General features: G+C 38.2%; 3 protein-coding genes across 3 annotated transcripts; 2 read left to right on the plus strand and 1 right to left on the minus strand.

Moving 5' to 3' along the window:
• The first annotated feature begins 661 nt into the window (after positions 1-661).
• On the plus strand, positions 662-1,168 carry LOC149157932 (uncharacterized). The gene has a single exon (XM_089433825.1). The coding sequence runs from the start codon at positions 662-664 to the stop codon at positions 1,166-1,168; it is 507 nt and encodes a 168-aa protein (XP_089289951.1).
• Positions 1,169-1,333: 165 nt separating this feature from the next.
• LOC149157933 (tubulin gamma chain-like) lies at positions 1,334-238,207 on the plus strand. The gene is made up of 11 exons (XM_089433826.1): positions 1,334-1,463; positions 1,556-1,693; positions 14,168-14,568; positions 34,544-34,597; positions 34,690-34,794; positions 35,145-35,219; positions 35,317-35,361; positions 35,588-35,716; positions 135,768-135,872; positions 135,988-136,065; positions 237,895-238,207. Exons 1-10 carry the CDS (start codon positions 1,334-1,336, stop codon positions 136,054-136,056), a joined length of 1,251 nt encoding a protein of 416 aa, XP_089289952.1. The 3' UTR covers positions 136,057-136,065; positions 237,895-238,207.
• LOC149157934 (uncharacterized) lies at positions 93,476-101,524 on the minus strand. The gene is made up of 3 exons (XM_089437589.1): positions 101,284-101,524; positions 94,042-94,183; positions 93,476-93,912 (listed from the first exon to the last, which is right to left on the minus strand). Exons 1-3 carry the CDS (start codon positions 101,522-101,524, stop codon positions 93,504-93,506), a joined length of 792 nt encoding a protein of 263 aa, XP_089293715.1. The 3' UTR covers positions 93,476-93,503.
• Positions 238,208-288,358: the final 50,151 nt, after the last annotated feature.

A 288,358-nucleotide genomic window follows, 5' to 3' on the forward strand; every position in this document is an offset into this window, starting at 1 on the left:
AACATACAATCTAGGATGATGCGGATGGAAAGAAATCAAGTACAGAACATGCAACCTAGAAATCCTCCTATTGAGTAGAGACCTCTAGATCCCTTGGAATCTACGAATATGGTATCCCACTCCTTTTGCAGACCTTGTAAGAGTTTCCACGATGAAGAATCTTGTGTTATTGCAAAGGACATCTTAAGTAATAAGTTTACAACTGCTGGAAATCAAATCAATATGTTTGGAAAAGAGTTCCACTTGCCTCTAAAGGATTGGATGGAAGTTATGGAGAATAGTTGTAGTGTTAAAATTCTCATACCTCTTAGCTCAAACAACGTCAAGGATGAGAGTAAGGATTGGCCTGAGAATCAGTCTACGCAAGACATAGAAGGAGTAGTTCCCAATATTTCAGTAGCTAATTCAAATATTGATTTGGGGTAATGGATCAACCATGTAAAAATATCTATACATATCAGCAAGATGATCAAGAGTCCAAATCAAAAGGGTATGGTCATAGATTTGTCAAGACTCCTCAGGAAAAGGGGTTCTTAAAATCGAGCACCAGGCTCCTCCTCTTCCTGCGCCATGTAGTGAGTGTGTCAAAAACAAGACAGTTCCAGAAAAGGTCTCTGCTCCCAAGGATCCTTTAGAAGAGCCTGTTATGATGTAGTCTAACATGGGGAATTATGATGTCCTTCCTGACCCTATAGTCTTACCAAAGGATAAAGAAGATTCTAAGCGCAAGATCTGGCACATGAGTTTTGATGGTGCCTGCTCAAAACCAGGCAAAGGGGTCGTAATTGTTTTGACTTCACCTCTAGGGCATGTATTCAAGTTTGCTTTCCGTCTAGAGTTCGAAGCTACTAACAATGTAGCTGAATATGAAGCTTTATTGATGGGCCTTGAAATAGGCAGGGACCTCAAGATAAAATCAATAAGTGTAAAAGGTGACTCTGATCTTGTCATCAAGCAGGTCAAGGGTGTATTCTCATGTAAAAGTGACAGACTCAAGAAGTACAAAAACACTGTTTGGGATACTATTGAGTTTTTCGATGCCTTTGGTCTACATATCATACCTAGAGACGAAAATGGTCAAGCAGTTGAGCTCGCTGTAGCCGCTTCCACTTTCCAAATCTCTGATAATTTAATAAATGATAAGGCCAAAATAGAAGTAGTTTTCTGACCATCTGTACCTAATAATGTGGAACATTGGCAATTGTTTGATGATTAAAAACAAATTGTCTGTTTTCTTAATCACTTGGTTGAGTTTGAAAATTTCCAAGCTTGTTCCAAGGAAGAAGGGTCTGTTTTTAAAAGAAAGGATGTGGTAAATCCTACTTTAGGGAATATGGTGTTTGTGGAGCAACTCTTTGATAGAAATGATGCCACCAAGAGGGCTGATGAAAAGAAGATGGATCTCGATGAGTTTATTGAAGTAAACATTGGTTTTCCCAAGAACCCAAAGATGCTTAAAATTGGTAAAGGGACTTCTGAGGAAGAGAAAGAAAACTTAATTGATCTACTCGTAGAGTATGAGATGTCTAGGATTTCTCTTATGATGACCTCAAAGGTTATAGAAAGGATGTTATTGAACATACTATTCCTTTGAAAGATGAAGATGCTAAACCATTTAAGCAAAAACTTAGGCAAATCAATCCTAAGTTGGCCCCTCTCGTTCAGAAAGAGTTACAGAAAATGCTTGCTGCTGGTATCATTAGACAAACTCGACATTCTTCTTGGTGTTCAAATTTGGTGATTGTTAGAAAGAAGAATGGTACTATCAGGTTGTGTGTTGATTTCAGAAATCTTAACTTGGCTTGTAAGAAAGATAATTATCCTTTACCTAACATGGAAAATATGCTTCAAAGGATAACTGGATCTGGTATGATGTCATTATTGGATGGGTTTTCTGGTTACAATCAAGTTTGGGTTAAGGAAGAAGATCATCATAAGACTACCTTCACCATGCCTTGGGGTACCTTTGAATATCTCAGAATGCCTTTTGGGTTAACAAATGTAGGGGCTACTTTTCAGAGAGCTATGGATTACGCTTTCAAAGAATTAATTGTCAAAATCATTGAAATTTACCAGGATGATCTCACCGTCTTCTCAAAGGTTGGCAAAGCTCATATAAACCATTTTAATTAGGTTTTTGACAAATGCCGAGAATTTGGCATAACATTAAACCCTGCCAAATATATTTTTGGGGGTGACTGAGGGAAAATTGCTGGGTCACATCATTTCCAAAGATGGTATCAAGATTGACCCTGAAAGGGTTGAAGCCATTCAACTAATTCCATTGCCCCATAATTTTAAGGTGATCTTGTAGATTTGCCAGCAAATGGGCAGATGCTCAAGTTGTATTATAGAGACGACATCTGATGCCATAGGGCATCTTTGTATAGTATCTCTAACCCTACTCTTCATTTATGTCGATAGCTAGTTTTAATTCACATATTCAAGATATATGTTCTTTATATTTTAGTTTGTTCGAGCATACTTTTTCTATTCCAGCTAATTTACTATGTATGCATGAGTTTTTGGATTTTGAATGGATATCTATTTGATGGATTTCTGTTTGCTTGGATGCAAGATTCTGGGATTCTCACGTTATTTCATGGAAGCAACGTGTCCCCATATGAAGTTAGATGTTGCACACATTTTGTCAAAATCCCAAGGAAGCAGTGGTAGCATATTTTTCTTCAAAGACCAAGATCATCAGCTATCAACTCTTGAGTCATTGTAAACCCATTCTGCAAATTTGTAATGTAAATGATGCTAGTAACATCGTATATGTATGTAACAACCTAGGTAAGTCTATTTTTTTGGCAACGAATTTCATCCTATGAGGTTTTTCGTCTCATTGATTCAACTATGTTTCTAAACACGAATGATCGACAAAGTTTTTTCCTCTAGCCTCACCCCAAAGCTATGGTGAAATTATTGTCAAAGTCTTAGGTGAGTCTTAGTGTTTTAGTTGAGTCTTCTGTAAAAGTGATTTGGGAATAATTTAAAGTAATTGGCTAAATTATTTTATTACAAATCACTTGGTCTACTGGATCATATTGTGTCGCAGAATTGGGTAAGTTATTTGAGAGTCTATAACGAACGAGATTCCCCCTTTGAGGGTTGAATTATGAAAAATCTTATGAAAAAAATATTTTAGTGCATGGTCCCTCGCAATCAGACACCATGGCTAAATTATTTGAGGGTGGAAAAATAATTAATCTCTTCAATTGTCAATTAATTAATTTTTTTGGCAAAAATAAAATTAATCTTAAGCCAAAAAATAATTAATTAGAGTGCAAAATTAAAAATGCTAGAGAAATTAAATTCTCTAAGTGGAAAATTTCGTTGGTTTTGAAAAAATTAATTTTTGGAAGTCCCCCACTAAGGGAATATTGGAAATTTCAAGAAAAATTGGACCTTTGGACCTTGGTGGTCAAGTCAAAGTCAATTTTTTGAGGAAATTAGCTCAAAATAATTATTTTTGCGCTAATAAAAAATGGGTTTAATGAGAAATTCGAAAATTCCTCAAAAATAATTATTTCAACAATAGAAATTAAAAGATGATCAAGGATTTATCAACGATCAAGATTATTTTCATTGGGATCAAGCCAACTAGCCGTTATTTTCCACTTGGAGGATTTATCTATAAATTAGAGCCTAGAGGTCATTCGTGTCTCAAGCCACTGGATGTTTGGCTAGTGTAACTTTGTAAAAGTTGATGTAAAGCTACTATTGCCAACTTGTCCTTTGTCTTCACATTTCCATAGGGACTACCTCCCATAGCCTGCTGTTGGGAGACAACTAGAACGGAGAGGTCGAGGATTAGGGTAACAACCCCCGACTTGAGTCGTCGTTGTAGTGCCTGTACAATCTAAGCGACAACAAGCCATATCAAAGGAAGTCAACCCCTACAGATAGTTCTGTGTTGCCTTATGGAATTAGCTTCCTGTGATGTCCCATGATTTCTTCAACTCAACCAATCTCCTTGTGTAATCAACCTTTTCCCGTTGAAGGATATGCACTCTCAATTCATTGTAAGAAGTGCCCTTATACCTTGGACCAACAATGGCAACAACTTCAACCATGGAATGGTAGAATGGGTTGTTCTTGGAAATGTTGAATGTTATGTCACTCCAAAGAAAACATTTTGACACAATTTTGTGAACCTCCTCCTCCTACTTAACCATCGATTGAGTAGAAGGTTGCCCCCTAGCAACCTATCACAACATAAGGAAAGGTGAGAATGTTGAGGTGCCAGATGTTGCGGAATGTGAGCTCGAGGATTGGCTTTTCCCTACTCTTGAGAAACTTGTAGATATATTTGTGGGCTCAAGCCTCACTTCTTCCATCTGAGCTCTCTTCTTATGCATTTAATGGATTGGTTTGCATGTGGACAATTTCTAGGGTTGATGTTGGGCAAATCTCCACTACATTCCCTGGTATTTTGGCAAGGTGGTATTTCAAATAACTGATTTCGCGAAACATTTCCATGCCACATAACTTGTAATTCATCCTCATTCAATTATGACTCTTGTTGTATAGACCAGACTCCCATATTGGATCCAATGGCTTTGGCATTTTGATTCTTGATCTGTGTAGACTGCAAAGCACTAATTAAATTTGTAAACCAATGGAACTGAAAAAGGGGGCAGGCGAGGGACTTAGAATACATGTTAACAAAAAAATTCAACATTGCTTGAATTAAAGTACCCTAGCTACATAAGTGTCAAATTTTCCATTCAAAGAGGGAAAAAACAAGTATATCCAATGAACATTGCATGCCCTATACTAGATCTTGAAAAACAAAGAAATGGAAGTCAATTTACATACTTAGAAATATGGATATGGTATATTGGAGTAGATCTCCACTCAATAATGCTCAATTGATGGGAAAGAAAACTATAAATATTCCCTTGTTTGCTGGATGAAAAAATGTCACAAGGCTCAAACTACCCTTAGAGCTCAATCTTGGCAGAAGAAAAAACCAAAATAACCCTGAAAATCCTGAATCGAAGCTTATTGCATGGATTTCAGTAGCAAGGTGATAATTCGAGGTCGTCTTGCAATAAATAGGAAATTATCACCATGGGAATTTCTATATGGAGGTTTCTAAGGTTCTCCTCATTCAAACCCCCCGTCTCCTCCAATATAAGCAAACATATATTTGTCATTTGGTTTCGGGGTCCTGTCACTGTGGTTGAGGTGGCAGATCATGGGCATGCATGCCATATGCCCACTTATCCCTCGCATGTGGCATCATATGAAGCCAAACAATCCTTCGTTTTCTCCTGTGCCCTCATACCAAGCTCTTTGAAGGATACATGGTGGGGAGATTTAATGAGCTTCATGCTTGATTCGATATTTGAGGTGTGGTAATTCACTGGACTTAAGGTTGTATTCATGGATAGTGTTAAAATGACAAGGAAACTAGTATCAGGTTGATGGTGTGTGTTTGTGAGCCAAAACAACCTCTCTAGTGGTTGGTGGGCTTTTCATGCCTTTGTAAACTCTAGAGATGAAGAGAACTCCTTAAAACGCATGAGCCTTTTGCTCGGTGTTGGGATTGTAGTCTGGTTGGTCTCATTCAAAGTGAGAATCCTGGGAATTCTCCTGTTTGATCCAAGCCCTTTTTTCCTCTTTCGTGCAGTAAGAAGTTGGGAATGGTTCCCTTCTGGCTTGTTAATGGCTTTTCTGGAATCACAAGATGTCAGTTCTGAAGTCTTTCAAGAAGGCTTAGTAGTTCTCTTAATAGAATTCGGGGCTCCTCTGCCACCCTATGTGCCTCCAACATCCTTTTCCTTGGTGAAAGGTGGTATTGATTTGAGGACATCAACAAAGGAGAAGCTTCAAGCATCTCTGGGCTCACAAGTCTTTAATAGGTACACTTTCACCAGTTCATAGTTCAATTCCACTGTTGCCCTTAGTTAAGTACTGCTTCGTTTTCTTTGTTGGGTAGCTGCCTTCCTTTCTTCCTGCACGAAGCTCTCTTTGTGCCTTGAGTATCCTGGCTATCCTTTTGTGCTGGTCGCTCCCTCTGGGACTGCCTCTTCCTCCCCATTTGCTCCTCCTGATCGGAACCCTACCCTCCCCTCTCCTGACCCTTTTGGTTCTCTATCTATGCCCTTTTGTCATTCAGTGTCTCTGAATCCTCATTCCTCCATCCGCTTTCTAATCGTCATGGAGAACAAGGGCTATATTCCTGTTGCCACGGGAAGCACAAGTCAATGCAATTCCTTTCCTCACCCTGCCCCTTGGTTGTCAAGCCAAGAATGGCGACCTTCATCAGCAGATCCATTAGCAGTCACATACTAACCTCCATCTGACAGAAGAAATGCAAAAGTTCCATGCCAAAGTGAACCAGCAAGAAGATGAGATTGTGGCCATTCATCATCAACTTGCTGAACTGCAATCTCAGAGGAACTTCAAGGAACATCGCAGCACAGCCAACAACTCTTTCGGTTGCCCTTCGGATAAGATGTCAATTGACCCCCCTCCATGACTTCTGATCACATTTTGTAAGATTGTTTTTTTGTTTGGCCAATTTGGTGGTGCCTACAAGTGTAGAATGGTTAGCAAAATGTATGTATGGGGAAGCTTACTAGATGAAGTTTTTGGGTTTCCTCTTCTGTTCTCTATGGAAGATCTTGTACCTTGGAACAAAATGTAAGCGTTTCCCGAGTATTTGGCTGTGACCTGGCACAGATTTAATACCAGATTTACTCATTTCTGTTAAAAACAATATTCAAAAAACAAAAAATTAGAAAATATGAAAATACAAAAATATCTGACTAGCTTGAGTTTAATTTCAGATTTTTTTAGCTAGTTTCATTACTTGGGTTGCACTACAATTTTAACTAATTTTCCCAAGGACGGTATAGCTAGCTTGTCTTGTCCAAGACGGTTTATTTGAAGCAATACTAATGGTTGTAGAAGGGTTTTGCTGGTCTATAATTTCAATTTACAACAGCTAATTCACATGGTATGTGAGGCCCTTTCCTAGGGGTTTTGAGCCTAAAGGTCTATTCCATCAACCCCTTGTTTTCTACTCACTTTTGAGTTGTATTTGAACATTTTTAGAAGTGAGAAATCAAGTTTCTGCTTGCTGGAAATAAAAATCTGTAATAATAAAAAATCTGGATTTTGACCCTAGTGGGGATTTGACTCTCTTTTATGAATAACATATTTCAGACTTGAATATCTCAGCCATTACTCATTGTTTTGAAGTGGTAGGAGTGTCCTTTGTTTCATATTTTAGTATCCTAAGACTTTCACCGCATAGCCATACTTCTCTTGATCTTTTTAGGGCTTGAGGGTGGCCCCAAAGTGGGGCTATTGCTTGCTGTTTTTTGCGTTTTCTGCAGATTTACAGGTTTGAAGGTGCAGGACAGCAAGCAGTCTCTTCATTTCCAGCCATATACTAAGGCATCCATCAAGGTATTTCATCTCGATTTTAAAGTACATTTATTCTTGGTTTGAGTGTTTTTCTTTGCTGCTCTGCATTTTTCTGCGGTAAGAGATCATTTTCAATTTTTTTTTTTTTTTAAACTAACTTCAAGACTCCATCATCCAAGAGGAATTACAAGGCACTGGTATATCAACCTTGTGGTGGAGAAGTTGTGATTGTAGGGGTTCTTCATCGGATTTATACGAATTGGCCTAAAGAGTGGGGACTTCTGTTGAGACAACACTGGATCCTTGTTCTGTGTGATGTCACTCTAGCATCTTGTCGAACCTTAATAAGACTGCTAATTTGGTTGGTAACGGGTATATTTGAGTGAATGAAAGGTGGATTTTGTATATTTCTAAGGATAATGTTGTTGAGCAAATAAATATGAAGCTTTATGTCAGATTGAAGAATATTCTTTTATGCCCAGCAAAACCTAATGAATAATATTGAAGTGGGTATTTTGTAATTCTTACACTCATTTTATATAAAAATATTTATTAATAGGATTTACATATATAGCAATCCTGGGGTACTTACAATGTGAACTATAGTATTACCAAGCAGGGTTGCAGGGGAGCGCCCCCCTGCCCACAAATCCGCTCCCAATTTGCGCTCTGCTCGGGAGCTACCTCAGGAGCGCGGTCCCTTTAAAAAAATTTTGTTCCCTGTTTTCGAGGGAGCGATTAGGGGAGTGGTCGGGAGCGATTTTTTAAGAGGGAGAGTAGTTGGGAGCGATCGCTCCGAGAGCGATTTTTTAAGAAGGGGAGCGGTCGCGGAGCGATTTCTCCCGATCGCTCCCCCTCTTAAAAAAGCACTCCCGTCGGCGCCGAAAAAAGGCCGTGCGACGGAGAGAGGGAGGTGACGACCTAAATATTGAGAGGGAGAGGAAAGGGAGGGAAGGGGAAGGGCAAAGGTCAGAAAGATCCTCTCCCCTCCCATTATTCACCCATTTGTCTAAGTTGGAGAGAGCAAGAGAAAGTTTGGAGCTTGGAGAGAGCAAGAGAGAGCAGCTTGGAGAGAGCAAGAGAGAGGAGTTTGGAGGAGCTTGAGGAGCTTGCAAGGAAGATTGGAGCTTTGAATTGAAGGCCAAAGAGGTAGGACCTACACTCTAATCTAGCATTTTTGTTTTTTTATGTTCATTGCTAAATAAATTTTTTTCTCTATTTCCCATTCTCATTCCTCCATTTTTTTGTAGATTCAAAACTTCTGTGATGCCTGATTTTTGAATTTATATAAAGATGCAAAATTCGTGCCCTAAATTTAGAAATTGAATCAAATATTCAAGGAGAAAATTTTTACCCAGAGTTTTTTATTTACTCATGCACTCAATTAACTGGAATTTGATAAATGGAGATACAGAAGAACACCTGGCTATCTGTTTGAGGGTGTTTTTGTCTGTTGTTGCTCCCACTCCTATTACCAAACCGACTCTTTTCCTCCCAGCCTATTTGGGGTCTACCTATCCGGTCCCCAGATCCATAAGACTTCAAATGGAGATCTTCTGGCCCTTATGCCCAAAGCAACAAGAACAATCAAGACTTAAGGCTTAATCTTCCTCTCCGACTGAGACTCTATCTGTAATTCCTTCTTCGTTTATAAGACCAAAAAATCAAAATTCTTCCGATTCTATCTCGTATTTCCTCTCCTTATATCCCGAAAACCAACATCTTCCCCCTCCTTCCACCATTTCCGCATCGACATTCCATCTGTTTTTTCCCTACACTTGTCCTCTTATGTGGAACCAGAATGATCTTTTATTTCATTTTGAGGTGGTCACATATTTTTGTTTAAATAACACTATTTGATTAAATTAGATTTGATTGAGTTGATTTATTTCACTTTTAAAAGATAGGTTTTGTCGATGAGTTTTAACCGATAGGTTTTATTTAAGAGATTATACTTTATTCAATGTTTATGTCATATGTCCTTTTGATTATATTATTTAGTTCCTTTTGTTGATATGATTTTATGTATTATATTTCTTTTAGTAAAATAAAATGTATAATTCTTTTAGTTAATATAAAAATTATATATGTATATATATTTTAATTCACGTTTATCTTATACAATCCTCTGTATTTATTGATATTTTTTTTAATAGTACTCTGATTAGTTTCATATTATAGTGGTGGTATGCATAACAAGTACCCCACTCTACATATTCATCATATTCTGGTGAGTTAGGTATTTACTTAGTACTTCAATAATTAATTCATTACTCTATTCTTGGACATTGTCCAATATTAGCTAGTATGTGTACTAGTGCGATACATGTGATGCATGCATATGTAGCTATCATATGCATGCTCATTGCTAATATTTTTATATTTTTATATTTTGATGCATATAGGTCAACAAAAGCATGTAGAATGATGAATTAAATATAAAAAACGTAGATTGAACCATATAACAACATTCATCTAGAAGTTATAATCTTCATCAACCACGTCCAAAAGTTAGTAACATAGTAACATACAACATATTGAGTCTCATGATTCATCAATCTTAAAGTTTCAAGCTTTCAAAATTCAATATATAACATTTATCATCATTGATCACCAAAGTTGTACTTGTAAGCTAAGTGTAACCATTACAACAGATAATATCTAACATGAAATGAAATGTTATAAAATGAAATGAAATGAAACAACTTTCAACTTTTATGAAGCATCATATTCATAATTCATTACTAATGAGTTATAATTGCCAACCTCAAACTTGAATTGTCATATATTGTTTACAAAAAATATCATAATAAATATGAAAGAGTCAATAGTTATAAAAAACTACTAGAAACTAGAAAAAAAAAGTAAATCTATTATCTATTGCTAATGCTTGGGCCTCTTGCCAACATGAGAAATGTGTAATTTTTTAGTCTTGTTGGAAAATTAGGATCTTTGTCATTAATATCACCCTCTAAGCGTTAATATTCAGAAGTATCTTTGTCATTACCTTTGGATCTGTATAGGGATCTTTGTGATTAATATCACCCTCTAAGCATTAACATAAGATAGAGAAAGCATAGCATGTCAAGTCAAGATTTTGTTTGAGTGATGCGTACATTTTTAGGAGGGTCATGATAGAGGAGTTCGACAACCAATGTCACTAACATCAAGGTACATAGGGGGATTGGTGCTCTTGATTAAATATGAGTTCCATACCCTAATACATGAGAAAATCCAATGGACACATTGCAATCCCCCCAATCTTGAAATCCTGAAAAACTGATAAATCTGTTGGATTTTGATTGAAATCTAAAATGCTACTTTCTCCATATGAAATCCAATGAGGTTGGAACCACACTCAAACATCCTGAGTCATTTCATGGTAATGTTAAAAACTTAAGTAAATGGATGAAAATGAAGATTAAGGAGAATGTCACTTTTACTTTAAGAATTTAACATTACCATGAATCACATATCAATACTAGGGCCATAGGCTTGATCATTACGCTGTCCTACTCGAAACTTATTTGTTTCTTTGAAAAAATTTGCATTTGGAATATTACTGCAATTTTGTTTTTGCAAAAAAGATAAAACGCTCCTGAAAAAGAAGGGAGCGCGAATTGGGAGCAGGAGCATGAGGGGGTGGGGGGCTCCCCCGCAACCCTGCATTTGATGCTCTGACATGGTGGGAAGCATATGGCGGCATGGGCCTTTTGCCAAAACTGGTAAAAAAAATTCTCTCACAGGTTGTAAATACTTCTTCTGCAGAGAGGTGTTGGAGCACCTCCAACTTCATACATAATGTGAGAAGAAATAGACTCAATGAAAACTGGGCAGAAAGCTTGGTTTATGTGCACTACAAGTTGAGGTTTTTGAGTCATTATTGTGATCGGGCTTATGAGAATCCAACACATAAAATTTGGGACAACCACCCAGAGGACGATAATTTGGAGGATGGCACTATACATCTTGAAGAATTGGAAGCAAAACTTTTGAGAGATGATGATGAAGCAACAATAACCATGCCACCCCCACCATCCAGTAGCAGTGTTAGTGCTAGAGTTCCAACTATTGTTCCTTCGCTGTGGCCGCCTCCATCTACATCCTCACGTGGAGGGCATGTGCCTTCTGGTTTTGGTCGTGTGACTATGTAGGAGGAGACTCCTAGAAGATCACAAATAGTACCACTACCTGCTCAGAAATTAGACATCTCTAGTGGCAAGTGGCCCAAGATTAGCAATATATAATATATTTACTCGTCTTTTCTAGTTTCTAGTGGTTTTTACAACTGCTGACTCTTTCATATTTATTATGATATTTTTTGTAAACAATATATGACAAACTAAGTTTGAAGTTTGAAGTTGGCAATTATAACTCATTGGTAATGAATTATGAATATGATGCTTTGTGAAAGTTGAAAGTTGTTTCATTTCATTTCATGTTATAACATTTTATTTCATGTTAGATATCATTTGTTGTAATGGTTACACTTATCTTACAAGTACACCTTTAGTGATCAATTATGATAAATGTTATATATTGAATTTTGAAAGCTTGAAACTTTAAGATTGATGAATCATGAGACTCAATATGTTGTATGTTACTAGTGAACGTGGTTGATGAAGATTATAACTTCTAGATGATTGTTGTTATATGGTTCAATCTATGTTTTTTATGCTTTTTATATCTAATTCATCATTATACATGCTTTTGTTGACATATATGCATCAAAATATAAACAAATATATATTATATAAAAAATCGCTCCCAAACCGGGAGCTTCTGAAAATGTCGCTCTCACTCCTGCTTCCGCTCCCCGTTTTTGCTCCCGCTCCCAAGTAACCTTGTTACCAAGAGAACAATAAAAACTTTCAATTTGAGAATGATAAGGAGAATTCTTGAAGGGTTTAGTAGAGGAAAATAATTCTGGCTTGAAAAATCGTAATAAGGAGCTGATTACACAAATCAAGGAATTAAAAGTTGAAAATCAGTTCAATTAGAAACTACAAGAGGAAAATCAAGATCTCAAGAAGAAATTTGACAGTAAATTATTAGAGAAAGATGAAGAAATTTCTTGCCTAAAAGATCACAGTCGAAAACTACTTGCTGTATAACAAATCAAGAAGTCAGAGGATATGAAGTACTGCATTCATAAGTTGGAACAAGAGAATCAATATCTCGAGAATAAATTATTAGATAATGATGAAAAAATTTGCACTTAAGGAACCTTAATTAGAGGTTGCTCAAACAAATAAAAAGGTTAAAAGATGAGACACCAAAAAATCAAGACCTTAAAAATAAAGTTGACAAGTTAGAGATTAATGAAGAACTTGTATGCCTAAATGATCATAATCAAAACTTACACAAATTAAGAAGCTAAAGAAAGATTAGTAGTCACTACAAATCAAGTTAGAACAACTTACCAGGGAAGAAGTGTCAATTGCAAAAGAAATAATGACTGAACCTACGGAACTAGAAAAGTCTTCAGACATAAAAGTCCATGTCGTGGAGAAAGGAACCAATACAAATTCATTCAGCATCACAACTCGTAAAGATGCAAATTTAGTTGAGGTAAGCATATTTTTAGATGTAGTACAAACAATGGAAATTCCAAGTATCTCTACCTATAAAGTTTTAACGATAAAAAAAAGTATCACAAGTGTCCAAAAAAGACTTACTTCTGAAAGTGAAACAAGAAAGCCCTACAAGTATGGTAAATGAAGTTTATGTTACAAGGATGCCTCACTGCCATCCTAATCACAAGAGTCGATACCTAAACCAATCAGTATATCAAGATCGCTTTGAACAAAAACAATCAACTTCTGAAGAATGTCAATTCTAGTTCAATTGAGTCTCATAATAAAAATTCATCTTGGGAATCCTATGAGTGTAATGCTCTACAAAGGATTGAATTGGGTAGTCAGACCCTCTACAGTTTGACAATTCTGCTTGTTGCTTAGAAGATCGTATCAGTTTGTATTGTCAGCCGCTCCAACTATAAGAATAGAGAACCATGAGACTGCACCACTAAGTCAAATGAGAGATATGTCTTTCAATAAATACGATTTGAGGACAAATTTGACACATCCTATCCTTATCTGGTTATGGTTTTGAGAACATTGATGATAATCCCTATTTGTAATTTAAGGTCATAAGAATTTATTTTCATGTCAAGATTTTATTTTATTCTGTATTGGTTATTTCAATTTGTCTTGTGGTTCTCTGGGGAAAGTAGTTGAGATAATAACAATGGTTCCCCTTGTCTAATTGAACTCTTTTTGATAGTCCATCGCTTAAAATTGAGAACTTTATTCTCTATTTTAAACCTGCTTTGATGATGAGATTCACAATTTGTAATTAAGTTCATAAGATCTGATCCCCACATCAAGATTTTATTATATTTTCTATTGGCCATTTGTCTTGTGATATCTGTGGGGGAAGTAGTTCAGATAATAACAGTGGTTCTGCTTGTCTAATTGAACTATTTTTCTTGTGCACGTCACTGTTTTTCTACCATACTCTGTTTGTTTTGCTCTCAAATTTCTACCATTTGGAGGACTGTTGAGGTAATATTAATGTCCAGTTATATACTGCTGTCAAGTCCAATTCAATTCTTCTTTGGTATGAGCATTTTCATACAGTGCTTTTTGATTGTACATATAGCACCAATATGTGTGTATTTCTTTATTACTCTGGAATAACTTGAGTTTCTAGAGGTCTTTTATTGCTCTCAACATTTCTTGGATGAAGCTTATGGGATGTTTACTTGTGATGGCTGTAGGAATGGGCTCATATCTGTTGGAAGCTTTAAATGATCGATACAGCAAAAAACTAGTCCAGACATACAGCGTTTTTCCAAACCAGATGGAGACTAGTGATGTTGTTGTACAACCTTACAATTCTCTTTTGACTCTCAAGAGACTGACCTTGAATGCTGACTGTGTTGTGGTACTTGACAATACTGCTTTAAATAGAATTGCTGTGGATCGCCTCCACTTACCAAACCCAACATTTGCACAAACAAACTCCTTGGTGTCAACAGTAATGTCTGCCAGCACAACAACACTTCGCTACCCAGGGTATATGAATAATGATCTGGTTGGTTTGGTTGCCTCTTTGATACCAACACCAAGATGCCACTTTTTAATGACTGGGTACACACCCCTTACGGTGGAGCGTCAGGTTGGTTTTCCCCTATGAACGTTGTTTCCTGTTGTGTAGGTTGCATTCTTATGTTTGAAAGTTCAATGCTATTTTCAATTTTGATAACCTTGAATTAAACTTGCTTAAAATGATTTATTAGGGTATTTGTTGCTATCAAAATTATAATATACATTGAAGTTTACATTTTATTAATGTCTAGAAATGGCCAAAATAGGTGAATGGGACTTGGGGAATACAGCACACACTAACATCTATAAAGGGAGTGCATAATAAATTCCCAAGCAATGTAACTTTTTTCGGTGAAGTTATAATTTTATTGCTGATAAAGCAGGAACCAGGTTGCTGAAAAACCAAATTTTCAGCCAAGCTATTCTTCTAAGTAATAACTCCAACTCTAATCCTCTTCGGCTAGATGAGGACCTTAATTTAGCTAGTAGATTTGAAAGAAACTCTAAATACTGGACCTAGAATTTATTTGTACTTAGTTAATCAAGCTCTGTAGTTCCCAAGACCTTCTAATTTGTAATGGCATAATCAAGTGGCCAAAGTCCAACCAGATGGCTTGTATTCATGGGCTTGGCAGTAGTGTCAAGGATGATGTAATATCTGATTTCCATGTCTCCAACCAAATTGTAAATTAGAATGTCACTCTGTAATGGTCTGACTTGAACAATTTCTTGGAATTGATCAATCTATAGTCCTTTCTCCATAAGTCAAAGGTATTTTTTAACGCTTCAAATGTTATACCTAAGCATAGTAATCTAGGTGACTATTTTGGATAGAGAAAATCATACATATAGATATGTAGGTGAATATTCGATAGACAATATATAATTTGCTATTAAAACTTAATTTTTGGGGAATATTATCAATTTAATTATATTTTATGGAAAAGAATATCAAAGTTTTAAATGAAAAATAGCTAATTGTTAAAATTGGCAACTAGGGCTAAATTCCACCTTAGGACGGTTCATTTGATGGAGATGATGATTGCTTTGGATTCCTCTTTTTCGAGAGGTCCAAGATTGATATAAAGATCATCTCATTCGGACAAGCAGAAGTGTGATTTTAAATTTATGTCCACACATGTGCAAATTGTTCAGGTCGGCCTCAGCTTAATGTAGGCTCAAGAAGCCCAATGGATGTGTCTCTTCACTCACAACGAAGTGTATAAATAGAAGAGACCTCACACCTCATTTGGACATCATTCACTCACACATTTCTTCTCTCTTTTCATTAGATTGGTTCGTATAACTTGGGAAACCTCTCTCTCTCTTTCTCACATGTGTGGCTAGGAGGACGAATTTCTGGGCTAAGTCACCAAACCGAAATTGTAGAATTTCAGATTGCTTGACCAACATTGACCACATTGATTGAGGCCGTTTTGACCGAATTTGATTGCGGTTTTGAGGGCATAATTTCGATTTCTCTAGGTTGCATTGACTAGCACAAAAATTGAGGATTTTGGAGTTGTTTCACCTGTGTTGACCGTAGGCCTGTTTGACCACAAGTTGACCAGAGTTTTTGTCGCTGTTTTGGGTTGACTTTGATCACTGTTGGAGGCTGAATTGAACTGCCTTTGACCAAGCTTCAAAGGAGGTGTTTTATTGCTGAGTTGGCTAAAGTTGACGTTCTGGTTAGGGCTGAAGTTTGACTACAGAATTTAACAGGGTTGATTTGACTTTGCATTGACTTTTGTACTCTCTCTGCTGAACTATTGAATAATAATAAGAAGATTTGATCAAAGGGTTTTCCCCACATTGGGGTTTTTCCTTGGCATCCGCCACATCTGGTGTCCTCTTGTCTTGGCTTGTCTTTTGCACTTGTTTTATGTTCTATCTACATTTATTGTCAATGTGATTAATGATTAATGTGATTGCTACTAAATATAATTGGAAATTGTTATTGGGTTGCTAAAGGAACATTGAAGTAAATTGTGCTAAGCATAGAACATACCATTGCTATCTAAAATTAACATGGTATTAGAGCCCAGGTGAAGACAAAGCCCAAGCAAGAGTGAGAAAAACAATCACTAAGGAAAGCTATTGGACAAGAATTTGGAGCTAGCCTCAATGACGACTACATCATACTTCAAATTTGAGGACAAGCTTAAGGACAAATCCGACTATCATGCATGGAAGATGTCTCTGGATTTGACTTTGGAAGAGAATGATGCTATGGACTATGTCAAAGGAAGAGTGGTGGAGCCTCCTTCAAATGCACTCGCTGTTGCAAAAAAAAAAGTATAAGAAAGGTGAAGTCAAAGATAAGAAAATTATTGTCGATGCTATTCACAAGCCTTTGGTTGCATATATTTTTGATTTGGAAACATCTAAGGAGATGTATGACATGTTGGTTGGGCTGTTCAAAGTAAACAATGCAAATCAAGTCATCTTTCTCAAGAACAAGTTGAAAGACATCGAAATGGAGAGAGGAGAGTCCATTCAATCCTACTTCATGAGGATTACCGAAATCAAGAATGATCTCCTATCTATTGGAGAAGTTGTTGGTGACAGGGAGCTCACTCTTATTGCTCTTGGAGGTCTTACAAGAGAATGGGATGTGTTTAACATCACCATCCTCAACAATGACAACATTCCGAGTTTTGATGAATTATTTTCTAGATGCACCCAAGAAGAAATAAGGATGATGGAAAGAGATAAGCCCTCAAATGGAAGTAATCCTAACGCTTTCTTTGCTCATGCTAAAAGGAAGAACAATGCTGGTCCAAGAAGACAAGGTCAGGGATTTAAGCCAAGAAAGAAGCAAGAAAAGGAAGATGCTTCAATTGCAACAGGTTTGGCCACTTTGCTAGAGAGTGTACTCACAAAAAGGATACTCCAAGGGATGATGACAACAACAACCTCAACAATTACAAAGGCAATGGCAATCAAAGAAACAATAGGTTAAACAACAAAGGAAAGAGGAATGCTCCCGTTGCTCGATATGGAAATGGTTGTCCCCCCAAAAGGTTGAGAAACTCCAAGTATGAGGAAACTAATGTTGTAGATAAGCAAAAAGAATTTTATCTTATTTCTACCCTCACCACTGCCTCTCCTTCGGATACATTGGATCATTGGTTGATTGATAGTGGTGCCTCAAGGCACTTCACTGGGTACAAGGAGGCCCTCTCAAACTTGGTTGAAAAGAAGACAAATTTGGAGATCATACTTGGGGACAATGCCACCTACCCCGTGAAAGGGATTGGGACTGTCACTCTTCACTTAAATCAAGGTCAAACCCTTCATCTACAAGAAGTATTGTATGTACCTGATTTGAAAAAAAACTTGGTATCTATTTTTACGATGGAAGATAAAGGTTTCAAGGTGACATTCATTGATCGGAAGGTATGCGTTTGGCAAAGGAACCGAAAGATTCATTTACACTTGGATTTAGGGTTGAAGGTCTCTATCAGGTTGGAGGAAGTCCTTTGGGAGCTATGACTTGTGATACTTCTCTTCAATCCGAATTATGGCACCAAAGATTTTCTCACCTTCATTACAAAGCCTTACCTGATGTAAGGAAGATGGTCACAGGTATGTCTGAATTCAACATAGATCATGAAGGAGTTTGTCAGGGTTGTGCAACTGGAAAACATACAAGGGGACCATTCCCTTCAAGTGAAATTCAGACAATCGATATTCTTCAATTGGTCCATTCTGATCTATCAGGTATGTTGGTTGTCACATCTCTAGGAGGATACTTGTACTATGCAATTTTTGTGGATGACTTCTCTCGCAAAACATGGATCTATTTCTTGAAGAAGAAGGACGAAGTGTTTAAATGGTTCCGCTCTTTCAAAGCCTTGGTCGAAAATCAAACAAGGAAGAATATCAAAATATTGAGGACCGATAATGGAACTAAATATGAGTCAAATGAATTCAATGACTATTGTAGAGAAGCTAGCATTAAGAGGGAGACCACTATTGCATAAAATTCTGAGCAGAATGGAGTTGCTGAAAGGAAGAATCGAACTATCATAGAAGCCACTCATGCCATGCTTCATGATCAAGGCCTACCGATGTTCTTATGGGGAGAAGCTGCGAACACCGCTGTATATGTTCAAAATAGGTGCTCGCATCAAGCATTGGACTTCAAGACTCTCGAAGAAGTTTTCACCAATGAGAAACCTAATGTTTCTCCTTTTAAAATTTTTGGTTGTCTCGTATATTTTCATGTACCGAAAGAGAAAAGAAACAAGCTAGATGCATTTGGGAAGAAAGGAACTTTTGTGGGCTACAATGAAACTTCGAAGGCGTATAGAATCTATGTGCCTGGTCAAAGAAAAGTGGAAATAAGTCATGATGACACCTTCGATGAAGATTCTGCCCTTGGGAAAGTTAGAGATCTTCCTATCCCTAGGAAGGACAACGATGATGATGCATGAAAGAAGGATGAATCTCTGACATATGATCTGATGCCTGATGTTGAAGGCCCAATGGATCCCATTGATCCACCTCCTAGTGAGCCCTCTACCTCAAAGAAAAGACCTTTGTGGCTCAAAGAAACTCTCGAAGATGTTGAAAGAAATGTTGCACACAGGGTGACATTTTGTGAAAGCAAGAAGCCAAACAGGCACTGAGGGTACTTAGCTGCTATGAGTACCATTGTTCAACCTGAGCCATGTACGTTCGAAGAAGCCATGAAGCACCAAGTATGGAAGGATGCGATGAATGAAGAATATGAATCGATCGTGAAGAATGATGTCTGGGTTGTGGTTCTTAGACCTAAGGACAAGTTAGTGGTCACTTCAAAATGGATTTACAAAATGAAACATGAGTTGATGGGAGTGCTGAAAAATTCAAGGTCAGGTTCATTGCTCGAGGCTTCTCTCAAAAGGAAGGAGTGGACTATGATGAGATATTTGCACCAGTTGCCCGATACACCACTATCCGATCCATCATTGCTCTTGCTGCCTCTCAAGGATGGAGCCTACACCAAATGGATGTCAAAACTGCCTTCTTGCATTGCTCGCTTAAGGAGGAAATCTATGTAGAGCAACCTGAGGGGTTTGAAGTTCAAGACCAAAAGGCACATGTATGCAGGTTGAAGAAAGCCCTCTATGGGTTGAAGCAAGCCCTTAGGGCTTGGTATGAGAGGGTTGATAGCTATCTTATGAAGCTGGGTTTTACTAGGAGTGAAGCTGACTTGGACATATACTTCAAGGTTGAAAAGGACAGGCCTCTCATTCTGGTTCTTTATGTGGATGATCTCTTTCTGGCTAGTGCAGACCCCCTCATTCATCAATGTAAGAGGGAGTTGGCTTTCGAATTCGAGATGAAGGACCTAGGACTGATGCATTATTTCCTGGGGTTGGAGGTCTAGCAAAAGCTAGGTCAAATTTTCCTTTCTCAAGGAAAATACACTGTGAAGCTACTTGAAAGATTTAGGATGGTGGACTGCAAGTTCGTGACTACTCCGATGGAACTTAACTTTAAGAAGTTATGCGAATGTGCTGCTGGGCCCGATTTGGGAAATCCTTCTGAGTATCGTCAACTCGTGGGGGCCCTGATGTTCTTGGTGAACTCCTATCCGGACATATGTTTTGTAGTGAATACACTGAGTTAGTTTATGGTCGAGCCTCATCACATACATTGGATTGCTGCCAATAATCTCTTGAGATATCTCCGGGGTACAATCACTTATGGACTGAGATACACTACCGGGAATGTGAGGCTCCATGGTTACTCTGATGCAGACTGGGCTGGTAGTGTGGTGGATCGTAAGAACACGTCTGGGTGTTGTTTCTCTTTGGGATCTGTTTCAATATCTTGCATGAGCAGGAAGCATAAATCGGTTGCTTTAAGCACCGTTGAGGCCGAAAACATTGCTGCTAGTATGGCTTGTTGTGAAGCTGTTTGGTTGAGGAAGCTCTTTAGTGAGCTATTTAAGCACGTTCAACATAGCAACGTGATCTTCTGCGACAACCAAAGTGGGATTCACCTTTAAGAGAATCTCGTGTTCCACGACTGCTCCAAGCACATTGATATCAAGTAACACTTTATCCGGGATATCATACAACGAGGAGCAATAAGGCTCCATCACATCAGGACAGATGAGCAGGTCGCAGACATTCTCACGAAACCCTTTGGGAAGGTCAAATTCATAGCCTTCCGAGAGAGAGTTGGAGTCGTGGAAAGACCATCATATAAGGGTCTCGCATGAGTTGGACACTGAGCTCTGGGAGCTCCAGGGGGCTTGGGGTTATTGTTAAGTTTTCTAAGTCTGGCACATCAGAAATCCCTACTGCATTATCTGGTTTAATTTCTCCTACTTGTTCTTTCCATTAACAAGTTATTTATAAATATAAATACAGAAATAAACACAAATGCAGCCTTAACACATATACAGATTAGCAACTAAAATAACTGAGACAATCACAAAAGGGACACCATTATTTTTGGATAATCGTCGCCGGAAAAACCAATGCGGGAAAACTGGTGCAGCAGATATGAGGGTTTTATTATTATGTAGTTTTTGAATACAACTAGGGTGCTAGAAATGGCTCACCCTTCAGAGAATTTCCTTGGCAGAAGTAGCTCTCCTCGGAGACAGATATTTCGACTGATCAACAACCGAATGATTGATCCCACAACAACTTTGACAGTTCCTTAGCTCGACAATGAAAGCTGCTCCAAGCTTCTTTCTAGAACTGCGTCACCCTTTCCTGGCTCATCAGCACTCAGTCTGCCCCACGAAAATTCTTCTGGCACTGCCTCTTGGCCTTGCGTCAGCTCTGCTAGCCTTTGTGCAGCTACTGAAGCCTCTGCATCAGCTCTCAGACCCTCTGCGTCACCCACGCTGGCCTCTTCAACCTCTGCGTAGCTCCCAACTACCTTTGCGTAACACCCAGCTGCCTCTACGTCAGCCTCTCCAGGCTTTGCACTGTCTCTTTGGCACTATCTCTGCCTCTCTACTATGTATTCTCGACCTTGTGCCGAACTGCCCCTCGCTGCAACAGATCACTAGCTCGATTCTCTCAGCAAAACCCCGCTCCAGAAAATCGAACTGACTGATCAATTTGGTGTATCTCCAATTGACCCTCAAGCCTCCTCTTATACTTTTCCTGTTGAGTCTTCAACGACCGAGATTAAGTCCCTAATCAACGACTAAGATTAGATTTGGCTTGATCCATGTCATTTAGAACATTCTCACCTAGTTTTATATTAATACCCATTAATATTTTAATTTTCCTAAGTTTAGACTTAGGAACCCCATTAAAAATATTAATTATTTTAATATCTCTCCAACCGGGTGGAATTTCCCCAAACCATTTCTAGGTCTTGGAGATTTTATGTGCCTTAGCCTCTCCACCAATTTTCATGGCTAGAGCACATCTGATGCTACCGCAAATCAACAGCTATGAGCTACCATAGTGTGGGTGGTTCACCTTTCCCTAGTGGTGCGCTATGTACAGGGAGAGTGGTTCACCTTCCCCTAGTGGTGCGCTATGTACAAGGTGAGTGGTTCACCTTCCTCTACGATTGACATATGCAGAGGATGAGTGGTTCACCTTCTCCTATGGCATATAAGCAGAATGAGTGGTTCACCTTCTCCTATGGCATATGAGCAAAATGAGTGGTTCACCTTCTCCTGTCGATGCCCCAACATACATCTTACCCATGGAGTCCGGGACTCATGGGAAGTAACTCTCATCTGACCAATGAGTTGGGAAAAGTGGTTAGGGACCATAGCACTACCGATGGACACATCGTGTACTACCATACTCCCTATGACTATGATGCATGGTGTTCAACAACTTGATTTGGGATCATTTGAGTTTCTACCTCTGGACTGACTTTTGTCAGTGGAGAGTGGTAAGGTTTTGTGACTCACTCTCTATCACTTGTTCATTTTTACTTCATGGTTAAGCAGAGCAGAGCATAGATGACAAAGATGGTTCATGACGATAGGATGGTGTGATGATGACACATGGATTGGCAGGTGGAATTCTCTCTAGTTGAGAAGGAGTGTTAAAATTGGCAACTAAGGCCAAATTCTACCTTGGGACAACTCATTTGATGGAGATGATGATTGCATTGGATTCCTCTTTTGGAGAGGTCCAAGATTGATATAAAGATAAGCTCATTCAAACAAGCAAAAGTGTGATTTTGAATTTATGTCCACATGTGCAAATTATTTAGGTCGGCCTCAGCTTACTCAAGAAGCCCAATGGATGTGTCTCTTCACCCACAACAAAGTGTATAAATAGAAGAGGCCTCACACCTCATTTGGACATCATTCACTCACACATTTCTTCCTTCTCTTCATCAAATTGGTTCGTACAACTTGGGCAACCTCTCTCTCTCACACGCGTGGTTAGGAGGATGAATTTCAGGGCTAAATCACAAAACGAAAATTGCAGAATTTCAGACTGTTTGACCAGCGTTGACCAACTTTGACCGATGTTGTTTTGACTGAATTTGACTGCGGTTTTGAAGGCATAATTTTGATTTCTCTAGGCCACATTGACTGGCACAGAAATCGAGGATTTTGGAGCTGTTTGACTTGCGTTGTTCGCAGGCCTGTTTAACCGCAGAGCTGAAGGCAGGTTGATTGAGTTTGACTAGAGTTTTTGTGACTATTTTGGGTTGAATTTGACCACTGCTAGAGGCCAAATTGAACTGCCTTTGACCGAGCTCTAAAGGAGGTGTTTTACCACTGATTTGGCTAAAGTTGACTTTCTGGTTAGGGCTGAAGTTTGATTGCAGTTGACTGCAGAATTTGACAAGGTTGATTTGATTTTGTATTGAATTTTGTACTCTCTCTCTCTGTTGAACTATTGAATAATAATAAGAAGAGCTAATCAAAGGGTTTTCGCCACATTGGGGTTTTTCCCTAGCATTCGCCACATTTGGTATCCTCTTGTCTTGACTTGTCTTCTACGTTTGTTTCATGTTCTATCTACATTTATTGTCAATGTGATTAATGGTTAATGTTATTGCTACTGGATATAATTGGAATTCGTTATTGGGATGTTAGAGGAACATTGAAGTAAATTGTGCTAAGCATAGAACGTACCATTGCTATCTAAAATTAACACTAATCGTTGACCATTTTTTTTAAAGGGACAAAAATTAACTCATTTAGGAAAGCTTCCCAGTAATTCGTTGTGGTTTCATTAGTCTTTTAAGAATATTGCTATCTAATTTATGGCATGATCAATATCTTGGACTTATCCATCTACAACCCCTTCATCCTTAGTCCTTCATGTGTTCATTAGTTCTAGAATCTTGGATGATAAACCTGATTAGTTAAGGGTTAGTTGCTCACTTGTGGACCAACAAGATCTGCATCATTGTTGGCAGCAATTGCTCCTCTTCCTTTGTATCAAGTAACTTACTATTTTGTGTTGAAAATTGTAACTAGGTTTGGTCTTCATAAAATGTATTTGTCAAAACAATTTTTATTATTGTTACAATGAATTATTAAAGCATGGGTTTTCATGCTTGGGTCATCATTTTATTAGTCAAAGTCCCCATTGTGGACTCCTACGATTAATAAAGAGCCATTAGAGTCATTGTATATTTTATGAGACCCTTCTTGGGCTTTCAAATGATGTAAAAAGAATTATTTTTGAGTCAAAAAATGAATTATGTAACCTCCGCACCAAGTCGACCTTAAAAAAGACAATTCGACCTCATTGGAAGGCTATATATACAAGGTAGTTCGAATTCATTTAAGCATCTCTCTCTCACACATAGTTCGATATCTGGAAGTTGGAAGCTGGGAGAAGGTGTGAAGTTGAAGGAAGAGTCTAAAAGGAGTGCGAGTTTGGTCAAGAAGGAAGGGAAGAAGAAAATCGAAGTTTTGGTCTCTCTCTCGTGTGGGCTAGTTTAGGAGATCGAAGTTTCCTTATCAAGGTTGAAGCTGTTGCTGATGCTGAAAGCTGCCAAGTCGAAGCTGCTATTGATGTCGGAGGTTGCCAAGTCGAAGCTGCTGTTGATACCGGAAGATGCCAAGTCGAAGCTGCTGCTAATGCCAGAAGCTGCCAAATCGAAGTTGCTGTTGATGCCAAAGGTTGCCAAGTCGAAGCTGCTGTTGCTGCTGATGCCGGAGGCTGCCAAGTTGAAGCTGCTGCTGATGCCAGAGGCTGCCAAGTTGAAGCTGCTGCTGATGCCAGAGGCTGCCTAGTCGAAGCTGCTGTTGATGTCGGAAGCTGCCATGTCGAAGGTGCTGCTAATGCCGGAAGCTGCCAAGTCAAAGGTGTTAGGGTCGAAGTGTTGCTGTTGCTAGGTTGAAGGTTGGATTGAAGAAGGAGAGGTTGGCTTGGTGTGGAGGAGGTCTTTGTCTAGGTTGAAGAGTCTCAAGGAAAACTATTGAACGAAGAGATTTTGACTAGGTTTTCCCCTAGATAGGGGTTTTGTCCTGACAGAGTGCCTACATCTTGTGTCTTGTGTTTTTGTGATCTTCATGCACACATAATTTGATAATTGCTTGATGAAAGATAATATAACAAATAAGTAAAAGAAGCCAACATAATTCAGAAGTAATTATCAAGAAAGAGAAATCTAACCCTAATCCTACTAGCATTGATTTCTCAACATTTTGGATAGAGAAAATCATACATATAGATATGTAGGTGAATATTCGATAAACAATATATAATTTTCTATTAAAACTTGTAATTTCGGGGAATATTATAAATTTAATCATATTTTATGGAAAAGAATATCAAAGTTTTAAATGAAAAATAGGTAATTGTTTATTTTTTTTTAAAGGACAAATCTATCTGATTTAGGAAAGCTTCCCAGTAATTCATGGTGGTTTCATTAGTCTCTAAAGAATATTGCTATCTAATGCATGACATGATAAATATCTTGGACTCATCAATCTACAACCCCTTCATCATCAGTCCTTCATGTGTTCATTATTCCTAGAATCTTGGATGATCAACTTGATTAATTAAGGGTTAGTTGCTCATTTGTGGACCAACAAGATCTGCATCATTGTTGGTAGCAATTGCTCCTCTTCCTCTGTCTTGAATAATTTACTTTATCTTTTCCCTTTTAACAAATCTTATCTTTTGAGAATCATGCTATCAACATGATGTTAGTCTCATTTCTTTCAGTTTCTCCAACTGCTTAATATCATAGATTTCCTTGTAGGCCCTTTCATTTTCTTTCCCATCGGTCTTCCTTCTGTTGCCTAGCGTTCTGCTAGCTTTGTCCAACTTTAAAGCTCTCATATTATTTGCTCACCTCTGGTTATATTGACGTTGCTGATCTAACGACATGTAACTGATTTGATCCTTACGCTTTTGTTACATTGTGCTTGCAAACTTTTTCCAGTAGCTACATATTATGCTATGAGTGTGTATACAAAATTTGCTCTCAATTTTGTCTTTTGACATACTATTATCTATTTATTGGTTAATGCTGATTTTTGTAGCACCAAATGTGTTTTAGCCACGAAATTTGGTGGAGAGACTAGAATACATGTATTCTCCAAAACCCAGAAATCATTTATGGAAATTCCGCCTAGAGATGACTTAATTAAAATAATTAATCTTTTTTTAATGATGCCTAAGTCTAAACTTATGAAAACTGATTAATTAAAGGGTATTAATTTAAGTCATGGTGAAATCTTCTAGAAGAAGACATGGATCGAGTTCTAGTTAATCTTAGCGATTGATTATGTTTTAATCTTGGTCGTTGATGTCTCAACGAGGGATTATAAGAAGAAATTCGATGGGGGTTGGAGAACACACTTGAGACACCAAGGAATTCGATTTTGCTGGGAAATTGATCTTTAGAGTAGTAGTTGTGTGTTGCCGGGGGTGATTCAGTAAGATCGGAGCGGTGAGATGGGCAGGGGTAGTAAGGATGGGAGGAAGATATTCCAGTCCGGTGAGTGCATGAAAAGAGACAGAGAGTTCCACAGAGAGGCAGCGTAGTGCTTTAGAGGGGAAGCTGTATTTTGCTGTGGAGAAGTAGTGATTTAGTGCTAGAAGCTAGAGTGGGAGCCCAGAGGCCAGAAGAATCAATCTTCCAAAGAACAACTGATCAGTTAGCGAGAGATACGCTGGTCTGAGTTGTGTGACGCAGAACTGCGTAGGCTGACGCAGGGATTGTGTAGAGGCAGCAAAGAGAAACTCATCTTGAGCCAAGGTCAGTGTCGGATCACCAGTGGAACTGAGATTTTTCTCACTAGATCTTCTTTCAGTCATTTCTCTGTATGGATTGCTAGATTTGAGTATCCATAGATTTGTACTTAGATTTACTACTGCATAATAATAAAACCCTCAGCTGTTGCACCGGTTTTCCCAAGTTGGGTTTTTTCCAGGGACATTGGTCCAAAAATAACAATGTTATTTGTGTGTGTGTGCATTTATTCTTCCAACATTATTTTTCTTCCGCAATATTTATTTTGGGAAGGCTGCAGTGTATTAGTTTTGATATTTGCTGTAGGAAAATGCAAATAATTTGTTCAGTTATTCAACAAATAGAAGAAACTTAATCAGTTGCTGCAGTAGGATTCAGGGTTTCCGAATTTTCATAGTTAAGGCCAAAATCGTCTGATTTGTTAAATGATTTGCTCAATCCGGCTTCCCTGGATTTGAAAGTTTGGTGATTGTGATCCATATTAAGAAATTCCTTACTAGTCATTTTGTTTTGTGCTTATTATTTTTTAAAATTTTATACGTTTAGACCCAAATTAAGAAATTCCTTACTAGTCATTTTGTTTTGTGCTTGTTACTTGTTTATACTTTTACCTATTATACTTGTATTGAGTCCACCTAAGTCACATGGTTCCAATTCGAATTTGGGTTCAACAACAATTAGATTTTGATCGAGTTTGAATTTTTTGATGAGATTCAGAGGAGGTTTGTTTATATATATATATTGAATGGAAATATAGCATAGAATAGTATGAAATCAACATCAATAAACATAAAAAAAATGCTATCATGGACTTGGAAACTGCAAGGTTAGATTGCAAGCTTGAGTTGTGTGTCATGTTTCATTTTCTGGTTTCCCTTAAGGTGTGGTCAGGATGGACTTCCATGGTTGGAGGCAGTTAGGTCACAAAAGTAGGTTTACTCCATCAGTGGTCCCAAGAGCTTTTGGAGGGGCTTTATGGGGTTTTGATGAGTTTCTTTGGGATCTGATGGCATTCGCTTGGCATATTCCATCATTCACACTGTTGACCACTCTGTGTCAACGACCCCGTAGCAGTACACCCATTTTTTCGCAAAGGGGATCCAAAATGTTCTAGTATCCGTGCCATTCAAACTTCATCATCAATCGACAATTTTTAATATGTTAGCCCATTCTGCATATGTAAGATTTAAATAGTCTCAGTATGTCCGTGTTTGTATGTAACAACCTAGGTAAACCGATGGTTTTGGTGACGATCTCCATTCTAGGAGGTTTTTTGTCTCACTGATTCATCTGTGTCTCTAGACACAAATGATTGGCAGAGTTTTTCCCTCCACCCTCACCCCAAAGCTAGGGTGGATTTTGTCGTCAAGATCTTAGGCGAGTCCTAGTGTTTTAGATCGAGTTTTTGTAAAAGTGACTTAGGAATAATTTTAGCTAATTGGCTAAATTATTTTATTACAAGTCACTTGGTCTACTAGATTATATTTTTGTGTCGTAGAAATGGGTAAATGTTGAGGGTCTATAACGAACGGGTGTTCCCCCTTCATGTATTAAATTGTAATATCTTGATGTAAAAAATATTTAGTGCATGGTCTTTTATAATTAGACACCGTGGTTAAATATTAGAGGGTTGGAAAAATTATTAATCCCCTCATCAGTCAATTAATTAAATTTCCTGGAAAACTTAAATTAAAATCCTAAGCCAAAAATTTAATTAATTTTGCGTCTTAGGTAAAATTAAATTCTCCAAAGGTGAAATTCGTGGGTTTTAAATAAATTAATTTTTGGAGGTTCCCTATCAAGGGAATATTGAAGAAACCAAGAAATTTTGGACCCTTGGGCCTTGGTAGTTAAGTCAAAGTCAATTTTAAGGAAACTAACTCAAAATAATAATTTTGAGTTAATTAAGAATCAGTTAAATGAAAAATTAGTTTTTTCTTCAAAAAAGAAATATTTTCGATGGTGATGATTAAAGATTAATTAAATCTTTATGAACGATCGAGATTAATTTGACAGGGATCAAACCAACTAGCCGTTGGAGATTTTATTTATAAATTAGAGGTCGGTGTCCATGTATTTTTTCATCATATCTTTGAATCGTGTACTAAGATCTCAAGCTCTCTTGTATATTTTCTGGAATTAATGCAAAAGTCTTTGGGGTTTCAATTTGCGGTGGTGTTCCTCTTCATGAATCTATGGTAACATTGTTTCAATTTCTGCTTAAAATTATGTGAAAACTATCAATCAATAGCTCTTTTAGAACAATTTGAATACAAGTATCTTATTCAGTTTGTTGAATCTAGGGTAACATTCTTTAATTTTTATTGAATTACTAGGCATCTCTATTTTTTCATAATTTTATTGTTATTTTATTTCTCTACTTGCTTTGATGGTTTATCTAGTGTTTGCAGAAGTTCTCTAAGGTTTTCATTGAGCGTTTGGGGATAGTCCTCGGTTGGACCAGTGAACTCTCAACATATATTTTCTGAAGAGCCTACCTCATACTAACTTCAAGATTTATCTAAAGATTAAATTTTTATGCAGGAAGTTTTTGGGCTAGTGCCTCTCTAAAAAAACTAGAATCTTTTAAATATTTTGTGGAAAAATTGATAGATCTGGCTAGTAAGAGCTTTAGATCTTCAGATCTAGGAGTGAAGTTGGAGTCATACTTCTAAGATCTGACAGATCCACAACTCTTGTACATAGATCTGAAGATTTTCTAACTTGGGTTTCTCGGGTTTTGTTTATTGTATATATCGAGATCTGGGTATTTTTGTTTTCCATTTTTGCAAGCGTGGATCTGAAGGTTTTTTATGGAATTTTTTTTTAGATCTGAGACAGATCTAGGCCCTGAAGGACAAGATCTTGTCTCATAAAATATTTGTTTGCAGGGATTATTCATTTCAAATCTTTCAACAAAAACTTCAAATTCGGGTTTCTTTTTCCGAAATTTATGAGATAAATTTTAAAGAAAAATACATTAGTTTGGAGGAAAATTTGATTGTCGGGTGGAGGTTTTTGAGGTTAAATTTTTTACTTTTTGGGCTAGAGATAGCCTTCATTTTCTTCGTTGTCTTGTTTGTTGTAGCTGTGTTTTCCTTCTTCTCCCTTACTCCTGCCTATGTTTTCCCTCGCGCAGTGATTTGTCTCTACGTTTTTTCTCCTCTCTGCATTTCCTAACCCTCGCATAGTCTTCTCTTTGCTTGCGACTTTCATTCAACAACTCCTAATCCTTGCATTTTTCTTCTCTTTTTCCTTCAGATTGCTGCCTCCTCTGCGTAAATTCTTCTCCCTCGACCTACCTCTTATTTCCCTTCTCCTGCTGCCTTACCCTAGCCCATGTCTCTATTCCCTTGCTACCCTAAGTCACCTGACATGGGGATTCAGGATTCGTAGGATTCGGGATTTGTAGTGTCGGATTCAGACACATTGACCCCCTGGAACAGGACACGTAGGATTCGTTATATATTATATATATATCTATATATATATATATATATATATATATATATATATATATTAAAATTAGATATTTCTTACACAAATTTTAATTAATGATACACATTTATTGATTTCAAACATAGATCTTCATCTATAGCATGCATAGTACATACAAAATTCAAATACATGTCAGTGGTCACATAAATCATGATTCATAATTCATAAATGAAAGACAACTTACAACTACAAGATAGTAAGATAAACACACTGACAACTGTAGTTTTTTCATTAAGTCATCAAATCAAAATGTGTTACATAAGTAGTGTTGGTGCAATGCCAATGGCAAATAGAAATAGAAAATATAAAACAACTACAGGTATACAAGCCTCAAGGCATCAATCCTCATCATCAACATCAAAATCAACATCAATGTCCTCATCATGTGGTCCCCACTGCTCTCCTCTGCATCCTCCTCCTACCCTGTATCCATAGTCACCTTGAATCTGCTTGCCGAATGCTTTACTCCCTTAGCTCCTTGCTCTAAACCCTTATCTCCTTGCAAACAGCTCAAACAATGCAGATACAAATGACAAAAAGCGTGAAAGAATAGAAGAAATGCGTGCTTTTTAACCCATGGCAGGCACTTTTCTGGGATACGAATCCTAAAATCGGGATTCGCTGGTCATGTACGGGATTCGTACAGAATCCTAGTCGGACTCCTCGAATCCGATTTTGGGATACGATTTTCCAGCGAATCGTATCGGACATGCGGGATTCGGGTTCGCCGGGGTATATCAACGAATCTGGTTACTTATTTGCTGCCTGTTGCCCTGTCGCAGTCTTCTCCCCTTTGCATCGGCTCTCCCTCAGCTTCCCGCAACCCTTTCTTTCTCCGCGTCGGCTCCTTATCCTGCAACTCTATCTTTCCTCGTCCTTCATCCCAACTCATCCAACCTTTTCCCTGCTTGTGTGAGCTCATTTCTCTCCCTCTTTGCAACTCTTCTCCTTTGACCTGCGACGTCTCCTCCCATTCTCCTTCGTGACGGCTCCTCTGCCTTTCCTCCTCATTGCCTATGCCTTCATTGACTTACCTAATTCATAATGCGTAAAAAAAATAAAAAAATTCAAGCTTTTTTATTTTTTATTTTTGTTAAGTGGCTTTTGGCCCATGAAGAAAGAAAAATTGAATTTTAACTTTGATGTTTCCACATTATTTTTTTTTTCTTTTGATTTATTTCGCTTTGAGAAAATTAACCTATCACATCTAAACTTTAAAAGAACTTCAAAGTATGATATAATTTCTAAAATCTAAGTTTTATGTGATAAAAGTTTTGGGGTTTTAAATCTTTGAAACATTTTGAGGGGTAAAATTTAAATTTTAAAATTCTTCTATAGTCAAGACATTTTTTTTTTTTAAATAACTCTAAGGTTTGACTATAGGAAGATTTTTTTCTGGATTGGATCACTTAAGAAAATTATTTTAAATCCGGAATTGCTTAAAGTGTTTAGCATTTGAATTTGATGGTTTTTTCATGGTAATTAATTCTCGAAATTTAAGTGCTTGGGACTTTTGCATTCTAAGTTTCATAATCACTAGCATTGGCTTTTAACTATCTTTAATCACTCTGAGCGTGTGTTTAATTACTTGAAACTATTGGATATTTCTTGCATATTTAATTTTTTTGAAAAATTTTCAAGTAATTGTTAAGTACTCTTTCATGGAATTGTGGTAAATTTCATATCTTTCGTTTCCTAAATTGAGTATTTTGAGCATCTATATAATTGGCATTATCTTGAAGGTTATATCGAAAAATTTGTGAGGAAGTTTTTGTTTTCTTTGAGCTATAATTGCATTGAATCTAGATGAACTAAAGTGATAAGCTTGTGATTCAATTTCATATTGGGCATTAAACTGTGACATTGTTGACTTGAATATTTTAAGTGGTTTATATTTTAGTTACTGTCTTGTGAAGTGAATATTTTGGCGATTAAGGCCTTGGCATATAACTCATAAATAAATCGTGGCATAATCACTTTAAATCCTTGAATCTAGCTTCATCTCGCTCCATCTTCTAGTCATCTCGTGCATTTGCATACTATGTTAGCCTTGAAAAATTAAAGTTTACTTCCAAGCATAAGCTTGGTCGATAGAAAGATAGGTATCCATCCATCTTTGCTTGAGAAGCTTGTTTTTAATAGTACTTAAGACGATGACCTTGCAGTCGTCAGAGACACAACTCTCTGCAACGTCGGAGGTATCAGGTATGTTAGATTTTCAGGAGAGGTATCATTAATCGCACCTTAGTGTGCTTCACTTTATCTTCTCTCTGCCACTTACTACAGAATCGGGCTCAATATAGAAACGATCGGAGGTTAAAACTTTGATAGACATTTAAGTAAAATTAACCAAGATTCCTGCATCTCACATTAGTTTTAGGATCTTCATCTCATATAAAATAGTTATTCATCTAAGTAGCAGTTGCTCATCAATTACTTGGTCCTAAATTTTCTAGCAAGATAATTCTAGCTGTTGTCACAGTGCCTAGACATTCTATGCGACAACACGTACAACTTGACTTTTGTTCCGTTGCATTGCGACATCTTTCAGAGAACAGAGTTATTATGGTGCCTAACTCAATTGATTACACTTAAGGTGACATTACGGTAGGAATACTTGATGGGACATCTTAGTGTAATAGCTCATTGGAACCAGAAAGAGAAGATTTACAGGATGAGATGGTGGGAAGTGACTTTCGGTGGCCTGAGGAGGAATGGTGGCTGATTTATCATTTTCCTGAATTAAAAAGGTATTTTAAGTAAAGAAGGGAAAAGGTACTAGTGATTAAAATAATAATAAAGTAAAGGCTTCTAGAGGGCTCCGTTAGATCTATAAAAAGAGGAGGAGACCATTTGAGGACATCTTGAATTTGATCTTCTTATTGTATGAGAGGATTGAGAACCCAGTTCTCTACTTCATTTATAGCCCTAGGACGGAAAACCTTGGGTGATTCAGTGAGGTTGCGTGAGTACCCACCTTCCCTTGGTGAATTCATCCAGAATTCACAGGAGAGCTTAGTACTGCAATTTAGCTCAGTTTGGAGGGCCAACATAACATTGGAACAGATTCTTGAGGCCAATTTCCCATCTTAGCTATTTTGTTGTATCAGCATGTAAACCCCAATTTCCATTATAATAAAATATGAGATTGTTCTTGTTCAGGTTGTTGTTATTTTAGCCGTATGCTATTGGTTATATTTTTACATGGAATGTTCTATTAAAATAAATGGAAATTTTTAGAGAGTAATTTTGGTTCAGTTAGATTTCTGCAAAGTATCCTGTTTGGGATATTACATTGTGCCATGAGGTTATGAGTTTTGAGCTATGGACTTGGACAATGGCTATGAGGTTCGAAGAGGTTTGTTGAAGCTCAAATCGTTTTTAGGTTCACCAAATTTTGAACCTCAAGGTTGAAGTTTGGCGAACCTTGTGACATAGGAGGCCACCGACTCCAAGCATTCCTCATGGAATCCTGGAAAGAACCATTCCTTTATTTGGCAGAGCGTGATGCCATACCTTTATTCTTCTTGGAATAATTCTTTGATTTCTTTTTATGTTATGACAGACCCTTCATCTTGCCTTGGAGATTGACTTGCTTGCCATTCTGGTCTTTTGAAAATTTCTTCCTGACTTCGATTAATACGGGAATGGAATCGTTTCTTGTCAAGTGCTAGGATACTCCATTTCTTATACATAACAGACTAGGAGAAAGATATGCTATAAACCAATGAGAGACAAGCCGAATCCTAGATGTTGATGCATTGAGGAAATAAATAATTATATATGCATGGAGATAAAGCCTTACTCCATTTGTTCACCAAATACCATTCATACGAATTGAGAGTTATCTGACCTTGAGTGTTACCTGCTTGATAGTGACTTACAGGCTTGGTTTGGCAATTTGGATCCCAATAGATTGGCCTAAGCTCTAACGATTTCGGTCTATTTCTATGACAACTTAGCTTTACAATGCTTTTCATGTCTAACAACATTAAAGTTAATTTCAAGCATCAGGTGAGGAATTTCGTGGGTAAAAGTGAGAAACTGTTTCTGTTATAAAGTCAAAAGATTGAAATTTGAAAAATTGAATCTTTCACTATCCAATTTACATTAATATGATCTTGAATACGCTATAAACATTTATGAAATTTTAGGAGGAAATTGTTGCTCTTGTATTTGTCCTGCTTTTAAGTTGCATCAGATGTGCATGCTAATAAGATGAGTTGTTTGAATCTTAGGTTCTACCTCATTCTGATACCCCATGCTAACCTACAGTTACTCCGGTTTAGCATTTTAATTGCTCATGAAAGTTTCTGAGAGCAAATTTACTGCACAAATTACTTGGTTTAAGAACAGGGCTGAGATATCTTTTATGCTTTTTTCATCTGCAGGCTAATGCTATACGCAAGACAACTGTACTTGATGTGATGAGAAGGCTTTTGCAGGCAGGTTTAAAACTGGTTAGGAACTTATTTGTTGTTCAAAACACTGCTGTGTAATTTGGGGATGATGACTTAATTTCTCTCTGGTGGTTTAGGCAAAAAATATTATGGTTTCCTCTTATGCTCGTACTAAGGAAGCAAGTCAGGCAAAGTATATATCTATCCTGAACATTATTCAAGGGGAAGTGGATCCCACACAGGTATTTAAGCTTTTGTTCTGAGAGCAGTTAGTTCTATTCAAAGGCATGAGCCTAACCTGAAATTATGATGGTTTCTACTTTAGAAAGCATTGCCAGAAATATAATGGTGGATATTTTCTGGGATATATTAGATACTCTCAAAATGTTGTTTCTCTTGGAAAAGTTTTATCAATAAGGGAATTTGGTGACTTTTGGTTTTGTGTAATTTGACATCAACACCTTGTAGATATATCCTCTCTGTTATGTGTATGTTCCTAGCTAATAATCATGCAGAGAAATTCACTGATATTTCAGGCCTGGAAAACTGCATTGTGTTAACTTAAGTAGCTGACATGTTTTTCTATTGCAAGGTTCATAAAAGCCTTCAGAGAATACGTGAAAGGAAACTGGCTAATTTTATTGAATGGGGACCTGCAAGTATCCAGGTACATTTTGTAAATGTGAAAGTGGATTGTGATATCCATTGATTGTGTTGATGGAAAGATTCTTTATTATGGAATTAACAAAAACGATTTGTTTCAGGTTGCTTTATCAAGAAAATCACCATATGTGCAGACTGCTCACAGGGTATGTTGTTTCAAATCATTGCACAAGTTTGTACAATGGTACTGTTTAGTTCCATAATTTTAGCATCTTTATAGAGAAATTGCATGAAACTGTCACTTGCATCATATTGGTTTTCTGAAGAATGCTGAGTGTTGGCATCATAAGGATTTTTTAGTGAAAAGTTTTGGAAGACTGCTAAAATATTTGATTAAAGACATAATGTTCCTACATTCTTATTAATGCACAGGTCAGTGGTCTTATGCTAGCAAGCCACACAAGCATTCGACATCTCTTTAGTAAGTGCATAAGCCAGTATGAGAAATTGAGGAAGAAGCAAGCCTTTCTGGACAACTATCGGAAGTTTCCTATGTTTGCTGTGAGTTTCCTTAGCCTGTGCCTTTTAGGAAATCTGTACTTCACATTTCGTAAATGTCAGTCAAAATGTTTATTATCTTTATTCTGAAAAGAGTTGATTTGTGCAACTGCAGTCATTTTTTTGGGTGTATTTCTAATTTTCTATGTAGCACTGTGCCACTATTCTCAGATTGGTGTAATAAGTTCATTACGTGATTAGAATGGATTTGGATAAGTTATAATGCAGCTTCTACTTGGCTTTAATCTGGGATAAATTTCATTATTGGAAATCTTGTCAGGTTTTATGACTATGTAACTTGGCAAACACTTGAATGAATGCAGCTTATTAAAGGTTCATCAAACTGCTTTTGAAACAACATTTTATAATCTTTCAGAGTCACATTGGTACCTATACTTGGGCTGTGCTAGCCGAAAATGTGAATGCCCCTATTTTGGGTATGCCAAAATGGTGATGGGATGTGAAGGAGATGTCTGCAATGTACCCTATGTCAACCTGTAAAATGGGGAATATCCCAATATACTATGACCAGGATGTGCTCACAAAGCTAAATTTTATTACAATAGTAAGAAAAAAAATAAAAAAGGAAAGCACGAGGATTGTATCAAAGATTGCTTGAAAATGTCAACGTTCTGATTCTTGGCAATGCACAACCTGAAACTAGAAATCACCACATTGCAATGTTTACAAAAATCACAAATTTTTATAGTGCTTCTGGATTTGAGCTGCATTTGATTTCAAAATGAACCAAACCCATAAGCACAATGGACATTTGTAGTGAGCTTGATCTAATGTACAAAGTGTTATAAACCTAAGCAGTGAGTTTTTTTCCTTGCGATTGACGTTTCTGTTCTGCCCACTTATGCATTTCTATTTTCAATGGATTTGTGCTTGGTTTTGCATGGTCTTTTCAATGCATCACTCCTTTCTCTCTCTAAAGCACTTGTGAGAAGGCTATTTCAATATTCAAGGGAGATCTGGTTCCTTTGATTCTCTTATTGACCTTATAATTCTTAGCAAGACATACCTTGACATACCCTACAGTCTTGACCACATTTGGGTATCGAGTACTTCAAGCTCAAACAATCAGGATTGTTACCCACCAAAAGTGCGTAACCCTAGGAGAAAAAATTCTCCTGATTTGATAGTTATCACGATAGCAGCTCCATGATGGTAAACATAGAGCATTTATGCTAGAGTTCTCTACCCTTATGTCTTGTCAGATTTCTCTCCCATCTGGCAATCCACTTGAAGGAAGGTGGGTCATCTCTCAGCAGGTACTCTAACCATTCTTGCAATCATGTGCTTTCATTTAATGTTATGGGCATATTGATATGGATCTTGAGGCAAACTGGACAATTGACTGATCTCAATTGTATCGTTGTTTCCACACTTCATTTGGGAGGTTAGTCTTTGACTCTTTTCCAATTGGACCTCCTTTGAAGCCTTAGGCTTTAGGAAGGGCACTATTGGGGAGGCACTGATTAATATAGTGTGTCCAAGGTAATCCATACTTGCCACTTTCCATCTCTCCCGATTATTCATCTCCATTTTTCAGGTTGCTGGTCATTGTCATTAGTCATTGGGATTGACACCTTATATCCACATCCTTGAGTCAAGGCTTAGAAACTTGGCCCCAAAGGTTGATGTCGTTGAAAGAAAGTCAAAAACATATAAATCCACAATGAAAGAAAATGTATAATGCAAAATATGACTAGTTCAAAGGTTAACGTGTGGGAAAAAGCCTAGCATGATCTCTACCCCCCTCATTAGCCTTCACCTAGTTCCTCAAGCTTTTAATTCTTCATCTCGAATAAAGGAACACTTGAATGTCCCAACCTCGATGAGTGAGAAACTACTACATTTTAAAGGGGTACTAGTAAAACATAAGACAAGCTTGGGCTCCTAAGCTATGCACTGGACAAAGGCAAGTCTTTAAAGTAAAGGTGCACCAAAGGGGTGGAAAAAGTAGGCCGAGGAAGGGGGTAACTCATGCCACCATGATTGCTCCCTCCGTACTTCATTACACTCATGATGTTGGACTCCCATTAGCTAGTCTCATGGCTATGTCACCTTCCTTGAAGTCTCTCCCAATCCATGATCAACATTTTCACACACACCTGTGGATTGATGGGCTAAGCTGGGAATTGTCACTTCCCATAGGGGTTGTAAGCACCTAATAGGTTTGTTTACCTAATTGTCAATTTGTCCCTAATATAAGTGAGGTAACTTGTTTACAAATCCTGATCTAATTTGACATTTGAAGGTGAGTTTTGTGTGAAATATTTTTGTGCCCCTAACATTAGATATGTTCCACTATGATGCTTTAATGGTTTGATGTCCCTAATGATGTTGATCTCACTTGATCTTGAGAGGTTTTGTTAAGGTGGTTTCACATTGTAGTGGAGATCCCTTGAGGGATAGTTTGACTCATTTTCAGCACCATCCAGGGGTATGTTGCCCCATTTTGAGAGCATTATTGACCTTGTGGCCCAAACATTGCCTTTGCAGAGATGGGTGTTGGGCCTTGGGAAACTTCCTCATGATACTGCACTTCTTGATGAGCCTTTAGATCTTGAAACATTGAGCTTGAAAAGCTTGAGCATTGGACTTTTTGATGATGTGCCCAAATGGACCCAAGATGTCCCCAAGTTGGCCTTGACCCTATTTGATGGATGATACCTTGTTCTGAGGCCTAGATGAGGATGGTTATCACTGAGATGACTTGGGAGAGCTAGTACATCCCTCTTTGATGCTGATGCTTGCCCTTGGAGATGACACGTTGCTCCCACATGCTTGCATAGGGTGACGTAGGGATTCTCTTAGATGATATCATGTTGGAGGAGGCACCATTTGGAGATGTACACATGCGCTTTGGAACTTCTTGGAGCGAGGAGCACTCTTGGACCTTTGTTTTAATTCCTTGATGTCTTGTTTCCTATTTTGGAGAATGACGTCATGGTGGAGATCACTTTTCTCCCACACTTGTGGGTTATTTTTGGCCTTTTTTATGTTTCATATCTATTATAAGGTTAGCTCTTGACCTTTGACGTAGTTGAATGCTCATGTAAACTTTATTAGGGGTTGTAAACTTTATTAAGGGGTTTGCTTGTAAAATTAACTGTGAAGTACGGGTTCACGAACCCGGGGGTGGGGTTCGCGAACCTGTCCTGAGTTTTTGTCCCCTTGAACCGGGTGTTGGAGTGGGTACTTTCTAGACGAACCGATACAAATTGGGTTCTTATGGACCTGATACTCGATTACTGCGGCTTGGGCTCGTTTGCTTAAACGGGTTCGCCAAAACCTGTGACTGGTTCTTATGTGGTGCCGGGCAAGAAAAAAATTCCTATCTTAGTAAAACATTTCAAATTTAAAGTTCTGAGGTCTTAAAGTCCCATCATTTCTAAAGAAGTACAAATTTTTTAATTTCTTAGCCGTGATTTTGATCAAAATTGCTATCTTAGTAAAACATTTCAAATCTAAAGTTCTAAGGTCTTAAAGTCCCATCATTTCAAAAGTACATGTTTTTTAAATTTATTTGCTATGAATTAGGTCTTGAATTTTATTTCTTAATGATATAATCACTAATTTGTAATGCACACCTCCAACTGAAATACAACATCCTTTTACTGTTTTACATAAATACCATGAAGTACAAGTCATCTTAAGAAGGATATATGCATTTAAAAAACATAGAAATACCATTACATATAAGTCATTTGAAGGATATATGCACTTAAAAAATACGTTTTGCTATCTTAAGTGTTTGCTAATTTCCTTGCGTTTCTTCCACTGATAATTTCTCCACAATGTCAATACCCATATAATATAAATGTTTCATCACACTCAACACAACACTTTGATACTAAGTTCTTTATTTATTCAGTAGTATCCATATGTGAGGAATGTGTTTTTATGGTTTAAAGTTCTTTAAACAGATATATTAATTTTATAATCTACTTTGGTTTTCTTCTTTAAGGGAGTTATTGTCTTCATTTCAATATGTAAATTGCAATTTCCACTTGATATCAAATTTGAAATTTCAAAGTGAATGTTCATGTTTAAGTCTTTAAATGATTTATTTTTCTTGTTGTAAGTTGGAAGATTTCAAAATTCATATATATTATAATTTATAAAATATATAATATATATAAATTATAATATACCCTTGATGAACCCACGTACCCTGTTGCAAAAAGTAAAGCACCCGTCCCCGAACCCACATTTCTTGGAAACATAGAAAATTAATGAAGTTAGGCTTGTTTTCCCTCATATAAATAGAGGGAAGCCTTATTCACTTTTGATCATCATTCATCATTGCACTTCCATTTCTTTGGAAGTGCACACTAGCTCTTTGTCTTTGTTCTACTTGGATATAATGTAGTTCTATGGTGCGAATTGCTCTTGGATTTTTGCTTGAGGATGGTTTCTGGGATTGATTGAAGTGATTCTTGTGGATATTTTGTATGTTTATTGTTCATCTTCTATATTTTGCTTTCTATCTTGTGAATTAGGGTTCTACATGTGCCATGGTTAAAATTGTTATAGTTATCTAGAAACTTGATTCCTTGTTCCATGCGAAATTGTTTTCCTTGAATCCTTCAAGAGAATTCCAATGTGCATCTCTTGAATTTAAAATCTCCCTGTTAAGGAACCACTAGGGTTTGTAAGAAGAGGCCTTGGCCCTCTTAACGTCTTCATCAAGGCCATCCCCATTGAATTTTCCCTACGTGAATCCATTGCCCATGTAGATCAAGGCACTAGTCTAGGTGGTGATCAATCTCTCTACTTCAACTCTTTTTTCTCTCTCCTCTCTAAAATTCTAGATATCTAGGGTTAGGGTTAGGGTTTCTTTGAAATATTGCCAAAAAGTAATTCTATTTGATGTATTGTTGTACTATGAATAGGAATTGTATTAATAATTCATAACAGACAAATCTAACATTTATTGCATTGGAAAACCCTAATTCTAGGGCTGGCATCATCATTATATTGCTGTTTTATGCATGTTTGAGCCATAAAAACTCAATTGCAAACCCTATACCTTGCATATCTAATTGATAGTCATGCTCCTTTGTTGATTCATCATTCTAAGACTATTTCCCCTCGTTGTTACATGACATTGCATGCCATATCATTGCAAATCTATCAAAATCTAACTTATAACAGCTCTCTAATTGGTCGAAGGATAGAGTTTTTGAACTTTGGCAAAAAGTATCTTAGCCCCCTTGGCTCTACTAGTACTCTATTCCAATTGCTAGAGCTTTCCGTCACCTTGGACCCTTCTTATTGAATATCCTTAGGTGATATAAGGAAGCCTCCATTGTGGTTTGCAGTTGCACACCGCTAAATAGTTGGAGAAAGGATGCTAAGGTGATGGCAGTGGTCGATCTCTTGTTGCCACAAGGTCTGGATTTGCATAGTGAGGCTTTGCACTAAGCCTTTTAGATTTTGCGGTAAAAGGGATGTACCCGAATTTGGCATTTATGTAGAAAAAGTAATTTAAGTTGAACAATCCCAAAAAAAGTAAATGAAATGTGCCCCCTCTTCCAAAACCTAAACCCATACTTTCTCAAACTCTCTTTTGAACTCAAAAGCACAAAAAACACTTTGTTTTTACCATTTCATTTTCAAATTGAAGGGAGAAATAACCCAATATTCAAGAAAAAGAAGGAAAGGGATTTTGTTGCCATTTTTCTTTTAGGAAGTTCATGGATAGTGGTAACTAGTGAAGAGGTGAAGTCGTTTGATTTCTTGTGGTGTTCAAACCTACATTCATCGAACACTTTGTTTCATTGCTGAGGGAGACCCAAGGTTCAAAGGTGGTTCTGTTTAGAGCAGTGTTCCATAGGGACTACCCCTCCCGCCCCCCTAGGGGTCTAGTTTCCTAGCTCCCCCACGCTCTGGGGACTTGGGGACAAGTAGGGGACGTTTCCCCACACTCCCAAAAATCAGGGTATGCAGGGGGACGTGCTAGGGGGTCGTTTCCCTGTCCTGAGGAAACGTTTCCGAAAAGGGGGACAAGGGGGGTCGTGGGGGGACAAGCGGGGGTTGTGGGGGGACGAGAGCACGATTTTAACAAAATAAATGGTTTAAACTTTAAATTAAAATTTTTAAAACTAAACTAAAATTTAATTAATTTAAAACTAAATTTTAATTAACAGCGTAGGGTTTTAACTTTTGGCATTTGAGTTTCGTAATTCATTGTTTCAGTTTTATGTTAAATACTGAACCCTCACACCTGAGAGTCGAGACCTCACACCGTCGCTCAGAACTCAGAACTCCAACTCCTTCCGTCCTCCGAGTAGGTCGAGCATCGCCATCCTACGAGCACGTCGAGCAGTCACGCAGTGCTGCAGTAGCCCACGTCCACGGTCGTTGGACCTTTTTCCTCCGTCAAGTAGTAGTTGCCAGTCCACCAGCGACGCTGCAAGCATTGGTTCGGTCCTTGGAGGTTCCTCAGCAGTCAGCATTCAGCATTGTTCAGCTTCAGGTAATTGCGTTTTTTATTTTTTTTTTTTCATTTTTTTTAATTTAATTTAGTAATTCTCCTACCAGGGTCTTGCCACCGCAGCTCCTTGACAATATAAATTTATGATGTTGATATTATTCTGGAAGTTGCTTCAAGAAACATGCCTCAAGGTTGAGGGCTACTTTTAGCCTTTTAGGTGCCAAATCAGGTGTATCTATTCCACCAAATTCACTGGGGACTTGCACCTGACCTCATCCCCTTTTAACATGCCATTCGGCAAGGGATGACCGCAGTGAATCAAACCCCGATGGACGGTTTAGTACTCCAACCTCACCACTGTACAAAGTCCCTGCTAGCTGATTTTGATGATTATAATCTTAGTTATCCTTTCCAGAATGGTAGTCTGAATTTTAAGATTCCTGGAATTTATTCAATTTACTGTATAGGGTATTTATAATTTGATTTCTAAAATTATTATATATATATATATATTTTTTTAAAAGAATAAAATAATCTCTGATGAGCTGCATTGGATAACTGTTATGCTTTTTTCTAGTTCTGTTCTTTAAACTTTTCATGTTTCAAGATACCACTTGTCAATAACTGCCAATTTTGGTTGGATGATCAGTGTTTTACCGGAACGTAGGTTTATCAGTTTTTATTTTATGTTTTGAGTGACTGAGTCTTCACTGTGTTTTAAAAAAAAATTTGAAATTGTTTTTGTAAATTTTAATTTTTTTTAAAATTGTTTTTAATTTTTTACTATATTAAATTTTAATTTCTATTTTTTCTTGTAAATTAAAAAAAATCAGTGTTCAAGAATCAAAACTTCAATGTGTGTGTTGTAGCTGTAATGTTTCTAATTTATTTTTATTTTTATTTTTTTTTATTTTCATTACAGGTTGCAACCTACAGGCTGCAACTTACATTTTGATTTGTCATTCAACTTACAACTATGAGTCAGAGTCAAACTTCTTCTGGGAACAGTGACAGTAGCTACAGTGGTAGTGAGCCACATGATGCACAAGAAGAAGTTGAAAGCGGTCATAAGGGGGCAGGATACTAGAATAGGCATGGTGTAGATTCTGGAGGCCCACCAAGAGAGCTGGAGAAATTTTCAAAGGGGAAATTTAATCCTCTAAAACCACTTCTAATCTATGCAACTAGACCGCCGAAAAAGAATCCAAAAGTTGGTGGTGGCTCATGTGATTGGGTCTGCAATATTTGTCGGCATCACTTTGTTGGCAGCTATACTAGGGTGAAGCAACACATTTTGGCTATTACAGGTAAAGGAGTCAATATGTGTCCCTCAAAGAACTTGGATTCAGCTCAAAGAGAGCAACTTTGGAGGCTAGAGAGGGCGGCCACTGGAAAAGGATTGTTTTCTAGTAGACATGTTGATCCATCCACAAATATTCTTCCATCTGGTGCTTCATTAAAAAAGACAAAGGTTTCTACTGGTGCATCTCGTTCTTGTGCAATGGGTAGTTCAGTGTCTGGGATGTACAACATTCTAGATCGAGATGACACAGATGATGCAATTGGCAAATTTCTTTTTGCCAATGTAATTCCCTTCCATGCTGTTCGTTCTCCTTATTACAAGGAAATGGTCCAAGCAATTGCAAAATTAGAGCCTTCATATGTACCACCCGGAGAACATAAACTATGAACAACAATTTTAGATAGACAAGTGTCCAAGAGTAATGTGCAGAAAGAGAGAATGAGACATACATGGTTGAGGTTTGGTTGCTCTATTGTTATGGATGGATGGATTGACATCCGAAAACGCCCACTAATCAACATCATAGTGACATTTTCAGAAGGTCCATTCTTTCTTAAAGCTGTTGACTGTTCTGGAAAGCGCAAGGATGCATCTTTCCAATTTGAGCTTCTTCGAGAAGCTATAGAGGATGTTGGGCCTAATAGTGTGGTGCAGGTTGTGATAGATGCAACAACAGTTTGTAGATCAGCTGGGTTATTGATTCAAAACAGGTATCAACATATTTTTTGGACTCCTTGTTGTGTGCATGCACTCAATAATGCACTGAAGGACATTGGCAAGATTCAGTGGATATCAGACTTGGTGTCAGCTGCAAGAGATGTGCAGATGTTTATCTGCAACCACCACACCTCCTTGGCTATGTACAAGGCTCACACGAGGAAGGAATTCCTCAAGCCCACTGATACTAGATATGCTAGCTATTTTCTCTTATTGGAGAGGATGATAGAGGTACAAGCACCTCTACAATCCTTGGTTGTGAGTTCAGAGTGGGGAAGGTGGTCAGAATCAAAGACAGACATTGGGAAGAAGGTCAGGCTTCAGGTGTTGGACAATGATTGGTGGGCAGATTGTTCTTATTTGGTGTCATTCTTGGGCCCTATTGTGGAGGTCATTTGTTACATTGATTCAGATGCTCCTAGTCTTGGAGAAATCTATGAGATCTTTGATAGCATGTTGGGTCGTGTGAAGGTAGCCATTTAGCGGAGGGAGCCCTCATTAGAGTTCTATACTTCCTAGATTCAACCCACCATTCAGCGTAGGTGGGATCGCATGAACACACCTTTGCACATGGCAACATATGCATTAAACCCAAAATGGTATGTTGAGAGACCTGGGAGGGTGCCTCCTATTGATGATTTAGAGGTAAAGAAAGGCTTCCTAGATGCAATTGCAAAGATGTACAGTGAGGAGGAGGGGTCAAGATTTCAAAGACAGTTTGTTCAGTTTGCATCTCTTAGTGGCCCCTTCAACACACGTGGTGCTTGGGCAAATCGCATAGATCTAGCCCAAGATGACCTGATTGGTTGGTGGAGGATGCATGGGGATGGTGCTCCAGAGCTCAAAGATCTAGCCATGCGTTTGTTGTCTCAGATTGCTAGTTCCTCTGCAACAGAGAGGAATTGGTCCACATATAGCTTCATCCACTCTATCAAGAGGAACAAGCTTACCTCTAAAAGAGCGGAGAAGTTAGTTGCTATGCACAGTGCCCTACGTCTTGAGCATAGGAAGACACCTGAGTATTTGAAGGGACCAACAACACGATGGGATGTTGATCCAGAGGATGATGCACAGGTAGATATGGAGGAGAGACTTGATGAGAGATAGATGGGGTTGGTTGGTGTGCCACTTAGCATGTTTGAGAATGCTAGTGATTCAGATTCAGATGGTGATATGGTTGATCCTGATTTATTCATGCAGCAACTGGATGCAGAGACTAGCAGGGCATTACCTTGAGGCATATTTTGCATTATGATCGTTTATCTTTTGATATGTTGATGTTCTTATGTTATTCTGACTCTATAAAATTTTGACTCTTGATGTATCAGACTTGACTTTAATCTTTTATAATTCTATAAAATTTGGACTCTTGATGTATGATGTATCAGACTTGACTTTTATCTTATGCTTGTGATGGCATATACTCATATTAGGAAGTGGAACATCAATATGGTTTAAAGTTTAAAGTTTAATCATAATGTATGATGTATGATTATAAATTAGAATTTTAAATTTATATGATATTAGATAATGATATTCATATCAATGATCATGCTTTGTAGCTTTTCAATTCAAACCCAATTGTCATAGTTGACTCAATTAATAAATTATATTTTATATTTATAAGTTTTTAAGACCCTAACGCTCGCCCACGTTTCCTAAAAATTGGTGGGGAGCTTTTGCATAGGCCGCTCCCGCGTATCCTCGCTCCCTCGCCCCCTTGTCTTGGAACCTTGGTGGAACATAGGTTTAGAGGTGGGATTGACGCATAGAGGATGCTATATGCGTGGACAAGGAGCCACAACCAAACAACCTTGTTGAAATACCTCCAATTATTGTCGTGGAAGAGGAGCCTATGCTTTGGAGCGAGGATTACCTAGAGAGTGTTGTTTCTGAGGACATTAGTGATCCTGATGATACAACAGACCTAGAAGACTAGCCTTGGGAAATCAACATCTTTTTTATACTTGATTTTGAAAATGCCATTAGGCAATTTTTGAATGTATTTCTCTGATCAATTTTATCTATTTCTTGTTATTGTATGTCATGTGATTGTTCAATGTTGAAAAAGATTAGTGATTCTTGAATTAGTTAAATTTCTATTTGATAAATGACAAATGCTGGACTTTGAAGATGATATTTGAATAATTTGATTGGTTAATCTCATCTGAAAATGAATATGTATCATTCTTGATTTACATAAAATTCAGTTATATTTCTATTTTTTATGTTTTTTTTTATATATTTACAATTTTATGTGTACCATTGATGTACCTGTTATCTTTGCAATACTCCATAGAGGAAAAGTCCTAACCTCACTTGTGGAAGGGCTTGAGAATACTAGCTAGTCATTGTCGTATAGTGTTTCAACCCATTTTGTAGGCCTGCAAGAAATCCAAACCAAGAGGGGGGTTCCCCTGACTAATCCTAGGCTTATCATGGTATAGGGGAGAAGAAGAACCTAAGACTAGCTCAACTAACTCAATTCCAAAGATCCTAGTTCATAACTTGATGACAAGGAACTTGTCAAGGGCAAGTGGAACTCGAATGGCAGCTTAAATTGAATCAATTAGTGTGAAGGAGTACTTAAAATGTTTGTGAAATGCAATGCTCAAATGAATGTCAAATGATTAATTGGAACACCAAACGCTGGTGAGTTACTTATAAAAAATCCAATGAAATTCTTTCAACAGTAGCAATGGTAGAGTTATATTTTTTAGCTCTATAATGATCCATGCAACATATTATAAAGTCTCGGTAAATCGAAATGAAATGTGACCATCAACCATGCAAATTGAAAGTGAAACATTGAAGCCTGGCATCTCATTTAAAATATACATTGATTGTTTCATTTTTTAGGGTTTCCATGGCCGCCCCAAATGAACAGGGACCTGCCAATGTTCCAAGTGAAAGTTTCAGTAAAGAATCGCAACAATATCTGATTGATGCTAATGTTTATGAGAACAATGAGATGAAAAAACAGAGGGAGGAAGTTCTCGGTCAACTTCATCTTGTTTTGCAAAAATGGATCAAGAGGGGTATGTATCGTGGAGGTAGCATGGGAAGAAGGAGGAAGTAGACAAATCCGGCCATGTGTAGCAATATTTTCCTTCGGATCTTATAGTTTGGATATGCATTACCCTGGTTCAGACATTGATGTGTTGTGTGTTACATTTTACTCCAACTAGCATTCCATGTCATGAGATTTTATTTACCACGCTCGGAAGCACTTTAGCAAAGTTGCCTCAAGTCACAAAACTGTCACTGTATGGTCACTCTGATCACAATGTCGCAGTTTGAGGATCGATCTAGTGGAGAATGTACTTTCTGGGTTCACACATATTCATTTTATTTGTTTAAGAGAATTAGGATTCACTGGGAAGCTCGTCTTCAGTCAAAACATCCCCGCTCCGCTGGTCGTGACCATACAAATGGCTACCGTGACAAATGACGAATGGGTATAACAAAACAAGTTAATAAAAAGTCACTTTATAAAAGTGATTATAAAGCAACTTTATAAAGTTATAAATTTATTTTATAATAAATTTTTATAAAAGTCACTTTAACATAATTAATTAATTAACTATAGATATAAAATAAAATAATATTAAAATTAAAAAATATATTTAACAAAAATTAAAACAAGTTGAAAAAGAAATTAAAAAAGGGGGGGGGGGGAATATATAAACTGTAGTTTCAAGATAGTATTACTAGCGAATTATACATGCCGAGGTGCCAGTGAAGAATTACACATGCTGAAATGATGTGCAAAACATGAAGGAAATTGTGAGTAATAAGCTTTGAGGACAAAGCTTTTTGAAGAGGGAGGAAATGTTATGAATATAATTTATATAAAATAATATAAATATAAATAAATGAATAAATAATCACAATAATAGTTAATTAAATAATGATTAGTTTATGAAAAGGCATGTCTCTAAACACATGACCATTCATGAAGTGGCAACTGCCTAGATATAAAAGCGGGCCCTCATTGTAACATTCAATCATCCTTATTTTATTATTTATCTATATATATATTATTTACAATACATTGTGTATTTTACATTTTAAAGTACAACAAGCTATAGTGTCGTTGCTACAGTGGTATTAGAGTGTATACGAAAATTTTTCACTACAGTGGTATCAGAGTGTATATGGACATGGTTCGTTACAGCGGTGTTAGAGCATTCTTCTGAGTATACGAACTTTGTTCATTACATTGGTATTAGAGCATTCCTCTAAGTAGACGAACTTTGTTCGTTACACCCAACAAGGAATTATAAAATATGAAGATTGTAAGGCACATTATCATTTCGTTTATGTATTGTGAATCAATATTGTGCCTAGATTCTTAGAATTGTCATAATTTTATCATTATTCATCACACTATTTGTTTTCACGCATAAGAACTGATTTGCAGAGACGATTCATTACCAAGAGCCATATGTTATCAAATTAATATCATTAGGTAAGGTAGCCAAACATTTTGCTAAATAGAAATTCAAGCCAGTGCCATAACTGTGACTTGTAAATGCAACATTCTAAAAAATTAAAAAAAAGGAAATGGCATTCAACACAAAACACCTTGCAAATTTGACCCTTATGGAAATCCAAATGCCAACTCAAAATTCCACAGAAAATGATATTGAGTGCAGCGCTAGGTAAAATATTGGAGACGTTCTATTCTTGGAATCATTAATGAAGTTAAGAAATCAACCAGATCCAAAACGATCTAGTTAAGGTATGAATTTAAGAGTTGAAGTAAAAGCGCATGGAGTAAACCATAAGTTTTAATTAATACCACATCTGGGAGTTGGTTGTCTAGGTCAGATAGTATAAAATAAGAATTTATATTCTAAGAGAAAGTAAACCTACAACACTTAGATCATAAAATCTATCGTCACGTGAAATAAAGCCTTAAAACCCTAGATTGAATTTAATTTGCCTTAAAAATTTAGGATATTAAGGACCCTCACTTAGGTAGAGAGCAAGCTAAAAAAATAAAAAAGAAACTTGAAATTTAAACTCTTTGAAAGATTAAAATGAAAGTAAAAGAATTAGATTGATTGAAGAGAAAGGCTGCAAATTGGCTTACCATTGGGCCATGGAGTCCTCCTTTCCCTTTTGAGTGCTTCCTTGTTGATGTGAAGAAATCCTCGCTCACTTAGAATTGAGAGAGAAACATCAACCTGAAATCAAATAGAATAAAGGGTCCTAAAGAGGGTTAAAATTAATAGAAGTAAATAACCTAAGCAAGGCAAAGGCTTCTCTGCACATTCTAGTAGTAATGAGACCAATTTTAAAATGACATTTGTCTGAAATAGAATTATAAAACTTATCCAAAGAAATTTCAAAGATGCCTTTGGGCAGCGTCATTGTGAAGCCTTGATTTCTATAATTAACAAATTTTAACAAAATTTATGCTTAGACTACCAACAGTGAAATTTTAAGACAAAATTTTTATAAATTCCTTAGTGAATACTTACCTCGAACTCATGTCTGAAGGTGTTTCTGGCAGTTGTTTCTCCTGCTTTTGTTACCAAACCGACCCTTTCCTCTCAGTCTATCTGGGATCAATCTTTGCAGTTCCCAGATCCAAAAGACTTCAAAATTTCTTCTGGCCCCTATGCCCAAAGCTCCAAGAACAATCAAGACTCAGTCTTCACTCTTTGTTTGTGGATCTTGTTTGTAAATTCCTCCTTTGTCTCTAAGTAAAATTCCCCCCCCCCCCTTCTATGTCGTATTTCCTCTCCTTATATCCCCCAAAACCACCGTCTTCCCCCTCCTTCCACTGTCTCAGTGTCCGTCGTCCATTTGTTTTCCCTGCACCTGTCTTGTTACGTGGAACCTGAAGCGGTCACACCTTTCGTTTAAATAACACTATTCGGTTAAATTAAATTGAAATGATTTATTTCACTTTTAATGTTTAGTCCATACATTTTATTTAAGAACTTATTCAATGTTTATGTCATATGCCTTTTGATTATATTATTTAGTTCCTTTTGTTGATATAGTTTTATGTATTATATTTCTTTTAGTAAAATAAAATGTATAATTCTTTTAGTTAATATAAAAATGTTATATATTTTAATTTCACTTTTATCTTATACAATCCTTTGTATGTATATATATATATATATTTTGAATAGTACTTTAATTAGTTTCATATTATAGGGGTGGTATAACAAGTACCCCACTCTACATATTCATTATATTCTAGTGAGTTAGGTATTTACTTAGTACTTCAATAATTAATTCATTACTCTATACTTAGACATTTTCCAATATCAGCTAGTATGTATACTAGTGCGATACATGTATATGTAGCTATCATAGACATGCTGTGTATGCATGCTAATATTCCTATGTTCCCTGTAATTTGATGGGTCATTACGTTCACCATTTACCAAACTCTTTATTGCTTCAAGACCAATAACTATTTGCTGATTTGAAACCATGAGTTCATAGTAGGTGCTAGGCAAAACCATAATCTCATTACATGTGCCCACGTCAAACTATGGAAAATTCCAAAGTTTCTTACAACAAACCCAAAGGGATTCCCTCCTCAAAGTTTGAAAATTTCGTAGGTATGATCTGTTGCCGCAAAATCTAGCAGGCCCAGTGTAAAGCTTCACTGGGTGGAGCCAGATCTTATGGCAACAAGAGAAAGGGTAGCCACTGTCACCTCACTAGCCTTTCTCCTGCTCTTTGGTGGTAATTAACCACAAGGGAGGCTTCCCTAGATTGCATAAAGGATAATTCTAATGCTATGGCTCAAGGTGATGAATGAGAGGTCTAAATATTGGATAGAGTATCGACAGTGCCTAGGATGGCCTAGATGTTCTATGCTAGGGTTCAAATACTCTATGCCTAAACCAAGAATGAGGCTGCTATAAGTTAGGGTTTGGATAAATCATAATATGCAATGAAAGTTTTTCAATATCATATAGCAACCTAAGAAAAGATCTTTATATGATGTTCAACAACAAAAGATGAAAGATCTTCCGATATAAGCTAGGATTAGGCTAGGAAATTTATTTCTATGGTTGTTAGGTATACGTAAACAACAAAAAGAAGGTGACGCTAGCCCTAATTAGGAGGTATCAACTATGCATTATGCTAGGTTTTTCCTTCACACAATTTATAGATGCAATTCCTAATCTATAAGCCATACATCCACACTTTTATGCATAAATATGCCCTAGAAACCCTAGTGGCTACCTTAGACGTATGGGAGAGAGGAAAAAGATGAATTTTAGAAAAGATTATGGACGATCAACGCACCTATGATTAGTTGCTAATCCTACAAGGGCTTAATGGAGTCTGTTAGGATTAAACTTCAAGGAATAGACCTTGATGAAGTAAGGGGGGATGGCTAGGGCATGCACTTTCGAAACCCTAACTATTATTCTTGTGAGGGAAGAAACTAAATATAGGGGCTGCACATTTAAAGTTTCCCTATAGACCATTAAGAGAAGTTTTTATATGCAATAATGTAGCAAGACTCCAAGAATAATTAAGCATTTAGTCATGGCACTATGAAACCCTACTTTATATATTCAACATACAAAATATCAATGGTAAGACATTAAACTTACAAAATTCTCCACAAAAGAAAAAATTTCAATATGGGAATAATATCTCCATGCAAAAATTGAATCCTCAAGAAAGTTGCACCACCAAAAGGTCACATCTTGTCCATAGTAGCAAAAAAGACTAGTTCGCACTCTTATAGAGAGGAAACAAATGTAACGTGTGACAATGAACTGAAAATGAGTGGAGGAGTCTTTATTTATATGAGACCTAACTCCCTCCTTTTTACAAAATATACAAGGCCAACCCTAATTACAAATTTACTTTAAGCATTCCACATGATAGAGGTTACAAGCCTGTTGATTTTCCAGTTTCAAACAAGACTAGAACAATTTTCTAATTGGCAACTACTTCCAATGATACAATTTGACTTCTTTAGAGCATTCCAATCATTAAGCAGTTACAGTTGAAAATTTCAACCATTGAGTAGAGCAATAGAGATCACAGTAAAAACAATGATACAAGAGACACCAAAATTTTTTTGGGACAAAACCCCACAAGGGGGAAAACTCGGTAATATTTCCTTATAAGAGAGAGTTCAATTCATCAAAATGTACATCAGAATATTCCAGTCAAAGGTCAACCATTGACCACATTAATTTCCAAGTCAAACAAAGTCAAAAGAGAGAGAAAGTTTGCACTCTACTTACTAGTCAAAGTATGGTCAAAGGGATGAATTTTGGCTTGCCGTAGCTCGGTCAAAGAGGCTGAAATTCAGTTTGAAATGTATCAGTCAAACTTTGGTCAAATTGCAAAGTTTGACCTGCAGTCAATGCTAAAAATAGGAACAAAATCTCGGTCATTGAACAATCAACGAATTAGAGAATATTCGGCCTCCAAGTCCAGTCAAAAGCTCGGTCAAACAACAATAAGAAGATCCAAGTCAACAATGGTTAAAGCAAAGATAAGAGAGGTCAAGATTCACTGAAACTTTTTGTCTTCTTCACAAAAATCCTTGTGATTGGTTGATTGAATGAGTTGATGATGATACCAAATGAGGTCCAACGAATGCCAATTTATATGTTTGTCAAGAGGTGGGTTTTGACCTTGGGGTCAAACCCCTTCATGTTGTGGGGCCAACTTGTCCAATTGAGGCCAACTTGGACAGTTGGAAAATAAATAATTTCTCCTTTAATTTTGATCATGAAAATACTGACTGCAGCTATTATTTTTCAACACTCCCTCTTAGCTAGGGAGGGACTTTTCATTCTCTCTCAAGATTGTTAGTTTTTGGTAGCATTAGAAGTGCTCTAGCCTTGAAAATTAGTGCAGAGGCTAAGGCACATGAGTTCTAAAGAACCCAGAAACCGTTTGGTGAAATTCCACCCGGATTGTATTTTATGAAAATAATTAATATTTTTAATGGGGTTCCTAAGTCTAAACTTAGGGAAATCAAGTCATGTTTTAATCTTAGCTGTTGATTAGAGACTTAATCTCGGCCGTTGAAGACTCAACAAGAAAAGTATAAAATGGAGGCTTGGAGTTCATTTGAAAACACAAAGAGAGAGAGAGAGAGAGAGAGAGAGAGAGAATTGATTTGGAGTTTGATTTCTAGGGCTAGGACGCTGAGAAATTTGAACTAAGTGATCATTCAGCAGTGGAGGGGCAGTGAGAATCTGGGAGGACTTTTCGGAGAATACTGACAAAAAGGTGGAGAGAGCTTACAGAGACGCAATGCAGTGGCTGGGAAAGGCTGACGCTGGGCCAGTGTGGGCCCATGCAGTCCTAACACAGAGCCAGAAAGGCCTGCGCAGAGCCAAAGAACTACCTATCACGCAAAATCCAGAACTGCCGGGAACAGTTGGAACTACCGGGAACAACCGGAATTGCTAGAACAACCGGGAGAGCTGACGCAGAGGGCAAAGAAGTTGACGCAGGGTTGATGGAGAGCCTGAAAGGTTGATGCAGAGCTTACGCAGGGCCAGCGCAAAAATAGCTGGGGCGAACCAGTCTTGTGCTGGATCAGCCGAAATTCTACCGGGCGAAGTGAGGTAAAACTCACTTAGATTTTCCGTCGGTATTTTCTCTGTATAGGATTGCTAGATGAGCATCCTAGATTTGTATTCAGATATTTCTCCTACATATTAATAAACCCTCATAACTGCTGCACCAGTTTTCCCGCATTGGGTTTTTCCGGGGACTATTGTGTCCAAAAATAAGTGTGTACTATGTATCTTGTTCTTTGCTCTATTTCCGGTTTCATGAGATAAATATTTAGTTAGTGTAGGCTGCAAAAGTAATTTTCTTTAGTATTCAGAAGAATAATTTGATGATTGTAATTTAAAAAAAAATCAAGTAGGTGAAGTAGATTCAGATTTGTTGCAGTGGGGGTTCCTTTAGAGTGTAGGAATTTTCACATGGTATTAAAGCATTGATTTTGAAACAGGAAGAGCAGATCCAGTGCTGAACAGTGAGGTGAAAAACTGCACTTGGCAGCAATTCGAATCCCCTTGAAGGGATTGCGCGGTCCTTGCCGGGAAGCAGATCCAAGGAAATCTCTCTCTCAGCAAGACTACAGATAGGTACGACTTCCAGTTTGTGAGTTTGCAGAGGCAAAGGGAGTGACGTAGAGCCTCAACGCAGTGCTTGAAGGGTGCAGTTTCTGCCGGGGCAGAAATTTGCTGGAAAAGAGCGAAGACACGTAGAAAGGGAATTTTCCACTCAGAGAACTTTCCGCCAGAAAGTTCGAATTTCTCACTTGTTGAGCAGCTGAGCAGTGATAAGCAATGACTAGAGGAGTCAGTTCGACAGTTGGGTGAAATGGCATCACACGGGCTCAGAGATCAGGACAGGTTGGAAGGAGCTTCCAACTATGTCATATGGAAGACCAAAAGCTTCGCTGTCTGGAGGAACATGATCTCGAGACCTACATCAATAGTGTTGTAGCTGTTCCACTAAAAACGATCAAAAGTAGAAATACAAAGCCGAGCAAGGGAAGGCGAAGAGGCTCATTCTCGATGGAGTTCAAGATCACGTGGTCTCACACTTGCAGGGCAAGGATATAGCCCGAGAGATGTGGGAAGCCTTGTCTTCTCTGTATGAAGGCTCTTCCAAATAGTGGAAGATGAATATGGAGCAGAAGTTGTAGCAGACTTTGATGCAAAAAGGAGAAGGTGTGAATCTCTATCCTCAGTGTCTTCAGGACACTAGAGACCAGCTTGCTGCAGTGGGGTCCACCTAGCCAACCGCGATGCTGAGGATAGCCCTGAATGGAGTCTCAGATGAATGGAACGTTTTCGTTGAAAGCATATTGGGTAGAGAGAAACTACCTTCATGGGAGGAGATGTGGGTGGCTCTTTAACAAGAGGAGTTAAGGAGGGACCTAGTGAAGGTCAACCTCAGTGGCAACAGTGGGAGTGGCACAAAGACGAAGGAGGAGGAGGAGAACGTAGCTCTGGCATCGAAGGGAGAACAGAAGCCGAAGCGAAAGAATGACATTTCGAAGGTGAAATGTTTTAGTTGTGGTGAGTTGGGCCACTATGCATCCCAGTGTCCTTTGAAGAAAAAGGATAAGGATGAGAAACATGACCCTAAGGCTGCTTCAACAAATATTGGCGAGGAGGAGTTTTCCATGAGTGCCCACACATCTGCAAGAGGGAGATGGGGCGATATTTAGCTGTAGTCGGGAGGACTACATGCGGGCAGGATCCTTGAGGAGTCCACCTCTTGGATGAATTCCTTGCTACGGGAGCCCAAGATTCAGCATTAGCGAGATGAACTTAGTGTCAGATGATGTAATGGATTTTTTGGAGGATAGATGCAGTAGCTTGGGACCAGACACTGATCAACACAAAGCAAGGTTGGCATAGTGCAGGAGTCAGCAACATCGCAGAAGATTTAGAGGGCCAGAATCAACAACAGTCAGATTCCAACATTCATTGTATTATGCTGAACACAGTTAAGTTCAGCTAATTTTGTATGTGTTTCAGTTGCTTCTCTCAGCAACTGAGTTGCAGTCTTAGTAGTGGCAGTGCTAGCAGCATAGTAGATGCAGCGTTTGAGAGGGAGTTGTAGTACAGATGCAACAGTGGCAGTGGCAGTGTCATGGGCAGCAGTATAGTAGCAACAACAACACAATGTTGGTGGCAGCAACAGTGCAGAAAGGAGGTGCTTCAAAAACAGAGCAGCATGTAGTTGGACATTGTTGCTAGAGCACTTTCCTCGCTAAGAGGGAGTGTTAGTTTTTGGTAGCATTGGAAGTGGTATTATGCTGAACACAGTTAAGTTCAGCTAATTTTGTATGTGTTTCGTTGCTTCTCTCAGCAACTGAGTTGCAGTCTTAGTAGTGGCAGTGCTAGCAGCATAGTAGATGCAGCGTTTGAGAGGGAGTTGTAGTACAGATGCAACAGTGGCAGTGGCAGTGTCATGGGCAGCAGTATAGTAGCAACAACAACACAATGTTGGTGGCAGCAACAGTGCAGAAAGGAGGTGCTTCAAAAACAGAGCAGCATGTAGTTGGACATTGTTGCTAGAGCACTTTCCTCGCTAAGAGGGAGTGTTAGTTTTTGGTAGCATTGGAAGTGCTCTAGCCTTGAAAATTGGTGGATAGGCTAAGGCACATGAGTTTTAAAGAACCCAGAAATCGTTTGGTGAAATTCCACCTAGATTGTATTTTATCAATATTAATGGGGTTCCTAAGTCTAAACTTAGGGAAATTAAAATATTAATGGGTATTAATCAAAATATGGGTGAGAATGATCTAGAAGGCAGATTAAGTCATGTTTTAATCTCGGCCGTTGAAGACTCTACAGGAAAAGTATAAAATGGAGGCTTGGGGTTCATTTGAAAACAGAGAGAGAGAGAGAGAGAATTAATCTGGAGTTCGATTTATGGGGCTAGGAAGCTGAGAATTTTGAACTAAGTGATCATTCAGTAGTAGAGGGGCAGTGAGAATCCGAGAGAAGGAATTTTTGGAGAATACTGACAGAGAGACGGAGAGAGCTTATAGAGAGGCAACACAGTAGCTGGGAAAGGCTGACATTGGGCCAACCTGGGCCCACACAATCCTGATGCAGAGCCAGAAAGTTGCCTTTCACACAAAATCCAGAATTGTCGGGAACAATCGGGAACTGTTGGAACCGCTGGGAGAACTGACGCAGATGGCAGAGAAGTTGACGCAGATGGCAGAGAAGCTGATGCAGGGCCTATGCAGGGCCAACATAAAAATAGTCGGGGCCAACCAATCTCGTGTCGGATCAGCGAAAATTCTGTTGGGTGAAGTGAGGTAAAACTCACTCAGATTTTCCACCAATATTTTCTCTGTAAAGGATTGCTAGATGAGCATCCTAGATTTGTATGTAGATATTTCTCTTGCATAATAATAAACCCTCAGAACTGCTGCACCGGTTTTCCTGCATTGGGTTTTGCCGGGGACTATTGTTTCCAAAAATAAGTGTGTCCTATGTATCTTGTTCTTTGCTCTGTTTTCTGTTTCATGAGATCAAATATTTAATTAGTGTACGCTGCAGAAGTAATTTGCTTCAGTATTCAGAAGAATAACTTGATGAATGTAATTAAAAAAAAGGATCAAGTACGTGAAGTAGATTCAGATTTGCTGCAGTAGGGGTTCCTTCACAGTGTAGGAATTTTCACAAAGATCAATCTCCCCAACCAATCCATTGATCTCTCGGTAATGATCTAAGGGAGAGATCACAAAATAAAATGTACAAGTCTCATCATAAGGAAAGATACATAGCATCAAGCTCATCCCACAAGCCAAAACCAATGGCATCAAAGTTAGAACCCAACTGACCATGGGATCAATCAATGAGGCCAAACTCTCCAACCATATGAAATGGTTTCTCAGTCAAGCACAATGACCCAAGAGAGTACTCAAAATCAATCTTCCTAACCAAGTCCACTTGGTCTCTCAGTCAAACACAATGACTCAAGGAAGAGAACTCAAAATCAGTGTCCTCGACCAAACCCACTGGTTTCTCAGTCAAACACAATGACTTAAGAGATCACTCTAGGCCTTAGAACCAAACTCCCCAACCATATTGGTGTCTCCTTCAATCTCAACGACCTAAGGGAGTAAGTAGGATAATCTTCCCGACCACAAACCATGGTCTCTCAATTAAGCCCAAGGAAGATTGTCAATCTCATGATGCTATACAATCAATGCTCCCTCTCTCGAAGAGAGGGATTCTCAACCACTCCAAGCTTTTCTCTGAAAATAATGAACTTCATTTGGGACAATGGCTTTGTCAAAACATCAACAACCTGCTCATTAGTAGGGATGTATTCGAGCCTCATAGCTCCTCTCTGGACAATATTCTGGATGTAATGATACTTGATCTCAATGTGCTTCGACTTGTCATGAAAAACTGGATTCTCAGAAAGCTTTACACAACTTTGATTGTCACAATATACAATGGTCAATTCTAGCACTTGATCAAACAAACCAACAAACAACTTTCGAAGCCAAACTGCTTCACAACAGGCTAAAGATGTAGCTATATACAAAGCGTCCGCTTCTTTCTTGACCATGATATCATAGCAGAGCCCAAGCCCAAGCTAAAATAGAAACCAATAGTGCATCCAACCCAATCAACATCTGTATAACCATGCAACTTCCATTCTCCATTAGAAACATATCAAATAAATGGTGGCAGATAGATATCTCAATATATGTTTTGCTGCAACCCAATGCACATGTCGGGGCTCAACCAAGAATTGGCTCAACATGTTCACAACATAGCAGATATCAGGTCTGGTGTTAACTAAATAGTTCAATGAGCCAAACAATTTATGATACATAGAAGGATCAACTTGATCAAAATCACAATCCCGCAGCTTCTCCAAATTTGCCACCTTGGGAGTGTCCATGGATTTGCAATCCATCATGCCAAATTTCTGAACGATCTTAATGATGCACTTTCCTTGCCGAACAAAGATTTCACCAGGCTTTTGCCATGTTTCCAATCCCAAATAGTAATGCATAAGACCAAGATCTTGTTAGAAAATCAGAAAATCAGAAAGGTAGAAATATTTTCTTATGTTGATAATTACTTGCGATATTTTATTCTTATTAACTTTCTTATGTTCTTCTTTTATCTTTGTTTCATCAAGCAACTGTCAAAAGCAATATATGAAGATCAGGGACACCAGATGTAGGCAAACAACCAGGGTTAAAACCCCTATATAGGGGAAAACCCAGCCAAGAAGTCTTCCTTCAGTAATTCAAATTGAGATCGACGAAGACCCTAGACCAAGAGACCTTCCTCCTTAACCAAGTCATCATTCCAAGATGATGTAGTAGTCTCTTCTTATCTAGCCCTTCAACCCAACAACAATCCAACACTTTGACTTCCCAGATGCAGAATTTTGACCCCCAGCAGCAGAATTTTGGCCTCCTAGTAATTGCAAAATTTCGGCTCGCTTCCAATAGTTGCACAACTTCACACGTGTGGGAAAGAGAGAAAATTTTGACTTTTGTGCTTGAAAGAGTCCTCCTTCTTCTTTGCTATCCTTCTTCCTCTTCTTTCTTGAGTTTCACACTTCTTCTGGCCCCAGAAGTTGCAGATCGAACTTGTTGTGTGTGAGTGACAAATGAGGTTGTGTTGCTGCCTTTATATGGTGATTCTGCTACCTAGCTTTAGGCCGACTTGTCCAGTTTGAGGCCATCTTGGTGGAGGAGGCTTAGAAGAATTATTTTAATAGAAAATAAATTTCTTTCTTGATAAATATTTCCCAAGAAGAGTTTTTTACATTATGACATAGACAAGGTCACTTGACATAAATCGTAGAAGCCTACAATGGAGGTTTTGATCTAAAAACAATTGACCCAAGAATGAAACCCATGCTTTAATAAGTCAATTTTAATAATAATAAAATTTCATTTTTTTTCTTTTGGCAACTACATTATGTTGTGACTTAAAATACATTTATGAAGGCTGAACCTAGTTACTTTCTTCAACAAATGCTTAATCTCAAATTTAGAAATCAGCTCCCTCTTACACTAGATAATGAGATTCTCAACCCTTGTTAGAAATAGATCATCGACATACAATAGCAAAATCAAGGGCTCACCTTCAACAACTTTGAAGTACAAATTTGAATCAACATTGCTCTTGGTGAAGCGAAGACTCAACAAATAGCCATCAATACAAGAGTACCATGCACGTGGAGCTTGCTTAAGCCCATACAAGGCTTTCATCAAATTACAAACATGTGTCTCTCTATTATGTATCTCAAAGCCTTGAGGCCAATGTTGCAGGATACTTCCCACCCAGATCTAGAGATCGAACTGTGTCCTGTACGGATCTGCCACCGCTCCTTTGACGGAATCGTAGATCCAAAAACCGGATCCGTAGTTTTGCCATTTTCAGCGACTCCTAGAAAATCAGATCCTCCGACGGAACCGTAGATCCAAAAACTGGATTCGTAGTTCTGCCATTTTCGACGATTCCTAGAAAATCGGATATGCAAGGACCCGATCCACGATTCTAGTTGCCCGATCCATGAATTCGGAAAGGATTGGTTGCAGATCCGTGGAGGGTCAGGTGCGTATTTGCTGCGGATTGCAAGCGGATCTGGAGGTAGGAAGACGGTACCACAGGGGGGCAAATTTCTAATGTTTTTTTAATTTATTTTTTGTAATTTAATGTGAGGAGTTATGCTTCCACAAAACTCCCAAGGTGCCCCAATCATGCTCCCTAAATGCTTCCTTGATACTTCCTAATGGTAAGTTAAATTCTTAAAGTAAAAGTGACATTCTTCTTTATCTTTCATTTTCATCCTTTTACATAAATTTTTAACATTACCATAAAATGACTCAGGATGTTTGAGAGTGGTTCTAACCTCATCAGACTTTTTTTGGAGAAAATAGAATTTCATATCCCATTCAAAATTCAATAGACTTAACAATTTTCAAGATTTCAAGATCAATGGGATTGTGGCATTTCATTAGATTATATCATGTATGAGGGTATGTGATTGTCATTTAATCAAGAGCACCAACCTCTATATGTACCCTAGTGGTGGTGATGTTGATTGTTGAACTTCTTTGTGATGGCCTTAGCAAAAATGTACCCTTCACTCAAGTTAAAATCATTGATTAGACATGTTAAGCTTCCTCTACCATATTATAAGGCTTGGATTAGGCCGCTCGATCAAAATTGGGCAATGTTGACTAATATCCCTAGAGAATCAAAGTAGAGGCAAAGGCTAGACAAGAGGAGACGAATCTAGATTCTAGATGGTTGATGCTCAAATAATTAATTATTGATGTACAATGGATGCCATATCTATCTTGATTTATGTACAAATATCCATGTTTTCATATCTTCTACAACTAATTTCGTATTTTGGATGTTTTCTTTTAATATAAATGCAAAAAAATATAAAAAATATATATATAATAGATGCTTCTTAGACGCCTCGCTTCCTAGATTTTTGGAAAATGATCCTTCCAACTCTTCACTTCCAAAAAACGTCCCCGCTTCGTGCAATATTGCTTGAGGTTGTTCAATATATACTTCCCCTTCAATGACTCCATTAAGAAAAGCAATTTTAACATCCATTTGATGTAGTTTCCAACTTGTAATAGAAGCAAAAGCAATAATAGATCTAACAGAAGAGTACCTGGGAACAAGAGCAAATGTGTCTTCATAATCTTCTCCCTCTTTCTGTGAGAATCCATGGGTGACTAATCTTGCTTTGTATTTCTGAATGCATCCTTCAACTGCATGCTTGATTTTGTAGATCCATTTGGAAGACACAACATATTTTCCTTCAGGTCTTGGCACGATTTCCCATACATCATTCTTCAATATGGATTGGTACTCTTCAATCATAGCATCTCTCCAAACTTGATGTTCAACTGCCTCTTCATAGGTGAATGGTTTAGATTCAATGATCTTACACATCAATGCTGTATAACCTGAATACTTCTATGGCCTCTTGTTTTCTCTGAAGGTCCCATGTTCTTCTACTTCTTTTAAAGTTATTTCAATCCAAGCTAGTGTCTTTCTAGTCTCAGGTACAATGACTCTTGGTGAATCAACAAATTCATGTGGTTCATTTAACTCTTCTATAGGATCTTGTTCAATAAGTTCATGCTCTTTAGGTTTTGATTCCACAGTCTTAGGTGCCACCTACATCTCATTGTCAGAGTCCAAGTGTGATCATTTAGACTTCTAGAAAGTAGTATCCTCATAAAAAATGACATCCATGCAAGTTTCAATTGATCGTTGTCCTAGTACATAGATTATGAAAGCTTTTGAATTTTCATTGTAGCCAAGAAAAATTCCCTTCTTCCCGAAAGGTTCCAACTTTGTTCGTTTCTCCTTGGGCACATGAACATAAATGGGACAATAAAAAATTCTCAAATGCTCAACATTGGGCTTTTCACTTGTGAAGACTTTTGTAGGAGTCTTATATCCAATATTCTTTGTGGACATCTATTTTGAACATAAATAAGTTAATAACTGTCTTTGAAACTTTTCCACATAGAAACATAGGCAACTCTTGATCATGAAGCATGGTTTTGGCAACTTCCATGATAGTTTTGTTCTTCCTTTCTACAACTCCATTCTGTTGAGGATTGTAGGGATCTATCAACTCCCTCTTAATTACAACATCCTTGTAGAAATCAATGAGCTCCTTGGATACGCATTCTCCTCCATTGTCAGATATTAATGTCTTGATCTTTCTTGAGCATTTTCAACCCGTGCCTTGATTTCCTGAAATTTTTCAAACACTTCATCAATCATCAATGAAAGTGCCATAGTACAAATGAGTCAATGACAACCCAAGGATTTGTCAGAGATAGGTCCACAAACATCAGAATGTACAAGGTCTAGGATTCTTTAGATCTACTATCTCTGCTAGTAAATCGTCCTTTGACATTTTCCCCAAGAGCACATCTTTTGCAAACCCCGTCATGTTCAATATGTTGGAAAATTTAACTAGTTTCGGGCTTCATAATTGTCATTGTACTCATATAACTATGTATATCTTATGTTATAAGAAAAAGAAGAAAGAAAAATATTATTTTAAGCATGGGTTTCATGCTTCATTTTATTGGTCTTCTAGGTCAAGCATGCATTTCATGCTCCTAGGATTTGTCAAGTTAAACGAATATTTTTCTTGAGTCAAAAGAGTCCTTGTAAATTGTATAAGACCCTATTGGGCAAGTTGTAACATGCAAAAGATAATGATTATGTGTCTAAAAAGTCAAATAAGCCTCCTAGCACAAGTTGACCCTGCCAATGACAAGTCGGCCTAGAAGATGCTATTCGACCTCCACAAATGTGTATATATAGAAACAATTTCGACCTCATTCACCACCAATTGATCTGCTCAAGGAACGAGTTTGATCTGAAGCAAAAGAAGCAAGAAGACGAGGAGACCCTAGCAAAGGAAAGAGGCTGAAATTTGGACTTTTTTGCTCACACGTGTGAAGTGAATTAGGGTTTTTGTGTTGCGACAAGGCTGAAAAGTTACAGGTCGAGTTGCAGACCCAAATTGTGGGGCCGAGAGCTGAATTAGGGTTGATTTGTAGGATGTTGACTCTTGTTGACTTTGACTTATTGTAAGGGCTTTGTTGGAGGGCTGACTTGGTGCTTGGAGGAGGTCTTGACTTTGGTTTTGGGTCTTGGTTTTCTTATTGAACTGACTATATAAGAAGAGAAGAAATTCTTTTGGGTTTTCCCCTTGGAGGGGTTTTACCTTGGCTTGGAGCCTATATTTGTGTCCATTGTTCTTATTGATTATGCTCTTGGTCACTGTTTGATGAAGAGAACTTAACTAATAATATAAAGAACATAATATAAGATCACAAAACAATAACAAATTGCGATGATTGTGACCATATGCTTGGCAACAATAACATTAAACAGTTGATGTATCCCTTCTTTCTTGAGAGGTAGGAGGAGGTCTTCTTTGTGGAGTAGCTCCTCTTCTTGGAGCACGTCTTCTTCTTGTACTTCTTTGAAATCTTCCAAAATTTCTTCTTCCCTTGTTATTCTTTGAGTGGGCTGCAAAAGCTTGAGAATCTTCACCTGGATTTGGAATCTTGCCCTTGGACATGAGCCTAAATTCTTCTTGAGTGCAAGCAACCCATAGTTATCAAAAGTAGGCGCAGTTTCTCTACCACTAATGCTTGATGCAAAAGAATGCCAAGAGTCATGTGGACTATTGAGTGCTACAATTACTAGTTCTTTATTAGGTACCTCTTCATCAGTAACTTTGAGTTGATCTCTTAATTGAGATATTCTTATGAACTATGATGCTACAATATCATTCTCTGTCATCTTAACATCATGAAGTTGATTTCTTAGACTTATAGATTGATTAATATTGTTGATGGTGTTGAAGAATGCAACTAGGTTCGGTCTTCATAAATTTTATTTGAGTCATAATGAAATGTATTTATCAAAAGAAAGAAAAATAATGTTTTATTACTATTAATATGACTAATTAAAGCATAGGTTTCATGCTTGGGTCATCATGTTTTAGGTCAAAGTCCCCATTGAGGACTTCTAGGATTTATACTGAGTCATTAGAGTCATTGTCCATTTAAAGCTACCCTTCTTGGGCTTTTGAATCATGTAAAAAGATTTATTCTTGAGTCAAATAAGTCATTTGTCACCTCCACACCAAGTTGGCCTCAAACAAGGTAATTCGTCCTCACCAAAAGGGTATATATACAAGTAGTTCGAATTCATTTGGAGAGACTCACTCACACAAGTTTGATATTTAAGAGAAGAAGAGCAGAAAAAATGCGAAGTTACTTGAAGAAGGAAGATCGAAGTTTTTGGGATTGTCTCTCTCTCACTTGTGTGGATTTACTGGGATATTTGTTGGAAGGACAAAGATACTACTGGGTTGAAGTTGTTGGTGGGCTAACTGCTGGGTTGAAGTTGTTGTTGGATTGAAGTTTTGTTGTTGCGACAAGTTATTGCTGCTAGGTCGAAGTTATTGTTGAAAGGGTTATCATCTACAAAAGGAAGAAAGGTTGACTTGGTGTGGAGGAAGTCCGTGTCTAGGTCAAGAGTCTTGGATTATCTCGTGAAGTTATTAAGGAAGAGTTGTTGACTGGGTTTTCCCCTAGATAGGGGTTTTGCCCTGGCTGTCCGCCTACATTTGGTGCCTGTGATCTTTGTGCTATTGTTTTGGTAATTGTTTGATGAACTAAAGATAAAAGAGGAACATAAGAAAATATAAGAATATCACAAGTAATTCTCAACATAAAGAAAATCATTTTGCCTTTTTGATTTTTTAACATGGTATTAGAGCTAAGGTGATGAAGGGAATAAGGTAGCTCAAAGATCTATTGAAAGGAGAATAAGGAGTTTTAAGAAGCTTTGAATAAGGGTCATCGAAAGGATCATATAAGAAGTCAAGTTTATTATCTTCAAGGACGATGTCTAACTCAATGAAGGGAGGAAACAAATTAGAAGGAGAATCCAACTACAGGGCATGGAAGAAGAGGATAGACCTCTTCCTCGAGAAGAATAAAGTTTTTGATCTATTCAAGGGAAAGGTAAAGGAGCCTACTAATGAGTCAAGTGATGCAGAAAAGGTAAAGTTCAAGGAAACAGAAATATTGGCCATGACACTTATGGTGGATGGAACAAAGGATAACCTCATCCCCTATATATCCAACAAAGACTCTGCTCAAGAGATGTATGAGGCATTATCAAAATTATTCACTATCAAGAATCTTGGTCAAATAGCAAGTCTTAAAAATGAACTATGATCTATAAAGATGACAAAGGAAGACACTGTGGCATCCTTCTTTGTGAGAATAAATAGATTAAGAGAGGAACTTCAGGCAATTGATGAGATAGTACCAGAAAAGGAGCTTGTAATTATTGCACTTCTAGATTTACCAACATCATGGAGTGCCTTCTCATAAGGTCTCAAGAGTTGGAAGGAGACTCCTACATTCGAACAACTATATGGAATCCATGCAGTCAGGAAGAAGTCATAATTTCTCTAGTAAGAAACAAGGAGAACTAAGAAGAAAATGTTTCAAATGCCTACTTCGCTCATCACAAGAACAAAGAATCATTCAAGAAGTCTAAAGGGCCTAGAAGGGAGATAGACATATCCAAAACTGCATGCTACAATTGTCACAAGATGGGTCACTATAAAAGTGATTGTCCTAAAAGTTCGAGAAATAGAAAGAGAAAAAGAGATCATGCAAATGTTACTGAAGAAGACCTCACAAGACAAATTGGAATTGATGTCTTATAAGGTTTGTCTAAACGCAAAGGTTCTCTGTAAAACCATAACCTAAGGGTATGTTGATATGAAAAACCCTAGTCTTAGGGTTATTGATGAAATCTAGAAAATACTATTCTTTTGATGTTTGGGGTTTTGATGGTAATGTCATGTTTGAAGTTTTAGTATTATTATGGAAACCCTAGTCCTTTAGGGTTGGATGGTAATGTGTTCCTAGACCTTGAGGTTTTGATAATTTAGGGTTATGAGTAAAACCCTTATGTATTTAGAGTTATCTCCTAGGAATGAAGCCTTAGGTGTATGTTGGTTTGTTTGATCAATACCCTAGTGTAATCGAGATTGTTATATGTATGACTTTGAATGTATTAATATTTGTGTCTTGGGCTTACCTAATGGATATTGATTTGCTTGTGCATGATTATGAAATCCTAGATATGGATATGTGCTAACCTAATTGTTAATAATGTAGGGTTTGTAACTAAGCCCTAGTAGAAGTTTGATATTCTAGAATATATCAATATTGTTAAAATCAAACCCTAGTAGAAGTTGGTCATTTAGTTGAAACCTTAGATTGTGTTATAATTGGTTTTGATTGTTGTCATCCAAGGCTTAGTGTCTCATGTATGGAATCTAGGGTTTGCATTAAATCCTAGTGGAAGTCTAACATATGAATTATAAAGATGTTGGATGCATTGTAAAACCATACTTGTTTGAATTGCTTCTAAGGTTTGTAATACATTATAGTAGAGTATGTCATATCTCTGAAATAAATATTGAGACCCTAGATATAATGAAGATTGTTATCTTGATTGAGTTGCTCGAAGTCTTGTTAATGAAATCTAGGGTTTATGACAAAACCCTAGCAAGAAATTGAAGTATAAAGTATGTGTCACTTGTTGATTATGAACCTAACTATGTTTAGGTATTTGATGTCTAAAGTCTAATGCTTCCATTATTATATTATGATATAGTTAACTTCATGCTTCTATATGTATGTATTTGGTTGTACTTGCTGTCTAAGTTATGCAGGTACATAATCTTCAAGATGCTGAAGATATTTGTAAGTAACGATCATTTGATTGATAAACATGATGAAGGAAGTTATATGAATGATGATGATCAAGAAGGATGGAAGCCATGAAAGATTCTCCATTGTCATAGAAATAAGTTAATCTCCCTAGGTTAATAAGAAGTCGAGATAAAAAGAAGGATATCTCCCAAATTGAGTGGGAGGGCGTATTATAGTCATGATGGATACCTTGAAGAAGAAAATTCGAGAATGAATATTGAGGTGCTGCTAAAAGAAGGAAAGCATGATTTGGTTGTTGCATGTGAAGTAGGAAAGAAAGTTGAATACTTGAGGAAACTTTTGTCATAGATTTATTTGAAGCCACAAAGTCCTACTATGATGAATTGTGAGGCAACATCAAGATGTTAGAAGACCCCAAAGGTTTGTGTTTACTCATGAGTATTGAAAGGTTGTTATTGATTAGGGTTGTGATTGTTCAGGTAAATCTCTCAAAGTGTTTGAAAATCATGCTCGAGGTTAGAGAGATTTGATGTGTTGAGGCATTGTGTGTGTAATATGGCTGGGAGGACATTTGGCTGGCATATGTGTTGATGTCTAGTTCCCGAAGTAGAAGGGAGGGTGGCGTTGGTCATAGAGCTTTGACCTTGCATTACACACCTAGATCCCTAGGTTGATGGTTAGCAAGTAAGCCTTATGGTGCGTAGAGAGGCTGAAAGATTTAGTCCATCTTTGTCCCATCCGGATAGATTGCCCTGATCAAGAATCTAGTCTGTGGCACTGTAAGTGCCTAAACTCTTCATGGTTCATGTGTTTTGAGATCTTCCATGTACTTGTATATTTATGTATGAATACCTCCCTAGTTAAGAGGGAGTGTTGAAGAATGTAACTAGGTTTGGTCTTCATAAATTGTATTTGAGTCATGTAACTTATTAAAGCATGGGTTTCATGCTTGGGTCATCATGTTTTAGCAGTGAACCATGAATCTCCAATCGTTCGCGATTAATCACGAGTCAAACTCTGCTCTTCCCTCAAACGATCTGATTCAACTCTAGGCGAGTCAAACTCGCGTTGATCGAGTTTGATTCTTGGTCAACACAAGTTTGACTTGTGACTCACTGATTAATTGCGATTTAGGTGACTGAGGTGTATTTCAGCCCTCAACTTGGCGAGCATGGGTTTTAAATTTTAGGGTTCCCTCATTTTTCGTTGTGTGGTTTGGTTAGGTTACGTTGGTCCATAACTGACTTCTCACTGCTTAGGCCCGCAACTCATACGTCGAGAGGTAATGGAGGCATGGTTTCAGTTTCAATTTACTCTGCGTAATAGAGTCGTAGTGTAATAGAGGAGTAGTGTACAATGTGCTCCAGTTTAGCTTCAACGTGTGCTCTGTCAGAGATTTCAGTAGAAAACCATTATCGTATCATTTCAACACCAATCAAGAGATTGCAATTACTGCTTTTTTATTGATTAGTATGCAGTGTTTTATAAACTTTTAAAAGTAGATGCTTCTGGTTCTATGTAGCCATTGGTTAGGAGTTAGGACTTAGTACTTATGTTTGGACTCATAACATATATGAGATACTTATTCTTTCATGATATTTTGGACATCTATTGATATTATGCATTGTTTGGACATGGCTTTATTGAATAGAAATGAAAAATGTTTTTTTAATTCTATATATGTGTATATCTTTATCTATTGAATTCACTGATTTTTTCCCTATTTTTCCTCGATCCGATTAAAACTCTTTGCTCTTTTGCCTCGCCTATTTTTTGCCGATTCAGAGTCTGGTAACATTGTGTTTTAGGTCAAAGTCCCCATTGAGGACTTCTAGGATTTATATTGTCATTAGAGTCATTGTCCATTTAAAGAGACCCTTCTTGGGATTTTGAATCATGTAAAAAGATTTTTATTGAATCAAATAAGTCATTTGTCACCTCCACACCAAGTCGACCTGAAGGAGATCAAGTTGACCTGAAACAGGGTAATTCGACCTCACCAAAGGGTATATATACAAGCAGTTCGAATTCATTTGGGGACACTCACTCACACAAGTTCGATATCTAAGAGAAGAAGAGCAAAAAAAATGCGAAATTCCTCGAAGAAGGACGATTGAAGTTTTTGGGTTTGTCTCTCTCTCACTTGTGTGGATTTACTAGGATATTTTCTAGAAGGATGAAGATACTGCTAGGTCGAAATTGTTGTTGGGCTAACTACTAGGTGGAAGTTGTTGCTGGATCGAAGTTCTGTTGCTACTACAAGTTGTTGCTGCTAGGTTGAAGTTATTTTTGAAAGGGTTATTATGTATAGAACCAAGTCACCTGACACGTGGATTTGGGATTCAACGGATACAAGGATTTGATTGTTGGATACGAACATGTTGACCCCTCGGAACAGGACACGTTTGGATACGTTATATATATATATATATATATATATATATATATATTAAAAATTAGATATTTCTTACACAAATTCTCATTCATGATACAAATTCATTGATTTCAAACATAGATCTTCATCTACATGTAAGTTTCACTGTTTACAAAGTAACATTATGCATAGTACATAGTACATACAAATACAATTCTGGCATAAATGATAAATCATGATTCATAATACATATTCAATTCATCAATGATCCAATAGGAGAAAGACATGATAGTAAGATAAAGATACTAGCAACTGTATTTTTCTCATTAAGTCATCATAATCAAAATGTGTTACATAGGTAGTGCATTGCCAATGGCAAATAAAAATATCAAATAGCAAATACAAAACAACTAGAAGTATACAAGCCTCAAGGAAGTAAGTAGCTCATGACTCATGAGTCATCAATCCTCATAGTGATCATCAAAATCAGCATCACTCTCCTGATCATCATGGTCACCAGTACCACTGCTCTCCTCTTTTGCATCCTCCTCCTCTGTATCCAAAGACATCTCTGCATCTGCTGGTGTGGAGGATGACCCCTCTACAGTATCACCATCATCAAATTTGACAAGCTCTAGCACTGGATCATTGAGATGCAAGTTGGCTAATGCCAACTCAACACTGCTATCCAGACCCATATCATCAGGAAAGACATCCCACATCTTTGACTTTCCCTTCAACCACTCTTTCCTCTGCCTATAAATAAGACGAAGGTTGGTGTGCACATACACCATTGTCTCTGCCGTGGACTGCTCAAGCCTGCTCTTCTTGGCACTATATAAATTCCCATATGTGCTCCAATTCCTCTTGCAACAAGAGGATGAAGTCACCTGAGATAGGAGCCTCATGGCTAACAGCTGTAGAGGAGGGCTTGTTGCCCCATGATTTGCCCACCAAGAATAGGGCTTCTTAGTCCCCCTGTCTCTAATCAGATCATATCCTGCAAATCGACCAGTGCCAGTGGAAAACTCTGTAAAGGCATCCTCCACCTCATCAAGGGATGCTCAATCTTGAAAAACCCGCCTGAATGCATCTTTCCTCCCTTGTGAGATTTCACCATCCATGTGAGGAGGGAATCTGCGGGAAGGTCCACCATTCAGCCACCATAGCTATAGTATTTTGGGTTCAATGAGTGAGCCAAACAATGTAAAGGTATGCAATTCTTGTCCCATCTGTTGACAAGGATATCCTGTATAGTGGTGAAGATGGCATTTGATGATGTCTCATACTCGGGGCACTCACTCTGTAAAATAATGCTCCTCATATACTCATTCATGGAATCCCATCCCTCATAAACCTCTCCTAGGATGGGTTGGTCTGTATCTGCAAATCGAAGCAAGGAAATGATAAGGTCCATGATCTGAATAACTAGATCTACGCTCTCCCACCAAGCATCATCTAACACTGTGTTCTTCACTCTTTTAGAGGCTCCCTGATCTATCTTTCTCCAAAAAGGCCAAAAATTTGAAATAACCATGGCCCCAAGAGCGGTCTTGACCTCCCTCAACCCCTTCAACATGATGAATGAAGAGGCAAACCGTGTATCCGCAATCTTCAACAATGATAGATTGTTGTACTCCTTGTAGATAGTGAGGGCATTTGTATGGTTTTGTACAAAGTTACGAATATGGCATGCGTCCTCAATAATGTTACCAATCCAAAGCACATCTGAAGCAATAGATTTCAATGCTAAGTTCAATGAATGGAGAATGCAAGGTGTCCAAAGCACTTGTGGATATTTAGCTTCCACAATCATGCCATCAACATTGCAAACAGGTGCACATCTGGATTCTGTAATGATTTGCACACAAGAATCAACACCTACATCTTTAATAACTTTAATAAACCACTCACCCATATATTGTGCATCCTTGTATTGTCCAAGTGCATCCACTGCTTTCAAGAAAACCATACCATTCAAGGAAGACACCATGAAGTTGATGAGTGGGTGTCGTGCTGAATCTGTCCATCCATTATAAATAATGCTAACCCCAAATGTTGGCCATGATGCTTTAATCGGCTCAAGAATTTTTTCCACCTCTTTTTTGCCTTCGTCAACAATGTGGTTCTAAGCTTCGTTGACCCAGGAGGCACATACCCTGATGGAGCCCCTTGAGTTAGAGCTCGACACATCTCAATAAATAGAGGTGAGCATGCAACATTGAAGGATATGAAGTTTTGATAGAAAAAAAAGGCAATGGTGAGATCAAGCTCTTCCCGTTTCTCCTTCTGAAAAATCTTGTCCATTGGACCAAGTGAAATTGCCTTTCTTTTTGTTGCTTGTCCCCCTCTAGAACTCTCAAATGGGAATTTGTTGCTGCCTTTCCTCGAGAATGGAAGGGGGTCATCATTCTTGGCTTTTTTTGATTTTGCAGCCACATTTTCTATACCAATATTGGACTCTCTTTCCATTTCTTTCGCCTTTGATAATGGAACCTTTTTACAAGCTCCAATCCCACACCCTGGTAAAGCCAACAAATGACCTTTTACATGGAAATATGTGCTCGTGAAAGTATTGTGGCAATAGCTGCATTTCTAGCTCACATTTCCTCCTCCCTTCACCTTGTTGCTTGGCCCTTGCTCTCTTGTGACATGTTTCCACAAGGGATATTTGTCAATGTTACATTCAGGAGGAAGTCTTCCCTCAACATTACTTGCAACAGACTCTGATGAAATTGGGAGAGGAGGGGCATCTCCAATGGGCACATTCTTTCCTTTTCTTTGCCCTTTCCCTACTGCCCTTGATTGAGCCATGAATACTGTAAAAAAAAAACAAAAAATGCACAAATTTGTAAAAGAAATGCATTTGCAAACTGCTGTACTAAAAATGCAAAGATATTAGAGAGAAAATGCACTTATCTGTTGTTTGAATCACCTTGAAAATGCTCCCACACCCTTTGCTCCTTGCTCCCAAACACCCACAACAAACCCACAACAAAGTAAATGAGTGAATGTGCAAAAAAAATGAGGAAAGCCCTCTTAAAAAGCCGTGCAGGTCGCTGTTTTGCCAGGTTCGTGTCCAGAAATCGTGACACGTGGTGTCCGATCGAGACATAATCCGGATTCGATCGTGTCCTGATCGGACACTACATGTCTCGATATTCAGACATGAATCTGCATGAATCGTGTCAGATTCGATGGATTTGCGACTGTTAATTTTAGGTATGTTCTATGCTTAGAGCAAATTTACTTCAATTTTCCATTTAGCTCAATATCAATTCCAGATTAGCAATCATATTTAGCATGATAGTAAAATGCAGATAGACGATAAACATAAATTGCAGAAAACAAGCCAAGACAAGACGACAGAAGATGTGGCGCCAACTAAGGACAAACCCCAATGCGGGGAAATCCTTGATCAATTCTTCTTATATTCTTCAATAGTTCAGCAGAGAGAGAGAGATAATACATATACATCAGAAGTCAACACTTGACTTGACAAGATAAGAAATGAGATCTTCACCATGAAGATGACACAATAGTTCTGATGACGAGGATTGCAGATGTGAACTCAGGTGAAGGTACACTTCTTAGATCTCATTCTTCAACGGATTCTCCAAGGCGATTCCATCACCATCCTACATCCATCATCTATTGTGCACTTCATCACTATGCTGCACTTCATCATCACTATGCTACACTCATCATCACTATGCTGCACTTCATTACTGTGCTGCACTTCATCATCACTATGCTGCACTCATCACCACTATGCTGCACTCATAATCACTATGCTGCACTTCATCACCACTATGCTGCAGTTAATCACCACTATGCTGCACTCGTTATCACTATGTTGCATTTCATCACTACTATGCTGCATCTATCATGTTGCATCCATCACCATGCTGCATCAATCCACTAATGACAAGCTGCTCCTGCAATTTCAATTAGGGCATAATATGCAGCCCTAAACTCCCTTGCTATGTGATATGTAGCTGAACTGATGAGGGCACTGATCTCAATGGATCAACTCTTAATAAACCCTTTCTATGATGCTATGGCCTATGGCCTATCACATAGCAATGCTAAAGTAAATAATCAAACACCAAGGAGCAGACTTCAACACTTTCCTTTACAGTAAAGCTGTGGCTTATCAAACAGTCCTTAGGGCATGATTATACCAGCTCCCTTCATCACATAGTTACCTACATCAAACATGTATTAATGCTGTGATAAGATATTTACTCACAACCACCTTTGCTGTGAACATAGTTGTCAACAAGTGCTTCTTTAGGACTACTTCACGCTGAGTATAAGGACCTCCATTAACAACATTTTAGGGCTTCATTTGAACCATGTATAACAACAGATTAGGATCCTTAATAAATGCGGATTTGTACTTCCACCTAGATCTCGGTAGAGCCTCCTACATACAACTAAGAAGCCTTCCCTTTACTGCGGCTAGCTGTGAGTATAAGCCTTACCTTGACTGCGGCTAGGGCTCCTTGACAGCGAATGGAAGGTGATTGACAGACATGCGTTTAGGGCTTCTTTAGAGCTTTACTTGACAACAGATGAAGTGTCCCATAGACTGCGGATTAGAGAATCCTTTTAGGCTATGAATTGTAGCTCCCTTAGACTACGTTTAGGGCACATAAGAACCCTCCTTAAACTGTGGCCTAGTCTCTTTAAAGATTGCAGATAGAAGACCTCTCCTTGCGTAGATAAATCCTCCTTGACTGTGTGGAGGTGTCTCCTCTTAGGGCTGCGTAAGGCCTTCTTTTGTGAAAGCATCTAGGGCTAGGGCAACATATCCTCTTTAGATCTTTCCCACCACCAAAACCCAAAGACAAGTGGAGAGAGATCACAAGAGATGATGTGTGAAATGACTTGAAGACCTCTTCTATTTATGGTGAAACGTTGAGGACAAGTGTGGGTAGTTTGGATGTTGGCCGACCTTGACAAATTGTCACATAACACAAATAAATTCATATCTCTATGAATACCTATCGGAATCGGATGATCTTTAGATCAATCCTACACCTCTTGACGAGAGGAATCCATGAAAAATATTAGTTGCCATAAGTAAGTAGACCCGCATGAAGTTTGACCCTAGTTGCCAATTTTAATACTCCTCAACTAGGGAGAACTCCATATGCTAATCCATTTGCCAGTCCGTACTGTCCCAACTATGAGTTCCCTTCACTGCTCTGCTCTGCTTTGCTGAACTATGAATAAGAAGAAGTGATTGAGAATGTATCATGCCATCCTCTACTGACCCGAAGTCAGTCTCATATAAAAGAGAGTGTCTCATACCACTCTTACTGACCCGAAGTCAGTTCCAGTAAAGAGAGTGTGTCATACCACTTTTACTGATCTGAAATCAGTGCCGAATAAAGATAGTGTATCATACCACTCTTACTGATTCGAAATCAGTTCCAAATAAAGAGAGTGTATCATACCACTCTTACTGATCCAAAATCAGTTCCAAATAAAGAGAGTGTATCATACCACTCTTACTGATCCGAAATCAGTTCCAAATAAAGAGTGTATCATACCACTCTTATTGATTCGAAATCAGTTCCAAAAGAGAGTGAGTGATATCACTCTTACTGACCCAAAGTCAGTTCCAATTGATCCCAGATCAATATCATCCTAGCATAGGGAGTACGGTAGATACACGATGTGTCCATCGGTACTACTATGGTCCCCATCCTCATTTCCCTACTCATTGGCTAGATGAGAGGTACTTACCATGAGTCCTAGACTGCATGGGTAGGATGTTTCAGTAGGAGAAGGATGAACCACTCATCCTGCCTACATGTCTCCAGGGGTACCCCAGGGGAAGGCTGAACCACTCACCCTGTACACAACAAATCACTAGGGGAAGGCTGAACCACTCACCCTATGATTGTATCTCGACAGGAGAAGGATGAACCACTCTTCCTGCCTACATAGCAGACCACTAAGGGAAGGATGAACCACTCACCCTATTGTTGCTCATCGCTCCAAGAAGTACCCCCAAGCCCCTCGGAGCTCCCAGAGCTTAATGTCCATATTATACTAGACCTTTAGGAGAGAGTCTCTCCATGACTCCTAGTCGTTCTTGGAAAGTCAAGAATTTGAATTTTCCTAGGGGCTTCGTCAGAATATCGGCGACCTGCACATTAGTCCCAATGTGATGGAGCCTTCTTGCTCCTCGTTGTACCATATCCTAGATAAAATGGTACCTGATGTCTGTATGCTTGTAGCGATCATAGAACACAAGATTCCTTAACAATCGAATCCCCCTCTGGTTGTCACAGTAGATCACGATGGTATCCAACACGTGTCCAAACAGCTCACAGAAGCGCTTCCTCAACCAGAGAACTTTACAGGAAGCCATACTCACAGCTATGTATCTGGCCTCATCGGTGTTCAAAACAACTGACTTCTGCTTCCTGCTCATCCAGGATATTGACGCAGAACCAACACCCATAAGTGCTCTTACACTGCCTGCCTAACTAGCATCAGAATGATCATGCAGCTTCACATTTCCGAAAGTGTATCTTAATCCATGAGAGATTGTGCCTTGAAGATATCTCAAAAGATTCTTCGCACCAATACAGTGAGGCTCAACCATATATGAGCTCAACATGCTAACTGCAAAACATATATCCAGACGGGAGTTCACCAAGAACATCAATGCTAGTATGAGTTTATGAAACTTAGAGGCATTTCCCAAATCAGGTCCGGCATCACTATCGCATAACTTCTTAAAGTTAGGCTTCATTGAGGTAGTCAGGGGCTTGTAGTTCACCATTCCAAATCCGGAATCCAACTCCCTCTTACTTTTGCAAATGAGAGGGTCTGCACCTGTCAGAAAGAGGTCGTCCTCATAAGGTACCAGTATGAGAGGTCTATCATCCACAACCTTAAAGCAATGGTTTGGATCGGCTTCACTCCTAGTGAATCTCAGCTTCATCAGATAGCTATCAATCCTCTCATACCAAGCCCAGGGTGCTTGCTTCAAACTATAGAGAGCTTTCTTCAACCTGCATACATGAGGTTCTTGATCATGAATCTCAAACTCCTTGGGTTGATCCCATCTGTGGTCTTGCTATTACATGAGGGGAATGGTCCCCTTGTAAGTTTTCCTTTGGTACATCTCAGACATGTACTTCCATGATCTTCCTTGAATTTAGGCATCCCTGTCACCATCTAACTCATATTGGGTAGGGCCTTACAATGAAGATGGGCAAACCTCCGGTGCTATAGAAGAGATGAGTCACACGACATGGTCCCCAATGGACTTTCTGCAACGTGATACAAATTGCCGACCCTGAACCCAAGAGTAAAAGCATCTGGAAAATTCCTTTTTCAGACATGTACCTTTCCATCGATGGATGACAACTTGAAATCTTTGATTCCATTGCCGAAATGGACACCAGGTTCTTTTTGAGATCAGGTACATAAAGAACTTGTAAATGAATCATGCTACCCTCATTCAATTGAAGGATAACATTCCTACACCCTTTTCAGGATAGTTGGCATTGTCTCCAAGAATAATCTCCACGATTGTTTCCTTCTCTATCAGATTAGAGAGTGCTTCCTTGTATTCAGTAAAGTGCCTTGAAGCACTATTATCAATAAGCTCGTTTCCCAAAGAGTCCAGAGGAGAAGTAGTGGAGAGGGCCAATATAGGAGTTCCTTACTTTGTTGATGAGTCGGCTATTTCCTTGATGATTTACATTCCTTTTTCTTTTGCCATTGTACCTGTCATTTCTCTGATCATTGATGATGCCGCTAGAATGATTGTTATCATCATTAAGTGATGTGCTCCTTCTATTCGGACACTCCTTTGCATAATGGCCAAACTCATTATAAGCAAGGCATCTGCCTTTCCTTCCACCCTTAGTGTACTTGTTCTTTGTAGTAGCTGGTGCATTTGATGGAGGCTCAGGGATCTTACCCTTCATTGAGGAACCCATTGAGCCTTTGACCTTGTCCAACTGCCTTCGGTGATTGCTCTTTCACTCTTGCTTGGGCTTTGTCTTCACCTCAACTCCGATACCATGTTAATTTTAGGCATGTTCTATGCTTAGAGAAAATTTACTTCCATTTTCCATATTAGCTCAATATCAATTCTAGATTAGCAATCACATTTAGCATGATAGTAAAATGCTGATAGAACATAAACATAAATCGTAGAAAACAAGCCAAGACAAGAGGACACAAGATGTGGTGCCAACCAGGGACAAACCCCAATGTGGGGAAACTCTTGATCAATTCTTCTTATATTCTTCAATAGTTCAGCAGAGAGAGAGATAGTACATATACATCAGAAGTCAACACTTTGACTTGACAAGATAAGAACCGAGATCTTCACCATGAAGATGACACAATAGTTTTAATGACAAGGATTGCAGATCTGAACTTAAGTGAAGGCACACTTATCAGATCTCATTCTTCAACGGATTTTCCAAGGTGATTCCATCACCATGTTGCATCCATCATCACTATGCTGCACTTCATCACTGTGTTGCACTTCATCACCACTATGCTGCACTCATCATCACTATGCTGCACTTCATCACCACTACCCTCATTCAATTGAAGGATAACATTCCCTACACCCTTTCCGGGATAGGTGGAATTGTCTCCAAGAATAATCTCCTCGATTGTTTCCTTCTTTATTAGATTAGAGAGTGCTTCCTTGTATTCAGTAAAGTGCCTTGAAGCACTACTATCAATAAGCTTGTTTCCCAAAGAGTCCAGAGGAGAAGTAGTGGAGAGGGCCAATATAGGAGTTCCTTGCTTTGTTGATGAGTCGGCTATTTCCTTGATGACTTGCATTCCTTTTTCAATTGCCTTTGGTGATTGCTCTTTCACTCTTGCTTGGGCTTTGTCTTCACCTCAACTCCGATACCATGTCAATTTTAGGTATGTTCTATGCTTAGAGAAAATTTACTTCCATTTTCCATATTAGCTCAATATCAATTCTAGATTAGCAATCACATTTAGCATGATAGTAAAATGTTGATAGAACATAAACATAAATCGTAGAAAACAAGCCAAGACAAGAGGACACAAGATGTGGCGCTAACCAGGGACAAACCCCAATGTGGGGAAACCCTTGATCAATTCTTCTTATATTCTTCAATAGTTCAACAGAGAGAGAGATAGTACATATACATCAAAAGTCAACACTTTGACTTGACAAGATAAGAACCGAGATCTTCACCATGAAGATGACACAATAGTTCTGATGACAAGGATTGCAAATCTAAACTTAAGTGAAGGCACACTTATCAGATCTCATTCTTCAATGGATTCTCCAAGGTGATTCCATCACCATGCTGCATCCATCATCACTACGCTGCACTTCATCATCACTATGCTGCACTTCATCACTATGTTGCACTTCATCACTGTGTTGCACTTCATCACCACTATGCTGCACTTCATCACTATGCTGCACTCATCATCACTATGCTGCACTTCATCACCACTATGCTGCACTCATCATCACTATGTTGCACTTCATCACTACTATGCTACATCCATCACCATGCTGCATCAATCCACTAATGACAAGCTTTTCCTGCAATTCCTATTAGGGCATAACATGTAGCCCTAAACTCCCTTGCTATGTGATATGTAGCTGAACTGATGAGCGCACTGATCTCAATGGATCGACTCTTAATAAACCTTTGCTATGATGCGATGGCCTATGGCCTAGCACATAACAATGCTAAAGTAAATAATCAAACACCAAGGAGCAGACTTTAACACTTTCCTTTACATTAAAGCTGGCTTATCAAATAGTCCTTAGGGCATGATTATACTAGCTCCCTTCATCACATAGTTACCTACAACAAACATGTATGAATGCTGTGACAAGATATTTCCTTACAACCACCTTTGTTGTGAACATAGCTGTCAATGAGTGCTTCTTTAGGACTGCTTCAGGTTGAGTATAAGGACCTCCATTAAAAGCATTTTAGGGCTTCATCTGAACCATGTATAACAATAGATTAGGATCCTTAATAAATGCAGATTAGGACTTCCTCCTAGATCTCGGTAGAGCCTCCTACATATAGCGTAAGAAGCCTTCCGTTTACTGTAGCTAGCTGTGAGTATAAGCCTTACCTTAACTGCGGCTAGGGCTCCTTGACAACGGATGGAAGGTGATTGACAAACTTGTGTTTAGGGCTTCTTTAGAGCTTGACTTGACAGCGGATGAAGAGTCCCATATACTGCGGATTAGAGAACCCTTTTAGGCTGTGAATTGTAGCTCCTTTAGACCGCGTTTAGGGCACATAAGAACCCTCCTTAAACTGTGGCCTAGTCTCTTTAAAGATTGTGGATAGAAGACCTCTCCTTGCGTAGATAAATCTTCCTTGACTGTGTGGAGGTGTCTCCTCTTAGGGCTGCGTAAGTCCTTCTTTTGTGACAACATCTAGGGCTAGGGCAGCGTATAATCTCTCCCACCACCAAAACCCAAAGACAAGTGGAGAGAGATCACAAGAGATGATGTGTGAAATGACTTGAAGACCTCTTCTATTTATGGTGAAATGTTGAGGACAAGTGGGGGTAGTTTGGATGCTGGCTGACCTTGACGAATTGTAACATAACACAAATAAATTCATATCTCTATGAATACATGTCGGAATCGGATGATCTTTAGATCAATCCTACACCTCTCGACGAGAGGAATCCAAGAAAAATAGCAGTTGCCATAAATAATTAGGCCCACATGGAGTTTGGCCCTAGTTTCCAATTTTAACAACGACACGTAGCACCTGTAGGACGAATCCAGTTACATAGCTACAGAAGGAAGAAAAGGCTGACTTGGTGTGGAGGAAGTCTGTGTCTAGGTCAAGAGTCTTGGATTATCTCGTTAAGTTATTAAGGAAGAGTTGTTGACTGGGTTTTCCCCTAGATAAGGGGTTTTGCCCTGATTGTCCACCTACATCTGGTGTCTGTGATCTTTGTGCTATTGTTTTGGTAATTGCTTGATGAACTAAAGATAAAAGATGAACATGTTGGAAATACTGAGGGGGGGGGGTGAATCAGTATTCCTTACCAATTAGCACTTTTAATTTTTTTTTGAGCATTAGTTAATCTTCAATTATTATTAACGTTTATGCAGTAATAACAATAAATAAAAGAACACAGTAGACACAAGAATTTTAGGTGGAAAACCCCCTGTCGGTAAAATACCACCGAACGCTTTTCTAATAAATTCTTTAATCTTCAGCCCCAACTGAAATGAAGGCAACAACTTCCTAGAATTCTAGAAAAGAATTCTTCTCCAGCGCCGATTGGAAGGACGCCCCAACGCCCTGGTTCCTTCAGTAGTCAACTGAATGGATGCCCCAACATCTTAGACCAACCTACCACCCTGAAGTGTTCACAGGCTTCAAACTGTAGGCGAATTCATGCACCAGCCTAGCACCTCCCTGCCACCCTATAATGACTGAAACGAGACAAGAGTGTGGATTGCCGTACCAGGTACAACAATCCACGATACAATATGATTTACAATGATTTTGACAGAACACCCAATCACACTATGACCTGCAACCGAACCATGACATCATCCCAAGAGAGACTCCTATACCTCCCAATACTGGCTTTTCGACTCTAGGCAGATTGACTCTTTTACAATAATGACTCTTCCAATGATGACACTTTTACAAATGACTCTTTCACAACTTTACAATGATGACTCTTGGCCTTGACACTTCTTCACAATATACGGATAGCTGTCATGTCTTCAAAGGATGTCCTGCTGCAATGCTTCCTTTGATTTGATACTTTTGCTCTTGAATTCTTGCTTGAAGTTGTACTTGAATCTTCTTCTACTTGCATGCAAAATTTGCCCGGCGAAACCAATCCCAAAACAAAACAAAATACCCTCTAACTTACCTCTGCCTGCAAAACACATGTAAGTGCATAATAATGAATAAATACAAATTAAAATTACAATGCATACCTGAGGTTTGCTTGTCACTTTTGTTGTTGACTTGTTGCAGCAGTAGACAAAGACTCCCACTCTTGATATAGGCCTGCACTCTATGCAAGACTATATCCAAAACTGACCTAAAGATATATACAATAAAAACTGATGACAAACCCTAGACTTGTGATGGACCAAGTTCTAAGTACAACAACAGAGACCATTCTATCAACTATGACAAGACAAGTAACATGAAGTTTCAACATCATATAGATTTAGAAACTTGGTGTAGCATCAAATGTGTAGTATCAAGAATAAGACATCCGAAATGTGGTATCAAAACTAATTGTGACATATATAGACATAGAGATATAACCGAGACTTTGTATGTACTTACGTTGTCCTGCAAAAACATATGTCGGAGATGATACTCATATTTCAAATGTAAACACTAATCAGACATACCTTGCTGTAGGAGACTTACCCTTGACTGTTGATGTGTGGTCCTTACTGCAATGATCCTTGAATGCATGCTTTTTCTTGCTTTCTAGGAGCTCGATATTGAATCTATTGTATCTATGTAATTTCAAATCTCCAGGGTGTGAAAGTTCGTCTTGTGGTAGCCCTCTGAGTCCTCTTTCCAACCCCACAGGTCTGATCAAGATTGGATTCTTCTAGAAAGAGTTATGCCCAATCTCCCACGATGCCCTGATTATAGACTCGTTCAGTAGAGCGAACTTGTACGAAGTGCCATGTGTCACGACCTTCGTCCCTGAAAATGCTACTCAACAAACTACAGTCCGTCCTCTTTTTGTTACTATTTACGAAATTTGAATCCAATGCTCAGAGAGAAAGTTATGACGATTTTCCCAATGTCACCTGTTTGACATGGAATTCAGGAGCCTGCAAAAACCCTAACTTCCTCAGATCATATCTCTAAAAATATAAAGAACCAAGATCTGAAATTCGGTCACGATGTTCATTAGGATTTCAATTCAAATGTGTTTTAATTTCAGATTCTGAAGCTTCACAAAAAAAAAGTTATAGCGAAAATGCCACGATGACCTGTTTGAAGCCACAAAATCCCTGTTAGAGGAGGATATGAGGGTCATTATTTATATGAATGTCTTGAGTTGAGAAGATCCTCAACAAGTGAACGTTGGAGGGATTTTAGGAGCAAAAAACATTTATGAATTGTTGACTATTCAGTGACCACAAGTAATTATGAGTGCCATGCCACAACCCCATAGGGTTTTAGGCCACTAACTGGGGTTACTGACTTCAAACATGAATATCTTTCAAACCGTGAAGAATTACTTAGCAAGCCATAAATCAACAGAAACATCTCAACGAGTAGAATCCATTTAGAAGGTCCTTGACTTAGAATAGAGTAAGTTGTCAAGTCAAAATGCCCATGCAAGATTGGGTAGCCCCTGGTGCTGCTTGGGTTGACATCAATAACAACCACTTATCAATAGGTGCGATCATACCAGCGTTAATGCACCAGATCTCATCAGAACTCCGTAGTAAAAGTACAGTGATGTGTTGTTTGATGGTAAGTCTACTTGGGCGAAGCTCGGGAGACCATAGTTCAAATCTCATTGAGTACACTGGCTTGCTGTGGTGGATGCTCAAGAAGCAGATTCCCCACCCCCGCCTTGGCGGCCCGAGAGTCTCGCTTTGCTAAAACCATGGGATCTTAGTATATCGACTTGCAGGTAGTTGGATGTACTCTTGGTGTTATAGTGGCAACTACGAGGATTGATCCTGGGTCTCCTGTAGATTAGGACTGGTAGTTACCGATTCACCTGTTGGAAATAATACTAAGAGGGGGGGGGGTGAATTAGTGTTATCAGGTCAAACACATTTTTTGTTTGTTATTCTCAAACTTAGATATACGCTACTTCAGATATGGAAATCAGCGTATACATGCAACTATGTCTACAACAACTAGCGTATAACCAGTGAACTTAAGATTTAATTAAACCAATTGATATTTAATCAGTGCACCAGAACTTCATTAACCAGAAGAACAGTAAACAGATGCAGTAAACAGAACAGATCATCACACATATGAACACAAGATATAAGGTGGAAACCCAATGTGGGTGAAAACCACCTGCTGCAATGCTTCTCTATCTTCTTGTTAATAAGAAACTTCTTTTTACAATATTTCTGTACTGGTGCAGTCTTATACTAGTACGCAGGCTTCTACCTGCAGAAGGCTACAACCTTCTCTCGTTCTCCAACTTCTCCTGGAAGGGAGCTACAACCCCCTTAACTCTTGTACTAGCTGATGTACTAGTACGTAGGTGCTGACCTACAGAAGGCTACAACCTTCTCTTTTCTTCCAGGGACCACGTTTCATAAATTTTCAGACTGGATCCATAAATAACATCAATCAAACATCAAATGTATCTGCATCAACCAATCCCCTTTGCACCAACCAAAACTGAATCAATCAATCACTTCTCTGAATGCTGTACCCAGAATACAATAACAGTAACTAGACACCAATCCTGAACCCAGAATGCAGCAATAAACAGAAGTAGCTAAAACATATTTTATGAGATGTACGCTACTTCAAGATGAAGAACCTGCATGCATACGCTTCTGTATTAAGGAAAACCAGCGTATACGCTGTTTTGAATTACCGAACCAGCGTGTATACGCGCCTTTGCTGTGTCGAACCTGCGTACAGATCTATAAAAGATAATTTACCCTTTTCAATTTATCAGTTATACCCAGATTATCAGATTTATAGATCAAGTCATGCGCCAAATATAACAGATCAAAATCACACAAAGATACTTCTATTCAAGCTTTAAGATCTTGATCCATCAATAGAACTTATCCTTCTTCTAGCGCTCGGGTTCCTCCTTGATTCAGATCTAGCTATGCACCGTAACCCCAATGACCAGTATTCTAGATCTTGCTCTTCATAAGATATTCAATGCTTGAGTGCCTTTGCCTAATGATCTCTTTCCCCTTTTATAGTCTTAGGCCCTACTCAATACCGTGGTCCAAAACCACTTAGAACCTAAGTCACCAGGTTCGTGTTCGAGTTCGAGTTCGGCGACCATGAAATTCGAATAAAGTTCGGCAACTAAAATTTTGTCGATAAAGTTCGACATATAGAAATTCGAAAAAAAATGTATATATATATATATATATATATATAATCAATTTAAAGTCAAAAATAATTTTTTGGCTTAGCAAGAGAACAGAGGCTAGAAAATTTATTAAATTTTATAAATTATGTGTGATGATTGATCAATTTTGGTCATTTTCAAGCCTTTTAATGTTAATCTTTATTGTAATTATCCTCCAAATTATATGCTTCAGAATCTACAGGTGAATATATTGGCAATGCTTTCCAATAATTTCTCATATCTCAAGGCATATCTTGCTAAAGAACTATTCCTTACACTCCACAGTAAAATGTAGTAACAGGCTAACAGTACGGAAGAATAGGGCTATCATGGAGATGGTTGGTGGCTTGCTTCACTCCAAGAAAATGAAACTTCCATTTTGGGAATAGATTGCTGTTTCCACAATCCATGTCATCAATAGAACATCTACTCGTCCTCTCACAAATATGACTCCATATGAGAGATGGTATGGCAGAAAACATCCTATTTCACATTTCAAAATTTTTGGATCTGCTGCATGGGCTTATGATCCTAATGATAGACAAAACCCATCCGCATCTCTAGACTCCTAGTACACTTTAATTGGTGAAAACGAAACTTTTCAGGGATACTGCCTTTAAGATCCCACCACTCATAGAGTGGTTGAATATAGAGGCTATTTTAGCCTGGCACATTCAGCAAGAACATTTTAAAATAATCCACAGTCAAGTCACTGTAGACCTAAACACAGAAAAACAATAGCCGTTATCAGTTCCAATTACTGTATGTCATTCTAACCCATCTGGACCAGTCTATATCTATTATTTGTTTTGCTAAGTTATCACTAAATTTGAAAACAAAAAAGAGGACTGTAGACTGGACTGTATGTCATTCTAGCCCTCCGGCAGCTGTAGACTGGACTTGAACTTGCAAGTTTGCAATAGAGTTTGGAGTCTGGACCACAATGAAACTCTTCGGCTGTAGGCAACAATGAAACCCTTCGAAGTTCGAGGCTCGAGCAATGAAACAATGGAACAATGAACAATGAAACCCGCGGGCTGCAGGTAAATTTGCTGAAACGCGCGAAAAAAACGAACTTAAACGAACTTTTTCGAACTGGAAACGAATTTCATCGAACCCTAAACAATTTTGTTCGGCAAAAAATTCGAATTCGCGATGAAATTCGAGTTCGCCATAAAATTCGACGAACTCGAACGAATAAATTCGTTTTCGATTAAAATTCGCCAAATTTCGAATTTGTTCATTGAAATTCGCCGAATCTGGTGACTTAGCTTAGAACCAATACTTGGGACCCAATACCTGGGTCCAATACTTCGGACGAGATACCATGGTCCAAAACCATAGGTCCAAATACCAAGGACTAAATACCATGGACTAAAAACAACTTTTGCCACATGTACGCGCTTTTCCTTGCATGAAAGTGCGTGCATATGCATACGCGCCTTTTGATTGGCTATCCCGCGTGTATAGGCGACTTGGTTAAGTGGAACCTGCGTATATCTCTTTTTCCTTCATTTTGAGAACCCGAACTGTGATCTGTCATCTGAGTGAGTTGCCATCAAGGACAACACTTGTGTCATAGTGCCAAACGTGTGTCATAATGTCAACATCACCATGTGGTTGAAAAAAAAAACAACAACCACTTATCAACAATCTCCCCCTTTGGCATTGATGGCAACACAAGTACTCCCCTTGCGATCATGACACCTCTTCCTACTGCCTTCTCTCCTCCTTTGTCATCAATGGCAAAGGGTAATTCCCCCTGACAAACTGTCATCCTATAGACCTGTAGACACCTCCACTCCCCCTTTCTAGTTAGATAAGAGAGAGATTTTAATGAGAACTTGGGAGAATCCCAAGCTTTTGGCAAAAGATACTCAAATGCTTCACGAGGTAATGGTTTGGTGAAGATGTCAACAATTTGTTCTTTTGTGCCAACATATTCAAGCTTGATATTCTTTTCGGCGGTCTTCTCTCTAACGAAATGATATTTGATCGGAATGTGCTTTGTTTTGGAATGCATCATAGGATTTTTGGAGATATTGATGGCATTGGTGTTATTGCAGAAGATGGGAATGGGCTCATCAAACTTAACTTGAAGATCTTGCAAGATTTGCTTCATCCAGAGAACTTGAGTACAACAAGCTACTGCCGCGATGTATTCTGCTTCCTCTGTGGATAACGAGACTGAAGTATGTTTTTTTTACTTAACCATGAGACAAGGCAAAAACCTAGATAGAACATTGCTCCACTAGTACTCTTACGATCATCAACACTCCCTGCCCAATATGCATCTGTTTAAGCTTGGATAACCAGATCATTTCCTTTGGGATACCATAGACCATATTCCACTCTACCCTTAAGGTATCGAAGAATTCCTTTTGACGCCAATAATATGAGATTCTTTTGGTGCTGCTTGGAATCGTGCAACTTGTCCAACTGCCTGCATCACATTTGGGATAGAGACCGTCACATATATGAGACTACCAATCATGGATCTATACAACCTTTGGTCCACATCCGTTGAAGAATCTTCTTGTAACCTGTTACCATGGGGTAAAGGATAGGCTTTCAATCTTCCATCTTGAATTTCTTGAGCATTTCCTTGATGTACTTGATTTGATATGTGAATATTCCTTTATCCCGCTGAGATATCTCGATAATCGTTAGCTTTTCTTGATCCACTTTCACATAGAGATTGCTTATCAGCGCCGTTGACCCTGCTACCTACACCTACCTACAAGTCAGTGTGAAAAGCCTTCAACCCCACAAGGTGTGGTTGGTGGCAGGGAACTCAAAGAAGGGGCTGTCACACTAATCCCGACTCTCTCCGTTTGAGCTATCTCCTAGGTTAGCTAAGGGCGGTGGTCCCTAATGAAAAGTTAAGTTAAAAGATATGAGTTTCTAGGAGAGTGTTATAGTGAAAATGGATTACTTTTAAGGATTTATGAACAAATATGAAGTGAGCAACTTGAAATAACAATGCCAATCGTTAATATGATTAAAAAAACCATAAAACCAGTGCCTTATAAGGAATTTGTTCAACAATTTAAAGATAAATTTTCTCAAGTAAAATGCAATGCTGTCAAAAGAGAAAACAAAGTAACCCTGAAATGTAAATAAAAATGATTAGCACAAGATATGTAAGATACAAAATGCTTTTGAGATAATCAACTCTATAAATCAAAACATGTGAAACATATCTTGCCAAAACCCAAAAATTAGTAATTAACTTGGAAATGTAAAAGAAAGGAAGTGCTAAACCAAGACATCAATATGCAATTGGATTTGAAACATGAAAAGAAAACGCTTGTTTGAAATGATTACAATACTTGCTTTTGGAATAGACTTTGCATATGAAAACTCAAACCATCAAGAGACAGGTAAAGTAAATGTAATGGAAAGTGTTCATGGTTAATTTTATTAATTAGCTTTAGAACAAGACTACAATTTAACTCTTCAATCCTCAGATTTCACCCTCGCCCAATGAGATGGATCTCACAGTGAGGAGTCAATAGAGGAGTAGAGGATCCCTAAAATGTCTACTTCAAAACTTATGTTGGAGGTAAAATTTTAATGAGGCTTAGGGCCTTCTTACACTAAAATGCCTAGATGAGATGCAAATTGTGTTAATTCCCCAAATTAAAATAATGATACATGCAAATGCTTCAAAGAGATTGATTTGCAATGCTTGAAAATGAAATTGTGTTCAACATAAGTTGCAATTAGAACTTCAATTGGAGGAATAAAATTAGCTTACAAGTGTTGCATGTGTTTCATCAATGAATTAAAATGATACTAGTAATTTGCTTGAAAATAAAATTTGTTTCAAATAGACAATGACAATAAATTGCTCCAATATTCAAGATAACAATGTAGCATAAAATTGAAGCATGCATTCAAGTGCTCATGAAACAATTTACCAAGGTAAATGGAAATGAATCAAAGTTTGCTAAGAATATAAAATGCTTGCATGTAAAGGATGAATTGCCCAAAGTAAAGTGTAAGCTTGTAGCTCCAAGCAACAACGAGAAAGAAAATGCAAAGCTCAAATGAAATTGTAACAAACTTTAACTTAATGAAATGTGGTAGTGAGGTTGTGTTAATTCCCAATTAAAACATGCATGTAAGTGAATGAAGTATGAAAGCTTAAACCATGCAAATGTCAATCCACCCAAGAGAAGCCTTCCCCTAAATGGGGAGATAAGATACCATGGGAGAAATCCAAGCTCCCACAATCAAGTTAGATCTTTTATTAATATTACAATGAGAAGAGGGCCCTTCAAAGTTCTCAACTATACTTCAAGGAGAGTCCTCACAATAATTGCTTGAAACTTGGACACTCGACCTCCTTTCTTGAGAAAGTAGTGACAAGATCTCACAAAACTTATGCAAGGAAAACAAGGTGTGAGTTTCCTCCAAATGCCCAGGCTTAAAGAGGAAAATGGGTAGCGCTCTAGTGAGCTCGACTTGGCCAAAATAAGCCTCAAAAGGGCTCACGACATCCTTGGAAATCAAACCCCCAACACTTGCCAAAGGTCCTGCAAATACTTGTTAGATGTTGCGGGAAGTTGCTCTTCAAAATTTGCCACACGAGTTAGCAAACAATCCAAACAATGGTTGCAAAATAAGTTGAGTATTAACGGAAAAATCAGCAAGATAAAATGTATATGTACAATTATAATTTACAAAAGGCTAAGTTAAAGAGTGAGAGTAAACTCTCGTCTTTGCTTAACCATCTTCAAGCTCATAGACAACAAATGAAAGAAATGAAGTACAATGTTTTTTTTAAAAGAGATTTAAATTTAGAAGTTCTCGGCTTGTATACAAACTATGTGCCGAAATCCCTACACAACCACTTTGTAGGATAAGACTATGAAGGGTCAAAGAACAAATGAGAGCTCCTTTAAGAATGCATCAAGAGTGGATTGGTCTCTCCAAAGACTTCCCCTCATGCTTGATTCTGTAATCCCAACAAGATGTTCCCTTTAGAAAACTTCAATCAAGAATTAGTTCCATATAGATTTAGCAATAAACAATGATAAGAAATTCTAGATATTTATTTAAAACTAACTAGAGCATTCTATACTTAGAGCATACTTCTAAATCAAATGTCAATGCAAGATAGCTCTACATTAACAAATCTACAAGAGCATATGGAAGCAAATTAGATCAAAGCACGAGTAAAAGGAATTATACCAATGCTCAACAATTCATCACACTCGTAAAGGAGGAACACCTCATGAATGAAACTCCAAAGTCTTTATTGATATTTCTGAAAGTGTACAAGGCAGCGGCGCTTCCGCAAGCACAATAGCTAGTAACAATATTATACAATGTGAGAGCCCATGGCTCTATTATATAGAGAATTGGGAGCAAATCCCAATGAAGAATGACAATGACAAATGGCACTGGGTGACAATCCCAAAGAGAAATTCGAATTTATTGAATGAAGCTTCAATGCCAAGTGTAAAAATCGAATTCTGGCAAGTGGACATCATTTTCTTTTTCCCTTATGTGCCAAATTTGATTTTTATGGTGGAATGACAAGTGTATATGGGCGATAACCCATGTGGGGACAATTTCCCACAAAAACCTCCACCAAATATTCTCCCAAATCCTCCCAAATGTGCATTAATTTCACAAATTTGAATTTCCAAGTAGCTTTTTCATTTAATGCCAGAAATTCAATTTTATTTGAGCACATGTCCTTTCCTTGATTTTAGGAGTCCACATCACCTTGGGACTTCACTTTAACTCCCTCATAATTTTCCACCTCATTTCCACAACAGTTAGCATGTGTGGATATTTATTTTTCTCCATTTATTTAATTTCTGGCTTAATTAATTGTCAGATTTCCCACTAAGCTTAGGAAAAGTGATTTTTGAGGGTCCAAAACACATTATTAGCCCTTCAAAGTGTGTCATAGTAGAAAACTGAGGGTGAGAGGTGTAATTTTGATTACTCATTCCCCATACAACTTCTCTAGACTACACTTATTACAATTTAAATACAATTTTATTTGCAACTTTTGACTTGTGGGAAATCTAAAAAATTAAAAAATGACTACTTAGACCTAACCAAATTCCACGATTTTTTTTGTGTGATCTAGTATGGCAATATACATCAACTTTAACCTTCAAACCGTCACCCGACTTTGGGGTAAAACGTGAGTGAAAAACCTAGAAAATTATCTGCCTCTAAAAAAGAAGGGATAAGTAACCAGATAAAAAAAGCACTCCAAGGTGTACTCGTTTACTGATCGAGTCCCAACATCTTAGGCCTGTTATAGACTCAAAACTCGTCATTACTAGTATCACTTATTACCATTCCCCGTAGGGTGTGGAATCTGGGTACAAGAAAGATGATGAGAAGATAGTAGTAGAGTTAAAAAACTCTGTTGACTGACGATATCTGATGATACACGAGTCCTCTGGATCATCCTTGGGCATGGAGTCTTCATATAATCATTAGGTGCCACTCCAGTCTCCAGTGGTCAACAAGTGCTTCCTTTCTTGAATCTGCAATACTTCAACTATTCTTCCTTGAACATGTAATGAAACTGCCATCTTGTTCAACCTACCTGTTTGTTAATCGTAGACCTGTGTCATACACTGTTGCACAGACTCTTCATCTTCAAATTTCTAGGAGTCGATAAGCTGAATTATTCAGAATAGTGTGTCATTTAACGGAACGTCATGACTCGAGTCATTAACCGAAACCGCTGTTGATTCCTCACAATCCGTTACGAATCGTGAAAGCATAAATGTTGGGACCTTATTGCCTTCTTGCTTTTCTTACTCATCTTGTACTTGTTCATCCTGTACCTGTTTTCCTTTCCAAAACTTCTTATTCTCATTGTCAAGCTTTTCATTCATGGTTGATTCCATCTTGTACCTGCAGTTACGAGCTATGTGTCCATAGTTATGACATTTGTAACATTCGATGTTATTCATATAAGATTCTGTTTGGTGTCTATCTCATGATCCTTCAAATTTGCTTCTAGGGTTTTGCCGATAATAGTTGTACCTATCTGGAACTTCACAATCCCTAGCCATATGTCCAAATTTGCTACATTTGTAACATTCAACATCATATCTCAAATGATGAAATTTGTTGATATTACGCTGAGTTCTGGAATATCCATTTCTGAAGGATCTCCTAGAATTATATTCATTCCAAACATACACACGACATTCTGCAGCTCTATGTCCAAACCTTCCACGTGAATAACAATGACCATAAAAAATAGGTTGGTACCTGGGAGGAAATCTTCTTCGGGGAATTGTCTTCCAAGGTTCTTCCTGCGAGTTTTGATCTATTGATTTAGTTGAGAGATCTATTTGCTTGGTAGATTTTGCATATCCATCTTCTTTAATTGTCATAGAAGAACTCGACTTCTTTTCGAATTTTTCTTTGTAACCAAGACCAGTCTTGTCGCTGTATGATTGTTGGTTGCTGATGAGTTCGTCCAAAGTCTTTGAACTGTTGGCATAGTTTTGAAAAGTTTTTCCATTTTTTACTTCCTTTCGTAGAGCAACTATTTCAGCTTCCAATGCTTCTCTTTCCTTGTTGTTTTCCTTTAATTCTTTCATGAGAGATTCTTCAATTCACTTGTATTCTTCAACCTTGATTTTAAGGTTGAGGACCTGTTCTCTTTCTGTCTTCAATTCATCTTCAAGAGTGTTGACATGCTTCTTCTCGGCTTTGAGCTCTTTGATAACCCTGATCACTTCGTTTTGAAATTCAACCTCAGTCATTTCTTCTTCTTCGTCTCCTTCTTCGTTAGGTGCCTCTTGCTTATTGTGCTTGGCCATAAACAATACTATTTTGTTGAATTCTTCTTTGTTATCACTGTCTTCTTTGGATGAGGAACTATCTTCTTTGGTGAAAAAACTTTTCTTAAACCATTTCTTCTTGCCTTGCTTGTTGAACTTCCTAGGACCTTTCTTTCCATTCGTAACAACCTCATTTTTGTGAGGACATTTGGTTGCAAAATGCCTAACCTCACCACAGTCAAAACATATTAATGGAAGTTTACCTTTGAATTTTCCCGTACCTGTTCTCATTTTCCACGTGAAGTAGGCGAATTCTTTATCTAAGAGTTCTTCCTCTTTTTCCTTTTCTTCATCCTTACAACTACAAGTTTTTGCTTTCTGAGTCTGCTTGTCCTTACCAATCTTCTTGGATGCGGCAAATGTTGCTTGTAAGTGAGATGTGCCATCCTCTTCTTCAATCCTCATTTCATATGCCGTAAGAATTCCATCGTAAGATTCGATCTATCTTCCAAGACAGATACCTTAAGGTTAAATCTTGCTGGTAAGGTTTTGAGGATCTTTCGGACAACAATTTTTGTTTCAATAGGTTCTCCCAAACCTTCCAACGTATTTGTTGTTTCATCAACATGCTGAAAGTATGCAGCAATATTTTCATCTTCCCTCATTTTGAGTTGCTCAAATTTTGCCTTGAAAATTTGAAGCTTTGCTTCTTTCACCTTTGAGTCACCTAAGTATATATTTTCAAGCTTGCCCCATACCTCTTTAGTAGTTTTGCAACTCAATACCTTAAGATAAATAGATTCGATAAGCCCATCGATAATAAGATTTTTAGCCTTTACATCATATCAGTGTTGAAAATATCGGTATCAGCAAAATATCGGCGAGGGTCCATAAAATATCTTATCGGCAATATCGACGAAAATATCGGCAAAATATTGGCAAATATCGGCAAGCATAAAAAATGCACTATATATATATATTTTTATTCAGATTTTTAAACATATAAAGCAACAACAACATGAAATAAACACATTGACACATAAATATGAAGAAAGCACTGATATATATGATGTCAAATAGAAATGATACATGAAAGGCGATACCAAATCCTGCTGATCCCTGATAATTGTTCATTCAAGGACTCAAATGTGGAGAACCAATACAAAATAACATCACATATATAAAAGTATCTCATCATCATGAGTTATATGTAGCATAACAAATAAAACTAGCAACTATCTATCTGAAATCACTGCCCTCTCCCCCTTTTACGGGAAAACATGATGGGCTGTTTGCCAGGCTTGGTCCTAGTAGTAGAAGGCCCTGACCCTGCCTCTGCACCTAATGTCAAATAATGAGTGCTAGGTATGGAGCTGTGCTCTCCTATATCTATAGCAGATGGTGTTGATGCTGATGCTCCCACAGTGTCCTCCTCCTCCTCCTCCTCTTGCTGCCCCTGTTCTAATGGATCATTTGGCTCTAACCATGAAGGTGACTCCTCCAAGATGGGCTCCTCAGACTCCACCCTCCACTGAGACAATACATCAATATTGTCTAAGGAAATGGCATCTGGATCCATTGGTGCTTCTATTTGCCTCACTCGAAGTCGGATGTTGTAATGCACATACACTAAATCATTGAGGCGTGCGAACTCCAACCTGTAAGAGTGTCAAAAAAAACTAATGAGTCTTGAGTCTTGAGTCTTAACACTTGAAGGTCATAAATTAAAAATTAAAAATAACAATAAGTGTAATTGCTCAACTGAATGCTGGAGCTCAAAGTTATACCTGTTGCGCTTTTTTGTGTGTATTTTCTCAAATACACTCCAATTGCGCTCACACCCTGAAGAGCTACATGTTTGATTCAAGATTCTTATGGCCAATTTCTGCAAATTTGGTGCCCTTGCACCATAGCTTCGCCACCAAATATCTACAACAAAATAAAGAAATAAAAAATTCAAAAACAAAAAACATAATTAAACTTCCAAATAAAAGTTACATAATTGAATTTAAAAAAAATAGAATTATAAGTAAGGAAATTCTAAATTGAAAATTCTAATTTCTAATGAGTGATGACTTGTCACTTACGTGGCATGAAGAGGGTCCTTTCCCTAACAGCATCATCAAAGCCAAATAGGCCAACACAATCCCGATAATACTGTATCTCGCGATTGATTTTGCTACGAAGCTCAGGATTAGGTACCATCCTATGAATACAGGAATGGAGCACTTCCATCACCTTGCCATCAAAATCAAAGCCGCATTTGTATGAAAATGCGGGGTCGAGGAAGAGTGCTGCTGCATGAATGGGTTGATGAAGCATCCCTGTCCACCGACTATTAATCACATCCCATAACATCATATGCCTATCAAGGCCAAAAGAACCCTTGTCTGCATAATAAGAACGAATGGCCTCCTTGGCCCTATCCATGCCCTCATACAAATAAGCCATTGCAGGCTTTTCCCCATCTACCAATCTGAGAGCCTTTACTATAGGTTCACTAACTGAGCATGCTTCTTCTACTCCACACCAAAACGTCTCAGAGTACACCATTTTTGCAATGGCTTTCCCGTCTTGTCTCCTGTTGTATCTACAATTACGCCAGTTATTAGACACAAACATTTGCTTCAACTCGAACTGACATCGAAGCAAAGACTGAAGAGTAATAAAGTTTGTGGCAAAACGTGTGATTGCAGGACGCCGCAACTCTTTGTTTCTAGTGAACCTCCTCATGAGGCTAAGAACAAAAGCTTGGTTATAAATAAACTTGGGGACGCTCCTAGCCATATCAACCACCTCCTTGATGAAGGAGAGTTTCCCCATATCCTCAAGCAACAAATCGAGACAATGTGCTGCACACGGAGTCCAGAACAATGTGCGATGCCTCTCCATAAGCATCTTGCCGGCAGACACATAATTCGCTGCATTGTATGTTATGACTTGCACCACATTTTGCACACCAATCTCCCGAATGAACCCATCTAACAGCTCACATATCGTTGCTGCATATTTGATATGTTCTGATGCATCCGCCGATTTAATAAACATGGTACCTTTAGGACAATGTACCAAGAAATTTAGAAGGGTCCTACCCTTCCTATTTGTCCAACCATTAGACATCACTGTGCATCCAGTAACTTCCCATGCTTTTTTCAATTCCGCCAATCTAGAGTTGATGTCCTGCTTTTCTGCTTGAAGAATTGGCCCCCGCAACTCCTCATATGTAGCACTTTTGTACCCTGGGCCCACAACAACAATAACATCACACATTGGCTGCCAAAATGGATTGGTTTTGGTGATGCTGAGAGGTAAGTCGCTCCAGAAAATACACCTCCCCATGACTCTATATGCTTCTTGCTTCTCCTTTTTTTTAACAAGCGATTTTATGCCAGGTTGTGATCCATGTCCTGTTCGTGGAACAAAAAATGATGACCTCGCACTAGTAGTAGCAGGTGATGATGTGCCAGTTGTGGAGCCCCTCCCACTACCCTCAACATCAAGATCGGGAGAAGATATCCCGAACGATCTACCTGCACGTTCAACCTTGTTTCTTTCTGTCTCTTCCTTCTTTCTGTCTTTTTCATCAATTGCCTCAAGAGCTTTTTGTATAAGCTTCAGACTAGAAACTATACAAATCCCAACATCATGTCCAGTGAGTCTAGCCAGATGGTATTTTAGTTGTGTAACCCCTCCTGTCATCCTAGTCCCACACAATTTGCATGTAAGATATGCTCGATTTGTCCCACCATCAGGGTTCCCTTACTCCCAAAATGGGTCCAAGGCTTTTGGCATATTTGAATTTTGTAGTGAGCTAACTCAAACCTAGGGCACCAAAAAGAAATTGGAATTAATAACTTAATAAGTAATAACCACATCATTTTACAAAATAATTTTTTGCTACATTATTTGCAATGTGAATTCAATGAAAAACCATAAATGACAATAAGAGGGTGTTTTTGAACGCTAAAAAAAATGGAGTTTGCTCCTCCAAATATGGAGAAAAGTTAAAACCCTTGCATTTGCTCATGGGCATGAAAATCATAGCAAATGGAAAAAAAAACAAGCAAAATGATTGTAGGCAAATAGGCAAGCAAGAATAATCCTAAAACTATCAAAAAATCCATAACATAGGGGTTTATTTGAACATACCTGTTAATGGAAGAAATGAAATTGTCTCACTATTCTTCAAGCTTAGATCAACAAAATCTTCATTGTTGGTGGTGATAATAGCTGTTCAACACTCAAACCCTCCTTGGTAGCAAGCATGTAGCTCTCTCCTTCCTTCTCCAGCGATCAGAAATGAAAATGATTGAAAAAAAACAAAATCAGACTTTTATAGCCGCAGCGGAAATTTTTACTGTCTCCCGGCGATTTTTTGCATCGTAGCGCGATATTTTCTCGAGATATCGCCGATATTTTGGATATATCGCGATATTTTCGGGCAGAGAAAATATCGCGATATTTTCTCGGCGATATTTCATCTCCCCGAAAATATCATGATATTTACGAAAATCGGCGATATTATATACACTGCATCATATACCATATTTTTCTTATCTTGTTCATCCTCGGTCGGAGTGAAGCCTTTGTCAACGATTTCCCATACTTCGTATCCTTGTGCCAACAAATGAACCTGCATTCTTCCACTCCAAATTGCATAGTTATTTCCATTGAACAAAGGAACTCTATTCTTAGTATACTCCATGATCTCCTTCCAGTTGTTAGACTGCTATTGAAGGAACCAAGCTCTGATATTCGGTCACGTGGTTTATCAAGATTTCGGCTCAAATGGGTTTAATTTAAGCTTCTGAAGCTTCACAAAAAAAGTTATAGCGAAAATGCCACGATGACTTATTTGAAGTCACAAAATCCCTACTAGAGGAGGATATGAGGGTCATTATTTATATGAATGTCTTGAGTTGAGAGGGTCCTTAACAAGTGAAAGTTGGAGGGGTTTTAGGAGCAAAAAGCATTTATTAATTGTTGACTATTCAATGACCACAACCAATTATGAGTGCCATGCCACAACCCCATAGGGTTTTAGCCCACTAATTGGGATTACTGACTTCAAACATGAATATCTCTCAAACCGTGAAGAATTATTTGGCGTGCCATATATCAATGGAAACATCTCGACGGGTAGAATCCATCTAGAAGATCCTTGACTCAGAATAGAGTAAGTTGTCAAGTCAAATTTCCCATGCAAAAGTGGGGTAGCCCTTGGTGCTGCTTGGGTTGACATCAATGCCAACCACTGATCAACATAACATAAGAAAACAGATGGTGCATAATTGAGTGTTAGCGTCATAAATTTACTTAGAAGATTTATGATCAACAATATAAGGAATTAGATGATCTCTAACAGATTCCACAATGATGCTCATAGCCAAGATGTCATCTTCTTGGAACTTGTCTTTTCCTGCTTGATCAGTTGGTTCAGTAACTTTTCCTTTCACAATACCCAAGACCTTATGCCTTGCAAGAACAAGGTCAATTCTAGTCTTCCATGCTCTGAAGTTTGTAGCTCCTTCAAGCTTGTTTTCTGCCTTCATGAAGGAATTCATGATGAAGATGATCAATCAAGACAAAAGATGTAGGATCTCAATGCTCTTTAAGGTGATCTCAATGCTCTTCAAGGTGATCTCAATGCTCTTTTCCTTCACCAAAGCTCTGATACCATGTTGATTTTCTAGTTTCAAACAAGACGAGAACAATTTTCAAAATGATAACTACTTCCAATGACACAATTTGACTTGTTTCGAGCATTCCAATCATTAAGCAGTTATACTTGAAAATTTCAACCATTAACTTCAATAGAGCAATAGAGATCACAGTAAAAATAATGAAACAAGAGACATCAAAATTTCTTGGGACAAAGCCCCTTAAGGTGGAAAACCCGATAATCTTTCCTTATGAGAGAGAGAGTTCAATTCATCAAAATGTTCATCAAAATATTCCAGTCAAAGGTCAACCATTGACCACATTAATTTCTAAGTCAAACAAAGTCAAAAGATAGGGTTAGTCTGCACTTTGCTTACAAGTCAAAGTCTGGTCAAAGGGTCGAATTTTGGCCTACAATAGCTCTGTCAATGAGGCTGAAATTCAGTTTGAAATGTTGAAAAATGGTAGCTATGGTCGGTATTTTCCTTTGGAAATCAATGGAGACAATCCATATTTTGTTGTTTGACCAAGTCGACATAAAGTACACAAGTTGACCGGACATGATGAAAAGCCTCCTCCTAAGACACATATAAATACAAGTTCGTTGGAGCTCATTTTGGCATCACATCACTCACATTTGGTCTGACATAGCAAGGAGAAGTTCACATGTGCAAAGGAGTCAGGAAGTATTTCTGTTCTCCGTTGACTAGCCTTTATTCTTCTATTGACCAGTGTTGACTTGGTAGAGAGAACTTTTGTTTGACTGAGCTCTTTGATTGTCTGGAGGCTGAATATTCCAGGGATTTGTTCACCCTGTTTGATCGTAGGTCAAACTTGAGACTTTGACCAAGAGTTTCACTGGTTCGTTGACTATAGTTTCGATTGAATTTTGGCCCTCTATTTTGAGCTACCTTAGCCCAAAATTCAGCCCTTTATTGCAGACTTGACTTTGACCAGCGTTGATTATATTTTCTCTTTCCTTTGATTAGTTTGACTTGGTAATTTTGAAGTCAGGAAAGTTGGAATCTTGTTGGAATATCTGATGTACTTTTGATGAACTGAATTTCTCTCTCATAAGGAGAGATTGGTTGGGTTTTCCCCTTGTGGGTTTCGCCCTGGCTGCTAGCCTAAATATTGGCGTCTCTCGTGTCTTGTTTACTATTTACTATGATCTCTATTGCTCTATTGATGAAAGTGAATGGTTGAAATTTTTCATGTATAATTGCTAAATGATTGGAATGCTATAAGAAGTCAAATTGTATCATTGGAAGTAGTTATCAGTTTGAAAAATTGTACTAGTCTTGATTGCACTAGAAAATCAACATGGTATAAGATGTTGGAATTTCTAAGTCTATCCATTAGAAATTCTCCCTGTACTATTTGATTTCTTTCTTCCTACTTGTCCAGTTACTTAACAAGTTATTTACCATGTAAATACTGAAAATAAATACAAGTACAGTATCAACACATACAGATCATAAACTGAAAGAAACAAGCACACAAGTGACATCGTTGGTTTTGGACTAATGTCCCCGGGAAAACCCAATGCAGGAAAACCAGTGCAACTATTCAGAGGGTTTTATTATTATGCAGTTTCAGAATACAACCAGGGTGCCAAAAATGGGTCACCCAATAGAGAATGCCCTCGGCAGTGGTACCTCTCAGTCAGAGATAGATATTGTGGCTAAATCACCGGATGGACGATCCCACAACAACAATACAAGTTTCTGCTGCTCTGCGTCACCCTATTCAGCTCCTCGGATCCAATTTGCCCAACAAAATCTCCCAGTGTTGCCTCCTGGGTCTGCGTCAGCCTCTCTGGCCCAACATCAGGTTATCTGGCCCAGCGTCAGCCTCTGGGGGCTCTACGTCAGCCTCTGGAGCCTCTGTGTCTCACACGATGGCCCTCCTTAGGTTTTGCGTAGCTCCTCGCTGCCTCTGCGTGGCCTCTAACTGGCTCTGCGTCAACCCTCTCCCGGTTTCTGCATTGATGCTTCTGGTACTAACTCTACCTCTCTACTATGTATTCATTGCCCCTCAGCTGCAACTTAGATCACTTCACTCAATTTCCTCAGCAAATCCTGCCCCTGAAAATCAAGTTCTTGATCTCTCTTAGTGTATTCTCCAACTAATCCTCAAGCCTCCTCTTATACTTTTCTTGTTGGTTCATCAACGGTCGAGATTAAATCTCTAATCAACGGCTAAGATTAGATTTGGTTTGATCCATGAATTTTGGACCATTCTAACTTAGTTTTATATTAATTCACATTAATATTTTATTTTTCCTAAGTTTAGACTTAGGAACACGATTAAAAATATTAATTATTTTAGTATCTCCCAAACTGGTTAGATTTTGCCCAAACCATTTCCGGGTCTTGGAGATCTCATGTGCTATAGCCTGTCCACCAATTTTTGTCGCTAGAGCACATTTGATGCTACCCCAAATCAAAACTCCCTCTTAGTGATGACTGTGCTCTAGTAATACTCGTCACTGAGTATCACCTTGATCATCCAGCATCGGTCCCTATGCCAATGCTAGGTCTCCTAGCCCAACATCCTCTGCACTGCTGCATCCTATACTGCTGCCCATGGCCATGTGACTGCCACTGCTGCATCTGTGTGATAGCTACCTCTACATCCATGCTGCTTCCCATGGCCCTGCCATTGCCACTGCCGCATCTGCACTGCATCCCCTCTCATCACGCTGCATCGTGTTGCACATAGCACTGCCACTGCTAACTGCTGCATTGCAACTCAGTTACTAAGAAGTAAGTAACTGATCCTCCCAACTCTGACATCTCCGTCAGGCTAGAAACACTCTCGATGTTGAAGCTCCCTCTGTCGCCGACAAGTACTCCCTCTACTGACCTCTGCGCTACAACAACAACTCCATGCATCTCGCATTGTTGCCTCACGATGTCCTGAGACTCCTGCACTGTAGCACTCTCTGTCGCTCCATCTGCATCCGTCTCTACCGACATCCGCCAATCCTGCTACTCCTCTTCGGGGCTCCCATAGCAAGGTATAATCCAAGAGGTTGGGTACCTCAAGGATCTTGTCCCTCATCGCCTGTAGTCCGTTTGACTACAGCTCGATGTCTCCCCATCTCTTCTCTAGAGGTACATGAGCACTCATGGCACAGTGGTCCTCTGTCTCCACTTCTTTCTCTGCCCTTGCTGGCACTACCTTGGTCTTCGAAGCCTCTCCGTTGCTCTTCTTCCTTGGACACTGGTTCGCATAGTGACCCAGTTCCCCACAATGGAAGCATTTGACCTTGGAGAGGTCCTTTCTTTTTTCTTGCTTTCTCGCAGATGCGAGAGCCGCATCTTCTTATTCCTCCTTCTTGATTCTGACCCCTTTTCTGCTACTCCCCTCCTTGGAAACCCATTTGATCTCTTTTTGACGAAGAGCTGCCCACAGTTCCTCCCAATCTGGAAGGCTCGTCCTACCAAGTATGCTTTGGACAAATACCTCCCAATCCTCTGAGATTGCGTTTAATGCAGTCCTCACCATCAGTTCTTGATCCGGTGTGGCCTCGATAAAAGTTAGCTGATCACGGATCTCCTTCAATCCACCGAGGAAGACATCTATATGCTCTGCCTTCTGCATCTGATATGACCACAACTGATTTTCAAGTAACATCCTCCTCTGCATGGAAGTATGCTGGTACAATTTCTTCAGGGCTTCCCACATCTCATTTTCCGTTTCCTTTTCGGCAATATGTGGTACCACATGATCCTTGACACCATCAAGTATGATGCACTTTGCCCTGTTCATTGCCTCCTCATACTTGTCATTTTCAGTTGGGTCAACCGGGATCACTATCGTTTTCAAGGCGAAGTGCTTGACGCGATACTTGTCTAGGATGGACAAGATCCTGGCCTTCCAGACTACAAAGTTTGAGGCTCCGTTCAGTCTATCTTCATCTCTTAGCCCATTCACTGCCATTTTGCTGCTCCTTTTTCAACTCTTTCAAGTCTCTCTACTTCCTGTCTGGAAGTTCTCGGTGTGACTCCCTCTGAGCCTCGATTTCCCTTATGGAAATCCCTCTGCCAATGTCGAGATGCCCCACTTTGATCGTTTGTGCAACTGCACCACTGATTCGGATTTCTTGGCTAGAAATCCTCGACAATAGCTCCCTCCTCCTTGGTCTTTCCCTGTTAGGTACTATTCTGACCACAATACCCCACCAACTTCCATAGCCTCCTATGCCCCAGCAATCTGAAGATTAGAGCCTCTAGGCTCTGCGCAATCCCGACACTGGCACAATCTGCACCTCTTGGCCACAACATTGATCCTTCCTGACTGAGAAAGATGACCAGGCACTACGTAGGTCAAGTCTGCTCCTCTTCGCCTTAGCGCTGATCCTCCTCTTGGCCTGAACTGATGACACAGGCTCTCTGCATCACCCCTTCCTTGCTGCTTTCTGCTAGGAACAACTTCTGTCACTCAGGACCATTGTTTCTGCTGCTGCTGCTATGCTCGGTTGATGCCTTCAGTTATTCTGTGATCTGCATCCTCGCTCCGATACCATGTTGGAATTTCTAAGTATATCAGTTAGAAATTCTTCCTGTACTATTTGATTTATTTCTTCGTACTTGTTCAATTACTTTACAAGTTATTTACCATGTAAATACTAAAAATAAATACAAGTACAATATCAACACATACAGATCATTAATTGAAAGAAACAAGCACACAAGTGACACCGTTGTTTTTGGACTAATGTCCCTGGAAAATGCGGGAAAACCAGTGCACCTATTCAGAGGGTTTTATTATTATGCAGTTTTAGAATTCAACCAGGGTGCCAGAAATGGCTCACCCAACAGAGAATGCCCTCGGCAGTAGTACCTCTCAGTCGGAGACAAATATTTCGGCTAAATCACCAGATGAACGATCCCACAACAACAATACAACTTTCTGCTGCTCTGCGTCACCCTGATAGGGACTGCGTCACCCTATCCAGCTCTCCAGCTCCAATCTGCCCCACGAAATCTCCCAGCGTTGCCTCTAGGGTCTGCGTCAGCCTCTCTGGCCCAACGTCAGCTTATCTGGCCCAGCGTCAGCCTCTCGGGGCTCTGCGTCAGCCTCTGGAGCCTCTGCATCTCACACGCTGGCCCTCCTTAGGCTCTGCGCAGCTCCTGGCTACCTCTGCGTGGCCTCTGATTGCCTCTGCGTGGCCTCTAGCTGGCTCTGCGTCAACCCTCTCCCGGCTTCTGCGCTGATGCTTTCGGTACTAACTCTGCCTCTCTGCTATGTATTCACTGCCCCTCAGCTGCAACTCAGATCACTTCACTCAATTTCCTCAGCAAACCCTGCCCCAGAAAATCAAGTTCTTGATCTCTCTTGGTGTATTCTACAATTGATTCTCAAGCCTCCTCTTATACTTTTCTGGTTGGTTCATCAATGACTGAGATTAAATCTCTAATCAATGGTTAAGATTGGATTTTGCTTGATCCATGACTTTTGGACCATTCTAACTCAGTTTTATATTAATTCACATTAATATTTTATTTTTCCTAAGTTTAGACTTAGGAACTCCATTAAAAATATTAATTATTTTAATATCTCCCAAACTGGTTAGATTTTGCCCAAACCATTTCTGGGTCTTGGAGATCTCATGTGCTATAGCCTCTCCACCAATTTTCGTGGCTAGAGCACATCCGATGCTACCGCAAATCAACATCAGAGCTTTGGTGAAGGGAAAGAGCATTGAGATCACCTTGAAGGGCATTGAGAAGCACTTTGAAGAGTTTGGGATTCTACTTTCTGTTTTGATTGGACATATTCATCATGAATTCCTTCATGAAGACCAAGATCAAGCTCGAGGGAGCTACAAATTATAGGGCATGGAAGGCTAGGATTGACCTAGTGCTTGCAATGCACAAGGTCTTGGGTATTGTTATAGGAAAAGTTACTGAACCAATTGACTAAGCAAGATAAGACAAATTTTAGGAAGATGATATCTTGGCAAGAAGCATCCCTGTGGATGTATGATCCCTATATTGCTGATCACCAAGATTCTAAGGAGATGTATGATCCATTGTACACTATCAACAACATCATTCAATCTATAATTTTGAGGGTTCAACTTTGGAATATCAAGATGAAAAATAATGACTTTGTGGCATCATATTATGTAAGGATATCTCAAATAAGAGATCAACTCAAAGCTATTGGAGAAGAAGTATCCGATAAAGAATTGGTAGCTATTTCAATGGGTAGCCTACCTAAATCTTGGGATCCTTTTGCAACAAGTATTAGTGGTAGAGAAAATGCACCTTCATTTGACAAGCTTTCGACTGCTTGCACACAAGAAGAATCGAGGCTCATTTCCAGAGGCAAGATTCCATATCCAACTGAAGACTCTCAATCCTTTGCAACCCACTAAAAGAATAATAGAAGAAGGCCTAGTTTTAGAATATTTCAAAGAAGTTCAGATAGAAGACCTAATTCAAGACTTGATCCAAGGTCTGCTCCAAGAAGGGAACCTGCTCCACAAAGAAGATCTCCTCCCTCTCGAGATAGAGGAGATATAAGAGATCTAAAAAATATTCAATGCTATCGTTGCCAAGCATATGGTCACTATGAAAATCACTATCCTCAAAGGAATCAAAGGAATGACTATGAAAGGAATGATGATTGAAAGAGAAAAGGGAAGCATCATGCTTTTGTAGTTGACCTTGATGAATCCTCTCATAAGAGGAGGCCTAGAAAGAGAGATTCTGATGATGAATACTCATTTTATTTTTCTTTTACAGGTTCCATTACAGGTCATGATTAAATATGGTTGGTGCATAGTGGTGCCTCTAGGAACATGACCAGATGTCATGAAAACCCCTTTGAATTGGTTGAAAAGAAGATAGCTCAAAGAGTTGAGCTTAGAGATAATGGCATATATGAAGTCAAGGGCATTGGGTCGTCATCCTTCCAATTGGAATTAGGAGGTAATGCATCTATTAACAATATTTTATATGTTCCTCGTTTGAAGAAGAACTTGTTGCCTATTTCATGTCTTGAGGACAAAGGATATAGAATTGCTTTCGTTGATGGGCAAGTTCTAGTATGGAAGAAGGATGCCTCCTTTGAATATGCTAAAGTCATTGGTGTATGAATTGGAGGCCTATATCGTCTCCTTGGTGGTTCAATCCAAGCCCTAATTCACAACACATCTGATCTTTGTGAACTGTGACATCGAAGGTACGCTCATATTCATTATAAAGCATTGTCTAGAATGACAAATTCTGTTAAAGGTGTACTAAAATTAAGATTGAGAATGATGGAGTATGCATGGGATGTCCCCTTGTGAAGAATGTTAAAGGAAGATGTACCAACAATTATAGTAGATCTAAGAGGATCTTGGATCTTGTGCACTTTAATGTTTGTGGGTCTATGTCTGTCAAGAGCTTGGGTGACAATTTGTATTATGTCTCTTTTATTGATGATTACTCTCGTAAGACATGGCTTATCTCTTGAAATCCAAGGATGAAGTATTTGAAAAGTTTCGGGAATTCAAGACACAGGTTGAAAATGCTACAAGAAGAAGGATCAAAACTTTAATGTTTGATAATGGAGGAGAATATGTATCCAAGGAATTGATTTCTTTTTGCAGGGATGTTGGAATTAAGAGGGAGTTGATAGTTCCCTACTATCCTCAACAAAATGGAATTGTCGAAAGGAAGAATAGGACTATTATGGAAGTTGCCAAGGCCATGCTTCATGATCAAGAGTTGCCTATGTTTCTTTGGGGAGAAGCTGCAAGAACAATTGTTTATGTTCAAAATAGATGCCCACATCGAATCTTGGACTACAAGACTCCTGAAGAAGTTTTCACAGGTGAGAGACCCAATGTTGAGCATTTGAGAATCTTTGGTTGTCCTGTTTATGTTCATGTGCCCAAGGAGAAAAGGACAAAATTGGAACCTTCTGGGAAGAAAGGAACTTTTGTTGGCTATAGTGAAAATTCAAAGGCCTTCAGGGTCTATGTACCAGGACAACGTTCTATTGAAACATGCAGGGATGTTATCTTTGATGAGGATGCTGCTTTCTAGAAGTCCAAGGGTTCACACTTGGACTTTGATGATGAGATGCAGGTGGCTCCAAAGAATGTGGAATCGAAATCTAAAGAACCTGAACCAATGGAACAAGATCCTCATGAAGAATCTGATGATCATGAATTTGTTGACTCTCTAAGAGCCACTATACTTGAGACTAGAAAGAGACCTGCCTGGCTTGAAAGAACATTGAAGGAAGCTGAAGGACATGCTGCACCTCGTGGGACCTTTAGGGAAAGCAAGGGGTCGAAGAAATATTATGGTTATGCAACTATGATGTGTAAGATCATTGAGTCCGAGCCATCCACATATGAGGAAGCAACTGAGCATCAAGTTTTGAAAGATGCTATGATCAAAGAGTATCAATCTATATTGAAGAACGATGTTTGGGAAGTCATTCCAAGACCTGAAGGGAAGTCCGTTGTGTCTTCATAATGGATCTACAAAATCAAGCATGCAGCGGATGGAAGTGTTGAAAAGTACAAGGAAAGATTCGTGGCTCATGGATTCTCTCAAAAAGAGGGAGAGGGTAATGAAGACACCTTTTCTCCCATTTCTAGGTATGCTTCTATTAGATCTGTCATTGCCCTTGCTCCTATTGTAGGTTAGAAATTGCATCAAATGGATGTCAAGATTGCTTTTTTGAATGGAATCATTGAAGAGGAAGTCTATATTGAGCAACCTCAAGGCTTTGAGGTTCATGATAGAGAAACACATGTTTGCAAATTGAAGAAAGCCATGTATGGGCTGAAGCAGGCTCCTCGTGCATGGTACTTCCATATTGATGGCTATTTGTTGAGTCTTGGTTTCAAAAAGAGCAATGCTGATCCAAACTTGTACTTCAAAGTTGTTGAAGGTGAGCCCTTGATTTTGCTGCTGTATGTAGATGATTTGTTTCTGATAGGGGTTGAAGTTTTCATTGTCTAGTGTAAGAGGGAGCTGATTTCTGAATTTGAGATGAAGGATCTTGGTCTTATGCATTACTATTTGGGATTGGAAATTTGGCAAAAGCCTAATGGAATCTTTGTTGGCCAAGGCAAGTACACTATTAAGATCCTTCAGAGATTTGGCATGATGGACTGCAAGTCCATGGACACTCTGATGGTGACGAATTTGAAGAAGATATGTGACTGTGATTCTGATTTGATTGATCCCTCTATGTATCACAAATTGATTGGCTTGTTGAACTATCTTGTGAACACTAGACCTGATATTTGCTATGTTGTGAACACATTGAGCCAATTCTTGGTTGAGCCCCGACATGTGCACTGGGTTGCAGTGAAACATATACTGAGATATCTGCGTGGTACCATTGAATATGGTTTGAGATATGCTTCTAATGAAGAATGGCAACTACATCGTTTCACTGATGCTAATTGCGCTGGAATCTCTAATGATAGAAATAAGACTTCTAGATTTTGTTTTAGGTAGGGCTTTGCTATGATTTCATGGTCGACTAGAAAGCAAACTTTTGTTGCTCGGAGTACGACTGAAGTGGAGTATATAGCTGCATGTTAAGCCTATTGTGAAGCTGTGGCTTCAAAAACTATTTGTTGGATTGTTTGATTAAGTGATGGAATTAACCATTATATATTGTCATAATCAAAGCTGTGTGAAGCTTTTTGAGAACTCGGTTTTTCATGACAAGTTGAAGCACATTGAGATCAAGTATCATTACATCCAAAATATTGTCTAGAGAGGAGCTGTGAGGCTCGAGTATGTCCCTACTGATGAGCAAATTGCTGATGTTTTGACAAAGCCATTCTCCTGGATGAAGTTTGTTTATTTCAGAGAACAACTTGGAGTTATTGAGAACCCCTCTCTGAGAGAGAGGGAGCACTGATTGTACAACATCATGTGATTGACAATATTCCTTGGGTTGTGGCTGAAAGACTTATGGATTGGTCGCAAAGATTGTCACTCCCTTAGGCTAATGACTGGGAGACCAGTGAGTTTGGTCGGGGAGCTTGGTTTTGAGGCATAGAGTGATCCCTTGGGTCATGATGATTGAGAGACTAGTTTGGTTGGGGACACTGATTTTGTGATCTCTCCTTTAGGAAATTGGTGAGAGACCTATGGATTAGTCGAGGAGATTGATCTTGAGTTCCCTTCCTTGGGTCGTTGACTAAGAGACCAATGAGTTTGGTTGGGAAGGATGAGTTCTCTCCCTTGAGTTATGGACCGAGAGACTATATAGTCAGGGTTTGAGATAGGGATTCTTCCCTTCTGTTGTGGACTGAGAAACCTTGTTATGGTCGGGGAGATGGACCCTGTGTATATGATTGGAAAGTGTTGCCTCATTGATTGATCCCTTTGGTTAGTTGGGCATTGACCTGGATGCCACTGGGTTTTGGATTTTGCGATGTGTTTTGATGATATGTATCTTTCCTTGTGATTATATTAGTGATCTCTACCTTGGGTGGTTGCTCAGAGACCTATGGATTGGTCGGGGAGAAAGAGAGAGACTTGTACATTTGATCCCTCCCTTGGGCTGTGGTTGAGAGACCTATGGATTGGTCGACGAGATTGATCTTGAGAGAAAATGAAAAATACCTCCCTCGCTAAGAGGGAGTGTTGAAAAATGGTAGCTATGGTCGGCATTTTCATTTGCAAATCAATGGAGAAAATTCATATTTTGATGTTTGACCAAGTTGACCTAATGTACACAAGTCGGTCCCACATGATGAAATGCCTCCTCGTAAGACACATATAAATTTAAGTTTGTTGGAGCACATTTTGGCATCACATCACTCACACATTCGCTTTGAAATAGCTAGGTGAAGTTCACACATGCGAAGGAGTCAAGAAGTCTTTTTGTTCTACGTTGACCAACCTTTATTCTTCTGTTTGACCAACATTGACTTGGGAGAGATAGCTTTTGTTTGATCGAGCTCTTTGACTGTTTTGGAGCCTGAATATTCCAGGGATCTGTTGACTTTGTTTGACCACATTTACATCTTTGCTCTGGGCTCGTTGACCACAGGTCAAGCCTTAGACTTTGATCGAGAGGTTGACTGGTTTGTTCACTGTGGTTTTGATTGAATTTTGACCCTCTGTTCTGAGCTAGCTCATGCTGAAATTTGGCCCTCTGTTGCAAACTTGATTTTGATCAACGTTGACTATATTTTCTCTCTCCTTTGACTAGTTTGACTTGGCAATTTTGAGGTCAGGAAAATTGGAATCTTGTTGGAATATTCTAATGTATTTTTCATGAACTGAATTTATCTCTCATAAGGAAAGATTGGTTGGGTTTTCCCCTTATGGGTTTTGCCCTGGCTGCTAGCCTAAATATTGGTGTCTCTTGTCTCTTGTTTTGTTGTTTGCTGTGATCTCTATTGCTCTATTGATGAAAGTGAATGGTTGAAATTTTTCATGTATCACTGCTTAATGATTGAAATGCTATAAGAAGTTAAATTGTATCATTGGAAGTAGTTATCAATTTGAAAAATTGTACTAGTCTTGATTGCACTAGAAAATCAACATGAAATGCGTCAGTCAAACTTTGGTCAGATTGCAAAGTTTGACCTGCAGCCAACCCTTGCTCAATTCCCAGAACATGAACAAAATATTGGTAAATGAATAGTCAACAAATCAGAGAATATTCGGCCTCCGAGTCTAGTAAAAAACTAGCAAACAAGAAGAAGAAGATCCAAGTCAACATTGGTCAAAGCAGAGTAAAGAGATGTCAAACTTCATTATTTTTTTTATCGTTTTCCTCCTTTGCATGTGTGAATAGACCTCCTTATGATTGGTCGAATGAATGAGTTGTTGATGATACCAAAATGAGGTCCAACGAATGCCAATTTATATGTGTGTCAATCAGTGTTGCACACATCGCGATCGGGATTTAATCGGCGCCGGGAAAAAAGCGGAAAAAATCGTTAAAATCGGGAAAAAATCGGAAAAAAGCGGGAAAAAATCGTTTGGCACAAAAATATTCATTTTTTTTCAATTTTTTTAATATCTAAACCATCTACAACATAAAATAAATACATTGACACATAAATATGATAAAAAAACTAATATATAAGATGTTTAATATCATTTCTAGCGCTAAAATCACACATAACATTGAATCATGTCCTGAATAGTAAGTCCTGAGTCCCAAGTCCAACTCAGCCTCAAAATATCAACAAAAAATATGATAATGTATCTCATCATGTCATAATGTCATATACAATAAAATGAAAGTCTAATCCTATTGATTTCCTCTGCCCCTCTTGCGAGAAAATGGCACAACTTTCTCTTTCCCTCTAGATGTAGAAGCTGGTGCCTGTGGTGGTGGAAATGGCAGTGGAGTCTGACGTGCTCTAGAAGCTGAAGAACTAGTAGTAGCAGCTACAGGAGGCCGAGGTGGACGGAGACCACGTCCTCTGGTAGTGGTAGCCCGGGTAGCCCGGGTAGGCGGTGTCACCTCCTCCTCCTGCTCCTCCAACTCCTCCTCCTCCTCCTCCTGCTCCTGCTCCTGCTCCTCCTCCTCCCCCTCATCCTGCACTAACCAATTCTCAGTGGGATCCATGAGAGGCCTCTCGGTCTCAACCCTCCATTCAGCAGTGGTGTCAATCCCATCCAATGAGATGGCTTCCGTATCAGGTGTCTTCTCTAGTTGTTTCACCCACAATCGAAGATTGTAGTAGACATAGACCATGTCATTAAGTCTATGGGACTCCAACCTGTACAAAGTTCATGAAATAATAAATTAATAATTAATAATTAATATTATAAAAAAAATATTGTTTAAAACTTTAATGAATTCAAAAATTTATTTGGAAATTTGCAATATTTTAAATGTTTAAGTGTTAACCTATTGCGCTTCTTGTTGTGTATTTTTTCAAATACACTCCAATTGCGCTCACATCCCGAGGAGCTGCATGTTTGGCTGAGGATGCGTACGGCAAGATTTTGCAAAAGGGGTACTCTGCCACCATACATCTTCCACCATGCGTCTACAACAAAATTACAAATAAAATTTTAAATAAACATAAGAAAAAAATGGAATTTGAAGAAACAATGAAATTTGAAACAAAGTTACAAAGTACAAACTAAAAAATACCTGGCATTTTAACCGTCCTATCAATGATAGCCATCTCAAAGCCAAATGTGCCACCTGACAACTTATATTGCTCAAGTTGTCTAGAGATCTCCATACGTTCTTCTGAAGATCTCACCATCTTCTGGACACAGGTTAATAATCCTTCCACGACCTCAACATCAAAATTAAACCCACATGCATAAGAAAATGCAGGGTTCAGGAAAAGCCCCGCAGCATGAATTGGACGATGGAGTGTGTTGTTCCATCGCTCATCAATGACCTTCCATAGAAGGAGTTGTCTCTGGAACCCATCATCTCCCTTGTCATCATAGTAGGACCGAATGGCTTCTTTGGCCCTGTCCATGGCTTCATACAAATAGCCCATTGCGGGCTTCTCACCATCAACCAACCGAAGAACCTTTACCAAAGGTTCTGTAACAGCGCACACCTCCTGCACTCCCGCCCAGAAGTCTTCCTGGTATGAAACTAGTCTGCAGACGGCCTCTGCTTCTGGTTTGCGGCTCATTGACGAAGCACGCCACTCCTCTGAAAGAAACATTCTCTTCAAATCCCACATAGAATTCAAGAGGGATTGAAGAGATATGAAACTCGTCGCAAACCGTGTAATGGCGGGGCGCACCAACTCTTTGTTGTTGGTGAATCTTCTCATCAAGCTAAGCACATATGTGTGATTGTAAATAAATTTTGTGATGCTTTTTGATGAGTCAACAACCTCTTTGACAAAGGGAATTTTCCCAATGTCCTCTAACATCAAATCAATACAATGGGCAGCACAAGGTGTCCAAAATAAAGCAGGTGGCCTGTCCATAAGCATTCTACCAGCAGCAACATAATTTGCAGCATTGTCCGTTATGACTTGGACAACATTTTCTGCACCCACCTCCAAAATAAACACATCCAGCAAATCACATAAAGTTCTTGCATCTTTGATTTGATGAGTTGCATCAACAGATTTGATAAACATAGTCCCCTTGGGACAACTAACCAAGAAGTTTATAAGGGTTCTCCCCTTTTGGTCAGTCCAACCATCTGACATAACAGTGCATCCTGTTTGTGCCCATGATGCCCTAAAATCCTCCAATCTTTGGGTGCAGTCACGCTTTTCATCTTGAAGAAGCCGGCCTCTGAAATCATGAAGAGAAGGGAGTTTGTACCCCGGGCCAACACTGGCAATAGCATCAACAGTAGGTTGGAAAAATGGATTATTCCTTATAATGCTGAAAGGAATATCACTCCAGAGGAGAAATTTTGTCATCAACTTGTCAGCTTTTTCTTTTTCAGTTCTTTTTAGCATTGAACCAATAGTTGGTTGTGAACCAGGTGTGGTTCGAGGAACAAAATATGATGATGCAGCTACCGGATTGACTGACGCTGCAGTAGAACCTGTGCCACTTGGCCCACTTCCTTCAGCTGACCTTTTTAGTTGCCTTTTGAGTTCTTCTTTGGCGTCTCTAGTGTGCTCTAATTCTCCCAATGCTCTCATGGCTTTTTGGATAATTTCAGCATTTGTCTTTAGACAGGGCCCCACATCACGTCCAGGGATTTGTGCAAGGTGGAACTTCAACCTGTACACCCCCCCGAATATTTCCTTTCCACACAACTTGCAATACAAGTTTTGTCTATCATTCGGAGTTTTAGGGTCACCATATTCCCAGAAAGGATCCAATTTCCTTGGCATGTTTGTTTTTGAATTTTGAATTTGCAAACCTATGGAAAAATAAGGATTAGGAAATAGGAATTTAGGATTACATAAATGATAATACAAATTACAATTTAGCATTTGCAAAATTACAAGCTAATTATTTCCAAAATCCCAATTTCTAAACCCAAGTTACCCAACCAAATGCCAAAAAACAATGAAAATTCAAAAAAAATAAACAATGTTTAAAAAAAATGAGAAAATAAAAATAACAAATTGGTTCTCATAGTCATAACAAATTACCCATCCCAAATCAATGAAAAATTTCAAAAAATTCTTTAAAAACAATGAAAACCAAAGTTTTTATAGAAGCAAAACCAAAAAAAATTAATCTACATACCTCTTTTATGGACAAATTGGTGATCTAGGCTTGGATTCCTCTTAAAAACGCTTCGATTCGCTCCCAAATCCGACGGAAACCCTTCAGCGCCTCTCCCTCACCTCTTCTCCTCCTCCTCTGCGCGCAAACAGCAAAATGACATAAAAAAAATCGATTTTGCATATAAAAAGCCCGCTGCCCCGACGGCCTGCGATTTTTTCGAAAAAATCGCGATTTTTTCAAAAACTCGCGATTTTTTCGATAAAAATCGTTATAAAAAAAGTGGCGATTTTTGTGCATAAAAATCGCGATTTGAATCGGGTAAATGAAAAAATCGCGCTTTTCCGATAAAATCGCGATTTTATCGCGATTTTAACAACACTGGTGTCAATAGGTGGGTTTCGACCTTGGGGTTAGACCCCTTCAAGTGGTGGGGTTGACTTGTCCAATTAAGGCCAACTTGGACAGGTGGAAAATAAATAATTTCTCCTTTAATTTTGACCATGAAAATACTGACCGCAACTACTATTTTTCAACAAAGCCAACCTCATAGCTCAAAAACATAACAAAAGATTCCATAAATGCCCACACATGTGGGAGAAAGACCTCAACTATAATGTCATCCTCCAAATGAGCTGTAAATGCCACAAGCAAGTGTCATGTGGGCTATTAAGTACTCCATACTCCTAGATGTTGCCCCTAGATCATGAACATGCCTCTAAAGTGCCTCTATACGAAGACATCACCTCCATGGTGCCCAACGTCACCCTCTAAAGGGCAAGAGGGGTGTCGTAAGACTATCCTACTCGAGCATTGGTGCTAATAAGTGATGTCCAAACACTCCCTTGCCATCGCAAGGATAACCATCATCATTTGAGCTCTAGAATAAGCAATGTTGATTTGGGGTAGCATCAGATGTGCTCTAGCCATGAAAATTGGTGGAGAGGCTAAAACACATGAGATCTATAAGACCTAGAAATGGTTTGGGGAAATTCTACCCAGTGAGAGAGATATTAAAATAATTAATATTTTTAATGGGTTCCTAAGTCTAAACTTAGGAAAATAAAAATGTTAATGGGTATTAATATAAAACTGGGTTAGAAGGTTCTAAATGACATGGATCAAGCCAAATCTAATCTTTAGCCATTGAAGACTCAACATTAAGGGTGATTTTAGGGGCGAATGTTCGCCCTTTGGCGAAATTAAGGGGTTTTAAATTTTTAGTGGGCGAATATTTTGTATCATAGTACATTTTTACAAATCACCTCAAATAGCCCACCTTATTTTAAGGGAGAGGGTAAAAAAGGTAAATTTCGCCCTTGAAATTAGGAGTTACAACCTTCCATTCACCCATTTTCAAGAATAGGTTTTATTTAAGTGAATCCATTCGCCCATTTTCAAGAATAGGTTTTATTTAAGTGAATCCATTCGCCCATTTTCAAGAATAGGTTTTATTTAAGTGAATCCTATGGGCCAAAGGCCCAAATACCATATTTATAAAAGAGGTATGGTAAACTAATAAAAATATAAATAAATGAGAGGTATGGTAAATAACTAAAGCATTTTTTATATTTACTCCATAAGTCACCTTATATACATGCAAGGGTGTAAACAAATAAAAATATAAGTAAAGTGGAGGTATGGTAAATAAATAAAATGTCTTTTTATACTTACTCAAAAGGTATGGTAAATAAATAAAAATATAAATAAACTAGACGCATGGTAAATAAATAAAACCTCTTTTTATATTTAGTCCATAACCCTCATTCTATTTATGAAGGCTCAAGAAAGAGGTTTTATTTAAGTGAATCCTATGGGCCAAATACCATATTTGTAAAAGAGATATGGTAAATTAATGAAAATATAAATAAGCGAGAGGTATGGTAAAAAAATAAAATATTTTTTTATATTTACTCCATAAGTCCCCTTGTATTTATGAATGGTATGGTAAATTAATAAAAATATAAATAAACGAGAGGTATGGTAAACAAATAAAACATTTTTTTATATTTACTCCATAAGTCACCTTATATTTATACTATGGGACAAATACCATGGACTAGATTGTTATTAATACCATGCAAAAAAACATTATTAACCCTAATATTAGTATTAATAAAAATAAAAATGGCACGTGGTATTGACCCATGGTATTCACCAAAATGGCACATGGTATTGACCCATGGTTTTCACTTGGAATGTAGCTTATTTAAATGGGGGAATATAAAAATGGCACATGGTATTGACCCATGGTATTCACCAAAATGGCACATGGTATTGACCCATGGTATTCACTTGGAATGTAGCCTATTTAAATGGGGGAATTAAACCAGCATAGATCCATCTGTACTCTGGATCATGCAATGATTTCATTTGTTTATTCAATAAACACAAGATTTTATAATTGAGTAAAATATTCACCATGCCTGGTGAGAGATTCGCCAAAAAATTATATATACATATCATATTATTGATAAAATCGCCTTCCATTTTTCCTATATACCATGGAGATTCGCCCATTTATTATACATGTAAATTTAGGGGGGGTTCTTAAAATTTTCCCTGCTCAACATAAAAAGCATAAGAGGAGGCTTGAGGGTGAGTTGGAGACACACCAAGTTGATCAGTCTGTTCGATTTTTTTGGAGCAGGGTTTGCTGAGAGAAATCGAACTAGTGATCAGAGTTGCAGCGAGGGGCAGTGAGTGCATAGCAGAGAGGAAGAGATAGTGCCGGAAGATTAGCGCAGAGGCGGAGAAGGCTACGCAGAGCCAGCAGGAGTCACACAGAGGGCCAGAGGGCCTTCGTGAGTGACGCAGAGGGCTAAAGAGCCAGCGTAGAGCAGCTGTATGCTGACACAGAGGTTCTAGGCTGACGCAGAGCCCAGTTGGGCTGACGCTGAGCCTTAGAGAGGCGTTGGAGAGAGTTTCATGGAGCAGACTTGCCGAATATCTACTTCTGAAGAGAGGTATTACTGCTAGTTTGATTTCTCTGTCGGGTGAGCTAGTTTGGCACCCAGTTGTACTCAAGGAAAGCTGCTTAATAATAAAACCCTCAGAACTGCTGCACCGATTTTCCCAAGTTGGGTTTTGCCGGGGACGATTGTCAAAAAATAACAGTCTCCCTTGTGTGTTTGTCTATTTCTTTCAGTTGAGATTGCATTTGTGTTTATTTTAGTATTTATATGGTTAAATAACTTGTTCAGTAATTAAACAAGTAGGTGAAATAAACCAGATAGTGCAGGAAAATTTCTAACGGGTTAGACTTAGAAATTTCAACATGGTATCAGAGCATTGCAGATCACAGGAGAGCTGAAGGCACCAGCTAAATCAGAAAATTTGCAGCAGAAACAATTGTCCCGAGTGACAGAAGCTGTTCCTAAGCAAAAAGCAGCAGAGAAGGAGTGACGCAGAGGGCCTGTGTCATCAGTTCGAGCCAGAGAAAGGGCCAACGCATAAGCAGTGAGAGGCAGAAGAGGCTCATGAAGAGCCATGTCATTCTCCTCAGCCAGGTAAGAGTGCACAGTTGGCTAGAGGAGCGATTCAACCTTGCTAGGATTGCGCAGAGCTAAAAAGCTCAGCTTCTTCAGCTGCTGGGGCCTAGGGAGCTGTGGGTAGATTGTGGGTTGTGAAGTTGGTGGGGTGATGTTGTTGTCGAAGCAGAACAATAGCTAATGAGACAAAACCAAGGTAGTGGGAGTCGCTACCTAGGCGGATTTCTAGCCAAGAAATCCATATTAGTGTTGCAGGAGCAAAGATGATCGGAGAGGAGCGACTCGACTATTGGCAAAAGGATTTCTAGGAGGGAAATTGAGATTCAGAGGGAGTCTAGAAGAGAACTTCCAGGAAGGAAGTAGAGACTCAGAGGGAGTCCAAAAGAAGAGCGGAGATGGTAGTTCCGTTTAAGGCGGAAGTGGAGACTGATGACGATTGTGCCATGAGCGCTCACACACCTCTAGAGAAGAGGTGGGGTGACATCGGGCTATAGTGAGGAGGATTACAGGAGATGCGGGGTAGGATCCTTGAGGTACCCAACCTCTTGGATCATATTCGGCTACGGGAGCCCCGAAGTGATAGTAGCAGGATGGCAGATGTTGGTAGAAGCGGATGTGGATGGAGTGACAGAGAGAGCCAGAGTGCAGGGATCTGTAGCAACGAAGTGGGGGTTGCAGTAGTGCGAGAGGCACATAGGAGGTTGCAGCAGTGCAGGAAGGCACAAAGGGTTTTGCAGTGGTGCGAGAGGCATAGAGTTGTTGCAGTAGCGCAGAGGCAGCAGAGGGAACACATGATAGCAGTAGAGAGAGCTTCAACATCAAGAGGGTTTCTAGCTTGAGAAGGATGTCAATAGTTGGGTAGATCAGTGACCATCGTCTTAGTAACTGAGTTGCAGTGCAACAGTAGCAGTGGTAGTGCTATGGGCAGCACGATGCAGCATGAGGAGAGAGGGTTGCAGTGCAGATGCAGTGTTGGGAGGAAGGACCAGCAGTAGCACGGATGCAGAGGGAGCTGCCGTACAGATGTAGCAGTGGTAGTGGCAGAGCTGGCAGCAGTACAAGATGTAGTAGTGCAGAGGATGTTGGGCAGCGAGGCCAAACATCAGCACAAGTATCGATGCTGGATCATCAAGGTGATGCTTAGTGGTGGAGTATTATTAGAGCACATTCCTCGCTAAGAGGGAGTGTTGATTTGGGGTAGCATCGGATGTGCTCTAGCCATGAAAATTGGTGGAGAGGCTAAAGCACATGAGATCTCCAAGACCCAGAAATGGTTTGGGGAAATTCTACATGGTGAGAGATATTATAATAATTAATATTTTTAATGGGTTCCTAAGTTTAAACTTAGGAAAATAAAAATATTAATGGGTATTAATATAAAACTGGGTTAGAAGGTTCTAAATGACATGGATCAAGCCAAATCTAATCTTAGCCATTGATTAGAGATGTAATCTTAGCCGTTGAAGACTCAACAGAAAAAGTATAAGAGGAGGCTTGAGGGTCAGTTGGAGACACACCAAGTTGATCAGTCAGTTTGATTTTTCTGGAGCGGGGTTTGCTGAGAGAAATCGAACTAGTGATCAGAGTTGCAGCGAGTGCATAGCAGAGGGGCAGAGATAGTGCTGGAAGATCAGCGCAGAGGCAGAGAAGGCTACACAGAGCTAGCAAGAGCCACGCAGAGGGCTAGAGTGATTGCGTAGAGGGCTAGAGGGCATGCATGAGTGACGCAGAGGGCCAGAGAGCTAGCGCAGAGCAGCTGTAGGCTGACACAAAGTGCTCTAAGTTGACGTAGAGTCCAGGAGTGTTGACACTGAGCCTCAGAGAGGCGTTAGGGAGAGTTTCGTGTAGCAGACTTGCCGAATATCTGCTTCCGAAGAGGGGTATTATTGCCAGATTGATTTCTCTGTCGGCTGAGCCAGTTTGGCACCTAGTTGTGCTCAATAAAAGCTGCTTGATAATAAAACCCTCAGAACTGCTGCACCGGTTTTCTTAGAGTGGGTTTTTCCAGGGATGATTGTCCAAAAAGTGTCCCTTGGGTGTTTGTCTATTTCTTTTAGTTGATGATTTGTAGATGGTTGAGACTGCATTTGTGTTTATTTCAGTATTTATATGGTTAAATAACTTGTTCAATAATCGATCAAATAGGTGAAATAAACCAGATAATGGAGGAAAATTTCTAACGAGTTAGACTTAGAAATATCAACAAGCAATACCCATCAAATAGTCTGCAACGGGGACTTTGACTTAATACATGGTGACCCAATCATGAAACCCATCCTTTAATCAGTCACAATAATAATAATAAAAATTCTTTTCTTTATTCTTTTGACAAGTACATTACATAATGACTCAAGTACATTATTGAAGACCGAACATAGTTATATTTTCCAATTCTCCCTCTTAACTAGGGAGGTATTCATATTGTACAATGGAAGATCTCAAACAATATGAACCATGAAGAAATTTAGGCACCATAATGCCATGGACTAGTTTCCTGACCAGGCAATCTATCCAAATAGTCACTCAATAGTTGGCACCATAATGCCATGGACTAGATTCCTGACCAGGGAAATCTATCCAAACAATAACTTAGTAGTTTAGGCACTACAATGCTAGGGACTAGATTCCTGACCAAGGCAATCTATCTAGGTGGGACTAAGATGGACTCAAGCTTTCAATACCCTCAGGCTTACTTGCTGACAAAAATTCAGGTGTATATTCAAAACATAGCTCAATAAAACACCACCTTTCCAACTTCGGGACTCAGACATCAACACAAAGCATCAGCGAGATGTCTTCCCAGGCAATGCTTCATTCACAAAGCCTCAACACCCCTTGATCCAACAGATCAAGAATGACCAATCTCTCCCAATCAAACTGATTGGTAACCATCATGCTATCAAAATCCTTCGAGAGATTCACCTGTACAAACACAACCCCAATCAATAATATACTTTCACATGTACATAACCCAATATAAACCTCTGGGGTCCTTTCAGACAACTTGATGTTGCTTATCAACTTTCCATAGTAGGACTATCAACGAATCTTTGGTAGAAGATTCCTCAATCATATGTTTTCCTTCCTACTTCTCATGCAATAACATATCCTCCGAAATTCATTCTTCAATTAATACCAAGCTATGCCCTCTCAACCAGGAAGCAAATTTTTATCCGGACTCCCTCTTAATCTTAGGGAGATCTCTTTTATTCATGCTTCCTCTAGGAGATCAACTTCTTCCTCATCGGAGAATCTTTTGTGGCTTCCAACCATTTCATCAGAGTTATCATCAACCTCATCATGCTTATCACATCAACGAATATCTTCACTAAGTTGAAGATTGTGTACCTGCACAACTTCAATAGCAAGTACAACCAAATCTATAGAAGCATGATGTTAGCCATATCAAAAACACAGAAGCATTTCAACTTTATTCATATCAGATACCCAGACTTAATTATAAACAAGAGACATATACTCTTCAACATCTTGCTAGGGACTTTGTCATACACCCTAGACTACTTCATAACAACATTCATTCCATCTAGGGCTTCAATGTGTCTTCCAAAGGTATGACATACCTTACTTCAACATATAGCAAACCCTAGAAACAATTCAAAACACATATAGATCTACAAAGCATCTAACAACCTTTCAAAATACATATGTTAGATTTCTCACTAGGGATTCATACAAATCCTAGATTTCATACAAAATTAATCAAAGTCAATCACAACTTAGTCATTAACCTAACCAACTTCCACTAGGGTTAGTTCCAAACCCCTAGATTTTTTCAATCAACCATCAATCAATCACTAACATGACCAACTACTACTAGGGTTAGTTGCAAACCCTAGATTTCCGAGCAATCATCAATCTCAACCAAAAATTCAAATTTCAACAAATCTCTCACACATCTCAAGTTATCATATAGTTAACATTCATCAGAGATTTCTACTTCAACTAAGGTTCAACTCCAAAACCCTAGAATTCACAAATTCACCAAACTTTATACAAATCTCAAATCATCATATTCCAGAGATTTTACTTTGACTAAGGTTTAATTCCAAAACCTTAGAATTCCATTTTCACAATCTCAACAATCATTACATACATAGATCTCAGATTGTTACATTTCACACTAGACAATGTCACTACTAGGATTTAACTGCTAAACCCTAGATTTTCAGATATCATCATCCTAGAATCTCAGACAAGGACTTCCATTAAATCCTAAAACTCATGACCATCAATGACTAGGTCAACACATATCTAGGAATTCATAATCATACATAAGCATATCATATGTCCAACAACATTAATACATCTTGACCTAGACCAACCTAGGATTTCAACCAAAAGGACATATCTATATATGCCTAGATTTCATCATCATGCAAATATATTTCATATCATGTGTTAGTCAAACCCAACTTCACAACAATATCAAATAAGAGTTAGACACACAATCATTTTGATTACACTAGGGTTTGATCAGACAAACACACACATACCAAGGAAAAACATTTTAAGACAATATAAGGGTCTTGCTCACACATTCCACCAAACCCCAATGAGATAGGGTTCAAATGTAGAAACATAACAAACCCTACATTACCAAAACTTCAAAGGTTTCGGTATTTAGACCTTATCACTTAACCCTAACAAGTTAGGATTTCCTGATCATACCAAGATCCCAAATATGTCATCATCAATAAAAATTTAACTAGCATTTCGCAATCTCCCTAAGCAGTTTAGCGTTTCATACATTCACACTAGCAAACCCTTTGGTTAGGGTTTCCCAGAACCAGTGTAGAGTTCTACAAAATCATATAAGAGTGGGGTGGGTAGATTTATCAAGAGATGAATCACCCAAACAAGAATCACTAAGATTCAATACAGCTAGCCATAACAAAGTTAGTAATAGATCATCAAATGAATAATCCTTTCAATCAAAGTATTCAAAGCATACCTTTGTTTCTTGACTAACTTTGTCTTGAGAGATCATCCTCCTTTTAGATCTTTGCCCTAGTCAAGACAAGAGAGGGAGAAAGGTGATTAATATTTAATATAATCAAAACTAAATGAGTACATGAACCCAAAACTGAAAAGACATGAGATACTTATCTTTGAAAGTTGTTGGGAGCTCCCTCTAAAGCTTGAGGGAAACCTACAAACTTAAAGTAATACAAAAATATCTTTTGCAAAGATATGTTAAAAACCTATAAATTCTAAAACATATAAAATACGTTATGTAAAGCAAATGACTTAATAGTGTAAGTCCTTAATGTCAGATTTTTCAGGGTTGACTTTCTTTGAGTCTCCTTCTTCAACACAGTTGGCTTGATCTTTTTCCGTTATGATGAGAAACATAAGCATTTGATACTCCATTAGGATTGCCAACCATTGAGATCCTTAATTGTTCTTGACTACATGCGGTCTATAATTCTTCAAAGGTGGGAGCTACCTTCCAACTATTGAGACCTGAAGCAAATGCACTCCAAGAGGGTGGCAATCCTATTATAGCAATGATCACCAATTCTTTGTCTGGAACAATCTCATCAATGGCCAAAATATCGTCCCTGAGTCTACTTACTTTCACAAAGAAGGTTGCCACAATGTCTTCTTTAGTCATTTTCGCATTCCTTAGCTGATTCTTCAAACTTGCTACTTGACCAATGTTCTTAATAGTGAAATACTTCGACAAGGCTTCATACATATCCTGAGCATGATCGATGTTAGCTATGAATGAGATAAGATTATCTTGTATCCCTTCTACCATTAGAGTCATAGCCACCAATTCTAAATCCCTGAATTTTGCTTTGTCGGCATCATTGGCATCTTCTGTAGGTTTCTTTACATTTCCTCTTACTAAATCCAATGCCTTGTTCTTCTTGAGGATTAGGTCAATCCTCTTCTTCTAAGATCTGGAGTTGGATGCTCCTTCAAGTTTGTTCTTACCCTTGATTGAGTTAGACTTCTTCCTTGAATATAATAGACTCTTTCCCTGAGGTAGTGCCTATGAATGGATTTGCCTTTTTCTTCTTTCTTCACCAAAGCTCGGATACCATGTTGGAAAATCAGAAAGGCAGTAAAGATTTTCTTGATCTTGATAATTACTTGTGATGTTTCTTATTATTATGATTCTTTATATCTTCTTTCTTTAGCTCATCAAGCAACTACCCAAAGTAATGACACATAAAACAATGGACACAAGATGTAGGCACATGCCAGGGAAAAAACCCCCTTCGAGGGGAAAACCCAGTCAAAGTATTTCTTCATTTCAATAGGATTCTTTGAGACTCTTCACCCTAGACCAAGACCAGACCTTCCCTCCACACCAAGTCAGCCTCCAGAAGTTTGACCTCTTCCCAACAACTTCGACTATGCAGCAACTTGCAGTAACTAACAACTTCAGGCAACAGTCCAACTTGGAAGACTTCGATCTCCCCATCCAGAGCATGAAACAAAGAGAGACCACCACCAAAATTTTGCTTTTCCTGGTCTCCTTATACTCACCCAAAATCGCATTCACTTTGGCTTCCCGGAAACAGACTTTCCCAACAACAAGAGAACTTTGCACTTCTCCCCAACAACAAGAGATTTCTACACTTTTGCCCAGTAAAGAGAATTCAAGCTTGATGAGAAGTGATGCTCCAAATGAATTCGATGTCCTTCCTTTTATAGGCTTCTTGTGGGGTCGAATAGGTCTTAGGCTGACTTGATCTTCCCTTAGGCCGACATGGTGTGGAGGTTTCATAATTCATATTTGACTCAATACTAAACCTTTTTACATGATTCAAAAGCCCAAGAAGGGTCTCTTTAAATGTACAATAATTCTATAGAATCAGAATAAATCCTAGAAGTACACAATGGGGACTTTGACCTAAAACATAGTGACCCAAGCATGAAACCCATGCTTTAATAAGTCACAATAATGACAATGAAAATTCTTTTCTTTATTCTTTTGACAAGTACATTACATAATGACTCAAGTACATTATTGAAGACCGAACATAGTTACATTTTCCAACATGGGGTACTTCTTGCGCTGTGAGCAACCATAGGGTGAGTGGTTCACCTTCCCCTATACATGTGTTGTGTTCAGAGTGAGTGGTTCACCTTCCCTTGTGACAATTGACACGTGTGTAGGTTGAGTGGTTCACCTTCCCCTACAATTGATGACATATGCATGGGATGAGTGGTTCACTTTCTCCTATGGCATATGAGCAGGATGAGTGCTTCACCTTCTCCTGCAGATACCCCAGTGAGAGATGCTTATAGGCATCTGTCAGTTGTCACATGTGGACATGTCAGTGGGACGTGGTTCATCATTTCCCCACATGTAGGATGTTCATTCCCTGTGATTGATGGTTGACATGTCGGTGGGATGTGGTTCATCCTTTCCCCAAGTGTAGGATACTTCCTACGATTGTTGGTTGGCATGCATGTAGGATGTGGTTCATCCTTTCCCTACTCTCGGTGGTATGCATGCATGTAGGATGTGGTTTATCCTTTCCCTATGATGGTTGTGACATGTGACTGTAGGATGCGGTTCATCCTTTCCCTACATGTGGTTGTGAGAAGGATGTGATTTATTCTTTCCCTGTTGTTGCCCTAGCATCATCCTACCCATGTAGTCAGCGGCACATGGGAAGCACCTCTAATCTATCCAATGAGTTGGGAAAAGTGGTTAGGGACCATAGCACTACCGATGGACGCATCATGTATTGCCACACTCCCTATGTCTAGGATGCATGATGTTCAACAACTTGATCTAGGATCAAGTCTGATTGAGGTTCTACCTCTAGATTGACTTCTGTCAGTGGAAAGTGGTAAGGTCTTGCGACTCACTCTTGGTCGATTCTTCTTCATTATCTATATCAGTGTTCAACATGGCTAAGATGAGTTAAAAAGATGGTACATGACAACATGATGGCATGATGATCGATGATGATGGATGGATTGGCATGTGGAATTCTCTCTAGTTGAGAGGGAGTGTTAAATTGGAAGCTAGGGCCAAATTCCACTTTGAATAGATCATTTGATGGCGATGATGATTGCATTAAATTCCTCTTTTTGAGAGAACCAAAATCGACCGAAAGATCATCAAATTTGGACAAACAAAAATGTGGTTTTGAATTAAATCCTTCACATATGCAAATTGACAAGGTCGGCTTGGGGTAATATAATCAAGTGGAACCCCTCTCCATATCTTATAAAATGAAGAGTCCTCCACCATATTCGACACATCTAAAAAGAGTGCATTAATCTCTTGTGTGATACTTCTAAGACAACCACAACCTAGAGAAGCAAGGAGGACGAGTTGTTTGGGTCTGGTTTTTGGTCAATTGGTCTCTGATATGTGCGAGTTAGGAGCAAGCAGCTAGTGCAGGCTTAAGGGCAGTTATGGGTGATGTTTTGGCATGATTTTTGGGTGAGAAACTCTCAAACAACAGGTCACATTCCTTATGTGGAGCCACAAATCAGGATGTTGGTTTAAAAGTGAGTTTGAGGTTTATTTGTGCATGTTTTGTATTCTAGTTTGGGCCGTAGGAAAGGCTGCTAAAGCAACAAGTATGGAGGCACGTGTGGAAGGCCGGAATGTCCTAATTTGAGTCCTTTACGTTAGCTGCAATCAAGAAGAGTAGGCCACAGTCTAAACATGTTAATTTATGGTATGTTCTATGCTTAGAGAAATTTACTTCTCTTTCTTATTATTAGATTAAAAATCACATGTGTATAAGTAAAGTGCAGATAGAACATTAAACGATCAACATAAAACAAGGCAAGACAAGAGACACAAGATGTGGCGGCTAGCCAGGGACAAACCCCATTATGGGGAAACCCTTTGATCAAATATTTTTTTATCTTCAATAATTCAGTAGAGAGAAATAGTACAAAAATCTGATTTATTTCAGTAGCAGCGAACCCTAGATCAGCAACATCAGTGTTAGCAGCTTCATCATCAAAACTAGGGCAGTCGATATCTCGCAAACCGACCGTCGGATCGGCTTGATTCCACCACCAAAAAATGTGGCCTTCAGAGGAGGTTCAGATGGACCTACAACGCAGTTCTGAGGAGGGAGTCTTTTGGTCAACGCTGGTCAAACTTTGGTTCTGCAGTTGTAGCCCTAAATTCTGCGTCCTTCCTTCCACATGTGTGAGAGAGAGTCACCTACTGCGCAGGAGAGAAGAGACTCTTTACTGCGCTGGAGAGAGAGAGATGTGATGAGTTGAGTGAGTCCAAATGAGGAAAAGTCCTCCTGTATTTATACACATCTGATGATAATTGAATAGATGTGACTGTTGGGCTTCTGAGCCTACATGAGTTGTTGGTAGGCTTGATAATTATTCCATAATCAAAATAAATTCATATCTCCATAAATACTTATTGAAATCGGATTATCTTTAGATCAGTCCTACACCTCTTGACGAGAGGAGTGTAATAAGAATATTATTAGCCATGAATAAGATGACCCACATGGAGTTTGGCCCTAGTTGCCAATTTTAACACTCCCTCTCAACTAGGGAGAACTCCATCTGCAATCTGTCTGTCGGTCGCTACTATTCATCCATCAAATGCACTGCCTGTTACAACTTGACCCTTGCCCTGCTCTGCTCTATTCTGCTTGTCTGCTTTGTCTTGTTCTGCCCTGTACTGATCTGTACTGTTCTGCTTTGTTTTGTTCTGCCCTGTATTGATCTGCACTGCTCTGCTCTGTTCTGCTCTGCTCTGCTTTGTTTTGTTCTACTCTGCTTTTGTCCGAATTATGAAGAAGAAGAAATGATCGAGGATGCATCATACTGACTCAAAGTCAGTCTCAGAGTATGTAACACTAGTCGCAGACCAGTCTCAACCAACCCGAAGTCAGCGTCATAGCGAGTATAACTCCTACCATTGGTCCCAGACTAGTATCATCCTCCACTGACTCAAAGTTAGTCTTAGAGTGCGTACCACTAGTCCTAGACCAGTATCATCCTCCACTGACTCAAAGTCACTGTCAGAGTGCGTACCATTGGTCCCAGACCAGTCTCAACCGACCCGAAGTCAGCGTCATAGTAGGTACCACACCTACCACTAGTCCCAGACTAGTATCATTGATCACAAATCAATGAAGGTCATCCTAGCGTAGGGAGTGCGGTAGATATAATGATGTGTCCATCGGTACTACTATGGTCCCTAACTTCATTTCCCTGCTCATTGATCAGATGAGAGGTACTTCCCATGAGTCCCTGACTGCATGGGTAGGATGCCTCGACAGGAGAACTTAATCAATCCCGTCCTCACAGGAGAACTAATCATCCTGCTACAATTGTCATGGAGAACACATCATCCAGACCTCACAGGAGAACAAATCATCCTGCTACATTTTGTCATGGAGAACACATCATGTTGACTTCACAGGAGAACTAATCATCTTGCTACACAAGAGAGCGAATCATCTTGTCCACAGGAGAGCGAATCATCCTGTCCACAGGATAGCGAATCAACCTATCCCACAAGAGAGCGAATCATCTTGTCCACAGGAGAGCGAATCATCCTGTCCATAGGAGAGCGAATTATCCTGTCCCACAGGAGAGCGAATCATCCTATCCCACAAGAGAGTGAATCATCTTGTCCACATGAGAGCGAATCATCCTGTTCACAGGAGAGCGAATCACCCTGTCCCACAAGAGAGCGAATCATCTTGTCTACATGAGAACTAATCATCTTGTCCACAGGAGAGCGAGTCATCTTGTCCCACAAGAGAGCGAATCATCTTGTCTTAGTGCGCACCACCAGGGGAGGGTGAGTCACCCTGTGGTCGTATGTTACTCCAGTAAGAACCGCAAGCCCCCAGAGCTCCCAGAGCTCAATGTATGCAACATGCAGGACCCTTTTTCAAGGGTCTCTCGATGACTCCAAGTCATTCGGGAAAATCACAGATTTGATCTTTCCCTGGGGCTTTGTCAAAATGTTAACAACCTGTACTTCAGTCTCAATGCGATGGAGCCTCCTTGCTCATCGATTTATCCCAGATAAGGCAGCACTTTATGTTTATTTGTAGGAGCAATCATCGAATACGGGATTCCTCTATAATCGAATCCCACCTTTGGTTGTCACAGAGAATCATAGTGGTATTCATCATGTGTACAAACAGCTCACTGAAGAGCTTCCACAACCAGACTGCCTCATAGGAGGCCATGCTAGCAGCAATGTATTCTGCCTTGGTGGTGCTCAGAGCCATCGACTTCTGCTTCCTGCTCATCCAGGATATCGAGGCAGATTCCAAAGAGAACCAGCACTGAGAAGTGCTCTCCACACTACCTGCTCGCTCAGCATTCGAATAATCATGCAGTTTCATATTTTCGGCAGTGTATCTCAATCCATTAGAGATTGTGCCCCAAAGACATCTCAAAAGATTCTTGGCATCAATCTAGTGAGGCTTAACCAAATATGAGCTCATCATGCTCACTGCAAAACATATGTTTGGATGGAGGTTCACCAAGAACATCAACGCGAATGAGTTTATGAAACTCAGAGGCATTTCTCAAATCTGGTCCGACATTACTACCATATAACTTCTGAAAGTTAAGATCCTCGAGATAGTCACAGGCTTGCAGTCCACCATACCGAATCTTTCCAATATCTTCACCACATATTTTCCTTGAGATAGGAAAATTTCCCTTGGCTTTTGCTAGACTTCTAGTCCTAGGAAATAGTGCATTAGTCCTAGGTCCTTCATTTCAAATTTAGAAGCCAACTCCCTCTTACATTTGTGAATGAGAGGGTCTGCACCTGTTGGAAAGAGGTCATCCACATATAGCACCAGTATGAGAGGTTTGCCATCTTCAACCTTAAAGTAAGGGTTAGGATCGGATTTACTCCCAGCTTCATCAAGTAGCTATCGATCCTCTCATACCATGCTCGGGGTGCTTGCTTCAACCCATAGAGAGCCTTCTTCAACCTGCATACATGAGATTTTCGATCATAAATCTCAAATCCTTCGGGTTGCTCCACGTAGACCTCTTCTTTGTTCGAACCATGCAAGAACGCGGTCTTGACATCCATCTGATGTAGGTTCCATCCTTGTGAAGCCGCAAGGGCTATGATCGAGCGGATGGTGGTATATCTGGCAACAGGTACAAATGTCTCGTCATACTCTTTTTCTTGTGGTTCCCTGGTGTCAGCTTCTTGAGAGCTCCTTACTGTAGGAAGATTGTTCACCTTGCTGAGGGCCATATCTTCGTCAAAGGTGACATCATGACTAATCACGACTTCCCTTTGACTGGCTACACAGATTCTATAGCCCTTAGTATTTTCATCATAGCCCACAAAGATCCCTTTCTTTCCAGATGCACCCAATTTATTCCTTTTCTCTTTTGGCACATGAAAATATACGAGCTTCCAAAAATTTTAACATGAGATACGTTAGGTTTCTTATCGGTGAACATTTCTTCAGGAGTATTGGAACCTAATGCTTGATGAGGGCATCGGTTTTGTACATATACAGCGGTGTTTGCAGCTTTGGCCCATAGAAACTTCGGAAGTCTTTGATCAGGGAGCATGGCACGAACAACTTCCACAATTGTACGATTCTTATTTTCCGCCACACCATTCTGTTCAGGAGTATATGGTGTAGTAGTCTCCCTCTTGATGCCAACCACTTTACAAGAGTCATGAAACTTGTTAGTTTCATATTCAGTCCCATTATCAGTCCTTAAGATCTTGATCTTCTTTTCGGTTTGATTCTCGATCAAGGTTTTGAAGTGTCGAAACCAAGAGAACACTTCATCCTTCTTCTTCAAGAAGTATATCTAAGTCTTTCGAGAATAGTCATCTGTAAAAGTAAGGTAATATAAATATCCTCCCAAGGAGTTCACAGGCATCATACCATATATGTCTGAGTGAACCGACTGTAATATATTGGAGGTCTTGCTTTGGCTTGAGGGGAATGGTCCCCTTTTGAGCTTTCCTTTGGCACATCCCGGACATACACCTTCTTTCTCTACTCAGAATTCAGGCATCCCTGTCACCATTTGTCTTACATCGAGTAGAGATTTATAATGAAGGTGGGAAAACCTCTGATGCCTAAGTTCAAACTGAAAAGATGTGTCACAAGACATGACACCTAGCGGACTTCCACCGACCTGATATAATGAATCAACTCGAAACCCAAGAGTGAAGGCATCTTTAACATTATTTTTCCATATTCGTACCTTGCCATCGCTGAAGGTCACCTTGTAGCCTTTGTCTTCCAATGCTGAGATGGACACCAGGTTCTTCTTCAGGTCAAGTATATAATACATCCTGTAAGTGGATCGTATTTCCTTGATTCAATTTAAGAGAGATATTGCCTACACCTTTCACGGGATATTTCATATTATCTCCAAGGACAATTTCCAGGTTAGTTGCCTTCTCTATTAGATTATGAAGAACTTCTTTGTAACCAGTGAAGTGCCTTGATGCACCACTATCAGTGAGCCAAATTCCCATTGACTCTGAAGGAGCATAGGTAGATAGAGCAGCTGGTAAATAATATTCATCCTGCTTATTTTCAACAATGTTGGATTCATACCTGGAATTTTTAGCCTTCTTGAATGGTTGTCCTCTTCCTTGATTACCAACACTCCTTTTACCTTTGCTATTAGATTTCCCATTCCTATGATTGCCATGAGAGGAATTTTGATCATCGTCCTGGTGTGAGATCTTTCTATCAGGGCACTCCTTCGCATAGTGACCTGGTTTATCGCAAATGTAACATCGTCCTTTTCTTCCACCCTTAGGTCCAACCTTTCTTTTTGATTTAGTCCCGAAATTATTTCTTTTCTTAGCATGAGAAGAAAAGGCAATAGGAGGACCTTTAGGCATGGGCATTTCTTGCTCTTCTACCCTTGTTTCTTCTTGAATGCATCTAGCCATTAATTCCTCGAAACCAGGAATTACATTATTGTTCAGAAGAGTAGTCCTGAACATGTACCATTCGGATGGTAATCCTCCAAGAGTTGTGAGTGCCATTTCCCTATCAGTAATAGTCTCCCCAATAGATAGGAGATCGTTCCTGATCTCGGTGATCCTTAAGAAGTATGCTTGCATACTCTCATCTTTGCCCTTCTTAATTTCCTTCAGCTTATTTCTAAGAAACAGAACTTGATTTGCATCATTAACTTTAAATAAACTCACCAGTATATTGTAGATTTCCTTGGAGGTGTTCAGATCGGAGATGTAAGCCAAGCGCTTGTCGATTGAGTCTCGGATGATCTTCTTTGTTTTGACTTCGCCGGTTTTCCATTTTTTCCTCGCACCAGCGGGTGCATTTGATGGAGGCTCAACAATATTGCCTCTCACATGGTCCAACACTCCTTGATCTTCTAAGGTTAGATCGATAGACATCTTCCATCCGTGATAGTCAAATTTCTCACGGAGCTTGTCTTCGGCAGGGAAGAGTGTTGAGGACCCCATAGTTCTTTAGGATAGCCTTGCTAATCTTCTCTTCGATGATTGCTCTTGCTTTTGCTCGGGCTTTGTCTTCACCTCCGCTCGGATACCATGTTAATTTATGGTATGTTCTATGCTTAGAGCAATTTACTTCTCTTTCTTATTATTAGATTAGCAATCACATGTGCATAAGTAAAGTGCAGATAGAACATTAAACGATCAATAGAAAACAAGCCAAGACAAGAGACACAAGATGTGGCGACTAGCCAGGGACAAACCCCAATATGGGGAAACCCTTTGATCAAATCTTCTTTTATCTTCAATAATTCAGTAGAGAGAAATAGTACAAAAATCTGATTTATATCAGTAGTAGCAAACCCTAGATCAGCAGCATCAGCGTTAGCAGCTTCATCATCAAAACTAGGGCAGTCGATATCTCGCAAACCGACCGTCGGATCGGCTTGATTCCACCACCAAAAAATGCGGCCTTCAGAGGAGGTTCAGATGGACCTACAACGCAGTTCTGAGGAGGGAGTCTTCTGGTCAACGCTGGTCAAACTTTGGTTCTGCAGTTGCAGCACTAAATTCTGCGTCCTTCCTTCCACATGTGTGAGAGAGAGTCACCTACTGCACAGGAGAGAAGAGACTCTTTACTGCGTTGGAGAGAGAGAGAGAGAGAGAGAGAGAGAGAGAGATGTGATGAGTTGAGTGAGACCAAATGAGGAAAAGTCCTCCTATATTTATACACATCTGATGATAATTGAATAGATGCGACTGTTGGGCTTCTGAGCCTACATGAGTTGTTGGTAGGCTTGATAATTATTCCATAATCAAAATAAATTCATATCTCCATAAATACTTATCGGAATCGGATGATCTTTAGATCAATCCTACACCTCTCAACAAGAGGAGTCTAATAAGAATATTATCAGCGATGAATAAGATGACCCACATGGAGTTTGGCCCTAGTTGCCAATTTTAACAAAACAAAGGGTATAGCCCTAGTTTGTGGGTAGATTCTTGTTGCTGTTAGTACAAGACTGCTGTAGGGTGCCTTGAAGAGGAGCCGCAACTCCTAGATCATTGTTGGATGTCTGGAAGAGGACAACAAAGGGTGCAACTCATTGGAAGAAGGTTACATAGTGACTGTTAAGAACCCTATCCAGGCAATAAGCTACATTAACTAGATTTCCAGAACTTACAAGGCTGTTTTGAACAGTAATTTGGCAAGTCTATTTTGACTTATACTATTGTACTCTCTCTCTCTCTCTCTCTGCTGAACATTTGATATAATAATAAGAACATTTGATCAAAGGGTTTTCCCCATCATGGGGTTTTTCCCTAGCATTTGCCAAATTTTGGGGTTCCCTTGTCTTGGCTTGTCTTCTGCATTTAAGGTTTATGTTCTTTCTTCAGTTAATGTCAATGTGTTAATGACTTATGTGATTGCTAATGGAAATGATATGGATTGATAAATGGGCTAATATGAAACATTGAAGTAATTGTTGTAATCAAAGAACATGTTAATCAAAATGAATAGTTGTTGGCTGGCTGGTTGTCCAAGGAGGAGAACGTTTTCTCTTATGGGTTACCTGCATTTTGGTGGGTAACATGGACTGTGGATGACAAGTGGTAAAAAGGCACAATAATTCCCATGCAAAAATTTCTACAACATTGTAACTTGGCCACTTTTTACCTGAATTTCTATTGTGACACCATTTCAGAAAATTGATTTGGATCTATTATCGCTGGATCCATTTTTGGGGATATGTGTCGGAGCAATAACAAGAATATTTCTAATAGAATCTTTCTTATCATCTCTAGAGAGATGGTTCACTAATAAACCAGGAAAGAGTTAGTTAAGCCTAAACCAAGAAAGAGTTAGCTAAGTCACTAACATTCAGTTGATGCATGTTTGTAATCCATATTATGCAAGGAGACATTCTTTTTGCCAATTCAAAGGTAATATTGAATTGTTCCATTTTTTCCTATGTTGCATAGGGAGTGGTCCCTCCCAAAAAAACCCATGTACCATGTGTTCCTGTGTTCTGGAGACTTTTGGACACTTAGGAAACATCCCCAAACTGCTGGGGACTTCATTCGGGACTTGGGGACTTGCTGGCCATCCCCAAGACGTTCTAGACAGATTTCAAGGATGTTCTAGATAGATTTCAGGGATGTTTTTGGCAGATTTCAAGGATTTTCTGGGCAGCTTTCAGGGATAATCCAAGCATATAGCTTCAGTTTTGACAATCATGGACATTGGTGATTGAGCAATATGATTATTTTTCCCATTCATTATTTTTTGTAATGCATTGAATCTAAATTTTTTGTACAAGTTGCTGCTCAAATGGGTTTTGTATGATGGGTTTCAATTTGGATTTTTGGTGTTTTAGATATTGTATTTTCAATGGTAAAATTACAAGAACTAGCCTCCATGTCAAGAAAACAGAAAATGCAACATTTTAAATGGCTAAACCTTGTGGTTATTGCTCTTGTTCTTTCTCATTTTTGGATAATCTCATCTGTTTTACATATTGTACGTTGGTTTCGAGGAGTCATTCAAGTTCAGTGCTTCCACCATCCTGTGAAAAGTTAAAACAATCAAATAGTAGTGACTTGGATTGGATACTAAGTGTTTAAATAAATTCCTGTTCAATTCCCTTCTTAATCTGAAATATGAATGTAATATCTTAAAAAAGCCAACGTATTTCATGGTGGTTTTCAATGCAGCTGTAAAAGTTTGTAAAACCTATTGAGACGGGAATTCCTTTTATGTTTAACATAGTTATCATTAACAAGAAATAGGAGGGAAAAAACTGCTATAAAGACAGTTATCTGTGATAGATCCTTCATGGACCTTATTACAAATTGAAAGTAGTTAGAGTTAAGTTTCCTAAAGCTAAAGCTTATGTCTTGTGGCCAATAATGGAATGTCACTCAACCCTTTTTAAATTTGTTAGAGATTTTAATTGGCAAGTGTAAGGGTTGTGCATAATACTATAAAGAATAGCTTGCTATGATCACAAGCTTGAAACAACTACAAATGTTAATCTTGAATTCTGAATATATATATATATATATATATATATATATATATATCTATGTTGCCAGGAAACATGGGTTCGGGGACGGGACGGGTACGGGAACGGGGACGGGGACGTCGATTTTTGAAACAGGGTGCGCGGGTTCGTCAGGGGTATTATATATATATATATATATATATATATTATATTTTATAAATTATAATATATATGAATTTGTATATTTTTCAACTTTAAACAAGAAAACTAAAATATTTATGATTTAACTGTATTGATTTCAGAGGTTAAAGGCTAATCAAATATCCTCTTTCAAGAGATAATAGAGCCCAATTTATGTATCCTTATTCACTGTCCAGATTTCAATATTTTTGCCAAATCCTGTAGCAGCTTGCCTAGTCAAGAAATCAAGTTAATTGCAAAGGCTCTGACAATCAGCAAGTTTAAGTTCTTATGAGATGGAGCATGTTCCAGGTGTGTCCTTCGCAATGGCATTGTAAAATTTGGGAAATTTGCTCTTAAACTACGATTTTTCAGAGAACAAGCTATGTTTATTGCTGATCCATCTCTGCTGTAGAAGACTGATTTTAATGGCTGAAGATCTATTATTTAAAGGCTGATATTCCATTTATATACTGCTGTAATGCTACCAGGTTCCACCGTTTTGACCTTCACTACATCTATTGGTGTCTAATTAATTGCATGGCTGTTTATGCTCAGAAATTTTCATCATTTTAAGCTGTAACAGCAGTGAAAGTCTAATTCTGAGTTTATAAATAAGTTGTCTAGTTATTTGAAGCATTTTCCCATTGCTGCAATGACCCCTGTCCATGTCACTTGAGAGAAAATATAAAACCAACATGTACAGCAGTTGTCCTTCAACTATTTGATAAAATACCTCAATTAAGACTCATTGAAACTCAATTAAAAACTCAGAAATTTTAAGAGAAAATTGAGTATATTTGAGTTGGGAATATTACATCTACATCGACACTTTCCAATCCTTTCCGATGTATCAAAAGAACCCGGTTTATGATTTCGAAGTCTCGGGTTCTTTCAAGAAGAACCGGGTTCTTCAGGGTTCTTCTCAGAGGTACCCGTTCCAGCACCCGGAACGTGGGGACGGGAACCCGGGACGGGTTCGAGAACCCCACCCCTGGGTTCGGGAACCCGTGCAACATAGATATATATATATATATATATATATATATATATATATAATTGCCATCCTCAATGTGTGGTCCCTTGAAAATTTGGGAGTGTGCTCTAACTTTTCCAGGGATGCGTCATACCGTCACCACTGTTCTCCAGTCCAAATGTTACATGTTACAGAAAAAAAGAATGCTAGGCGGCATTTTCTATGATTTTTATCAATGGATTGCCACTTTCTGAATGTCAATATAGTATGTTTTCATTTTGAATTGGTTGATCCTGTCGCAAAGGTGCCCATTTGGTTAGAATACATATCAATACATTAAAACTTCAGTGACCATATGAAATTTGATATTTTTCCTAGTGTGTGATGTGAATTTAGAACTATGATTTATATGCATCATTTTAATGAATATGAGAGCTGATATCGAACACTGTAATGAATATGAGCACTTATTCACATCACTGTAATGAATATGAACATGATTGTCTGAGCAAAGGGAACTTGGATTAAAATATCATATTGTTGTGAAAGCATTTCTAATTAGGCCGTTTCTGCTGTTTCATTGATATTCTGATTACCTTATGGAAGCTCAAGCATAGATTTTGTGCTGTTCTTAGGACAACGATTTGTCTGAGTTTGATGAATCCCGAGAAATAGTCCAGAGCTTAGTTGATGAATACAAAGCATGTGAGTCACCGGATTATATCAAGTGGGGCATGGAGGTATATTCTTCCATCTTATCTCCATTGATTTTTCTGTTGTTTATGGACCTGTGGTTTTTGTCACGTAAAAAGTAATGGTTTTGTTTAAAGCTTTAAAATAACATTTCAAGTACAGGATCGGAATCGAACATTGACTGGTGATGGGAGTAGTACAGGAACTTTGGACTCAAGACTGGCATTATGAAAGTACTATGTATGTCTTTCATCCCTGTGAAATACTGGATTCAAACTTTAGTATCTACCATTTATCTTAGGTGGACTTAACTATTAAAGAAGGCACACTAACACATGTAAATTTTTTAATCATTGCAAGTTGAACATTGATTTGCATTTGCTTAATGAATATCATGTAACTAGACCAGAGAGCAAAACAAGCTTGAATTCTATAGAAAGGTGTTCATTTCAAATTTTGACATCTGTATTTTTTAAAGGAGGACTAACATTTTAGAACATAATAACAAATGACTACCTTATCGTTCAAGCTAAACATTGTTTTGCATTTGCTTATTGTTATCAAGTAGCTAGAGAAAAGAGGCAACATGCTTGATTTTTATTAGAATATGTTGAAAGGAATTTGAGTGATTGTATGCTATAACTATATGTTCAGTGTATTTTGACAATTGGCCTATAAAAGTTGCACACACATACACCAAAGTATTTGCAGTGAGAAAATAAATGTTTGATATGCTAATCAGTGTGCAATAACTAATACCATGATTTGTATGGGAGAGAGACCTATGATAGACAACCATCACTATGCAGTCATTAAAATAAGTGTGACTTAAACAGTTAATTCACTTTACTAAGTAATTTATTAACTATTTTTAACTTAAAAGTACTCAGTGTGATCCATGATATGATTATTATTAACACATTTATTCTATCAACATCCCTTTATGGTCACATGGAAAACAAATGCTTGTCCCAAACTATTGCAAGCTTGTTTGGACCAATGTTACAGTTATCGTTATCGGCAATTTATCGCGGGGGGTCCGAAATTTAAATTATTGGCAATATCGGGGAAAATATCAGAAATTATCAGGAAACTTACAAAAATACAAAAATAATCATTTTTTTTTCAAATTTTTAGCTTATAAAACAACATTAACGTCAAACAAAATATTGTTACATAAATATGAAAATAAAATGATATATGAGATGTATAAGATGTCAAGTGATAGATCATATATTGATATTGAAATATGATATTTGTCCTGAGTCATAAGATCTAATAGAATGATACAAATCACATGAAAAGAAATATAGATGTATCTCCTAAGATGAATCATGGCAATGAAAACAATGGATTCGTCACATCATCCTCAGGAATGTTATCGAAACTGGACCAAAAGATTGGTCAACCAAAAAATACATAAAATATTAAAATTTTGAAAAGAACATATAATTTATATGCATCCATATGAATTCAAATTATTATACACAAATATGCAAAATGTCTCATGTATATAGCAAGGGTGCATATAGCCAAAATATCACCAAGTGCAATCCATCTCTGAATCAAAATAGATCAATAAAGAGGCTCTAAATGGCCTCCAAATTCTAAAGAAAATCATGCTATGATGAATAGCTTCATAACATCAAAATCATTGCCTATATTGGGATCCTCGGCCTCAAGATCACCCACTAAGCATTAACATAACATAGAAAAAACTTAACATCCTAATCAATGATTTTGCTTTAGTGAAGTGTACATTTTCACTAGGGTCATGAAGGAGGAGCTCAACAATCAATGCCACCAACATCGAGGTACATATAGGGCTTGGTGATCTTGATTAAATGTTAGTTCCATACCCTTGTACATCACAAAATCCAGTAGAAACATTACAATTCCGCTAGTCTTGAAATCTTGAAAATTGTTAAGTGTTAATGCCTTAAAACAATTACACAGACAATTCTTAAATAAAAAGCTATACCAGACTTTAAAATTTACCCAGACATTTAGTTTAACCAGAATTTAACAATATACATGTAGAAGAATACTTGGAAATCCATTTGAAGGTGTTTCTGATCTGTAGTTGCTCCCGCTCCTGCTACCAACCCGACCTTTTCCTCCCAGCCTATTTGGGATCAACCTATCGAGTTTCCAGATCTAGAAGATTTCGAAATTGAAGTCTTCTGCTCCTCGTACCAAAATCCCCAAGAACAAAGCTCAAATCTCATTCTCTCCAATAATTCTCCGATAATACTGCTCTCAGGATCCCCTCTTCCTCTATTTCATTTCCCTTTTGAAATCCCACAACTTTACCCGTTGTTTCATCAACAATTTTACCTCCTGCTTCCTCCCTTCATGCTCCCTTCCGTCTCTCTATATTCATTCCTCGACAACCACCGCTTTCTCTACTAGCTGAATCTGTCACTTTCTTACATGGTGACACGTCCAATCTCCTTGTAACATGTGATCAGATTTGTTTATGGTAATGGCATGTTGACATATGCTCTAGGTTTTCCTTTAGTATTAGTATATATATAATTTTTATATAGAGGCCCTTGGCCCATACTATGTACCATGTTTTGGTTAAATTTGTTACTTGACAATTTATTAATATAATTTATATTTATATATTTTGTAATATATATGTATAATCACATTTATAATTGACATCAAATTTTACATTTATATTTATAACCATATTCACTTTATCGCTTAAGTTTATATCATTGAGTTTAAACTTTATTTAGAGTATTACTTATTAATTATTTATGACACAGTGAGCAATATGTGTGGTGATGGGTAAGGGTGTTATATATATATATAGTAAAAATGATATAAATAATAATAGACATAAACCATGATTAATTAACTAATAATTAGTAGGGAAGAGGCATGTCTCTACAGACATGACCGTTCGTGAAAGGGTACTTACCTGACTATATATACAGGACCCTCGCTCTCAATTCTATCATCATTCTTATTAATACATTTTAATATATATTCTTATATCCTCAATGGAGATTTCCGTATTCCAAGTCTTCTGAAGTATTTAACTTGAAGAATGAAATTTGTTCGTTTCATTTGGTATCAGAGCTATTCGATCCTCTGGCTGCTTAACCACTGCACAGAGTCAGCTTGACCCGACCTTTGGCCATCAAACTTTCGTCAACATTGTTGTCATCAAGATTGAAGCGTTCGCTACATGAATTCGTGAGTTTCTCCATTTTGCCAGATTCGTCATTGAGGCCTTTGGCCATTAAAAAGAGAAAAATTATATTAAAAAATAAAAGAGAAAAATCAACATGTTAAAAAAAGGGGTCAAAGAAAAAAAATATTAAAATAATAATAATAATAACTAGAAAAAATTATATTAAAAAAAACAAAATAAATTATAAACAAATTTATTATAATAAAGATGTGGAATTAAAAAAAATATATATACTAAATAAAAAAACATAAACATAAATTAAAAAAAAAATTACCTGCCCACTCGAGCCCATCGTCGTCCAAAAATGACCAATCGTTGCCATCGTTTGACACAATGACAACCACCGTCGTTAGCCTGTCCACGAGACGCAGCCTTAGTTCCTTCTCCTCGCATTTAACTGTCAACACATTGCAGTTTCAGCCCCTTTTCCTCGCATCGCATCGTCAACACATTGTAGCCGCAGTGCTTGCTGCCATTCTTCCCCGTTGCAGCCTGTTGACCACTAGGTGTCAACTACCCATAGCAGTACACCCCCTTTTCTTCGCAAAAATGGATAGCGCTTGATCGACATGTCCATGCCATTCGACAGTCATCGTCGACTTGATCATATTATGTTGTAAACCCAGTCTGCATGTATAAATTGTAAATAATCTTAGCAGATATGAGTCATGTATGTAAATTGCCTAGGTGGACCTAACTTTCTAGTGATAAACTACGTTTCGGAAGGTTTTTGGTTTCATCGATCCATGATCGGCAGAGTTTTCCTTCAACCTAACCCCAAAGCCGGAATGGATTTTGTCATTAGAATCTTAGGAGAATTCTAGTGTTTTAATCTGCTAGATTATAGTTGTGTCGCAGAACTGGGTGGTTTATGAGGGTCTATGTCAAATGGGTTTTCCCCCTTAAGATGTAAAGTTGTAAAAGTCATGATGTAAAGTGTCTTGAGGGTTAGAAAATGTTTTAATCCCCTCATAGGTTCTAAGTCCTAGGTCCTAGGTGATTTTTCCAAAGGCTAAGTTCGAGGATCCATTTAAAAAAAAAAAAAAGAAGGGTTAAAAAATTAAAAAATAACTAAAAAATAAAAATTAAAAAAAAATAAAAAATTAAAATTTATAAAATAAATAATAAAATAGAATAAAAACTTAAAAAATAATAAAATAATAATATTTTGAGTAAATAAATGCAAAATTTCAATTTTTAATGCATTAAAAATTCGACGGATGAGATTAAGAGATCTCTTGATCCTCATTGACGGTCGAGATCATTTTGACATGGATCACTTGAACTAGCCGTTGGGAATTTTTCCTTTAAATAGGGTCCTAGGGGTCATTTGAGATCATTCGATCTGTGAGTTTTGTGCTGAAGAAGCTCTCTTGTAAACTTTTTCTAGTGCTAATAAAGAAAGACTTTGGGGTTGAAATCTTGCTGGTGTTACTCTCTGGAAGTGCTGTGAGCTATTTTATTTTCTGCATATTTTAATTCTTAGCCATTAGTAACAGCTTATTAAAGAGTATTGTTGAGCACAGGTATCTTGTTCACTTGCTAGGGTTTGAATGGTATTAGAATTTCTGAAGTAATGGCAGGTATCTCCATTGCTTTTGAGATCTAGTACTGTTTTTTCTCTCTTTATTGATGGTTGAAGTGAGCTGTGCAGGAAACCCTTATTGAAGAAGATCAGTGGGCATTTGGGGAAGTTCTCGGCTGAACCAGCCAACTCCCGCAAGCATTCTCTTGCAGAGCCCAGCCAGTTTCGATCCTGGGTTTATTATTTAAGTTTGTTTTCTGATTTGCATGAGATATTTCTAAAGCATTTCATAGCAAATTTGAAGTTCTGAAAATATTAATGATGATAACTGACAAATCTGGCTGTTGTAGAGCTATAATTTTGGACCAGTTTGCAGGGTTTTAGTTTTAATATTTGCATATATTCTCCGGTTGCTTGTTTTCCCATTGCAGGTTGCAGGTCTGATAAAAATTTCTTTTGTGTGACACCAGATCTGGCCCCAGAAAATAGCTTTTGCAGGGGTGTTTGTCTCAGATCTGGAGAAATTTTGAGGTCTCTGGAAAATTTCGTGTGTCCTTGCGGTGTGTACTATACCCCTCACCCTCCTCACTGTACGCCATCATCAGTTGCTGTTCTACAAACGTGCCGAATCTGCCAGCAAACCTCTGTCTTCACCTACACGCAGTCATCCCTACAACACACATCAAATTCTTGGTTTACTTGCAACGTTGGTTTTTCAAACGCCCCTCATGCTATCTATCTCACGCTACCACAATCCCTACGTGCTGCCTTCTCATCGCTCAATCTCCTCAAACCTTGCTGCCATTACACCTGCAGCAAATAGAGATACTAGTGCTCCCTGCGTTGATTTCTTTGGGGCTCCACGCACTTGCAACTTATTCACACGCTGCTCCAGTTGCTGAAGAACTCACCCTGCAAATGCACAACTGCAGATCGATTTCAAATGCGCTTTCCTTCTGGATGTCACCTGTACACAAAGCAGTCTAAATTTTTTTTTATAGCACGAGCCAGGTAACTGTTATAGCACGGGCCAGGTAAATCTTTGGTGAACTGTTATACGTAAGTCTTTTCTCTGCCTGCGTATGAAGAAATCGTTTTTGGTTTCAGTGTAAGTGCGATTAGAGAACTTTAGACAGTAGTTTTATTACATTCAGATTATAGTTTAGGGTTTAGCGTAAGTTTTTTTTCTTTAATTTGTTTAGGCTTTATAAAAAATTAAATTCGATTTTCATTTTTATTTTAGTTTTTTTAGGTTTTGTTCAGTCTTCATGCATTAGATCATTTTAGAGTTACATTATTTCTAGATTTATATTCATAAAAAAAATTCATAAAAAATTCGTTAACTTTAGTTAGGGTTTAGGTTTATATTTTGTTTAGATTTAAAAAACTTTAGATTTAGATTTAAATCATTTAGTCTTAGATTAGGTTAAATTTTATTTTTTTATATTTTTAGTTTTAAGTTTGAAGCTTTAAAAAACATATTTTTTTTTTTTAAATTTTAAAATCATAAAATTATAAAAAGGGAGTTTCTTTTCTTTTTAAAAGTGTAGATTTAGATTTTTAAGTTTCATTTAGTTTTACTTTTTGTTTTAAATTTTTGTCTGAAAAACATAAAAATATTGTGGAAATTTTTTGCCAGATTCAGTATTAGTTTAGGGATTTATCACGCTTTATTTTTTCCTGCTGAGATTAAAATTTTGATGTGGAATTAATGTTTATCATTTTTATGTGATTTAGCATGCTTGAATGATCATGAATGTGATATCTGGTTAACATTTAAAATTACATGGCTGTGTATTGATCTTTATCTTTCGAAGTTTTAAATTGCTGGAGTATCATTTAAGCATTTTCTCGCATCTGATAAAATTTAAACTTTGTTTGAGTTATTTGATGATAAATGATTGCTCTACATGGTTTACATTTCTGCAACATTTAGTAAGTAATCATTTAAACATTAACCCCATAAGGCACTGGTCTATTAAATTAATAAAATCTATTTAGTGTTGGTTTCCTTTCGTGTCTCCCAAACCAACTGATTCACAGTTGGTCATCCATTTTCCTATAGGGTCTACCCCCCTTAGCCGCGGGAGACAGGCTTAAACGGAGAGATCGGGGATTAGGGTGACAGCCCCCGGTCTGAGCGTTGTCGTGACAATCTGTGTGACAACATTTTTTGGCGCCGTTGCCGGGGATAGAGTTTTTCTGTCCTTGGTTCTTTCATTTCGAGCTTTTCCGTGTTTCACTTCTTGTCCAGGTGGCGACTCCACTTCATATATTATCTTCAAGAGTGTATACTAGAAGACATCCAAGCAGTGTGTGCAATCCTACTCCTGATCCTGAAAGGGTCCTCAGGGTACGATTACACAAACTCTCTTCTCATACACTTCTTATTAACCTTGGACAAGAAGCCCTCTCTGATATCCATTTGCTTTTTACTAGTCAAGTTAGGCACAACATCATGGATATGTATGCCCCTTGCAATTTTTCTAACATTCCAGGGTATCCCAATGCTCTTCCATCAGTTGGGATAGATAAGTTGCCTAGCTTTCAGGGAGATAATGCGATTAGTGCAAATTCGCATCTGAGGGATTTTAGTATATGGATGGCTAAGTATGCAAGGTCTCCTGATTTCGATCATGAAGATGTTAGAATGACTCTTTTTATTTTAACCTTGGGGGGCAATGCTCATCAATGGTTTACTGAAAAGCCTCAGAATTCATTTGATTCCTTAGAATTGATCATTAATGCCTTTAAAGAAAAATATGGAGATAAGAGAGAAGGAAGACACCTTGTAAAAGCTATTAGCATAATAAAAAAGAGAGAGAATGAAACTATTGAAGAATTTAATAAAAGGTTTAATGGTATTATTAGAGAATTACCTCAAGACTATAAACCTACAGAGAAACCTCTCCAAGATTTTTACATTGATGCTTTTAGTCCTGAGCCATCTTATGAATTAAGGCGTGCTAAACTTAATGATTATAGAGATTGCCAAGCCTTAGCTATAGAGCTTGAAAAGGACAAGGCAACATCTGGGAAGTCTGAGATCCCAGGTTTTGATAGGGCTGCTACGAAACTAAAAGAACCTAAAGGAAAAGTAGTTCAAGAACCTGAAAGCGAACTTGTTCTCAAATTGCTTCAAAAGATTGAAACCATGGAAATCAATCATAATAAGGAGATAACTACTTTGCAGAATAGGTTGATCCAAATGGAAAGAGCGCAAACGCAAAGTTTTCAACCTCGAAATAATAATAATAGAAATAACAATTGGCAAAAGAAGGGTCAATCTAGTGAGCAGAGACCTCCTAATCCGCTAGCTAATTTGGTTGATAATGCTCCTCCTTACTTTCTTGTTTGCGATGCTCTTCATGAAGAGGTTACTTGTCCCATTGTTAGAAGAATTTTAGATAATGGAATGTTTGGAAAAGGTGATCAAATAAATGTAGTAGGTAGCAAGTTTCCTTTGTCTATGGATGATTGGATAGAGGTCAAGGAAAGGAGTTGTGACGTTATGAATCCTTCATTAGCTTTTAATGTAAATAACCTTGAAAATGAAGATGACATTTTGGCTAGGTTATATGGTGAGAAATCCTCTCCCGAGCAAATCTTGGAAATTGCTAGAGATAAAGGTTTGACATACCAGAGAAGGGATAAGGATCAAAGCGGGAATCAAATTCCCCCTCGAACTTTTAACCCTGGTATAAACTCTGGATTAGATGTCGATTTGGGAAGTTGGTTTAACAACGCAAAAATCTGGGTTCCTGTCTCCGAGATTGCTAAAATCCCTTCCCAAAGAGACAAATTACTAAAAGCTATTCAAGGTTCTCAAGTAAATACTTCTCAACAGAAAACTCGAGAAGCTGACTATCACGATGCTCCCATATATTTGCAAAGCTTAGATGCTGATAACAAAGATCACCAGCCTTTCTTTATCACCTTATTAGTTAATGGATATAAATTGAATAATTGCATGTTGGATTCTGGTGCATCAGCTTGTGTAATGACTAAAAGGGTCATGGAACAACTTAACTTAAGAGTTTCTAGACCCTACTATAACATATGTGCCATGGATTCTAAGAAAATTGAAGTGCATGGTTTGATCAAAGATTTGCAAGTTCATCTATCTGTTTACCCAGACATCATGATTGTCATGGATATTGTTGTTGTGGATGTGCCTGATGCCTGGGGTATGCTGTTATCCAGAAAGTGGGCCTCTGATCTAGGAGGAAGTATTCAAATGAATTGGTCATATGCTATGATTCCTTCTCCTAGGGGTGATGGTTTTGTAAGACTAAATAGAGAGCCCGAAAGAAAATTTCATGTCGAAGATCCTAAGAGACCTCACAACGAGATAATCAAAGAGCAATCTGACATTGGGAACTATGCCATCATGTCTAATTTCATAATTCCTCCCGATGATAAGATTAAGAGTCTCAAGGATAAAGTTTGGTATATGTACTTCGATGGTGCATCGTCTAGGCATGGTAAAGGTGCTGGAATAGTGCTTAAATCTCCCCTTGATCACATTTTCAAGTTTGCCTATCGATTAGAATTTGAAGCAACCAACAATGTCGCTGAATATGAGGCTATATTGTTGGGGCTTGAATTGGCAAAGTCTTTGAAGATCAAGTTGCTTAGCATTAAGGGGGATTCTGATTTAGTTATCATGCAGCTTAAAAATAAATTCACATGCAAAAATCAAAGACTAAGGAATTATCGAAATGCTGTGTGGGATACTATGGAGCACTTTGATGCTCTTGACCTCAAAGCTATCCCGAGAGAGCAAAATAGTTTGGCAGATGAACTTGCCGTAGCTGCTACTACTTTCCAGTTATCTGATGAGCTAATTAATGATAAGATCAAAATGGAAGTAATATTTAGACCATCTGTTCCAGATAACTCAGAGCATTGGCAGGTTTTCAATGATGAAAAGCAAGTCATTCGTTTTCTTAATAGTTTGGATGAGTTTGAAGATTTCCAGATAGATTCTGAGGAGAATGGATCTTTAAATCATGAGCATATCATAAATCCTACTCCTAGAAATGTGGTTGCCTTAGAGCAACATTTTGATCGGCATGATGCCACGAAGTTGAGAGAAGAAAATAAGATGGACCCAGGCGAATATCTCGAGATAAACATTGGTACTTCTGAAAACCCGAAGATTGTTAAAATTGGTAGAGGTACTAGTGCGGAGGAAAGAAAAAAGTTAACTGATTTACTTCGCGAGTATCGCGATGTTTTAGCTTTTTCTTATGATGAATTAAAGGGCTATAGGGAAGATGTCATGGAACATACTATCCCCTTAAAAGATGAAAATGCTAAACCCTTTCGCCAGAAACTTAGGCAAATTAATCCTAAATTAGCCCCTTTAGTTCAGAAAGAACTTGCGAAAATGCTTGCAGCAGGAATTATCGCTCAAACCAGGCATTCAACATGGTGTTCAAATCTGGTGATTGTTAGGAAAAAGAACGGTACGATAAGGCTGTGTGTCGATTTTCGAAACCTTAATCTAGCATGCAAAAAAGATAATTACCCTTTGCCAAACATGGAAACTTTGTTGCAAAGAGTAACCGGTTCTGGAATGATGTCGTTGCTAGATGGTTTTTCTGGGTACAATCAGGTATGGGTTAAAAAGGAAGATTGTCATAAAACCACATTCACCACAACATGGGGTACTTTTGAATACATTAGAATGCCATTTGGATTAACAAATGCTGGGGCTACATTCCAAAGGGCTATGGATTATGCTTTCAAAGGTTTAATCGGGAAATTTATCAAGATGATCTTACTGTTTTCTCTAAAGATGGTATCAGTCATGTAAATCATCTTAGGCAGTTTTTCGATAGATGTAGAGAATACGGGATTTCTTTGAATCCAACTAAGTCTGTTTTTGGAGTAACGGAAGGGAAATTACTTGGCCATATCATTTCTAAGGAAGGAATCAAGATTGATCCTGAAAGAATTGAAGCAATCCAAAAGATTCCTCTCCCTCATAATCTTAAATCCCTTCAGTCTTTCCTTGGAAAGACAAATTTTATTAGAAGATTTATTCCAAATTATGCAGAAATAGCTAAGCCTATTCAAAGTCTTCTAAAGAAAGATGCAAAATTTGTTTGGCAAGAAGACAACAAAAAGGCTTTTCAAGAAATCAAATGCGCTATTGCAAGAGCTCCTGTCTTAGTTAGTCCCGATTATTCCAAGGATTTCATGATTTTTTCTTTCGCTTCCGAAGATACCATTGTTGGTGTCTTGTTACAAAAAAATAAAGATGGTCACGAGCAGCCTATTGCTTTCATGAGTAGAGCGCTTCAAAATTCCGAATTGAAGTACAATACCATGGAAAAGCTGGGTTATGCCTTGGTCAAGTCTCTTAAGCACTTCAAAACATATGTGGGTTATTTTAAAATCATTGCTTTCGTCCCACATTCTGCTGTTAAAGATATATTAACTCAAACTGATTGCTTAGGGACTCGTGCTAGGTGGGTTACTAAAATACAAGAATATGATTTAGAGATCAGACCCACCAAGCTAGTCAAAGGCCAAGGTTTGGCTCAGATGTTGACTGAAGGCAACGAAAAGACTCTTGGTTTGTTTTGTCTTAGCGATCTATCTTCGCCGGAGTTGCAAAGATTAGGGGAGCATGAGTGGTACAAGGACATAGTTTATTACTTGATGAATCTTGCATGTCCTAACCATTTAGTTGCTCATAAGAGAAGGGCTCTTAGACTGAAAGCCACTAAGTATTGCCTTATGAAGGATGGCCTTGGGTGGAGAAATCCTGAGGGCATAGTGCTTAGGTGTGTTGATGACGTTGAGTCCAAGAAATTAATCTTTGAGTTTGATTCAGGATTTTGTGGTGGTCATTATGCTGCTAGAACTACCACCCACAAAATCCTGAGAGCTAGTTATTATTGGCCTTCAATCTTTTCTGATGTGCACAAGTTTGTTAGAGCCTGTCAAGCCTGTCAACTATTCACTGGGAAACAGAAGCTTGCTGCCCTGCCCCTACAACCTGTCATTGTAGAGGCACCTTTTCAACATTGGGGTCTGGACTTCATAGGGAAGTTCCATGAAAATTCTAGCAATGGCTACTCATGGATTTTGACTGCTACGGATTATTTCACTAAATGGGTTGAAGCCATTCCTGCTAAGAATGCCACTGAAAAGGTTATTATGGATTTCATTGAAAATAATATCATTACTAGATTTGGTGTCCCTTCTAAGATCACTACTGACAATGCCAAAGCTTTTAGTTCCTTAGAGTTTCATCTTTTTGTTTCAAATATGGCATTGTCTTATCTCATTCGTCAAATTATTATCCTCAGGGTAATGGTCTGGCTGAATCAAGTAACAAGAATCTCATAACCATTATAAAAAAGATAGGAGATAATAAGAGATCATGGGACAGCAAAATCAAGTATGCTTTATGGGCAGATAGAATCACTAAGAAGAAAGCTACTGGTAAATCTCCCTTTGAATTAGTTTATGGCTTGGATGTAACTTTACCTATGCACCTGAAATTGCCAGCTTATCAGCTCCTTCAAAATTTTTCTACTAATAAAGATGTTGTTCAGAATAGAATAGATCAGATTGTGGAGTTAGATGAAGCTCGTAGAACAGCTTTTGATGCTATATGTAAAAATCAATCTAACATTAAGAAAAGCTTTGATAAATTCTCTCGATCTAGATCTTTGCAGGTGGGAGATATGGTACTACTTTGGGACCGCAAGAATGAAAAACCAGGAAAACATAAGAAGTTCGACAGTTTGTGGCTGGGACCGTATATCATTCGAGACGTAGCTGGACCAAACTCATTCCATTTGAGCAGATTGGATGGCGAACCACTTGATCTACCTGCAAATGGCCAAATGCTCAAGTTGTTCTTCAAAGATGATATCTGATGCCATAGGGCATCCTTTGTATTGTATTTCTATCCCTACTCCTTGTCATTTCAGCATTTCATTTCTGTTTTAGGATTAGATTTACTTTTCATGTTACTAGATAGTTAAAGAGCTTCTATCTTTTATGTGCTTAAATGTTATATGATGATGTTTGAATGGATGCTACTTATTTCTGTTGTGTGTTGCGTGGATGCAGATTCTGGATTCTCACATTCCTACAGTGCAACAACGTGTCCCCAAGTAGAGCCAGATGTTGACCACTACGTGTCAACTACCCATAGCAGTACACCCCCTTTTCTTCGCAAAAAGGGATAGCGCTTGATCGACATGTCCGTGCCATTCGACAGTCATCGTCGACTTGATCATATTATGTTGTAAACCTGGTCTGCATGTATAAATTGTAAATAATCTTAGCAGATATGAGTCATGTATGTAAATTGCCTAGGTGGACCTAACTTTCTAGTGATAATCTACGTTCCGGAAGGTTTTTCGTCTCACCGATCCATGATCGGCAGAGTTTTCCTTCAACCTAACCCCAAAGCCGGAATGGATTTTGTCATTAGAATCTTAGGAGAATCCTAGTGTGTTAATCTGCTAGATTATAGTTGTGTCGCAGAACTGGGTGGTTTATGAGGGTCTATGTCAAATGGGTTTTCCCCCTTAAGATGTAAAGTTGTAAAAGTCATGATGTAAAGTGTCTTGAGGGTTAGAAAATGTTTTAATCCCCTCATAGGTCCTAAGTCCTAGGTCCTAGGTGATTTTTCCAAAGGCTAAGTTCGAGGATCCATTTAAAAAAAAAAAAAAAGGTTAAAAAATTAAAAAATAACTAAAAAATAAAAATAAAATAAAAATAAAAATAAAATTAAAATTTATAAAATAAATAATAAAATACAATAAAACTTAAAAAATAATAAAATAATAATATTTTGAGTAAATAAATGCAAAATTTCAATTTTTAATGCATTAAAAATTCGACGGATGAGATTAAGAGATCTCTTGATCCTCATCGACGGTCGAGATCATTTTGACATGGATCACTCGAACTATCCGTTGGGAATTTTTCCTTTAAATAGGGTCCTAGGGGTCATTTGAGATCATTCGATCTGTGAGTCTTGTGCTGAAGAAGCTCTCTTGTAAACTTTTTCTGATGCTAATAAAGAAAGACTTTGGGGTTGAAATCTTGCTGGTGTTACTCTCTGGAAGTGCTGTGAGCTATTTTATTTTCTGCATATTTTAATTCTTAGCCAATAGTAACAGCTTATTAAAGAGTATTCTTGAGCACAGGTATCTTGTTCACTTGCTAGGGTTTGAATGGTATTAGAATTTCTGAAGTAATGGTAGGTATCTCCATTGCTTTTGAGATCTAGTACCGTTTTTTCTCTCTTTATTGATGGTTGAAATGAGCTGTGCAGGAAACCCTTATTGAAGAAGATCAGTGGGCGTTTGGGGAAGTTCTCGGCTGAACCAGCCAACTCCCGCAAGGATTCTCTTGCAGAGCCCAGCCAGTTTCAATCCTGAGTTTATTATTTAAGTTTGTTTTCTGATTTGCATGAGAGATTTCTAAAGCATTTCATAGCAAATTTGAAGTTCTGAAAATATTATTGATGATAACTAACAAATCTGGCTGTTGTAGAGCTATAATTTTGGACCAGTTTGCAGGGTTTTAGTTTCAATATTTGCATATATTCTCCGGGTGCTTGTTTTCCCATTGCAGGTTGTAGGTCTGATAAAAATTTCTTTTGTGTGAAGCCAGATCTGGCCCCAGAAAATAGCTTTTGCAGGGGTGTTTGTCTCAGATCTGGAGAAATTTTGAGGTCTCTGGAAAATTTCGTGTGTCCTTGCGGTGTGTACTATACCCCTCACCCTCCTCACTGTACGCCATCATCAGTTGCTGTTCTACAAACGTGCCGAATCTGCCAGCAAACCTCTGTCTTCACCTACACGCAGTCATCCCTACAGCACACATCAAATTCTTGGTTTACTTGCAACGTTGGTTTTTCAAATGCCCCTCACGCTATCTATCTCACGCTACCACAATCCCTGTGTGCTGCCTTCTCATCGCTCAATCTCCTCAAACCTTGCCGCCATTACACCTGCAGCAAACATAGGAACTAGTGCTCCCTGCGTTGATTTCTTTGGGGCTCCACGCACCTGCAACTTATTCACACACTGCTCCAGTTGCTGAAGAACTCACCCTGCAAACGCACAACTGCAGATTGATTTCAAATGCGCTTTCCTTCTGGACGTCACCTGTACACAAAGCAGTCTAAATTTTTTTTTATGGCACGGGCCAGGTAACTGTTATAGCACGGGCCAGGTAAATTTTTGGTGCACTGTTATATGTAAGTCTTTTCTCTGCCTGCGTATGAAGAAATCGTTTTTGGTTTCAGCGTAAGTGCGATTAGAGAACTTTAGACATTAGTTTTATTACATTCAGATTATAGTTTAGGGTTTAGCGTAAGTTTTTTTTTCTTTAATTTGTTTAGGCTTTATAAAAAATTAAATTCGATTTTCTTTTTTATTTTAGTTTTTTTTGGTTTTGTTCAGTCTTCATGCATTAGATCATTTTAGAGTTACATTATTTCTAGATTTATATTCATAAAAAAAATTCATAAAAAATTCGTTAACTTTAGTTAGGGTTTAGGTTTATATTTTGTTTAGATTTAAGAAACTTTAGATTTAGATTTAAATCATTTAGTCTTAGATTAGGTTAAATATTTTTTTTTTTTAGTTTTAAGTTTGAAGCTTTAAAAAACATATTTTTTTTTTTCTTAATTTTAAAATCATAAAATTATAAAAAGGGAGTTTCTTTTCTTTTTAAAAGTGTAGATTTAGATTTTTAAGTTTCATTTAGTTTTAATTTTGTTTTAAATTTTGTCTGAAAAACATAAAAATATTGTGGAAATTGTTTGCCAGATTCAGTATTAGCTCAGGGGTTTATCACGCTTTATTTTTTCCTGCTGAGATTAAAATTTTGATGTGGAATTAATGTTTATCATTTTTATGTGATTTAGCATGCTTGAATGATCATGAATGTGATATCTGGTTAACGTTTAAAATTACATGGTTGTGGATCGATCTTTATCTTTCGAAGTTTTAAATTGCTGGAGTATCCTTTAAGCATTTTCTCGCATCTGATAAAATTTAATCTTTGTTTGAGTTATTTGATGATAAATAATTGCTCTACATGGTTTACATTTCTGCAACATTTAGTAAGTAATCATTTAAACTTTAACCCCATAAGGCACCGGTCTATTAAATTAATAAAATCTATTTAGTGCTGGTTTCCTTTCGTGTCTCCCAAACCAACTGATTCACAGTTGGTCATCCATTTTCCTATAGGGTCTACCTCCCTTAGCCGCGGGAGACAGGCTTAAACGGAGAGATCGGGGATTAGGGTGACAGCCCCCGGTCTGAGCGTTGTCGTGACAATCTGTGCGACAACACAGCCGATCAACAACCCCATGATATTCAGTGCTTGCCGCCAATCTTTCTCGCTGCAGCCGATCAACAACCCCTCGAGCCGCCTTTTGACCCTCATGCTACCTTTCACTGTTGCCCAACAGTACTACAAACAATTACCTGTCACTGCTAAACTACCGTCGTTACTTTTCATTACCCTGCTATCTCTTCCATCCGTCTCACCATGCCCCACCACCGGAACGAATCTCTTTGTCCGCTGCCTTATTTGTCCACACCCCGACAACCCTATCATTTGCACTCTTGTCACTAAATCTTCGCCGCTATTATCTGTTTTCCCCATCCATTCTGTGTATTTACCAATCATCGCTGTGACCAATCGTCATACCATCAATTCATTTGCTGCCTCCGTTCCTCGCTCGACGCATCCACCCGAAGTCACCATTGGCCGCTATATTATCATCCTTCGAATCTTGTTTCAAAGTTTTCCATCGGGTCAACAATTCATATATAAAATTATATAGTTCTAATATTAATTAATATTAATTCATTATAGATTTATATTATATAATTAATTAATATTTAATAACTATATATGTAAATTAATATTTAATTATAAATAAAGTGCATTTAAAAATTCAAAAAACAATAGAGATTATAAAATATATATATTAAAAAGAAAAAAATTATTAAAAATAGGAATTATATATATATATATATATATATATATATAAACAAAAAAAATTGATTTAGTAAAAATAAAAAGCTTTGCTTATTGTTGGCGTCAAAAGTATTTAAGATTCAACAAACAAAATGGAATCAATCACTGACGAGAAGGAAATTGAGTCTAAGTCAGAAACGAAAGAGGTAAGATTTTCTAAAACTTTTAGTATATGTGTCGGTGCGCTATTTAAATTCAAAGGATCACTTGTGGGAAATGATGTTATCATCTCTGTTGATCCTACTCAAAATAATAATTATGTTAGTACTGAATGTGCTAACCAATTAGTGATCCCTGAATCAAATATAATTGAAATGAATTTTGTTGACACAAGTGACAAACAATACGACATAAGAAATCTACAACTAAGTATTGGAGGCTACTTTTGTGTCACAATTCATTGTTAATACCCTATTTTGCGACAATAGTGATATAATTTTGGGTTTGCCTTGGATGGAATCACTAGGGTCCTTCATCATAAATACAAAGAAGAAGTTTTTGACATTTTCTTACAAAAAGAAAAAAATAAGGCTAGAATATGTTACAGTGAAGCCGAATTTAGTAATACCAGACGACATACTAGATATCTCAAAAATAATTTTTCAAGAAGGTAAAAAAGTACTGCAAAATATGCAAAGAGAAGTTGACAAGATCTCTGCTGAAAAAAATGAAGAAGTTTCACGACTTAAAGACCATAGTGAAAAACCACTGATGCAAATTAAGAAGCTTAAAAAGGACAAGTCGTCATTGGAAAACAATGTACAACAACTTATCAAGAAGGAAGCATCGAATGTAGAAGTCCAAGTTGAAGAGAAAGGAATAAATACTTATCTAGTGAATATCATAACTCAAGAATAAGGTAAACCGGTTGAAGAAAAGACACACTTAGATGTTGCTGTTTATATGATAAACATCCCAAGTGAAGTTTTTGTAACCAACACAACAACATCATCACCAAAAGTGAATCAAGATACCGCCACACACATGATAGGGGAAAGACAGACCAAAAGAACTCTTTATCTACATTCGGATCACAAGAACATACATCTCAATCAATCTACGAATCCGTATCACTTTGAACATAAACAACAAACTTATGTTCCGAAGACTACTAATGTCAGTACAATTCAGTCTTGTGATAACAATTCACACGAAGTATCCAGTAACCACAAGATTCCACAAAAGATTAATTTAGGATGGTCAGATCCATTCTCAGTGCGACAATTTTGTTTATCACTTAGAGCATCATATCGTCTTGTTTTGACGAAGATGACATTTCTGAGACAAGAAGACATTTGAAACAGAAAAAAGAGATCAAGCCTTTCATCAGTAAGCTTTTAGGACAAATCTTTTTTGAGGAGGAAGAAAATGCTATGAATAAAATATATATAAAAATAATATAAATAATAATAGACATAAACAATGGTTAATTAACTAATAATTAGTAGGGAAGAGGCATGTCTCTACAAACATGACCATTCGTGAAAGGGTACTTACCTGACTCTATATACAAGACCCTCGGTCTCACTTTTATCATCATTCTTACGCATACATTTAATATATATTCTTGTATCATCAATGGAGATCTACATATTCCAAGTCTTATAGAGTATTTAACTTGAAGAACGAACTTTGTTTGTTCCAAAGGGTGTAACTTCTATTTGAAGGAGTGTCATCTTATTGAGAATTTATAACCAATTTAGAGTGTATACTAGTGCAGTACATGCGATACATGCATATGCAGATATTGTATGCATGCTAACATTTTAGTGCTCCCTATATTAGCGATGGGTCATTACATACGTTTGTTGGATTTTGAGTGGGATCTAAAATTCTACTTTCTCCATATGAAATCCAATGAGGTTAGAACTACTCTCAAACATCCTAAGTCAATTAATGGTAATATTAAAAATTTAAGTAAAAGTGTACCTTAATTATTGCGATATATTCAAAATAGGGAAATTATCACAATAAATTAGGGCGGTAATATCGGCGAGGGGCAGTTTGGCAATAATATCGTGATAATTCGATATTATTGCGATATGTGCAACACTAGTTTGGACCTAAAATATTGTAGAGGATATCCACAATCTTGCCCTGAATAGTGTGCAACAGATCAACACTTGTATGTGATAATAGAGAAGTTAGCCTGTTGGAAATCCTTTATTATGCTGACCACAACTCACATCCCATTGATCTGTCCATCAACTAGATGCCTTTATGAACTTTACACCAAAATTCAACTTTTGATGTTGCGACATATTGAGAGATAGAGCTAGCTGCATAAACTATATTGACATGGTTGATGCAGAGCATTTCAAGCAACCAAACACCTGTCCTTCCATTGACTCGCTAGTCATATTAGAGTCATTGTTGGGGAAATGTTTAGCCTACCTACGCAAATGCAATAGATTGTTTTAATTCCAACAAGTGAGTCCTTTCTACAACTCAGTAATAAAATATTTTAATCTAGAAAAAACCAATACCTCGGAACCTACTATAACCTATAATGAGTCCTACTCACAAGATCCTTCGCTGCAAACTGCAGCCTTTGTGGCCGATTTTTAAGATTTTTTATGTCGAAGCTGCTATTCCACCAACCCAATTGTGTTCCCATGTCTAACAGTAATCTTTATATGCCAAACTTCATTGTATGAAAAAGATTGCCTTCAACCTGCATGAGTTCTTTCTTCCATTTATCTTTGGCTTTTATGTTCTAAAGGCTTTGCCACATAGACAATAATGAAAAATAAACATGATGTATAGTTTTCTTACACCTTTCTTTAAGGTCTACTGCCTAGCCATTCTTACTTGGGTTGAGGAAGTTCATCCTGTTGAAGAATCTAGGGCAATAAGGTATAGTAGGATTCTTCTAGACTTGATAACAATTTGTGAAACACTTTTACAATTTATCTTGTTAGCTTGATCTTCTTCTCTTATTATTATTATGTGTGTGTTTACTTCATCAAACTGCTACCAAAACACAAGAAACAAGAACCTCTCTCTCTTAGAGAGGAAAACCCTTTCATAAATTTCTCTTATTGAAGCTTGTTGATTTGGGGTAGAATTGAATGTGCTCTAGCCACGAAATTTGGTGGAGAGGTTGGGGCACATGAGATCTCCAATACCCAGAAAAAGTTTGGGCAGATTCTAAACAGATCAAGAGATATTAAAATAATTAATATTTTTAATGGAGTCCCTAAGTCTAAACTTAGGGAAAATAAAATATTAATGTGTATTAATATGAATCTGTGTTAGAATGGTTGAAAAGACATAGATCAAGCCAGATCTAATTTTAGCTGTTGATTAGGGACTTAATCTTGGCTGTTGAGATGTTAACAGAAAAAGTATAAGAGGAGGCTTCAGGGGCACTTGGAGAACATACTAAGGGAGACCAGTCAGTTCAATTTCTGGAGCAGGGTTTGCTAAGAAATTGAACTAGTGATCTGGAGAGCAGTAAGGAGGCAGCAAGTACGGAACAGAGAGATGGGAGATCAACGCAGAAGAGGCAGACACAGAACCAGAGGAAGCCACGCAGAGGCAGCAGAGACTGCGCAGAGCCAGAAGGGCCTGCGTCATCCATGCAGAGGTTGCAGGAGTGACGCAGAAGCCCAGAGAGGCTGCGTAGAGCCTCAGTAGGCTGACGTAGAGGGTTTTAGGCTGACACAGAGGGTTTCAGGTTGTAGCAGAGGTCAATAGGGCCTACACTGGGTTTAGGAAAGTGCTGGAAGTTTGTCTATCTGTGGGTAAACTAGTTTGGCACCCTGTTGTACAAGAAAATTGCTGAATAATAAAATCCTCCCTTGCTACATTGGTTTTCCCACATTGGGTTTTTCCGAGGACATTAGTCCAAAATAACTGTGTCAATGTGTGCATATTTTTGTTTCTGTATTACGATGTGATATTTGCAACAATATTTATTTTAATGTTTGTTGAAGTAATTTCATGAATAACTTATGATGAAATAAGTAGGAAAAGTAAATCAGTGGTTGCAGTGATAGAATTTTCACAAAGCTCTTATTGATCAATGCCAAAACCAAGACCCTTGACAAGAATATCCTCTAAGCACAAGTCAAGTCCTTCCTTCTTCCAACATTTTGTTTCTCGGTACTTCGTCTTCCTTCTTTTGGCACTTCGTTCCTGATATTTCGTCTTCCTTCTTCCTGCACTTCGTCCCTCGATAATCGATGATAGTCCTTGTTATGTTAGCTCTTAGAAGAGATACTTTATCTTTGATCCTTAGTGAGGTCCTTCACTAATGAGGATACCTTCCTTCCCTTGACCAACCGAGCTCCTTCTTGATGTGAGGCTGCGGACTTATTGTGATAGTATTGCAGCCCTAGTTTCTCGCACGTGTGAGAGGTTTCCTTGTGTATTTGAATCTTTTCTCCTTCTCTTGAGAGAGCCTCTTCTTCGTTTGAGTAGGAGGCCTTATAGGCCTAAGTTTCTAGCCCAAACGACGAGAGATGAGAAACTGTGATGTTGCTGCTGTAGTGACTTCAGACCAATGTTTTAAAAATTGGAACCGGTGACCGGACCGGTCTACCTAATGAACTGAGTTTCGAACCGGAACCGGTTGAACCGGGACTGGTCAGGTCTAAACGAACCAGTTCTAAAAAAATACATTAAATAATTAATTTTTAATGAGAAAAACTATTTTTAAGATTTAAAACCATGATTCCAAGCCAATAGAAACAAAATATGCAAGGTTTTCTCATCTATATACCATATAAAGGTGAATATATCAAAATGGCATCGAGTGCAATACCTATCCACATCAAAATACATAATCAATGAGGCTCTAAATTGCCTCTAGAGTCCGAAAACAATGCTCTAAGCTATGGGATCACTGACCTACTACAAGTCTACATATCAGTGATCAACAACATAATCACTCCTCATCATGATCAAACTCACTACTAGACAAGAGATCATCAACATGAGCTACATAAATAATATGGCTTAGAGTTTGACGACTCCTAAAACTCCTCTACAACTTTAGTAGTAGTAGCAAAAATAGACATCAAAACAACAAATCACTGATCAACATGGTCACTCATGAAACTCATCATTGATTCAACGCTACTTGAAATACATAAACACCATCAACAAGAGATACATAAACATCATCTACCTCAAAGTCTTTAGGCTTGGATTGCTCAACCTTATAACATGATAGAAATTGAAAAGGTTTAACATGCCTAACCAATGATTTTGGCTTGACTGAAGGGTTCATCTCCTCAACCTTATAATGTGGTAGACAAAGATCAGCATGCCTAACCAGTTGTTTTCGTTTGAGTGAAGAGTGCATTCTTGTTAAGGACATGGTAGAGGAGTTCAACAATCAATACCACCAACATCAACAAAGTTCAACAATCAATGCCACCAACATCAAGGTTCTTAAAGGGCTTCATGCTCTTGATCAAATGCCAATCTCATACCCTCACACATGATAGAATCAAATGGAAACATTGCAAACCCCCAAACTATGAAATCCTAAAAACCATTAAGTCTGCTAAATTTTGAGTGAAATCTAAAATTCTAGTTTCTCCATATGAAATCCAATGAAGTCGAAACCACTCTCAAACATCTCGAGTCATTTCATGGTAATGTTAAAAATTTAAGTAAAAGTGACAAATTTAACATTACCATTAATTGCCAACATTACTAGGGTTGAGATGTGTCAGGAAAATGAGAGGGTAGGCATGTTTATCTTGGAGGGACTATATTTGGAGGAAAGCAACCCCAAATTTCCCTCAAAACAACTTCAAAACTCAAAAAAATGCATTCTGTGGGGTTTATGGTTGCCCTGGCAATAAACCGGCCGATTTGACCATAAACCGGATGGTTCCATCCTAAACCGGTTGGTTAGGACCGTTTTTTCTAATTTTTTGGCGAAGGAAGTGGTCAAACCGGGTTTTTCTTGCCGGTTTGACCCGATGGGCTAGTGAATTGACCGTTTGACCAGTTACTGATTCAAACTAGCCGGTTTTTAAAACACTGACTTCAGACAACCTTCCTTTCCTCTTACGTGTGACTGCAATTCAACCTAAAAATAGTCCTTTAATCTTCGGTTATGTCTCCTCCTTCTCTGCACTAGAGGCTCCTTATACTTGTCTTTCTTCACCTTTTACTCGGCTTCTCTTGCTCGCTGATTTCAGAGGTATGATTGCTTGTCGTTGGAGTGGACAACCTCTATATATAGAGGTCTATCTCTTCTTGAGGCCGACTAGGAGACTGTAGGCCGACTTGACTTTTCTTCTTCGGAATTGCTTCTTTTGGTGATGTCGTTGCATGGAGGACCTGTGACTTTGCTTGGAGGGATATCTTTGACTCTAATACATAAGTATACATGGTGTAACATGCCCTTAAGGGTCTTCAACATTTTCTTTTGACTCTTTGACTTACCTATAGCAATTTGACATGTGCTAGACCTATTCAATGGGCAAGGAACTCATTGATAAATATAAAAAAAATAATACTTCTTTTCTTTTACAAATACAAATATCAAAAGTACATTTATGAAGACCGAACCTAGTTACACTTTCTTCAACACTCCCTCTTAACTAGGGAGGTATTCATAAATCCTTACAAGGTGTTTGGCTATTTTTCAATCTTGAAGAATTCACATAAGAGAAACCGGATTGGCAATCCATCTGTTATAACATCATAGTAACCAACATTGTTCATAGCAAGGCCTTGGCTAACAACTCTATCTCTCATAAGATCATAACACTATTGGCGAGACCAACGACTTATAGACACCTTAGTCATTGTATCTCAAGGTACATACCCACCCGGGTGTTCCCTGAGTATGACCTTCTAGGACTATTCTTGTCTTGGGTTCCTAGCCCTCAAAGAATATCGATCCTCTTGCCTACTCTTATCTTGGATGCCCTACACATCCTCAAAGAGTATCAAATGCCAGATGATTACCCAATCCTTCCATTCTTTCTTCCTAAGTGAAGACAAGAATGTTGTGTCTATCTCTTCCTCTTAATTGAGGAAGACATGCCCAAGTTTCCTCTGACAAGGAACTTTCCCAAGCTCCTTTGTAATTGGGAACTTGTTAGAACTCCCTCTTAGTTAGGGACTTGTCCATACATCAACATCTTCTTCTTTGTGGGTCCTTTAGTTTCTTGATCTCCTTCTTTCTTTTGATGTCATGAAGTCTTTGTTTGAAATTCTTCTTGGTAGGGCACCGACCATTAATCACTTTTCTTCCTGGCTTGTCATGTCATTGCTTCCTTCGTGGAAAGTGGCCTTCTTGATATATGTCTTGTTCTTTTGTCATCTGCTACTCCTTTGTCATCTGACTATGCTTCGAAATATTTATAACATAGATGCTTAGTTGTACTTGCTTGTTCCCATACTTCGATTTAGTAGCCCTTCATGACTTCATCTTGATATTGCTTCAACATCAAATAATGCTTGGATGGCTTCTTCATCCTGACATCTTTGTAGAGTTGAATTAGTTATCTGCACCTTAATATCTCCAAGGCCTTCATAGGTGTCAAGGGTCCTTTGATCTTTTTCTTCCTTTGTCAGAGTTGTCATGCCTTCTTTTGGGAGATGTCTTTAATGGATCTTGTCAGATAGTGATTCTTTGTGACCATGGTGTTCTTCACATGCTTGATCTCTTTCTTCATTTGCTTCTTCTTGGATTGATTAGTCAACCACCTTATACTCCTTATGGGAGCACTTCTTCATGTTGACCTTCTTTGTATTGTAGTACATGCTTTCGAGCATGTCATTGGTGAAAGAGATCCTTTTATGCTTGATCATGTTTTAGAACTATTCCCATGACTCAATAATATATATGATGACATGACTTAAACTTTGATGTATACATACCTCATCTTGATTTTGCTTTGATCATCTTGGCTTCATTTGATGGTTCTTCTTGATTGGTGTAGCCTTTCTTGCTTCATCTTTTCTTGCCTGCATATCATCCTTTCTTGAATCCCATGAATGGGACTCCCAATGAGACATCTGCTCTTATTTATCAACCTTCTTTTGAAGATTCTATTAGAGGATCTTGAAGACCCTTATCCTGCAAATGTTTCTTCCTTTTGATGATAGAGGCCTTCTAAGATTCTCAATCATGATCAATTATTCTTTCATTGTGGATGAGGTCCTATAATAGGTATGCTCCTTCTACATGAATATCTTGAGCTATATCTACCATGCTCCTATATTCTAGAAGATATCTTTAACCATGCATTCTATTCTATTTCTACATGCTCCTATACTACTCAAAACTTTGAAAGAAGACTTTAAGTAAAGAGGTTGACTTAGTCATAGTAGAGATCTGGAGGATCTTTCTTCTTTTGCTTCTTGTCTTCTTCTTTCACTTCTTGAGTTACATGAACTTTTTCCCTTTTTCTTTTGTTGTTGTTGTCCTTCTTAAGTTTAGGACAATCCCTTTTGTAGTGTTCATATTCTTGGCATCCAAAGCATTGGACTTTGGACATATCTCTATTGCTTGTTCTTCGCAGACCAAATTTGCCAAATTTTCTCTCTCTCTTGGCATGGTTGCAAATGCTTGCTCCTTTGATCCCACATTATCCTTTGCTTTGAGTCTAGTTTCCTCTATCTTGCATAGAGACCATAGTTCACTTAGTGGGGTAGCTTCCTTCTTGGCATATATGCTTGATGTGAAGTTGCCCCAATCCTCAGGTAGAGCATTGAGTACTACAGTTGTCATTTCTCTGTCAGACATGACTTCTCCTAGTTCTTGAAGTTGATCTCTCATCTCAGAGATCTTCATGAAGTAGGGAGCTATTCCTTCCTTTGATATCTTCATTTTGTACAAATCATTTCGTAGAGATATCACTTCTCCAGCTGTGCTTACCAAGAATAGCTCTATTAGTTTATCATAGATTTCTTTTGATGTTTCAAATTTGGAGACATAAGGAATGAGAGAGTCCTTGATAGATTCTATTAGAATCCTTTGAGCTCTTGTCTCATCCTTATTGTACTTGGCTAAGGCTTGAGTTTGTTCCTTAGCAGGGATAGTGATATTCCCTTTGATGAGGTCTAGAAGTTCATTCTCCTTGAGAAGTAAATCAGTCCTCTTCTTCCATGCAAGGAAGTTAGTAGTCCCAACCAATTTGTTGCTTTCCTTGCAAAAAGACATTGATGTATGTTCAAGAGGGGACATATATACTTACTTGATAGAGTTTGTGATGTAGTAGTCTTGCTTTCTTCTTGAAGAATTGATGGCTTGCCTTCTTGGATCTTGATGATCTTCAAATTGCTTCCTTCAAATAGACTTGCTTGATGACGAGATATGCTTGATGACTTGACTTTGTAGTGCTTTTCCTTTTGAAGATGGTGTAGCTTGATGTAGGTCCCTCTTTGATTTGCTCTTCTTGTAGGTGCCTTTATATAAGGCTTTTCTTCTTGCTTTGTAGTCTTCCTTGATGAATGATAGATGGTAGACCTTCTTGTCCTTGATGTGATTGAGACTTCTTGGCTTGATGCTTCAACCTTGTAGATGTTCTTGAGATGTTCTTCCTTGATGAGTCACGTTATGAGTGTTCTTGAGATGACCTTTCCTTGATGTGTCACCTTAGCTCTGATACCAGGTTGAAGATTCTAGGGCTATGAGGTATAGTAGGATTTTTCTAGACTTTAACAATTTGTGAAGCACTTTTACAATTTATCTTGTTAGCTTGATTTTCTTCTCTTATTATTATTGTGTGTGTGTGTTTACTTCAACAAACTGCTACCAAAACACAAGAAACAAGAACACAAGATATTGGCTCTCTGCTAGGGCAAAATCTCTCTCTTAGAGAGGAAAACCCTTTCGTAAATTTTTCTTATTGAAGCTTCTTATTGATCAATGCCAAACCCTAGACCCTTGACAAGAATATCCTCCAAGCATAAGTCAAGTCGTTCCTTCTTCTGGCACTTTGTTTCTCGGTACTTCGTCCTCCTTCTTCCGGCACTTCGTTCCCAGTACTTCGTCCTCCTTCTGGCACTTCGTTCCCCGGAACTTGATGATAGTCCTTGTTATGTTAGCTCTTAGAAGATACACTTTATCCTTGATCCTTAGTGAGGTCCTTCACTAATGAGGATACCTTCCTTCTCTTGACCAACCGAGCTCCTTCTTGATGTGAGGCTGCAGACTTAATGTGACAGTATTGCAGCCCTAGTTTCTCGCACGTGTGAGAGGTTTCCTTGCGTATTTGACTCTTTTCTCTTTTGCTTGAGAGAGCCTCTTCTTCATGTGAGTAGGAGGCCTTATAGGCCTAAGTTTCTAGCCCAAACAATGAGAGATGAGCAACTGTGATGTTGCTGCTGTAGTGAATTCAGGCAGCCCTCCTTTCCTCGCACGTGTGACTGCAATTCACCTTAAAAATAGTCCTTTAAACTTCGGTTATGTCTCCTCCTTCTTCGCTGCACTAGAGGTTCCTTATACTTGTCTTTCTTCACCTTTTACTCAGCTTCTCTTGCTTGCTGATTTCAGAGGTATGATTGCTTGTCGTTGGAGGTCTGTCCCTTCTTGAGGCCGGCTAGGAGACTGTAGGCCGACTTGACTTTTCTTCTTCGGCATTGCTTCTTTTGGTGATGTCATTGCATGGAGGACTTGTGACTTCGCTTGAAGGGATATCTTTGACTCTAATACATAAGTACACATGGTGTAACATGCCCTTAAGGGTCTTCAACATTTTCTTTTGATTCTTTGACTTACCTATAGCACTTTGACATGTGCTAGACCTATTTCAATGAGCAAGAAACTCATTGATAAATATAACAAAAATAATATTTCTTTTCTTTTATAAATACAAATATCAAAAGTACATTTATAAAGACCAAACCTAGTTACACTATCTTCAACACATCCGAAGGTTGCTAGAGTGTGGGAGCAGGGCACTGACAGCACCATTTCACAAAAAATCTTGAAAGCATTTTTATATAATATATGTTTATATATATATTATAATGCATTTATATTAAAAAGTTCATGCAGAATGCCAAATTAGTTAGAAGATATATGAAACCATGTATATATTTGCTACTCATAGATGGATACTGCATTATTATGAATTCACAGAGATTAATGATTAAGCATTCAAGCGTTAACCATTACAGACATACACTTTTTTATATCATATAACAGGAAGTAGACCATTAATTTGTGGAATGAATCAGGTTGTCTGCCAATTATGAACAAGACCAAAGAGTCACGTTCATGAAATAGGCCATCTGCATAAGGTTTGTTATCACTTAGACATTCCCTAGAGGAAACGTCCTAACTTCATGCAAAGGGGAAAGCCTAAGGACACTATCAAGTGGTCACTATCTGTCACCTGTTGACTCACTCCTTTCTTTTGGCTTGAAATATTCCAAGGACAATTGTGATTTCCTTAACTAATCCTAGGTTTATCATTGTATAGGGAAGAAAATGCCTAGGACTAGCCGATCTAACTAACTCACTCAAGGATCCAGAATCAAGGAGACTTGTAAGGGTGAAGGTCCCAAATCACAGTGGCTGCTTAATGATGTTTGATACCCAACGATTAAGGATGCTGGTGGAAATTTGGGAAATGAGCACATACTTGTAATCTGAATAGCAATTGTGGCGCAAATCAAATTCACGGGACTATATGATGTCACAAAAAATATGTCTCATGCAGGTCCCTAGAAATGTAAGGGTGGATATGACATTCATTCGTGTGTTATTCATGATGCAACTTCAACCATGTTAATTCATATAAGTGAGAGAAGAGCATATGTATGGAGAGCACACTGATTAATCTCAAGATCGTTGAATTCAAGAGAGAAACTCAGTACACCATGGGACAAGATATATCCAAATATGTCATGAATTCATGAAAATCATACATTTAAAAGTAAACACCACATTGTCGCAAGATACCATTTGTGTGTTCAGTAACTCAGTTCAAGCGTTATTAGTAAGCATGGATCAAGAAACGCAGTAATGCTGGAGAAAATAAAAACAATCATAGTCCAACTAGAATTAAGGAGTCTATTGAGTGGTCATTTATCCTGATATTAACCATGTGCCACGTTTTTGAATTATGAGAGATTATTTATTTAAGCCAATGCCACATTATCGTTCCACTGAATCAAACAAATTCCCACAAAAGAATGTTGCCCGAAATGTTTACAATCACCACACCAGACTTATTAATGGAATGTCATTGTGTGAATCATAGTCATGAAACAAGAGTAGTTCATAAAATTGTGCCAGTTGATGCAAAGAAAAGTGTTGAAGTAACATGTTATAATTCCAAAGCGCTTGAGCATTTTAATTATTTCCACAATAGAAAGAAACATGCCAGATAAGAGCCAAAAGTAGCATAAGGGTCAACAACTAAACTACTATGCTGGAGATACAAATGTAAATATATTCTTAGAGAGCGTGATATAATATGTGGAACTGTGGCCATGAAGTCGCTTTCACTCAGAATATATCAGTGAAAAAAGCATAGAAATAAATTTTATTCCTACGGTAAATTAAGAGCACGCATGCAAAATGAATAAACTTGAAATTTGTTTGTTAAGGCATGCTTAGAATGTATAGTTAGCTGAATGGTGTCCTAGAACAAGCTTAATGTTTATGAGAAATAAACCATAGTGGTCATAAAAAATTCAAGAATTCAGATCTAAATAACATCGCTTTCTGAGCTAAGAGGTTGGCAATTACTTAAGTATTTAGAGAAACCAGATAACATTAAAACTTTTCCCAGAACTCCAAACCAAAACTCATATATCGACTGCCCACATTTTAATGAACAAAGATCTAGTTTCTTAAACATTTAGTTGCTGAAAATATTTAGTGCCAATAAGTGTGCAATCAAATCTTGTAGAAGAACGAAAGCACTATAACTCAGATTGATCCCTTTTAAAATGCGAAAAATTAAAACCCCTAGACCAACTTTCTTTTCCCAAGTTAGATTATAGATTTAAAAATTTAAAGTGCTAACCTATGCGGAGCAAGTTAATTAAAAAATTGAACTCAAGAATTGCTTACTTGCTTAAAGTTAATAAATAAATGAAACTTACTTGAAGGAAAAGGGGTGAAGTTGACCTACCATTGGGCCATGGAGTCTCTCTTTTCCATTGTAAAGGCTTCCTTGCAAATGTGTAGAAGTTTCCTCCCACTTGGAGTTGAGAGGGAAGCATCAAACTGAGATCAAAGACTAGCAGCTCCTAAAGAGGTTAAATCTCATTGAAGTAAATAACCTAAGTGAAGACTTGTTTGAACAATCATGAGGTAATGAAACAAAATCTGAAAGGATATTCCTCTGATATACAACTATAAATTAATCTAAAGAAATTAGAAATGGCAAGAGATAGAGAAACAAATCTTACCATTTGGGCATCTCTACCATTTTTCAAAGTCTTTCACTGCTTCAAGATTGTTAATTTTAGATAACAATGGTATGTTCTATGCTTTAGCAGAATTTATTTCAATGTTCCATATCATCCCAATGACAATTTCCAATTATATTCAGTAGCAATCACATTAACTTAAACACATTGACAGTAAATGCAGATAGAACATAAAAACATGTGCAGAAGACAAGCCAAGACAAGCCAAGACAAGAGGACACAAGATGTGGTGGATGCTAGGGAAAAACCCCAATGTGCGGAAACCCTTTGATCAAATCTTCTTATTATTCTTCAACAGTTCAGCAGAGAGAGAGTACAAATATCAAATTAACTTGCACAAAACAGTCCTGTCAAATCAGCAGTCAACAACAGTCAACTGTAGCCCTAACCAGAAAGTCAATGGTGGTCAAAGCAGCTCCAAAATGTCCTCCAAGCAGCTCGGTCAACAGCAGATAAATTCGGCCTTCCAAGAGGGTCAAATTCAACCCAAAAACAGTTTGGTCAACCCAGTCAAACACTGCTGTAATTTCTGCGGTCAAAGGTTGAAGTCAATGCTGAAGTCAAACCAGTCAAACTGTCCAAATCACCTTGAAAACTGTGCCAATCAATGCAGCCTTCAGAAATCGAAATTCTGCCCTCTAGAATGAAGTCAATGCTGGTCAACGCTGTCCTGTTTCTTGAAATTTTCGGCCTCCAAAACAATCCTGAAATTCATCATTCTTTCACACGTGCGAAGTAGGGAAGGCTACCTTCAAGCTGTACAAACCAATCAAGAGAGGAGAGAGAGATGTGTGATGTCCAAATGAGGAGAGAGGTCACTCCTATTTATACACTTTGTTGAGGGTGAGGAGACACATCTATTGGGCTTATGAGCCTACATTTGACTAAGGCCGACGTTGACAATTTGTGTATGAGAGAGAATAAATTCAAAATTCTATTTCTGCTTGTTAGATTGAAATGATATTTATATCAAAATTGGACCTCTCAAAAAGAGGAATCCAATGCAATAATCATCTCCATCATATGAGCTGTCCTATGGTGGAATTTGACCCTAGTTGCCAATTTTAACAAAGATGCTACAACCATTTGATCTCTTTTATTAAAAAACTGTTGGGAAATCCAAAGAGGTGGCAATTAATCGATTTTCCTTATTATGACATTAACTTGTGATGTTTACATTATTAGTATTAGATCTTTTAATTATCTTTTCTTATCATCAATATTAATGCCAAGCAAAAAATAGATGAGAACACAAGATGTAGGCACGCTTCCAGGAGAAAACCCCCCTAGAGGGGAAAACCCAGTCACAAATTCTTCCTTTAGTAGATTCAATGTGAGACGACCGAGACCCTTGCAACTCAGACTTGAGACTGCCTCCATCCATTAAGTCAACCTTGTCATGCTTCAATTCCATTGCTCCTGTAGCAGTCAATCATCTTCATACTTTTCTTTGAAGAGATCGCCTCTACAACCAATCCGAGCTCCTTCATATACCAAACCGAACTCACTGTAATATCACCGAGATGAGGTTACTGTAATAACACTGAGATGATGTCACTGTGGTTATGTGAGAGCACCGAGTTAAGGTCACTGTGATAACACTGAACATGTAGCCACTACAATGCGAGTTCATCTATGTGATAACAACAAACATCTCCTTCCGAAATAGCACCGAGCTGAAGTCATCCGAACGATTGACACTGTGATATCTGAACTTTTCACTGTAAAGACCCCGAAATGTCTTTGTGTTGGTTTTAATGCGAAGACCCTATATATATATATATATATATATATATATATATATATATATATATATATATATATATAGTGGTTGTCCAATATAATTGAGCCGACATGAGCATTTGAATAGTTGTGTTTATATTGGCCGACATGTGATCACCTTATGAAAGTCGACTTGATGGAGATTCTTTCAAGAAGACTTTGATGGATGGAGGAGTCTTCACAAATTGATTTTGACAATAACCTAAAGCCTACAATGGAGGCTTGACCTATACATTTGACCCAAGCATGAAACCCATGCTTTAACAAGTTAACAAAAATTCTTTTTGCTTTCTTTTCACAAATATATATATTACATTTTGGCCTCAAGTACAATTATGAAGACCGAACCTAGTTACATTTTCCAACACCCCCTTTTAACTAGGGAGGTATCCATATTCACATATAATAAAAAAGGTACATGGATGATCTCAAACCACATCATCTATGAAGAAGTTTAGGCACTGAAATGCCATGGACTAGATTCCTGACTAGGGCAATCTATCCATTGATCTCTCAACAATTTAGGCATCGCAATGCCAGAGGCTAGATTCCTGACCGGGGCAATCTATCCTGATGGGACTAAGATGGACTCAAGCTTTCAGCCTCTCTAGGTACCATCAGGCTTACTTGCTAACCATCAACCCAAGGATCAGGTGCGCGTCAAAGCTCAATGAACAATGCCACCCTTCCAACTTCGGTACCTAGACATCAACACAGAGTGCTGGCCAAATTTCCTCCCAAGCAATGCTTCACTCACAAAGCCTCAACACCTCTTGGTCCGGCAGATCAAGGACAACTAATCTCTCATGATCAAACTGATCGGTAACCAACATGCTATCAAAACCTTCGAGAGATTTACTTGTACAAACACAACCCCAATCAATAATATATTTTTCACATGTACATAATCAAATACAAACCTCCAGGGTCTTCCAAACAACTTGATGTTGCTTCTCAACTTTTCATAGTAGGACTATCAACTGAATCTTTGACAGAAGATTCCTCAATCATACACTTTCCTTTCCTACCTCATATGCAACAACATATTCTTCAATTGGATCCTGCTTTCCTTCTTTCAGCAACAACTTAAAATGTATTCTCCAATTTCCTTCTCTCACTCATGGCCTTCTTTAAAACTTACGACTATTAGTCCTGGTCTAGTGCATGACACATGAAGTAGAGAATCATATTTGTCACTCCCTCTTAAACAGAGAGGATCTAATTATTCCTGTACAAGGAATATTCTCAACCATCCTCTTATCCTAGGGAGATTTCTTTCATTGAAGCTACTTCTTAACCTAGGGAGATTTCATCCAGACTCCCTCTTAACTTAGGGATTTCTACTTCTTCTTTACGACATTGGAGAATCTTTCATGACTTACATCCTTATCAGAGTCATTCATATATCATGCTTATCACATCAACTTTACTTACGATCATCTTCACCAACTTGAAGATGATGTACCTGCACAACTTAGATAGCAAGTACAACCAAAATTATAGAAGCATGAAGTTAGCCATATCAAAATCTTATAACAACGGAAGCATTTAGACTTTACAAACATAATCAGCAAGAGACTATACTTCAATACTTCAACTTCTTGCCCAGGTTTAGTTACAAACCCTAAATCACATTCATAAGATATCAAACTCATTATATCTAGGGTTTCAATATTCTTTCAACGACAAGTTCCTTTATATAGAAAACCCTAGAAACAAATCAAATCAATGAATCTAACAACTTTCAGAATTCATATGTTAGACTCCTCACTAAGATTTCATACATGAGCTTCAACAATCAAAACCAATCACAACTTAATCAACATCATGACTAGCATCTACTAGGGTTTGATGTAAACCCTAGATTTCCATCTTCAAATTCTCATCTTTCACTGTATAGAATCATAAATTCCATACAGTTATACATACTAGAGAATTTAACTACTACTAGGGTTTAGCTTGCTAAACCCTAGATTTTCCAAACATCATCCTAGACCATCAAACTTTGACTAGGGCTTGTTTCCAAACCTTAGGACTCATGACCATTAACACTTAGGTCAACACATATATCTAGGAATTCATCCACATATCATAAGCACATCATATGTTAGGCATTATTAAAATGTTAGACATACACTGACCTAGAACATGCTAGGGTTTCAACCAAATGAACACATACCTAGGGTTTCATTCATAGGACTCCAAATACATAACAAGGGTTTTTCTATAGAGTCAACCAAACCCTAAGGATCTAGGGTTTCAATTCATAGCAAATCCTACTTTACCAGAACTACAAAAGTTCGAGATTTCAGACAAGATTATTTTAACTCTAACAAGTTAAGGTTTTCATAATCATATCAAGACCCCAAACACGACAAAAACTTAAATAATATTTCTCAATAACCCTAAGTAGTTTTACGGTTGCAGACATTAACATTAACATACTCTTAGGTTAGGGTTTTCCCGGGAACCTATCTAGGGTTCTATAAAATCCATTAAGAATATGAGGAGGGTAGATTTATCAAGTGATGAATCACCCAAAACAAGAATCATTATGATTCAAGATAGCTAGACATAATGATGTTAGTAAAGTAATGCAAACTTCAAAAATAAGATGAACGTATCTTTAAGAGAATTTATAAGGTGTATAGTTTAAGACATACTTGGAGATGTTCCTTGGCAAACCTGGTAAGGATTCCTTGAATGCCATCATCTTTTTATACCTGTAGTACATACTTACAAGCACAACATGTGATACCAAGAATGTGATTTAATTTCTTAGGTTAGATTTCCTACATAGCCATGGAGGATGGAATTCTATGAAAAGTTATTCTTTCTTTCAAGGACTTTTGCTTGGAATCCTAGATTACTTGTAAATCCTAGAGGGAGAGGATTAAGGTTCTAATATGTTAACTAGAAAGTACACTTTTAATCCTAGACTAGTTAGAAACAAGGATTATATGAACCATTAGTGATAATAGAAATTCAAATGCTTATGAGCATACATACCTTGTGAATTACATACCTCTGTTTTTATTAGACTTGTTGCAAGTGTATCTTGTTGGGTACAGAGTACTTGATTTTCTTAAGCTGGTTTCTTATGCTTGTACTTGATAGACCTTCATAGGCAGCGGTACCAATTTCCATCCCTTCACAATGTAGTGAACCCCGCACATTGTAGTGACACCGAGCCATTGTAATTTGTGGTAGCACCAAACTCCTTTTTTGTTGGAAGCACCAAAATTGTGTTATTGTAGTAACACCGAAACCTTCTCATTGAAACCTACTCACTGTTGGAAGCACCAAATCCTTCATTGTGATGTATCACTGAGATCTTCTTTCTGTGGTGGCACCAAAATAATGAATACAATGAGACTCTGGTATAGTGGTGGCATAGAAACGTGGGAGCATCAAACATAGCACCGAAGTCATCTCTGTTATATATAGTGAAGTTATATCTTTGTTAAACTGTGCCATTACCGAAATACTGATACTGTATCTTCATGGAAATATTAAGAGCCCAATCTCTGGAAAAGTCCGAACTATCTCACTGTGTAGGTATCAGAAATCTCTCTTGTTTTCACTGTTACTTATATGCCAAGATTCTTTGAAGTCACTCCTTTGATGTACTGTGTATTCACTAAAATTTTACAAGCTCATTCTCCAGAAATGATCCAAATTCTTTCTCCTTCATTCTTCATATCTTTAATATGCTCACTTAATCTTAGTTTCATTAGTTTTATTAGCCCAGAATTGCCCTTGACCATTACCATAGCTCTGATACCATGTTGGGAAATCCAAAGAGGTGGCAATTAAACGTTTCCCCTTATTATGACATTAACTTGTGTTGTTTTCATTACTAGTATTAGATCTTTTAATTAGCTTTTCTTATCATCAAGATTAATGCCAAGCAACAAATAGATGAGAACACAAGATGTAGGCACGCTGCCAGGGCAAAACCCCCCTCGAGGGGAAAACCCAGTCACAAATTCTTCCTTTAGTAGATTCAAGATGAGATGACCAAGACCCTTACAACTCAGACTCGAGACTACCTCCATCCATCAAGTCAACCTTGTCATGCTTCAATTCCATTGCTCCTGTAGCAGTCAGTGTTCTTCATACTTGTCTTTGAAGAGATCACCTTTGCAACCAATCCGAGCTCTTTCATGTACCAAACTGAACTCACTATAATATCACTGAGAGGAGGTCACTGTAATAGCACTGAGATGATGCCACTGTGGTTATGTGAGAGCACTGAGTTAAGGTCGTTGTGATAACACCGAATCGTATAGTCACTGCAATGTGAGTTTATCTCTGTGATAACAAAGAACCTCTCCTTCTGAAATAGCACCGAGCTGAAGTCATCCAAATTGTGCACACTATAATATCCAAACTTTTCACTATAAAGACCCTGAAATATATGTCTTTGAAATCATATCCGAACTTCTCTATGTTGGTTTTAAATATATATATAATGGTTGTCCAATATAATTGAGCTGACATGAGAATTCGAACAATTGTGTTTATGTTGGCCGACATGTGATCACCTTATGAAAACTGACTTGATGGAGATTCTTTCAAGGAGACTTTGATGGATGGAGGAGTCATCACAAATTGATTTGACAATAACCTAAAGCCTATAATGGAGGCTTGACCTATACATTTGACCCAAGCATGAAATCCATGCTTTAACAAGTCATTACAAATTCTTTTTTCTTTCTTTTGACAAATATATATTGCATTTTGACTTCAAGTACAATTATGGAGACCGAACCTAGTTACATTTTCCAACAGAAACATTTATACAATGGAAAGAGAAAGTACTAGAGGAAAAATAATAAGCAAGCTTATCCTTTATTCTCCAATGAGTAAAAATGAGTTAGAGCAACCTCCTTTATAGGAGAAGCGGTGCGTCAAAACCATCATACTATACGATGCGCTCGTGTGAAGCCATGAGCTCATACCATCTGCTAGGTAAAACCATGAGCTCAATACCATGTGTTGAAGTCAAACTATAGAAAATTTCAAAGTTTGTTACAACAATACCTTAGTCAAAGAAGCACCTTTCACAAAGTGGGCAATTTCCACACGTGGATGTCAGGTGGTCAAAACACGTGATAATGTAATGTTCCCATTTTTTTGATTTCCCTTGTGATGTAGTTAGGGCGGATTTCCAAGGTTGGTGTCAGTTAGGTCACAAGAGTGAGATTACATCATCTGTGGGCTTGAAGAGTTTTGGAGGAGTTTGATAGGGTTCACTTACTATATTTCATCATTAGAGTTAGTTTCGCACAATTCATTTTTGGTTTCGTTGTATTCTAATGATCCCCATAAAATGGGGATATTATCAACATATTTTAATTAAATATGCTAAAGTTGTCATTTGGGTAGGATTCTTTGAAGAAACACTTTAGTGTAATAGCTCGTTAGAACTAGGATGAATAAATCTACAAGATGGGGTGATGAGAAGTGATTTTCAATGGTTGGAGAGACCATGGAGGTAGATTTACCATTTTCAGGGAATAAAAGTGACTTAAATAAAATAAAATAAAAAAGTCACTTAAATAAAGTAAAAGGGAGAAGCTTCTAGATTGGGAATAAAATATTAAAATAATAGTGCTTCTATGAGGTCAGAGAAAGACCCATCCAATCTTTAAAAGGAGGGGGAGTATTTTCTTGTTGAAGAGGTTTTGGGAACATGGTTTTGAGCTTCAGAAAGCCCCAAGACGAAAACCCTTGGTTTCCTTGTGTTGAGAAATCTAAAGAGCTTCAACTAGGATGATTTCTCTTAAACTTGATAACTGCTTGTGATGTATTTTTTATTTTCTTGATTATTGGCTTCTTCTCTTATTATTATGTTGTTCTTATCATCAAACGACTACCAAAATAGGAATATCAACAATACACAAGAACACAAGGTGTAGGTTGCAAGCTAGGGCCAAAACCTCTCCACTTGAAGGGAAAACCCACAAATCTCTTCTCTTCTTATAGATTCTTCAAATGATGAATTCCAAGACCTCTAGACCAAGACCAATATCCATCCAAGACCAAGTTAGACCTTCTTGATGATATGCTTCCTCTGTCCAAGTCAAACCTAGTCAAATCTCTTCCAGCTACACAATTTTGACTCCCAACTACAAAATTTCGACTTCTACTGTAGGTCTGAAATTTTCGGCCCTTGCAACAGTTACGACTTCCACACGTGTGACCAAATTCAAGGCTTCTAAGGCTTCCTTTGACCTTTGCTTGGTTTCTTCTTTCTTCTAGGGCTTGTGGGTGACCTGATAGTCCTTCCTTCGACCTTCTTTCTGCAATTTCCTCAAGTTCAACCTTGCAGCTGCAAAACCCTAGCCTTCTTTCGCACGTGTGTGAGAGAGAGATAAATAACCCAAACAATTCGTCCTTCGTCCTTCTATCCTTCTTCGTTGGCCTTTCTTCTGCTTCTCCTTCTGCTTCTTCTATCAACTGGAGGTTGAGTTCCCTCCTTTATATAGGCTTCCAAGGAGGATGACATGCCCTAATGAGGCCGACTTCTTAGCTGCCAGGCCGACTTGGTCTTGGAGGGTATTTTGACACTTTTAAATACAATTTTTTTTTTTGATGTGTTACAATGTGCCTAGTGGGGCCTTCATATAACAATGACTCTACTGACTTCTTGACACTAGGACAAATCCTAGAAGCACTCAATGGGTGCTTGACCTTTAAATAAAAGACTTTGAGCATGAAACACATGCTACAAAAATAACAATATTAATTTTACTTTCTATTTACAATATACAAGAATCAAGAGTACATTTCATATTTATGAAGACCAAATCTAGTTACACATTTCAACACCTTGTGTGAGTTAGTGTAAAGACCCATCTTAAATTAATGGGCACATAGAGATATTAGCATGCACCGGCGGATAAAGGAACATGCGGTGGTGTGACGGTGGAGTGCTCTGGTGTTGATACATAGGTTTGCAGGTTTGAACCTGTGACCCATTTTAAATCGCATATGATTTCTGGCTATAAGGAAGATGTCTGCCAATCCGTTAGAACGCTCTTGGGCCTTCACCGCCTGGAGCACGAAAGGTCACATACGGTATGTTCATCGAGAGACGGGTGGCAGTGAAGACCCCAACCATCACAGCATTCACGCTTTGACCCGAGAGCCATCGTAGGCATATATTAGTATGTAATGTATTAGTCACAATACTATAAACAATGCAAGCAATATAATACTAACCCATCGTAAACCATGTAAACTATGATATATATATATATATATATATATATATATATATAACTGAAATAGTTTGAACTTAGGCATATATAACTGAAATAGTTTGAACTCGTTTTGCCTGAGAGTCTCCGTAATTGCTCATTCAAAGGATGGAGTATGTAGGCATTTCAGAAATAAAAAAAAAACAGAGTCTCGATTCGAGAAATATTCTGAAACTTCGCGTAAGAAATGTAGTAGGGCATGAGAAATTTCGATGAATTATGAGAAATATAGTAGGGAGTAATAAAACTCAGGCGTGGAGAGATACTCGGAATTTCTCTGAATCATCAATGCCTCTACATTGACCTTCATCGATAGGGCTTTCATAGTAACATTGGAGATCAAGTTAGCCGAATTCTGAAACCAATGCCACATAGATGAATCAGAAGTCTAGAATACAGTCTCACAAAGGTAAAACAGATAAGTAAAGATTGGAGAAGTACTAAAATAAGAAAACAGACCAGGAGAAAAATTATTATTTGTAATCTCCTTCCAAATATCAGCATCTAGTACAATATTTTCAGCGTGAGTTTAAGCTACTTCTCAAGATTTTATGTTGTTTATGCTGTTCCTAATTCCTGTTTTAATCAATTAATTATTAGCACATCTTTCTACTTTATTTCATCACAGAACTATTTTTGTGTGAAATTGCAAGTAGTAATACAGACTTAATCTTGTTTAAGTGAACTTGCTATCCATTCAATTCTTTTATTCTCACATTTAAATTCACAATGAGCATGTCTTCCCATAACTTCTTTATTAGTTATCATATTTACATGTTACTTTCTCAATGTAGAATTCCATCCATTCATCATGAAAGCAACTAATGGCCTCTAATTTGACAACTCAAATATTGTAGTTCTTGTCTTCTTCCAATGTTATTATTCGTGCACTACTTCCTCTAAATCTAAGTCTTGTAGAATATTTAACTCTTGGATTCCAATTGTCACAAGGCTTGCCAAACAACATCCTTGGACTTCCACAACTAACAGCTATACCTGAGTTTAGCGTTAAACATATAGGAATGAAGGCATATACCATAGATATAAGATCAATTTCAAAACTATGTTATGGGTTGTTAAAGCTGATACTAAAGGGTTTAAATTTGAAAGGATATCTTGAAGGAGTGTCAATGTATATCTTATTACTGTCTACATGACTCTGTAAGTGAAATCAAACTCTTGTTTTTTGATTTTCTCAAAAAAATAGCTTAATTAAAGGGCATTGGTAGTGTATTTAGTTGGAGTGTAGAGTTAATGTTGCTTAGACCAAGTTGTGCAAATTTCAATCTGCAAAGTTCTGTTGGATGATTTGCAATAACAACACCATTACTACTACACACATTATTGATCAGAGTATATCTTGCAGAATGGTGCTATCCCTGTCACATGAGAAACATCGGTTGTGACTGACAGGATTTTGTATCATTTTTCAGCTGCTTTTGATATTTTGCTGATCTAACTTGAAGGAAAGTAATGTGATTGTATTATTATAAACGGCCGCAGAGACAGTTGAGTGAATTTACAAATCCTTCACAATAAACGCTGAATGAAACACGGAATATAAGTCGAAATGTTCAATAATGCAGAGCACTTTCTAGTGGCGCTATGGTATTGGAGCTATTATAAAATGGAATGGTTGATTCTAGAAGGCTAGGATTATGTAGTTATATACCCTGTTAATAAAATTACTATTGAACCTGAAAATCTGCTAATGTCATGTAAGTAATTACAACGACAATTCAAAAATATGTTGTCAGCATTTACTTTAGATACTTAGAAATTGACAAATGATATGGATATCAAAAGCTTCATTGGGAAACCATCCACAACTATAAAGAATGCTGAAACGTATCATTCACTTGAGATATTAGCAAGGGAACAGCTGGATGGAAGGAATTGCTGATTGAGATTCCTCATCACTCAAGAGTTTAGGCAATGTACTACCATATCTAAGATTGTGTTCCAACAACATTAGGGCACTGAAAAGGTTACTTAAGGTTTGAAAAATAGGGTTAAGGTACTATAGAAATGATACATCAAACAAGTTGTTCAGGACGAGCCTAGCACTGAAATCAGGAAAAGACAAAAATGGTTGATTTGGACTCTTCTAATGTGAAAGTTAATAGAACTATGTAGAATTTAAAATTTGCATGAGGGGAGGTGTTTCTTATTATATTATATTTCATGGAGAGGAAGGAAAGAACAAAGGATGATATTGTGCCTCTAAACTCTTTGATCAAGCATTCAAGGAATCTTAAATTTCATGAACAAGAAATGGTTGAGCTGGTGTGCAAGACACAGTTATCTACATGGGCAGTACATAAATTAAAGCAAGAGTGATACTCTGAGTTGGATAATTCTAGTAAGTTTGATTCAGTGCGTGGTAGTTGGAGAGATGATGATAGTGCTCCTGACATTTCTGGGGAGAGCAGTGTTTGAAGGCAACACTTTGGCAGATGAAGAAACACACTTGGATTTGCAGAACTGATATGTTGAAGCTTTTCACCATGAATCTCAGGACATAGAGAGAGGTTTCCTTCCATTGCATGGATGGAGAAAAGCACAGTATATTACCTATGAAGGAGAGTACATTGGTCTATTAGAGACTGAAGGGCAAGAGGTTGAACCAAAGCATCCTTTGACATTTGATGAATCTTCGACAAAGGACGCTGTTTTTAAGAGAAGTTCAGCATTGGGTGCTTCAGCTGCTTTAAATACTATAGATTTGCATACTATAGAAAGCAGAACTATATATAAACCACCAAAAGTGGAAAGAAATGGTGTAACTATTCACTTGGGAATTTTTAACTCAGCATCAACGGTTTCTAAAAGCACATGCCAGACTTTAGAGCTCAATAATGTTTTAAATAGAGGAAGGAAGAATTCGAGACTAAAGGAGATTCTGACTTCATATAAGCACTTTGCTGGGTGATATTAGCCTCTATTTCTGTGTTAGTCTCCACCGATTTACCCCTCTTCAAATGCCCAAATTTTCGGCACATATATGTTTCTGTTATGTTCCAACCTCTCTAAAAACATTTGTTCAAATCGTATTTTACCTGTTCTAAAATAAAGAACAACCTTTAAATCTTTGCTTAATGACCTGAAAAGTATTTAAGCAATATGATTTGAAATATATATATGTGTATATATATAACGTATATACATGGCAATTACTGATAAAAAAAAAAAACTTCTGAAGGAATGGCTATTCCTATATCTTGAAAATGGCATTGAGTTAAGAGTTAATTAATAAAATAGTTTAACATTTAATATCCTTGTAGGTGGTGCAAAGTAATCCTTTGTGACTTTGCTTGGGCCATTTTATTGTAATGAGTTCGAGCACACAATGTGGAAGAAAACTTTGTCATTAAAAACTTTAAAAAGGAAATCAAGGAAGCAACAGTAGTAGGGTTAGATGTGCCATGCATGACGGAGAAGTTGCTGACAAAGATGAAGAAGAGATTAAAAAAAATAAAAATTTAAGAATCAAGACTTCAGAGATTGGTGTTGAATTTGTTTCATTACAACCGGAGAATGTGTGCTCTCACTAGGTAGTGTGTTCCTAGATGATGGTGAAAAGTCTATGGAGTGTGCTATTCCTTTGGTACTTGTTCATAGTAAGAATACAGTAATTGAGGCAGTTTGTTCAGAGTCCAATTTTATGCCTGCAAAAGTATTGTGAAAATTATTGTGTTGGTGGGAGAGGCAATATTTTATATTTTTCATTGGATGAAAGCAGTTAGAATGATATAAGAATGCATGTTACATATGCTCCAAAACGTTGTGGATCTGAAGGTTTCATAATTGACAGAATCAAGGAAATTTGACAATTCTGTCCTTGCTAATTTGAGTGAAAGTGATGTAGTGAAAACTCAGAGACTAAAAAAAAAAAAATTTCTAATTCGATAGAACCTTTCCCTTTCCAAAAGGTGAGTTATTACAAGTCTAAATGTAAAATGAGGGAAAGCATTTCTCATTCTCCTTTTATTGGGCCCTTCACAGATTGACACGGATTAGAAGCCTCATCTTAAACAATAGTCTAATGAATTAGTATTGAATGTGTGGAAAAGTGCAACTGATACTTGTAGACATATTATGCAGATAGTCAAAACGAGTATGGAAGCAGAGGATGGAAGTATTGATAAGACTTATCCATTGGTAGATGAACCTGAAAAGATTGAGAGATCAGCTTAGTTTACACCAGAAGCCACCTATCCACAAAAACTTAATGACCTTACTTTTCAGCAATTGTGACTGATGGTTATCAGCAAGCAATGCAAATTGCTCAGTTTAGCATGAAGATAGTGGATAGGTGTGCAAGCAAACTGAATATTCATCGTAGAATTTCAAAAGAGTGGTGAAGTTATTGTCATTAGCATGGATATAGAATGTGATATCTGCTCAACTGGGCATATCAAACCTAAACTCTAATGCTTGTTAACTATGCAACTTCAAGTGGCATGAGAACCAATTTTACAATTACTTAATCTGAAATTATGATGCATTACTCAGCACATGATTTCAATTGTCTTCCATCTTGGGATGTTGTTTCAAATGCTCTGTAGCCTTCATTTAATTAACATTGTTAGGATATAAATACCAATATGAAACTTGTTATAAAATGTAAATCATGAATTATGTTATGAATTAAGATATCTTTAAATTTGTCTCATTGATGCATATGTATATTATTGATGAGCTAGGAATAAAAGAATAATTACAGGGTAAGTCACCTGACACAGGGATTCGGGATTCGTAGGATTCGGGGATTCGAGTGTCGGATTCGGACATGTTGACCCCCCGGAACAGGACACGTAGGATTCGTTATATATATATATATATATATATATATATATATATATATATATATTTGTATATACATATATTAAAAATTAGATATTTCTTACACAAATTCTAATTAATGATACAAATTCATTGATTTCAAACATAGATCTTCATCTATAGGCTATAGCATGCATAGTACATACAAAATTCAAATACATGTCAGTGGTCACATAAATCATGATTCATAATTCATAATTTATTTTAATGCAATGTAACCATCTCAAAATTTTGAAGGTGCAATGCCCTCCACCTCTGTGTTTCACCATCATCCAAAAGAGGGATATGTCAATACTAGAGTATTTATATGAAGAAAACTTTGTCAAAGGTATTTTAAACCACCGGTCTTCTTTTCCATATGCATCCCTCTGGCACTTCCTCTGTAGTGTGCAAGACTGATGTTACCTCCAACACAAATCTTCAGGTAATGTTTGAAATCAACAACATCTTTGACCTCCATATTCAAGAGATTCTCCTCCATAATTAACAGATAAACTTTAAACTGAAAGAATAATATAACTCTGCATTTCTGAGTGATTTTTTTGAAAATTAAGCTTTGCATTCTGAGTCATTTTCTTGGGATTCGAATCCCAGAATCGGGATTCGTTGTGCCCGTATGGTATTCGTATGGGATTCGTATGAATCTTGTATGGACACGTTGAATCTTGTTCTGGGATTCGAATTCCTGTTGAATCGTATCCGATTCGCAGGATTCAGATTCGACAGGGGTTTCCAACGAATCCGGTTGCATAGATTACAGGTTAATATGAAAGCTAATAACATGAGCTGGATATGGCCAAGTATGTTGTATTGTAGATAACATGTATGAATTATATAGGAATTGTTTATTTTGAATATATTAATGCATATGTTATAATGTATGGACAAGTGTTTTGCAGATAGCATCGTTACCAAAATGACCACGTGATGACAAAAGTTTCAAGAACAATTGAGGCTTAATAAGATTCCATGATAGGGTGATAACCCTGGTCCTACAGGGAGGGGTGGAGGTGTTACCCACCGTTTATCCTCCAAAGCCCCTAGTCATGGGAGGATTGTGCGAGCCATGCTCCCCTAGATGTGTGATGATGACTGTCGATGCCTACTGAGAAATCAAGTCGATGTAGTCGACACAGATCAGTGTAGCTGGAGCCATGGCATACTCCAGTAGAGGAAGGATAGATACTCCAATAGAGGAATGATAGGATGGGAGCGGAAGAGATTAGGAAGGATAGGATGATTTTAGAATAGCTTGGGCACCCATTTGGGACAAAGCATGGATATTAAAGTTGTAAAAAAAAAAAAACCTATAAGTTTTCAAAATATAAATTTTAAAGTATCCCCACATTAAACGAAAATCCAATTATGGAACATAATCCTTACATGATTATACTTATCGCTAAATAATTACTAATAATTTATATACCCTAACTTCGGGACAAAGTTTTCTAAAGGAGGGGTGTATGTAAGGACCCATCATAAATTAATGGGCACATAGAGATATTAGCATGCACACGAGACATGCATATGATAGCTACATATGCATGCATCGCTTGCACTGCACTAGTATATATATTAGTTAATATTGAAAAAAACGTCCGTATTTTGGTAACGAATTAACTATTGAAATGAATACCCAACTTATAGGAATATAGTAGGATATATGAGATACGTACCACCACTATAATACATATATATAATTCTACTATATAAAATTAATGATAAATGCAGTATCATGAACTCACAACAAAGGAAGTATGTACCCTACTACATACAAAGAAACTATACCCAAAAGTAAATTCTACAAAAGAGTTATGATATACATATTATTCTACAAAAGAAACAACATATTCTATAAAGTCAAAGGAAAGTATATGTATATATATATATATATATATATAGATATATATATATATATATATATATATCTATATCTATATCTATATCTATATCTATATATATATAGTGAATATAATAAAGAGAAGAATATATAAAACCATAATACTATGAAAATAATTCGATTTAAACAAAAGTGAAACATAACATTATGATAAAGGAGATATTGTATAAATAAGAGTGCATGGTCAACAAATTGGGAAGGGGAGAAGGCGGTGACCGCCTCTACAACTTATGAACTTATCAAATTAAAACAATAAAGAAAGAGGAAGCAGTGGAGGAGTTTCTGAGGGCATAAAAGGAGGAAGGGTATTGTAGAAAGGGGGACATTCTTGGATACAGAGGGAGGCAGAGGAGGAACTAACAAGAGGAAGACACAAAGAATAATGGAGCTTGAGCAGTTGTTCTTGAGACTTTTGGGCACGGGGGCCAAAATACTTCGAATTTGAAGTATTTTGGGGCTGGGTGCTGAGACTGTACCTAGCTTGGCTGGGAGGTTTTTGGTCTTTTGATAATGGAAGCGGGAACTAGAGCAAATCAGAAGCATCTTCAGCCAGGTAGTTACTCAACATCAGGTAGGTACTCAACATCAAATTGATAAATCCTTATTTTTTGAATAGTTATATCCTGTTAAAAATTTCAGGGCTTTATAGTTAAACGAAAACCCAACCCATTGTTGAGGAGATTTTAGTTAGAAATCTCACGAAGCTTCAATGTTATCAACAGATTGGAGTGAGGATCACATAGATTTCCAATTTGGGCTACATCTCTAGTGATTTGAGGAGCTATTGTTAGCCATTGCTGCGATTGTAACATGTTCTCATATTAATATAATAAGGCTGAATCTAGTCGACTTTGCAACTATTTCTTGTGTATTTTGTGTTGAAGAATTTCTGGGTTTAATTTGTTTCGATATTTCGTTTACGTAAATGTGCTATTTCTGTTAAAAAAATTTGTGGCAAATTTTTTTGAAGCATTTTCCCTGGAAACCCTAAGTAAAGATAAAAAGGAATATTATAGTGTTCCAAGCTTCTTTAAATTTTATTTGTTTGAAACATTACAAATAATTTTGACATGGCAATTTCTATAGCATTGTAACTTGGTCAACTTTTATCTGATTTTCTATTTGACCCATTTTGGAAATTTTGTGGTCAATTTAAATCTAATGGTGCTAATTTGATAGAATTTTGGGCACTCTGTCAAACTATAATTGTCCCTAAATCTGACTGCCCTAAGAAATGTTCTTTAACCACATATACATGTGAGAATATTCCTCCAAATGGCTCAAGAAAGGGGGAGCCCCTATTGAAGAAAGTGTAACTAGGTTCGGTCTTCATAATGACACGATCTTTGTATTTGATGTAATAAAAGGAAATAAGTTATGTTTGTAATCTTGTTACATGGGTTTTATGAGCAAGAAGTGTCTAGATAAAAGAATTCTTCATGATGTCTTTAGGATTTATTTAAATGTCAAAGAGTCATGTCATGTGTATAGAAACTCTTTATGAGTTCATGTAAATATGTACAAGTCTTAAAGTTGTGTATCAGCCCTCCAAGACCAAGATCAATGCCTCAAACAAGCCTATCAAAGTCTGCAAGCAAAACGGCAAGGATATAATTATGTCGGCTCCAAATAAATTAAATAAATACATGTCATGTCGGCTTGAAGAAATAGACATGTCGGTTCATTAACATAAATCGGCTCATATATACGCTCACCACTATAAATACCCACGAGGGGTCAGCAAAATATATACAAGAAATCTTGCATTTTTGTCTCTGAAATGTCGGGTGATGAAGGAGCAGAAGATTCGTATTACAGTGGGCTAGGGTATCTGCAAATGGCAAGCAAGTATATCGTTTTCTTTTGTGTGAATATGGGAGCAGATCCGCACTACAGGAAGGAGGGTACTGTCCTCAGATAGGGTGCAGGAAGGTGTGCTTCTGAGCCGCAGTCAAGGAGGCAGAGAACGCGCAAGAAAAATCTTTCACAAAGAAAGAGAGTCTGTCTGCACATCGGTTAGGGTATTAGGTGCAGTCATGACCAATCTTGAAAATATAAAATGGACGCAGATCTGATCTATATACTACCTATGAAACAATGCTTGATGAAAGAGGAAATAAAGGTCTCAGATGAGGGTATTGCAGTGAGGTCTAAACTGTATAGAGACCTAACCCTTACAGTGACAGTGTTCACATGACATGGGAAAAGATGACAAAGAGTAGTCATGGTATTCCTGTAGAATACTAGGTACAAGGATGAGCAGTAATGGATCTACTCTATAGAATTCATGAAGATCAGATCTTTGCCTGATATGTTACAGGCGCAGCATGACCAAAATGATGAAGTAAGGTCTCGGTGATGACAATAGTATTCGACATTCCTGTAGAAGGAGATATATGATCTCTACTCAGATCTAGTGATCTCCATGTTAATATGATCTCAGAGACAAAGAATGGAAAAAGGTATTTGGAAAGGAGTAGTACAGTGAAATGCTGTCATAGTCTTCATAGTGCAGAGATCCTAAAGACAACCATGGTGCAACAATGATAAATGAAGTGAAATTGCTACAACAATGAAGTTCTCAGAAGTGCAACTTTGAGGACATCAGTGAAAGCAGCAGTGATGATGATGATCTCAGCAATGGCAAGGAAGAAGGTTGATGTCTTGGTCTTGGAGAGGCAGATTGTGTCAAGGGTCTTGGTCTTGGTATTCGTCAATGGAATCTCTATAAGAAGAATTTATGCATGAGTTTTCCTCTCCAAGAGGGAGAGGTTTTGGCCCTGGCAGATAGCCAACCATTTGTGCTCTTGTCTTTTGTTGTTTGATAGCAGTTTGATGAAGTTAAACTTACACATGCTAATAATGAAGTAAACAATCAAGCTAAGATAAATTGCATTAACACTTCACAAATTGTTATCATGTATTGAGGAATCACTCTAAATATGCATGCCCTAGATTCTTCAACATGGTATCAGAGTGAAAGGTTTCAGCAGTTAAAGTAAGGGCAGAAAAGAGACATTCAAGAATATGTCTCTACAAGACATCAAAGCAACTGAGGATCTACATGGCAGAATCAAACCTTAGTCATAGATCAGAGATCAATCTACAACAACAAGGGTTTTAGATATCAACAGTCTTCAGATCTGAGGTTATGTAACAGCAGTTTTGAGTCTTGACAAACTCGTCCATAACATCTCAGTATCTCAGTTTGGATACTTCTTTATAAAGAACAAGGTCTTAAGATATTAGATCTTAGGGGGAACTTGATTCAAAGGCATATATGAGAGTATTTATGAACATAAGCCATTCTATGGATCATGACAAGCAACCTCAGTTCGACATGTATCAACAGCTTGTTGGAAGGCAACCTAAGGATCTCAGTCAAATGAAAACTCCTGCTCCAACTTCTACCAACATGATCAAGGTGAAGATTACATCTTCACAATCAAGTAAGTACCTTTTATAATCAAATTTTTGTTTTATGACTTCATGATTGCAAGAAGATCTACATATTGGGTCATCAAGGGTCTTGCATAGAATAAGGAGGATTGTCATTATCCTTCGAGAAGTCAAAACATCAAGATCTCCTTTGAAGTCATAAGAACTATTAGCGTTCTATGAAACAAGAAAGGAGACATAAGACATACCATCTGAAATGTAGATAGAAGAGATATCTTCATGAGATCTCAATTAAGAGATCTGGAAAAATGATGAATAGATAAACATCATTGATAAGCTAAGTAACCAATGTCGATAAACAAGAAGGTTAATTTGATCAACAATCTGTGGTCTCTATTGCAGATAGAGAAAAGAAAATTGACAGGATACAAATAAGTGTAGATAAGCAGAGGAAAGGTTGACAAGATAAGTACTGACAGATGGAGAAAGCTGAGGAAAGAGGGAGTAATGGATCTCCACTATGGATGAGATGGTATCCCTCTCAAAAGGATCCTATCATAAGTCCCTGCAGATATGAACATAGCAAAATGCATCGTGGTATCAAGCGTTCGTATGGAATCATGAAGAACATAGCTCTTGGGAATCTCATTGTACATTGAAAGAAGAGGTCATCCAAGTCAAAGGAAACATTTGCTAGATGGGGACATACTAGATCCCGAAGGATCTCTGATAGAGATCTCAGCGGAGGATCTCCTAGTCCGGGAAGGCAGCAAATGTCTCATCAGAAATTCCAACTCTTGGAACTCATGAGATGGTGGTTCAATGACATGAAGAATGGAGCAAGCCAAGTGATTGAAAATCTTTTCAATCAAGGGAGCTACTGAAACATACTTGAAGGAAAATAAGGTATGTATGATTGTATTTCTATTTGCATTTGATATTATAATGTCATGATATGTGGTTGCAGATAAAATGGATCAAGCATGATCAAAAGGGAATGGATTTCCTCATCTGAAAGGATGCATAAGTCAGACTAGATAAAATCAACATAATATGCCCTCGTAATATGAGGTAGTTGAGTATAATTGAAGAACTCTGAGAACTCCTGGGAATGAAGGACATGAGGATGAAAGAGATCGTGAAACATGCAACCATGATGAAGGCAGTGAACATCCAGAGGATCTGGAAGACTTGACCTGGAAACCACCTGGAATGATGTGAAGACTCTGATGGAAGATTGAAAAGATGAGGACCCTTAACAACAAATATCATTAGGAGATGTGTCAACATGTATGTAGGATGATTGATACCTACAAGAAGGTGTCACTGGAAGAAGGCCATCACCAAAAATGTAATATGTGATTTGTTTTTGGTGTCTGACCTCTTGGAAAAGTCTGAGTATATGTGGAGGATCAAGGAAAGGAGAGTTGTGAAGGATGTCACAACCATGTACCTTGTGATCCAGAGTAATCACCGTTGAAGAAAAATGAAGACAAATGAGCTTATGACAGAAGCCCAAGATAAAAAGCCAAGGAGGATACTTTCGAGGAAAGAAGGAATGACATGACGAAGGAAAGTGATGGATGGATGAACCTTACATGTGAAAAAATTGATGACATCGAAGTCTTGAATCGTTAGTCAACTAGAAGACCCTATAAAGCACTGATGATAGAGTCCTTGGGTAAGAGGGAGCTCTGGGAAGTTCCTATGAGCAAAGGAACTCGAGCAAGTTTCTAAGTAAAAAGAAACTTGGAACTCGTCCCTAATTAAGAGGGAGAATTAGACACGACACTCTTGTCTTCGGTTTGGAAGAAAGAATGGAGGATTGTGTAATCATCTGGCATCCGACACTCTTTGAGGATGTGGTAGGACATCCGAGATTAAGAGTGGGCAAGAGGACTGATATTCTTGAGGGCTGGGGACCCAAGATGAGAATAATCCTAGTAGGGCATACTCGGAGAACACCCAGGTGGGTATGACCCTAAGAGAGGATGCATGTCTATCAATCGTTCATCTCGCCAACATTGTGTTCTCTGATCTAAGTGAGATAGGGCTATTAGTCAAGGCCTTGCTAAATGAAAACAATGTTGGCTGAAATGATGCTATAACAGATGGATTGCAAATCCGATTCTTCTTATGAGAAATTCTTTAGATTGAGAATGACCAAGTACCGTTATGAATACCTCCCTAGTTAAGAGGGAGTGTTGAAGAAAGTGTAACTAGATTTGGTCTTCATAATGACACAATCTTTGTATTTAATGTAATAAAAGGAAATAATTTATGTTTGTAATCTTGCTACATGGGTTTCATGAGCAAGAAGTGTCTCTAGATAGAAGACTTCTTCTTGATGTCTTTAGGATTTATTTAAATGTCAAAGAGTCATGTCATGTGTATAGAAACTCTTTATGAGTTCATGTAAATATGTACAAGACTTCAAGTTGTCTTTTAGCCCTCCAAGACCAAGATCAATGCCTCAAATAAGCCTATCAAAGTCTGCAGGCAAAACGACAAGGATATAATTATGTCGGCTCCAAATAAATTAAATAAATACATGTCATGTTGGCTTGAAGAAATAGACATGTCGGTTCATTAACATACGTCGACTCATATATATGCTCACCACTATAAATACACACGAGGGGTTAGCAAAATATATACAATAAATCTCGCATTTTTTGTCTCTAAAATGTCGGGTGATGAAGGAGCAGAAGATCCATATTACAGTGGGCTAGGGTATCCACAAATGGCAGGCAAGTATATCATTTTCTTTTGTGTGAATATGGGAGCAGATCCGCACTACAGGAAGGAGGGTACAGTCCTTGGATAGGGTGTAGGAAGGTGTGCTTCAGAGTCGCAGTCAAGGAGGCAGAGAACACGCAAGAAAAATCTCGCATGAAGAAACAGAGTCTGACTGCACCTCGGCTAGGGTATTAGGTGCAGTCATGACCAATCTTGAAAATATAAAATGGACGCAGATCTGATCTATATATACTACCTGTGAAACAATGTTCGATGGACGAGGAAATAAAGGTCTCGGATGAGGGTATTGTAGTGAGGTCTAAACTGTATAGAGACCTAACCCTTACAGTGATAGTCTTTGCATCATATGGGAAAATATGACAAAGCAGTCATGGTATTCCTGTAGAATACTAGGTACAAGGATGAGTAGCAATGGAATCTATTGTATAGAATCCATGAAGATCACATCTCTGCCTGATATGTTATAGATGCACCATGACCAAAATGATGAAGTAAGGTCTTGGTGATGACAATAGTATTCGACATTCCTGCAGAAGGAGATATATGATCTCTACTCAGATCTAATGATCTCCATGTTAATATGATCTCAGAGACAAAGAATGGAAAAAGGTATTTGCAAAGGTGTAGTATAGTGAAATGCTGTCATAGTCTTCATAATGCAGAGATCCTAAAGACAACCATGGTGCAACAATGATAAATGAAGTGAAATTGCTACAACAATGAAGTTCTCAAAAGTGCAACTTTGAGGACATCAGTGAAATCAACAGTGATGCTGATGATCTCAGAAATGGCAAGGAAGAAGGTTGATGTCTTGGTCTTGGAGAGGCAGATTGTGTCAAGGGTCTTGGTCTTGGTATTCGTCATTGGAATCTCTATAAGAAGAATTTATTGTGTCAAGGGTCTTGGTCTTGGTATTCGTCATTGGAGTCTCTATAAGAAGAATTTATGCATGGGTTTTCCTCTCCAAGAGGGAGAGGTTTTGGCCCTGGCAGATAGCCAACCATTTGTGTTCTTGTCTCTTGTTGTTTGATAGTAGGTTGATGAAGTTAAACTTATAAATGCTAATAATGAAGTAAACAATCAAGCTAAGATAAAATTGCATTAACACTTCACAAATTGTTATCATGTATCGAGGAATCACTCTAAATATGCATGCCCTAGATTCTTGAACAACCCCCTCATGTGCTTGATAGCCATAATACAATCTAGCAAATACTCTATCTAATGTGATAAGGTGATGTGGACACTATGATGATGTGGCATCCATACTGTCATGGATTCCAAAGCAGTGTGCATGGATCTCGAGGTACAATTTACAAACTCCAATGTGTAGCACTCTAACCTATCATGATGAATCAAAACTCCAACAAGTTGTTAGGCACCAAAATATAGATAATCTACTTTAACATTAGATAACCTAAGCTAGTCTTTCCAAATTACCTATGTAAACCATGGTGGTACAATATTTTTTTTGTAAGTTAAATTTCAATTGTCATAGAAATTTACATATATCCACAGGTCTTGCTTGTCAGGGGTCTACCACATGGGAAACCAACCTACTAACAGAATAAGAGGCTATTTGTTAATATATATATATATATATATATCCAAAGGACTAACAACATAACATAGTCCCTGTTACCACACAATCTAGTAGGGCCCTAGAAGGGGAACCTATGGGATAACGGCTAGACTAAGTGACAACAATGGGACAAAGACCCACTGTCACCTCAGTCAATGCCCCATGCTCTTGATGGACTTTCACCAATGGTAGGAGTCCCAGTAGGAGGGAAGTCACTTGAAATGAATATGTCAATAACTAGGTACTAAGTGATTTAGCGAAGCCCATTGAAGGAGAGATACGATAAAGGCTCAATGCTTCAAAGAAGCTATCACACTCTCCAAGAAAGACCTTCGAGTGAGAAGATCAAGACCTCGGGTTTGAGATATGCAATGGTAATATGTATTCCTAAGGTCAAGACTCTAGGAAATGGATAGAACCTCTCAAAGGAGCTCTATCTGATGATTTCACACTTCCAAAATGCCCTTTGCTCTCTTTGAAAGACCTAAGTGTTGAAAATGTAACTAGGTTTGGTCTTCAAAATTATCATTCTACTTGTATCAATATGTATTTCATGTAAAAACAAAAAGAAGAAAAAGAAATTATTATTATTATTATTATTTTCAATAGTCAAAGCATGTTTGTCGTGCTTCTAGGGTTTATTGAGTCAAAAGAAAAATTGTCTTGAGTCAAAGTTCCATTTGACCTATTTGTAAGAAAATAAAATATTTTATTGAGTTAAAAGAGTCAATTTGTCACCCACATGACCAAGTCGGCCCTACGTGGACAAGTTGACCCAGAAAGGCACCCATTCAACCTCCTAGACAACTATAAATACAAAGCAATTTGTCCTTATTTGGACATCAATCAATCTCATCGATTTCTGTGCCAAGAAAGAGAAAGAAAACTAACGAAGAGCCAAGAGAAAAGAGTGGAAGTCAAAGGAGAGAGAGCAAAGGTCAAAGCAAAGAAATTGTGTTTTTCTTGTTGGAAGATGTAACTAGTTTCGGTCTTCGTAGTTGTATCTCTAAGTATTTTATGTAAAAAGCAAAAAGAAGAAAAATATTTTCGAGCACAGTATTCATGCTTAAAAGAATTATTATTATTTATTAGATAAGCATGTCTTCATGCTTCTAGGTTTTGTTGAGTCAAAGTCCTATTTGAACCTCTTGAAAAGAAAAAGGAAAAATAATTTTTATTATGTAATTTTGGGTCAAAAACCCCTCTAGATGCTAAGTCGGCCTACATGACAAGTGGGCCCTACCCCAATTGACATGTTTGTTCATGTGAGGCCCTAAATTAGGAATTTAACAGGGTATAACCAATATTACGTTTAGAATAACTGTGGAGCCCTGATTCAAACAAAATTAATGCTAAGAATATACTACTGTCTGTGTAAGTTTCAAACATAATTTATCAATTTTACTATTGAGTACCTACATGGGGTTTCGTGGTTGAAGATGTCTCTGATCTACCGTGGCTCTTGCTCTTGCTCCTGTTACCAAAACAATCAAAACCTCCCTACCAAACTGAGCACAATCTCAGTACCCAACTCCAAAGTACTTCAAATTCGAGGTACTCTGGCCCTCGTGCCCAAAAATTCAAGAACAATTAAAGCTCAATTCCTTCTGTAGTGACTTTGTTAGAAATTCCTCCTCTCTGTCAAGATTCAAACTTCCTCTGCGTTATATATATATATATATATATATATATATTACATGACTCATGGAATTGAGGTTCCCGCCTTTATTACTTTTCTTTTGATTGAATAAATTTTATATTATAGTTTTTTGTTTGATTAGTTAATACAGTATTTTATGAATATGTTAATTGTTTTACTTATAGATTTTAATAATTCACTTTATTTTTAACATATAAATAAATTATTTTATTTACTTAATTAAATTATAAATCAAATAAATTTAATTTATATTTTATTATTTTTGTTATATATATATATATATCTTTGATTAAAGGATTAATCATATATATAGATATATATGGGTGGTATATATCAGAGGCCCAACTCGATATATTTATTATATTATGGTGAGTTAGGAATTTACTTCGATAATTGATTTATTAACCTAACTTAGATATATGGATTGCCCATTTGCATGCTAATATTCACATTTTGTTTGTAATTGTAGGTAGGACACTGCATATTTTTTTTTTTAATTTAAATTATTATTAAAAAAGAATTGTGCTTGTTTTACCCGGTGTAAAGAGTGTGCCCATAACCACAATTAGGACTAGAAAATGCTAGGCAAATATTATGAAGTGATACTATGATCTATGAAGACCCATGCAGTTTAATAAGTATTATTACACATCAGAATAGATCACCATGCATTAGGACAAGGAGGTAGCAATACCACCCTCCTTGACTTCAGTATCAGTAAGACATCCCTGCAAGTAATAATAGCAGAAAAAACCTATACCTGTATGTGAGCTTGAATTTATGAAATTGTATTTATTAATCTAAATTGCACCTCAGATATTCATAATCTTATTACGTGACTAGGAAAAGTTGTAATGGTAAAGAAGTATCAACGATGACGCCATCGGGTAGCATCGCCATTGCTATCGCCACCACCGTCGTGATCACCATCATGATCACCATCGCTATTTCCATCGCCATCGCCACCATCAATACCATCATCAACACCAACCGTTTCAGCACTTGAGCTAATTGTTATAATGCACTCATTGGAAGCCATCTTGGAAACATTAAAAGCGCTGCGAATAACTAATACCAAGGAAGAACAACCTCACCTTGAGGAAAGAAACCCAGAGGAGCCCAAAGGTTTTGATTATAGACAACCGAAAGAAGATATTTCTAGGGAATTGCAAAAGATTAAACTCCCAGAATTTTCAGGAGGGCGGGTTGGAGAATGGGCTGAAGCATGGCTGGAAGGAATGACAAGGTGTTTTGCACTAAGAGAATATTCTTCTATCTCTAAGACAAAGATCGCTATATTTTAGCTTAGGGAAAGTGCTTTGATTTGGTGGGGAAACCTAGAAAAGCAATTACATCTCACTTCAGACAATGTTCCCTGGGAGTTGTTCGAGGAAAGATTTCGCGCTAAATACTTGCCACCTTACTTTTAAGAGCAGCAAGCCAAAACTTTCCATATGTTAGTCCAAGGTATTAAGACAGTGGAAGAATATGAGATAGGGTTTATGGACTAAATCCTCGAATCAGGGCCATGGTTAGAATGTGGAAGCTTTCATCAGTAACAAAGGAAGTTGAATGCAGGGTTGCGAGGGAGCACCCCCTCGGGCCCTCGAACCCGTTCCTGAATCGTGCTTCGCTTGGGAGCGGATAGGGAGCGACCTTGGGAGCACGCTCCCGAAATCGCTCCCTTAATTATTTTTTATTTTATTTTATTTTTATTTATTTATTTATTTTTATCTTTTTCTTTCGCTCCCTAGTTTTTAGGGAGTGATTTAGGGAGCGATCGCTCCTTGACCGCTCCCTTTCGCTTCAGGAGCGAAAAATTAAAAGAGGGAGCAGTCGGGGAGCGATCGCTCCCGACCACTCCTTATTTTAATTTTGCCACTCCCATCTGCGAAAAGGCTGCGTAGCACATGGGGGGGGGTCGGCCGATGGATGAAGAGGGATAGGCGACAAACGTGGAGGAAAGGGAGGGAAGGGGAGGGGGGAAAAGGTTAAAAGGCCCTCTCCCCTCCCATTATTTACCATTTGTCTTTGTTGGAGAGAGCAAGAGAGAGTTTGGAGCTTGGAGAGAGCAAGAGAGAGGAGCTTGGAGCTTGAGTTGAGGAGGGAGATTGAAGGAGCTTGAGGAGCTTGCAAGGGAGATTGGAGCTTGGGATTGAAGGCCAAAGAGGTAGGATCTACACTCTAATCTAGCATTTTTGTTTTTTATATGTTCATTGCTAAATAAAAATGTTCTCTTCTCTATTTCCCATTCCCATTCCTCCATTTTTTTGCAGACTCAAAACTTCAAACATCATGGCTATATGGCTTGGCATTCTCTTGTTGTTGGTTCCTTTTTTTGTTATTATGGTGTTGGAGAGTAGAAGAAGGAGGGTTGATCATGATGAAGAGGATGAAGAAGTGGGTTATAGTGGATTTGATGAAAACCCTGGAGAGGAGTACCTTGGTGAGGAGGAAGAGAGTGGAGATGATGAGGGCACAAAAACTAAACAAGACCAAACCCCATTGTGGAAATATGTTTCTAGGCCTGAAGCAGGGAAAGGGGGTGGAACCATTGCCCCATTGCAAAAACACTTACACAGGTTCATACACCTGTGCTAGAAGGCACCTCTGTGGGAAAAGGCCATGGGATGGAGATAAACAAATAGGAATCAAAGCTTGTGTAAGTGTGTTAGCAACACAAAGAGCCAAATACTTAAGGGAAGAAGAGGAAGCCCAATACAGAACTAAAATATCAAAGGGTTTCTTGAACATAGCTCACATTCACATGCACAAAGAACTCCATCAACATCCTCCCATGGCAGTGGATATGGAGGCAAAGGAACAAACATCTCTTTAAGGCGTAGAACCATATCAAATTTCCTTGACAAAGGGTGTAAGAATGACGTGGATTCAAAACTTTACCGGTTTCTTTATGCATGTGGGATATCGTTCAATGTTCTTTGATCACCTTATTGGCATGAAATGGTTTCTGCCATAAATGATGCCCCCAAAGGGTACACGAGCCTTGGGTATGACAAGGCTAGAACAATTGGACTTGATCATGAAAAAGAAAAAATAGCACATTGTTTGAGTAAAATGAAAAATGCTTGGAATGAGCATTGGGTGTCGATTGTATCTAATGGAAGGGAAAATGTAAAAGGCAAGCCATTGATAAGTGTTTTTGTTGTGTCTGTTAATGGCACCATCTTCCTTTCAATATATGATTACTCCGACAAGTTCAAGACCGCCATCAACATTGTAGAACCATTACTTCAAACAATTGAACATATTGGGCCATACAATGTCATCCAAGTCATCACTGATAATGTTGCTAATTGTAAGGCAACGAGAGCAATTATTGAGAATAGATACCCCACCATATTTTGGTCTGGGTGTTTGGTTCACATAATGAACCTTTTGATGCATGATATTATTAAGAACACAAACCATCAATACAAATGGATTGGTGATTTGTACAAGAGAGGCAAAAAAATGATAAAATTTATTACAAATCATAGCAATACCCATGGGCTTTACCGCAGTCACTCAAGATTGGAGCTGTTGAAGATTGCGAAGACTAGATTTGCTAGCTGTTACCTCACCTTCAGGTGCCTTTTGAAGGTAAGAGAGTCATTGGCTAACATGGTATCAAGTCAACACTGGCAGGTATTAAAGGATAGGGCTCCAAATGCAGTTGACAAGCAAGGTTTTGAACAGGTGAAGGAGACCTCTCTTGATGATCTGTTTTGGGCACGTGTGAGGGAAGTATTCTAATTCGTTTTGCAGATACAAATAAACCAGTGATTGGGGAGGTGTATGAGCAGAGGGATAGCATGTTGGGGCAAATAAAAGATATTATTTAGGAAAATGATCCCATCTTGTATTAGATGATTCACAATTGTGTGTGTGCACGTTGGAATAAATTTAATGTTCCACTACATGCCTTGGCATATATCCTTATGCTAAAAGACTACTCTCCATCTTGGTTGTGCCAACTTGCACGTGGGGCTGGGGTTAGGATCAAACCCCATACAAATCCAGAGGTATCTAAAGGATATATGCTATGTTGCACGAGTTTCTGGTACGCGGGTACTTCGGGTATGGGGGAACAAGTATCCGGCACGGCTAGAAGCTTTTTCCAAATTTACAGGAAACGTCAAGTTGGGAGCGACAATAATATAATATATTAAAATTTAATATATATTAAAAATAAAAATAAAATAATTAATTTATTTCCATCCAAAACTTGCCAATCAAATTCCATCCTGCAGATTCCATCTTGCAATGAAATATGTAAAAGATTGAACTTTGAAACACTGCCAGAAAAAATCAAAATATTAATCCATCAACAATTTGCCAATGAAATTCCTTGCCAACAAAGAGCAGAACTCCCAAACCGAAAAAAGGCTATTATTACTTGATTATTATGTGATTTCATGCAACACTATATTATATTCAACTTCGAAATTCAAGTTTGGAAATTTATAAAATGAAACTGACTAACACGCTACTCTTTCTCTTTCTGACCATCATTGTAATTTGTTGAATCTTATCATTAAAGCTTCAAGATAGACTTCAAGAAAGTAGACTTATTTGCAATTGTTGAACTTCAAGATTTGCAACAAAAGCTACCAAAGAATGACTGGCAACTGTTTATATTTTGTTGAAACCTTTGCTACATCTCCACGTCTCTGTTGCTTTACAGAGCCCATGCAGTCTAGCCCCTGACCTGTCATGTATCACTTAGAAAATAAACAAATGGTACCTTCTTTGCTCAAAATAGGTACCCGAAAAGTGAAAATATGCTCAAAATAGGTACCCAAAACATCAAAATTTGTTGTGGTGAGGCTCCCGAAAAGATCCAAAGTACTATTTGAAGCTCCCAACGATTTTGGAAAGTTTCCTACTAGCTCCCAAGCTCTCAGGAGTGCGGGAGTGTGGGGTACGCGCTCTCCAATGCCTAGGAGTGATATCGTGTTACTATGGATATATGGAAGAATTAGACATGTTGGTCCTTGACAAGGAGTGTGCTAATCTGCGTCTTGAATTAGGCAGATACTTCAGTTGCACTGGTTTGTTTGGTTCTTTGTATGCAATGGAAGATAGATACAAATTTGATGTTCTTCTGCAGAGAGGTGTTGGAGCACCTACAACTTCATCCATAATGTGAGAAGAAACAGACTCAATGAAAACTAGGCAGAAAGCTTGGTTTATGTGCACTACAACTTGAGGTTGTTGAGTCATTATTGTGATCGGGCTTATGAGGATCCAACATATAAAATTTAGGTCAACAACCCAAAGGGCGATAATTTGGAGGATGGCACTATATATCTAGAAGAACTGGAAGTAGAACTTTTGAGAGAGGATGATGAAGCAACAACAACCATGCCACCCCCACCATCCAGTAGCAGTGCTAGTGCTAGAGTTCCAACTATTGTTCCTTTGTTGACACTGCCTCCATCTACATCCTCATGTGGAGGGCATGTGCCTTCTGGTTTTGGTGGTGCGACTATGTGGGGGGAGACTCCTAGAAGACCACCACAGACTTGCTCAGAAATTAGACATTTCTCGTGGTGGCAAGAAGTTGTAGATAATAGATTTGTCTTTTCTAATTTCTAGTAGTTTTTATAACTATTGACTCTTTCATATTTGTTATGATATTTTTTGAAAACAATATATGACAATTTAAGTTTGAAGTTTGAAGTTGGCAATTATAACTCATTGGTAATGAATTATGAATATGATGTTTTGTGAAAGTTGAAAGTTGTTTCATTTCATTTCATTTTATAACATTTCATTTCGTGTTAGATATTCTTTGTTGTAATGGTTACACTTAACTTACAAGTACAACTTTGGTGATTAATGATGATAAATGTTATATATTGAATTTTGAAAGCTTGAAACTTTGGATTGATGAATCATGTGACCCAATATGTTGTATGTTACTAACTTGTGGACGTGGTTGATGAAGATTATAACTTCTAGATGATTGATGTTGTATGGTTCAATTTATATTTTTATGCTTTTTATATCTAATTCATCATTCTACATGCTTTTGTTGACATATATGCATCAAAATATAAAAAAAATATATTATATAAAAATTCGCTCCCTGGTTCGCTCCCGGGCCGGGAGCTTCTGAAAATGTCTCTCCCGCTCCCACTCTTCGTTTTCACTCCTGCTCCCATGAAACCTTGATCCAAAACAAGTTTCAAATGGGGATTTTCTTGTAGAAGTGTGGACTGCTTTGTTGTAAGAATGTTGTATTCGGATGCTTCTGGTTGTATCCCCTCGGAAGTTGCACCAAATTCCTGTTGAGTACTTCTATATGCCCATATGTCTGTGGATGGAATGCTGTAGATTTCTTCAACTTTGTGTCTTTATTCTCCTACATTGTAGTGCAGAAGGCACTGAGAAATCTTGTATCCCTATATGAAACAATGCTCCTAGGTATCCCAAAGTGCACCCTGACTTGTCCAAAGAACAAGTTTGTTACTTGTGCCCACTGATGGTATTTTTACAGGGCATCAAAACACACATCTTGTTGGACCTGTCAACTACCACGAACAGGTTGTCGTCTCCCTTCCCGGTTGTTGATAAACCTGCCACAAAGTCCATTGAGATGTGTTCCCAAGGACGAGTGGGTACAAGTAAGGGATGATATGGACCTTGTTTCTTGTTGGTAGGCTTGTTGATTCAAGAAAGCATGCATCCTCTTATAAACCTAGCTACTTTCTCTTGCATCTTGGGCCAATACACATACCTCTGCAAGTTGGGCACGGTCTTCCCTACACCAAATAGCCCTACAACCTTGGAGGTGTGAGCCTCTCTAATCAACTGCAATCTCTCACCTGTAGGAACACATAACTTATCCAACCTATAGAGTAACCCATCCTGGAGATGGTAGTCAACGGTGCTGTCGCCATTGTTCACATGACTTTGACTCTGCAACTGTTGAAACACCTCCTTGAAGTCCTCATAAGAGTTCCATGTGCATAAGGGTTACCAAAACTGTGGTCTTTGGTGTGGGTGGTCTTGAAAGCATGTTAGCCAACTTGTTTGTGTTTCCCTTCTTGTAGTTGATCACCAATTGAAACTGCTGTAGAAACCCCATCCACTTGTAATGCCTGCTTTGTTGTAGCCTAAGTCACCAGGTTCGTGTTCGAGTTCGGCGACCATGAAATTCGAATAAAGTTCGGCAACTAAAATTTTGTTGATAAAGTTCGACATAAAATTCGACATATAGGAATTCGAAAAAAAATGTATATATATATATATATATATAATCAATTTAAAGTCAAATTCAAATAAATTTTTGGCTTAGCAAGAGAACAGAGGCTAGAAAATTGATTAAATTCTATAAATTATGTGTGATGATTGATCAATTTTGGTCATTTTCAAGCCTTTTAATGTTAATCTTTATTGTAATTCTCCTCCAAATTATATGCTTCAGAATCTACAGGTGAATATATTGGCAATGCTTTCCAATAATTTCTCATATCTCAAGGCATATCTTGCTAAAGAACTATTCCTTACACTCCACAGTAAAATGTAGTAACAAGTTAACAACATCGAAGAATAGGCTATCATGGAGATGGTTGGTGGCTTGTTTCACTCCAAGAAAATGAAACTTCCATTTTGGGAATAGATTGTTGTTTCCACAATCCATGTCATTAATAGAACATCTACTCGTCCTCTCACAAATATGACTCCATATGAGAAATGGTATGGCAACAAACACCCTATTTCACATTTCAAAATTTCTGGATCTGCTGCATGGGCTTATCCTCCTAATGATAGACAAAACCCATCAGCATCTCTAGACTCCTAGTACACTTTAATTGGTGAAAACAAAACTTTTCAGGGATACTGCCTTTAAGATCCCACCACTCATAGAGGTTGAATATAGAGAGGCTATTTTAGCCTGGCACATTCAGCAAGAACATTTTAAAATAATCCACAGTCAAGTCACTGTAGACCTAAACACAAAAAAACAATAGCCGTTATCAGTTCCAATTACTGTATGTCATTCTAACCCATCTGGACCAGTCTATATCTATTATTTGTTTTGCTAAGTTATCACTAAATTTGAAAACAAAAAAGAGGACTGTAGACTGGATTGTATGTCATTCTAACCCTCCGGCAGCTGTAGACTGGACTGCAACTTGCAAGTTTGCAACAGAGTTTGGAGTCTGGACCACAATGAAACCCTTCGGCTGCAGGCAACAATGAAACCCTTCGAAGTTCGAGGCTCGAGCAATGAAACAATGGAACAATGAACAATGAAACCCGACGAACAATGAAACCCGCGGGCTGCAGGCAAATTTGCTAAAACGCGCGAAAAAAACGAACTTAAACGAACTTTTTCGAACCGGAAACGAATTTCATCGAACCCTAAACGATTTTGTTCGGCAAAAAATTCGAATTCGCGATGAAATTCGAGTTCGCCATAAAATTCGGTGAACTCGAACGAATAAATTCATTTTCGATTAAAATTCGTTGAATTTCGAATTTGTTCGTTGAAATTCGCCGAATGTGATGACTTAGGTTGTAGCTTACTCTAGGCTTGCAAGTAATGTAGTAGCTGGTGATTTGTGTGGATTATTGTCTCTTTTCTCATTAGATAGTGCTTCCACTTCAAAGCTTGCACCACGACATAGAACTCCTTGTCGTAGGTAGGGTAGTTAAGAACTGCTCCATGAAATACTTCAAAATCGTAGCATACAAGCCTTCCTCCCTGCATCAAGACCGCTCCCATAGCATACGCACTTGCATTTGTCTCCACTTAAAAGGGCCGTTACAGTTTTGGTAATGCCAGAAATGGTGCTTGGCTATTCTTCTTTTTTAGCTCCTCGAAAGCCCTCTGTTGACCCTTTCCCCATTGGAAACTCTTGCCACCTACTGTTATGGCATGGAGTGGTGTTGTTACTGCTGAAAATGAGGCAATGAATTTCCTCGGGTACTGTGCTGGCCCAATGAAACTTCTGACCTCGGAGACATTAGTAGGCACCGACCATTTCATGATGGCCCTCATCTTGGCAGGATCTATCTTCAACATTCCTCCACCTATCACATACCCCAAATACACCAAAAATTGTTGTGCAAACTCACACTTGAGATTTGCTAGTAGCTGGTGCTTCTTTAATGTCTCCAACACCTGCGTCAAATGAGAGATGAGCTCATCCCATGTAGCATGGTATACCAGTATATCATCGAAATAGACAATAACAAATGAATCTATAAAAGGGTGCAATCCATCCTTCATTAATCTCATAAACGTAGTTGGTGCATTACATAGGCCAAATGGCTTGACCGACCACTCATACAAACCTTGCGTGTTTTTGAAGGCAGTCTTCCAGGTATCTTCTTCTTTGACTCGAACCTGGTGATATTTGGACTTTAAGTCCAACTTGGTGATGTATTTTGCTTGCTGCAGCTGATCCAACAGATCATCTATCCCGGGCAAGGGGTACTTGTTCTTTAACGTGATTTTGTTCAACGCCCTGTAATATATATGCATTCGCCAAGTCTTGTCTTTCTTTGGAACAATGATGATGGGTGACCCACATGGTGAGGTAGCATACAAAGCATCAAGATCACTCCCATAACATACGCACTTGCATTTCTCTCAACTTCAAAGGGCCGCTGCAGGTTTGGTAATGCCAGAACTGGTGCTTGGATGATCTTCTTCTTTAGCTGCTCGAAAGCCCTCTGCTGACCCTTTCCCCATTGGAAACTCTTGCCACCTATTGTTATGGCATGGAGCAGTGTTGTTATTGCTGAAAATGAGGCTATGAATTTCCTCAGGTACTGTGCTGGCCCAATGAAACTCTTGACCTCAGAAACATTAGTAGGCACCGGCCATTTCATGATGTCCTCCATCTTGGGAGGATCTATCTTCAACTCTCCTCCACCTATCACATTTTGACGAATCTAGGGCACCTGAGTTATAATGAGATTCTTCTAGCAATAATAACAATTTGTTAAGTACTTTTACTTTTCTTGCTAACACAATCTTCTTCTTCTTATTATTAGTGTATTTTCTATTACTTCATCAAACAGATACCAAAATACAAGAGACAAGAACACAAGATGTTGGCTCTCAGCCAGGGCAAAACCTCTCTCTCTTAGAGAGGAAAACCCTTCTTGAAATTTCTCTTATTGAAGCTTCTATTGATAAATGCCAAACCCTAGACCCTTGACAAGAAGATCCTCCAAGCACAAGTCAAGCCTTTGTCCTTCTTCTTTCGGCACTTTGTCCTCCTTCCGACACTTCGTTCTTCTTTCGACAACTGATAGCAGCCCTAGTTATGCTTGCACTAGAAGAGATATTTTTCTTTGTTCCTTAGTAGACTCCTTCCCTTATGAAGAGTACCTTATCCCTCTTACAATTGAGCTCTTCCTTGAGATATAGTTGTAGGTCTGATGTAACAGCAGTGTGGCCCTATTTCTTCGCACGTGTGAGGGGATTCCTTCAAGAAACTGATGCTAGATTGCTCTCCTTCCTTCACTTGTGTGGTCTTCTTCTTTGCTTGAGTGAGAGGCCTAATAGGCACTCCTTTCTTAGCCCAACCAACAAACTTTTATGACTGTAATAGGAGGGCTGTTATGACAACAGAGAGAGCCTCCTTTTCTTCACATGTGTGACTGTAATAGGCCCTAAGACAACCCTATTAACTTTGATTTTCTTCCTTCCTTCTTCGTTGCACTAGAGGCTCCTTCTTCGTCCTTTTTCGTACCCTATACTTGTCCTTTTCCTTTGCTGATTTCAAAGGTGAATTGCGTTGCTTTGGAGGGGTGGAATGACCCTTATATATAGAGGTCTGCTCCTTCTTTAGGCCGACTTGACTTCTATGCTTCAGATTGCTTCCTTTTGTGATGTCGTTGCATGGAGGAGGCTTGTGACTTGGCTTGGAGGTATTTCTTGGACTCTCATACATAAATATACATGGTGTAACATGTCCTTAAGGGTCTTCAACATTTCTTTTGACTCTTTGACTTCCCTATAGCATTTTGACATGTGCTAGACCTATGCAATGAGCAAGAAACTCATTGATATAAATAACAAAAATAATATTTCTTTTCTTTTATAAATACAAAGGTCAAAATTACATTTATCAAGACCGAACCTAGTTACACTTTCTTCAACACTCCCTCTCTTTTTTCCCATAAGGAAAAATCATAATTTCATTATAAAGAGGAAATTACATTCTGTAGATGCTGGTGCATATACAGTGCATGATCATAATCATGTATAACAGAGTTGTTGCCTTTGATCCATGTAGGGGGCAACAGAAATAAAACAAAATTAAGAGACATATGATAAGCAACTTGTTATCATGTACAGTGACAATATATACAATAAAAAAAGGCTAGTGCCTGATCAAAAAAAAAAAACTAATAACATATCATGAGTTATACATCAAGTTCCATAAAAGGCCTATGATAATATTGATAGAAGGCTTCTCCATTCTGTTCTCTGATCATCCAGAAGCCCGACTCCCCGATCGCAGCCTCTTTGGATAAGCTGTCGGCAACTCCGTTCTGCTCCCTGTAAATATGTGAGCAAGTAAATGTGTCAAAATATGAGATCAATCTCAATGTCTCATCCAAGATGTGCAATAATGTATATGTAGAACATCTAGTTTTCCTGTTCAGCCAATCACATATTATTTTAGAGTCCCCATAAAGTTGTAAATCTGTGCAATTTTTCTCCAAGGCGAATTGTATGAGATGTTTTGCGGCAAGGAGCTCAGCTGAGTTGTTTGTGCATCTGCGGAATCCTATCAGCATGCTGTAAGAATGATGATGGGATAGGTGAAGGATAGCCCCCCCTCCACAACCTTGCTCTTGGGCTGCACCGTCAAAAAATGCCCAAGGTTTGTTGAAATTTATTTGTAGATGAGAGGGGTTGCGCCGATTACTGGGAGGAGGATCATCCGGAATGAGTGAGTAATCAGCAATGACTTTAGTCACCAGAATAGCCCAGTTTGGCGCTAAGTCTTGAAATATGCTGCGATTCCTAGCAATCCAAATTGTCCAGCAGGTTAGCAGTGGCAAATTCCGAAGCTTGTGTGTTGAGGATGTGTGATACCAGATTTGCCAAGTAGCAAGAATAGAGTTTCTAGCCCAGGTTGCAGTGGGAATAATGGGCTGTAGGATAAGTTTCCACAGGTTACATATTGCTGAACATTCTAAAAATAGGTGAGAAGTGGACTCATTTGCTTGCTTGCAGAAGCAACACCAGTGGGGTCCATGTTGTGCTTGCTTGAGGAGGTTTTCTCCAGTAGGAATTTTGTTCCAGAGGATGGTCCACATTAATAGTCTAGATCTGGGGGGGGCCTTGAGTTTCCAAAGATGTCTCCACCAGTTAGCAAGTAGTAGAGGCTTCCTTGGCACTGACAAAGTCAAATAACCATCTTTAGGTGTATACCTGCCATTTTTTGAAAGTGCCCAAATAATCTCATCATCACCATCAAGTATACGGATGTGGGCATCAGTGAGGGCTTGAGTGTATTCCTCCCATTGCTGTGTCCAAATAGGAGGAATGTTTAACTATTGTGCAGATTTCCAGACTTGTTGAAGGAAAGTGGAATTTTCCAGGTCAGTGATTTGTGATATATAAGTGAAGTTCTGTTGCTGAAGATATTGAATGAGATCCCTGAGTAGTCAATGCATGTCCCCACATCCCACCCAAGGATCAAGACCAATGCGAACAATGTGTCCTGATCGAATTCTCCAGGTGATACCTTCCTTGATCGGGCTCAAAGCCTTTAGTACAACCTTCCAGATAATTGAGACACCTGAGGTACATAGATGGGATCTTCTAATCCAGTCCATGATGTGTAATGGAGTGATATATTTGGCATATGTGACCCTCGTCCAAAGGTTGTTTGCTGATACTAATTTCCAGCCAAGTTTTGCAGCAAGTGCTAATGAGAAATCCTCTAACTTTTTTAGGCCCCAACCTCCCCATTTTTTTGGTAGATTCATGGCCTCCCACCTGACCCAAGAAAATATCCTTCCGTGTTTGTTCCCTTTCCAAAGAAACCTACAACAGAGGGCTTGTATTCTATTGAGAATGCCTGTGGGTATCCAGGCCAAAGACATCCAATAAACTAGGGTGGCCTCCAGGACACTTTTGATAAGAGTGAGTCTTCCTGCCCGCGAAAGATATTTGAGTTACCATGTATTTAATCTTTTCTCCATCTTGGAGATGAGCCAAGTCCAGTTAGCAATTTTGTATCCCAATGGCTTCAACTTGTACCCCAGATATTTTAAACCATCAGCTAAATGCAGCTGAGTGAATTGGAAGCGTTGAAGTGCAAAAAATATCTCGTGCGGAGTACATTTAGCTGTTGTCAAGTTGGACTTGCTGTCATTTATGATCATACCTGTTGCCACTTAGAAGAGGGTGAAATTTGCCTTGATGATACTAATGTCCCCAACACTGCCATTGATAAAAACCAGGATGTCATCAACAAAAAGGTGTGTCAGGGTGCAACCTTCTGTTATCTTTATGCCTTTTAGTCTGCCCCTTTGATGCTCTTCTTTGATGAGATTGCTGAGACCTTCCATAACGAGCAAGAAGAGCAAAGGCGAGAGGGGACATCCCTGTCTCAGCCCCCTTTCAGAGGTAAAAAAAGGAGATGCACTTCCATTCACTAGGACACTGAAAGGGATATTAGTAATGCAGCTCATGATCCATTTAATGAACAAGTAAGGGAAGCCTAAATGAGTTAACAACATTCTAATATAAAGCCAATTAACTCTGTTGAATGCTTTTGATAAATCGACCTTCATAATCATACCTTTGCCTCGCCTTGAGTGTAAAGTATGAATTACTTCCTGGGCAGTGCCAACAGCTTCATGGATCTGTCTGTCTTGTAGGAAAGCAAATTGCTCCGGCGAGATATGATTAGAGAGAATAGGTTTCATCCTGTTGGCAATAATCTTGGCTATGATCTTATATATGCAATTGCAGAGAGATATGGGACGAAAGTCCTCAAAGGAGTCTGGGTTGTCTTTCTTCGGAATGAGTGCAAGGAAGGTAGAGGTGATAGAATTTTCAAGAAAGCCTCTGATTCTCGAATCCTCAACTATTCTGAGCAGGTCTTCCCCAATGATGTCGAAGAAAGCCAAGTAGAATTCAATCGACCAACCATCGGGCCCCGGACTCTTATCCTTTTTGAACCACTTTAAGGTGTGTTCCAATTCCTCTAGAGTGACTGCCTTTATTAATTCATCTCCTTCCACAGGGTCCACAAATCTAGGAAAGAGTTGTGCAACCCTAATGATTTCTGCAAGGTTTGACTCCCTGGGGGCTCGGTATGTACTTTTGAAGTGTGAGGAGGCAAGTTTAGCAAGTTGAGGAAAAGTATTTAAAATCTGCCCCTCATCATTCTGTAGCTGCCATATGGTGTTGATCGCCTTTCTTCTGTTGGTGAATTTATGATAGAATTTAGTGTTTTCATCCCCTTCCAACATCCAGATGGCTCTGCTTCTTAGGTGCCAGGTTTCTTCCTTTTCCTTAAGAATTTTAGCCCTCTCAGCATAATAAGAAACCATCCTATCCTTGTGTTCTTTTGAGGTGTATATGCCTCCAAGATTATTCTCAAAAGCAATGATTTCAGATTCAATTCTACAGAGAGTTTGTTCCTCCTGTATTCTTTTGTTATGAGCCCAGAGTTTGGACATCTTCTTAAGGGTTGTAATATTTTGTATAAATCTTCTGGTGCTATCTTCTCTTCTCCCAGGGGGGTTTGCTCTCCAGAAATCAGAGACCAGTTTTTTATAAGAGTCGTCCTTGAGCCAAACAGAGCATAACTTAAAGGGTCCTTTAGGTTTTGCTCGCCCCCCTTCTATTTCCAGGTAAATGGGTAGGTGGTCAGAGATACCACCAGAACCAACCCAGTGTCTGATTTGTAGCCCCAAGTCCAACACCTTTTCTTTGACAAGGAAGCGGTCAAGTCTGCGGGCCAGACTGTCTTCCCCAGTCTTGTTGTTCCTCCATGTCGCTTGGGGTTTTGCAGAGGGGATATCTATCAGATGGTGGGCATCTAGTTCAGATAAAAAATAATCCGAGAGAGAGTCTCGCTGAGCCCTGTGTCCCCAGGATTCAGCATGTCCGATGGAAAAATTAAGGTCTCCACCCAGGATCAGGTGGTCGGTCAAAAATGAATTAGAACTTAGGAGGTTCTGCCAAAATGCAGGTCTGTTCTGGCACGGGCCATAGACATTTAAAATCTGAAAATGCATCCCCAGGTCTGCAGAACTGATGTCTGCTCCAAGATGACCCAGCCCACCCCAACAATTATGCATTTTTATGGTAAGGGAGTTATAGCCCAAAGCTAGACCTCTCGACCTCCCATGCGCATCAAGTCCAATAAAGATCCAGCCAGGAAGCATGTTTTGGAGAGACTGCGAAATGTCTAAAATAGGTCCCAGGGTTTCTTGCAGAAAGATAATATCAAGCGGAGCAATTTTTAACAGTCGACGAAGAGCTAGTTTTTTGTCCGGCTTAGCCAGCCCTCTACAATTGAAAGAGAAAATCTTCATGGAGGGGGGGTAGGCTGGGATTCTTTGGCTCTAAGCATCCCTGGGATGGTAGATTGAACCCCCAAAGAAATCTCATCTTCAGCTGTGCCTTAGGCTTTTGAAAGGAAGGAGGATTGACCCCTGTGAAGTTTTGGGGGGGGGGGGGAGTGGAGAATCTCAAGCCCAAATTTATCTCCCAGGAGGGGGGACCTGGAGGGAAGGGGTAGTGGGCAGGGGATGAGAGGGAGGATTCGAGGAGGGTGCAAGGGAGAAAATGGGGGCGGATGAAATCAAGCAGGTGAGAGGAGTAGTAATAGGGGAGTTTGAACCAAAATCCTGACCCAGTTGTTCGAATGAAGGGTTTATTACATGAAGTTCAGAGAATGTACTAGATCAAATATAGTCAATAAGAGAAGTGCTGCAAGTGGGAATAGGGATGGTGGATGAGTTCATACCCGACGAGGGCAGGCCCTTAGATGGCGACTGTGGATGAGATGGAGGAGGCTGCTGTGAACGGTTGGGAGGCCGTCCTCGCTTCTTCGGTTGTGGAGGAGCCGCTGCCTCTTCTGCTAGAGTCTTCTGTTGTTTGGCCGGGATCTCGACCTGTGTGGCCAAGGGAGCTTGACTCCTAGGTTGTGCGTCATGTTGAGTATGCGGATGGGAGGCGATATCCTGTTCTGAGGCCAGTTTTTTCTTTTTGTTCAGCAGAGGGTAGTCCTTATAAAGATGCCCGACCTTATGGCACCGTCGGCATCGAAAAGGAACGCCCTCGTAGTCCAGCAATTGACGTCTGGTGTGGTTCCTCCAGCGAATGTCTATAAACTCAAGCAAACCCTCAGAAAGGTCCAAATGTACCAAAATCCTTGCATATGCTAGTTTCCCTGAGGTCTGGTATGAATCGTCAAATGTGAGGTAAGTGCCGAGGGCATTTCCAATGTGCTTGAAGACATCCTCTGTCCAGAAATGCAAGGGTAAACCGAGCAAGCGTACCCAAATAGGACCTGCATCCACCCTCTCCCGCGCCGGGTCGAAAAGGGGTGTCCATCTTGGAGGAGAACAGGGGCAAGATCTAGGTGCCAGACCGTGGACAACACCCAGTTGGTGTGCTCCAAACAGCTGAAGTGTAATGCGAACCATCCTTTGACTAGGGTTTGTACCTTCGGAATATCCTTCAGGTTTTCTCCCCAAACCTCCGAGACCCATTGCTGTAGTTTAGCCACACTGTAATGTCTGCCTCGCACCCGGCTGACCAAGACCTTCTCTGCTATGTCCATGGCATCCAATAATTTTATGTCTTCTGCAAAATTGAGGGGCGCGGCACAGGCTCGAAGCTTTGGACCCCTATTCTTTCTCGAATGCCCAAAAACCCCAACGTCCGTCGCCTCCTGTGTCGAAGAGGGAAGTGAAGGTCCCGGTGGTGGAGAAACCCTAGGGTTGTCAGACGCCTCCTGCGGGATGGTAGCAAAAATGCCGGAGATAGGTCTGATACTTGTGAAATGCCCCCGAGAGGGAGCCGAGGAGGTCCGCGAAGCAGTAGGAACCAGGCCTACAACTGTCGAGCCCTGGGGGAGATCAGGGGGAAAGGAGCTAGTCACCGCCGAAAGAGGGTTCTGAGCATTATCTGTTCCTAGGGTTTGGTCAACTGGTTTAAGCGGCGGGGCGATGAGTGCCAAGGAACGTGGCGAGATAGTATGAGAAATGAGATCAGGGGGGAGGCCGCTGCTTTAGGGAGGGTAACCGACGAAATGTGAGGGCGAGTTATCGGAGGAAGGGCTTCAATCTCGTCGGTGAGGTCGGACATGAAAGGGAAGAAACGGCAATAGTGGTCTTGGTGGGTGTCCATGTGGGCACATCCTCCAAAGGGTCCAGGAAATCGCCCAGGTCATCCATGATTGTCGGGGGAAGTTATGACAGCTGCTAGAAGAGGACAGCAAAACAACAGAAAACCGTGGTTTAGTCAGCGGGAAGACCTGTAAACCAGAGCGGAAGAGGGAAACCGCAAACAACTGGAGGCGGTCTAAGCAGATAAGCAGCGCAGGTAAACGAATGAGGGTGCTAAGGATGGTAGCTAGTTAAGGGGGCAGGTGCAGGCTAGCTTCCATGGAAGTGTGCTGCCAGTGGTTGCGGCATCGAAACCTAGGACTGCCCCTCATTTCTATCGAATCCGTATATCATCCCCAGAAGTGTCTTGCTCCTCAACACTCCCTCTTAATTAGGGAGGTATTCATAAATCATTACAAGGTGTTTGGCTATTTTCAATATGAAGAATTGACATAAGAGAAATCGGATTGGCAATCCATCTGTTATAGCATCATAGTAACCAACATTGTTTCCACAACAAGGCCTTGATTGACAGATCTATCTCTCATTAGATTAGAGCACAGTGTTGGTGAGACTAATGACTATAGACACCTTCATCATTGTCTCTCAAGGTACATACCCACCCGGGGGTTCACTGAGTATGACCTTCTAGGACTATTCTCATCTTGGGTTCCCAGCCCTCAAAGAATATCGATCCTCTTGCCTACTCTTGTCTTGGATTCCCTACACATCCTCAAAGAGCATCAAATGCCAGATGATTACCCAATCCTCCATTATTTCTTCCAAAGTGAAGACAAGAATGTTGTGTCTATCTCTCCCTCTCAACTGGGGAAGATATGCCCATTCCTTGAAGGAATGTACCCAAGCTCCCTCTGACCAAGAACTTGCCCAAGCTCCCTTTTAATCAGGAACTTGTCAGAGCTCTCTTTTAGCTAGGGACTCTTCTACACATCAACAACTTCTTCTTTGTGGGTCCTTCAGTTGCTTGATCAACTTCTCTCCTTGATGTCATGAAATTCAGTTGAGCTTCTTCTTTGTAGGGCATCAACCATCGATCACTTTCCTTCTTGGTTTGTCATGTCATTCCTTTATGGAAAGTGGCCTTCTTGATACATGTTTGGATCTTCCGTCATATAGCTACTTCTTTTTCATCATGCTTCTGTCCGGAATATTCATCATATGAATGCTTAGTTGTACTTGCATTTTCAATACTTTGTTCTAGTAGCCCTGCATGACTTCATCTCGATATTACTCAAAAATTAAATGAAATAGTACTTTGCTAGATGGCTTTCCATCATGACATCTTGTTGACTTGAATCAGTATCCTGTATCTTCATATCTCCAAGGCCTTTCTAAGTGTCAAGGGTCCTTTGATCTTTTTCTTCCTTTGTCAGAGTTCTCAAGCCTTCTTTCGGGAGATGTCTTCAATGAATTTGTCAGATGATGATTCCTAGTGACCATGGTGTTCTTTCATCTTTGATCTCTTTTCTCATATGCTTCTTCATAGGTTGTTTAGTCAACCACCTCATACTTCTTATGAGGGCATTTCTCATGTTGACCTTTATTGGTGTGTAAATCATGCCTTCGAGCATGTTATTAATGAAAGAGATCTTCCCTATTCTTGACCATGTTTTTAGAGCCATCCCTCATGCTCATTAATACATATGATGACATGACTTTTAAACTGTGTTGATTTTAGGTATGTTCATGTTGAGAGCAAATTTACTTCAATTTTTCATTTAGCTCAATGTCATTTCCAAATTAGCAATCACATTTAGCAAGATAGTAAAATGAAGATAGAACATAAACATAACTTGCAAAAAACAAGCCAAGACAAGAGGACACAAGATGTGGCGCTAGCCAGGGACAAACCCCAATGTGGGGAAACCCTTGATCGATTCTTCTTATGTTCTTCAATAGTTCAGCAAAGAGAGAGATAGTACATATACATTAGAGGTCAACATTTTGACTTATCAAAATAAGAGCAAAGATCTTCTCTATGAAGATAACACATGAGGTACCTGATCTAAACTCCAGTGAAGACAAACTGCTTCAACTGATCCTGCAAGGTGACTCCATCACCATGCTGCACCCACCGTTGTGCTGCACCTCATCATCATGCTGCACCCATCACTGTGTTGCACCCAATCATTGAGCTGCTCTCATCACTGTGCTGTTCCCATCATAGAGCAGTACCTCATCATCATGTTGTACCCATCATCAACAAGTTGTTGCAGTGCATCGTGTTGCTACTATACATCCATGCCCATCATCACCACGCTGTACGATTGTGCTCCACCATTCTTTTGATGCACCATATTGCACCATGTTGCACCACTATCGTTGAGCACTATGCTACACCAATCAGCATGCTACACTAATCATTGTTGCAACTAAACATGCTATCTCTAACACCATGCTGCATCCAACATACACTCATCCATGCTTGTTGTAATATATTATCATTATGCTGCACATACAACATCCAATATGTTGCAACCATTTACACTTATCAACCTTAGCTGCTTGCTATGGCTTGCAGCTTAGCAGAGCAGCTAGGCTATGGTTGTTTAGGCTTCTTTCATATTCAGGCAACGAAGAGCTTCTCTAGGACAACAACCAACAATTGCTTATGACAGTCCTCTAATAGTCCTCCTTAACTGCCTCTAATAGTCCTTCTAACTGTCCTCCTTAACTGTAGATTGAGGACTCTAATGACAGCGTCCTAGTGCACATATACTATTGTTTGGAGCCACCTTGAGCTGCCTATAGCATCCTCCTTAATGGACTGTGTATAGAGTCTAGGGCACCAATGTGACACGTAAGACTGTGGTTAGGGCTTGCTAAAAGGCCTCCCCTGGCTGCATTCAATCCCTTAATGAATGCAACCTAGGACAACGTATTAGGGTGGAGGTAAGTGTCCCTTCTTGTTGTGGAATAAGGCCAACATTTAGAGTGCTACACAGAACTGCGGCTAGGTCTCTTTTAGACCAGCGTGTAGACCTCTCCTCAGGACAGTGGATAAGACACTTCCTTAAGTGCTGCGGCTAGGAGACTGTGTTAAGGTCATCTTCATAGGGTCATCCATGACAATGATAGGCTGCAACATAGATTCTTCTAGGACAGAGTTTAGGTCTCTCTGCGTTTAGGGCATGACAACATTAGAACCCTTGTTCCATGACTGCGTTTAGGTGGCATCTTCATTAGGCAGCGTTAGGGCTTTATTTCCATGCCAGCGTTAGGAGCTAGGGCATCTTCTTTAGGGTTGCGTAGATCCTTCTTACCCATGACAGCAACTAGGTCTAGGGCATCTCCTCTTAGGGCAGCGTATAGCTATGTTGCAGGAAACGTGGTATAGAGGTCCGTTTCCGTACGGAAACGGGTATGAAACGCGGAAACGCGTTTGGTACGGCCATGAAACGCGTTTCCGGTCGTACTGCCATGTTTCCCGAAACGGAAACGTGGCCAGTACGGCCGGAAACGCGTTTCAGGGCCGTACGACCCACGTTTCCTCATTAACTTGTGTTTTTATTTATTTATTTTTTTAATTTGTTTTTTAATTTACTTTTAGGGTATGTTAGTGACTTCTTGTTGCTTCTAGATGCGTGTCTAAAGTTATAAAAGTGAATTTTTGCCCTAGTGTTGATATGCAGTTCATCAGGAAGTTTGAGGGATATGCAGTTCATGGTAATGTTAAATTCTTAAAGTAAAAGTGATATTCTCCTTTATTTTTCATTTTCATCCTTTTACTTAAATTTTTAACATTACCATGAAATGACTCAGGATGTTTGAGAGTGGTTTCGGCCTCATTGGATTTCATATGGAGAAAGTAGAATTTTAGATCTCACACAAAATCCAGCAGACTTATTTGTTTTTCAGGATTTCAGGATTGGAGGGATTGCAATGTTTCCATTGGATTTTATCATGTACTAGGGTATGGAACTTGTATTTAATCAAGAGAACCAAGCCCTCTATGCAGGGGAAACTCCCGTAATCAAGATCATGTAGGGCACTAGGGTATGAAACGTGTATTTAATCAAGAGCACTAAGGTCGTTCGACTATGTAGGAGGAGACTCCCAATACAACAGTGGTCCTTTTAAAGAATGGGATGTGGATGCAGAAGATCCTGATTTGGATCTCTCTCTTGCAGCCTTATAGTCTTTATTGTACTTGCAGCCTCATATATTAATATAAATAAAGGCTGATTTTGAGATTTGGATATATAATAAAGGTTGCTTTTGGATATTCCGATATTTTTATTTTCATTATGTGATCATTCATGAGTAAATGTGATGTAAATTAAATCTTAATGTTTAAGTGTAATAGATTATAATGTATCATTTATGCTTTATGATTGCACACACACACACACACACACATATATATATATATATATATATATATATATATATATATATATATATATATTTTCAATAGATATATATATATTCGCGTTTCCCCGTTTCCAAAGTTTGGGGAGGTCGTGTTTCGTATCGCTTCCCGTTTCGAAAACTCGTACCCGTTTCCCTGTTTCATGCAACTTAGGCGTATAGTCTTAGGATCTCTCCTCCCACCAAAACCCAAAGACAAGTGGAGAGGAAGAGATCACAAGAAGAGTGTGTGTCCAAATGACTAGCAAGCCACCTCTTTTTATACTAAAACGTTGAGCACAAGTAGGGGCAATTTGGTTGCTGGCCGACCTTGACGAATTGTCCCATAACACAAATAAATTCATATCTCCATGAATACATGTCAGAATTAGATGATCTTTAGATCAATCCTACACCTCTCGACGAGAGGAATCCAAGGAAAATATCAACTGCCATGAATAAGTAGACCCCCATGGAGTTTGGCCCTAGTTGCCAATTTTAACAAACTGAAAACATAGATGCATACATACCTCATCTTGACTATTTCCTTGATCATATTTGCTTCCTTTGATAGCTTTTTGAGATTGCCTCTTTGTTTTGCTTCATTTTTTTCTTGCCTGCATATCATCCTTTCTTGAATCCCATGAGTGGAATTCCTATCGAGACATCTGCTTTTTCTGAAAGTTATGAATCTTCTATTGAAGATTCCACCAGAGGATCTTAGTAGTCCTCATCCTGCAAATGCTTCTTCTTTGTTGATGATAGTGGCTTTCTAAGATTTTATCATGATCATTTCCTTTCTGCATTGATGAGGTCATTCAATAGCTACATCCTTTCTACATGAATATCTTTATCTGAGCTATCTCTACATTATGCTCCTATATTCCTGAAGATGCCATTTTTCCTAAACCATGCATTCTATCCTACTTCTACATGTCCCTATGATACCCAAAACTTTGAAAGAAGACTTATGTAAAGAAGTTGACTTAGTCATAGTATAGATCTAGAGGGTCCTCCTTTTTCTGCTTCTTCTCTTCTTCTTTCACTTCTTGAGTAATGTGAGCTTCTTCTCTTTTCCTCTTATTGTTGTCCTTCTTAAACTTGGGACAATCCCTTTTGTAGTGTCCATATTCTTGGCAGCCAAAGCATTGGACTTTGGACATATCTCTGTTACCTGTCCTTCGTGGACCAAACTTGCCAAACTTTCCTTTTCTCTTGGCCATAGCAGCAAATGCTTGCTCCTTTGATCCCACATCATCTTTGGCTTTGAGTCTAGTCTCCTCAATTTTGCATAGAGACCAAAGTTCATTTAGTGGGGTAGCTTCCTTCTTGGCATATATACTTGATGTGAAGTTGCCCCAATCCTCAGGTAGAGCATTGAGTACTACAGTTGTCATTTCTCTATCAGACATGACTTCTCCTAGCTCTTGTAGTTGATCTCTCATCTCAGAGATTTTCATGAAGTAGGGAGCTATTCCTTCCTTGGATATCTTCATCTTGTACAATTCATTGCATAATGATATCACTTCTCCAACTGTGCTAACTGAGAATAACTCTATCAATTTATCATAGATTTCTTTTGATGTTTCATGTATGGAAACATAAGGAATGAGAGAGTCCTTGATGGATTCTATTAGAATCCTTTGAGCCCTTGTTTCATCCTTATTATATTTTGCTAGGGCTTGAGTTTGTTCCTTAGCAGGGACAGTGATACTCCCTTTGATGTGTTCTAGAAGTTCATTCTCCTTGAGAAGTAAATCAGTCCTCTTTTTCCATGCAAGGAAATTAGCAGTCCCAACCAATTTGTTGCTTTCCTTGCAAAAAGACATTGTGATATGTTCAGAAGAGGACATACAAGCAGTGAAACAGGAATCGCCGACTTTGGCGATTAATCGCGAGTTATACTCTGCTCGGCGGCTAAACGATCCGACTGGAAACTCTGCGAGTCAACTCGCGTTGACCGAGTTTGACTCGTGGTCAAGGCAAGTTTGACTCGCGAGTCTGGCGATTTAGCCGATTCTGCGTTTTTTTGGCGAGTCCAGCCAGTTTTTTTTTATCGGGTTTCGGATTATGGCGGTAAGGCGTTTATAACTATCGGGGCATTTAGAACTTTCTCACTATCGATTGGCGCTGAGTCCGCAGAGCTGCATTCGACGCCGCCGGATTGCTGAGCAGTGAGTACCTGCATGAGCCGCCTTCAGCCTTGAGGACCGACGTAACTTGCATGAAGTTTGAATGGTTACGTATTCCGCAGAGCCGGATTGCTGAACCTGCGTGAGCCCGAGCCGCCTTCAGCCTTGAGGATGAGGTAACCTGCGTGAAGTTTATTGACAGTGACTTGACATATTAAGTTTTACGTTTTAACTTTTAACATATATATTATAAAGCTGCATCTGAAAGACGTGGAAGACGTGCCTATGTCGAAAAAGTTTGGTCCAAGCAATACTCTTGAGTCTTGACATTGTATGAAATTTGAATAAGCAAAGCTATCGAATTTGTGAAAAAAAATCACATTCCAATCATGCACCAAATCTCTGACCTTTTTTGCCACGATGTCTTTTTTATAGGCCGAGTTGGGTTTTGCAATGCCATTCGCTCAGGAATCAGGATAATATTTAAGATTTATTTCACATTTGGTGCATTGGATAACAGGCCGATTCCTTACATTTGTTGCTAAGCCTTTGATTAGAACAGGGGGTCGAGTTACTACAAAGTAAGTGGGCTTCATTCCTGTACACCTTACAGCATACATGCCCAAGTTCAAAGTTTTCATCATTGAACCAGTTATAACAAAATAACCAAACATTCACCATATATTAATTGCACTACTGATAATAAAAAGCAGGGTTTTGCTAACCCCAGTAAGTTTTGCCTTCAATTCACCAAGTTCTTTGGGCGCCTCTTGATATGTGAATGTAAAAAAATGAGCGTATGTTACATAAGAAGGCCACCTTTACGATAAAGTCAATCTTGAGTCTTGACCATATTGAACAACATGTTATTTCTTATAAGGAGAAACCACAATGTTTAGACAACTAAGTAGACACCCACATCTGTACATAGTCATACTGATAGAAGCGTGACTAACTAGAAACAAGATTGTATAAAGTTTAAACTTTAAACATAACACTCACCGCTTCAAACAAGCCAATATTCTGTTTTCCATTGTCAGGTGCCCTTGGAGATAGGCCCTCTTCTGATCCTTCAGGAACTGGAGGAGGTTGGGGTGGAGGAGCATAAACCACCCTGAGCTTGCAGCCTTGCACTCCTCAACAACCTTCCCATCCTCTTTAATAAAAAACTATCAAAAGTTCAAAACAACAGAAATTGGATCTCAGAGCTGAGAACTTAATATTATCAAAATTCCTTCTCTGGATTGGAGGTGCCCTACTTTCCTAGGTAAACACTCTCTATTCAGGTTGACAGTTGGAAGTTGGAACTCAGTATGTTCAGCAGAAGTCCCTTCATCTTCACATAAATCATGGTCTGGCCCTTATGTTGACCATGTCTTCTTGAATCTGCCTTATACTTGAACTACTAAATTCTAATGCTCTCATCCATGACCGAAGAAAGAGTTAACTGTTAAACAACAGTAGGGCAGCCAAAAGAGGTGCAGCCCTACAGAGAAAAATAAACCCCAGCACAAGTACACTAGAGAGAGAGAAATAATCCAGATTCCAAGCACAGGGTTCTGCTTTTATTGAAAGGCAACATTTCTATATGTTTACAACTTTACTGACATCTGTCTTCATTTAATTTTTTAAATTTCTAGCATATTTTAAATTTTTGGATCATTTTTAAATTTGATTTTTTGTTGTCTTTCACAGGAGCCACAAATTAAATAGAAGCCAGACTCCAAATCTTAACAGAAGCCACAAATTAAACACAAGTTCAAAGCAACAACAATGCCGAGAGAGCGGGACTTTGCTTGGGCTTATTGTGAGAAGATTCCCAAAAAATCCATGCTCCTTTGTAAATTTTGCAAAAAGGAATGTAGTGGAGGCATTTATAGATTTAAGTTCCACCTTGCACAAATACCTGGCTGTGATATAGGTCTTTGCAGCAAGGTTGACGACAATGTCAAATACCTGGCAGCCTTGGCCCTTGATATGTTAGAGCAGCATAATGCCAAGAAAGCAAAGCAAAATGCTGAAATAGGAACTGTTGGAGTTGATACTTTTTCTGCCACTAGCCCCATGTCACCTCAATCTGTTGAATCCTCAATGCCGTTCCCAAGTTTTCCACACATGCCTCTAAGGCCAAGTCAAACTCAAAGCCATGCCAGTCCTTCAACTCCTTCCTTCAACACTGGAGGTGGAAACATAAACACCTTTTTTGCTCCCCGCACAAAACTCGGTTCCCAACCTACCTTGGATGGCACTGGTTGGAAAAAAAATATCTATAGTCAGGCAAGGAAGGCCATTGCTAACTTTTGGTACTATTCTGACATACCTTTCCACTGTGCCAGAAGTCCTTATTGGCAAGCTATGATTGATGCAATTGCTGTTGCAGGTCCAGGGTTCAAAGCCCCTACATTAGAGAGCCTTAGGACAGATATGTTGTTAGAGAGTGTTGAAGATGTCATGCTTGTGCTAGCTGAGTTTCGTTCATCATGGGTAGAAATAGGGTGCACCATCATGAGTGATGGATGGACAGATCAGAGGAATAGAACTTTAATAAATTTCCTTATATCTTGTCCCGCAGGCACAATGTTTCTCAAATCAGTGGATGCTTCAGACAAGGTTAAGACTGGCCAACTTATCTGTGAAATGATGGAGGAAGTCGTTCAAGAAGTGGGAGAAGAACATGTTGTACAAATTGTCACCGATAATGCAGCGAATTATATGGCTGCTGGTAGACTTTTTGAGATGAGGCACCCCACTATTTTTTGGACCTCTTGTGCTACCCATTGCATAGATTTAATGCTTGAGGACATTGGTAAGCTTCATTGGATACATGAGGTTGTGGAGAAGGCAAAATCCATAACCAAATACCTATACAACCACACTATTGTCCTAAACACTATGAGAATATACACTGAAGGTAAAGAAATTGTTCGACCTGCAGTGACTATATTTGCAACAAATTTCATATCTTTGCAATCTGTGGTTGAGCAAAAGATAAATCTAAAGAGGATGTTCTTGGGACCTGAGTGGATGGGATCTAAACATTCCAAGACCCCTGAAGGCATCGAAATTGCTGCACTTGTGTTTAATGATGGCTTCTGGAAAGATGCCGAAGAGATTATTGCTGTGACGGAGTCCCTTGTTAGAGTTCTCAGGTACTTCAAGTCTTTTAACTTTTTCATTTTTTAAATTTCATTTCAAGCTTCTTTTTATTTACAATGTTTCATATTTCTTTAAATTTGAATGCTTGAACTTTCAGGATGGTTGATGGTGACAAACCCGCTATGGGTTACATTTATGAGGCGATGGATCTCGCAAAGGAGGCCATCAAAAGAAGATATGGGGATGATGAGACAAAGTATATGCCTCTTTGGGACATTATAGATGCACGTTGGGATAGGCAATTGCATTCCCCCTTACATGCTGCTGGGTACTTCTTAAACCCACAATATTTTTATGATAAGAGCAAATTTAATGAGTATGGGGAGGTTGGCAGAGGACTTATGACATGCGTGGAAAGGTGCTTCCCTGATCCAGGACAACAAAGTCGTGTCTTTTCCCAACTACAAGATTATAGGGCACCATCTAAATTGTTTGCCTATACCAGTGCTATAAGACAAAGGTCTAAGATGTTGCTAGGTACCCAGCTTGAAGGCTTCATCAATTCATTAAATTTGTTTAAACTTTATTTTGTATGTTAAATGTTTTATTAAATTTTCTTTTCTTTTTAAGTTTTTACTATTTACTAATTTAGTACTTCTAGTATTCTACTCACAAACCCTTACCACTTGCTAGGTCTTTGGTGGCAAAACTTTGGTAGTGATACGCCAGATTTGAAGAGATTTGCCATTCGAATCTTAAACCAAGCATGCAGTGCTTCAGGTTGTGAATGCAACTGGAGCATGTTTGAGAAAATACATTCTAAGAAGCGCAACCGATTGACACAAAAACGCTTGAATGACCTTGTATTTGTCCATTACAATCTACGACTTCGCAACAAACAAATACAAGGTGAGATTCGAGAGCTTGAATTTGAAGGTTTCATAATCTAGTTCGTACTTTAAAGTTCAAACTTCAAACTTCAAACTTCAAAGTGAAATTTTAATTCACATTTCAATGTCTCATGATAATGACAGGTATGGATCATTCACCAATCGACCTTGAAGAGATAGATTTGCAAGCTACAAATGCGGCAGAATGGGTTCAATTAGATGAGCCTCCTCTTTTCAGCCTTCATGACTTGGAGAACTTTGAGAGTCAAGCAAGCGAAGGAGTGGAAGGAATCGCTTCTAGTTCTCACTCTTAAGAGTCTTAGACTCTTAGTTGCTGATTTTTTTCTGATTAGTATGCAGTTTTTAACTTTTTTGTAAACTTTTAGAAGCATATGCTTCTAAGGACTCAAGACTCAGTGCTTTGGATCATGTGTGGACTCATAACATATATGAGATACTTATTTATTAATGATATTTTGGACATCTATTGATATTATGCATTGTTTGGACATACCTTTACCCAATATTAATGAAAAATGGTTTTTTTAATTCAATATATGTGTATATTTTTATTTAATGAATTCAACGATCTTTTGCCGATTTTTTCCCGATCCGATTAAAACTCTTCGCTCTTTTGCCTCGCCGATTTATGCCGATTCCGAGTCTGGTAACATTGCATACAAGTACTTACATGATAGTGTTGATGATGAAGAAGTCTTGCTCCTTCCTTGAAGATTTGATGATTTGCCTTCTTGGATCTTGGTGATCTTCAAATTGCTTCCTTCAAAGAGATTGCTTGGTGATGAAGACTTCTTTGAATTGGAGTGCTTTTCTTTTCTTGAAGATGATGTAACTTGATGTAGATTCTTCTTTTAATGGATCTTCTTGTAGGTGCCTTTATATGAAAGGCTCTTCTTCTTGCTTTGTAGTCTTCCTTGATGGATCTAGAAGAGTAGATGATAGACCTCCTTGTCCTTGATGGATTTGAAACCCTTAGCTTGTAGAGTTGATGCTTCAACCTTGTATGTGTTCTTGAGATGCCCTTCCTTGATGTGTCACCTTAGCTCTGATACCATGTTGAAGAATCTAGGGCACCTGAGTTATAATGAGATTCTTCTAGCAATGATAACAATTTGTGAAGTACTTTTACTTTTCTTGCTAACACAATCTTCTTCTTCTTATTATTAGTGTATGTTCTCTTACTTCATCAAACAGTTACCAAAATACAAGAGACAAGAACACAAGATGTTGGCTCTCAGCCAAGGCAAAACCTCTCTCTCTTAGAGAGGAAAACCCTTCTTGAAATTTCTCTTATTGAAGCTTCTATTGATAAATTCCAAACCCTAGACCCTTGACAAGAAGATCCTCCAAGCACAAGTCAAGCCTTTGTCCTTCTTCTTCCAGCACTTCGTCCTCCTTCTTTTGACACTTTTTTCTTCTTCCGACAATTGATAGCAGCCCTAGTTATGCTTGCACTAGAAGATATATTTTTCCTTGTTCCTTAGTAGACTCCTTCCTTTATCAAGAGTACCTTATCCCTCTTACAATCGAGCTCTTCCTTGAGATATAGTTGCAAGTTTGATGTAACAACAGTGTGGCCGTATTTCTTCACACGTGTGAGGGGATTCCTTCAAGAAACTGATGCTAGAATGCTCTCCTTCCTTCGCTTGTATGGCCTTCTTCTTTTTCTTGAGTGAGAGGCCTAATAGGCAATCCTTTCTTAGCCCAACCAACGAAATTTTATGACTGTAATAAGAGGGCTGTTATGACAATAGAGAGAGCCCCCTTTTCTTCGCATGTGTGACTGTAATAGGCCCTAAGACAACCCTATTAACTTTGGTTTTCTTTCTTACGCCACAACATTATAATATTAAACATAAACATACATACCTCATTTTACCTTTAGCCTTTAGGTCATCTAGGCTTCTTCCAACAGCTTCCTTGATTGAAAAGATCTTCAATCCCTTGATCTGCTTTGTTTCTCATGTCATCACACCATCATCCCATGAATTCCATAAGTTGGAGTTTCTGATGAAACACTTGCTTCTTCTCTAGATTAGTGAACCCTCCGATGAGGATTCCATCAGAGAACCTTGAGGATCTTGCATATCCCCATCTGGCAAATGTTTCCTTCTTGATGTATGATGAGCCTTGTCCTGGATGACTTCTTCCTTTCTTGCAATGTCCAATGAGGTTCCCAAGAGCTATATCCTTCAAGTTTGACTACCATGGATTTTGTCCTTCATGATTCCCATGGTGATGTCACGAGCTCTTGTTCCTAATGCTTCCATGATGCCATGATGCATCTTATTATCATGGTCATATCTATAACACAAGATTTAGGAGCTTAAGATAGGACCCTTTTGTGAGGGATACTATCTCAATCATTGTTACTCCCTCTTTCCTTGGCCCTTTTCTTCAGCTTCCTCCATCTTTCTGGTGATATGAGCTTCTTTTCATCATCTTTCCATAGCATTGAATCTTAGCTATACAATTATGTCTTGTTTGAGGACCAACCTTCCCTTTCCTTTCTGCACATGTTTGAGTTCTTTAACCTTCAATGCTTTTGCCATCAACTTATCTTTCTCTATCTAGCATAGAGACCACAAATTGTCGAATGAGGTAACCTTCCTTGTCTATGGACATTTGTTACCTTGCTTATGATGATCATCTTCTTATCATCTCTCCCAGGTCTCCCAATTGAGATCTTATGAAGATATTCCTTCATTCTTTGATACCTTCAATCAAGTCTAAGTGATATGACCTTATTAACTTCATTTCAGAGAGAATATCTTCTAGCATTTATTATATCTCTTTTATGTCTCCTTTTTTGTTACATAAGGATGAGAGGACTTTAAGAGTTCCTTCCCATGAATTCAAAGGAGACCTGTTCAATGACTTCTCTCATCTATGAGTATTGTGACGATCCTTCTTATTCCATGCAAGGACATTTGATGACCCATCCAATCCATAGATCTCCATGATGTCATTTAACCAAACTTGATTATAAAAATGAAAGATACTTACATGACAAGTGAAGATGAGCTCTTCTACTTGATCACTTTGATGCTAGTTGGAGAAGATGTATTGGAGTTTCCTCTTAGATGATCTTCTCTTTGATGGAAAACCTTTCTTCAATGGAAAAGGTTGCTCCCTTTTTATGAGGATGATCTGCTGCTTCCTTTGGATGATCTTCTTTTAGGGCAAGGAAATGATCCTTGCTTTTATAACCTTGAATGTGATGACAATGCTTTTACTTCTTCAACATGGTTTGCCTTCTTTAGTAGTGTAGATCAGGATTGCTGCTAGGATTTCAACCTGTTTCTTAGATTTTGAGATACTTTGAGTTACCTTGCTTTGTAAACATCTTGATGAGGGTCTTGGTGGCCTTTTGATGATGGCTTATGGAGACACAAGTTCTTGTTGTAGATTTGATCCTTCAATCTTGACAAAACCCTTCAACTTGCTTTGATGCCCTTGAAGACTGATCCTTGTATGTCTCTTTGTTGCGCTTCCTTTGACTTTTGAACCTTAGCTTTGATACCATGTTGAAGAATCTAGGACAATTAGGGTTAATGTGATTCTTCTTAGCATGATAACTATTTGTGAGGCATTTTAACTTTTTCTTATTAGCACAATCTTCTCTTGATGTCATTAGTGTGTGTATTTCTTACTTCATCAAACAGTTACAAAAAATACAAGAGACAAGAACACAAGACGTTGGCTTTCTGCCAGGGCCAAAACCTCTCCCTCTTCGAGAGGAAAACCCGCTCAAAATTGTTCTTATAGAGATTCCAATTGACGAATACCAAGGCCATGACCCTTGACGTATCAAGCCACTCCAGGACCAAGACAACAATCCTCTTCTTACTGCTGGGATCATCATCATCATTACTGCTTCATCGAGATCATCATTACTGCACCATGACTGCTCCTTGAGATCACCATTGTGCCTTTACTGAGATCATCTTTGCACCTTCATTGAGATCACCATCATAACAACAAGGTCCATATGTATGTATCCATGAGAGCTGCATCGAGAACTTTTACATGATCAAGACTTCGTAACTATGTCTTCATCATATTCATGACAGAGACTGAGATCATGACTGTGTCCAGATTATATGTCAAGTTAATGTGTGTCACTGTGGGATCATACCAAAGCGTGTCACTGCGAGATTGAGTGTGCTATTGTAGGATCATCGAAATCCTCTTCATCACAATTAAGCCGAGACTGTAACTGTACCAAGATAGTATGCTAAGAGTGTAAATACGCCGAGACAGTGATTGCAACTAGGATGTCAAGACAACGGTATTCATCCGAAAAATACACATGCTGCATCATGGACAGACTTCGAAATTACCTTACTGTGGAATACAAAACCCTTCCTGTAACTACCATCTAAAACTTCAAAGGGATACGAGTTTTGCACCTGTTCTTTTGCGAAGACCTTAGCCACATATATATAGTGGTCAGCCTATGCATTTGAGCCAACGTGATAGTGTGAAACGTTGTGTTTTTTTATTGAGCCGACATGACTGCTCTTGTAAATTCATTTGTAGGCCGACATGACTGTGTTTTACATCATTTTGTTTGTTGCCTTCTTCAAGAGGATTGTGCTTGTCTTGGAGGGCTTGATCTAGACACTAGGTTGACTCATTTACATTACATATAAGCTCAAGAAGAGCATGACATTGACTCTTTGACTTTCTTAGACCTATGAAATGAGCAAGAAACTCATTCTTATAATTTACAAAAATAATATTTCTTTTTCTTGACAAGTACAAAGATCAAAATTACATTTGTAAACACTGAACCTAGTTACACTTTCTTCAACAGTGACTTGGCCCAGAGGTATTTCTTGGACTTTCTACATAAGTATACATGGTGTAACATGCCCTTAAGGGTCTTCAACATTTCTTTTGACTCTTTGACTTCCCTATAGCACTTTGACTTGTGCTAGAAGTATGCAATGAGCAAGAAACTCATTGATATAAATAACAAAAATAATATTTCTTTTCTTTTATAAATACAAAGATCAAAATTACATTTATGAAGACCGAACCTAGTTACATTTTCTTGAACATCAGATACCCCAGATACACCAAAAATTGTTGTGCAAACTCACACTTGAGAGTTGAGCTTAGTTGGTGCTTCTTTGATGGCTCCAACACCTGCATCAAATGAGAGATAAGCTCATCCCATGTAGCAGTTTATACCAATATATCATCCAAATAGACAATAACAAATGAATCTATAAAAGGGCACATTACATCATTCATTAATCTGATAAAGGTTGCTGGTACATTACATAGGCCAAATGGCATGACCAACCACTCATACAAACCTTGCGTGTTTTTGAAGGCAGTCTTCCAAGTATCTTCTTCTTTGACTCGAACCTGGTGATATTTGGACTTTAAGTCCAGCTTGGTGATGTATTTTGCTTGCTGCAACTGATCCAACAAATCATCTATCCTGGGCAGGGTTACTTGTTCTTTAGTGTGATTTTGTTCAACGCCCTGTAATCTATACACATTCGCCAAGTCCCGTCTTTCTTTGGAACGATGATGATGGGTGACCCACATGGTGATGTGCTCGGTCGAATGACAACCTGTTCCAGCAGTTGCTGCAACTGTTTCTTCACCTGACTTGCTTCTATAACGGATTGTTTGTGCAACCCATTGTTTGGCAATGGGGAGTTCGGCAATAGCTGGATCTTGTGCTCCACTTCCCTCTTTGGTGGTAACCCTTTAGGCTCTCGGAACACATCCTTGTATGCTTGCAACAACTCTTCCAGTTGCTGTTTCTATTTTTGAGCACACCCCTCCAGGGATGCCTTGCCTCTTGTTTACTCTTCTATAGACTGATTTTCTCTTAAAAACTGTAAAACATACTTCTTGTTGGAGCTGATCAATTTCTTGGCTTGGTTAGTGGTTACCAACGAAATTTTCAACCTGCCTTTGTGCGCATTGATGATGAACGATTTCCCATCCTTGACGAGCTGGTACTGGTTGGCTCTCCGCATGAATATTGCATCTTGCATGTACATGTAGGGACTCCTAAACACGACTCCACATACATAAAGGGGAACCACATCAAGTTCTACTTCATCAATAAAATCAACATTGATCACAAACCTAATTTTGCATTGTTTTGTTACCTTCAACTCTACATCCTTATTTACCCATCCTAGTGGATATGGGTTTGGGTGATCACGAACTTCCAGCCCCAACTTCTTGACTAACTCTGCTTACAATGATATTCGTCTGCGATCTTGAGTCAGACAAAGCATCAATCTTTGTCTTCTTGATTTGTATCTTTATATGGAAGAGTTTGGCCATTTCTTTCTCTTCCTGTTGTTGAAGGCTATTCAGATTCACCTCCTTCTTCAGTGACATACAAACGATTTTCCCATCCACGTTTGAGCTCCTTTCAACTTGGTTGCTCAAATCAGTGGCCATGCGATTCTTCTTCTTATTATCTTTGTTTTTGTTATTCGGGTTTAGCTCTGGATGCAACTTCCAACACTTCTCCTCTGTATAGCCGTCAATGTTGCATTGGTTGTTGGGATCTTTGCATTGGTGGTCTATGGCTGTCGTCTTTTTATCTTTCCCCCTTTTTGCTTCTTTTCACCCTCCTTAAACGTGTCTTGTTGCTCCTTTTGCTTTGATCCGCTTGATTGCGCTCTCTGCAGGCCTATGTTCTCTAGGTATTGTGCCTATACACAAGCCTCATCCACCGATTTGGGCTTGAACAACATCACTTGCTCCTGTAGATGGCGTGTAGACCCCCTGAATACTTGAGGAGTACATTTGGGTTTTTTGGGGATATACCCAACATTATGGCCCTCTTTTTGAACTCTGTGGTATAGTCTTGCATGCTTTGCCCCAACTTTTTCCTGATGTAGTGCCACCAGATCCACTAGTCCTCTACATACCCAATAGGGTAAAACTGTGACTGAATGGGAGTTTTTAATTCCTCCCACTTAGTCACTAGAGGCTCTCCCTCCAACCTCAGGGTCTCTATGTCGCTCTGCCACCAAGTTAGGGCATGGCCCTCTAATTTCATCTGCGCAAATGAAATTTTTTGTTCTTTCTCAATTTGATGGATGCTGAAGTACACTTCCAGTTGCTACAACTAGTTATTTAGCTTCAGAGTGTTGATCTTGCCATGGTGCGACTTGATATCGACCTTTGCTTCAATTTTGAATAGGGGATGTGATTGATTCACGGTTGACCTTTTCTGGGTTCTTTCTTCGACTGGTCCTCTGTTTGTTCCCGATCTCTTGACCTTCCTTTTGATTTGTCCTTTGCATGTGAACCCCCATCTTCTCCAAATATCCCAAGCTTATTGCTCAGGGCTTCCATGAGGACATTTACATTACGTTTATATCAACGACTTCTTGTTCTAGCTGTGGAAACCTCTCCTCTGTAGGATCACAAGGGTTATTCAAAGATTTGTCGGCCATGATTGGGGTTTTATGACTTTTGGCCTGACCAATCTAGATCTCATGCAAATTTCCACAATACACCTAAAGAAACTTTCTCTGATACCAATATGATCTGTAAATTGCCATGGATATTTCGCTGGACAATTTGTCGCAAGATATTTGATAAAATTATATTTAAAATATGAAATTGTTATGAAACCAGCTCAAGAAAAGATAGATCAACGCCTTAGAATTCAACCTTTTCGAGGGGGCAACCTCCTTTACATTACATAAATGAATAATTCTTCGATGATTCAAATGACAAAACCTCCTTTTTATATATAGGAGTCTAAGGAGTCACAATATAACTCAGCCGACCTAACAATAATAATATAAAGCCACAAAAATAACAATAGAGGGATTCTATGGGGCACAGTAATAACAATATGGGGATAATAGGGGCACAACAATATTAATAAGGGATGAACTACAATAGTAATGGGGTAATCACTAGTATTATAGGGACCCAATATGCCCCTCTCCTTCAAAAAAGTGTTGTCCTCAATGCTTGAGTAGTTCTTGATGCTTCTATATAAAATTGTCATCCTCCCATGTGGAATCTTCAGCGGATAAGTTCTTTCACTTGATAAGATACTCCGAAATTGATCGATTTCGTAGCTGTCGAGTTCTTGTTTCTGTGACTGCTTCCGGTTCCAATATAATTTTTCCTTCCTCGTCAAGTTCTGGCAATATTGTTTGAACTGGGAGCTTGTCGCCTATAACCTTCTTTAAACATGAAACATGGAAAACTAGGTGCAATCGAGAAGCTGCAGGAAGCTCCAATTTGTATGCCATAGTACCAATATTTTGCAACACCTTGTACGGACCATACTACTTTGGTGATAATTTATTATCCTTCTTAGCTTGCTTGAGGGACATTTGCTTATATGGTTGTAGCTGTAGGAATACCCAATCACCAACATCAAAACTTCTTTCGCTGCGATGTTGGTCTGCTTGTTGTTTCATTCTATTCTGTGCCAACACGAGGTTATCCTTTAAGAGTTGGGGGACTTGTTGTTGATGTTCGATGTGATGTTCCACTGCTTGAACCTTAGAATTTTCTCGTAAATATGATGTGATAGATGGTGGCTGATATCCATAAAGTGCCATAAATGGGGTCATTTTTGTTGTTGTATGGAAGGAAGTGTTATATCACCATTCAGCCAGAGGCAACCATTTGACCCATTGTGTTTGTTTATCAGATACAAAGCAACGAAGATATCCTTCCAAACATTTGTTTACTATCTTAGTTTGCCCATCAGATTGAGGATGATAAGATGAGCTATGAGCTAACTGAGTACCAAGACAAGAAAATAATTCTGTCCAAAAATTTCCAGTGAAAATGGGATCTCTATCACTTACAATAATCTTTGGGTTTCCATGTAGCTTTTGAATTGTTTCCATAAATGCAGTAGAAACTGTACTGGCTTTAAATGGATGTGATAATGCACAAAAGTGTGCATACTTGGTAAGTCTGTCAACTACCACCATGATGACACTCTTTCCCTCAGACTTGGGTAAATCTGTGATAAAATCCATTGAAACCTCCTCCCAACGTTGGCTTGGAATGGATAAAGGTTGTAATAGACCCGGTGTCTTAATTGTTTCAACTTAATTTTGTTGGCGAACCAAACATTCCGCCACAAATTTTTGAATATCCTATTTAAGGCCATCCCAAAAGAATTCCTTCTTAACCCTGTGGTAAGTTTTTAAAAATCCTGAGTGCCCTTCTAAGGGAGAATTGTGCAATTCCATAAGAATATTTTGTTTTAGTTGGGAATTCTTATAGAGGTATAAGTGATCTTTGTACCATAAAGAATCATTTTGCCAGCTAAATGTATCAGACGTACTGGAATCTTGTTGTAACTTTCAAATAAGTGCCCACACTTCTTCGTCATTCTTCCATTCCTCCCTTGCTTCATTTATCCAATCTGGTTGGATAATAGAAATGGTGCACAACAATGCTTCCACATCCTCATCCTTTTTTGAGAGTGCATCTGCCACCACATTTTGCTTCCCTTTTTTGTAGATGATTTCAAAGTCATAACCCAACATCTTTGTGACCCAATTTTGTTGCTCTTCAGAGGATAATCTTTGTTCTAAAAAGTATTTAAGGCTGTCATGATCCGTTTTTACCTTGAAGTGTCTTCCCATTAGGTAGGGTTGCCATTTCTCAAGTGCATGGAGTATTGCCAACATTTCCTTCTCATAAATAGCTTTGTGTAAAATGTATTGCCAACATTCCCTTGATAATGTTATGAAACCATCTCAAGAAAAGATAGAAAAGATAGATCAATGCCTTAGAATTTAGCCTCTTCGAGGGGGAAACCTCCTTTACATTACATAAATGAACAATTCTTCAATGATTCAAATGACAAAACCTCCTTTTTATATATAGGAGTCTAAGGAGTCACAATATAACGGAGTCGACCTAACAATAATAATATAAAGCCACAAAAATAACAATAGAGGGATTGTATGGGGCACAATAATAACAATATGGGGATAATAGGGGCACAACCATATTAATAAGGGATGCAACTACAATAGTAATGGGGTAATCACTAGTATTATAGGGACCCAACAAAAATTCTACACTATTACAGTTTTATTAGATTTTTGGATTTGTAGATTTACTGTTAATAGTGCATGCATGCAAATTAAAATTATTCAAAAAATAGAGAACGGAAAATAAAGGCTCACACACACATTTAACACAAGATATGCTCTGGGAAACCCTTTCAAGAGAAAAACCCAACTGGAAGGTGAGGCTGCTTTGCTATCTTTCTCTAAATGCAAATATGGTTGCGAGTACAGAAAAATTTGGTTTGTGGCATGTGGGCTGCTACAATGCACAAATCCTCTCTGTGTGCTCTATCTCCCATCCTTCTTGGCGAGTTTTGCTTAACTATGGAACAATTGCACTCGAAAGAATGGAATCCCTTTTCCTCCTAGTGCCCTAGTTATTCTTGAGAAATCTATAGGGAAATGACTATAGTGATTTCTCTTTACTTGATAACTGCTTGTGATGTCCTTTTACTTATTAGCTTTGTTACTTATTATTATATGTGTGTATCATCAAAAAACTTCCAAAACAAGAAGAACAAGAACACAGAATATAAACTACAGGCTAGGGCCAACCTCTCCACTTGAGAGGAAAACCTGCAAATCTCTTTTCTTCCTTATAGATTCTTCAATTAACAAATTCCAAGACCTTAAGACTAACTCTAGTACCCTCCAAGCCCAAGACCAAACTCTTCGGATGATGTGCTAACCTTGATCCAGTAAAACCCAGTCAAATCTCTTCCAATAGCACTTCTTCGACCTCCAACAATAGAATTTCGGCCTCCAATGTAGATCTGAAATTTCAGCCCCCCCCCAGCAATAGCTGCTGCCACACATGTGAGCTTCGATCTGCCTATTGAGCCTTCCTTTGACCTTCGCTTTCCTTTACGTCACTTCTGGAGCTTGAGGATGACCCTTGGTGACTTTCACTTAACCTACTTGCTTTCTTTTCTCCAAGATTGAACTTGTAGATAGAAACCCTAGTTCTCCTTAGCACGTGTGAGAGAGAAATAGCCCAAACAAAGATCTTCTTCATCCTCTTCCTTCTTCCCTACCTTCTTCTTCCTTGTTCGTAAGAAGAGATGAGTGAATGTGTCTCAAGGAGGACGAGTTCCCTCCTATATATAGGCTCTTCAAGGTGGATGTGGCTCTTCCTTTTAGGCTGACTTGGTCTTGGAGGGTATCTGGGCACTTTTTAATACATAATTTTCTTTACAAGTTACAATGTGCTTGATGGGGTCTTCAACTTATGACAACGACTCTTTTGACTTGTTGACCTAGGACAAACCCTAGAAGCACTCAATGGGTGCTTGACCTATAAAATAAAAGACCTTGAGCATGAAACCCATGTTCCAAAAATAATAATAATAATTTTCTTTCATTTTGCACTTTACAAGAATGAAAAGTACATTTCATCTTTATGAAGACCAAACCTACTTACACATTTTTCAACAGTTATAACACAACCTGATAGCCTACTAGTGTTTAGGTTTGACTATGTCAACTCTTAGCCAGAGTTACAATATAGACTTTTCTAGAGTCTTATACATCATAATTATGTGGCTAGCTCATTTTTCCATGAATAATGGGGGTTGTCGTGGCATCCTCTCAAATTATGGTGGTGAAAATAGGAAGGTCAATTTCTAAGTGGCATTACTTTCACATACATACTTTGATTGCCGCAATTCTTGTGCTGTTGGAAATGTCTCTATGTGTAGAATATGAATAAAATGTGTCATGCTAAAGTGACAAAGTTTTAGCCCCCAAAAATTGTCATTTGATGCCTCAAAACGCTCGTGGAAGGTTTTAGACCTTGTTTTGCCAAATTGGGCCGCGTTGGTAAAAATGGCCCCGTGAGCTGAGTCCTCCACTTTTTCCACTCTGAAAGCATCGAGATGGATGACAAACAATATAATGATCCAATCCGGATTTGTAAGTGTCCCATCCTCCTGTGCTACAACTCGCATAGGTTGTCACTGTCGTGTAAGAAATCCTGAACAAATTTGCCTTCAATCTATATAAGTTTCCCGCTTTAACCCCAATTGCCACTGCTGTATCTTGGCTAGTATCCTCTGGATGAATGAGCACCTACCCATTCTTGAACATGACCTCATATCCTCTGTCCTCCATCATTGAGATTCAGAGCAAGTTCTTCTTCTGTCCTAGTAGAAACAACACATTCTTGGCTTCCAATGTTTTGCCTAACTTGAGCTAGAACTTAATGGTTCCCTCTCCCTTCACTGCATACTTAGGCATCATCGCCAAGCTCCACATGAACCCTTGAGTCATTCTTTGTCAAAGCACTAAACAATTCTCGTGCTTCTGTCATATGGCATTATGCACGTCTAGGTATCAAACACTCCTAGTGATGGTGCTAGCAGATAGATAGGAGACCAATAAGAGGTCCTTCTTGAACTTCGCTGCAAACTCATTAAGTAGTACTTCTGTGGATGTTGTTGTTTGATGTGACTTCCCCTTCCCCTTCTTCTTTAGACACTGGGATGCATAATGCCAATTCTTGTTGTAGATGAAGCACTTCAACTTACTCGAGTCCTTGTTCCTTAGTTGTGATCCTTCATCGTTACCCTTAGAACGCTTCCCTTTCCCTTCTTAGCGATACTGACCAGGGCAAATGTCTCCTCCATCTCCCTAGCTATTGCCTCTAGACTTCCCCTGAGCCTCTTCTCGGATGCAATCATCCCAATTCATATTGAATTTCGAAAGATTTCCCCAAGCATAAACTCCCTTGACAAATGGTTCCTATCACTTGGGAAAACCATTCAGTGTCACATTTACGTTCTACATCCTCCACCTTCTCCCCAATTGTTGCAAGATGATCATGTATCTAGGTGATTATTATGTAATAGATGGTAATATTTTCAATCTTCAACTTCTGGATGGGTCTAAGCTTGTTTCTTAAGATCATCTTCATGTTCATGTTATCACTTTTGATAGGTCCACTAGAGCCTTAAATATATCTCTGATTGACTGCTTCTCTGCCAAGTGTGGAATCAAATGATCCTTTATGGCATCCATCATCACTCTTTGGGCTTCGATGCCCTTCTCATGAACCAGCTTGAGTGTCACATCTATTGGTACAAGAACAACATTTCGTTAATCTCCTAAAGATAATAGCTCCTTAAAAAGGACAATCACCCTCGCCTTCTCGAACAGGAGGTTAGATGCTCCATCCAACTGGTCTTCAAACATAAGACTAATTGTTGTCATCTAGATTTGATAATTTACAACTTTGTGCTAGGTCGTTCTAGCAACCATAAGAATAAAAGAAAAGTTGTTGCTGGTTTATAGATATACTAACATCTCGTTGTGAATGTGTTTTGGTCCTTTCAAACACCCACAAAAAATTAATTTTCTTCCAAACCCTTGACAGGTACGACCTCCATCTCTCTCGTTAAAGAATGACCTCCCACAAATCACTATTGGCTGATCTGATCTGCATTGTACGAACTTCTCTTGCATGTACTGTTGCAATTTCTAAGTATTACCCGTTAGAAATTTTATTTGTATTCTCTAGTTTGTTTCTCCTACTTGTTAATTATGAACAAGATATTTAAACATATAAATATCGAAATAAACACAATACAATCTCAACGATCTACAGATCAACAACTGAAAGAAATAGCAAACACATAAGTGACACCGTTATTTTTGGACAACTCGTCCCTTGAAAAACCCAACTTGGGAAAACTGGTGCAACAATTATGAGGGTTATTTTATTATGCAGTCTATCCTTGAGTACAACTGGGTGCCAAACTAGCTCACCCGATAGAGAAAATAATCCGATAGTGGTACCTCTCTACTCGGAAGCAGATATTTAGAAAATCTACCTCACGAAACCCTCTCCAGCACACTGCGTCAGCCCTATGAAGCACTGCGTAGCCTCTATGGCCCTCTGCGTCACTCCTGCAGCCTTTCCATGGATGACATAGGCCCTTTTGGCCTCTGCGCTGTCTCTGCTAGCCTCTGCATGGCTCCCTCTGGCTTTTGTGTATGCCTCTCTGCCTCTGCGCTGGTCTTTTGACACTATCTCTGCCTCTCTGCTTGGTACTCATTGCCCCTCGTTGTAGACTGATCATTGATTCGATTTCTCTTAGCAAACCCCGCTCTAGAAAATCGAATCATTGATCACTGGTGTTTTCTCCAACTGACCCTCAAACCTCCTCTTATTCTTTTCCTATTAGTCCTTCAACGACCGAGATTACATCTCTAATCAATGACTAAGATTAGATTTGGCTTGATCCATGTCTTTTAGAACCTTCTAACCCAGTTTTATATTAATACCCATTAATATTTTATTTTTCCTAAGTTTAGACTTAGGAACTCCATTAAAAATATTAATTATTTTAATATCTCCTAAACCGGGTAGAATCTGCCCAAACCATTTCTGGGTCTTGGAGATCTCATGTGCTTTAGCCTCTCCACCAATTTTCATGGCTAGAGCACATCCGATGCTATCCCAAATCAACACTCCCTCTTAGCGAGGACTGTTCTCTAGTAATACTCCACACTGAGCATCACTCTTATTATACAACAACGGTACTTGTGTTGATGCTAGGCCTTCCCGCCCAACATCCTTTGCATTGCTGCATCCTGTACTGCTGCCCATGGCTCTACCACTGCCAATACTGCATCCGTACGACAACTCCCTCTGCATCCGTGCTGCTGCTGGTCCTTTCTCCGAACATTGCATCTGCACTGGAATCCCCTCTCATCATGCTGCATCGTGCTACTGCTAACTGCTACTGCACTGCAACTCAGTTACTGAAAAGTAACTGATCTTCCCAACTATTGATATCCCTGTCAGGCTAGAAACACTTTCGATGTTGAAGCTCTCTCTGCCGCTACCAAGTGCTCCCTCTACTGCCTCTGCGCTGCTGCAACAACTCCTTGCCTCTCACACTGTTGCAAACCTCTCTGTGTCATCCTGCACTGTTGCAATCTCTCTGTGCCTCTCGCACTGCTGCAACCTGCTAGCTCTGCGCTGCTCGGGGTTACTGCTCTCTAGCACTCTATGTCGTTTCATCCGTATCCGTTTCTACCGACATCAGCCAGTCCTGCTACTCTCTCTTCGAGGCTCCCATAGCAAGGTATAATCCAAGAGTTTGGGTACTTCAAAGATCTTGCCCCTCATCGCTCGTAGTCTTCCTGACTACAGCTCTATGTCTCCCCACCTCTTCTGTATAGGTACATGAGCATTCATGGCACAATCGTCATCATCGACCATCTCTGTTCCTCTTCCTTTCAACTCCTCCGAGTCTCTACTTCCCTCTAGAAGTTCTCTCTTCGACTCCCTCTGAGTCGCTACTTCCCGTTTGGAAGTTCTCTGTTAGACTCCCCCTAAGTCTCGATTTCCCACCCGAAAATCCGCCTGCCAACCGTCGAGTCGCACCTCTCCGATCTCCTATGCACCTGCAACACTGATCTGGATTCCTTGGCTAGAAATCCACCTCGGTAGTGACTCCCTTTACCTTGGTTTTGCCCCGTTAGGTATTGTTTTGTCTCGGCAGCAAAAACACCCCACCAGCTTCACTCCTCGCAAACTGCCCACAACTTCCTAAGCCCCAACGACCGAAGGACTAAGCCTTTAGGCTCTGCGCAATCCCGACACTGACTGAAATGCTCCCCAAGCCAACTGCGTCAACCCTCCTGGTCTCTGCGTGGCTCTTCATGAGCCTTTTTTCTGCCCTCCTTAGCGTCTGCACTAACCTCTCTCTAGCCCGAACTGATGATGCAATCCCTCTGCGTCAACCCTTTTCCACTGCTTTTTGCTAGGAACAACTTTTGTCACTCGAGACAACTGTTTTTGCTGCAAATGCTCTGCTTCAGCTAGTGCCTTCAGCTCTCCTATGATCTGCAACCATGCTCTGATACCATGTTGAAATTTCTAAGTATTACCCATTAGAAATTTTATCTGTATTCTCTGGTTTATTTCTCCTACTTGTTAATTACGAAAAAGTTATTTAAACATATAAATATTGAAATAAACACAATACAGTCTCAACCATTTACAGATCAACAACTGAAAGAAATAGCAAACACACAAGTGACACCATTATTTTTGGACAACTCGTCCCTGGAAAAACCCAAGTTGGGAAAACTAGTGCAACAATTTTGAGGGTTATTTTATATGCAGTCTATCCTTGAGTACAATTGGGCACCAAACTAGCTCACCCAATAGAGAAAATAATCCGGCAGTAGTACCTCTCTACTCGGAAGCAGATATTTAGAAAATCTGCCCCACGAAACCCTCTCCAACACAACTGAAGCACTCCGTCAGCCTTCCTGGCCTTAGCCTCAGCCTCAAAATCCTCTGCGTTTTCCCTCTGAGGCACTGCGCAACCTCTACAGCCCTATGCATCACTCCTGCAGCCTCTACGTGAATGACAGAGGTCCTTCTGGCCTCTACGCTGTCTATGCTAGCCTCTGCATGGCTCCCTCTGGCTTCTGTGTCTGCCTCTCTGCCTCTGCACTGGTCTTCTGGCACTATCTCTGCCTCTCTGCCTCGTAATCACTGCCCCTAGTTGCAAACTGATCACTGATTCGATTTCTCTTGGCAAACCCCACTCTAGAAAATTGAATGACTGATCACTCTGATGTTTTCTCCCACTGACCCTTAAGCCTCTTATACTTTTTCTGTTGGTCCTTCAACTGTTACATCTCTAATCAATGGCTAAGATTAGATTTGGCTTGATCCATGTCTTTTATAACCTTCTAACCGAGTTTTATATTAATACCCATTAGTATTTTATTTTTCCTAAGTTTAGACTTTAAGAACTCCATTAAAAATATTAATTATTTGAATATCTCCTAAACCGGGTAAAATCTGCCCAAACCATTTCTGGGTCCTGGAGATCTCATGTGCTTTAGCCTCTCCACCAATTTTCATGGCTAGAGCACATCCGCTGCTACCCGAAATCAACATGTATGACCTGCTATCGTCATGTATCCTACGTGTACAGCCTGCTGTTGTCATGTTGCACAGTCTGCCTCACTTGTATGGTTGGATCCATGCCTTTTTGTTCTGTCTTCTGTGCTCAATGTGGTCACCTGTACAGCTGCTGTCATCCCTTTCTCGTACAGCTTCTTTTTGTACTTGTTGCTGTCACTATATATGGCCGTTGTTATATTTTTAAAGCCCATGTGCTACTGTCTGCGTTTGTACGATTGTTGTATGCTGCATATGACTGTTGGCTGCTGTTGCATATGGTGGCTCATTGCCTTCTGCCTTACCCATGCCCACGTCACCTTTCACGTATGGCCGCTGTCTTGTGCATTCAACCAACTTTATCGTACTCTACTGTACTCTGCCTACTGTCCCTGTCGAGCTGTGTGTGTATGAATCTGTAGGTCACTTCGAACGATCACTTGCATCTACCATATGTGCACTCATGTAATCTGTTCTTGGACTGCTCCTGCCCCTGTGACCCCTGCGGATTTCCGGCTTCTATGCCTGTGTCAAATACTTTAGAAATTGGTCTTCTTCAGAGACAATGCTCTAATACCGTGTTAATTTCTTACCCCAGCTACTGACAATTTATTCTTTAGTAAATAGCTTGCGATAAATTAATTAACTACACTGCTTAGATTTTAAGAGGTAAATAAAAGATAACAATGGAAACAAAAATAGCACCAATAACACCAATCTCATACATATGCACACATAAATTCTGCCCTTTAGATCTACTGTTTCATTAATTAAAATTTTTAGCATATAAGGGCTCCTTTACTGGGAGAATGGCCCTCTGAGGAAGAATACAAATGTCAAAAACCTGGATTATTTCCAGCTGATCAAACTCCCAAAACATGTCTTTTGTTCTTGCTGGCTGCTGTGTCCTTCTCCCTTGCCGTCCCTTCTTCTTTTTCCTCTGAACCCTGCACACTTGGATGAACATCCTTTTCCACCCAATCACTGGGATCTGACCATCTCACTATATTTTGGTCACTTGATGTGTCTTCTCAAATTGAGTTACTGACTAAATCCACAAATCTAATCTCCGAAGTGATTGACGGTTGAGATTAAATCTCAACATCATTTGAGCTCAATGGTTGAGATTTGTCTAATTCAATAATGCAAATAACCTTTGCATTTCATTGGCTTAACTCACCTTTTTATAAAAGTCAATCAGTTTAATAATTCCTTCAATTAAACTAATTTGCTAAGGTTTTCAGACATACGTTGCTTCAAAGCAACGGATCTCCGATTGTTCAGGCAAGCAGTTCCATCGACAGAAATTAATGCATGTTTTTTATATTGAGACAAGATGAGTTTTATAAGCCTCTTGTATGTGTTAAGCCATTAACATTTGCTTTTGGTGGAAGCGTGTTCTCTTCTGCAGCTGGTGCAGAACTTCCAATCCACTGTGTGAACCTGGGTGTTTAATATGCATGCTGTTATGTTTGACCTCTCAGCTTGGGCTTTTCAACAGATCAAGATGATTTTTCCCAACCAGTAGCAGTTCTTGTTCATTCATACAATAGTTGCGTGTTTCTGTTGCAAAAGACTAGTGACCACTTTTATATGAGTAATTTTTTTTCTACAAACTTTCTTGCATGATTTAACTTTCATGTATTATTAACATCAACATAGATTCTTAGATTTTGTTGTAGGTACCCAAGAATGAACTGATTTATTGGTTTGTTCTTTCAGTTAAACATGTTTGAAGTTTGAACAACTTCCTGACTAGATTGAGTCACTGCTCCACTACCCTCCAAATACATATTTTCTTGTGCATTTCAAACTGGGAAGTTCGACTTGAGATTAGCAACTTCTTAGTTGAGTATCGTATTAAATTTGAAACCCTTTTTTGTTGTTGTTGTTGTTACAGGTGCTGTAAGTGTGGGACGTTTGAGGATGTGTTTGCCATTTATACAGAATTTGTTTTACAAAATAGCCCAAAGTATAATATCTCCACAATATCCAGATTGCTACAGATTTTTAAACGTGTTGAGATTATTTGATAGGATGTTAGCTTTTGTAACACCGCTTTAGTGTACAGTTAGAGCTGATATTGAGCAATGTAATGCTCTCAATGAATTAAGGGCACTACTTTTTACCTATGGCAATTTGGAGGCTTATTGAAATTTTCGACATTTATTGTAAAAAGTTTATTAATAATTTTGATGGGTTTGCGTGGTCAAGCACAATGTGTTCTATTTTTCAATTAAATCTGGAATGTTCTTGGAGTATGATTTCCAGATATTTGGTTTGTGTTGTTTCTTTTTGGAGTATGATTTTGCCTCGCTGGTTTTAGGTATGTTCGTTGGAGTCAACTTACACTTTGACCAGAATTTATATGCCTTTTTATTATCTGTTGAGTTCATTGTGTCCTTGGAATTTATGTTTTTGGTCAGCTCTCGTATCTTGTAAAACATTATTAATGGTCAATTGGTGTTTGTGTGCAAAAGAGAGGTAGAGAGGGAAAGCTCGATGGCTGGGTGCTTTCATATATTATTAACGTCCATAGGGTCAACTGGTCGGACAGAATGCTAATTTCTGAGGTGCAAGTCATTTGTAGAAAATAAATAAAACCATAAGTACAAAGAATTTCAAATTAATTGCATAAGGTGAGTGGGGCTACTATATCTGGTCAGCCATACTGGTCATCTTTGACGCCACGCATAGCACACAGTATATGTATGAAATTGACTAGTAGATTGAGTAGAAAGGGGAAGACAATTAAAGGTACAAAATATTTCGTATTTTTTTTTTTTTTTAAATCCATAAATTGGTAGATAGTTATTAAATTGGAAAAGGCCTCCAAAAGACCCAAGTTCTCTCTCTTGAACCGTGTTGACAAGTGCTTCCCATTTTTGCGGATAACCATCGAAAACTGCAAAATCAAAATCTACAACATCCCTTGTGGGTGTTTTTTTTGAGTGAAATGAATTTTCCTGGGCAACTTTTCATTCAAGGAGAAAATCAACGATTTTTCTGTTTTATTCACAATTAATGTACCTTTAAAAATCTATATTTTGTTTTGCAGATTATCTATATTTTAGATTAAAATACATGCAAAAAATGATGGTCTGTATTTATTTGTAGTTTTAAATCCATTTTCATATATATTTAGTGGGTATGACATCAAACAAAGTTTTATTGCAACTTCACTCTTTTAGTATGAAGAGGACAAAAGATTGGTCCTTAGTTTGCTTTTCTAAAGACATTAATTCAATAATCAAAAGGGGAATCTAGAAGTTATGAGTTAATTTGTTTTATTTTATCAATTTGGTTAGTTCTGATATATTAGACTTTATCAATAAAATAGGTTTAGAAAGCCACTTTAAACTCACAACATGTTGGCATAGATATTTAAGTAATAGATATAAATCAGGTCAACCAATATATACACAAGTAATCTATCCATCCATGGATACAAATTGATCAAAGAAATATATGGATCTAATTTATCTGTCAATAGATACAGATTTTCTATTGAAAAACCCATCATTGGCTCAATGAATAATACCATCAACTCACAAAAGAGGCATGCCTGGCAATAACTTAAGAAAGTGCATGCCCATTTGTTACATCTTTAGCAATAATGACACTTGAAGTGCAAAGATCAAGGAAACAAGAGATACAACTAACCCTAACCCATGAGTTTAAAACACAAGAGCTAAACCTAACACTAGACCAAAAACAAAGAAGGCAACTATACTTACAAAGATGTTTCATGTATTAAATGTGATGCATTATGGTTTAAACGAGTAGAAATTATAAATATGTGTAAGGAATTAAATGAACTAGAAATATATTAGAGTTTTCATAAAATGTATATAACAAAAAAGTTCTTTGGAATAATGTTATCATAACTGAACTAGAATCAATGGAACTAGTTGGAGTGATTGGTTTCGGGGCAAAATTGGTTTGGATTGGTGCTTTGGGCTATTTTAGGTTGGTTTGGAATCAAATTGTTTGATTTCATATCAAACTAGTATGTTCTGTACAATGTGGGTAAGGACCACCAAATCCTAGTTTAAAAGGAAACAATAAATTAGGTTATTTGCAAGCATAAAATCTAACCCAAGGGCCCTATTGAGAACCTCCCCACTCCATTTCACTCACCCTACTAGTTAATGGTAATGTTAAATTCTTAAAGTAAAATTCCTTTTACTTAATTTTTTTACATTATTGTTAATTATTTCTAGAAGTTTTAGTGTGGTTCCAACCTTGTTGGATTTCATATGCAGAAAGTAGAATTTTATATCCAATTTAAAGTTCAATAGACAACAATGTTTAGGATTGGTAGGATTGCGAGGTTTCCATTAGATTTTGTCAGATGTATGAGGGTATTGAACTGATATTTTATCAAGAGCACCAAGCCCTTGATATGTTGGAGAATATAACTAGTTTTGTTCTTCATAATTTGTACCATTATGTAAAAAGCAAAAGAAAAGAAAAAGAAAATTATTATTATTTTTCTACATAAGCATGTTCTTCATGCTTCTAGGTTTCTGAGTCAAGGAGTCAGTCTTATTTTGGACCTATTGTAAATGAAAATAAAAATAAAATTTTAGATGTAAATTTTGGGACAAAAACCCCTCTAGAAGCCAAGTCGGCTCCGCCCCAATGGACGTGTCTATTCACACCCCCTCTAATCTATATAAATAAAGGGTAGATGGAGATTAGTTGAACAAACACTGGGATGTTTTTGTTATGAAATATCACATAGAAGATAGAGAAGATGAGGAAGACCAAAATCTGAAAGCAAGGGTTTCTTCATGGAGTTAGGGTTTGTGGATGTTCTACCTTAATATATCTATGGTTGCTAGTCTCTTGTTGATGAATTTGCTGGAAGGAAGGAAGTTTTGGCTTGGCATCTAGAGTTGGAATTTATGTGGTTATGGTTCTTGAATATCTCATTTGATCCGATTCTATAAGAGTTTTTCTGGGTTTTCCCCTTGGAGGGGTTTTGCCCTAGATTGGAGCATATATCTTGTGTTTTATTGTCTTCTTTGATCTTTCTGTTTTTATGGTAATTGCTTGATGAAGAAAGAAAACATAATAATAATAATAATATTGTCAAATTCTCAAGTAATTATCATGTAATGGAAATATGATGGTAAGTTAAAACTTCTTGATCTCCGACAAGGTATCAAAGCTAAGGTATGAAGTTGGAGACCTAAAGAATAATGTGAAGGTATTGGACGATCTCCTGGAGTTGCATTTGTGAAGATTAAACAAGATTTTGGGCATAACAAATAACTATTGGGCAACTCCATTACTATGATCAATAATCCTATAACATAAAATAATGGCTGTATGGAAGTGACTTATATACAATAGCTCGCTTGTGTTATTCTATAATTCTCATTAGATTTCAGAAGTTCATTTAAGTATGAGTCGCTTGATTTTTGTGATATCTCGCACAACTCTATGATGATATGTATCTGTTGTGACTCAATGGCACACTTCTTTTATGACTCGTATTCTGGGAAGCTTACTCTAACTTTGTGGCATGAATCACCTTCTCGTGGTGCAATTTAAATAGTGACTCAAATACATTTACAGTTTGTGGCTAGATATATAGTCTATGGTCAGAGATATAGTTTGTGGCTAGATATCTATATCTGTGACTTGTTGCGAAGCATTATGCGATAAAAATCCATCGATTGCACTAAGCACCGTGTGAAATGGTTTCGCTACAATGTGTTACTTAGGCCCACTTGTAGTGGCATTGTTATGATGTCCCAATTTGGCTCATTCAAAAGTTCATAGCTCAAAGGCCTGTATTCTACAAGACTCATTACAGTGACGAGATGTTGGCTCGGTGATTTAATAGTTATTTTCATATTCTATAGTTCAGGATCATGTTACAGTAATTTGACTCCTCTCAAGAGTTCATAGAGAGACACCGCTCCTATTTTGTGGTTGAGGTCATATCCCCAAGCATCACAATTGCTTGCATTTCAGTTTTGTGCCACATATATTAATTCATGATACATGTTGCTGTATCCTCCTTATTGTTTCTCTTGGTGTTCATGTTGCAAAGGAAGACTTGTTTTTGAATATAGGGAGCAAGTGGAAAACTTTAGAAAAACCAAAAAATAGAGGAAAATTAGGAAGAGAAGCAAAAAGAATAGAAAAGAGGAGAAAATGAAAAAAGACAAAGGAAGGTGGGCCTCCCTTGCATTTTACATCAAAGTTTAAACGATAGACGCTTATCGGGCGGATCACTATCCATCTCGAAGCCGCCGAATCCCGGAGAACTCTAGCGTGGTAATGAGTGTGACAATTATGCTTGCACCTACCCCTTGGAGGGTCAGATCAAAAGGTGAAGCGCAACCGATCAACAAGCATGATTAATTCCGAGGGTCGAACCCCGCTCTTGAAACCGTCCAAGCACCCTGTCAGAGGGTGGGGACCATGTAGGCCACCCATCATTCCAATGTGACAACAATGTCAGTAGGTAGGGACCACCCATCAAGCGAGCGCAGACCCCTCTAGAATTAGTCACCCCCCTTCTACTCCTCGCCCAATCCAATTGTGCTAAGTGTCACGCCACTTCATCCCCTTGTTTTTCCTACCCACTCCTCCGTAAAGTGTCAGTTACCATCAAAATCCACTTTGTCCCTGCCAAGAAAGGTTATATGTTTAAGCTTGCAAGAACTATGGGACCCTTTGTTGTGAACTCTAGGCAAACTTTCCAACATGTAGAAAATATGCTAAAGGAACTAAACTTTGAGATAGGATAGGTGTGGCACTATGATCCCCAGAGTGTTATATCTAAAAGAAGGAAATAAATTAGTGCTTTTGCTTAAGAGCATGAGTCTAGACTTGAACTAGAATGGAAAACTAACCTAGACTCTTGGCTTATCAGTACAAAGATGGAGATTGAGACACCAACCACCAAGGAAAAGACTCGAACAAGGAGTGTAGATGAAGTTGGTGATACAATCATGGAGGAGGCACTATCAACCAAAAAGGCCAAACTCCAGGAGACAAATGATGAAGACATTGAGGTCAAATTGATCGAGGGGAATTTGGATCAGCCAGGTTTCCAAGTGCTGTTAGAAGACCCCCAACGGGCTGCCACCACCAACTCCACTGAGGTAGAAATTCTTGGCTCCTTAGGAAGTACATCAACAATAGGCCCTAAATGGGAGGAAGTGGAAATGACAGAAGAGGGAAACAAGAAGTTTAGGTATGAGATGTTATCACAGCTAGCCTCTCATTCAGTACCATATCAAACCAAGATTTTCATTGCCATGGACCTAGAAAGGAACCAAATGAAGTTCTTATTATATCACGCTTCAGTGCAATCCATTCCATTTGGACCACAATTTAGGACAGTGGACCTGTCATTTGATATGGCTAATGTCCCCTTGCAAGAAAAAATTAACTTGCACAGGCAAGAAGGGGAGATGATTTACAACGAATTGAGAAAAGGAGGCTTAACTATCCTCAAGGCCGAGAAGCTTTTGGAGAAAGCTGCCACCAAGATAAAACATGAAAAAGCCAATTCAAGAGCCCTTCATTTTCAAAATGAAAGCTTGAAGGAACTGATTATCGAATTGGGGATATAACCAAATGATAAGGCTGTTATAGTTGCCATTATTCAAGGCTCGCAATCTGAGATCCAGTCATTGAGGCAACAACTTAGGATGCCTGCATCAGAACATGTACAGACAAAGGAGTTGGCCCAGGTAGAAAGTGAGAAGGAAATCCTGGCCAAAGAGTTGATAGAGAGAAATAATGAGGTGGTGGCCCTCAGACTAAAAGTTACAAAGCTTCAATAGAGAATTGATTCTCACATTTGTGTTGTGATTGTGCTAGACAATCCACAAAATCCTACTGAGAAATTGACCAAGGCTCTCATTGATTTGCAACTATTATATAATGAGCTCAAGAAAACACAGATTGACTTGGACAACACCAATTACCTACTTGCAAATAAGGAGAAACAACTTGAGTCCACCCAAGGAAGTATGGAAACAAATCAACAATAAATTTCAGGTTGCACAAGATGAAATCAAAGCGTTGAAGAATAGGTTGAAAGGTAATATGTCCCTCATTGAGGCTAGGGAAATAATATGGGATGATATCATTTCTGAAATGAAGAAGATATGGGAGCATATGAAATTAGTTGTAGAACAAAACGCTGTAGTCAAGACCACTGAATTATCCATCCTGTCATCCAAGGAGGAGGATGTTAAAAATGCCAGAGAAATTCATCAGGTATCTCAATGAAAAACCAACTGATGACCTGAGAGCAAAGGATATTATTGACAAGACATGGGTAGTTATTGAAGTCGCCAAAATGATTAAGAGAAAATAAGCAAGGGATAGGGCTGAGAAATGTGTAAATGATTTGGCAAAGTTGGAAGAAAAATTTAATTCTAACTTTGATCAGAGAACTAGAGTGAGATTGCCTATTTGTTGGGACTTTTAAGGGCACCTGCTACCATGGGAACAATATGAGCAACTATTGGTTGAGGCCAAGATCAAGGTGGATTCTTCACATGAAAACACTGCCACTCTCAAGGGCATAACCATAGTGAATTATCTACAAAGAGATTTTCAGCTACTATGGCTGGTGAAAACCTTGTTCGTTGCCAAGCCTAATTACACTAAACTTACAAATTTGAGGATGGCCTACAACATTCTTATTCACACTCCTACACCAGATCCAATATTATGGAAAAAATGTGACTAGTTTGTTAATCCACCACGAGTCCGAACAATGGAGCTTGGGTCCACCTCAAGAGATCAAAGGAGTCAACAATGAAGATATTATGTTTTGTCATCATGACACATTCATCTCATTTATGAAATTTTGTAAATATTTCATTTTCAAGAAAGGAATCAAGTCTGTTATGTAATAATTAGGACAACTAGACTAGTTGCACGCTCGCATCAGATGAGTATTTTAGACAACTGTAGCATTCCAAGATATTTTTGTAAATTGTCCTTGTTTTGATTCTCCCTATAAAAGGGAAGAAAGACTCATTAGTAAGGGTTCAATTTTTCTGTTTCACAGGTGGTAATTGTTCGACAGGCTTTGCAAGTTTTGCGCTTATGAGATGTATATCATTCTTGAAGATTAATTAGATATTTTATGGTGATTCCAAGCATTTCAGATGTGTAGTATGTGCTTCTTTCTCAGTTTATCACTTCATATGTGATTTTCTTCTTTAGAAATTATGTAATTGTAGCTGTTGGATTTAATCTTAAATAGAAGATTTACCTATGTTATGTTATGGCAAATGGTACCTGTGATATGTTAGATTGAAAGCCTTAAAATGCCCTCATGGTTTTGGTATCTTGTTTCCTTAGTCGTTTTCATGATTCTACTGAAATTTAGTGTATAGGATTCTATGATTAATCCTTTGCATTGTGTTTCTTTTCTTGAATTTCCTCTTTAACCTATACTGTAACAATCAATGAAATTACAGTCTGTGTGTGTAGACCACCAGATCTGACCGTTAATCCTTTGGGATGACACATTGTTTGTGTATAAATTGAATCTGCCTCTGAGTTGGGTAATTGAACCAGACTTAATCAATTTATATCTAATTCCTTAGCATAACAAACCTGTTCTTAAAGACATATTAAGATGTCGTAGGCACTGACCTCTCCTCAACCCAAGGGTTGTCTCTAGGAACCACAACATCTTCTAGCGCCATTGCTGGGGAACGAATTAGAATGTGCTTCCTTGGGTATGAATTTGTGCATTTCTTTTTCTGGTGAGCAAAGGAAGTGTGGGTTGAGATCTCTCACCTAACAGAGTCTTTACACTGTAACCTTGGATTTTAGGAGGCCTCACACTAGTTCAAATACTTCTCAATAGAAAAATCCTCTTGTTTTTGACCCAGAAAGAATTATCTCCAAGCGAATATGGGAAGAAAGAACCCCTAGAACTCTATATTTAGTTGTTTTTTCCCCAGAGATTTCAACTTATAGTTCTTAGAAAGTTGAGATAAATTCTCCTGAAACCTCATCTAGGGTTCTGGATGTTGGGTGGGCAGACCTACCTATGCATGGGTTTTGCACATGACTTTGGGCATGATGGTTTTCTACCCATGGTATTTTGTAGATCCGGTCAAGGGAACTTCGATTATGTTCTAATCTAGAGTTAATGGATTGGGGTTTATGAATGCGTCAACATGTATATATATGTATTGTAACATTGAAATGAACATAATGAAAAATGAATCTGGTAGTCCCGGTTTTGGGATCCAGGGGAAATCTCCGTGCATTTGTTTTATATTCTCATCATTGTTTATTTTTTGTTTTTAGAATTCGTCTGCAGGTAATTTCTGTACAGGGTTAAAACTACACAAGACTTTTCTAAGTAACATTTTCCCACACTTGTTTTTCACTTTTCAGAACCAAAGTTTGAGAAAATCTATGTCAACCCTTATTCTTTCACATTTAACACCTTCCTTGAAGTTGAAGAAATTAAAGATATTCTCACTCCTAGCACATCTCAAGCTTTCATAGTTGTTTCACACCCAATTTCAACAGTTATTTTCCACTCTGCCCCCCACACAATCCTTGCAGTGAATCTTCTTCAACATCCTTTACAAAATACGGTTGTCCCTGTATTTTTGCTCAACATATATGCCCCTTTGAACTTGCAACAACCTTTAAATGCAATGCCTCAAGACTATGTTAAGCTTCTGCGTATATTCACTGGGGAAGATGCTATGACAACCCAAAAACATGTTGAAATGTTTTGTGCTTTTGCGAAGAGCTTGAATGTTAAACATCTAGACGTGGTGTTGAGGTTGTTTGTTCAATCTTTAGGTGGTAAGGCTAGAAAATGGTTCAAGACTTTTCCAAACAACTCAATCAACACTTGGGAAAAACATTTATGCAGAAATGGGGTGAGAAGAAGGATCATGGATACTTTATGACTAAATTTAATGCAATAAATAAAAAACCAATTGAGGATGTCACTCAGTTTATAAAATGATTTAACAAATTGTATAACAACTTGCCTGCTGAGATCAAACCCCCACATAGATCAGTGAAGGTGGTATTTGCTGGAGCCTTTGAATCATATTTTGAGTTTACTCTAAGAGAAAGGAAATCCCCAACATTGGACCAGATCTAGACTAATGCTCTAGAGGTAGAAGCAAATTTTGAATTAGCAGGGAAGTTGAAGGGAAAAGTAGAACATAGTGATAGGAGGAAGGGGAAAGAGGAAGCCAGTTTCTCTGGTCAAGCCAAGGAGACTCAAGAACAAAAGTTGGATGAGATGAATAAGTTAATTACAAGCTTCTCAAACAAGATGGTGAAGTTAGAATTGGAAAACAAAATCCTCATTAACAGATTCAACAGGGTCCTAATAGAAAATTCAATCCCCAATATAGGAGACCTTCATTGCAACATCTGCAAAGAGAAATAAAGAATCAACAGGACCAAATACCATCTCCTTTCTATATACAATATGGCCATGAAGAAGTCATTTAAGATGCACTTAACATTCATGAAAATCAATACTCAACTCTCTTAGAAGAAGAGCATGAACTAGAAGCACATGGAGGAGAAGAGGATGATCCAGATGCTCCTTTGGGTAAGGAAGAAATAGATTCTTATTGCAAGCAATTTGTAGACTTTATGCAAGCCGAGTTACATAGGAGATACAACTTGAGGTCTAGAAAAAGGTCTCAGACACAAGATCAAAGTGACGAACCTGCCAAGCCAACCACCCCCAAGCAAGCTGATAAGGGTTAGTGACTTATTAAGTTTGACCCAACAACCAAAGTAGAAACCTCCCATCCCACTCATTCTAACCCTGAATCTGCAAACACAGAACAACAACATGTGAAAACCAAGAAATTACATCAAGAAAATAAAGAGATTGGAGCAACTAAAAATGGAGAAGAATACCTCTGCCTTTAGTCTGCAAAAATAATTGGAGAAAGTAGAGATATTTGTGCCTTTGATTGAATTGTTGAAACTACGTTCCTATAAAAGGAAAGTTTCTGATTTCATAGATGCATCTCATGTCACCTCAACACAAGACAATTTGAATTTGCAAGAAGAGAGGTATGTAGTCATGTTTGGTCCACATGTGGAGGAGCAAGAACCTTCCACTCCTCCATTCTATGTCACATTGGTGATTCATAATTTATTGTTGTACAATTGTATGCTTGATTAAGGGGATTCTCATAATCTAATGCCTCTATATGTTATGGAGCAGTTAGGCATGCATATAACAAAACCATATAAGGACTTATACTCCTTTGATTCCAAAAAAGTAAAATGCCTTGGGATGATCAAGGATTTGGTGGTTAATCTAGCCCAAATCCTTGTGAAGAGTGTAGTAATGGACATTGTGGTTGCAGACATTCCTACAAGATTTGGCATGCTTCTTTCCAAATCATGGGGAATGAAGCTTGGAGGGTCCATCAAACTTGACCTCACATATGCCACTATCCCAATGTTTGGTGGAGAAGAACGCAGATTGTACAGAGAGTCCATATTTGTAAAAACTGTCACTAAGGTAGATAATTCCAATAACTCTCCAGTACATGGCCAAGAAAAATATCTTTCATGTCTTCTATTAGAAATGGATGAGAGAATTATGGAGGATATTCAAGTGGAAATTCCCTCATAGGTCAATAAGCAACAAATGAAAATTCACTGTGTTTGGAAGTTATACTTTGATGGGGCCTACTCTAGGGAAGGAAATGGAGCATGAGTGTTGCTGATATCCCCTGAAGGTAGCCTCATCCCTCTCTCATATAAATTAGAATTTGAAACTACAAATAATATTGTTGAATATGAAGCATTAGTGTTGGGCCTACAAGCTGCTAGAAACCTGAAAATTGAATGTTTGATAGTTTTTGGGGATTTTGAACTGGTTATAAAACAAATTAGGAATCAATGCCAAACCAAACATCCCAGGTTGAAATCCTACATGAATGAGGTATGGGACCTGATTGAGAATTTCTTTTTGGCATTTAACATTCAATTTCTACCTAGAGAGCAAAACAAAATGGTTGATTCCTTAGCAATAACAACCAACACTTTCAAGCCACCACAAAACCCCTTGCTTAGGTATGAAGTTGAGATTAGGCATAAACCCTTAGTGCCATACAATGTGAAATATTGGTAGGTATTTGAGGATGAAGATCATATTAAACACTTTATGGAAGTGATTGGAGAATTTTCCAACTCTGTAATAGACCAGGAAGGCGAAGATATGGAGGAAATGAAGGAGTTGAGCAGCATGTGTCTTGGGAAGAGTCTATGGCTGGGCATAAAATTTTATAGTTAAAGGGAAATATAATCCCAAAGGGGTTGGTTCCATTGGAAATATTGTTTGATGCTAATGATGTGGTAGTTAGACCATCGAAGAAAAAGCATGAGGAAGATATAGAGGACTGCAACATTGGTACAAAAAAACAATCTAAACTAGTTAGGATGGCCAAGGGAATCCCAAAAGAATACAGACAAAGGTATCTTAACTTTTTTAGAGAGTATGCTAATATTTTTTCCTAGTCCTATGATGATTTAAAAACCTATGATACTAGTATCATTTAGCATAAGATCCATTTGAAATCAAGAATTAAACCTCACAAGCAGAAGCTTAGGCAAATAAATTCCATGCTTCTCCCCTTGATAGAGAAAGAAGTTAGGAAAATGATCCAAGCTAAGATCATTGTGCCTTTGAGATATTCAGATTGGGTGGTTAATCTAGTTCCTGTTAGGAAGAAAAATGGAGAGATCAGATTGTGTGTGGACTTCAGGAACTTGAACAGAGCTTCTCTAAAAGAGAATTACCCTTTTCCCAAGATGGATTATATTTTACAAAAAGTGGTAGGGTCATCAAGGTTGTCCATGATTGATGGGTTCTCTAGATATAACTATTGGAAATATGTTGTCATTGATGTCAATAGGTGGGAGTAGGAGGCACAAGGGTCAAAGAAATACCTCAAGGAGCAAGTTCTATGCACACAAGAAGGGAAAAATATCAGAATTAGTGCAGTGAATTTGGATTTAGTTTTGGAGCACTAGACAATCTCAGATGCAGGTGTAAGCCACCAAGATGGATAGAGATCTGAAAGAAATTTCCAATGATATATGGAAATCCTGAAATTTCCTCCTGGATCAAAATATAGAGCCAGTGAAATTTTGGTGACCCCAAGTACAAAATAACAGAGTTAGTAGAGGTTTGGAGGACATTTTGCATGCAACCAAAGTTAGCACAAGTGCCAAATATAGTGGCATAGCCTCTAAGCGAGAGCTCCGCATAGACGTGGAAGACATCACAGTATTGGGAACCATTCTCATTGGCCAGAGGAGGAGTGGGATGACTCCATCCCAATAGTGGTACCTTGACGGGAGCACCTCAGAGGATTCATATATGGCACAGAGTTAAGCGTCGGGATGAAACAAGCTTGTGGAGCCCACCTGGTAGGGAATGGTCCTCAACATTGGCCCGACTCAATCCTTTTAGCACACAAAGGGATGGAACGGGAGGTAAGTGTCAGGACACAACAACATATAACACAAGCTAACGAAGAGTTGAGCGGGAGGCCCACTTCACCAGCTCAACCTATTGAGGGTGAGCCCAGAGGTATATCCCAAAGGGATAATAAAGGTGCACATGTAGAGGAGAGCTGACCTAAAGGAAATATATGAAAGATAAGAAAATTGCCAATAAGCCATAAAATAGTTTAACAAGGGAAAATGGTTGCAAACCTAAGTCCTCAGGGACCTTTTCCCTATCCTCCTATAGGGATAGGTGGCAACACATGAGTGGTTAGTGGTGACATCAACATGGACATGTGTCAGGTAGATTCAACGTTTTTGGGAATCCAAGTGGGCTATTTTTGGGTGACACATGTCACCACTCATTGGTTGACAGATGGCAGGAGTGACATCATCCCCGACAGGATGAGCCTGAAAGATTTAAAAATGGTGCACAAGAGGTATTGTTGGGTAGCAGGACTTGGACACATTGGAAGTTGACAGGTTGGCACTGACAACACCGACAACTAATTAAAAAATGTGCCAAGAGGACCCACAAGACAACTCATCCTATATGATTTATCTCGGCGGGATTTGTAAATGATCTTAGCGAATGGTGTCAGGCAGCAGGCACCAAGCCACGGTGGCACAATGACAACCAATCAAAGAAATGTCAGGTTGTCCCCACAGACACCTCAACCTGGAGGTTAGGCCTCGGTGGGTTATTGTGGTGCACATAAATGAATGGGCCAGAAGGAAGGGAGCTACGGGCTAAGCGCCTACACATGGCCCTATGCCATAGAAGAAATAAAGGGGACAGAGATATAAAGAGACATTAAGGCTTCAGGAGCGCCTAAGCGCCAACTCCTTGGTTGTTTCGCGTAGAAACATGACCAAGGGCATGACGATAATAGACTTTGGGGCCATCCTCGAATCCTGGAATCCTGTATCTTTTCAAGAATTACAATTAATTAAAAAAGACCTTTGGGCTGATGGGTGGTCACCTCGCATAGAGGCGTGACCAACGACGCGAAGCCATTAATAAAGGAAATAGGCTCCTGACAAGACTCAATAGGGATTAGCACCCAACGCCTAAGCCGGTGGTTGTGGAGACTTGGTCTTATGGCGAAGAAGTAGGAAAAGGAGCCAACAAAAGGAGCTTAAAGGCAGAAATGAGAAACTGCCAGTTTAATTGAAGGTTTTGGCAGCTAAGCCAAAATTGAACAATAGATAAAAATAGCAAGGGCAATACTAAACTTTGTAGAAAGGGAAGAATTGCTAAATTATGTAGAAAAGCTCAATTTAACTGGTAGAGAATGTCTGTGGAAGTCATATAACTGGGAGAACATGTTTAGAAGACTAAGATGAACAAAACAAAGGAAAAAATAAGGAGGCATGTACAAATTCAAAAATAAATAAAGCCAAAGTTAGCCATAAGAAAAATATATAAAAACAGGGCTAATCAAGTAGAACCGACACAATTTTTTGAGATTGAGGTTTTGGTGCAGCGAGGTGTTGGTTTGGTGTCTTTATTAACACTCAGAAATTGTTGAATGTGTTTGTTTCTTAGTGATTAGAGATTGCTGAAGGTGCTGGTGTTTGAGGGTTTCAATTGTTTTTGAAAGCAGAGAAGGCAGTCATTGATCCTAGTGTGAAAATGATTGAAAGATGGAACAATGAGTGTCTAAAGAAAGTTGTAGCTTGCTGATTAGGGGTTGGTGCTCCTTCTAGTGGGCGTTGGAGAATAGTTTGGGTTGTAGCTGCATTCAAATGTAGGTGATAAATCGGGGAGTTGTAGCTTCTTGCTGGTTGTAGCCAGAGAAATTGTAACAAGAAGTTCTAGCTTGCCCTATGAATGAATTGAAGAGAAGTTATGAAAGCTACTTGTTATTGTGTGTTCCATTTTGATTGTTGGAATTAATCTCTGTTATGGTTATTTAATTAATTTTTGAAGTAATTAATGATCAACACAAAGTAAAAGAAATTTTCAATTTGGTAAAATTGCTACAATACTAATTCACCCCCCCTCTCAGTGTTGTTCTGGTTTCCAACAATTGACATCAGAGACAAGTTACTTCAGAACTGTTTAACAACTGGAAAAAAGATAGGGGATCATGGAAAACCAAGAATGAGGTCATACTAATAGGGCACCTATGTTCAATGGAACAAAGTATTTGTTTTGTGTTGGGCGTGGAGCTTGATTATCTTCTTTATTTAAAGGTATCGCCACATTAGACCCTAGTTCGTAATGGGGTGGAAACGTCGCCCGTTTTTGCGTGCTGCTAGTTGGTTCTAGGGGGGAGACGATGATTCTTTAGAGCCCCCCCGGGCGGGGGATTGAGGGCAGTGCCCCCGAAGTTAAAAATATATGTAAAATTTCCTTGTAAAATGTTGTAATTTCGTAGTCAATCTGGTTTGTTCATTAGGTGGAAATATGACAGAAGAAGTTATGTTTAATTTAGGGTTTTTTTCCCTAGAAGGAAACCCCTCACTATAAATGAGGGAATTGTATTGCGGCCATGTAGATGTGTATTCTGAGTGAGAAAGAGAGTGCATATTGTATGAGAGCGAAGAGGGAATTACAACGGATATACTGTAGGTTGTATCTCTTCATTTTGCTGGATAATATAAAAGGAAGGACTGACCGTTTCTCCGTGGACGTAGCCCAAATTGGGTAAACCATGTATATCTGTGTCTTTCTTGTTTTATGCATTTTTTGTGTTTATATTTCTCCAATATTTTTATATGTTCCAATTCTCTGTAATATATAATTTTCTAACATTTTGAAAAGTAAGAATGAAGACCTACATTCAATCACTTGGAGCTGATGTGTGGGATGTTGTGGAAGAAGCATATCAAAGACCTCCAATAGTGGTTACCAAAGATCAGAAGTTGGAGTTCACATGCAATGCTAAAGTAATGAATGCCTCGCTTGCTAGCCTACTTGAATCAGAGCTTGTCAAGGTGATCGATTGCACATCCGCCAAAGTGATTTGGAACAAGATGAACAACTACTATGAAGGAAAGAACAAGGTAAAGGAAGCTAAACTCCAAGGTTGCAGGATCCAATTTGAATCATTGAACATGCATGATGATGAATATATTGTTAAGTATTTTTTAAGGGTTGATGAAGTTGTGAACACCATAAGAGGGCTTGATGAAAAGCTAAATGAAGATGCGGTAGTTCAAGATATACTAAGATATCTTCCTGATAGGTTTAATCCCAAGGTTTAAGCCTGTTAGGCCCCTATACTACTAGTGTAACCCCTTATTGTTATTAGTACAACCCCCTTATTATATTGTTGTATCCATGTAGTCCCTGTATTGTTACTATTGTGCCCCATAGAAGCCCACTATTGTTATTATTATGCCCTTACATTATTATTGTTATGTCGGCTTTGATTATATTATGACCCCTTAGACTCCTATATATAGAAAGGAGATATTTTCATTTGTATCATCAAATAATCATTCATTTGTGTAATGTAAAGGAGGTTGCCCCCTCGAAGAGGCTGAATTCTAAGGCGTTGATCTATCTTTTTTATTTTTTTGTGCACTAGTTTCATAACATTTGGTATCAGAGCTTTGGATTCTAGGGTTTCGCTGCTCCAAACAGGTCATCGTGGCATTTGCGCTATAATTTTTTTTTGCAACGTTTCAGACGTTAAAAAAAAAAACCCATTTGGGTCTAAATTGTTCTGAATCGCAGGTCCAAATTTCAGAGCTTTTCGCGCTATATTTGCGGAGATATGATCTGAGGAAGTTGGCATTTTTGCAGACTCCTGAATTACATTCCAAACAGGTGACCTGGGGAAAATAGTCATAACTTTTGTTTTGAGCATCAGATTGAAATTTCGTAAGACGTTACAGAAAGAGGACGGACTTTAGTTTCCTGTGTATATTTTTCAGATCCTAAGGTCAAAACAGGGACACGTGGCACTTCATACAAGTTCGCTCTTATGAAAAGGTATATAATCAGCTCATCTTGGGAGATTGTGCATAACTCCTTCTTGGAGAATCGAAATTTGATTAGACTGGTGGCATTGGAAAGAGGACACAGAGGGTTACTGCAGGTCGCAATTTCAGAACTTAAATATCCGAAATTACAGAGTTACAATCGTTTCAAGATTGAACTCCTAAAATCAAGAAAAAGCGAGATGAGGAATTTTGATGGTAAGGATCCAGTAAATTGGATACTACAAGTGGAGAAATATTTCGATCTACATGAGGTGCAACTATTACAAAAGGTACGTATTGCATCTTCATATTTAGAACCAGATCAATTTTTATGGTATAAAGGGCTTTGTTCTCGTAAACCACTTGTTACGTGGTCAATTTTCACGGAGGAAATGATAACACATTATGAGGATACAAAGAGAAACTCCTTTAGCCAATTGATAAATCTCAAACAAAAGGGTTCAATGGAAGAGAACATTGAGGACTTTCAAAAATTGAATAGAAGGGTAAATTATATTCCAGAGAAGCAAAGGATTGATGTCTTCATAGGGAATTTAAAGGATAACATTCAACATGAGGTTATTCATTGGAGGAGGCATTCGACTTGGCAAGAAAAATTGAAAGCGAAATTATGGAAACAAGGAATTCCACCACTCATGACTATAATTATGGAAGTGTTTCTTCTTCTAGCCTTCCACAACGTACAAGGCTTACACCACAACAATTGGAAGAAAAAAGAGAAAAGGGGCTTTGTTACAATTGTGATAGAAAATGCACTAAAGGTCATAAGTGTGCTAAGAAGAAATTATTTTACATAGAGTATGAAGAGGAGGAAGAAAATGATTAAGAAACATCAAAAGAAGAGGATATATGCCAGGACCCAACCCCAAAGAAAGAAGAAGTGAATCCGACCATATCTTGTAAAACATTGGCAAGAATCACCACTGAAACTCTCAATATAAAAGGACATATGAAGAATAAAAAGGTTCAAGAAGTGAAAGATCACATCGAGAAAGAAGAAATGAATCCAACCATATCTTGTAATGCATTGGCCAGAATTACTACTCCTCAAACTATTAAGATAGAAGGACATATCAAGAAGAAAAATGTTCAAGAAGTGAAAGATCGCATCGAGCATCAAGAAATGAATCCAACCATATCTTGTAAAGCATTGGAAGAAATTACCACTCCTCAAACTCTCAAGATAGAAGGAAATATCAAGAAGAAAAAGGTTCAAGCAGTGAAAGATCGGATCGAGCATCAACAACAAGTTCTCCAACTTTTAAAGGATAACACCACTTTGGTGCAAAATCGAATGAAAAAACAGGTAGATCAACATCGTAGTGAAAAATGTTTTGATGTAGGTGATTGGGTATTTTTATGGTTACATCTCAAGCAAGCTATTTATGAGAAGGAAATATTGGCAATACTACATGCACTTAATAAATGGCGACCTTACCCAATGGGAAGACACTTCAAGGTAAAAATGGATCATGATAGTCTTAAATACATTTTAGAACAAATATTATCATTAGAAGAACATAAAAAATGGGTCACAAATCTGTTGAGTTATGACTTTGACATCATCTATAGAAAAGGGAAGAATTTTTTTGTTGCAGATGCACTCTCAAGGAAGGATGAGGATGTGGAAGCATTGTTTTGTGCTATTTCTATTATCCAACCAAATTGGATAAACAAAGCAAGGGATGAATGGAAGAATTGCAAAGAAGTGTGGCCACTCATTCAAAAGTTGCAGAATATCCCAATTCAAACAATATTGCCAGAACTTGAAAAGGAATGAAAAATCATATTGGAACCTGGAGCAGTCATAGAAACAAGAACTCGACAGCTAGGAAATCGATCAATTTCAGAGTATCTCATCAAGTGGAAGAACTTACCCGTTGAAGATTCCACATGGGAGGACAAAATTTTTATACAGAAACATAAAAAACTACTCAAGCGTTGAGGACAACACTTTTTGAAGGAGAGGGGCATGTTAGGCCCCTATACTACTAGTGTAACCCCTTATTGTTATTAGTACAACCACCTTATTATATTTTTGCACCCATGTAGTCCCCATATTGTTACTATTGTGCCCCATAGAAGCCCACTATTGTTATTATTATGCCCTTACATTATTATTGTTATGTCGGCTCTAATTATATTATGACCCCTTAGACTCCTATATATAGAAAGGAGGTATTTTCATTTGTATCATCAAAGAATCATTCATTTGTGTAATGTAAAGGAGGTTGCCCCCTCGAAGAGTCTGAATTCTAAGGCGTTGATCTATCTTTGCTATCTTTTTGTGAGCTGATTTCATAACACAGCCACTGAAGAAATTCCAAGTATGAGCACTCCCACTCTAGGTCAACTACTTGGTATACTCACTTTCTATGAGATGAGAACTTCGAAAGGAAAGTCTATAGCCAAAGAATCAATCTTCAAAGCAGAAAATAAGTGCAAGGATGAGCATGATGAACCATGTCATTAATCGGACTAAGAAGAATCCAACTTTGTGAGGAGGCTCAAGTGAGGACTAGGAAAATATAAAGGTAAGTTACCATTTAAATGTTTTAATTGTGGCAAAGTTGGTCATTATGCATCAAAGTGTCCTAAAAAGAAGAAGACAAATTATGATCCTAAAGAAAAAATTTAAAAAGTTCAAAATGACAGAAAAAAGGCTAAGAGGAGAGGTTTCTATGTTCAAGAAGAGAGCTCCTCGGAATGTGAACCTAGCCAATCCTTGGATGAGGACAAAGATGATGAGAGCCCTACAAAATTTATGCTGATGGCCATAGAAAATCTGCAAGTCGAGGCTATTTCTAATGAAGATGAAGGAGAAGTTGACCTTGAAGGAGAACTAGTAAGTGCTCTTGAAGAAATAGAAAGGCCGAGGAAGAAAAATAAAGTCTTGAAGGATTCTTTGACAAAAGAAAAGATTGAGACTGTGGATCCATTACTCTTGCAAATAGAAGAAGGTAAGAAGATACAAGATTCCTTGAACCAACAACTGAATGAAAAGAATCAAGCATGTGAAAGGATGGAAGGAGAAATTGTATTACTGAAGAAGGAATTGGAGAAGGCTAAAACACAACTTAGTTTCAATCAAAAATTCAGAAAAGGGACTGAAGACTTGAATGAGATATTGGAAGCACAACGAGCCTCCTCAAATCGAATTGGTCTAGGTTATGAAGCCGATTCCAGCGCAACAACGAAATTAAAGGGAAAAATACAATTACCTTTGTTCCAGAAAAAGAAAGGACTGCAAAGCAGAAAGAGACAATTTCTCAGCAAAAGTAAAATCACCAACAACAAAAGAATAACGTTGGCCAAGAAAATCAAACTGCCCAAAAATAAGCTCAACACAGAAGGAAAACTTCTAGGAACAACGATATCTTCCCAGGGTATTGTTTCACATGCACCAATTATGGCCACAAAGCAACAAATTGTATAGTCAATCTCTCTTGCAAACAACTCAAATCTAGCAGAAGAATTCAAAAGAGAAAAAATAGACCCAGGTATAATAACTCTTTTTCTCCTCTAAACCATCTGGTGCAATTTTTTAAATTTCAAAATTTTTGGCATATAACAGTCAATTGTAGGCTAAAGGAGAAGAACACAGAGCCAATAATTTATCAAATTGAGCAAACAACCAAGGTATGGAAAGCCTAAAAGAAAAATCAAAGCAATGTGATATTGTGTTGTATGCTAAAAATAATGGTAGCCATTGGTACGTGGACAGTGGATGTTCCAGGCACATGATAGGAGACAGAAGGAAGTTTCTGACTTACAAACCAGTTGACAAAGGTAACATGGCTTTTGGCAACAATTATCTAGGAAAGATAATTGCAAAAGGAATGGCTAGTCTATTAAATAGCAAAGATAAAGCCAAAAATGTTTTATATGTTGATGGGCTGAAACATATTCTGTTGAGTGTGTCTCAGATGTGTGATCAAGGTTATGATGTGATCTTCAAAGCTAAAAATTATCAAATCAAGTCCATAGGTATAGGAGAAATAGTCATTGAAGCTGTAAGAACAGATAACGATGTCTGTGTTGAAAGAAAAGGCAAAAAGTGTTGCTTGGAAAAGATTGATGAGAGATGGTTATGGCACATAAGGCTTGGGCATATGAACTTTGATCAACTTGTCAAGATGATCAAGAAAACACTATTAAGGATTTTCCCAGGCTTTCAAAGCTAGAGAATATTTTCTGTAAATCCTTCCAATTGGGAAAACAAGCTCAAGTTCCCTTCAAGGCAAAGGAAAACTCTTCAACAAAGGCATTACAACTGGTACACATGGATTTGTGTGGACCATACAGAACACATTCAACCACATGTAAGCTATATTTTATGCTAATAATTGATGATTTCAACAAGATGATGTGGGTTTCCTTCCTCATAGAGAAATATGAATCTTTTGATAAATTAAAGTAGTTCAAAGAAATCGCTGAAAATGAAACTGACTGCAAAATCAAGAGCATAAGGTCTAACAATGGAGGTGAGTTCACTTCAAAGGAATTTGGTGAATTATGTAAGCAGAATGTCATAAAAAAATAGTTTACAATAGCCAAGAATCCCTAGCAAAAATGGAGTAGCATAGAGAGAAAATAGATCAGTGCAGTAGTTGGCCAGAGCCATGTTGACATAAAAGAATGTTCAATAGAGGTTTTGGGAAGAGGAAATTCATACAACAATATTTATTGTCAACAAAGCTCATTTTAGACCAAACAATGACAACACCCTATGAGCTGTGGTGTGGTTGACTTGCAACAATCAAACACTTAAGATATTTTAGCAGTAGATGCTACATTAAGAAAAATGATGATTTTTTTTTTTCAAATTCAATGCCATAGAAAATGAAGGTATCTTTCTGGGTTATTCACACAACAACAAAGGGTAAAGATGCTACAACAAAGTCATCAAGAGAGTCATTGACTACATTGATGTGAACGTGGATGAACACATTGATCAAGAAGTAAAACAACTTGAAAAAGCCATCACTGATGAAACAATGATCATTAGTGATGAAAATGATGAGGCAACGACAGAAGAAAGTGAGGAAGATCCCTCTAGTCCTCAAGCCAAAGGTCCCCCAAGGTATGTACAAAAACACCACCCCACATATAAGATAGTTGGTGAATCAAATTCTTGAGTATAAACATGAAGGAAGCTACTTAATGCCTCTACGCAAGCACATGTTTCCCTTCTGTCCATGAAGGAACCAAATGGTATTGTTCAATCTAGTAAGGATCAACATTGGATAAAGTCCACAATGAATAATTGGACTAGATATATAAAAATCAGACTTGGGAACTTGTTCCAAGACCTTCTAACAAGATTGTCATTGGCACAAAGTGGGTTTCCAGGAATAAATTAAATGACCATGGAGAAGTGGTAAGAAATAAGGCCAAGTTGGTATGCAAGGGCTATGCTCAAATAAAAGGCTTGGATTTAAAAAAAAAATTGTGCTCCTATTGCTATATTGGAATCAATAAGAATGTTTTTGGCATTTGCTTGCTTTAAGAAACTCAAAATCTATCAAATGGATGTCAAATCTACTTTTCTTAATGAAGAGCTACAAGAGGAACTTTATATAGAGCATTCGGAAGGCCTTCAGCGAACAGGGAAACCATATTATTTATGCATACTTAAGAAGGCTTTGTATGGTTTGAAGCAAGCCCATACAACCTGGTATTCCAAGCTAGACAACTACCTGCTCAAGTGTGGATTCAAAAGAGGTGCAACTAAACACAACTTATATTTCAAAGAAAAAGATGGGAAACTTATTGTGGTAGCTGTATATGTTTATGATACCATCTTTGCCAGTAATTCAGATTTGCTAAACAATGAATTTGCAGTTGATATGAAGGCCGAATTTGAGATGTCCATGCTTGGAGAGCTATCATATTTCCTTGGATTGCAGATAGCACAGACCCCTAAACACATTTTTATTTCTCAAGGCAAGTATCTCAAGAAAGAGCTAAAGAAATTTGGCATGGAAAAATGATCTTTGGTGAGCACTCCAATGGTGACATGTTGCAAGCTTAGTATGATGGATGAATCTTCAGAAGTGGACCAAACCTTATATAGATCCATCATTAGAAACCTTTTATATTTGACAACTTCAAGACCAAACGTCATGCAGGTCATTGCTATAGTTGGCAGATTTCAGTCAACTCCCAGATAAAGCCACCTATTAGCAGCCAAGAGGATCCTCAGATATCTCAGAGGAACAATGGACTATGGTCTGTGTGAAAAATTCGGAATCCCGAATCACTACTGCAACAACTGATATTACTTCTTCTACTTGTTAATCCATGCAAGTTATTTATGATGTTCTACTGTAAATATCGAATAAAATACACTGCAACATTCACTACTTAAAATTACATGTGGAAACAAGTAACTTAGCAAGAAAGAAATACACAACACATTACACAATTAATTTTGGACAAATGTCCCTAGAAAAAACTAATGCGAGGAAACTGGTGCAACAGTTGAGGGTTTTATTATTAAGCAGTAGTAATTTTGAGTACAATTCGTTTGATGCCCAACTGGCTATCCGATACAGAGAGAAATTGGGAAAAACAAATAATGAGATGATCTCACCCTATCACTGGAAGAATCGACTTTGATCTTGCTGGAAAAGATTTTTCATTTACGGTCTATATTGACGCTGATTGGGAAGGTGACGTGGATGATAGAAAAATCACAAGTGGTGGTGCTTTCTTTCTTGGAGAAAGTCTAGACTCATGGTTAAGAAAGAAGCAATCTTCCATTACCTTATCTATAGTTGAAGTGAAATATGTTGTAGCAACTTCTTGTTGTACTCAACTTTTGTGGATGAAGCAAAGTTTACAAGATGTACAAGTGTTTTATAATCAATCGATCCCCATTATTTGTGACAACACAAGCACAACCAACATTTTTAAGAATCCAATTTCCCACTGCAAAACCAAGAATATACCCATCAAGTATCATTTCTTGAGAGAGAAAGTAGCATTCCATGTTGTGAAGTTGGAGTATGTTCCTACCAAAGAACAAGTTGTTGATATCTTCACCAAGCCACTTCCTAGAGAACAATTTGAGTATTTGAGGCAAATATTAGGAGTCATTCCTTTTATAACTCTTTCGGTAAAAATCACATAAGAAATAATCTCGCTGATGCGTTTCGAACCAGCCAATGTGGTTCATCTTCAGGGCAAGATAAGGAATCAGATCTAGGCAATGCAATAAATAGATGTAGAAAGCAACTAACTCGCTGTTAGAGTGTAACAACTAGTTTGATTAAATGGAAGAAATTAATAATTAAGATTTGACAAGAAAGGGAAGGGTGTAAAACTAAATAAATTTTAATTTATAAATAATATTATTGAATTAAATTCTATTAATATTACATATAAATTCATTTTTTTATTATTAAAATTTATTAAATATATACTATTAGAGGTAATAAAATTATTAACAATTAGTATTTTAATAAAATAACATTATAAAAAATATAGTTATAATATGTTAACTGTATTATTATTTAATGTTATAAAACAACTATTTTTATTAATATTTATAACCTCCTTATAACCCTATTATTATATATTATTATATATAATATCCTAATAACTATTATTATTAATAGGTTTAAACTTATTCTTAGCCCCCCTTATTAATCTATGAAGTATTCTTTAACAATATATTATTATTGACACTCCTACCAACTAAATTTAGAATATTAAATAATTTATAACTAAATTTAGAATATTAAATAATTTATAACTAATTTTAGAATATTAAATAATTTATAACTAATTTTAGAATATTATAAACAATATAGTTAAGGTGAATTAACAAATATTATTTTACAAATAATTAGTAATACTATTACTAATAAATAGTAATAAAATTAATAATATTATAAACATTATTGTTAAATTAGAATAAATAATTTTTTATTTAAAAAATAAAAAAATAATAACTTTAAGAAGAAAGAGTAGGGATCCAACACCTGTTGATACTCCAGCCATCATCTCTATTCAAATTAACATGCCTCTTTTCAATTTCTAAGGCCTCTCTAAATTTACGATGATGAAAATGGTCAATCCGAGTAATGACCCTAGCCTCTTCTATGCAGATGTGATGATTGGTTTTTTCTGCATCTTCTACCAAAACGGACGAGTGAGACCTTCCATGCTTGATGTCCGCAACATGTTCACAAATCCTTTGATTTATTGATCGACCAGTCTCACCAATATAAGGAGTTCCACAGGAATAGGGAATGATGTAAACACCCTTCCCATCCTTGGGGTTAACTAGGTCGTTAACAGAACGAAGAGAACTCCGAATATTGTTAAGGGGTATAAAAGAAGAACGAATCTTATGTTTTTTCAAGATCCTTGTGATTTTATTTGTGGTCCCCTGAGTAAAAGGAAGATGAAATCTAGAAAACCAATCCTTGGGATCAATCTTGATAAACTGATATAAATTGATAAACGGTTTTGGTTTTATAAACTGATGGTCTACTCTTGATAGGAAATGAGCCTCTGATGATCTAAGTATGAGGAAGATGGCTTCTGAAGCGCGAAATACTGAATCATGGCATGATGAATCAATATCTGAAGTTGTTTAAAGAAAATCTATATTGCGAAGTTATTAAAGAAGTATTGGAAAGTGGAAATGAAAATCCTTTGACACTCCGATTGAATTTCAAGAAGTTGTGATGAGATATTGTTGAACTTGACTTGGAAACCAACAATTGATTGAAGCATTAATGTTCTATTTTGAACATTCATCCATATATATACATGATGTGCATAAAACCCGAGTTGATTCATGATTGAGCTGCTTCATTCAGATTGAGCTTTTTCTTAGCATCCTTAAAATTACTTACATGAGACGATCCTCTTGTGATATGTGACTATTTGGGTCTACTAATGATGATTTAGATCGTTATTGATGAGAAAAATAACTTTGGATGCTGCCTTAGTATGAGATATGTCATGACATCTTGGATAAGAGGTCCATGCATGACCAAGGTTGAGTACGACGTTCCTAGCATGGATAGCTCTGAGGAAGGATGAATAAGCTCCTTAGAGAGTCGTCTAAGCAAGATCTGGATATGACATGGATAGATTATGATGACAAAAGAGTGGGACCCTATTCGAGGAAAATCCCATATATTTTTTGGACCAAAATACTTTCATATATCGAGACAGTGTAGTTGTATGAGACAAGCTCAGGCTTGTGATTAGCACCTCCTTGAGAGGGAGGACGGATATGGTATCCTTTTTGTGATATATATGATTTTTTGTGTTCTAATTTGACATTTGATTTGATGTCCTGTATGAACATGAGACAACTGCTATTGAGACATTATGATTACCAGATACGAATATGATGATATGTTGATGATTTATAGAGAGAATCACTGATTGAGAACACTGAGCCAACTCTTCCTCCCCTGTCTGAGCTCCCAGAGTGTGGAATTGAGATACAGGGCTCCTGGGGTTGATGGAACTCTGGAGAATAGTGTATCACCCCTATTTGTTATCGATAGGGTTGGAGTAGTAGCTTACCCTATCTTGGTATTTGTAGAGTTACCCTAGTTGGCATTGTATCCACAAGCAGGGCTTGTTGGGATTGTCCCTCCCTGTCTGCCCAACAGGTTGATGAATCTTGGAGGTGTGTGATCCTTACCTCTTGGTAAGTCGGGTATCTCATCCAAGCTTGGATTATGATGCAGATGTTCTACCACATGACTATTTAGGACCATTATTGGGAAGATCATTAGGCAATATGATGGGTTGAGTATTAGCTCCCCTATATTACCAATTACTCGATACTAGGTTTTAGTAGTAGCTCCCCCATGATATTACAGATTGAGTAGTAGCTCCCTAATGTGGTTCTAGGTTGAGATGTATTCCCTGATGATATGCTCTCCAATGATGATGTGGGTCGTAGATCTGACTCTGCGCTAATATTTCTGGGTAGTAGCCTGCTGACAAAGATTCTAGGTAGTAGCCCAATGAATAGAGGTTGGTAGCTTAGGCTCCCTCCGATGTCAAATTCTTGTTCTAGATTCAACAATATTGAACATATGAGGAGGGAAAATAAGGAATGAGAAAGAGATGAATTGGGATGACCAATGATGATACGAGATGATGAGATACTTGAGACTGGATACGATTTGATGATAGGATACACATGACATGATGTAGGTGGAATCCTCCCTAGTTGAGAGGGAGTGTTAAAAATATGCAACTGCAGTCAAATTCCACTTTGGAAAACTCACCTGATTGAGCTAATGATTACATTGAATTCCACTTTTCAAGAGGACCAAAATCAACCTAAAGATCACTCAAATCAGATAAAGGAAAGTGTACTTCTGAAGAGAGGCCGACATGTGCACATTTGATAAGGTCGACCTTAAAGAAAAGTGGTCCACCTTGAAAGGCTATAATTACAAGTGTCCTCTACCTCTTTTGGACATAATGATGAGACACTCTTTTATATTGGAGGCTTTTCCGCGGAGGATCATGTTCGCTCTGAGGTGAAATTGCAGGGTCCGAGGCTCACATTTATGATTTAGGGTTTTGGGTCCCAGTTGTAGGCTTAGATCAATAGGAACTTGACCATAGCCGCTCCCACAGAGTTTCATGCATTTGACTGGAGCCTTCCACAGAGGTTCATGCGTTCGACTAGAGCCTTCCACAGAGGTTCATGCGTTCGACTGGAGCCTTCCACAGAGGTTCACAATATGTATGTTAATTATATGATATGAATGTGACCATATATGCTATAGGTTATGATATCCTATAACTTGCAATCTCCGGCATTGGATTACTAGCCTGTATGAGTATCCTAACCTGCTCATATTATTCATATCATCTCAGAGTATCCCCTGGGGTCCATTAAAAGTTGTAGGATCCAATCCCGATAGATTCCCACATCTAGCTAGGATTGAGATATGATATAACATAGGGGTACTGACACTTGATATAGCACATGACATGACGCAGGTGGAATTCTCCATATTAGAGAGGGAGTATTAAAAATATGCAATTGCGTTCAAATTCCACTTTGGAGAACTCATTTGATAGTGAGAACATATATCATTCTCATCAAGGAAAATCATTAGTCGTCAAATCAAATTATTAGTCATCAAGTCGAATCCCAAATTTGCTACATAGAGAGATCTATAGTCTAGAACATATCTCAACATCAAGTCAAAGTTCTTCGTCATTATCAAGCGTCATGTCAAAACTCCAACCACTATTCATCTATATCAATCAACCAAATCATGTCAAACTCTTGTAGCACAAACTTATATGCATATCCAGGTCACCTGCAAACATAAATTCAATCTACATATTCATATTATAGTAATCATTCAAACTTCCCTGCTCATAGAACTTTCTGTTGTCTGCTATATGTTTATAGGACTGCCATCTTTCAACTGAAGAATACTATTGGTGGAGGAGACCTAGAAGAAGCAAGAGAAGATGGAGGATACTTAAAATAATTATAGGGTTTGAAGATAACCTTAGGCAATTTGTGTATTAAGGTTTGATGGATATTATGAGGTTGGGGTTTGAGAGAAACCCTAGATTATGGAAAGGATATGAGATATGAAATATAGCATGGTTAATGTGAAGATTCTCAAGCACTTGTGACAGATTTGATGAAGCCCTAGATGGGAGTCTTTAGTAGGAATAGTAGTTGATAATGTTGATTGAAGGCAACATTTTTATTTGGAAAATGGATAGTGATAGTTGGTTCAAGAGGGGGAGGATCACTTCTCATTGAAGATAAGTATTTATTGACTTATTATTCTCCTTTATGTCTTTGCTTTTGTTTAGACTTATAGATCTGATTATCATTTTGATCATTACTTATACTTTCTGCATATCTATTTGAGTATTTGTATGCTTCTAACTCCTTTATGAGATGTGTTAAGAGGATTCTTCTTAAGGATCATTTGAGATGCAGGAAAGAAATTCTACAACTAGAGAAGGTAAAAAGAACCTGTTGAAAAGATGAAAAAGTGTTACAAACTGCCTATGTCAAATGAAAAGATGCACATATATTTGAATACTACAAGGTAGGCATGGTATAGTGTTTCAATGTTATTTTTAAGCTGTAATGGCAAGGTAAGCCCTAATGTATAATGAGAATGTATTCTTCACAGATGGTTCATGCATGCATATGAAAGTGATTTGAATTCATGATTCTTATGATGAAATGGTGCACTTGATGGTGAACAAGTATCTTACATAATGAAATTCTTGATTCTATGAGGTTACTTAGTATTGATCTTTGATATATTGGTATACTTGATGTTTGGATAACATCTATCTTTTGGATATCTTGATCCCAGAAAGAAGGCTAACACCTTCACTCTAGTAAATGATACTCTTGACACTTGACATGCATAAGACATGATGAATTTCATATATAAGGTTAGCTCATTGATTTCTATATATAATACTATTGATGATGCTTGTGATGAGCTGATTAAAGTATGGAAAAATGTTTGACACTCTTCTTTTTTTGGTAAAGTTTTATTGGATGACATGACTTGATCCTATTGATAATGATAAACATGTTAACCATGATGATATAAGTATAAATATGAGTTCATAATGTTTTTTTGACCATGGTTATGTTTTGTTGTGCTTAGTGATTATGGCATACGAATTCCTTAACTTAATGGATTGAGTTACATGACAAAGAAGTAATATTGTGATAATGACTCTTGAAGTATGTTGACACTAACTATTGATGAAATATTGATGTCATGATGTCATGATGAAGTAGCTGATGATAACATATATGACCATGATGAATGTGTCTGAATTTATGATATAACATATCTAGGAATGTATGAGATTATTATAGATGGGTTGATGGCATGAATTAAGATGACTTAAGTGTATTCCCTTTCAGAGGGAGAACCTCTCCATAAGATATCTTCTCCTATTTTAATTTACATTATATGTATATTATTTACTATTGAAGTATGATTTATGGGCATGAATAAACAAATATCTGACATTGTTGACCTGCATCAAAATTATGATCTGAGAAGAGAGAGTTTTCCCTTGCTCTAAGCCTTAGTCACATGGAATCAGGCTCAAAGATGTGACTGTAGCCTCTCAGCCACATGGAAGTGAGGTCAAGGGTGCGACTATAGTCTCCCAACCGCTTGCAGTGAAGACCTATGGGTGCGACTATGCCAGTTAGACACAAAAATGAAGTTTTGTGCATGAGATCATATGCTCACCTAAAGGATGTCAATCCTATAGATGTGGAGCAGACATAAGAAAGATCTGTAAGCTAGAAAATTTTAATGTTTTCTATAATGTGAATATATATACTAAATTTGTGTTTGCAGGTGACCGGGATATGCATATAAGTTTGTGTTACAAGAGTTTGACATGCTTTGGATGATTGATATAGATGAGTGGTGTTTGGAGTTTTGATAAAAAATATGGGATTCGACCTGACGACTCATGATTTGACTTGACGATTGATGATTTTCCTCAATGATGATGCTATGTGGGAATAATGACTTTCAATGAATAATATTGGTATTTGATAATGGTTTTGTATTGGCCTCCTTGTTCCTAGCACAATGGTTGAAGTATTGACAATTGTAATTCAGTATGAAGATGGAATGTGCATGACTTATCCTTGGTGTATGCATTTTCATCTAGTGACAGAAATGACTTGTATTATGATCATGAGAATGACTTGATGAAACTTGGATTGATATTTCTTATGAAAACTTGTTGGCATGACAATAAATGAAGTCATGACTTGATGAGAGCTCTACCTATCACCTAGTTTAAAGAATCTGATACTGTGATATTATGACGATCTTGATATTGGTTTTGATCTGACATCTAAACTTTGATAAGATGACTTAGTTGATTTGATTGTACAATATTGTGATTCTGAGCATATTGGTTTGGAAAAGTATTATGTCTGCAGAAAGCTTTGGGTAAAGCAAGCTCCCCAATCTAGATATGTCCGCATTGATAATTATTTGGTGAAGCCAAGAAGTTGTGTTGATCCAAACCTCTAATTCAAAAGTGTTCCAAGGTATGACTTTGATTTTGGTTTTGGTTTTATATATTGATGGTCTAATCTTGACTGGAAATGAGCCTCTGATGATCTAAGTAAAATGGAGATGGATTCTGAAGCTCGAAATACTAAATCATGGCATGATGAATTGATTTCTAAAGTTGGGAAAATAAAATCTATATTGTGAAGATATTGAAGTATTTGAAAGTGGGAATGCAATCTTTGGACACTCCAATTAAATTTCAAGAAGTTGTGAAGAGATATTATTGAAGTTGACTTGGAAAGTGACAATTGATTGAAGCATTGATGTTCCTTTTTGAACATTCATCTGTATACATACATGATGTGCATAGAACTTGAGTCGATTAATGATTGAGCCGCTTCATTCACATTGAGTTGTTTCCTTGCATCTTTAAAATTTACTTGCATGGGACGGTCTTCCTGTGATATATGACTACTTGATATGGGATGGTCTCCATGATATCTTGGATGAGAGGTCCACAACACGATCGAGGTTAAGTACGATGTTGCTAGCATGGCTAGCTGTGAGGCAAGATGAAGAAGCTCCTTAGAGAGTCGTTTGAGCAGGATCTGGATATGACATGGATACATTATGATGACAAAGAGAGGGATCCAATTGGCAGAGAATCCCATATATAGTTGGGACCAAGATACTCTCATATATTGAGATAATGTAGCTGTACGAGACAAGCTTAGGCTTGTGGTTGGTACCTCCCTGAGAGGGAGGATGAATATGGTACCTATTTGTGACTATTTATGTTCTAACATGATATTTGATTTGATGCCCTGTATGAACAAGAGACATATGCTATTGAGACATGATGATTACCATATATGAGAATCATGATATGTTTATGATCCACATAGAGAAGGAATAATCGAGAACACTGAGCCAACTCTTCCTTCCCCATCTGAGCTCCTAGGGTGTGTAATTGAGATAAAGGGCTCTTGGGGTTGAGGGAACTCTGGTCAATGGGGTATCACCCCTATTTGTCACCCATAGGGTTAGATTAGTAGCTCACCCTATCTTATGAAAAACTACATGCTCAAATTTGATAAGGTCTTCCCTAAAGCAAAGTGGACCACCTTGAAAGGCTATAAATAAAAGTGACCTCTACCTCAGTTAGACACAACAATGAGAAACTCTTCTATCTTGTCTTTGGCTCACACTGGTATGAGGCTTGTCTGCGGAGGATCATGATCGCTCTAAGGTGAAATTATAGGGTCTGAGGCTTGCATATCTAATTTAGGGTTTTGGGCCCCAATTGCAGGAACATAACAAGAGAATCTAGAATATAGTCACTCCCATAGAGGTTCATGCATGTGACTAAATCCTTCCAGTCACACAGACATCTCACTATGCATGCCACCAGGAGATTAGAGTTTCCGTAGTTCAGTTCTGACCCTAGTCGCTTGCTTTCTTGTTAGGATTAAGGGTGCTACTGGGAAGCCATAGTCACTCACACAACTCCTCCTCCATGTGATCAAGATCTAAAATATGAAATATCAATCATTGCACGAAGGAGGAGCTGTGTAAGAAACTATGGCTTCCCAGTCGCATCCTTAAGCCTAGAAAGCAAGCGACTGGGGTCAAAACTAAACTGCGGAAACCATAATATCCGAGTCACATGGAGAGTGAGATGCCCCTTTGTGGGAGCGACTGTGGTTGAGATCCTCCTGTTCTATGCCTACAATTGGGGCCCAAAACCCTAAATTAGATATGCAAGCCTTAGACCCTACAATTTCACCTTAGAGTGATCTTAATCCTTCGTGGATGAGATTAAGACCTGTGCGAGCCAAAAATCCAAGATAGGAGAGTGTCTCATTGTTGTGTCCAAATGAGTTAGAGGTCACTTTTTTTTATAGCCTTTCAAGGTGGTCCACTTTGCTTGAGGGCCGACCTTATCAAATATGCACATGTGGGATTTTCATCATGGGTACACTTTCCCTTATCTGATTTGAGTGATCTTTAGGTCGATTTTTGTTAATTTAGATAACAATGGTATGTTCTATGCTTTAGCACAATTTACATCAATGTTTCTTATCAACCCAATGACAATTTCCAATTATATTCAATAGTAATCATAGTAACTTAAACACATTTATAATAAATGCAGATAGAACATAAAAACAAGTGCAAAAGACAAGCCAAGACAAGAGGACACAAGATGTGGCAGTTGCCAAGGACAAACCCCAATGTGGAGAAAACCTTTGATTAAATCTTCTTATTATTCTTCAATAGTTTAGCAAAGAGAGAGAGAGAGTACAAATATCAGAATTACATGCCCAAAATAGTCCTGCAAAATCAGCGGTCAACAACATCAATGTAGCCCTAACCGGAAATTCAACTATGGTCAAAGGTGCCCCAAAATTCCCTCCAAGGAGCTCGGTCAACAACAAAAGAATGTGGATTACCAAGGGAGTCAAATTCAACCCAAAAACAACTCATTTAACCCAATCAAAGTCTAGTGTAATTTCTGTTGTCAAACCAAAAATTCAACACTGTAGTCAACGCGATTAAACAGTCCCAAAACACCTAAAAAATTATGCCAATGAATGCAGCTTTCAGAAATCAGAATTATTCCCTACAGATCAAAGTCAAAGGATGGACAAACAGCTCAAGTCAACACTACCCTAATCTCTGAAATTTTTGGCCTCCAAAACCAGTCTAGAAATTCATCCTCTTCCACACGTGCGAAGTAGAGAAGCCTCCAAGGTGTATGAACCAATCAAGAGAGGAGAGAGAAGATGATGTGATAATTTGAGATGAGTTCCAAATGAGAAAGAAGTCATTCCTATTTATACACTTCATTGAGGGTGAGGAGACACATCCATTGGGCTTCATGAGCCTACATTTGACTAAGGTCGAACTTAACATTTTTTCCATGAGAAAGAATAAATTCAAAATTCCATTTCTGCTTGTCATAATGAGGTGATTTTTATACCAAAATTATAACTCTCAAAAATAGGAATCAAATGCAATAGTCATCTAGATAATATGAGATTTCCTATGGTGGAAGTTGGCCCTAGTTTCCAATTTTAACAATTTTGGTCCTCCAGAAAAGAGGAATTGAATGCAACCATTATCTCTATCAAGTGAGATGTCCAAAGTGGAATTTGACCGTAGTTGAATGTTTTAACACTCCCTTTCAACTAGGGAGAATTCCACCTGCATCATGTCACATGTATACTGTAATTAAATCATATCCAATCTCAAGGATCTCATCATCATGTATCATCATTGATCACCTCAATTCATCTCTTGTTCATTCCTGATTGTCCCTACTCATATGTTGAATATTCTCAAATCTAGAAGAAGAATTTGTCATTGGAGGGGAGGATAATCTACCACCCTCTATTCATCGAGCTACTACCAGGAATATCTATCTGCAGGCTACTACCCAGAATCTTTGTCAGTGGGCTACTACCCAAAAATATCAACAGGGAGTCAAACCTACGACTTTGATCATCATCAGAGAGAATATCATCAGGGAGTACATCTCAACCTGGAACCACAACGGGGAGATAATACTCAACCCATAATCTCATGGGGGAGCTACTAATATGACCCCATATCGAGCAATAGGTGATATAAAGGAGCTACTACTCAACCCATTCGACTACCTACTGATCTCCCCAACAATGACCCTCAATAGTCATGTGGTAGAACACCTACATCATAATACAAGATTGAACGAGATAACTGACTTATCAAGAGGTAAGGATCACATGCCTCCAAGCCTCTTCAACCTTTTTTCTAGATGGGGATAGACAATCCCAAAAATCCCTGCTTTTGGGTGAGATGCCAACTAGGGTATACTCTGCAAATACCAAGATAAGGTGAGCTACTAATCCAACCCTATGGGTAACAAATAGGGGTGATACCCCATTGTCTAGAGTTACCTCAACCCCAGGATCCATTTATGTCAATTCCACACCTTGGGAGCTCATACATGGGAGGAAGAGCTGGGTCAATGTTCTCGACCAGTCCCACTCTCTGTAGATCATAAAATTATCATCGTGCTCATATATGGTAATAATCATGTGTCAATATCAACTATCTCCTATTCATATAGGACATCAAATCAAATATCAAATTAGAACATTAAAATCATAGATATCACAAAAAGCATACCATGTTCATCCTCCCTCTCAAGGAGGTGCTAATCACAAGCCTATGTTTGTCTCGTACAACTGCACTGTCTCAATATATGAAAGTATCTCGGTCCCAACTATATGCGGGATTCTCTGCCAATCAATTCCCACTTTTTTTCATAATAATGTATCCATGTCATATCGAGATCTTGCTCAAATGGCTCTCTAACAAGCTTCTTCATCCTACTATTAATTTTTTCAACTGAGGTCAAATTAATCCTTGGATAGCTCATATGATAGAGATAATGATTTCATTATATTTCTCTTTTTGAGAGGACCAAAATCGACCTAAATATCACCCAATTTGGTCAAGCAGAAGTTGAGTTTTGAATTAGTTTATTCATACATGTATTATGGAATGGGTAAACCCTAACCACATGTTAGGTCCCTATCATACTAGGATTACCCCATTACTATTGTAGTTGTATCCCTTATTAATGTTTTTGTGCCCCTATTGTCCCCATATTGTTATTACTATGCCCCATATAATCCCTCTATTGTTATTTTTGTGCCTTTATATTATTATTGTTAGGTCGGCTGGGTTATATTGTGACTCCTTAGACTCCTATATATAGAAAGGAGGTTTTGTCATTTGAATCATCAAAGAATCATTCATTTATGTATTGTAAAGGAGGTTGCCCCCTCGAAGAGGCTGAATTCTAAGGCGTTGATCTATCTTTTCTATCTTTTTGTGAGTTGGTTTCATAACATTTGGTATCAGAGCTTTGGATTCTAGGGTTTCACTGCTCCAAATAGGTCATCATGGAATTTTCGCTATAATTTTTTTATGCGACGTTTCAGAAGAGAAAAAAAAAACCCGTTTGAGATGAAATCGCACTGAACCTCGGGTCCAAATTTCAAATATTTTCACGCTATATTTGTGGAGATATGATCTGAGGAAGTTGGTCTTTTTTCAAACTCTTGAATTACATTCCAAACAGGTGACCTGGGGAAAATCGTCATAACTTTCTCTCTGAGCATCGGATTGAAATTTCGTAAGATGGCGAAGAAAGAGGACAGAATGTAATTTCTTGTATATATTTTTCAGAGCCAAACGTCAAAACAGGGACTCGTGGCACATCGTACAAGTTCGCTCTTCTGAACTAGTCTATAATTAGGTCACTGTGGGAGATTTGACATAACTCTTCCTTGGAGAATCCAATTGGGATCAGACTGGTGGCATTGGAAAGAGGACACAGAGGGCTACTTCAGGTCGCAATTTCAGAACTAAATGATACGAAATTACAGAGATACATTAGAGGCGATATCGAGCTCCTACAAAGTGAAAAAAGGTGTGTAGATTTTTTTAAATTTTTGCTTAAGCTTGGTTTGAAAAATTATTTTGAAGGAATTCAAAGGGCATAATAGAGCATTATTATCGGTAACTGATGCCACGAGGAAAGAAAATGCAAACACCTAGTAAGCAACCTGAAAGCTCTAGCATGACTCATGAAGAAGAGGAAGAAATGCTACATGATATATCAAAATTACAAGACCAAGTGCAACAAATTTCACTCTCACAAAAGCTAATAAAAGCTAAGATAAATGGTGTGGAATCTAAGATAAATGGTGTGGAAGCTAAGATTGACGATTTGAAGATAGATTTGAAGGTAGATTTGACAAATTTTCTACAAGAAATACTTACTAATGGTGAAAGGGTAGTAAAGGAAACTCATGATGCGAACAAAAGAAATGTTAATCATGATGTCATAGACTCTAATGTTGGATCGAAGACCCACCAAATTCCAAAAATCGATATGAGGAAGTTTGATGGCAAGGATCCCGCAACATGGATACTACAGTTGGAGCAATTTTTCGATCTTAATAATGTGCAAAACACACAAAAGGTACGTATTGCAATTTTATATTTGGAACCAAATCAGTTTGTATGGTATCAATGGATTTGCTCTCGTAAAAAAATTATCACTTGGGCAATTTTTACAGAAGAATTGACAGCACATTATGAGGATACAAAAAGCAACACCATTTTTCGCTGATAAGTATCAAACAAAAGGGTTCAATAATGGAGCACGTTGAGGAGTTCCAAAAATTGAACATAAGGGTAAAAAATATTCCAGAGGAGCATAGGATTGATGTGTTCATAGGGACTTTAAAGGATAATATCCAAAATGATGTTTGCCTTTGGGAACTCGATTCATTAGAGAAGGCATTCAGGTTAGCAAGAAAAATGGAAAGCAAAATTATGGCAACCAGGAAGCATACCACTCACAACTATAAAGATGGAAGTGTTGTTGCCCCTAGTCTTCCACAACCTATAAGGTTGACACCACAAAAATTGGAAGAAAAAAGAGAAAAAGGGCTTTATTACAGTTGTGATAGAAAATACACTAAAGGTCATAAGTGTGCTGAGAAGAAATTATTCTACATAGATTGTGAAGAGGAAGAAGAAAAGGAGCAAGAAAGGTCAAAAGAAGAGGATATACTCCAGGAACAAAGCCTAGATAAAGAAGAAATGAATTCGACCATATCTTGTAATGCATTGGCTGGAATTACCACTCCTCAAACCATCGAGATAGAAGGACAAATCAAGAAGAAAAAGGTAATAGTGTTGATTGATTTAGGAAGTACCCACAATTTTATTCATTGTAAGGTAGCAAAAGAATTGAATTGCTTCCTATATCTAGCACCATAGTGTCAAGTGATGGTTGCAAATGGAGGAACAATAAATTGCTTTGGAAAGTGCCATAATATCAAGCTATCCATGGGAGAATATGTATTGACTAGCCCAATGCTTTCCATTCCAATGGGAGGTGCTGATGTTGTACTAGGAGTCCAAGCTACAATCCTTGGGTACAATAGCTTTTAATTTTCAAGAACTTTTCATGAAATTTTCTGTGGAAGGAAAGGAAGTTAATTAAGGGGTATTGCAGGGAAACCGGGAAAGATAATCAGCTCTAACGGTATGACAAAACTTCTAAAAAAGGAACAAAGAGGTGTAATTGCACAATTATGTTCGCTAGATGTTTCCACATCGAAATCATCTATTTCTCCAGATCTCCAAAAAGTCTTGGACAATCATTCCAAGGTATTTGAGACTCCCAAAGGTCTCCCACCTCTTCATGATCATGATCATGCTATTCATCTAATTCCAAGAAGTGTTCCTCCAAACATCAGGCTGTACAGATATCCCTATGCCCAAAAGAGTGAAATTGAACGTATGGTTGCAGAAATGCTAGAGGCTGGTATAATTCAACCTAGTCAAAGTTCTTTCTCTGCTCCAGTAGTATTGGTGCACAAGAAGGATGGATCATGGCACATGTGTCCAGATTATAGGGATCTCAACAAGCTAACTATTAAAGATAAGTTTCCCATTCCTGTCATTGATGAATTACTAGATGAATTGCATGGATCAATTTACTTCACCAAGTTGGATCTTCGTTCAGGATATCATAAAATCAGAATGAATACTGAAGACATTTTGAAAACAACATTTAGAACTCATGAGGGTCATTATAAATTTTTGGTCATGCCTTTTGGCCTTACCAATGCACCTTCTACATTTCAAGGTTTGATGAATTCCATTTTCAAACCCTTAGAAAATTTGTGTTAGTATTTTTTGATGATATACTAAATCTATAGCAAGTCTTGGAAGGATCATGTTCAACATGTTGACAGGGTGCTACAACTATTGGAGGAGAAACAATTATATGCAAAAAGATCCAAATGTTTCTTTGGAGTACAAGAGGTGGAATATCTGGGTCATATTGTATCTCATGAAGGAGTTAAGGTAGACCCTAGGAAAATTAAAGCCATTAAGGAATGGAAAATCCCCACATCCATAAAGCATCTGCGAGGATTTCTCGAGTTGACAGGGTATTATCGCAAGTTTGTTAAGAATTATGGGAGAATAGCAGTTCCTCTAACAACATTATTGAAGAAAGATGCATTTTCATGGACTCCAGAAGCAACATAGGCCTTCGAACATCTTAAAGAGGCAATGTTCCAAGCACCGGTCTTAGCTACACCAGACTTCACAAAAACCTTTATTGTGGAATGTGATGCTTCAGGAGATGGATTTGGTGTTGTTTTAATGCAAGATGAAAGAACCATTGCTTTTGAAAGTCGTCCAATCAAGGGAAAGTTTTTACACAAAGCTATTTATGAGAAGGAAATTTTGGCAATACTACATGCACTTAAGAAATGGTGACCCTACCTAATGGGAATACACTTCAAGGTAAAAACGGATCATGATAGTCTTAAATACTTTTTAGAACAAAGATTATCCTTTGAAGAGCAACAAAAATGGGTCACAAGGATGTTGGGTTATGACTTTGAAATCATCTACAAAAAAGGGAAGCAAAATGTTGTGGCAGATGCACTCTCAAGAAAGGATGAGGATGTGGAAGCATTGTTGTGCGCCATTTCTATTATCCAACCAGATTGGATAAACGAAGCAAGGGAGGAATGGAAGAATGAAGAAGTGTGGGCACTTATTCGAAAGTTACAACAAGATTCCAGTACATCTGATACATTTAGCTGGCAAAATGATTCGTTATGGTACAAAGATCGCTTATACCTCTGTAAGAATTCCCAACTAAAACAAAAGATTCTTATGGAATTGCACACTTCTCCCTTAGGAGGGCACTCAGGATTTTTAAAAACTTACCACAGGGTTAAGAAGGAGTTTTATTGGGATGGCCTTAAATCGGATATTCAAAAGTTTGTGGCGGATTTTTTGGTTTGCCAACAAAATAAAGTTGAAACAATTAAGACCCCGGGTCTATGACAACCTTTATCCATTCCAAGCCAATGTTGGGAGGAGGTTTCAATGAATTTTATCACAGGTTTACCCAAGTCTGAGGGAAAGAGTGTCATCATGGTGGTAGTTGACAGAGTTACCAAGTATGCACACTTTTGTGCATTATCACATCCATTTAAAGCTAGTACAGTTTCTACTGCATTTATGGAAACAATTCAAAAGCTACATGGAAACCCAAAGATTATTGTAAGTGACAGAGATCCCATTTTCACTGGAAATTTTTGGACAGAATTATTTTCTTGTCTCGGTACTCAGTTGGCTCATAGCTCATCTTATCATCCTCAATCTGATGGGCAAACTGAGATAGTAAACACATGTTGGAAGGATATCTTCATTGCTTTGTATCTGATAAATAGACACAATGGGTGAAATGGTTGCCTCTGGCTGAATGGCGGTATAACACTTCCTTCCATACCACAACAAAAATGACCCCATTTATGGCACTTTATGGATATCAGCCACCATCCATCACATCATATTTAAGAGAAAGTTGTAAGGTTCAAGCAGTGGAACATCACATCGAGCATCAACAGCAAGTCCTCCAACTCTTAAAGGATAACCTCGTGTTGGCGTAGAATAGAATGAAACAATAGGCAAATCAACATCGTAGCGAAAGAAGTTTTGATGTAGGTGATTGGGTATTCCTGCAGCTACAACCATATTAACAAATGTCCCTCAAGCAAGCTAAGAAGGATAATAAATTATCACCAAAGTATTATGGTCTGTACAAGGTGTTGCAAAAGATTGGTACTATGGCATACAAATTGGAGCTTCCTGCAGCTTCTCGAGTGCACCCAGTTTTCCATGTTTCATGTTTAAAGAAGGTTATAGGCGACAAGCTCCCAGTTCAAACAATATTGCCAGAAATTGACGAGGAAGGAAAAATTATATTGGAACCGGAAGCAGTCACAGGAACAAGAACTCGACAGTTACGAAATCGATCAATGTCAGAGTATCTCATCAAGTGGAAGAACTTATCCGTTGAAGATTTCACATGTGAGGATGAGAATTTTATATAGAAGCATCCAGAACTACTCAAGCGTTGAGGACAACACTTTTTTGAGGGAGAGGGGCATGTTAGGTCCCTATAATACTAGGATTACCCCATTACTATTGTAGTTTTATCCCTTATTAATATTGTTGTGCCCCTATTGTCCCCATATTGTTATTACTGTGCCCCATAGAATCCCTCTATTGTTATTTTTGTGCCTTTATATTATTATTGTTAGGTTGGTTGGGTTATATTGTGACTCCTTAGACTCCTATATATAGAAAGGAGGTTTTGTCATTTGAATCATCAAAGAATCATTCATTTATGTAATGTAAAGGAGGTTGCCCCCTCGAAGAGGCTGAATTCTAAGGCGTTGATAAATCTTTTCTATCTTTTTGTGAGTTGGTTTCATAACACCACATGTGTAGCTGCTTAGATCGGCCTTAACCCCAAGTGGATGCTCATGAAAGCCTATAAATAGAATAGACCTCAAGCTCATTTGGAGAGATTGATCAAGCCATCCTCTCTTCTCTTATTTTCTTGGTTCGCACAAGTTTTTTGGAGGAAAGTTTGCACAAGGGTCCGAAATCTTAGGGTCGAAGCTCGCACTGATATAAGGTTTTCTAGATCTCGGACGCTGGCACAGAAATGGAAATTTTAGTCCCTGGACGCTGGCACAATGTGTTATGGGAGCATCCAGGGAGCCTTGGACGTTGGTACAATGGGTTATGGGAGCGTCCAAGCCTTCATAGATAGATCGAGTTGTATTAGTTTCGGACATTCGCACAAAGTGGTCCTGAGAGCGTTTAGGCTGCCATAAACGCTCACATAACAACCTTATGAGAGCGGCCACGGTTTGAAGTAGGTCTAGGTATGTTTGACCCCAGACGCCCTCATCCATTTCACCTGAGATTGTCCATATCTGTTGCGGACATAGTCATCTGGTTATGTAGAGAGTGTCAAAATGTGCTATAGATGCTCACACAACTCCTCCTCCTTGCGTCTGGGACTGGTGGATGAGATATATGTGTTCTAAAGATTCCGCTCAGTGATAGAAGTGTTCAACAATATCCAATAGTTGTCTACAGTCAGTGACAACACACTTCAATCCTCATAATTAGGGTTTTGATTATAAGCATGATTAGATTTGTTTCATGGATATCATAATTATTTTGATGCATAGATAAAGTTATGGATCCTTGGACTCTCTTTTGCTAAATCATTTGATGATGATCTAAGAAGAGGAATATTTGCAAGGGTTTTCCTCATAGTGGGTTTTTCCTTGGTCTCAGACCAATCCCAGTGTCTCTATATGTGTGCATGCTTTTCTTCTATTGTTCCTTTATGTTCCGCTGCATTGATGATGATGATGTTTTTCTTTCTATATAACTACATATGCTGATGAATAATGGTGTAGATATGAATAATTTAATGATGATATGGGGCTTAATGTATAAATGAAGAAATGCAATTATCAAAGAAAAGAACAATGTAGCACTATGAAAAATTAACATAGAATCAGAGTTGGGTTGAAGAAAATCCATGGAGATCACCCCGATGATGAAACCTTTGATGGAAGCAAGAAGAGGATGGTGGATGCCTAAAATAATTATATGGTTTGAAGAAAACCTTAGGAAACTTGATTATTAGGGTTTGTTGGATTCTATGATGTTAGGGTTGGAGAGAAAACCCTGGTTTATAGAAATAATATGAGGTATGAAACTTAGTTGGTCAATGTGAAGATGCTCAAGTGCTTGACAAAGATTTTATGAAGCCCTAGATGGGATAATCCCTAGCAGTCCTAGTTGGATAACTAAAGGCAACATTGGTATATGGACCATAGACATTGATGGCTCTTGAATATTGGTTCAAGAGTGGGAGGATCACCTCTTACTTTTGTTTATACCTTTGGATATGATGATTATTCTTATTGCTTATACTTCATCCTTATGTATTTGTGTATATGGATGTTTCTAACCTCCTTGATGAGATGTGATGAGTATATCCTTCTTGAGGATCACGTGTAATGTAGGAAGGATGGCTAGAGTTAGAAGAGGTAAAGAGGCACTTGATGAAAAGGTGACAAGCACTACAAGTTTCCTTTAAGAAGGTGCACATCTATTTGAATACCACAAGGTATGCATGGTATGTTGTGTTTCAGCTAATATTGAGCCCTAAGACATGACGATAATGTCTTTTTATCTGATGAATCATACATGCATATGAAAGTGACTTGTATCTATGTTTCCTCATGATGAAATGATGCACCTAGTGTTGAACTTTTGATCTTCTTGAATTCTATGAGGCTATCTAGTGTTGATTCATTTATACACTTGATGATTGGCTAACATCCATCTGTTGGACATCTTGATCCTATAAAGAAGGCTATCACCTTGACTCTAGTAAATGATACTCTTGATTCTTGTCATGATGGATTTCATATAGAAGGATAGATCATTAACTTATATATGAGTCTGTTGATAATGCTTTTGATAAGCATGATGAAAGCATATGGAAAGAGGGATTGTCACTCTCTTTGTTTTGGTAAAGTTTTATTAAATGACCTTACTTGATCCTATTGATCATGATAAGCATGGAAACCTTTATGTTAGAGGTATAACTATGATATTGATATTCTAGATCTCTTAATACTTGTGGTCTTGTATTGATGGCATATGGTTAAAATAGATGCCCTAACTTGATGAGGTGACTTGATAGAAAGTGTTATTGTGTTCATAATCTGATATGATGTTGTAGCTATATGCTGCTTTGAGCCTAACCTTTGATGAAAGATTGATGTCATGATGTTGATAGCCATGATAGATATATTTATATGATCTAATAGATCTGTTGTTGCTTGACTCTAGTAAAGATAGGTTGATGACATAGATTCCTAGTTAGAGGGATAATCTCTTCTCAAGATTCTACTCTCATTACTCTTTGCATTCTATATTGATGAAGTATGATTTATGTGCATCTGACAGTATTGATCTACAACAAAGTCTTAGATATGGAGCTTGTACAAAAAATAGGGTTTCTATACTGGACATAGTCACAAAAATGGGAGATCTCGTCCCTAGACGCATGCATGATAAGGCATAGACAACATCTAGGTAGCTAACGACACTCCCATGTTAACCTGAAGGGAGTGTCCAGGGGTTTGACTACAGTTGACCATCATCTAAAGCTTCTTGAATTTGTCTGAACTCTGAATCAAGGTGTCTCTAACATATTCTACCATTATAATCTGATTTCTAAAGTTGTTGGGTTAAATTGTTGATCACATAAAAATGAAGTATTGTGCATGAAATCGGATGGTCACCTGGAAGATGTCAGTTCCATAGATGTGTTGCAGATAACAAGATATGGAAGTAGGAAAAGCTTGAATGTTTGCCATAACATGAACATGTAGATTGAAATTGTGTTTGCAAGTGACCAAAACATACATACATACATACATACATACATACATACATACACACATATATATATATATATATATGTCACTATGTTTGTGCTACAAGAGGTTGGCATGATTTGGATTATATGATCAATGTTTTGTCATGATGCTTGACGATAACTTTGAATTGATGATTGAGTTATGCTTCGACTATAAATCTCTTTACAATAGAAAATTTGGACTTGCCCTGATGTCTAATGATTTGATTTGATGATTTTTTATTTGCCCTGATGTCAATGCTATGTGGGTGTTCAAACATTGGCCTCCTTGTTCCTATCACAATGGTTGAGGTAATGATAGCTGTGATTCAACATGACATTGAAACCTACATGACTCATCCTTGGTGTATGCATTTTCACCTGGCGACATAAATGCCTTCTGTTATGATTATGAGAATGACTTGATGAAGTTTCAGATTGATATTGCATGGCTGTTTATAACTTTTTGGCATGATAATAAATGAAGTCATGACTTGATATGAGCTATCCCTATTACTCGGTTAAAAGTATTGATACTATGATAATGATACCTTTGATAATGGTTGTGATCTGGCTTCTAAACTTTGATGAGCTGACTTTGTTGTTGTGATGGTACAACATTGATTTATGTAAGGCTGATTATGCTGGATTAGCATGGCATTATGGTTAGAGCATTGCATGAAGCAATATCCCCCGATCTAGATATGTCCATAAGTGGATAGTCATTTGATGAACTCAGGATGATGAGTTCCAAGGTATGGCTTTGATTTTGACTATGGTTTTGGTTTTGGTTTTATAACTCGATGGTATACTCTTGAAAAGTGATGAGCCTCTGATGATATAAGTAAGAGGGAGATGACCTCTGAAGCTCAAAGTGATGTATCATGGCATGATGAATTGATTTTAGGAATTTGGGAAAGAAATTCCATATTGGAAAGCTATTGGAAAATGTTTTTGAATAATGAAAATGAAAATCCTTGGATACTCCGATTTGAAGTTCAAGATGCTATTGAACTTGAAATGGCACCCGACAGTTGATTAAAGCATTGATGTTCTGTTTTGAAAATCCATTTATATATATATGATTTGCATAGAACCTAAATGGATTCATGATTGAACTGCTTCGTTCACATAGAGTTTCCACCGAGCATCCTTTGAAATATATGCATGAGATATTCTATTTTTGAGGCTGATATATTTCTCCTATGATATGTGACTATATGGATGTATTTTTTTTTATAGAGATTATTGTTAAGCACATTTGGATGCTGCTCTAGTATGTGATTTGCCATGATATATTGGACAAGAGGTCAATAGTACGATTGAGGATGAGTACAATGTTTCTAGGCTGGCTAGCTGTGAGGCAGGATGAAGAAGCTCCTTAGAGAGCTTTCTAAGAATGATATGGATATGACATGGATACATTGTGATCCAATTGGTAGAAAATCCCATATTTATAGTTTGGACCGAGATACTCTCATATATTGAGATAGTGTAGCTGTTTGAAACAAGATCAAGCTTGTGGTTGGCACCTCCTTGTGAGGGTGGATGATTATGGTATCCTTTTGTGATTTATATGATTATTTATGCTCTGACATGATATTTTATTTGATGTCCTGTATGACTAGGAAACAACTACTATTGAGACAAGTTGATACCATATTTGAGTATGATGAGAGAAATGCTAATCGAGAACACTGAGCCAAATATTCCTCCCTGTTTGAGATCCCAGGGTGAGGAATTGAGATGGAGGGCTCCTGGGGTCGAGGGAACTCTGGACTGTAGGGAATTTCCCCTATCTATTACCCATAGGGTTGAAGATGCTACTCCCCTATCTTCATAAGGTCGGAGAATGCTTCTCCCTTGTTTGGTCTTTGTAGAGTATACCCCAGTTGGCGTCATACCCACAAGATGGGCTTGTTGGGAATTCCTCTCCTCGTTTGGTCAATGAGTTGAGAGTGTACTTTGGGTGTATAACCTAAGTTTATTATGATGCAAGCATTCTACCACATGACTATTTAGGGTCATCGACGGGAAGATCAGTAGGAAATAGGATGGGTTGAGATAAACCTATGCGATTTCAGGTTGAGATTGAGCTCCCTGATGAGATCCTAGGGTCGATATGTGCTCCCCTGTGTGTTTGGATATCCTATTGCTAAATATGGGGTTATAGATGTATAGTTCCCCCATCAGATTCCGAGTCGAGATGTGCTCCCTAATGTGGTTCCAGGTTGAGATGTGCTCCTTGATGATATGCTCCCCGATGATGATTGATGATGATATTATGGGTAGCAGCCCACTGGTAGAGATTCCATGTAGCAACTTGATGGATAGAGGGTGGTAGCTTAAGCTCCCATCAGGTAACAAATTCTTCTTCTTCTAGATTCGAGAATGTTCAACGTATGAGCAGGAACAATCAAGAGATAAGCAAGAATAAGTAAAGGATAGATCAAGATATACAATGATGATTTGTGATGATGAGACACTGGAGATGGACATGGAATGGTAAATAAATGACAGAGATGATCTGTGATGATACGTGATGACACTTGAAGATTTCAGAATGGCATATTTATTGATGGATAGATATTGGCAAGTGGAATTATCCCTAGTTGAGAGGGAGTGTTAATTTTTGAAACCGCGGTCAAATTCCACCTTGGACAACTCAGATGACAGATATAATGATTTCATCATATTTCTCTTTTTGAGAGGACCAAAATCAACCTAAATATCACCCAATTTGGTTAAGTGGAAGTTGAGTTTTGAATTATTTTATTCATACATGTATTATGGAATGGGTCAGCCCTAACCACATGTATAACTTCTTAGGTCGGCCTCAACCCCAAGTGGACCCTCATGAAATCCTATCAATAGAAGATACCTCCAGCTCATTTGGACACATTTATCAAGCGATCTTCTCTTCTCTTATTGTCTTGGTTTGTACAGGTCTGTCGGAGGAAAGTTGGCACAAGGGTCCAAAAACTCAAGGTCAAAGATCACATTGATCTAGGGTTTTCTATATCTCGGACGCTGGCAAAAAAATGAACATTTTAGTCCCTGGAAACTGGCACAATGTGTTATGGGAGCATCTAGGGATCCTTGGACGTTGACACAGTGGGTTATGGGAGTATTCAGGGCTTCAAAGATAGATCAAGTTGTATTATTCAACAGATGCTCGTAGAAAGTGGTCCTAAGAGCGTCCGAATTACAATATACGCTCACAAAAAACCTTATGAGAGAGTCTAGGGCTTGAAGTAGGTCTGGGTATGTTTGACCCCGGATGCCCTAATCCCGTTCACCTGAGAGCATTTAGATATTTTTCGAACACAGTCATCCAATTGTGCAGAGAGCGTTTAGATCTTCTATAGACGCTCACACAACTCCTCCTCCCTGCGTCTAAGACTCATGGATGAGATTTCTATATTCCAAATACTTTTCTCAGTGATATTAGTGTTCAAAAATATCCAAAAGTTGTCTACAGTCAATGAAAACAAACTCAGTCCTTAGAATCAGGGTTTTGATTATAAGCATGATTAGATTTGTTTCATGATTATCAATGCTGTTTTGTTGCATAGATAAAGTTATGGATCACTGTACTCTCTTTTGCTGAATCATTTGATGACGATCTAAGAAGAAGAATATTTGCAAGAGTTTTCCCCATAGTGGGTTTTACCCTGATCTCGAACCAATCCTGGTGTCTCTGTGTGCGTGGATTCTTTTCTTCTATTGTTCCTTTATGTTTCGTTGCATTGATGATGATGATGATGTTCTTTTTGTATAACTGCATATGCTGATCAATAATGGTCTAGATATGAATAATGTAATTATGATATGGGGTGAACTTAATGTATAAATGAAGAAATGCAATTATCAATGCAAAGAGCAATGTATCGATATGAAAAATTAATACATGCCTCATAGCTAGGCATGCTAGCAACATCGTCCTCAACCTCAATCGAGATATGGACCTCTCATCCATGATATCATGATAGATATCATACTAAGGCAGTATCCAAATGTGCTCATCTAGTTAACAACAAACTAATCATCGTCAGTACACTCACGTAGTCACATATGAGAGGAGGATCGTCCCATGCAAGTAATTTTAAGGATACTAGGAAACAACTCAACGTGAATAAAGTGGCTCAATGATGAATCGACTAAGGTTCTATGCACATCATGTACATATACGGATGGATTGATTCTTATGAATTGATCATATTATGAAGCTTACATGATATTATTGAGAACCATCATCAACATATGTATACATGATGAAGCAAGAGAAGATGGAGGAGACCTAAAAGAGTTATAGGATTTTAAGATAACCCTAGGAAATTTGTCTATTAGAATTTGATGGATATTACGAGGTTCGGGTTTGAAAGAAACCATGGTTTATGGAAAGGATATGAGATATGAAATGTAGCATCGTCAATGTGAAGATTATCAAGCACTTGTGACAGATTTGATGAAGCCCTAGATGGGATAGTCTCTAGTAGGCCTAGTTGTTGATAGATTTGATTGAAGGCACCATTGTTATGTGGACAATGGACAGTGATGAATCTTGAAGGTTGGTTAAAGAGGGAGGGAATCATCTCTTATTGAAGATAAGTATCTCTTGACTTATGATGCTCCTTTAAGTCTTTACTTTTGTTTAGACTTATAAATCTGATTATTGTTTTAATATTTAATTATACTTCCTGCATGTATGTTTGGGTATTTGGATGTTTCTAACATCCTTGATGAGATTTAACAATAGGATCCTTCTTGAGCATCATTTGAGATGCAAGAAACAAAAGCTAGAGCTGGAAAAGGTAAGGAGGCACCTAATAAAAAGATGACTAAGTGCTACATGCTGCCTATGTCAAATAAAAGGATGCACAGGTATTTGAATACTACAAGGTATGCATGGTATATTTTTTTAGTGTTATGGCAAGGTAATTACTAAGGTATGATGAGAATGTATCCTTCTCATATGGTTCATGTAGGCATATGAAAGTTATTTGAATTCATGATTCTTATGATGAAATGGTGCACTTGATGTTGAACAAATATCTTACATAATGAAATTATTGATTCTATGAGGCTACTTAATGTTGATCTTTGATATAGTGGCATACTTGATGTTTGGCTAACATCTATGTTTTGGATATCTTGATCCCATAAAGAAGGCTAGCACCGTCACGCTAGTAAATGATACCCTTGCCACTTGACATGCATAAGACATGATGGATTTCATATATAAGGTTAGCTCATTGATTTCTATATACAATACTATTGATGATGCTTGTGATGAGCCTGATGAAAGTATGGAAAAAGGTTTGACACTCTTGTTGTTTTGGTAAAGTTTTATTGAATGACCTGAATTGATCCTATTGATAATGATAAACATGGTAACCATGATGATAGAAGTATAACTATGAGTTCATGATATTTTTTTGACTATGGTTATGCTTTTATGTGCATAGAACCTGAGTCGATTCATGATTGAGCCACTTCATTCACATTGAGTTGTTGCCTAGTATCCTTAACATTACTTGCATGGGACGATCCTCCTGTGATAAGTGCCTACTTTAGTGAATTGATGATGATTAGGATCATTATTGATGAGATGAGCAAATTTGGATGCTTCCTTAGTATGAGATCTACCATGATATCTTGGATGAGAGGTCCATAGCACGACCGAGGTTGAGTACGATGTTGCTAGCATGACTATCCATGTGGCAGGATGAAGAAGCTCCTTGGAGAGTCGTCTGAGCAAGATCTAGATATGACATGGATACATTATGATGAAAAAAAGTGGGAACTGATTGGTAGAGAATTGTGCATATAGATGGGGCTGAGACCTATATAGATTGAGTTAGTGTTGTTGTATGAAACAAGCTCAAGCTTGTGGTTGGAACCTCCTTGAGAGGGAGGATGAATATGGTATCCCTTTGTGATTTATATGATTATTTACGTTCTAATATGATATTTCATTTGATGTTCTGTATGAACAAGAGATAATTGCTATTGAGACATTATGATTACTAGATATGAGCACGATGATATGTTTATGATCTACAAAGAGCGGGACCAATCGAGAACACGAGCCAACTCTTCCTCCCCTATCTAAGCTCTTATGGTGTGGAATTGAGATAGAGGGCTCTTGGGGTTGAGGGAATTATGGAAAATAGGGTATCACTATCTGTTACCCATAGGGTTGGAGTAGTAGCTCATCCTATCTTGGTCCTTGCAGAGTATACCTTAGTTGTCATCATACCCTCAAGCATGGCTTGTTGGGATTGTCCCTCCCTGTCTGGCCAACGGGTTGAGGAGGCTTGGAGGCATGTGATCCTTACCTCTTGGTAATTCGAGTATCTCATCCAAGCTCGGATTATGATGCAGGTGTTCCACCACATGACTATTGAGGGTCATTGTTGTGAAGATCAATA

This window comes from Pinus tabuliformis, chromosome 5_2 (assembly GCF_031772625.1).
Source record: "Pinus tabuliformis cultivar Carrire ecotype Pingquan chromosome 5_2, CPIR1, whole genome shotgun sequence".
Classification (NCBI taxonomy): domain Eukaryota; kingdom Viridiplantae; phylum Streptophyta; class Pinopsida; order Pinales; family Pinaceae; genus Pinus; species Pinus tabuliformis.

Bases quoted from the DNA above. Each gene is read 5' to 3' on its own strand.
- LOC149157934 (XM_089437589.1), bottom strand. From the start codon at position 101,524: ATGCAGAAGGCAGAGCATATAGATGTCTTCCTCGGTGGATTGAAGGAG. The intron at 94,184-101,283 runs GTAGCAGAAAAG...ATTTTGTTGTAG, and splicing joins ATGGGTTTCCAAGGAGGGGA to ATATTTGGTGGCGAAGCTAT. The intron at 93,913-94,041 runs GTATAACTTTGA...ACACTCTTACAG, and splicing joins CACACAAAAAAGCGCAACAG to GTTGGAGTTCGCACGCCTCA.
- LOC149157933 (XM_089433826.1), top strand. From the start codon at position 1,334: ATGGTGTTTGTGGAGCAACTCTTTGATAGAAATGATGCCACCAAGAGG. The intron at 35,220-35,316 runs GTACATTTTGTA...GATTTGTTTCAG, and splicing joins GGGGACCTGCAAGTATCCAG to GTTGCTTTATCAAGAAAATC. The intron at 135,873-135,987 runs GTATATTCTTCC...TTTCAAGTACAG, and splicing joins ATATCAAGTGGGGCATGGAG to GATCGGAATCGAACATTGAC.
- LOC149157932 (XM_089433825.1), top strand. From the start codon at position 662: ATGGGGAATTATGATGTCCTTCCTGACCCTATAGTCTTACCAAAGGAT.